Genomic DNA, 288358 nt, shown 5'->3' with positions numbered 1-288358 from the left:
ACTTAAAAAGTATTCTTGGCTATTTCGTATTGAGTCCTCATTGGATTAAAAAAAATACAAAATCAATTATTATTCCAACGTTCAAGAATCGAACCTGATACCCCACGCATAACAGGCTTTTTCACTTATCTATGAGGTCTATAATTAACAAGTTTATTAGTGAAACAAAGACTATTACGAAAAGTCACCTTATAATATTTGGTAAAAGTTATAAAGTGAAACCGCGTGCGGTTAAAATAAATGTCAAAACGCGAGTCAGTTAATTACAGCGTTAATTGCACTTCGTTAGCTGTAAATGATTCGAGACATTTTCATGAAATGTAATCGATCGTTCTCATTACCGGCCAATTCATTGTTCATATTATTAAGAGTAGGATGGCCCTATTTTCGAACATTATTTTCATTTTGTTTTTGTGTGGCAATTTATTATATATGATGATTCGTATAAGTAACACAATGTATTTAAGAAGAAAGAAAAACAGAACTCTAATGAATTTAAAGTACTTCATACTTACTCTTTTAATATAGTTTTATTATTTATTGCATTATTTTTGATATTAAATTAGAAAATGAAATGTGAAGACCTAGAACAAAAAAAAACTACTATACTAAAATAAAATAGGCTCTTGCTGTTATAATGAACAATTCAACACATAAACAAATTTTTATGTAGATAAATGTTACTCACATATTTACAGATTTCACAATATTCTTCTTTTAAAATTAAATATTCTGTATAACTTTTCTATAAAAATAATATAATAATATTGTAATTTAAATTATCCTATAAATTCATGAATTGTAGTGCCCCTATTAAAATCTCAATGTTTGGTATAATTACTTAAGAAGAAACAATATAAATTAGTCATTTATGAATTTATCTCAAGAACTTAATGTTCAATAAAAAAGAGAAACACTCAATTTTATTTTGTTTAATTAGTGTACTTGTCTTGCTAACTGCTTTATTCTGGATTGCAATTTAAGAAAAAACAAATTATTACAAATTTACAATCCAAATGGAATTTATTAAAAAACTGTTGTACTTGTATGATATAATATAATAATAGCCTTTATTCAGATACATGTTACATTATATATTTTATATACATTTAAACAAATTTCCATTTTAATCCAATTCTGGTGCATCTGTGTGCCCTTTATTGGCTAAGGCCTCCTCCAAATCCCGCCATTCCTCTCTTCACTGTGCCACTCTCTGCCATGTACCACCGGCCGTTTATTTAATGTGGTCAATGCACCTTCTCAGTTGTCTCCCTCTTTTGCGTTTGTTGTACCTTGGGCACCAGTTAAGCAGTTTACTTGTATGATATATAGTGTCAAATCATATCCTCATAAGATAAATCTTTCAACAAAATGAAGTTTTCAACTGTCACCACTGGACCATTTTACTCCGAGTGCAAGTTCTCCTTTGTTACATTTGGCCAACTGTTCTGTATGTCGGTAAATCTTGGACAATTAAAGAAGACAACCGCAGAATTTGAGATGTGGCGCTTCGTCGCATGCTTCATATTAGCCAACATCACCTTGATGGCTGGAAATCTACCACAGTCCGTTTCACAAGTCATTTTCTTTTGCGAACTAGCGAACTGTGGAATCGACTCCCGTTGGAGGTCTTCTCTGAGAGATATGACCTCCAACTATTCAAAATTCGAGCATATATCTCCCTCAAAGGCCGGCAACGCACCAACTAAAAATGGGTGTCTATAGGCTGCGATGACTGCCCTTTTTGGGCGTCCCGCAGCCGCAATTGACAGCCGAGACTTTTAACTAAACGTCGCCATTTAATTAGCGGCCTGAAAGATATTCAACCGTAGCGTTTGGTACAATATTTAATTAACTGGCTGGCTAATGCTTAGGTCAATTGTACGATAGAGATCATTATTGTACAGAAATTAAAAAGATAAAACATAAAAAATATTTCTCTTAAATTTTTTTCTTGAAACTTTGGAAAACACCATTAAAGTTGTGGTTTGCCGACGCCATATTGACAATTTGAACATTTTCGTTCCGAGATTGAAAGTGGCAGAACATCTAATCTAATTTAAATTAAGAGTCAACATGCTAGGCAAGTAATGAAACGTCATCGATCCAAGTCATTTGCCTAGCTGTTTGATCATCTGACTGAACATCTTTTAGGCCGCTAGTTAAACGGCTAGGCTGTTAATTGAACGGCTAATAATTAAGCTACTTGCCTGCGACATATACACAGCATTTATAAAGTGGCTTCTATTATTCATCTAGTAGGAGGAAGGACTGCCTTAACATAGTTTTACTGAGAATAAAGACTACAGTAACATAATATATATGAAGTAAAAAACTCAGAAAAAATATGTTCATAATTCATTCGTTTATGGAGGTTAGCAAAATATCCATACAGACCGGATGTAATTACTGGTAACCCGCGGTGTGAAGATGCGGCGGTAGATTCGGAATCATTTGTCAAACTTGCTACTGCACACGTTATCGCTAATGTGAATTTATTTCAAAATGCATTTATCATACGTACAGCGCGATTGTTAGCGGGTTTTATAACGTATTATTTAGAGCTGTGTTGGACTATTGATAGGGGTAGTAGTGGCAGTAGTGGTAACATTCGACGCAATACCTGGGTTCGACTGTGTGAGGATACAGGCGAGCTTGGATAAGTACGTACAAAAATTCTAGGTAAATTAATTATTACTTAAGTAAAAGCCCCAAAAGTTGATCATGTACCAGTAATATGATCACTCCATGTATTTGTATATTTACACTGTTTACACACTGTATGCGTGCTAATGATAAATAAATAAAAATTCTGCGTTTACTGCCCAAGACATTATGTGACAGAATTGCCATCTAAAGTTCTAATATGTACTACTAAATGAATACATCAACCAATAGCGTGAATTTTTTCTCAATCTCCCTTCCTCAATCTCTACCAATCGGCCTCAATCTCTCCTTTTTCTTCGACAAAAACGGTGCACATCTTTCAAAATTTTTCCCCTCATGCACCTAAAACATTTTCCTTTCGTGGTGTTAAGTCCTTTATTCCGACGTATTAAAAATATGCATTAGCAACTCCCATAATTCCTTTTGCGGCTATGAAATAATTGTTACCTAAGGCGAATTTTATGTAAAAAAAAATTGTATAGAAATGACCTTAGCTTCATCAAGTAACATTTTCATACTCGTTTGGCATTAGTGGTTTACGTTTGTCTTAATTTTGTCCCAAGCAAGGGTGTCTCTTCTCATATTTGTTTGTTATATTGAAATATTAGCATACTAGGGTCGCGGAATTTGAATATTGACCAAATTAAATCCGATGATTTTGAAAATAGTAAAAATAATACAATGTTTTTTTATTGATAAGAGCTTGCCAATGCTCGTCACACTAATACATTGGTAAAAGACACACAAAATAATTATGCACTTATAGGCAAATAAGACATACACGAAGAGTTCAAAAGCACTTGCCAACCCTCTGGCATTGAGTGTCCATGGGCGGCGGTATCACTTAACATCAGGTGAGCCTCCTGCCCGTTTGCCCCCTGTTCTATAAAAAAAGAGGTTTATCTTAAAAATCGCCTTCAATCAGACCACAACGGAATCTCAACACAGGACGCGGGTTCATTCATCATTATTATCGGACACTCGCGAACAATGACCTGATTTTTTTGACACGATTTCAATGCACACGATATTTATCATATAAAAATCAGCTTTATTAAATCTAGATATAATTCTTATTCCTTTGGCAATGCGATTGTAATTTTAACCATGATTATGACAATGAGGTTAAATTAAATTTGAGGAAAATTCCTGAATTTAATTTTATTATTAATGTTAATTAGAATAAAATTGCAGTATGCATTTTTTACTTTATAGATTAAAATCTTTTTAAAGTAATATTAATACTGATAATTCTCTTATCTCGGTGTTTATCATGGCAATAAGTTGTAAAATTTGGTTTTTCAAACACCATATAAGTAAACGGGCAGGTGGATCATCTGATGCTAAGTGACACCGCCGCCCCAGGATACTCACGAGTGCGTTGCAGGCCTTTTATGAATTTGTACGTTCTTTTCTTGAAAGATATTCAGTCGAATTGTTAATCATATAAGTTAACTCATTTTTAAAAAATACTTAACATAACGTTTTTCTTGAATTCAATTACCGGAAAAATAATTGTTTAAATAGTTTTTACTGCTAGATTTAGAGATACAGAGTAAGAAATAATAATAATAATGTATTTATTCTGTGGTTTAAAATAATCATGGGATACCATGTAAAAATCTATATTTTATACTATTGCTATTAGAAAATTTTCGAATTTCACGGCAGTATGATAATTTCTATATAATATACAAACAGATACTGCAATAATATGTATATTAACGTCAACGTATGGCTAATAATATTAACTGAGAAGGAACATTCTTGCTTGGTACAAATGATACTGGTCACTTGACACAGCTATGGTCATTTCCATACAAATTTGCTAACGCAAAACTTTATATCGAACCCTTCTTTCTCCCATATTTGCCCCTTATGTGGACACAACTATTTATCCGATAAACAATCACTTAAGTGCTCAATACTTGGGGATTACAGCGTCAACATCAGCTTTGTGGTCCAGAGACTTTGATAATACTTAATACCACTGATTGATATTGATTGATTGACTTAATTCGCATAAGTGATTACAAACGCAATATCGAATAGCTATAAAAGCTTTAGAAAACCTTAAAAAGCGCTCCATCAGCGATTAATTTGAAATTGGAATACTTGTTGAAACTATCGTAGTGCATGAGGTAGGATGCAGGGTCAGTGCTAAGCGCGAAGCAGGACTCTTATAAAATGTACGTATTTGACAAAAGTCAGGCTGAATCTACATCAAAGGGATGGGTCGTTGGATCCGGACGTGAAGGAAGGTTTAATTTGAAAATTACAATTGGCATGTTTTAGATTCAACATAGTTTTGTTCTTTAAGATTACTTTTTCTTAAATGTAATACTTGTATTCCTTCTGATTTAAACTAGTTGCACAAAAGTGCTATGCTGTATGTATGTCTGGCTTCCTAACAGTTTTGTCATTTTTTACATTGTCTTAAAATAAAGTTTATTATTTTTTTATAATCTATCATCAGACTCTTCGTATATAACTACTTTATTAAGTAATTACTGCTAACCAAACTGTCACGGCTCAGTGGTTATTGCATTGGACGCATCTTCTCTTCGTCATCGTAAACTTCATTACTGATGGTCGTCCTGGTGTTGAAAAGACTTAAGCGATACATCGACTCGTTACTTCCACACCTAGAGTGGTGAGGAACTATCCTCCACCCTGAGGAGAGATCATCAGCTTGTCCCGGTGGATTTAGGATGTTGAGACCCATAATTGTCTTAACCAGGCCAGACCAACGGGTAGGCGATCGACCTGGACTTCTCCTGCCATCACTCCTCCCAACCACTACACACCTCCTGACAATATGGCCAAACTAGCTAAGCACCAATTTGTAAATGATAGTCGACAGTCTTGTGGTGATTTTTAGTTTTTTTGAGAATGGAGTTATTAGTTCTTCTCGCAGTCCATGGTATTTTCAAAAGTAATTATGCCTTGAAAATCCTATTATAACCTATTAAATAAATATTTGAATATGTTATGTAGTGTAAGTGACTCATAAAGCACCTTGATACATAGTACTTTAACCACATTTTATATGTTGTTCCGATTTACATTAAATGAAGCTATAAATACGGCCGATGCTGTGTAATATCGAATTAAGGAACTAACAAGAACAGTGCATAAAGCATGGCCATAACGGACATCATATAGTACAAGGTAAAAGGGTATGTAAGATTGCGGTTAAAAAAAAGTATTTTTTTTAATTTTGTAAATAAAATTTCGTTACACGGCTGGCAAAGTATTATTAATTGACTACAAATATCCTAAATGAGGATTTTTTTAATTCGACGGCAATTTAATTTGGTTTATTGTTTTGACAGTTACATAATAATGCAGTGATCTTTTGGTTACGTTGATTTACGATTAGTCAATAAAATTTTAATTTAAAGTATTACATTTCATTTGAAGAAGTGTACTCGTATTCATTTCGTCAATATTGGGGTCTAAGATAGTTTTCTCTCCAAATTTTTATTCACAACAACAAGTATAAGTTGACGTTGAGAACGACGAGTCATTGTTCTTATATGTAGTATATATATATATCAATAATTAGTTTTACTAATGTATTTTTTTATAGAACAGGAGGCAAACGGGCAGGAGGCTCACCTGATGTTAAGTGATACCACCGCCCATGGACACTCTCGATGCCAGAGGGCTCGTGAGCACGTTGTCGGACTTTTAAGAATTAATAATACGCTCTTTTCTCGAATTGTCGAATTGGTTATTTCTTCAAAAAAACAATATTAAACAAAAATTGAAGAGACATTGCAAATATACCGAGGCAGAGCTCAGAGGCCACTGGGGCACTAACGCACTTGGCACTCAAGGTAGACTTCACGGAGCGATCTCACTCTTCCAAGAATTTCTGCACGTTGTTTAGCCACAGCCTCGCATTCCAGGACTACGTGGGTAAATGATTCCTTTGCGCTGTAACAGCCTCTGCATATATCTGTCGCGCCTAGGCCGAAAAGATGTATATTAGGAGATAGGATTGAGATGATGGAGATGGGATTGGTTCTGTGTAGGTTCAGAGGTTGCTATGTTATTAGCGGGTTTACTGCTGGCAGAGCCATTTTGGACTGTCTGTGCGCTTTGTGACACTCGCTGATGTTGGAGTTCTGCAGATCTTTGGTGAATCCAGGTATTACAATCGGGAAATCAAGCAAAATCTTTAAAAATATATAATCTTTAAAGGCAAGATTTTAAAGTCGTCTTTCCAAACAGCTATACTGTTGCATTGTCGTAATACCATATAATTCTGGAGCATGGCTACCTCATTACGCACAGAATTAATTAATACTCCTTTTTACAAAGCAGCCGTAAACGAGAAACGTCATGCATACCTTTTTGTTTTCCATATTACCTTTCGAATACAACTTTACAAATATGTACCGTAGCTCTGCCATAGGCTAAACAAACCATTTAGCAACTTTTTCATAATAAGAAGTGACAGAGTGTATAGAAAATTTCTCATCAAACCGTGCATGAAATGCCAGTTCGGAGCACGGCCAACCATTAATTACCTACGCCCATACAAGGTACCTAGTGCTTGTCTACGAGAAATGAACACAGTGAAAACTCACGCCATCCAATCTAATTTCATTCTTGTTACAATATATATAAAACAGCTAATTGGTTGTAAGTTATAACAAGAAATATACTTGGATGACCGCCGTGGGAAAAGGCTTTGTAACCCGTTGAAAATGTTGAACGGACATCAGGGAATATTCGAGTTTAATCACGGTGAATAAGGTTCGATTTTGAATGGAGATTTCGGGGCCCTTTGGACAATTAAATGGAAAGTGTTTACTAGTCGCAATTTCGAGAGCCTCGCCCTAAAATTCTTTTGACGTAAACCAATAGTAATTATTGAATCTGGCGATTGTAACGGTATTGTGCAATTGTTATAAAAGTTTGAGCCGAAAACATCGTTTCGATCAACATACCGGTTATATTGCCCAAAATCAAAGGTCCCGGTTGAATTCTGTTGTATTAGGTTCTGAATAACAACGGCATCTATCAATAGCTGCTACGACTATCGGTTATTACAACCAAATGTGAGTAGCATCTTCTAATATTATCTTTATGCCATTCTTAGACATAAGCCAACCTCTTCCAGGGTAGGATTCTCAGCAAAATAATAAATGTTTAGATTTGGCAAATATGACCAAATTAAAATTTAAAGTTAAATTGAAAAAGTTTTACGTTATCGGCTAGTAGATAATACCGGTGACCCTAGGGCTGGTGCTTTCCTGGGTCAACGAATAAGTATCGCAATGTAGCGAGGAAATGTTTTTATTGAAGTTATACTTCTTTTGGCGCTATGGATAAAATGATGAGAGTGAGTTTTTACGATGCGCGCGCACACCAACACCTAAATTCGACATCGTAAAGTTAGGTCTAGGTGGCATGGAAATCAATAACCATGTTCAAGTTGTATATTCTAGCAGTTTTATATTTAGAACACGTGTTTCGTAACAGTACAATTAAACAGTGTGAATAAATGAATATTATTTTGTTGTTTTTAAATCAAATTCATATACGATGGTGATAGTATTTACTAATAATTTATTTATTTAAATAACAACTTTTTGATTAATTTTAATATTTTTCGTTAATCACTACTGCATTTTAGTTATTTTTTTCCATATGCCAAAGAAGTACAACTTTTAACACGTGTACATAAGTACACACACAATTTTTTAATAATGATTATTACTATTTAATGTTTTAAATTAACAATTTATTGTAGAACTTTCAATACCAAAAACGTCATTATAAATCTTTAATTAATATTTAATAGATTCTTGATCCTTTTGAGTCGACCACTCATCATAATCATATGTACTTTCTCTTATATTATTAATCGATTTCTTGAACCAATAATATTACTGTCCTCAGGGTATAGATAAGAGAAAAAAATAAAACGCGTAAAATGTCGTATGTAAATAACATTTATTAATGAAGCGGTTAGATAGAAATATCATGTATACATGTATGTTCATCGCAACTGAGTTGCTGCTGTGTTCCATCATCAGACGTCAAGGCAGACTACAAAATACCATCCATATCGTCCACACCTGAGAGATTATTAAGACAGTTTATGCTGTGCACCACTATTTTGTGGAATCAGTTGGCTTCTGAAGTATTTCCGTACCAAATCAACGTAGGGCTGTCTGCTGAAGGCTGACCTGAGCGTCCTCCCCGTTTGCCTCTATTCTATAAAAAAACGAATTAAAATTAAATCTCTTCCATATACATTTTTGTTACATTATAAGAATTGACTCAAACAAATGTAAATAAAACGTTGATAGATATAATTTCAAATAAATGATTTGCTAGTTATATCCTAGTTAATTGGAATATCGATTTTCTCTAAAGCTAAGTCTTGATTTTATTGAACCGTGAACAGTGACCAGCATACGACTCTCATCCGCAAGGTCGTATGTTCGATCCTCGGCTGTGAACCAATGGACTTTCTTTCTTTGTGCGTTTTTAACATTCACTTAAATGGTGAAGGACGGTTTCCTTTTAGCGCCACTGATATATTTTATTTATTTTAAGTCTTGTTTTGAATTACAATAATGAAAACTACTTGTCATGAATTAAATGCAAATAAAACAAAAATGACTAGCGACATGACTGAAGGAGGCTCCTTATACTTGACATACAATTTTCGAATACTTGAATGAATCGTTAGATGCAAAGGTATGTTATCTCTTACTATATCTACACAGAGCATAACAAAAGGCCATTTAATGCTGCTTTTTGTAAAGACAAAGCATGACAAACAATTCTCGGTAAACATACCTCGAAAAAATTAATTCGAATCTAGGAATCTTGAGCCGGCCGCTACTTGGAAACAATCAGGCGTTATTACGATCTTACACAGGCTGCTTTTTACTATTTTCGTAATACAAATTTATTTCAAGTTTAATACAAAAGTACAGTAGTAGTACAGTTTTAGTTCTCATCAGTTTTTATGGCGATAAATTGTAGTCTCTATAAAATGTCTCACATTTTGCCTCATTGATTGATAATTTTCAGAGAAAGTCGATGCACAGTCTATCTCACATATTGTCGGAGTTATGGTGCCCAAGGTACAGCAAACGCAAAAGAGGGAGACAACTGAGAAGATGGATTGACCACATTAAAGAAACGGCAGGTGGTACATGGCAGAGAGTGGCACAGTGAAGAGAGGAATGGCGGGATTTGGAGGAGGCCTTTGCCAAAAAAGGGCACACAGATGCACCAGAATTGGATTAAAATGGAAATTTGTTTAAATGTTTATAAAATATTTAATATAAAATGTATCTGAATAAAGGCTATTATTATTTTTCTGCCTATTAGATAGGTAGACCTAGAGTCCATGGCTATATATCCAGTGTGACGCTATACTCTTAATCGCGAAGCCCGAAGATCCAGAAACCTCTCCTTCTCCATGATTAGCATTCTACTGATTAGCCAACTCAATCACTGGTCCTTTGAGCTTTTTTCAATTAGGAACCTCTTTTTCTACATTAGGACTGTATGCTGGGTTATTCGTTTATAAGTACTCTTTGCACATACATGTGTGATAACTTTTTACTTAAGATATAAATTATGAAAATAAATCCCCATGAAATATAGCTATGATTATTGAAACGGATGTTGGAGCAAATCTGTCATTTCACTGCAAAAACGCATTCTTATATTACTACGCGAGGGAACTTGGAGTGATTTTTTGTTTACACGGCGTAACATAGGAACAGAAGCGATGGTTTCGGTCGCGAATAATAGAGCATATTACGGATACTAAAAATAAAGAAGAAAAGAGGGGATTCCCAGCAGAAACTTGGTAAGATAGCATAAAAGGGAAAGCATGGAAGGATTGAAAAATAATGTAATGACATGGATTTAATGTTATCGTGACTATATAGTATTCGAATAAAGCAGTAAATTTTTATTAATTTTTATTACTATACTATATATATATGTATACTATACTAGAGATAGTTACCATGGTTACCATTTGTCACATGTCAAATGCAACGCTAGACAAGTATTACTTTTTTTATTAATATCAAAAATTTGCAGTTCCGATATAAACAAAATATTGCCAATTAATTACATATACAGTCATATTGACGATGACTCCTACAAGTTCTTCGTATTTCTCGTTCGCCTGCCCATACATTTAAGAAAGTCCAAATAAATAAATTGTAATGCTAATATCCGATTACCTATGTAATTATTAAGGCTTTAACTGTAATAGATAAAGACATTTATACAATTTCATTGATTAAATAAAGATATGTACAAAATCGTATATTTTAATATCCTATTATTAATAATTTTAGAATAGCTTAAGCATGAAGCACGCTACAACCCCGCCTATCCCTTACGCCACACAAGTGATCCAAGATTAATTATTTATATCCTTTTTGTATCACCTCTGTCACACGTTTTCATCCGTCGGTGTCGCTCAAAGCCAACGACGATATATTGTATCGGATTTACATAATGATTAGGCTTCTGACATAGCTTCCTTTAACTCGGTGTCTCGGGATGGAAAAAATTGGCTAGCGATAAAATATATCGTGTAAATTTCAAAATCATGTTCTATAAAAATTTCGTCATAAAATGTCAAAATATTTGGATTTTTTTTCTATCGTGCGAAAGTATTTAAATCTTGTATCCATCTTTCAAAATCGATACATAAACTACTAAACTCCACCATACCTATATTTTTCCATTACACTACTTTAAGAAAATACGACAAGAAATAGAATGAGATAATGTACGTTTTTGGAGTTTGGCGACTGAATAGGTACTTAAATGCGCACATAGACAAAACCCATTGGTGCACAGCCAGGTATCGAACCAACAATTCCAAGGTTTAAAGTCGTACGCAGAAGCCAACACTAATCCTAAGCTCCCGCGGATATGAAGGTTCATAGTTCTTTGTACTTTTCTTAAAGGTTCTGTATTATGTTTTATACATATATAAAGAAATAATTATATTTCTTAAATTAGATTATTAATTACCTCTTTTAGTTTTACGGATGTTAATGTAATTTTGTTTGTCTGTGGAAAAGATGCTAGTTTTGTTTGGCTATGTATATTTTAGTCATTTTAATTTAAACACGAAGTTTTTGTTGTGAGTACATTTTGGATTTAATATAAAATAAATAAGATAAAAGTGACAAAATCTAAATGTTGTTTCTTAAAATAAACATTTTTGCATTTGCACATTTGAGTTTCACTCTCTTATACATCTTATACATATGGGTACTGTCATAGATGGCACCAAGAGTGTGGGCTCATTTTCCACATTAGGACTCTCATTTGGCCCGTGCTGAAGTCCTGGGTTATTAACCCAGACTATCTCTTTAGAAGCGTAGAACTCCCCAGGTTTCAGGAGTGAGCTCCGACATTCTGTTCGTTGGAAAACCACGCATTCTAGCACTACGTGGGTGACTGGTTCCTCTGCGTTGAAACAACTGTACAAGTCTGTCGGGCCTAGGACAAAGGGATGATTATTATGGAGACCGTCGCCGTATCATTACTTTTTGCAGCTGGCGCCGGTATATTAATGAAATATATAAAAGTCATGTTTCTTGGTGTATGCTCCATGAGAGATAATTGTTGCATTATCAGAAGCGATCAAAGCGAGAGCTACAATCATCAATGAGATAAAACTAACGAAAAATAATAAATAAACAATACCCGTTTTGGAGTAGAGACTTTAACCTTTAAATTCTAATCGTCTATTGGACGCTGAAAGATCTAGTTAAAACATTTTTTTTTATAGAACAGCGGGCAAACCGGCAGAAGGCTCACCTGATGTTAAGTGATACCGCCGCCCATGGACACTCTCAATGCCGGAGGGCTCGCGAGTGCGTTGCCGGTCTTTTAAGAATTGGTACGCTCTTTTCTTGAAGGACCCTAAATGGAATTGGTTCGGAAATACTTAAGTTTTATAACGATTAAAAAACAGCAAAAATATTGCATCTATTAACAACAAACATCAAATTCTACTAACGATTTTTGTAGTATTTTTCAAATGCTTAAATTATTAGACTCTTCAAAACCCTTGCTAAAGATCTTACCACCTACTAAACGCTTTAAAACCACTGAATCCAACTCATACTTTGCCAGTACAAATAAATCACAAAAAATGAGGTACTCCAGACTCGAACAAGAAGCCTCCTTTGACAGAGGGGACGTTTTAATTTTTTTCGCCCGTACATTATTCCACCATTTCCCTAAGCAACGCTTTTGGGGGTCCGTAGGCAGTAATCTCATAATATATTGAGATATATATTTAACATTTATTTAATTATTTAAAAAATACAAAGATTTATGTTTCTTTGGAACATAAATCGGCCACAATTTAAATGCGAATGTTAAATGCGCATATGCGCATATGCGCATTTAACATTCGCTCGAATGATGAAGGAAAACATCGTGAGGATACCGGCTTAAATTAGACCCAAAGCGTCCACGGCGTGTGTCAGGAACTGGATGCTGATTACCTACTTACCAATTACAATGACAGATAATCATGAAACAGGTACAAAACCTGAGGACCAGACCTAAAAAGGAAGCGCCACTGATTTTTTTTAAGATACAGAACCACACCATTAAAGCCTGTCACACCTAACCGTTTTGAAAGGATTCAGCTTGCTTTTGGCAAATAGTCACATGCTCGGCGCGTACTTGTATGACAAAAGACTTTTTGTTTGCCATGCGTTGTCTGGAAAAAATATTTTTGCATGGACATCAAGAATTCTTTGTAAAACTTTCCAACTATGAAATTATGCTGCATAGTCCCGTATGGAGATATTATATATATATATATATATATATTAAATAGTTACATTAAAAAGAAGGCATATATCGCTTTCGAGCGACCTCTTCCATCCACTGTGAGAAAAAAAAATTAACGTGAAGAAGGTAAAATTGCATAATTAGATACTTGGACAAAACTATAGTAATGAAACAAATGAAAGTAAATAAAACATATGTTAACATTAATAAGGACGAAAAAAATAATACAAATAATATATTTAGGCAATTGACAACCTCCATAATGTCTCCTTTTACACAAACTTTTGACTTATAGAGAAAAATATAATGGTACCTCTATCGATTTGAAGAACAACTGATGAAATATATGGAGTTGGCCAGTGACTTCGGAATGACATTCCTGAGGACGTAGGTTCGATTCACCTCTGTGTACCAATGGACTTTCTGCCTATGTGGGTATTTATTAGCCGTTCAAACGATAAAGGATAACATCGTGAGGTAATCGGCCTTATACCCAAAAAGTCGACGGCGTGTGTCAGGCAGAGGAAGGCTGATGACCTAATGCGATTCACTAATCATCAAAAAGATACATAAACCTGGGGCCCAAACTTAGAAGGTTGTATAGCCACTGATTTATTTATTTTATTATTTACAAAGAGTTATACAGAGGTTACAAACGAATCAAGCAATTCGTTACCGTATTCACAAGTCATATGAATCATTTCCTTTTATACATTTTCCCGAATTTTCCAATCTTTTGTAAAACGTAAAGAAGCCTTCACAGTTTGTCTGGATCTTTGCACAAGTACCTCGCTTTTGTGCTGACGAGCTAAGAGCATTTTTGAGAGTTAGCGCTTTTAAAATAGCCGAAATATATGCAAGCTTTAAGCTCAAATCTCTGAGAGCCTTTCTCCATGTACTATAATTTGAATATTTACATTTTTTTCCACATAAAAGAAATTCTTTTACCTTGCGTTAAGCTTTTGTGACCTCTCTCTCAGACCTAAATTGAGAACATATAAAATATCTTATTATCTTATATAACCTATGTAGTACCTAAAAGTGTGTTTTGTATACTTACATTTCAATCAAGTCCAATAAATTCATTTAGTAAATTCGGTAACTTAGTGGACGTTTTTATAAACTTTTCGGTCTAATTTATACCAGATTTCGATTCCCACTAAATATTTTTCGAGTTCCACAAACTTTTGACAGTTTATACGACCATTTTATTCATAATTCAAGTAAATCTAAACACTAAAATGTAGGTAGGTTCATGTAGGTACTCATGTTCTGCTGTTGGTTATGGCGGTAGTCTCAAAACCTTTTTTTAGTATTTATTCCGTTATCTGACAGCTACCAAATATATAGGCAAATAAATACATAATATAAAGAAAAAGGTTCAAACATTTACGGATGGAAAAGAACAAAAATAATGATTAAATACGTATCACCTCGTCCATCATTCGACTGTTGTGTTATGGTGAAACATAACTCTTGATGCAGGTGATTTTCCGCTAATCCTAATACTCCTTTTATCCATATTACGCCAAAACAAGACACATCTTAAATATTATTTGGTACATATGTTTTTCTAAAAGTGAGCTGCAGTTAATTTTATTTGAGATGTTGACAGTTTGTATTAGCGTAGTCACTTGACAAAATAGATAAATAACTCTCACTCAAATTATTCGCGATTATAACGGATAAAACAGTACTTATCCGGAATTAGATATATAATAAGATATATTCGATAGTCTGCTGAGCAAATAAAACAAAAAGCATTGATAATTACCTATTTAACAGCTATTCCGCTGTTTTACTAGTATAGTTCTTTTCTGCTTAAAAAAATCTGTTTAAAAACATTTCTGTTTACCAAAGTTGTTATATATTTTAGATAACAATTATTGTAATATGTTTCGTAGATATAATATTACGTATGATATGGTAAACTTCAATAAATAAAAAAATAACTAGACAATGTAAGTTAAATATAACTATGAAACTTGCCTCTTAGGCTTAACTTATTAACTTTAGAAATATACTGAATGCTATTTTAATAATAGCTCTAACTGTAACTCTATCCAGAACATATAATTATGCTGCAAAAAGCATTGTATTGCAAATAGCTAATGCAATTCATATGTTTGCACTTTGCGTTTAGAAGCAAAACCAATTAGTGTCAACTGTTAAAACAATCGCGAATCGTTTGCACCTGCGCCCGCGCATCTGTTTAGGGTTGTCAAATGTCATTGAAAAACTTTTGACATGAACTGTTGGTTATACGCACTTTTTCTAATGTCAGATGTTTGTTATGGCAACATTTCTACGTTACTTTTTATATATTTATGTGACGATCACAGACCATCATGTCAAAGGATTTAAGAAAGATGGTATTATTAATATAATTTTAGAAAAGGAGAGTGAAGGAAGCGAAATAGGTATGTCAGTGTCGGTAAGTAGAGATCCGCGGTCTTCGTCTTCTTCTTAGGGATTTTTTTTTATAGAACAGGCGGCAAACGGGCAGGAGGCTCATCTGATGTTAAGTGATACCGCCGCCCATGGACAGTCAGTGCCAGAGGGCTCCCGAGTGCGTTGACGGCCTTTTAAGATTTCAATATTAGGGGCCGCAGTTTTATAGTTCGCGAGTTTAGAGGCAAAACGTTGTCATCTAATCAAAGTCATAAAGTTTGATAGATGCCAAGAGTCTCTGTGGATGGGTCAAGAAAAAAAAAATAAGAGTCAAATACTTGAGTTGGCACCTTTTAGATAATGTAGATATATATTTCATCGATCGATATCGATATCTGAAATAACGAAACATTTCTTACAAAAAAAACGCAACTTATTTTGTGGAATTTCAGATTTACATCTCAACTCGGGTTGTTCAAAACGCAATTGACCCTCCAGATTTTTACCACATCCAACATAAGCAAATAAATTCTAGCAAAGTCTAAAACTGGAATTTTTAAAGTCCTTTTTTTAATTTTGTAACATTGTTTACTAAAATTGTCATATATTTTAGAAAAGACTGTAAGATATACTGTAGATATAGCATATGATGTGGTGAACATTAATAAATCAATAAAAAACATAAAACTAAGGGTCATAAATGGAAACAATCGTATCGAATATACATTTATTCAATATTTTATCAACATAGAAAGACTTAAGTTACTTACAAAATTATTAATGCTAAAACTTTTGTATGTTATTACACTTAAAGCATTTTACATGAGTATATTTGTACAATTGTAATGTACAAAGTGTTTTAATTGTTGCTTTGTGGCCATTTAAATAAGTATGCTTAAATTAAGAAAGTATATTATCATTACATTTTTAAAGGCAAGGTGCCTTTATAGAATGTACAGTATTTAGACCTTACGTTTTGACAATTATTAATAACTTAATATTATGACCTTATGATAATTAATGTCCTGTACCTATTTTTGTATATTTTTCTGTGATTTATTCAGATTTTTTTTATAATATGTCAATTTGAATGTAACCCTTTCTTTGCATTGATTTATTGTTGTTAATATTTATTTATATCACTCCGTGGACAAAGACGACCACCAAATTTTTTTTAAATATTATATGTTCGATTTGCGTGTCTAGTCTTTATAGGTAATCTGAAAACATCAAATAATGTGAAAGCATTGTTAAAATCAGCCAACTATTTATTCCAAAAGCAAAAGCTTAGTAGCCCTTACGAGGAATTAATAGTAATTCAATTAATTATTATAGAATTATTGCTGGCCATTTAAACACGAAGATAGCATTCAATTATTTCCGCTTTCGTATTATTACTATTAAAAGTACAGTTTTATTAAAGAAATTTAGTAGAGCTGAAATATCACGTGAAGTGGACAGCTAAAAGAAGTCATGTTCTGAAAATTGATCATATTTCACTTAATTGTAGCTGTGAAATATAAAAAGGTACATAAATTATCATTTGAAAAGTTTTTTTATAGAACAGGGGGCAAACGGGTAGGATGTTAAGTGACGCTCTCAATGCCTGAGGACTCGCTAGTGCGGTACCAGCCCTTTAAGAATTGGTACTCTTTTTTGGAAGGACCCAATGTATATTTCAGATTGTATTTAAAATAAAAATAAAATGTACTTAAAAATAGCGGTATTTTTTTTTATTTAACTCGCCACATTTTAAAATAAATTTGTTTGATTCAAAATTTCCAAAAAAATCTTTAGGCGACTTTTCTTAACTTTCCTTCTTAAAATATCATGAACAATTTCAGAAGGTACTTTTTTCCGCTGTCCGCTTAACTTGAAATGCCCCAAATTTTTCGATTATTAATAAAACATTTTACAATAATCATAATGTAGTTAATACCTCTCATTCCAGTAAACGAGACTAGTTATACAAAAATTATGAAAAGAGTTAGTACTGCACTGCAATTACGCCTACAAAGATATAAAAACATACGCATGCTTACATTTCCTCATTAAATATTCTTATTTTCTTTTTCACTGCATTAATTTCTCTTTTTAAGTTTTTTCGCTCGCTCTTCAAAGGACCATTATACTGTGCGCCCTCTTCCGATGTTATGCTCGTAAGTCTGCCGCGTTGGTTATGAGAGCCGAGGGGTCAGGTAACGCTGGCCGTTACGGTAGTAGGTAAAAACAAAGGCTGGTGAGGTACTCCCTCATTTGCGCCTCTTTAAAAATGCAAGTAGCACCAAAGACTGCAAACATCGCGGTTTCATGTTTATCCTTTTGAATATTTGGTAAGTGAATTAAATATCTCGTTAATATTAAAATCTCATTGAATTTGCCAAATTTGTATGCCATTTTAATATCATTTCAGTGAACACTTTATTCGTAGTAATTTAGTTGCTTTTTGGCTTTTTGGTTGATTATAATAATGTTTACAATAACTATGTTTACATAGTAGTAACTAGCATACTAAATGGTAGTTTTGTTAATTTGTAAGGGTGTCTATAAAAGCCTATTTTTCTATGTATTTAAAATTACATTTATTTTCAAACGCAACCCTACTAAGGAAAACAACATTTAATATATTTGTATGTTTAACATGTTTTAGTTAAAGGCAAGTCAAAATTTCAAAATTGTTCTGTAGTATTGGCATTTCTATCAATTTTCAATTGACTATTAAATACTTTGCTGATACATTTAATTTAATACAAAAACAACAATGATATTGTTCGTTTTTTTTTTAATCCATAAAACTTAAGAATCTATTGTTCAAGAATTGAGTTCTTAGAATAAAAATAATTCAAGTACAATAACATGACAAATAGCGATCTGTAAAAAGCCCGAATTGCGTGTCAGACAGATTATGAGTTCTCGCCGGGGGAGACGCGGGATAACGGGAACAAAGGCTCACCCTAACCCATTCACACCCACCTGCTGGGATCTAAGGAGAATCTTACCCCACACTTGCTAATGGAAGGATTTTTAAATTTCGATTCCGTGATTTTGTCTACGTAATGTAAATTATATATACCTAATTTGAACTTTAAATTTACCTAGAAATGGCTTTATTTATTCGTGTCGAATTTACAATACACAATACCAGACCATTACTAGAAACATTGCTTTAAAATTGCTTTGATCGTTATGCATTGCGGAAAGGTAGTGGTGTCTAATATCTAATACGTATCACGTGAGAGAAATATTTGAAACAATTGAAATAAATGTATGGAAAATTAATACACCTACATGACATATCGACGACTGTAATTACAGTAACTAATTTAAGAAACAAAAAATGTGCACATAATGCTTCCTTAAAACGAACTACCCGTGAGTATCAGTAGGCATCTTGAAAAGTGGTGTGGGTGACCCCCTCCTCCCCTACATTTTTCACAATGAGTGCGGAGTCAGGCGCCGCCGTGATCTCGCATCAGGAAATGACCAATCCCATGTTTGCTTCTCCTACTGCATGCTGTATGGAATATTCAGATTTTTACAAGAAACTTATAATATACAGCGAAGAGATTTTTCTTCCAGATTTTATTTTCAATATGACTTGGCTATTACGGTTGTTGCATAAATTGTATCTGCAAACATTATTATACATTATAGGCTAAGTTATAACTAATTTAAGTCATTGAATAAAAATATATCCGGAAACCAACTCTTTTTATGGCAAATTTTTAATAAGTATATATGAATATTTGAAGATACATATATTTAAAAAAAAAAAAACTTTTTCGGATCCGAGTAGACGTCACTGCTACTGCAGCCCCGCTCTACTCGGATCCGAGAAACGATCATTTAATTTCATAAAAAGAATATTTATTATAAGAAAGTGTTAGGGGAAGACAGTATGTTCTTGTGTAAGTTCAAGTGGTAAGTGGATAAAACATACACTTACCACTGCATTAGCACTATGTTTAAACTCATGCTAATCCACTAAGTTTTGTCCTTTTCAATAATCTTACTAAGCCGTTGTCAGGAAATATGTTAAATTTTCGCTTAAAATAACTGTTCATACATAAAATTCAACATTAATGGGCTATTTATTATCCAAGGCTTTAAAAATAGAAACAAAAAACAAGTGCCCACTCAGACTGAGCGAAAGCTTTAGACGTAGGCTGTATCTTCACACCCTCACTGATTTGAGATAGCGCATGCCCCTAATTTCAAGACCCTCTTTACTCCATGGACGTTGATAGGTTTCGTTTGAAGTGAAAGAACTTATGACATAATATTTGCTGCCTTGTAAAAGTATAAAAAAAAATGGTATGGAGTCTAAAAAATATCTACTCTCAAATACAATATATACTCTCAAACATTAGACCTGACAACAAACTTATCAATGAATCTAATTATTTTTCCAATTAGACAATTAGAATTAGGCACTTTTTAACGTTAAATACAATATGAAGATGATTCTAATTGCCCCTTCCAAAAGGTAGTTTCGTGTTGAGAAGAATGGGCAAGAAACTCCACACTTACTCTTTTAACATAGAATTTACAATATTTATATACCTTGGTTAAATAATTTTATGTGAAGACAATATATTCCCAGAATAAAATTACTGTATTGTATTGTTGTACTGTACTGTATTGTTTTATATTATATTGTATTGTATATTTGTTTAGAGTATTTTGAATATGTAATTACTATGTAAAATTCTACCCTTTAAGACAAATTTGTACGCCATTATGTGTGGCAAAATATGCCAGATTGTACCATCATAATATTTTTGTACCAAATTCTTGCAAAAAAAAATATTTATAAAAAATTCTAAAAGACAGTTCGTTCATTTAGTGAACTAGGATATCTATCAACAATCAATGATATTGTCTCTTTGTTATTGAAAGTGGGACCACTAACACAAAGTACTAAGTTGCTTACCAAATAGTAAGTGACGTGGGCAGTAACTGTTATGATAATAACCGAATTAACATGTTTAATTTATATTAAGTACCAACTTTAACACATTCCTCGCCCACTTAGGTGTTATTTGTATGTGAGAATGTTTGTCATTGAAATGTAACCTGAAGTGCAAAGAAATATCTCAAAAATTGAAACATTTCATAGATCCTTTCAATCCGTCCTAATTTTTTTTTATAGAACAGGGGGCAAATGGGCAGGAGGCTCACCTGACACTTAATGCTAGAGGGCTCGCGAGTACGTTGCCGGCTTTTTAAGAATTGGTACGCTCTTTTTTCTCAGTTAAATGGTTTTATTTGAATAACGAAATTTAATTATTTTTTCACCTTCTGGTGAAACGTTTACACAGCCTCAGAGGGTAATTGTTTTTAAAACGTAAAAAAAGCTAAAGCTGTCTATTTAATTATGCGTACCAATTCTTAAAAGGCCGGCAACGCACTCGTGAGCTCTCTGGCATTGAGAGTGTCCATGGGCGGCGGGGCGGTATCACTTAACATCAGGTGAGCCTCCTGCCTGTTTGTTCTGTAAAAAAAGGCTTAGATAATCAATTCTTTCAAAAGATAAGAATTCAAAATCAACTTATTAAATCCCTTTAGGTGCAAGAATGTGACGTTTTCTTGTTTCGAAATTTTGACAGCTTTGATAAGCTCGTTATATTATGTTAATTGCAACGAAATAACTACTTTATGTAATTACAACTGTCAAATGTGAATTAATAAATTTCTATGTATTGTCGAAGTGAAATAACTGGTTTTATTACCCTGTCAATATATGGATTGATGGCATATTTTCTTTATAAAGTTCATTTCATGACTCTATATCGCTCATGCATGCCTTTGATAACTCCAACGCCTCTTTTTCCTTCTTTGTATGCCTTCATCATAGAATGCTATTGTAAAAAATCTCTGTTCTGGTGGCTATACGTTAAAAAATAGTTTTTTCTTACATAGGACCCCTAATAGAATATCCAACACGCAATCAGGCAGATCTGTGGCCAATCCGCCCTTTTCCAAAATGATACCGTCGCCCATGGACACACTTTTAGAATTGGTTTGGAAATACTACTGGGCAGCTAGTTTCATATTATACTGGTGCTGCGCCTCAAAAAACGCTCAGTTGTGGAACGGCGAACTTCGAGGTGATTCAGGTGGAATTTCGGATTCTGCCTCGACGTCAGAAAACAATAAAACAATTCATTATAAGGTGTAAGATTTAATTGCATGTTTTTTTTTATAATTTTGGTTTTTTCAACTGTTTCAACACGCCTCAGTGCATGAGTGTGTGTGTGGGTGCAAGTGTGTAACTGCGTAATAAGCCTCAGAAGTATATCGGCCATCTCCGACCCTGCGCAAGATATGTTCATAAGCCTTTAATCGAATTTGTAGATGGTAGACGAAGAGCGGGTAGATATTAATCAGCCTATTGAATCCATTATAGAAATAGTCTGCCCATATTTCGTCTATACATGCAGATAGAGCAACAGATAATACATATGAAATAAATTTATCGAATTAACCTTTTCAAAGACTAATTATCCTAACTAGTGTTGGCTTCTCACGGTGCGTGATTTATCGATAATGTTGTACCGTGGGCGGCAAACGGAATGTCTACGTAATTGTGTTTTGTATGTTTGTCTTACTCGATTTATTGCCGGGCCTATCATTGGCATTTATCTGTTGATTGTACTTGAGTTATGTGAACGATTGTATTAAACACTTAACAACATGCCTAAATGGATTTATTGATTTCAATTGTCTGATGGATTTTAATGTTTTCGCTTTATAAATGAGGCAGTTTCAATGAAGTTTTGATGAGCCTTTCTAGATGTGGACGCCAGACTGTATTTGTTTATGTATCTGCAAATCTAATAGGCAGTACTGTACCTGATAAATGCTGTAGACTTTTTGGGTCAAAGGCAAGCGGATTTCCTCACTGTAATTTTCCTTGAGCGTTCGAGCGAATTTTAAACGCACACATATACAAAATGCGTGCATAGCCGGGTATCGAACCTGCGATCTCAGGTATGAAAGACGAGCGCTGAAGGCTGCTCATTATTCTATCTTTACAGTTATTACTAATATAATAGAAATACACAATAATTACCCACACTTAAATTCTACAATGTATATTAAATGTTATAATCAATATTAATACAAGTACCTTTTGTGCACTCAGCCAGTGTAGAAACAAATATGTTTACGTAATAAAATGATTGTATCGAGTAATGTTATATCAACAATTTTTGTTGATCTCTTTTAAGTATGTTGTATTTCTTCGTCAAATTTCGTGATTACGCACAGATACTAAAGTCTTGATTATGTGTATGAATGAAAGGTTACTGGCATAGAATGACTGTAAATTCAAAAACGTGGCGATTTTAAACTGTAATTGGTCTTCATTGGAGAGCTCGAAATGCATTAATTTCGTGCTGTCATTTTTTTACTGACGTTTATTGTTATATTAACATGTATTGATATGAAATAGTTTTATTTCAATATTTTTCTGTAAAAGTCGTAATTTTCAGGTCACGTTTTAATAATGACATAGATTATGTCAAGTAATATACTTCAACATAGTTTGTGATTTAAATCTATTACTGTTAAATGTTGTGTTGTTTTTTGTGTACGTATATGTAGTTTTGGGTTAACTAAAAAAATGATAGATATTAAAAAAAAAAGACTTGCTGAAACACAACTGTAAATTATCGATTCTATAATTAAATATATCTCACATTTCGAGACAAGATTGCCGTTAGTATTTTTAGTAGAAGTGAAACAATCTATGGATCCGATTCAGAGACAAGTATGACTACTGTGAAAAACCAACAGAAACTCACCCTACGAGTAATATGCCCGCGAAATCGTAAATGTCGCGTGAGAGTCGGAACGTTCCCACAAAGCCGGCGTCTTCAAAGGTCGTACCTATTTTCAGTGATGTGAGAAAAATCCGCGAATAGCGTGGAGGGCTCACACGTGTCAATCTATGGGCGGAGCCTGAAGTAGGCATATCAAATGATTAGTTAGATAGGTATAAAGACTACTTATAAGTTATTTTGAGAATTAAGCTAAGATATAAAAAGTTTTATTAACTATGATAATCATCATTAAGAATCAATGTGATAAGTATTTAAAACGATTTTTCTGCGAGTGTTATGCTCGCTTAATAACTTGATGAACTGTCAACCCTGACCCTCACTCTATTGGTATATTATTTTATTTGATAGTAGGCAGCCTGCAAGTGCCAGATGCAAACATCTACATGTGGTACACAAGACTGCAGGTAAAACATAACTTTATTCACTATATTTATTATTATTTATTTATTACCACTTCGTTACATTAAAATATAAAAACTGAACATAATTATATGAAAAGGAGTGCAACTGGCGGCCTTATCGCTCTCGAGCTATCACTTCCAGGCAACCACTGTTTTATTGAGTTTTGAGTTTATATGTACTCTTTTGAAGGCCTGTTTGTGGTGCCGCATGACATCCCCTACTCACCCCTGTCATCGGCAAGCGTTTAGGCCTTTATGATGGTAAGACAGGTATATTCAGCTGTGTTTTATATCTGTTAATTTGTCCAAATGAGATGGGGTTTATACATCTTTTTGAAGCTAAAGATTCCATTGTAGATTTCTTGTTTGCTTCCTATGTCAACAATTCTTTGTTTTTAATTTATTATTATTGATTAGTTAAGATCTCATGTGGAACATGGTGTAATGGTTGCAGCTCCTTACAAATGTTGTGTAAAACAAAACTTGGCGATTAAAAAGAAAAAAGCCAGTTCTTCTCTTCCGTTCTACGCCCTTGATTTGAGAAGTGGCAGGAAATGTAAAATTAAAAGCATTTCTGTTTTTGATGTTCATAAGTGTACATTTTGTTAGGTATATGAGTAAATGATTTTGAATTTTGGTTCATCACCTCAGCGTATGAATAAACGAATCACATGCCATACCATCCATGTAACACATGATAAACTTAGAATTTTTTTTATAGAACAGGGGGCAAACGGGCAGGAGGCTCACCTGATGTTAAGTGTTACCACCGCCCATGGACACTCTCATTCGGGCCTTTTAAGAATTGGTACGCTCTTTTCTCGAAGTGAAACTTCCCTAAACTACTTCAGCACTATTTCCAATGACCTTTTTAAAAGGTGTTTCTAAGTCTTATCGTTTCCCAACACTTAACGAAATACCAATGTTGTTCTGATTGTACAATTTATCTTGCGACCTTTTAAACGTTACATGAACTCGTAAAAACCGTTTCTCGAACAAAAGGGACAGTGTTCGAAGGGAACTAGGAAATGAAACAAAACACACCGCTTTTTGTTTACGGCATACATTAAAATATAATTAGGACATTATTTATACTAGACGTCCATTTGGTCCGATGTGTAATGAAGCCAGCCTAGCTCCTTCCCGAAGCCTAGAAGATTTCTGGACACTTCGCAGGACTTTCACGGAACCCACCAAGGATTTCTGATCGTTGGGATGTCACATCCACGCATTAGCGCCCGCCTACGTGGGTGACCAGTTCCTCTGCGCTGAAACAGCCTTTGCACAAGGCATTGTCTGTCAGAGACAAAGATATATTAAGGAGACCGTGGCCCGTAATTGTCCATAACATTTTGAAATTAATAGAGAAATAATGGTTGGTAGCACAGAAGGCAAATTGCGTTGCGTTGCCGTTAACCAACCAGATGGAGTGATCAAGGGAAAGAGTCATGATCCTCATAACTCTACACTGTAAGGTGCTGGATAGAAACCGGTGGAAACTGATTATTCGCTCCAAATGTTTCCTTCCTGACCACGACGCTAATGATGTATTAGTTACGAATTAAAGAGATTTATTTCTTTATTTATTTATTACAAAAATACTTACATTATCCTTACAGACTATGCTACTACAATACTGTCGAGAATCATTTAATAAAATATGATAGATTTAATAATAGATAGAGATGTGACGCAGATGCTAAATCCGCTCTTAAGGTACCAAATAAATGAAGAGCATAAGTCTGAGTTAACTCGGAATACTTTTAACAGTAATTTGCGCTTAATGTGTTTCCACAGATAAAAATAACAATACGCCGCCCACTGGCAGGAATATTAAAAACCTCTTAGCGCTATCGACAACATTTTATTTTCACAATATTCGCGTATTTTGTGCCGATGACATATCATAGCTAGATAACTTGGGTCCGTGGAATTTTTAACCTTATACTAAGGAGATAAGATTGAATTTGGAACAATCCCTCCGTGATTCCATACGATTTCACCGAGTAATGATTTGCTTCATAATGAGAGACGCGAGAATAATATTTCGAAGAAAGACAGATATGATATAGATTACAGGATGGAGCTTTTATTTATTTAGATATGTTTTTATTATACACTTTTAGATAAATTATGTACAATTAAATTGTATAATTTTTACAAGTCAATTAGTAAGTCAAGTACAAGTCAGTCAGTAATTTTTACAAATGCAGACTGATTTGGGTCATGATCGATACGCCTTATTGCAGCTAAGTATTCCCAAATTTCAAGGCTAGTGTCGGGCAGAAGAAAGAAGTTTTAGTTGCGGAACGTACGGGAGTGGACCGGTACATATAACAGGCTAATCATTAAGCTATCCTTTTATAAGAATACTAGCTGCCCCCGCGAACTTCTTTTCTCCCTAATGCCTAGCCTACCTTTATGGTACATACCAACTTGGAACATTTTGCTATGCTACCCTAGAAACTGTTCGGTTTTCCGGAATGAAAAGTTTTTAGGTTTTTCTGTGATTTTTCTCTAAATCGGTCGAGCCGTTTCTGAGTACCTATGGGTACGAATATTGTGACACGAGAATTTTATATATTGGATTGAAAACAAATGTAACCTATTTAAATAAAGTCTACGGCATATCCAGTAAATACTAGTTCTATTAAGGAAAAATTGCGCTCTTCCGAAGTTTATTATTACTGCTATTGCCTCCACACGTCAAACAAACTCCTAAATCCTCATTATTATTATAAACATATCAGAAGTCTCTGAAATTTACTAAGTTTCCAAAACGATATATAAATTATCTACGAACTTTTACAGTGCCGCGTACTTCACAATTATTTCACTTGTAAAACTTAATTTATTAAAAACTTAACTATTTTAGTATAATTTTTTTGAAAACGCTTAATAAGCTTTTCAACTCAAACATCCATCCACAAAAGCCTATTTGATTAAACAAATTTTAAACACATTGAAAGTGACTTTCTGTAAATGATTCTAAGCTATTTAAAAACGTAAATTAACAAATTTATTGAAAAACATGTTTTCAAAACTAAAAGCCTTTAATTGCGTTTTAGAATCCAAAACATAATTGAACAACCAATTAAAACGGTTAAACTAAGTATTTAATGAAAATAGAAAATCCTGATTTCCATTTTCCAGTACGAATGAAAGAATAATTATTTCTGGTATGTATGTATGTTTTATAAACAGGGGGAAAAGAAGAAGGCTCACCTAATGTTAAGTGATACCACCGCCCATGGACACTCAATGCCAGGCTCGCGAGTGCCTTGCCGGCCTTTTAAGAATTGGTACGCTCTTTTCTTAAAGGACCCTAAGGCGAATTGGTTTGGAAATACTTCAGTGGGCAGCTGTTTCCACAAAGTGGTTCGAATTGGTTCGAAAAAACTTTCCTAACTTTTATGAATTCAATATAATTATACAAATAGAAAATTGTGAATTTTTTAAGAGGCTTTTATCCGTTAATATAAGTATAGATAGCTGTATGTATACATTTCGATGTATCTAACACTAAAACTACAAAAAAAGTGTTCTAAATATGTGCCATAGAAAAATTACCTATTTACCCACCGCATAGGTAGTCCCTAGTGTGGGAGATATGTATGAATTTTGTCACAAGATTTATTTATTTTAGGACATCATTAGAATGTATTGTCACGAATTAAGTTTTTATTATTATTCATTATTATATTAGAGCGACATTCGCATTAGCGTTGGTAAATAATTTGGCATTTGTAAGACAAGACAATACTCAAAAGGCAGGGCTTTTCTCGGAATGTTATTGCGGCATTGTTTATAGTTTATCTTAGTAAAGTTATATAAGATTTGGTTTCTGTTAGGAACTACTAATTCTATTTCAAAAACGCTGGCTGTAACTCTATAGTAAACCCAAGGTCAAACATCAGCTGCGATATTATAAAAGTATATTTCATGTAATGGTAAGTCATACCGCCCATGGGCAACGAACTTGCGAACCCTCTGGCAATGTGCCATTCGAATAATCTACAATTAGATATTTTAAATTTATGACGTTTAGTCGGGTCAACTAGTATAAGTCCAAAGTTCAATTTTTGTCTTTACTAAAAAACCTTTAAAAACTCATTAAATCTCAGATTAACAGATTGGTATCTGTTTCATGATTATTTATCAATCTAATATATAAGATAATCAGCCTGTGACTTACACACGACCTTGAGTTTTTGGGTCTAAGACAAGCCGGTTACCTCACGGTGTTTTCCTTCACGAGCTAATGTTAAATGTGCACATAGAAAGGATTTCATTGTTGCAAAGCCGGGATTGAACTTACGACCTCAGGAATGAGAGAAAAGACACTAAAGGCACTAGGCCAACACTGCTATCATAGATAACACATACGAATATTAAATAGTCTCTTAAATATTTTCTATTGATTTAAAAGCCTTATTTAACAAAAATGTAATATTGATAAACGTACTGTGTAGCTTCTAATGGCTCTTTCTTATTGCATATATTATGTATTATATATTCTTTGTTTCTAAAGAAAGATGAAAGTTTTCTCTGAAATTTAAAAATGGTATTAAATAAATTAACGAAGAATTTGTGTCGTCTTAAACATATACAAATCCGGGTAAATCGCTAGTTTATGATAAAATATGTCGAAATACCTCCCCACACAAGCCTGAGGCATGACGTAACGAGAACAGCGTATGGGAGACTCTTAACTGGAAAGGTACTCGAAGAACTCCACTTCGTCCCTTTCTATTCAACGACATTTATAGAGACAGAGACATCGCAACTTCGTCATATTTTTCCCTTTACCACCCTCAGCATCTGAAGCGTTCTTTTATATAAAAGAGGTTCTTGAGAAAATAATAACGCGACTGCTCAAAGGGCACCCAACTTTCTCTATTTCGTGCTTTGATTTTCGACTTTGCAAAGAATTTTAACCACAAAGGATATTACGCGGTTATAGCAATTTATTACAACATATCAATGATTAAACCTTTTTATAAAGGCCGATGTTATGTTGAAATATTTAACGATAATATACCAACGTTTTCTGATATGGTTTAAGATGTACCTAATATTAATAATAACTTTTTATTTCAGATATTTTTAGATATTTTTACATCAAAACAAACCTTTTTAGCTCTGGGCTTCAGATTTCTGTATGTTTCATGATCATTTATCAAAAAGCAAGTCTAAAACAAGTCGGTTTTCTCACGATGTTTTCATTCACCATTCGAGCGAATTTTAAATGCGCACAGTGTTTTGGTGCACAGCCGAGGTTCGAATCTACGACCTCAAAGATGAAAATCGCACGCTGAACTCTATGACAAAACTGCTGTATAAATTCAGTTAATACATGTATTTATAATTTTCTTTACTTTAAACACACACTGCACATACTTGTGACTACCCACATAAAGAAAAATCTAAGTGCACTCAAAACAAAATAAATATGTTTTAGAAGATCAAACAAGTGTGTTGACGTATGTAATTGTACGTAGTATTTATTCTGTTCTAATTGTTTGTAAAAGAAATTTTATGAGCGATAAAACGCCGTTCGAGGGCTGCTTCGAGCTTTTTCAAAGCACCGGTTTGCTTGCGAAGCTATTTATTAGGTTTTATTGCGAGAAATTTGTTTGGGAATTGTTTAATGTGGTAACAGAGTTCTTGCTAATATTCCATAATTGCTAAATTTTGCTTGTTAATATTACATGGCATCCGAAAATTTTTGTTCCCTTTCTTGGGCAGTGTGTTCGAATCACAGCTGTACCAATGGACTTTATGGGCACATTTCCCTCCTACGATGAAGAAAAACATGGTGAGAATACAATGCCTCAAGTTGACGGCCAAAGTTGAAGTGCCACCGTGTCTTTAGATTACTAAAGTACCAGTTTGAGTTTCCACCACCCCAATTTCTTTCTATTTAAGATTATGTATACAATAAATAAAAAATAAAAAAATGTCTATATGTTTACGTATAGGAAATATATAGTTATATTTCTATTATATTAAAATTAGTTCTCAAATAAAACCGAATAGCACATGGGAAGATTTACTGAACATACAGAATTTCGATAAAATTCTTTTATTAGGCCGTTATTAAATTATAAATTAGCATAACATTTGTTATATTGTAAATTAGATTTAAGAATTCTACTATTTTATAAGAATAGGATCTAAGTTAAACGAATTAGCAAATAAATGGTTTTTGATTCTAAGATAAGGCAAAGGAAATAAATTCAAGTTTTTATCATTTCTAAACTCGTCACTAACTGTTTGTACTTATTTAGGAAAAAATGCGTTTCATTGTAAAAGTTGAAGAGCAAAATTTATGTCCCCAATACAAATACGTACCCGTGTATAGAGCAAAGTTATTTGCCTCCGTTTCTCTTCCGTCCATTTGCCCCTTCCACCCACTTCCGGTTACTCCCGAACTATTCCCATCCAAAAACAGACTTTCTACCGCACACATAGAACGCATATTCAATTGGCCAACTACATACTATTTTTCTTTAGCCTCCCTAAGGAATGACGCCGTGGGAATCATCAAGGAAAGTGCGATTTTATATAATTGAAATAGAGTTGATTTTTAGGTGGTATATTTGAGTTAGTTATGGCTTTACGCTTCTATGCTGTGTCGAGGGGTATACGAAGCGTACGAAAAACATATTTTTCAGATAACGACAATAAGAAGAGAAAATATTCAGATAGAAATTCTTCGATATGGCGTCGGGTGCGCTCGGGCAGAAGATATTAAGGGGCGTGCTACTTAACGATATTTTTCGACATACTTTACTTTTATTGCTTACTCACGATATCGGATAACTCGTATATCATTCTCGCAAAAAATTTCATTGTTAATACTTCAAATATTCCTTGAAGGGTGAGGTATTTAAAATCGCTGGCAACACTGTTTTAGTCTTGAATGAGCGGATCTATTTATTGATAGACCTAAAATACTACCTTAATTCTGGCTTATATTTATGATAAAAGCTGCTATATATTTTGATTTGTCTATGGTTAGATTTGATTGGGGTTTTATTTACATTTATTAATTAATCCATTCAACAAATGATTAGTTTTTCGATTAATATTTTTTAGTTGTGTTAGTTTCAGTTAAAAAAAAATTAAGTTAGATTCTTTTTACGTTTTCATTAAAACGATATACCATTGTATAGTTTTTAAAATGGCCCCTTTTGAGGTAAAAGCCTCCGCCAAATTTTTCCATGTTATATCTAGTGTCCATCTTGTTTCCCGCGCTCTTGCTATGCCCATTTCCATTTAAGCCTCAAAGCGTATAGAAGTATATATGTTAGTTTGTTTTTTTACGACCTATATAAAAAAACATCAATACATATATAATACAGAAGTATAGTATATATTAACAGAAAATCTTGCTGAATTAAATGCTATGTGAGACGAAGTACATAATTATGACATCTAAAAACATTATAAATCCAATAGTAAGACGAAAAATCTTAGACGATCCCTTCTGTACCAATTTGAAAACTTAGACAATAAGTTATACGTTTATGAATAAAATCCTGACCGTTTGGTCTTAAAGCAAGCAACCAGACCCTCGACACACAATTGTTCAAAAGGGACATTCCGGGAAAACAAATTACAAAGGATCTGTTTTGGAAAATTATTTCGATGAGCCCGGGTAACACGATATTACCATCCCCTGGAAAGAGACAGAGTGATTAAATGCTTAATTAGAAAGGGACAGATAGAGAGGGGACTAACTTGTCTAAAGGACGTTGGCCTTTGGGGCACGTGACCGTTGATCGGAGTCTTTTAATTCTTTTTTATTAATTACTGCGACCGAGCCCTCGCGAGCATTTCATATTTAACATGTTTGTAATTTTTAAAGTTTCGAATTGTCAACTCGGTTTATAGATTAATGTTGTTGGATTTTTATTTAATTTTTTATTAATTGCTAATTGTACACACTTATTTGCACCGAAGGATTGCTTTAGTGTAATGCAGACTTGCCACCTGTGAAGTTAGCACAGTGAGAAGTGAGGAGACTATCTTGTAAGACATCCTTCCATATAAGATTAGAAGCCTAAAGTCTAATTATAGTCGCAGATGACACATATATCAATAAAACAATTGCCGTCTGACATTAAACACATAAAGCACTGTAGCGCTAATACGAATAAAATATTTAATATCCCAATGGTAAACGTATTCTCCAACGGATTGCCATTAGCAAATAAGGCCAAAGTCAGCGCTTAAAATGCTATGTAGTAAGAACTGATAGACCTCTACACGCATGGAATTAATGCAATGATACCGTTAATCAACCATAAGACAAGACGAATTAACTCTGAAATCTCTTATTTACATATTGGACTGTACGTGTGTATGTTACTGAACCTCTCTAACTAACCTCTTTAACCGATTTGTACCCTAGTCCTGAATGGGTCAGATTCACCAAATTAAATCAGCCCGGTAGGTGGCGCTGCATACGGAATCCAGGTAATTTATCTATATAGCAAATAAAGCTTCTGTGCATGTATTCGTTATTAAAGTCCTAAACGGCTGGACAGAATTTGATAAGAAATGTTGTGGGTTCAAGTGCAGTCAAGAATTGTTTACATTATATATTTTTCCGTCGATTCGTGCTTTCATTACTTTAATAGTCAAGATATAAAAAGTTAAAAAACGAAACACACATTCAGTCTCATTATAATATTGTATAAATAATCTCTTGTAATTGTTATTGTAATAAATGCATCCAATTATAATTATATAAAAAAAACTAGATTGTTAGGTGAGACCTATCAAGTATCAAAGAGCCTCGATCGCGGTATATTTTTAAACGCAGCTTCCTCCGACTCATTAAAGATCTTTTTCTCAGACACCGACTTAATAGGCAGCAATTCTTTAAACTTGGCAATGAACAAGGGGAAACTCGTGGAATTGGGTCGGTCTTTGACTTAATTTTTTTTTCATCAAGGTCGCTTATAATCAATAAGAGGGTCGCCATTTACGCCTCGAGTAATTAGATGAACATCGATTTTGGGGTAGGTCATGTCGGAGGTTGCTGTTTTAATGATTTGTTCAAGGCATATCTTCTGAGTCCATTTAACGCTTTCAAAGTGCCTTTATAGCGTATTTAGATCGACAATTGACAATAATCTTATTATTATGTCATTAATTTGACATTTGCACGCCTACTTTTTAATGGATGTGCCGTTTTATAATTCATAAATTAGAATCACTTTTGCAAATAAACGAATTATTATTATTTACCAATGTTGTTATTATAATATTGTTTTGATTTGTTGTTAGGTAATCAATTGGAAATAATTACGTAGCGAGCATTTTTGAGAGTGAATAATAAATAAAAAAAGCTACAATATTTTTGTTATTGGTGTTTGAAATAGGTATATAACATACCGTCGTGATTAGACACGACATAATTTAGAACGCGTCTATATGAACCTACAAATATTTGTATAATTTATGTACATATGTATTAAAATAATAAAAAAAATATAATATTTCATATATTTTTATGACTGCGTGTCAATATGAGTAAATTTAGAAAGACTGTTTAGAAAGAAAGACCAAACTCATAATTAATTAAATTTCCATTACTAATTGAACCTACCTTTGAATTCAACTTTACAATACCGATTTATGAAATAAATTTACTACACTGTATTATTTGATTTACAATTCCGCTCAGGATTAGTTAATATTTATAAAAGCCGACGAGTCTCTTCATATTTATAATCGTCTTATTTGCAGAATTAATACACGCAGCAGAGAGTTTGTGTTAGGCAAGTGGTGGAAAAGATCAAACAAAGAAAGGCTTTTATACTTCCAATTAAATGGTTACATTTTTATATGCTTTTGTGTAGGCTTTATATTTATTATATACTGGTCAATAAATTTAAGATAAATGTTGATGTATACAAACGTTTTTTCTCTTTAATGTTTACGTTTAATTTTTTCTTTCTTCTCTTTTGGTCTGAGCCTCAGATTTCTGTATCTGATCTGGATCGGATCAATCTAATATGCAGATAGGTAAAGCACTATTTTTCAAATGTTAGTGTATAGGTGTATATATACTAACTTATTATTAAGCAACGATAAATTTAAAGTAAGTAAATACATTGTTTATACTAATTTAATTTATTTAAGATCCTGTATTGTCTGATCCTGTCTTCTGTTGACCATGAAGGAATTGTTAATTCATCATCATAATTACATCAGACAAATTATCATACTGTATTGTCATTACTTACATATGAAACCAACTATAATCTAATTAAAGTAAAAAGGGAAATTGAACTATAAAATCCATTGTACCATCAAAAGATCCGAATATCTCAAAGAAAGAATTTGCAATAAATCGGGCCACGCCCCCTACATGTTACTATTGGCGCACATGTTCGGAAAAATGGGGAAAATGGGAGATTTTCTCACGTATGGGAAAGAGTTGGGGAGGCGGTAAGATGTGTGAAGTAGCGGCTTATTGGTTTACAAAGCTATCGGGATCAAAGGGGCGATTTCTTGAAGAATTCTTAACGATTTTTTGTTAGGAACATAAATTTTGAGACATTATTTACACGTATTTAAGCTATTTGGATTCAATTTTAAGGAGCTATAAATGTCTTCCGTTGTTCGATATTTTGTGTATTGAATATAAGTAAATGGTAATCCAATAATGCTTGGAAACATACTGGTCCTGCTTCATAGGACAATCATAGAGCCTTGACAAAATCTATCTATCTAGCTATCTAATTCTAAAAATCTAATTTTACATATTTTTGATATTTGTTGTTATATAATATTACAAACGCAATATTTTATGTTTATCTCTATTGTTCTTTTATCACTCTTTAATTTATAATATTCTACGGTATCAATATTTGTAAATATGTGAGGAACATTTAAATAATAGACCTGTAAATAGTAAAGTTATGCTGGGGTCGTCACATATAATTATTTAACTAATGTTTACAAATATTGTAAATTCTATTTTTAAAGCGTAAGTGTGGAGTTTCTTGCCCATTCTTCTCCACACGATACCTTTCGGAAGGGGCAACTAGTACTATCTTTATATTTTATATAACGTTCAAAATTGCCATTTTAGGTGGTATAATTGGAATAAATGATTTGATTGATTGATTGATTGAACGGGTATTAATCTGTAGCTCAGTTGCACCCCTTGATCAGTCAGATCTCATCTCAGGATTAGTGATCGCACGCCTTCAGTGTTGTTTTTATTTATTTGACAGGTTAGAATAGGTACGGAGTATTTTTTTTTTTACTTTAATGTTTATCATCAATAAATTCAGGTTTACATATTTATTTCGTAATCCTACAGATAGCAAGAAATTTGTAAAAAAACAAACATTTACATTAAAAATATAGCCAAAGATAAAATTCATAATACAAAAAGGTTCACACATTTACAAAAGGGAAAAAATAATTTAAAATATTCATAACATTTGACATAGTTATTACAGTTACCCAATTTGGCTGTGATGTTTGATAGTGTGAAAGTGGGGTATGATACAAATTATTCCTTACTTAATAGACTACTATGTTTAGGGCTACTTGTTTAATGAACATACTTACCCTTGTCATATATTTGTTTGATAGATACATTTAAAAAATACTCGTTGAATTGATATGAAAGAAATTTTAAATTAGATATGGCCAATTATACTGCTTAAATTAAACTAACCATCTTTTTATATCCAACTGTATTAAGGCTTATAATTCCCAGTTATTTTGAATAATTTAAGGTAAGATATGGCTTAAGTTGAATAGTTGATAAGTCAGGCTTTAACTTCCATTAGCAGCCATCCAATCCAGCCCTTGATTTGTGAATTGGCAGTAAATGTATATTTATTTTTTTGACCTTCATAAGTATACATAATCTAACATGAATAAATGATTTTTGAATTTGAATAGCATTATCGTGCGGAAGAAATACTCAACATTCGCAGTTTGATAGTACTAGCTCTTTAGTCTACATATTCTGTGAGAGTTCAGACAGTTATTACAAAATATATTATTTACGGAAATTTATTTAAGTTTGGAATATAGTGAAAAGTTTTTAGTAATATAGAAGTATTTTTAATTAAAAAGCGCAGAAAAGTTTTGATCCTGCAATCTGCAAACTTGAAGCGCAATTCTTTCGGAAAAAAAGTTTAAACTCCATGAATGAGAACTCATAATATCAAAGTTTTTCTCATAAGAACTTTTTATTAATGGCGGGCTTTTGTTCTTGCCGACACTTAGTCTCTACATGAAAGTTGTAAATTCGCGTTTTATTACACTTTGCATTAGCCATGAGCGACTCAACGATCACTTTGAGTCATACAAACTATTACTTTATCTCACTACACAGTTTTTATTAAGACCTGTTTTTTTATTAAATTTATACATTTTTACAGTAAGATTAGGTGTATGTTAACGTTTTATATTTAATATTTATTATATTTTACAGTAAGACGAACGATGTATTTGACTACGGAAGAATGGCCTGCAACTTGCTTGCCAAGGTGTCTATTGATGGCAGTACTACTTTATACTTTTTTCCTTCAAGAAAAGAGCGTACCGATTCTTAAAAGGCTGGCAGTACGCTTGTGAGCCTTCGGGTAGTGCGCGTGTCCATGGGCAGCAGTGTCACTTAACATCAGGTGAGCCTCCTGCTCGTCTGGTTCATATAAAAAAACGTTTTGAGTAGTATTTTTAATAGTTCGAATATTCAAGACTAACATTAGTACCGATCGCTTTAAATGTGCTTGTAACATTCACCTACTCATTGGGCAGGAATAAGAAACTTAGGTCCCATGCAATGACACCCTATGAAAAGCACAATAGTTTCATCATCGGACGTCGAGGCAGAATATTCCATCACGACAGCCGTCGTTCCAGAAATGAGCGCTTTTAAAAGTAGTTTTTGCCACTATGAGGAACCAATGAAGTATTTCAGAACCATTTCGACTTAGAGTGAAAAAGGGGTGCACAAATTCTTAAAAGGCCGGCAACGCACTTGCGAGCTCTCTGGCAATGTGAGTGTCTATGCACACTTAACAAACTTTAAACAAAAGTACTCAAACTTAACAAACAAACAAACAACAAAACGTACACTTGCTTCCCCCCAAACCGAGCCTATTGTATATTCTTTATAGAAATCATCTATTTTTCCTGGATAAACAGGAATATGTCGCTATGAAAACCGTAACTCAATAAAATCGTTATAAGATTACGCTTAATTCAGCCAGTGAAAAAATCGATGTGGACTCGACTAGTTCCAATCCACTTAAAGGCAAATCTAAATAAAGTAAATCCGAGGTTCGCAAAACACATTTATATTCATGCCTTCAATCTTCCTTTTTTTCTTTTTATACTGGCCAGTGAATTTTATAGAATTATTAAGCTTTAATGGTATATAGATTTATGTCTAAAACCTTAATTTCATAATATTATATTATGTTAGGTTTAAAGAAATTAATTCTCATTAACAACAAAAACATAATTGTCACTTTCATCAACAAAACATATTAGTATCAAGGTGCTAAGTTTCATTCCCGTCGAAACAGTATGATTTGGATAGCATAATTACCATAATTAAGAATGATAAATAAGATGACAAAGGTTTTTACATTGTCATCCTTATATATTAGACATTATTTAAACCGTACAGCGTTACACCGCTAATCTTAAACGCTTATGAAACGGGATATAAGTTTTTAATGTCCGAGAAATTCGATTTAAATTATTATACAATACTATATACTTAATCATTTACTTCTGTCTCATTTTCTCGCGCATCTCCCTCTCGCTCTAAGGATTTCCAAGCTCCGAATCCTACTTAGAATCTCTTGCCTCAGCTGAAATGGATTTTTCTAATGTGAAACGAACGAAAAGATTTGATACTAGTAATAATATTGTTTATTTTTCACGCAAACATTTAGAAATTGTTTTTTCCCACGAGAACGTAAGTGCCTACTCCTATTTTACCATACCTATTGCTGATTGAGGACAATCTCTGTTTTTTTTATTATTTATTAATTACTTAAGGCATGTGGCACAACAATTGAAAAATCATTTACATGTTTGACTACCTGCCTCGTGGACTTCGTTTCACCGATGTATTTTTTTAATTAGCCTACGTTTTTAGTAGCTAGATACCATTTTGTTAGGTTACCTCATGGAAATATAAACATACCTACTATTTTTTACTTTTTCTTTGCAATATTTTTGTGTACTGGAATTGGTCTTGTCACTTTCGAGTTTTGCGCATCATATTTTACGATTCATATTTATTTATAAAGATAGTTGTAATATATCTATCAATATATTTTCTTTATCGATAGGTAGATGATCAGTCATCTATTTTATTTAAACAAAATTATCATTTTAAGATGTAATTGAAAGTATCAAAACGTGTTAATCCATGAAAAACGTTGCGGAACGCACTCCGAGTTATTTCTTTATATTTCGCGACACAGCCACTCCAGGGAAATAAGTTTTAGTACAATGCGGTATTACCCATTTCAAGGCTTGTTCATTATCACTTATACATTTAGAATTCGGAAAATATAATCAATCAATAAAGGTCAGTTTAGCTAAAATAATATTGTATGGCCTTTAAAGATCCTAGCCCTAATAAGGAATACCCGAACATAATCAGCATCTGCCACTTATCGATTTGCCGGAAATCGAACAAAGTATATAAACATATACCTATATTAGGGTCCTTCAAGAAAAGAGCGTACCCATTCTTAAAAGGCCGGTAACGCACTCGCGAGCCCTATGGCATTGAGAGTGTCCATGGACGGCGGTATCACTTAACATCAGGTGAGTCTCCTGCCCGTTTCACCCCTGTTCTATAAAAAAAAAACAATAGGTCTTCGAAAATTAAACCTAGTCTGTGAATTTATCCTATCGTTCAAGGGTCACGGCAGTGGTCAGCATGGCCGTATCACTCGAAGTTCAGATAACTTTTGATTCCCCATAACCTTCATTGAAAAACCACCTGGATAAAACTAGAAGCCTGGTTGATATTCAGTAACCAAGCAGGCATGGATATTTATTAAAACCTAGAGGAGTTTTAATATGAATATGGTCACTATAAGATATTAGATTAATTACGTTTCGAATTAAGACAGAAGTTCTCTTAACCACTGAATAAATTAACTTATTTGGAACTCACAATTTATTACGCTAGAAGAATTGAGTTACCAGATTTTTTACAAGTTGTGTTTATGATAGCATTAAATCTGCTTTTCTTTAAAATTTAATTTGATTTTTCTAAAACCTTTACAATACATTAATAAAACAAACAAAAAGTCTCGTTTCCAGTAGAATGTAATGTAACATGTACATAATTTAATAAATAAAAACGTAATTGTATAAGTTGACATTTACACAGGCGTAAACAACTTTGTTTAAAAAAAGTACTTTGCAACAAAGAATTCATTTGTTAAAATATTGAGAATGGAACTGTTTGGGTTGTGCTATTCACATGGCATTTTCAAACGTGAATCATTTCTAAAATATATTTTCATAAGTATCTTGTCCGCCTTGTAATATGTGTGTTATTTTAAAGCACCAAGAAATTCAGGCTGAAGATATGGCCAGGCCTGTATGTAACAGTTTTTGAAAAATCGAATAAATTCGTATAACCTTTTAATCAAACCCGTATACGAAGTTTGACAATGAATGTTTTGTCCTTTTCGCTCTCGTGTTATTTGCTTAACACCATTTTATGACTTTTAAGGCATACGTTTAAAAAAAAATTGTCTACTAAATACGGAGATATTTTCGTGAATAAAAGCCGGGGATTTTGAAATCCAGCACTTCACAAGTATTGATTTGAGAACGACCTCTTATAGGAAAAAATTGCTTACATCACACAGTCTTTGTCTCCTACCATAGAGCATAAAGACGATCGCCAAATATGGAAGCGATTTTTTTGCTGAATTATAAATATAACTATTTTGGGAAACTTCACCTTTCTTTAAGCCATTTACATAATGGTTATCAAAATTAATTATGAACTGTATTTAAAAACTTATATTTATATTGACTCCAGAGGCTCCATTTGAGTCCTCCACATTTTTGAATATGTTATTACGAATCTGTCCCGGCTTAAAATATTTTGTTAAAGTAATAATAGTAATCACTTTATGTTTAGTGTATTTTAAGTCACTTTTGATATGGTTACAAAATACAAACATTGCCCTTTTAATTGTTCGTTCCGCAATCAATACAAATTAAAATAATCTAATTTCTTCCGGACCCATTTGGAAATGGTACGGAAATTAAAAAAAAATATCAGACAGCGATTTTTATAACATTTGTACAATTATACATCATAACAGGATGTAGTACCATAATAATTGTCGAATCCTTTTACAATGTATGCAAATTACGAGGTAATATTGATTTGATAGTAATGATGTATAAACTACGATAATTTCAAAGGAATGTTTGCGTCGTGTTTATGAATCATAAGCACTCGTGTTTACTACATATGTGTGTATGTTAATACATACGCTGGGCTTAATAGTTCAAAAATGGAATGAATTGAAATTATTTTTTTAAATTATTTTTCAAGAATTTACAGAACATACGTGAATATAATAAGGTTTTCTCGAAGATAATCATTTCATGGATTGTACAACTTGCATAAATTTAAAATATACACTATATGTGTTAACATGTATTAACATACACACAATTACTCCAAAGAAGAATATAAAGTACGTTTATTTTGGAACATAGGATCATCATGGTATATATATTATACTATTACTTATATATTATATGTGTCGCCCATTAGCTATATCATATTGGCGCTATAAAACCACAATCTAAAAAGTATATTAAAATTATCTAACACTTTAATATAAGATACTTTTATGGCTATAGCTATTAATATTTATTACTAACATATAAATACAGTGAAGTATTGCCAAGTTAAATGATAATTTTATGTAATTGGTATTGTAAATTATATTCATTTAATTTAAATACAATACTTGTTTTTTAATGTTTATTTATAAAACTATCGATAAATTACTTAATTTTATTTTTTATTTTTAAAAAGGAATAATCGTTAACACATAAGTTTGTTTTAAATTATGTAATACAACTTTTTTATATAGTATAAGGCATACCAACATACGGGACGCCTTAAAGGGGTCATCGCAACCCTATTATTAGTAAGTGCGGAGCCTTTGAGGGAGGACACTTTATTTAAATAATTGAAGGTTGTACCCCCAGGGAACACCATTACTAGAAGGTTTTTTGTTTTACACAACGTTTGCAAGTAGCTGCAACCCTTACGCCATGTCCCACATGACCCCTTAAATAATTAATAATAATAAAATAAATTAAAAACAAAGAGTTGTCCTCTATCAGCAGTAGGCATGGTGAAACTTTAGCACGCATTTACATCATACATAGTCTAAATGACTAAAGGTTTTGGACCAAAGAAGAAGCTGTTATTTAGGAGCACTCTGACAGATGAATGAGAAAGGCACAATGAATGGAATGGAGTTACAAACAAAAAAAATATTTCCCAAATTTTATAAGATCCGCCTCCATGTTAAGCCCGACATCTATCGGGGATCGACAAAACGAGATGGCGCTATACGATAAAGCGAGAGGGTTACATAATCCACTTATACGGCACGGTCGGGTTGCTTCATTTTTACTGGAGAAAATTCGGGAATACCCTTAATGCATATTAAGCCGGGTCCAGAGCTATTTGCAATGAGGTATCGGCATTGAAATGAAATTTTCCACAATGTGGATTTTAGGGATAATGAAGGGAAATTTTAAGAACGTGACCCTTCTGAACTTGGACCAGGAGATTATTGTCTTAAGTACTTTTATAAGTTTCATTTTCGGTGCATTTTAAGGAAGCATGGGAACAGAGTTCACGCTTGTATTACAACCCTGCTATTTTTTTTATAAACGGGCAGGAAGCTCACTTGATGTTGTACCCATGCATATACTCAGATTACCACAAGGCTCGCAAGTGTGTTGCCGGCCTATTAAGAATTGGTACGCTATTGAAGGCCGTCAAGTCGACTTGATTTGCAAACACTACACTAATAAAATACGTTTATTTTGGAACATAAGATCATCCAGTTATCACTTATTTCACGTCATTAAATTTGAACCTGTAGGCATCCCTACTTATTGGCAAAGAAGACAGAGGGTAAAAATAAGAGAGAGAAAAAGCCGGCCTAAGAAACTCTTAAACTTAAGACTGCAATGGGTTGCGTAAACTTAACACGCGCAACATAGTTTTTGTTTTTTCATAGTTTGCGCGTAGTTCATACGTACCAAAAATGTTAAAAACTTAGTTATCAAAGAATTGGTGTACTTAGGCAGTGCTATAAACGAAATAGTAAGTAGTTGGCACTTATTTTTAAAGAACACAGGGCAAAACGGCAGAAGCCTGGTGTTAAGTGAGACGCCCATGGTCACCGGAGGGTACGTGAGTGTGACCTCTAACCCTTATCTAATATAATTGAGAGCCTCACTATTCTTAAAAGGCCGGCAACGCACTCGCGAGCACTCTGGCAATGAAAGTGTCCATGGGCGGCACTTAACATCAGGTGAGCCTACTCCTACCCGTTTACCCCCTGTTCTATAAAAAAAATAAAACAATAATAACGTGACTAAATACGCTGCGTTTATTGTTACGTTAGCGAAGAATTTTCCTCCATAATTGGAGAAAAGAAAAATATTTTTTTAAATTACAAACAATAGCCCTAAGAATAGTTATAATTCCAATTCAACTTAGGGGCCTTCAAGAAAAGAGAAGCTTGAAAAGCCGGCAACGCAATTGCGAGCCAGGTGAGCCTCATGCCCGTTGGCCTCCTATTACATTAAAGGCTTTCGTGATATGTTTTGAAAACCTACTGTGTTTTCTTAACTTTCGTTAACTTAAATTTCTTCCTAAATCCCAATATCTAAGTTTTAAGTATTCACTGTTTAGTGTCAAAAATTATTGGGGCATTAGAATTTTAGACAGAAGAAGAAAAGAAGCTAAGGTGCGATACGCCACAAAAAAGCTTGGTAACACTTGTCTGACCCATATTTAGCATGCTTTTGTTTTACATATCAAAGAATAGGTACTCAAATGAAGTATGTACGATACCAAATCAATAAATAATACAAATCTTCACTTCTATCTCGAGTTATATCGGAAAATCTAATCGAAAAAGTTGTGCTCGGCTTAAAATATTTTTCTCAAGAAAAGTCTTAATTACCACATCCACGTACACAACACTTCACACACACAAATCACCTCACAACTTTTAATTACAGCTTCAAGTATTTTAATTACGCGAGCAACCGCCCGCTACAGCACCCCAGTATGAACTGGTGGACTAAATGAGAAAGATTTCTCCTATTTCTTCCCATTCGAGAGAGAATATAAAACTCTTTTTCGCCTTTTTTTACTTCCAACTTCGTCTTAATATGCCACCCGCTCGGACCTTCGCGTGAAGAGCTAACAATCTATAGAGACGGTCATTTAATTATCATTTAGTTTTTTTTTAAGATCTTGAAGAATTATCGAACCGATTCGACGTCAATAGCATATCAATTTTGAAAACGCTGTCTATGCGAGCCTTCTGGTAATGTCCATGGGAGCCGGTATCAATGAATATCAGGTAAGCCTCCTAGTACAAAAAAATATATATTAGAGATTTTTGGAAGATACAATAAACTATATTAACCTAAAGTTTTTATTATTATTACTTAAAAAATGTCTCTTTCTCCCTCACCCAGACGTTTGAAAGATTGAAACTACACTTCAACGCCTCTAAACAATTATTTATTTATCATAATATGTATTATTATTGTTATTTTTTTATTACTTATGTGCAATTTGTGCGTAAAATTGCACTTTACTACACAATGAAACTTTATTTATAGTAAGTACAACAACTGTGCGTCCGTATCTACGAGTAGTATTCCGAATTATCAAATCAAATCAAATCAAAATTCATTTATTTAGTCCAGATGCGACCTAAGGCATGCTTATCCAAACAGTGTATTTTTTTTTATTATTTTTACATACGTGTTATTAATCTTTTAATAATATTTAACTTATAAATACATTTTATAAAAGTCTTTAAAAAAATATAATAATTAATTGTATTATTGCGATCTCTAAATATTCATAAGTCTTGATAAGGGTGGCTGTGTTAATCGCGACTGCCCCCAGTCTTCGTTAGTCTAGAATTAATTCGTTGATAAGAAGCTGTGCCTCCTGGCTGTTCTGTCTCGGAGATTCAGGGTTGTCACCTTTAAAGAGATCGGTTAGCGAAAATTTCACAAAACACTTATTTAGTGCAATCAGTGCAATCAGCTTATGACTGAACGATCTGAATATTAAAAATAAATAAAGACAAAAATCAATAATTTCTAAAAGCAGACGTTATTAAACTATTGCATAGATTTTATCACAGACATTGAGTGCGGCGACCAAATCAAGAAATTCCGTAACGAAAGAACCTAACAGAAGGCATACTGCGTCTTATCTCTGAGGAGATCGCTGACGAAGCGTAAGCGCGGCCGGTGCGCGTTAGAGTGAGATAGACTTTATGGCTTGTTGGTCTGAGTCTGCTAGAATGATAGATTGAATTAATGTCAAAGAAAAAAAAACTGCATAATTAAATAATTACATTAGCTTTACCGCGGCAGACCCCGAGTGCCGAACGTTTCTTTTTTTACATACATAAACTATCACTACAGGATTACTTTTAGATATATTATCTAGCAGTTGTGGGTTTCAGCGTGCGACTCTCATCACTATGATCGTAGGTTCTATTACATGCTGTGCACAAATCGAAGATCTTTCTACGTCCGCGTTCAACGCTCGTACGGTGAATGAAAACATCATGAAGAAACCTGCTTGCCTTAGAACCAAAAGTTAGCGTGTATCAACTACAGGACGCTGATCACCTGCTCATGAATCAAATATAGAAATCTGAGGCCCAGGCTTAAAAGGCTTGTAGCACCACTGATTTATTTATTTTAAATTTGTGGTGTGTTTTTATTGTAGCCTACATTTGCACAAAGTTGGATTTAAAATTTACTTTTGCCACCCCTGAAACCCGAGTACAAATTAAAAAGACGACCACAGGATCGCTTGGGGGTGGGGGGAAATTACACCCCCATTGACCCTCTTTAATGAACATTGCACGTACGTCTGTCCTCTTCGCACTTACAATGATTTGATATATTTATCTCAATGTTGTGATGTGTTATTGCACTCTTTCAATGTAATTGGAATTACGCAAACATTGATATTCAAAGAAATGTTGCCTGTTTTTACTTAATGTAAGCCTCCATGGCTTAATTGCTAGCAGAACGTATATAAAGGTTTCTTGGTTCTCAGCGAAAGAATACATATTCAGCCAACCTTCTGTTCCTGATACAGATTTTGGTGACGTCAACGAATATTAAAGACACATATAGCAATGTGAGCTGGGTTGGTCTAAAGGCTTCAGCGTGCGACTCTCATACCTGAGGTCATAGGTTCGATCCCCGGCTGTACCCAATGGGCTTTCTATGTACGCATTTACATTCGCCCGAACGCCTTAGGGAGCGTTCAAGTATTACGTCACGCAATTTTTGACTAGATATTTAAGAACTTTTAATTTGCTACCCTATTAAAGGGGACTTTGATAAATAAAATTACAATAATATTGTCTTTTATTAACATAACTTTTACACAATTAAAGAAAACACTTTTTTAACGGATTGAAGTTATGTAAAGCACGCGAAACGTCGGATAAATTTAAAATTATATTTAAATAATTATAAGTTTACAATAATAATAAAATAAATCAGTGGCACTGCAACCTGTGGTAGCCTTAGATTTTTTATCTGGCTCATGATCATTTCTCAATCTAATAGGCAAGTGGTGATCAGCCACCTGTGCCTAACACACGCCGTAAATTTTTGGGTCTAAGGCAAGTCGGTTTCCTCACGATGTTTTCTTTCACCGTTCAAGCGAATATTAAATGCGTACATAGAAGTCCGTTGACGCACAGCCGGGGCTCGAACCTACAACCTTAGAGATGAGTTTCGCACTCTGACGCCACTTTTAAAATAACCGTATACAAATAATAATAAAATGTTCCCCGCTGAGTACTGTACTTTCTAAAATGTAGCTTGATTTACGTCGTAATAAAATGGCCCTTAACTATTGCGCAATCTTTATACGCAATATTATTAATTGCCGTGAAGGTTTTGACATTACGACCTTTGTGGGATAAGTATTTTGTAACGCGTTGATCCATCAATCATTAACATAGGACAAGCGATTATCATACCCATAATAAATACGCAATGGAACATATTATATCTGAAATTATAGGTAACAAAGTTAGATGAAGCCCTTTGATAACCACAAAACCAGCTTTTTATTAATTTATTTTGTAATCTTACAGCTAACGTTCAATATATATAACAACAAACAAATACACTGAAAATATAGCCAGAGATGAAATACACCATATATATTAAACAAACAAATAAAAAATATTCAATACATTTAACTAAGTGGCTAATTTAACCTAATTTGGCTGTGTTATGTGATGGTGTAAAATGAGGTTATGGACGTGAAGTTGTGTATGTAGGGTGTGTGATGCAGGTGATTTTGCGCTGTGGATATTCTTAACACGTTCGCTGACAGTGAGCACTTACCCTTGAAACCACATTACGGCAGTAGAATTTTCCATACTAAATGACAAACGTTCCACGACGTAGTGTGATGGTGGCCATATATGTGCCTGTCAAAACTCGATACTACGTCGATGGACGTGAACGTTTCTCGACGTTGTGTCATGTTGGACATGTGTTTTCCTGCCCAAATGTGACACTACGTCGACAGATGTGAACGTCTTGCGACGTTGTGTCATGTTGTACATGTTTTTTCCTGCCCAAATGTGACACTACGTCGACAGACGTGAACGTCTTGCGACGTTCTGTCATGTTGGACATGTGTTTTCCTGCCCCAATGTGACACTACGTCGACAGACGAGGACGTCTTGCGACGTAGTTTCATGTTGGACATATGTTCGTCTGCTTAAATCCGACACTACGTCGAAAGATTTCAAGCCTTTTAGAGAAGGTAATAAAACACATATTTGTGAAACAATCATCTATTCTCAAAAACAAATCTCCATGAAATCTACTAAAATTGAGTTATAAAAAAACTATCTTTCATAATTAATCAACGTAAAAAATAAACAAAATCTTAGCTATTATCACATAAAATGGCAATTATACTTGTTTCACTACGATAAAAAAATCGACAAATCGTCTGAAACTTATTTAAAACTAAAAGTAAATTAACAAACAGCTATATATTTCTTAAAGGAAAATAAATCACATATCCTAAGTGGAGTAAAGTCTATAAACTTTTTAATACTTATTTATGAATTGAGATCAACAGTCGTAGTTACTAACAGTCCTTGCAAAATCTCTCTCGTTAATAAAATCACAAAAAAAGGAACGTAAATCTACAAAATGTGCAATAATTCAGACAAGGGTCTCTTGTTCTTCCCGTTCAAGGAGTTGGTGATAATCTTGGAAACATTCAGGACATAGCGCAGGAAGTCCCGGGCAACCAATGCACCTGTAGCTGGTTTCAACTCTCTTCTTGTTCTTAGAACACATTTTACACATCAGAAATGAGTATTTTTATATACATATACTTTATTCTTCCTTACCCAAACATGTTCACCTTTTTTTAATTTCCTGTCCACCACATCTTTTGGATTATCTTTTCTTTTGACACGAAGAGTACCGTTTGTGTGTGTTTTCAAATCTAGCAGTTTTTGAGAAAGAGTGACTGAATTATAATAATTATCCATAAAAAGATCATGACCTTTCAATAAAAATGGTCTCATCAATCGCATTACCAACCGTTCAAGTTTTTTACCCATTGCACCCGTGAATTGGGTGTTTTCGTCTTTTCCACTGTACATTTCTTCTGATGAACTAGAGGCGCCAGCTTCGTCTATATGCTGTGGTTCATAGTTCATGTCAGAGCCATAATCCCCATCATTATCCTCGAAAGGATCCTGATCCCGTTCAGATTCTGAATTTGATGACAGATCGTCGAACAAGCGTATTTTTGGACGTTTTTTGGAATTTTTTGCCGACATCTAAAATAATAAAATGTTCATTGGGAGCTAAATCACAAATTTGTTTCTATTTCAAGTTTATATTATGATAAAATATAGTAATATTACATTGCCCGATGCTAGATTAGGATTAGGATAGGAGAGGACTAGGATTGCATTGCTTTCAATCAATAGGTACACGTGATTCACTAAAAAGACATAGCTTGTAAATGCACCATAACCATTGGCATTTTAAAAGACAAAAATGCACAAAATATCAGTTTTTCAAAATTTACTTACGGTTTGAGCGATGTAAACACGTGCTTGTTCACAAAATGGCACCGGCCGCACTGATTGTTCGAAAAACAAGGCGAGCGCTCACGCCGATCGACGTAGTACTCGTGCACCAACGGTTTACATGTGTGTGTGAGCGACTGAGAAAGCAATATGAAACTTCCCACAAATGCTCGTGTTACGACGGTAAGAAATTTGAAATTGCTCACAATATGACAGTGGATACTACTCTTCATAATAGTTATATGAAAAATTATCGTTGGACGACGTACTGCTAATACTCCTAAAATTAAGTGGCCCGTCCTTCGACGTACTGCCATAACGCACTATTTTAATTTCCCGCCTAACAACGTACTGTCAGCGAACGTGTTAATACACTTTTTAACCACATTCCGCGATAGCCTAAACAAGTCAAGACTTAAATAGTGGTCGTTGTATGTCCGGGCTGCGCGATATTTTGAAGAAGAAAACCGTTTATCCGCGCACCACCAGAATGTAGAACCAGCAAGTATTTCCGAACTAATTCGACTTACAGTCAGTAAAGCTTTCTGGTTATGTGAGCGTCATTGATGGTATCACTGAATATCAGATGACCTACTTTCCGTTGCTATATATACCTACTACTTTTGAAACCCTTGATTTCAACCGTTCATAGTATTTTACAGTTAAAAAATGCGTTGCCGGCCATTTTTTTGCAAGCATTAATTTCAGCCAAAGTCAAATCCACGATCAGTAAAGAATCAAGTAACTGAGCACACCTAAAGCGTCTAAAATAACCAAGACGGTGTAAACGATTTATTTCATAGTCAATAAAGCGCCTTAATGTCGTAATAAAATTTAAGGAAATTTAATACATACTTAAGTATCCTTTTGAACTTCACCTCTGCTCTGTAAGATACGCGACAATTTTAATTTTATTTTACGCTTTATTTTATGTAAGCCCTTGATGCGAGGATAATAATACCAAATGCCCATATGAAGAATTGTTATTGCACTTGCCTGGTTAGCAGGGGTTGCCCGATAGGCTTCTACTTTAGAATCACGACCCAAAGTTGAAAGAACTCCAAATGTTTTCTATCGTCCATTACGACTTGTATGTAGTACCCCAAGTTTATGAAGGCGCACTTCTTTGGACCCTTAAATAATTTAAAAATCTCATGCATGATGTAAATGATATTGTCTCAGTTCCCAGTTAATTATGTTATGTTAGGTTAAGTTGAAGCCTAGATTTGTGTTTTTTTATTCATTTCACAAATTGTGAGTTTAAATAAATTTATGTGGGGTTAAAGAGTATGCGCCATCAAATTATTGCATGATACACCATTTCCGAGTGATAAACATATGCACAAAACAATTTGGAGCTGTTTTGAAGTGTAGGCGTAATTGGACAAATGTACCCTTTTATTTCATAGTCTTTATGTTACTATACTCTTATATAAAGTGAAAATTCAAAGTCAGTCACTTTTAACGTTAAATAAAATATAAAGATGATTCTAGTTGCCCCTTTCAAAAGGTAGTTTCGTGTGGAAAAGAATGGGGCAACTACACACTTACTCTTTTAAATTGGGATTTACAATATTTCTGTACATTGTATTGTTAGTCCTCACAAATATACAAATATCGCAACCGTAGAATATTATACATTAAAGGGTATAAATAAGCAATAAAACAGAGTGTTACATAAAAATAAAATAAATTAACAAAAATCTGTAAAATTAGATCAGCAACCAATTTGTTTTGTCAAGGCTCTATGATTGTCCTATAGAGCACTACCAGCATGTTTCAAAATATATATATATATCTATAGGTAGATATATTGTTTGTAGTATTTTGTACAAACTGGAAGTAATATTATATGTCAACCCAAACCAGTGGATATTTTTAATAAATTATTGAAGAAACTCGCTTATACCAAAAAGTCTTAGTGACAATTGACATAGCTGGTCTCATTAACCACAGACAACATTTCCATCAGTCAATTAAGAAAATATTTAAATTATTATATTTAATTTAAAATTACAGAGAAGGTACTGGGCTTTTTATAAAAATCGACCATAAAGAATGTATATATACATAGTCTGTTATTCATTAAAAGCTGCACCTTTAATATAAAATGATTACACCAGTGATTAATATTACCTCGGGCAAATAACAATATAAAATTGGTAAGCATAAATTATAGAGCAAGTGGCTAGATAAGTGTCGATAGGTGCATGTTTCTTTAAAGGCGATTATTAAGGAGTACGAGATAGGGACCTCCGTGCTTGGACAGGGAGGTATAGACAGACATTTTAAGGCAAAGTAGTTTCATGCCAAATATCACTGTCAATATGACAGAAACTTTTTGACAGTTTAAGGACTGTCAAAAAGAATGTTGCACTGACTGCTACAGCTATATTTATATATTTTTTTAAATAAGGAATTGAATTTCGAAAATTATTACACACCAGCTTTAAGAATTAGCTTGCTTAACACCTAACTTCAACAGCTGAGCTAACTTTAACGTCAAGACTTCATACTAATCTATTTTACCATCTATTTTATAAATTTACTAGCGACCCGCCCCGGCTTCGCACGGGTGCAATGCTGATACTTAATACACTACAGAAAATCTGTGAACGTTGTATATAAAAATGTGGGTTACCCATAAGAGATAGATATATACCATCACGGACTTTTCTGTAGACCTTTTCAATGTGTTCAATACTTAGTACATTACATACTTAGTACATTGATAAAACTCGTAGGGTTCAGCCTGCGTTTGCAATGTAAGCGGGAAAAATGTAATTATTTACGACATCACATTAGAAACCTCAAAAACCTCAGACATCACATTAGAAACAGTACTTTTCCACTATTTAATGGATGTTATTATACATATAAACCTTCCTCTTGAATCACTCTATCTATTAAAAAAAACTGCATCAAAATCCGTAGTTTCAAAGATTTATGCATACAAAGGGACATAGGGACAGAGAAAGCGACTTTGTTTTATAATATGTAGTGATGTATTCAATCTGAAAAAAAGAGGTTATTATTTAATTTGTATTATTGAAGGAACTTGATAGAAATAGGATTTTATCGTTCGACAATCTTAACATTTTTGGATTTGCGACTCTTAACCCTTAGGTCCGATTCCAGTGCACCAAAGATCTTTCTATTTTTTTTTGTTATTTATAGAACAGGGCAAACTGTTATGAGGTTCACCTGATGTTAAGTGTTACCGCTGCCCATGGAACTCAATGCCAGGGTGCTCGCGAGTGCTTTGCCGACCTTTCGAGAATTGGTAAAGTGCTAGTTCCACATAGTCTATATATGCATTTAACACTGGTTCGTACGGTGAAGAAAAACTTCATGAAGAAATTGTCATGCCTTAGACCCAACAGCGTGTGTTAGGCACAGAAGGCTGATCACTTCTTATATATAAATAAAATAAAACGATCACGGATCAGATGCAGAAATCTGAGGCTCACATCTGAAACGTTGCCACAGGTTCTTTTCTATAACTAATCCAACAACCTTTTTTTCACCTTCTCATCTCTAGTGTTCCGTACTTTTTCTCTTTTTTAAATTTTAGGAAGACTTTATTATGGAGTACATACAATACATCTACAACAAATTTACAACTTTGTGGTATCCCTTATGAACCAATCAAACCAATAACTCCGGCCCTGTGTTAACAATGAAAAATCAAAAAAACGCAACCTTACCAACGCATTATAATAATTTATAGCTTCATCGATCGACTGTTGAACACATGTGCAAATATTAATACATAATCGAATCGCCCTTAACTCACGATTTTAAATTTATGGCAAAATAATTGAAGGCATGATTCGATTAACCGGCGGGTTGTTAGTGTTTTGTTTATTGTATTTTTGGTGGAGTTTGTGATCGTCATTGATTTTTGATGAAAGAATAAGAAGAGAAGATGTTTGTCGGATTACCCACCACTTTTGGTGTCAAAGTAAATAATTATTGAAATGCCTCGAGATTTACATTTAGTTTAGCAGCTTTTAATGTATATGTACCTACCAATTTGTAATTTAATTAATTTTTCTTGTTTTCATTTAATTTTTAAGTGCAAACGTCTAACAATACTAGATGATCGGAAATCCTTTTTTTAAATAACGAAGTGGATGTGTTTCAGTCTTGACTGATAATAACTAATACATATCAAAAAATTGATTTGGTATTTAAATAATGCCTCCGGGAGGCTGTAACCCTGACGAACAGGGTGACTTCTCGTCGACAATGATGCTGCCAGCTGGCTCGTATCGTACCAAGGATCTACAGAACTCCAACATCACCGATGGTGATTAACGTGGACTGCAGACAGTCCAAAATGGCTCTGTCAGTAATAAACCGCTATTAAAACGTCTTGATATTCGGGATTGTCATGCTCCAATCGCTGCTGCTATATGGGGAAACGTGGAAGATCGCTTACGAAATCTTGTACCGTCTGGCATCGCATCGCGTCTTCAACCGCTGTCTTCGCCGTATTCTGCTTATGGCCCAAGAAAATCGCCAACTCAACGCTGTTTTGCATATACAGGTAAGCTACTGTCACCATAAGGTAATATTACCAAGCATACCCAGAAGGAAAGCGGAAGCCTGGAAGTGAAATACTTACGATAGATGTGGCGAAGAGGTCTGCTAGACTTAGGGTATAGCTATATATTTTTTTGATTTTTCCCAAATTTTTATAGACCTAAGTAAGAAGGCCAATGGACACTTTTAATGACAGAGGACTTGCAAGTGCGTTGCTGGCTTTTTAGGAATTGGGCACGCACTTTTACCCTAAGTCGTATATAATCAGAAATTATTCACACAGCAAGTTAAGTTAAAAAGTATGAAAATACTAAAATTGGTTGCCAGTCCAACGGTTATTTCAACGGTATTGTAGATTAAACGATATTTCAAAAGATAACGTTAACGTTGATCGTTATCTAGTGGTAAAGTTTCTCGTCAACTGTAAATTTGTGTTGCCGGCCTTTTAAGAATTTATTTCTTGAAAAGCCTAAGTCGTTTGTAAAAAAATGATCTATTCAGGTGCGATGAAACATTATGTCAATTAAATATCAAGTATTTGGATAATTAAATCAATTGAAAGAAGAAGTATGAAGTACGCCATTAGTAATGCCGTGTACCGTTAAATGAATTATTATATTGGTCTCAGACCATAAATGGTAAGCAATTTTAGATACGAAGAAGACGTACTACTTGAGGGCTCGTCCGATTATAATTTATTTTGTGAACCGTACAATAGTACTTGAGATTCATGGAACAGAAGATTATGGTAGGAATGGTTTTTCATTCATTTTATTAAAATCATAGTTTTTAACCTATTCAATATTGCTTTTCATCCCATAATTTAAAACATTCTATATACTCTATTGTTTAGCTGTCTTAGAGAGGGAAATGCGCTCAGCTATTGCTTCATCATCAACAAATCACGATGATAAATTTTGTCGTAAAACTCATCGCACAACACGTTCTATGAGAAAGTAATTTGACACGAATCTTTTTTCTATAAGATAATTCTACCACTAAAAATTGAATTAAATATTATGTATTAAGTATCTATTGTTTGTTTAATGTTAAATTTTAGTTTTTTATATTTATTGGTTTTCTCTATTAATGTACTTACTTATGTTTTCTATTGCAATTATATTCTTTATCTATGTTATGCAGTGTTGTGTTTTTTTATTTGTTTGATAGCTGCAAGGAACCGATCAAGTATTACGAAAACAGATTTACTGCAATTTATCCCCCCCCCTCCTTACACTTGGCAGCAAAACTAAGCAAAACTACTTAAAAATAACAGTACTTAAACGTATTCATTTTTTGTAGGAATCCTCTAATGTATTTTCTACTATAGCCAGTGTGTGGGTAATGTGTGTAAAAAAGGAAAAAAAATAAAGATGATTCAGCATCACGCTCAGCAGCAACTATGTCTTCTATATCTCATCATCTAATAGAGTCTCACCTCAGCTAAAAGACATGAAAGAAAGAAAGAAAGAAAGAAATAACTTTATTAGACACAAAATACATTAATGTTTCTATAAAGTAGAGTGCACTGGCCCCCACACTAGGATTCCCTGTGTTGTGGGCAGCCAGTCTCTTCCTTTTACATCTAAACGTTACTTAATTAATTCATTTTACTTAACAAATTTATACCTATACTATTTTTGTACGATAAGAATGTTTTCTGTATCAGTATAGGACAGCTTAACAAGATATTTTTTGAGATTTTTAGTGAAAGTATGTAATGTGATTTTTGAAATGTTAGTGATAATTTTATTTTGAATGAAGTGGTTAAAGATGAATGGGCCTCGGAAGGAGAAAAAGCGTTGAGCGAAAAAAGTGTGAAAAACATGATCTCGCTTCTGAATCTTAATTTAAAAAAGTAGCATACCCACCGTCGTTCAACCATAGACTGACCCAGAAACCAAACGCTAACGATAATAGTGAGAGTATAATAAATTATTATCAAAATGAATTTATAGTAATCTATCGGTTGTAAATGTGAAAACATTTTCTAAATTTAAATAAGCCTTTATAAATTTCCTGTCACATAAAAATTAATTCGTTTTTTTATTGTAATCTATACGATAAACTCACACGCACTAAAAGATCTAGAAATAGTGGGCGATACCTCGTTTCCCTGATAAGCAGTGAAGGAGGATGAGAAAACGAAATCCGAAGAAGAAACCAGATGACCAAGGAGGCAATTACAAAATTGTGTATGAAAGGACCGGAACATCTTTAAAAATAACGAAGAAATTGGTTGAGACTGACATTTTTCGATTTTCCTTTATAGCCCTGAATCCTCGTCAATACGAAAGGAGGAAATGGAGGCGGATGCTAAGGATACTCTGAAAAACGTAGGAAGCAAACGTGTCCATGATAAGACACTTTGTTACCAATGCATCCAGAGATTTTTTGGACAAAAAAATCAAAATAGGCTTATACGTTTATACAATTTAGATACGTCTTAGGGTATGCTTAAGAATATCAAGATTGTTTACCAAATTCGCGAAAGAACAAGACCCTTACCCTCTCTCTACTCGTTGGACTAATCACTTTAGCCAAACAAAAACTTATACACAGATAATCAAATAAAATAACGGATTACATAATTCACGCCAACACGCAGCACTAAGTGTGTGTACATTCACGAATCAATTTATTTAAATTTTACAGTATGTAACACAACACTGGAATGTCCATGAGTCCACAACACCATGCAACAATAGAATAAGATTTAATTAATATAGTAATTAATTCACTTTATTAGCTGGAGGCTCAGCGGCAGCTCAGATATCGTTCCTCCTTCGATTTGGTCCCTTTTGGAGCACAGGCCCTTGGGCCATGGGATTCATGGGTACTAATTAAACATTTAATTTCGCGTCTGGTAGGTAGTAACGGTGACCACAGAGCTGGTGGTTTCCTGGCTTAACGATTAAGTATCGTAATCCAGCGAGAAAATGCTGCTAGTAACATTTTAGAACTGAAGATAGCAATTATATCGCATAACGGTTTGTGCAGTAAACGCTGATTTTTTATTTATTTATACTATCATTAGCACGCATACAGTGTGAATAAAGATATACAAATACATGGATCATATACTGGTACATGGCCATCTATTATTATAAGGCTATCTATTAATATAGTTGTAATTAATTTACAAAGAAGTTTCAATTCTGACATGTGTACTTTGTACGCAATATATAACAGGGGGCAAACGGGTGGCTCATCTGAAGAGATACGCCAAAGGCTCGCGAGTGCGTTGCAGGCATTTTAAGAATTGCTACGCTCTTTACTTAACATAAAAAAAATTACAAAAAAAGTTGAAAAATTATCCCTTACAATCACTATTCACAAATTCACGAAAGTTTGAAAATACTTTTAAATCGGTTGACAAATCCAACGGTTACTTCACCGGTATTTTAGATAAAACGTTATTTCAAAAGATAACGTTAACTTTGATCGTTATCTAATGGTAAAGTTTCTCTTCAACTGTAAATTTTCATGACTTTAGCTGGGTGTTTCGATAAAATTTAAAAAAATATTTTTGTCACATATTTTACTTGAATTGAGCAGTGTTGGCTTAGTGGCTTCAGCGTGCGACTCTCATGCCTGAGGTCGTAGGTTCGATCGCCGGCTGTACACCAACGGACTTTCTTTCTATGTGCGCATTTAACATTTGCTCGAACCGTGAAGGAAAACATCGTGAGGAAACCGACATGTCTTAGACCCAAAAAGTCGACGACCTGTCTCAGGCACTGGAGGCTGATCACCTACTTGTCTTATAGATTTAAAAATGATCATTAAACAGATTCAGAAATCTGAGGCCATGACCTAAAGAGGTTGTAGCGTCACTGATTTATTTTTCTTGAATATGTCGTTTGTGTTTTTATCAATTCAACTTTTAAACCAAATTACCTTTTAGACTCTTTTTGTCAAATTGTCCATAAGCTATATTAAAGAGAACATTTGCACAAAGGAGATTAAGTTTCTATTCATGGCTTTAAGTATAAATAATTAGGCAATTCAATTCTAAGATATTTTTCAACCCCGACTATAATACCTTATAAACTATAAGAATTTACTTTATTAATGTGACTCATAATGTATAACACATATGTGTCAGAATATGCGAATTTAGGTACCACCATAACATTTATGTATCTTGCAAATAAAGTGTTATCATTATTATAATAATAAATAGGGAAGTGTTCAAGTATTATGTAACGAATTTAGAGGGTTTCCCTCTTGTTTAGTTTGTATCTAAGTAAAACTCTTTGCATCTGTCCAAAACAAATCAAATAATTCTTCTTCTTCTTATAGTGCCATCCCCTTGCGAAGGTTGGCGTAATTTCGATCTAGTGTAATTTTGATGCCGCGCTTCTTAACAACGATTTGGTGCTTTGACAAAACCAATGTCTCAAGTTTTTCAACCAGGAAGTGCATCTGCGGCCAGATCTCCTTAGCCTTGTATGATTAGTAGAAGGAGATCGTATTTTTTGGAGTTATGTAAAACGTGTCCGAAATAGTCAAGTTTCTTTTTCTTAGCCGTCATTCATAAGCACTTCTATGTTCTTCCACATTCTGTCCAAATATTAACGAGAACAAATAATTAACGAGGGTTTGGGTCTGTTTCACAATGTCCGGATTTCAAAAAGTTTCAAATAGGCTATTTATTGGTAGGATAAACACTACTGTTGCGTTTCACGACTGTCAGATAGCGCTATTCGTCATGAAACCCAAAAAAATGAAGTTTTTTATTCGGAACTATTATCTAATGAATAATTTATGTGTTGCATAGCTATTTGGTACTTTATCCATACATTGTGAAACAGGCCCTAAATCTATTATTGATTCTTATAGTATTCTACAGATACATTTTACTTCTCGAAACTCTACTGATTCGTAAGCGCGCTATCTATTACAGTGTTTATAATTTATAGCTTTATCGAAAGGTCGATAGTAGAGGTCGGAAATGGAAGTGTCGACTCTGAATCGAGTTGTGATTTATTCGCTTTTTAGCTTATACACTTGTTTATTAAAGTTTAGTCACGAACTGTATTTATGAAGTTCTTTTAGCTTCACGATTAACAAGTTTAAATTGATAAACGATAAGTTGGTGTCGAAAAATGAAGAATTGTAAAAAAATCAGGTATAATGTCACATGCTTGATGGATCGCTGGCATATTCGCGTGTCGCGGTGTTTGTGGTTAAACTCCTCCGAAACGGCTTTTCCGATTCTCATGAAATTTTCTGTGCATATTGAGTAGGTATGAGAATCGGACAACATCTATCTTTCTTCCCCCTAAATGTTAAGGGTAATCCACCCCTAAATTATTTTTTTCAATTTTAGAAAAAAAAATGTAATTTTATATTTTCTTATGCATTAAGTTACTGTAACAAATGAAAATAAATAAATGTTTCCTTTGTAGAATAACTTCAGAGGCATATACATCATACTGATACATTGGTACAAAAAATATAATCTAGAGTGTTAATGTGTCTAGCACTTAACAAACACGGAGAGACAAAAAAATATGCTGAAAAAATAAATTATAAAAACTAAAGGAAAATCAATTTTAAAGTAGGGAGTAAACGTTCGAAATAAAGTGCGTGTACTAAAGCACTAAACCTTAAGTTTCACGCTTTGTGGTTCCACCCGTTAAAAGCTCATAAACGTAACTTTTAAGAGCTCTTTGTTTGTTCATATATAAATCTCCTGTCACGATGTTTGTCCGCGATGGACTCCTAAACTACTTAACCGATTTAAATTAAATTGTCACACCGTGAGCAGTCTGGTCCAACTTAAGAGATAGGATAGCTTAGATATTTAATTATAGTCGCAATTTTTTTTATTGAAAAATATTTGTTTATTATTCGATACAATTCTAACAGATGGCGCTGTGTAAAAAGTATCAACTATTACATAAGCTATCTACCTTTCACATAACTTCTCCTACCGTTTCCCTTGAATAGTTTACTACTATGTAATATAACAAAAACCTTAACCACAGCAACGCTTGGTCGAGTCTGCTAGTATCTTATATTTAAGAAAATATTCTAACCTAAAAACTTTATGTCCATTTTTAAAAATAGAACACAAAAAGTGCGCCAATTAAAGCGTTGCACTATACGTGTATCGATTCTCACGCGTCAAGAAACAATAATCCAACCTATGAATGGGTGATTAAATTTGATGAGGCCGGCGATATAATTACTTCATTACTTGACTCTCCATTTTAATTACAGCCATCGTTATATAGATGGCAGGATGTCATTCTAAGACTTCCTAATAAATCTTGTAATTATCGCAATGCAACGCTTCCCATTCGAATGTTCTATAAGGTTGAATTTAATCGCGTCCGTGTAATATCTTATATCAGTATCTTTGTTACCAAGTGATCCCGAGGTTTTTTTTTTATTTATTTATTTGTTAAGTCTACAACATCATACATATTACTAAATCTACTGATAATTTTATAAAATCTTATATCTAACTAGCTGACCCGGCAGACTTCGTACTGCCTCATCGATAAATAAAAGACCTAATCTTTTGTATAAAATGATTTTAAAACAAACAAAATAATTATTAATGAAAAAGCATTTATTGAATAAAGCATGAAGTTTTATTATTATTTTCGATACATCATGTTGCTTACTTAGAAATCAGAGTTTTCCTGAAATACTGGCTATTTATAAGGTTTAAATTTGATATTCACAGACACACACTGTGAAAATACAGTCTGTTAATTAATTTAAAGCTTTCTCATAAACTATATAAATAAATATATAAATGCGACAGGATGGAATGACATATCAGTTGGTTGTCAAATCTAATGTAAAATACATATTGAGATTGCGTTCAGAATTTAACTTAAGATTTATAGTTTAATTTGTCTTTATTATTATTGATTTATCTTTCGATTTCTATATAGTCTTATTAAAAAAATAATCGGACAGAGTAACAACTGAAGTTAGCTAAAATTGTGTTTATTTATGTACTATGTATTTTGAGACTATGCAATTTTGTCGCGTTCGCGATTCACTTTCACTTTTGTTGAGTTTCAGAACGCAATATTAGGTCCTCCAACGCGCACGCGAATTTGAACTTTATGCAGCGGTAATAAATTACAAATTGACTCTCCATTTTATTTAGAAAACGTTTGTATGGGAAATAGAAAAATGCTGTTTTGAGGATTTTCCCGGCAATTATTCGAATTTTTCTCACCTTTTAAACCTTCCCTAGACCTCCACGAATAATTCAAGACCAAGATAAGATAAATCCGTTCAGCCGTTCTCGAGTTTTAGCGAGACTAACGAACAGCAATTGATTTTTATATATATAGATATGTATGACAATACATGTAAACATAAGTTATGCTAAAAAAAATACAAAATTAAAAACATAAACAAAATAAGATAATTACACAATAGGTTTTTGTAACAGGTAGAGGTTGAGAAGAAAGCCATGGAGTCAGTTGGAAGAAGCTGGAGGAGGCCTTTGCCCGCAAAGGGGTTCCGATCGACGGTACTATATTTAGCTAGGATACAGGATATGTAACAAGTTATATAAAATAATGTTTACAATATAAAACATATAAGCTGTATATAATTTTGTTACCATTGGAAATTAAATGGGTTTTATTATTATTATTAGATGACGAGAAAAAAATTAAAAAGGGTTATTGATACTGACAGAGTGCAGGCGCTAATGCTTGCTGAAGACAAAGAGAGGAGGGAGAAAGATGAACTGTATTATACTGAAATTATAAAATTTACAAGGGTCTTAGGGCAGTACTTAGGCCTTCATTTAACACACTTATTCGAAACATCACTCAAAATTGTTTCATTATCTCAGTATCCAAATAACATTAGATAAACTTCAATAAGATTCCCTGTAAATGTGATTACTTATATTATAAGTATCACATTTTATTGGTTAAGTTTAGTTTTTCTTTTCTTTATTCTATGTTAAGTAAAGAACTAATTTTTGATAAAGTTCTATCGTCTGATGTTCCATGACCTAGTAGTGGCTTTAGCGATTCTTGAGGGCAGAACTTCAATCCCAGGCTGCTGACTTTCTGTCTATCCCGGCATGCCATAGTCAAAGTCTTTCTGTCTAAGCCTTCGCTGTTAGATCACCTTATAGCCTGTTACAAAAGCTTGAACTCTAAGCCAGACCAAAAAAATCTTAGTCTTAATTCCCTAACATGTGTCTTACAAGTATTCGACGGTGCCTCATCATCAACATATGACCCTAATCTTACTTTACAAGATTCTCATTGACATGTTATAAAATAATTTTAGTTTGAGTAACATTATAATAATTATATACACGTACAAATTATACACACTAACTGCCATGAGACGTATGGCGCGATGTTACTGGACTTCGTTAGTATAAATCTTGTAATTGTTATCGTAATGCAAGATTTCTTGATTTATTATATTAAATTTATTGTATAATCGAGCATTTAAAACAAAAAAAAAATAAGTACATAGTGGTGAATACAATCACTCTTATCTAAAAACTAAATCAGGTAAATACTATTTTAATTATATATATATATATGGTTATGAATCGTTATATCTCAAAAACCGTGGGTCGTAGGAATAAAAGTATTGATACAATTTTTATCTGAACTATTTCTATGATAAAACTTACCGGTTTCCTGAAAATTGCGAAAATCTAATTATTTGACATTAGACCTTGAACAAATTTTATTCCTTACTGGGGTATGATGGGGAACTTTCAAATTATTTATTTATCTTTGTATTTTAAACAATCTTACCGATTTTCAGCTTAGTGAGAATACATGTAACTTCGAATGTCTAAATTGACATGACTATTGAGAGAAAAATCTTTCAATGAAATGGCGAATGCGAAATTTAAATACTCTTACTAGAATCAATTAGCTCGTTCCACGATATATTTTAATTGTTTTCAAATAATTTTAATGTCAACAGTATTAAGCTACATATCATACTTTTTGCTCAACATAACAAAAGAGGAACACCTTATACACAATTAATGAATTCTTCGCCGTTTTTGCCTGTTTCGCCGACAGCTTTGAAACGAAATATTTCTTTTTGTCCAAATACATTTCCTTGGATTAATTAATGTTTATGCTATGGTTTTAATGACTATAATAGCCATCAGTGTTTATTCCTGTTTACTGTATAATTTTTGTGTCCTGTCTTATTTGTGTTTAGTATATTAATTTTCCTCTCAAACATTACACATGTTACAAGGAGGACAATCGGCTTCTTAAGAAAATATGTTACAGAAAGGACATATATTAAAATAACTTGAGAGTCAAGGGCGTGTTGGTCGACGGAAGAAATCATGGCTTCGCAACGTTAGGGAGTGGACCGGTATTGCAAATGCGGGATGGCCAACCTCCAGTAATGGAGAGGCACTTAAAGAAGAAGAATCCTTAAGGAGGCGCAGATCACCAGATCTATGCATCTTCCTCACAATCGAGAAGCCTGCAATATCGCATACCACTTACGTACTCTGTATTTGTATTGAAGAAAGGTTCACCTAGCATCCGCGAATATACACTGCAAATACAATTATGTAGTAATAATAATAATATAATTAACTCATGAAGGTGTTAATAATACTAGCATATGTTCATTTAAACCAGATATGGCCAACCTTTGTTTGGCATGTTGGGGGCCAAACTTTAGCGTGCAAATACGTTTCGGGCCGTGTTTAAAAGTACTTAGTGTATTTTGTAGAGATAATATTTTTGCGATAGATATTAGACATGAAATAATACGAGTGGAGCGGGGTCATAGCATCGGTGCCGCCCACTCGGATCCGTGTGAGCGTCCCGTTCATTTTTTTAAGCCATTGCCATCCCTAGCTCTCGTATTCGGTACCCAATGTATGCCAACCACTCGGATAAGAATGTTTTTTTTTAAATAAAAATAATGATAGGTATACATTCATAGACATTTTCAAAGATTCATATTTACTTTTTAAAAAATCTACATAAAGAGTTTTGGTTTTCGGCTATTACTTTGTATCCATTGTTTAAGCATTCACTGTGTTAAACCATACAATCGGAATAGAAACACTTGTTAATTTTGAATTGCACAAAAAAAATTAAATCTTTCTGATGAAGCCACTTTGATCTTGAAGTGTTAAGTGTAACAATGGAAAACTGTCCATACAGACCATTAGACTTTAATGAGACAGCATTTACACATAATAATTGCGCGTGCGTCATTAATTCCTATATAGCAAATGCAATTAAACTTCGCCACCTTTTCTGATCAATGAGAAATAGTGATGTTATAAGAATAGTCGATAGTAATAAGTGGTTATAGGATATAAGTTGGAATAAATTGCGTGGAAGGATAGAAAAATGGTGGCGAGGATGAGAGACAAGTTGAAATTTGGAGGAGGCTTTCACGCCGTCCGAAGTTATGTACATACGTTAAACATAACATGAACTTAATGCACGCTATTTATTTTATTATTAGAATTCAAGCACATCTCTGTTATTACTTGGAATGTAATACAAGAAGATACAAATTTTATAAAAAAGACGTAAATGGTAGATGGTATGTATGTACAATGATTACATGCTTAAGTTCCTATGTCCCCTTGGTGGGCCATAGGGCATCCATACATGGCAAGCCTGATCGGTCTTGGACAGCTTAACTTACTCCAGGTCATTCCAGCTTCTTTCGCCTCTGCAATGATGCTCCTAAAATTAAATCCTTGCCTACAAAATTGTTCAATCAATCAGAAAAACGTTAACATTTTGATAAGTAACTTTCCATAAAAAATCTAAGAATCGATTCTTAGATTTTTTATGGAAAGTTAAATCCCACATTTAATTATTACATTATTAATCATAGCATATTAATATTGTAATAATCAACAGTTGTTACAATACTATATAATATTATAATATACAATGTTTGCGATGATTGGTCCGAATAAGTATCAATCTGTATTATTATTGATATAGAGACTGCTTGCGCATAAAATTTATGACATACATTGCAGTATTAGAAACAAATGATATATTCAATAGTATATTTATTTTCCACGACATACATTTTAATAATAGATTGTGCGTATTCTTACCATAAGTACCAACATATCTCTTGTCACATGGTAAACAGAACAGAGACAGAAAGAGAGGAGATAGTATAGTTAGTAAGAGTATAGTTAAAAATACAAACGATTTAGAAATAATTTGTTTAATCGCACATACAACCAATCTATCTGTGCCTATAAGCGAATACTTAAGTGAGAAATCTTCACATCACTATAATATAATTAGGAGCTATAAAATCAGATGAATGCCGTGTCCTAGCGTATTTAGAATTCCTTCATACCTCATAGAAACTTCTAGAATGGCTGATTTGAGCCTTAATAGGCTACAAAGTGCCGCTCTTTTTGTGCGGCCGAAGACCGTAAATAATTTTTTCCTAAGAAGTATTTGCTTGATTGGCTTAGTACTTGCAATAAACAGTACATATAAAGTTTTATTGTATTTAATAGGCTATCATGAAATTTGAACGACTGGACTTGTATATTTAAAAAAATACTATGTAAAGAATATATACTGTAAATTTTGTGTTTTGGATATAAATACCATTTCTTACATAAAATTAAACATTTTCTTATATATAACAGAACTTTATTCTAAATATAAATATCTTAACCTACTTCAAGTGGAACCTTTTTCTTTTATGTAAATGAGACTTTATTTACGATATAATTTTGTTATACTCCCAGAGAGAAGAGCAGCGAAAGCTTCATTTCGTTATCCAAGTTGGAAATACATCTCCAGTCTGGTATCTCGGAACGCATCCTAATCCAGGCTTATCAAATACCTGGGCAATCAGTCCATTTAATTAGTTCAGTATTCCAACCATTCGGAAATTATGTCGTACCGTCGGAACCGTAAGCAAAACCTGTCTTTTGAACCGATATTTTTTTTCTATATTCTCTACAGATCGGCATGCACGATTTGGCCGCAAGACAGAAAAAGGATGAAGATATAAGTTGGTGAAAAATCGCTGAAGTTGATGATTCGCATCGCTATTAGGGCTAATTACAGCCACAGCACAGACGCATTACACATTGAAACGAACCGAATGGGACAAGAGATTTTTTATTGTTTTTGATATCTCATTTCTTGTCTTTGATTATTGTTATATTTTGTGGTTATGTGTGTGTGTTTGTTGTCTGTCTGGTTCAAATAACTAACCAGTCAATCTTGAAACAATGCAAAGCACGAACGAGTCTCTTAACAATATGCTACAGTTCTAACTTATTGGTAATATCTCCTGGACCTAATATGGACCTGGACAAGCTGGTCTTTGCCAAGGTGGACAGCAAAAGGTAACCCTGCATCGCGAGCCCGCTGATGTGACGGTCACGATTCTCACAAGACTCTTCACCTCTGCGCTAAGAGAAGCTACAAAACATATGAAGAAATATCACTAGCAGAGCAGCAGGCATGACCTTCATAATGAAGTATAGGACTGCGAAGAAGATACTTTAACGAAGGGTTATTGGGACCTAAACATATCAAATTTATGATACCGTTATTAATATTAATTATACATGTAAGGGGGCTTTACATGATGTACCCAAATTGATGATTCGGCGATGTAAGCTGTAATTTCGCCTGTTAAACGGCTTATTAACATAATCGAGTGATTTACAATATTGCGAAATTAGCTTTAAGAATACACCTTGCTCTTATTTTACATATACTGGACACACGCAATTTAAATGACCCGCACTTTCGGAAATAATGTAGATTGAAATACGTAAAATATTTTAACGTTAAAAATTGTATAGTATGTGAATTGTATGTATAGTATTGTATTGACAAGGATAACGAAGAAGTAAGACGACAGGAGAGAAGAGTAAGAGACAGGCTGGTGGAAGGAAGAAGTCGTGGTTGTGGATGACGGGATCACACACGCCAAGGTGCTTTTTAGAGTGAACAAGAAACCCAGAAATTCTTGTTTTGAAGAGTCAATCTTTAGTATTAAAGTGGCACCAGAAGAAAAATATAAAAAGTGTAAAACTATTGGTTTCTCCTTTGCTAGGTGCTGGACGTTACATGGACTTTGTACCATGATGACGAGACTCCGGACTCTTAACTGACAGTCTAAGGAGATATAAACTTTGGCAGAAGTCCAAAAGAGTTATTTGCTGATTTATATCTGTTACTGAGTTTCATCATCGGCACGTCTAGCCAGAATAGGAAATACCATGACATCTGTCATTCCACAACTAAGCGTATGTAAGGTTTTCATTATATTTATTTATTATTCAATTTTAATTCTTAAAAGGCCCGCGAACTTTTGGCAATGTGTGTCCATGGCCGGAGGTATATCAGGTCAGCCTTCTGCCCGTTTGCCCTCTGTTATATTTAGTTGGAAGTTTGAAAACAGCGAAACAGCCGTAATGTTTGCTTTAAACTACAGAACAATACCGATGCAACCAGGTTGATATTTATGCACTCATACTTCTGGTAATGTCAATTTCTGTAATGTCATCTTCAGTTTTGGTAATGGCATGATTTTACCATACACAACAAATTCTTTTCAATCATAATCAGTCTCTCACTTTATATCCGTTTATTTAAATGCCGTGTATACCAAAGATATTATAAATATTTTTTTTACCATTACTTCAACTCAAATTCAAAATAACTTTATCCATATAGGTAAAAAAGTACACTTATGAACGTCAAAAAAGACGTTAAATTAATTGTCAATTTACATTAACCAATTAATTAAGAACTGGCAAGAATCATTCCGTCTTTTTTTTTCATCGCTAAGTTTTGAGTCATACAACTTATTTGAACTGGAGAAAATCATTATTTAATTAGGATCATTTTAAATATTCGTAAAAATTATATGAATGGAAATTAAATTAAAAGAAATCCTTTATTTGCTAAGATAGTGGTACAATTAGATACAATTATTATAAAAATCCGCACAATCCGCCATATATAAATTGGCATGAAAATGTCATTAATTTTATTATTTATTTATCCCTATGTTTAAGGGAGAAAAATAAATAAATTATTAAATTATGTCACATAATAGAAGCATTTACTTAATGTCGTAATAATAGGAAAGTTAAGTTAATTAACTTAAAAATCTATTGATATATTTACGTTTAACGAGGGATTTGAATTGTAACAGTTATGCAAATACAGTGTATTAACAGTCCTGCGGTATATAAAATAAATATATTTGAATTAATACGATTTGTCCGCTGACTTCACACTGGCCATCCATCATAGCGGTACATAGATGGGCTGATACCCACCGGCACTGCCGTATCTGAAGAACAGTTTCATGATCCACAGATAGGAATGAAGGAATGAATGCTGTACATTTCATAGAACGGCCTATCATTTATCTTAATTATTATTATTACTTTTGCAGGAAACCAGGATCTCAAACGATATTTATTTTTTAAATGTCTATATGTTCTTTACTATATATTTAAAATATCTCTGGGGTAGAGACATTCGTGCGTCGTTTTTGTTAATATTATTTTCTACGTGTTAAACAGAAATCTTAAACAGAGTTGTAGAAACAAAAACTTAGTCCTAATAGGCTAACTACTAAACCACAGAGTCGATTTTGAAGTACATTAAGTAGATAATAATTGGCCTAATGATTTCTAGAAAAAACGTGTATCGATGACAAAATTTAAAAAAAAAATCATATGAAACTCGGTTTATAACACTCAGTGACATTGGCGTGTTTGTAGTTGAATTTTATATGATTCATTTAATCTAAAAATAATGCACTTCGTTCCACATTGCCTGCCTGTTTTATTGTATTTAAGAAAAAGCGAAATATTATCAGATTAACCAAATGTATACGTAAATGCAAAACCTTTCAACTTTAATCACTAAACACGAGAGCCAAACAATTTAACTAACAGTTAAACTGCAGTTAACAATAACCAATTGGCATTTGTGACCTGTTAAATTGTTATTTCAAAACGCGACGTACCGTACGATTTATTGCTTTATTTATTACGTCAAATTCTTTGGCATAGAGTTTTGACGCTTAATGATATTGTATTAAAGGTGATTATCACATGTGAAATTTCATATGTGGGATGTATGGAAAGTAAGTAGGCGTTAACAGCCGTGTAGGATTCGCTTTACCGCGCTGATTGTATCAAAATATTAGATAAACTTAATGAGGTAGTGTTGCAGTGTAATTTAGATACCAATGATATAAACTTTATGTTTTCTGCATTCTAGAACTCATACTTAATTATATTCAATCAGCATTTTTGTGCAATTATTAAAAATAATTTATCAGCATATAAATAAGAATAAAATATGTTTATTATGGAATATAAGATACAGGTATCACTTTTTTCACTTCATTAAATTTGAACTGGTAGACAGCTATTATTTAATATATTTATTAAAAGACTGAGATAAAAGAGCCTCTGGGATATTAGAAAGAAAAGTATCCCTTTTCCCAAAAAATAATTACTAACTTCATATAGTCTAGTACGGGGAAATTGCAGCCTGCGTTTATTCCGAGTATTAACAATGTTATGTTCTATTCTAGTAGTTTGCCTCCTGTTAAAGAAAAACAAATATTCTTGTTATTCCATTTAGCTCAGCTATATATATTATATATATATATATACCCCAACAGAATTGAAATATAAATGCTATCGTATGTTCTTGCCGTTGGTGCCGCCTGGAAGGTAATTCACGGTAAAGTTAAGGAAATCACCGGTAAAATATTTAAAAAAATTACGACTTAAGGCACAGTTGTGGAACGGTGGACGTTGAGGTGATACGGGTGGAATTCCGTATTCTGCCTCGACGTCCGATGATGAAACTCAGCTGCAGGTATTAATGCGCACAACTTTAACTAAAATTTACTTTATACTTACAAAATCCTTTTCAGATGAAGTCATATAAAACAAAGTAACGAAAACAAGTAATGTAACGGATCAAGACAGTTCAGAAAAGGTAAGACAAATATGTTTTTCCATCTAACCATTTAACTAGGTACTTATTACGTTGGCTACATTTTAGTTGAGTGGATCAATAGCTTTTATGTGAAATGTAGGAGACACTTACGAAGCACAGAACAACTCTCTATGCAACCTCACTGATTGCTCACGTGGGTAGTGTCAACAAACATTATAGCACATGAGCTAGGCACACATTATTCATTCTGTATTTATACCAAAGTACCTTTACTCTGACATAATATTTATTTATTTATTAATACTTTGTTGAATACAGGAATATATAAATTTAACATAAATACATGAAAAGAAGGGCGACTTATCGCTTTTAAGTGATCTCTTCCCGGCAACCACTGTAAAAAAATACATATGACAGTTATTTAGGCAAAAACAATGGAACAATACTAAGTAATCAAAATATATGTAAACAGTGATCAGGGCGATTATTAAGAAAAGGATAGGTACATGTAAAAGAAAGAGCACATGAATCACAATAATTTTAGATCAGTTTTACATCAGTGTGAATATTATGACTATACCTTAATATAAAGAAGTAAGTATTAGCGAAGTGCAGAATTCTAGTTACTATATATACGCATATATAGTAACTAGAATTCTGCACTTCGCTAGGTAGGTGACGTAGGACGGTAGGAAAATACTATGTACATAATAACAATAATTGATTACTAAAGTTTTTCAATATTAATGTTACATAATCTTTACAACATCCAACTTTTAACACTTATTTGAAAAAAAGCTTCGTCCTACAAATTTTCCAAGCAGTATTTTCTAATCATTATAAATTCCCAAAAAGCGTTTAACTATTCTGAATTATCTGTGGTAGATTTACACAGAACGATTGCAAAGCATTAAAAGTGAAGTTTGGGTTAATTGGCAGCTAAAAACGATTGTTCACCACGAGTTTACACTTACACAAATAAATTCCTTTGTATATTCTTATAAATAAAATAAACATTTAATTCTTACATGCAAACATTGATTTAATCTCTTAGACTAGAGGTATTTGTACACAACGGTTCGTCTCAAGCGCTTGCGCAACGCGGGCTCGCCTCGCGGAAATGTTTACGGTGGCAACGGTACCACTCTGACCACACACATTTCATCTCGATGCATGTAACTACTTACAGAATGAGTAATGCACATTCAAACTAAGTGCTACGGTGAATTGACTGGCGTGGGCTTGGTAGGTCGACGAGCGGTGAGCTAAGCGATAAAGCGGGGTTTGTTCCGTATATTTTCCGTGAGAGTCTATTAAATCAAATGAAATCAAAAATAATTTTCTTTCATGTAGGTAACACAATGTACACTTATATACGTCAAAAAAAATATACATTGAATGCTTCTAATTTTACATTTACTGCCAGTTCTCAAATCAAGGGCGTAGAACGAAAGAGAAGAACTGGCAATAAACTCTCCGCCAGTCTTTTTAAACGCCAAGATTTTATTACAGACTCACTGGTAGATAGATAACTATTTAAAACAGTAATTATAGTATTAAAATGTTGCCACATTAACTTGGTTGGCAAGTTTTATTTAAACTTTCCACGTACCTGAGTGCGTAAACAAAAGACAATATTATTAGTATATTATGTATAAATAACTTTATTTATCATTACAAAAAAAATATTTACATGAGAAACTTAATTATAATAATATGTATATATACTAGCGAGATACACGTCACTATTAGCAGTCTTAATTTTTCCTCTTTAGTCACTGTAATATGCTTCTTTAATGCCTTTTTGAATTTGTCAAACGCAACAATATTGGGAATTTTAGATGGTAATTGATTTAATAATTGCATTATTAACCATTGGATTTTTAAGAAAATGAACCTAGGTCGTGCTTAAACGCCGCCTGAGCTTTATTTAAGTATTCTTTCTATGCGCGCTTCTTCTCATACTTCTAATTGACAAAGGTCTTTCGAAATACCCTAAACGGGCGCGGTCTCATTAGAAGAACAATAATGATGAATGCCTAAGGTGTGCCCACTTCGTATATTTCCCAAGAGAGTCGGTTGACCGTCTATTATTTCTGGTGTATTTTCAAATATTTATCGTCACTTAACGAATTGTTTGTGATACAACTAATGTTAGTAGTGTAATGTAGTAAGGGGTTTTATATATGCCGTCGTTAAATTTGTTAGCTTGAGGTTGTTTCCGGATGGAAAGTTGATTTTAATAAAACAATCATTACTATACATTTCTATGTAGGCTGTTAAATTTTAGGTGAATCCATCCCCTTTGATTTTTTTAACCAGAAAGTAAATAGGCGTAAAAATCTAGGTGTAATTGTGGCAATCTTAATAAATCGTCGTGTGGGACAGGATTTTTTTCGGCTCATCCTTTCACCGTTCCAAAGCTAAAAAAAATATTTTCTCTCCCAGAATTTACATGACATAGTCTCCTATGGATATGACTCCAAACTGTGAAGGTAAACGTTTAATCAATAAAGTTAAATTAATATATTAACGAATTGAGAAGAGGGAAGTAGTTAAACGTTAATGGATTGAGAATTTGAGAGAGTTGACATAAATTAAATTTAAGTTGAGTTAAATTTTTTTATAAGTTTACTTTTTAAGTTTAAATATTTTTTAAGTACTACAAAAGTTAACATGAAAATAAGTGAATATATTTGTAATGATATTTAAACTAGAATAGAATCCCCCAGATATCAAGTGGAGTACATATTATCAAGATTTCTAGAAAGCATTTTACGTAACCATGACAACGCAACCCCCGCGTCCTGCGAGATCGAAGCTATGATACGTGATAAATGTACGTGTTATCGTTTCTACTTCTTGAAAATCATTGTGTAAAGTCATTGAATTAAATAGTTTTACTTCTAGGAAGGAGGCAAACATAAGCCGACTTAAAATTAGAGTCGTGATGTATCTCGTTTTGTTTAGGTAAAAAAAAGTGGTCATAGTTATGCTTATCTAGTTGTAATGATTATATGGTTAAGGGAATGAATAGAAATCGGACTAGTCCCTTCTCTGTCTGTAATATTGTGTTTACTATGTGATGGAAAGGGGCAGATAGATTTGGTTAGTAACAAATTACTTTTTAGAAGTATTAAAATTACGTTCCTCTATAGCAGTTCGCTTAAACCTGACTAAAAGAGCTGGCTGCTGGGGTCTTTCCACTGCGTTCTTTTGGTATTCTTGATTTTAAGTTAAACTAAGACTTATTCGAAAGAAAGAATACACATTATAATACACAATAACAAGATATATTTAGGTAAAATAAAGTGCACTAGCCCCGACAATAGGATTCCCTGTGTTGTCGGTAGCTAGTACTCATCATCTTCCGTGTTAACTGTACTTGACAATAATTTCTATATAGCACAATTTATAATTAAACAATTTTTGCACAATAAGAAAATTTTCTGTATCAACATAGGACAGGTTGACAAAGTCAAAATTTATTTATTCATATAGGTAACATAATGTATTAATATACATAATACATAATACATTCATATAATACTGTAAAAAACATCTTGTCAGTGTCAGTAAATGTAAAATAAGTTTCATTTAATATTTCTTTTTTTTTGACGTTCATAAGTGTACATTAGGTAGAGGTACAAAGGTAGAGTAGAAATTTCCAAAAAATATTTTAATAATGTCATGATGTAATGGTAAAATAACAAGAATTGACGATGATGATATGATTTACTATGTAAAATTTTTTTTAAGACAAACTTGCACGCCATTATTTATATGAGGCAAAATATGCGAAGTTTAGATTGTACCACGAGGATATTATTATCTTATTTTGACAAAAAATAATGATAAAATAATAAAAATAAAATAAATTTTTTAATGTTTATAAAAATAGGATAAGTCATAAAAATATAATTTTAACAAATAAAAAAACGTTTTAATGGTGAACTTAAATTATACTTTTATGATATTTTTCGAAATTAAATACTACGTTTTATTATCAGACGATGCAAAATTTATTCCACATTCCTTTTATTATATCCATCACCGCTCGATGGAACCCGTGGATATATTTCCGAACCGATTCAACCTAGTCCTTCAAGATACCAAGTGCCGGTAACGCACTCGCAAGCCTACTTGCAGTGTAAGTGTCTATCGTATGTGATGCTAGCAAAGGATTTCCCAATCGATATATAAGTATTGCAGTACAGTGAGAAAATGCTAGTACAAAGGACCACACTGCCACAGGGACAGATATTCGGACCATATATTTTTAATTATAATTATTATTACTATGTCCCTTAAGAATATTGTAAATATTCTATATTTGTATGTTATTTCCATTTATAGAAATGAATTAATCGATTTTTATTATTGTGATTTATATAAATGGATATTGTGACAAAAAAAATAAATACACATGAAGTAAACACTATATTATTATATATCTGTACAACCCTAGCCTGTTGTTGACTAGCGACAATTTTTGCGTTCAAACATCGCCACAAAGCATTTCATGCGGCGTTTTTGATCCCAGATAGCGGCTCCTGTGATCTCGGAATAGGGTTGACACTTGACACTTTCAATAAATTCACATGATTTCTACTTGTGCGTGTTTGATTGTAAATTCCTTTCATTACTGAGATTACTGATTACTAAAGATTGGACAAGTTTTAATTAAAATTATTTTTTAAGGGAATTACTGTTTTGAAAGGTAAGAAAAAAGGTTTGTTGTCTGCACTCCAAAAAAGATTTTTTTATTAACCGACATTTGAGTTACATATTTTATTTTATAAACGGTTCAAATATAAGTCTTTCTACGAACTTTGAATTATTTCCCTTTGTACACATAGTACAGTGAAGAAATTCAATTCAATACTAATTCATTTATTCATATAAGTAACACAATGTAAACTTATGAACGTCAAAAAATAAATATACATTGAATGCTTCTAATTTTACATTTACTGCCAGTTCTCAAATCAAGGGCGTAGAACGGAAGAGAAGAACTGGCAATAAACTCTGCCATCATTCAAGGTACACTGCAACAGGGACCAAACTTTTTAAAGTTATTTTAAATTTCTACTAATCAATTTTCAATTATTATTATTACTATGTAGGTTAAGAATATTGTAGTGAGTTTTTGTTTACTAAATTAATATTTATGTTAATAAATTATTTAAATATACCAAGACGGTCGTCAGTACTGTGAAACTGAATAATAATTGCGTAAAACCACTTGTATACTATTAAATATAAAGTATTTCCGAACCAATTGTGAATTGGACTTAGGGCCCTTCAAGAAAGGAGCGAACCATTTCATAAAAGGCCGGCAACTCACTTGCGAGCCTTTTGGCAATGTGTATGTAAGCATTATTTAACATTTAGCCTTCTGTCCGTTTGCCTCGTATTACATTAAAAAAAATCTTTGTTTTTTAAAATAATCAAGTGACAACCCTAGTCGACCGTAACACTATTTGTACATACATATGTTAATGGATGTATAATGTTGTATGCATAGTTCTGAGTAGTGCCAAAAACATAAAATAACGGTCGCGGTCATTGTCCTTACGAATAGCGCCTTTGTTGACAATTAAAAAGGTTAATGACCCCTGAATTAATTATCTGAAGTGTTTCTCTGTTTTTAAATGTTGTGAATATTGGACACAGAGTGCAATCGTGTTGTATGTACAACAAATTATAAATGATTTGAAAACAAATTGTGACTTTCACCACTATAATACTGGAAAGAGAACTAATTCAAGCGTTCGACCAACCAGGCTCCAGAATAAACCACTTATCTACTTATTATAAACGAAAATTATCATTAAATTCAAAAAATCAACTCCCGTCAAACGTACATTAATCAATAAAGCGTTTTACAAAGTTGACGATAATTTAACGGATCCAATTTTTTGCTCCAGCTTAAACGTAATTTATAACTCAAAACTTGGTGATTATAATTGAAAAGGAGTGGAAAAGGAGTGGCGGAGAGTTTTTTTCGCCTAGTAACTAACTGGTAGTAAATTTAAATTTAAAATCAACGGTAACTGATAATTCTAACTTTATCCACGACGAAGGGATGGTACAGCCATGCCGCTTTTTTGTTTGACTTGGAGAGATTACTACTTTAGCTAGAACAAAGTGGTAACAGGTACTTCTTGGCCTAAGATGTCTTCATCTCTTTTGAGACATTTTTTTAAATAATAGGCCTGACATACGCTGTTCAATTAGGCTGGTTTCACCACGTTGTCATCCTTCACCATACGAGTTTTACAAAAATCCATTTGGGCAGTGCAGTGATTCAATCTCGTAGCTGAGAGGGGCACGGCCAAGCCACTAGGCTGATACTGCTTATAATCAAAAGCCAATTGTTAAGTTTTATCAAAACGTCGACGATCAAATCTGATATTGAACCCTATAATTACATTCGCCCCATTTAAACCGCAAAGGAAAAAGGTAATCACCATCGATATAGTTGATAAATTTTATAATTGAGACCTCTCGCGTTCAATCAATTGAATTTATTGGGCCAATAACAATATACGTAAAAGGTTTGATCAATTGTATAATGAATTGCATGTTTGGCGCATATAATGTCATATATGTCGTCGATTCGAATTAATAAGGTCGAATTAAATTTAGTTTTCAAACTATATATAAGAGCAGTGTAGGACTAGTGGCTTCAGCGTGCGACTCTCATACCTGAGGTCGTAGGTTCGATCCCCGGCTGTGCACCTATGGACTTTCGTTCTAAGTGCGCACACATTTGCTGGAACGGTGAAGCAAAACATCGTGAGGAAACCGACATCTCTTAGACCCAAAAAGCCAACGAAGTGTGTCAGGCACTGGAGGCTGATCAGCTACTTGCCTATTAGATTTAAAAATGATCATGAAACAGATTCAGAAATCTGAGGCCAAGACCTAAAGAGGTTTTAGCGCCACTGATTTTTTTTTTCAAACTATATCGTTGTAACCTATCCTCTTTCTTAGGTAAGGATAATTATATTAATTGTTGCATACTAATAATGTAAACATATCGTACAAAAAATCTAAGAGAAACGGTGCTGTGGTTGGTGCCAAATATTTATTTGTGTCGTTTAATGTGTATGTGTAAGTAAGTTTTGCAGTCACTTTTTCCAGTAAAAGATTTGCGAATATTTTGCAAGCAATCTTTCCATAGTCAAAGTCAGAGTCGTATAAATACATATTAAATGCTTCTTATTTAATATTTACTACCAGTTCTTAAATCAAGGGCGTAGAATGGAAGAGAAGATGTCAATAAACTCTCCGCCACCCCTTTTAATCGCCAAGTTTTTTATTTTATTATGTTTGCAAGACTGCAACCATTACATCATGTTCCACATGACTACTTAAGTAATTAATAATACTAAAATAATGACATAGTGAAACTATTTCTCCTTATAAATATGAACTGAACACCGTAAATCGAGTCGGAAAAATAAAATTGAGCCTTTATCCATAAAGTTATCTTAGCAACAACTATTTAAATATATGTATTTTATTTCGCCTTAAATAATTACCAATCTTATCAAAGATACAATAAGAAAGTCATAAGTTTAAAATATGTATAAAGACGTAGCTAAACATATAAATTCCAATAAGACAAGCTGCAAGCAAGTACCCTATCCCACTATCGCATCGATTGTAACTCGGGGGTATGAAAATTCGAACGGTAACCGAGATTGCAGTAAATAACCTCAATTTGTTCGAAGTAAACTTCATAAAGACGTAATTTGTCTACGTCCGATAGGATGTATTGAGATCCATATCTCATTTCATTGTATCGATTATACGATTGTATCTTCGATTAAGACTGCAGATTAAAGCTCGCGTATCGCAGCTCTATCACAATATAAAGGGAATTAAATGTAGATACTTTTAGATACAAAAACAGCAGTGTAGACCACAGCTGGCTTCAGCGTGCGATCCTCATTCTTGAGGTCGTAGAATTTTCTTTCCATGTGCACATTTAACATTTGCTCGAACGATGAAGGAAAACTTCGTGAGGAAACCGACTTGCCTTAGACCCAAAAAGTCGACGGCGTGTGTCAGGAATAGGAGGCTGATCACCTACTTGCCTATTAGATTTAAATGATCATGAAACAGATTCAAAAATCTGAGGCCAAGACCTAAAGAGTTTGTAGCGCCACTGTTTTTAATTTATTAAAGTCTAATGCAAATTGCGCTGTCCTTAGTTCACTTGACACAGGTTAGCGTCATCGTACAAATCATTTCCAAATTCCGACTATTATGTATTATTTGTTTCATCATCGCTATTAAAGTAACAGACGGGCCCAGGTCATTGATTGTAAATAGATTAGCTGTTTATTTAAAGGCCAATCCACGTACCTACAATACAAACGTTAATAAAATACTGATATAACATTCTGAATATATTTGATAAACAATGTATTTCAATCACGAATTGACTATTCTGACGGCGCAATGCATATTTTATTAATGAGCCTTTATGGCAAATACCCTTTTGTTTTATATTTTAAATGATACAAAGGGTGAACTACTTCTTTAGACCGAGGCGATTGCTTCCATTGTGAATAATTAATAGACATTTCGCTGGTTGGCAGCCCGTCCCGTGTTAAAGCAAAGACAACAGAATGTTTTTTTAACAGTTTATTGACAATCCACAGCTTATGCTATTGAGATAATATTTACAATTTTTAAATTAAAAAATATAGCCAATATGCTTGACATATACGAAGAGACATATAATTAATTAAATTATATACATACCAAGACAATTTACTTATGTGTGTGAGTCTGCAATTTTAATCATATACTATGTGTCTGACACCAGTATCTTCAGACTAATCAATCTGCGATATATCCTTTTTTGTTTCAAAAAATAAATTCAAATAATCTTTGAATAAATCATTTTAATTCAATATAAACTTTTTACTGATAAACAAAGTTAAATGCCGTAAACCAAATTATTATACAAAGTTATACAAAGCTGTGGTAGACGATTTAAATAGAAGATCAAAGTGAGATAAATTGACTAAAAAGTGTTATATTATTCGTGTTACGAAATACATAGTTCCACTTCAAAGAACGTTAGACAGTTATTTGGATAAATTTATAGGTTGATGATAGCTGACAGTTATAACGAGGTTAAAATTAATAGTTAAATTAACGGCTTACATTTTCTAATAGTTCTCAAATCAAGGGGGTAATATAGACTAGAAGAACTGTCAAAAACTGATACTATTTTCCCAATACTAACTTAACATTATATTATCGTAATATCAGAATTCGTTTCTGTATGAAAACCGATTATTTTTCTTGAGAAATCTTTTTCGTTAAACGTCTAATCAGAATCAAAGTTAAAGGGTTTATATTTTAGTCGTTTTTATTTAGCTTTTGTGATTTTACAAGGGAACTGAGATGGGTTTGATGCGTCCATGCGATCCATACATGTAGCATCCATACCAAATTCTTTCCAATCCTCCAAGGAATCGAAGACATTCCTTTTTTAACATAGCTTTTACACATTTAAAGAGAACACTTTTTTACCGGTTTGAAGCTATGTATTATTGTAATCCATCCTAAAACTAGTAAAACCTTCATCTTTTAGTCAATACCAACTCCGGGGAAATAAATACAGATAAAACAACTTTTTCTACAGCTGTGATACTTTTTTGACATTTAACACCTTTTGTCTTCAATCACAGTGACCACGCACGCTGTAAAGCACGCGAAACGTCGCGTCGGTTAAATTTAAAATTGTTTAAATAATGATAAGTTTAAATACAATAATACATAACTTCAATTCGTTAAAAAAGTGTTTTTCTTTAAAACGAAAACAATAAGAAATAACTCATTTTATCGATATTATTGTAATCAACCAAACCCTGCAAGCTTTCTAATTAAAACATCCTCAGTATTCCACGTCAAGAACAGACCAGATAAAGATCAATTTCAAAGTAAATTGAAATATTCAGATTTCTAGAAATTACTAAGAACCGAGGAAACATATGTCGATCTGTGTTTAGATTCTAGATATTGCAGACTTTATAGCAGAAAGATGGTCTTAAATAGATGAAAGATATGATAGTTGTTTAACCAGTATTATCAGGTCGTGAGCGCCTCACCTCTGTTTAACTTGGCTTATTAAATGTATTTGTATAGGCTATGTAATTAATAGGAACAGTATAGCGATGTATGAAACCTTGGTTCTATAGATATATGTTACTGTATTGTTTCGTCTCTTTCTGTCAAATTATTATTACGATGGGATAAAAAGAGACACCAGGAGTTAAATTAGATACCGTTATGAATTCTGTATTAGTTTTCAAAAATAAATAACGTATTATTAAAGGAATACAAATATATTATTTTTCGTGAATCATTGCATACGATATATTGATATTGGAATATGTTTACTTATATACAATATTATATTTTAAATCTATCATCAGGAAACAACAATTATTCTAATTTGTATATATTGTATTTTCTTATAGAACGGAAGGCAATTGTTAAGTGATATCGTCGCCCATAGACACTCTTACTGTCTGAGGCCTAGGGAAACCGTTGTCAGCATTTTAAGAAATGGTACACTCTTTTCTTAAAGGACTGGGAAGATAGATGTTTGGAACATTTCGGTGGGATATATGTTCCTTTCCAAAAATTTGATGCAAACTGGGAAACTGAACATCGTTCGATTTGTCAACGCCAAGTAGGTACTGGAATCGCTGTGGTTTTAAGTCTCTTAGATTTTTTTAAACCATAATTTTGATCTTCAAGTCAACTATATGCGATTTTGCGTGCTAATGTAAATTAATATAAAAGTAATAACGCTAGTAGCGCTGAGACTATTAATATTAATTATATTTATTTCATCTTAGACAAAGATTTTTTTATTTATGGATGATGTGATAGTCGTATTAAGTTTAAGAACCAACCTTTAATAATAATAAAAATATATTTGCAAGAATTTAGTACAAAAATGTTATGGTAGTACATTTGAAAAATCGCATATTCCACACAATCGCAAGCAAATATATCATAAAAGGAATTCTACATACATATGATAAATTTATGTCAGTTCTTATAAAAAAATATCACACAGTTAAAATAAATCATCACGTCATCAAATGAATATTAACTGTAATGTTGCACGCAAATAATCATTAACGAAATAATAATGTTTTTCCAGAAGTAGTATTAAGTCGTAAAAATACTCTAATAGGAAGATATTTTAATGTTTCTGATAAATTTTCACTTTTGTTTGAAACATACAAAAGGTAAAAAATGGCCAAACAATTGAAACAAATAAATATGGATGAACTTTAACTGGTTTAAATAAAAAGGTGTTAATACAAACGAGGCATAACATCAATGTCTTCATAAATAGGAACTGTCGTTTGGCACGCGCCCAAATGATTCAGTATTCGTTATTAAACAATACTGACGCATTGTTTACCGAGTGTATGATTCAACAAGTTGTTTTCGATTTTACATAACACGGGTAATCCTTGAATTTATGATGCCAATGACCTGTACCGAATACTAACTATGGGTAATAATAATACTTCATTTGCAAGAACATGGTACGAAAATGTTTTGGTGGTACATTCTAAAGTTACTTTAGTACAATCTAATATTCTGCCACATATAATACTATACATAGGATGTAGAATTTAACATAGAAGTTACTCAGTCAGTTAGTTATTCAGGTAGTTAGTCTTGAATCACTCTATCTATTAAAAAAAGACCGCATCAAGTTGCCGTTGCGTAGTTTATAAGATTTAAGCATACAAAGGGACATAGGGACAGAGAAAGCGACTTTGTTTTATACTATGTAGTGATTGAAATAATTCCGTTTCTGTTTGACAGTTTTAACAATTAAGTCAACAAGTGAGTCACTGTCTTCAAATTCTCAAATCGAGGCGGTATAATGAATAAGAACTGGCAAAATCTGTCAGTCCTATTCCCAATACTGAGGTTTACTGATTTAGGGTACTTCAAGAAAAGAGCGTACCAATTTTCAAAAGGCCGGCAACGCAGTCGCACATCAGGTGAGCCTGACCGTTTGTCCATCTATAAATACAGTATTTCGGAAAGGAAATCTAGATCATAAATAATACGTCTAATTCGTTATATGTCAGATTATGCAAATAATATATCATATACTAAATTTATTTTAATTCGATTAAAAACATAAATGCAAATACAATGCGGGGATTCTTTATCGATATAAAAGCCAAACATATCGTATATAAAAATTTACGGTTTTGCATAAAATACCGTATATTTATCGTCTACCATATTCAGTATTACGATTATTGACCTATCGAAAAGCTTAATAATCGTAAAAATACACTTTCTTATGCCTTATTTATGCGTATTAAGTTTTTTTTAAATCAGGACCAATGTTAAACCACGAGTAACGATTACTACATAATAGTTTAAAATTAAATTTATATAATGTTACTGTTTTATCTTAGAAGCTACAGCAAAAATGTTGCTTGCATAAAAATTCTGGAAAATTATAAGTGCGAACAGTGTAGAATAACACTGAAATCTTTCAATTTAAGATTAAAGACGTTTACGGGTGACCAGCACATATTAGTTAATACTCGCAAATCCTAGATTTGACATCTTTTTTTTTATCAGTCAGGAGGCAAGAAACAGGGTCACTATACAGGATTAAACTTAAGTGTTTAACTTTGTTCCTCTGAAACCGTTGCCCGTGGACACTCGCATCACCAGGGGATTTGCCAGTTCTTTTCCGGCACTTTCTCTTGAAGCGTTTTGGGCGCTCTTCTCTTGAAGGCCCCTTTTTCAACAGTTCGGAATCATATAACTACTGTACTGTTTAAAAAATAGATTTTAAAATAAAATAAAATCCCTTTAATATCCTATTTCCTCCTATGCAGTATAGGAAATTCCACTCACTGAAGTATTTCCGAACCAATTCGACTAAGGGTCCTTCAAGAAAAGAGCGTACCAATATTTAGAAGGCCGGCAACGCACTTGCGATGCCTCTGGCATTGAGAGTGTCCTTGGGCGGCGGAATCACTTAACCGCCGGCAAACCTTTTAGCAATAAAACTGATGTGGGTTCACTAAAGGTTTTATTATTATTGCAGAGTCCCACGATCGGCTATATCAGTTGTGCAATAAACCCAGAGATGTCGCTAATAAACGCTAAAATGTCCAGCTGTCGTTTTAGGCCTGTGCTGTCACAATTTAAAATTACAGTAGATAAAAAAATGCAAATACCGTAAAATGCAATACTACCAACAATAACAAAGAGATCAAACTTTTAAAATTAATACAATTTCTTTTAGTTTTCTATTTATGTGTTGTTCTATTTATATGTGTGTAATGTAGATTAAGAATATTGTTTTTTTAATACTTTATACATATTAGTATTATGAAATACATATTTAGTTTTATTAAGAATTTATTGTTACTTGGAGCAGCTATTGATCAGGTCAATCTTCCATCGTATTGTCTCCTTTAGAGCCGTAGAATTTTCCGTTCGCGTCGATCATTCATTCTCTATTATAATCAACTATTTCTTTATTTTTCATTTCAAAGAGCGCGGGATTTATAACTTAAAACCTACTGTAATTTTCATACCGTTAACTGTATTATAATTGTCTGTAGTTTTGAAGCCCTGTATTAATGATATTTATATGGCACGACACTTAAATTAATAGTGAACAAATGGTTTGCTTTGATCACGATTGAAATCTTATTATATTTTATGTACACTAATAGACGTAGTAAATGATCAGCCTGAGGCGATGGTTTTAGGTAAGTCATAGGATTTGAAATGTTAAACCAATTACTGCGTTCATCGTTATAGTGACTAGCGAGAGACTGCATAGCTTATTAGGGTAAAGTGATAATACCATAATAATAATAATAATAGACGTTTAAATCAAATACTTTTACATTTAAACACGTTTCTATTTAAAGCTTTCTTTAGGCAGGTTTCGGTGTGGTCTTTTTTGGTGAAGCCAGCGCGGAGCCTGTAGCAAATTCTATATGCCCTTTCAAGTTTAGGGTATTAAATAAACAAATAAATATTTTTGGATCGGCAAATACAGAAATTGTAACACTTCCTATTAGAATTATTTAAGCAAATGATGATCTATATTCTTCTTCTAAATCGTTAAGTGTTAAGTGACTCTTGGGTTCAAGTGCACAGGTACTAATTAAAGATTTCAGTTGCGGCCTGGTAGATAGTACCGGTGACCACAGAGCTGGTGCTTTCCTCGCTCCCACAGGGATCAAACTTTGTAAATTTGCTTGATTGGAACGAAGTTTCTTATCGCGTTGCATTGGGGCTAGAAAAAATTAAGACCAAAAGTTGTAACGACACTTCCTATAGTTGTTCTATCTTATATTTTCGCTTTAGCTATCGCCAACGTCCATACCACGTTGAATACACCGGTTCTCGTCCGATCACCGAAGTTAAGCAACGTCGGGCGAGGTCAGTACTTGGATGGGTGACCGCCTGGGAACACCTCGTGATGTTGGCTTTTTTTCCTTTTAGAAATGAATTATTTTTTTAATCTCATATTAGTATTGTTTATCTTTCGAGAGATCAAACGTACACCAGAATCCCTGTACAATAAATGCGGGGTAGGGACCCCGTACTGTATTTTGCAAGAAAACAAGGAAGTTTTCTTGCAAAACACAGTTACATCGTCAACTACCTTTAAAAAAATTATCATTATAATAAAAAAAAAATATTTAACACACACATATAGACCTACAGTACCTACAATATTCTTTACCTACTTAGTAATAATAATAAAACAATAAATAAAAATATTGAGTGCAAGAAGTGCATAACCAGAAGTTATATAAAAAATCTGTAGAACCTTAATCTATAGAAAATAAAAAAACAATATTAATAACTAACTAAAACTAAAAAGCTAATCTTACAGATTCAAGAATAGCAAATAGTGAATTACATTATTTAGAACCAACTAACTAAAAATTAACACTTCGTCTGGTGCACGTCAAACCATTTCCATATTTCCACCAATGCTTTGTAAACTGACAGTCGTTTGAGGTCTTGTTTGACGGTTTCTAATTAGTATATCATTAACACATTGATCAATACGCCATTGTTATCTGCAAGTTGCGTGTTAATTATCGATACTTTGACTGAAGCCTATCTGTCTGACAAGAATTAATATAATTACAATGGAGATAGAATGTTTAGGTAATAGTTAAATTTAGGTTTATATTGTGGAGTTGATTCTTTATGATAATTATAGTTTGTTTTATTATAACATGTTTTTCTTAATCCATACTTGTTTACTCTGGTATTGATTTCATTTTAATTGTTTCGTAAGAGGACTATAGTTATAGTTTAGAGAACTTTTATTAGTTTTTTTATTTCGTCACTTACAAATACAGTTGAACATTTTTTTAATCATTTTCATAATATATGTATGTTATTATTCTGGTTTGAGCGGATCTAGTAGTTTTAATATGCGACATCCCTGGGGTATGAGGTTCGATCTCGTTTTTGCCTACCTATTGACTTTTTGTCTATGGGCGCATTTCAAGCTCCTACGATGAAAGAAAACAGCGTGAAATATAATACCCAGACCCAAAAGGTTGTAGCGCCATTAGTAAACATACCAATATAACAATATGTTCATATTTATGTTATATTCTTATCTTGTGTTACTTTTAAGATATCTTAAGTCTTCAATGGCTAATGTGAGTTATGCCTGGGCCTTTTTACACCAATCATTGGGTTGGTAGGCATACATAAAAAAATGGGGCAAATCTTTAACAAACTCGAAACAATCATTATTTTGCTAGTCTATAGAGAAAGAGAACCGATTTGAGATATGAGGTCGCTGGAATAGTAATATTTCCTGTTATATTAACAATACTATTACGTCATAATACGTATAGTTCGAGAGTAATCTTGACAAACTAAAAACAATAAAATTATAACTTTTTAAAAAGAGTACCGAGAGTTTTTTACGCCGGCTTTTTCTCTCGGCCTACACCCTCTGTCTTCTTTGCCGATGAGTAGGGATGCCTACAGGTTCAAATTTAATGACGTGGAATAAGTGATACTTTGATGATCTTATGTTTCAAAATAAACGTATTATTTGTAAATTATTACGAAATAAGAATTACATTCGCATTATGGCCACAAACTTTACAACCAAACTCATGGCCTTTATACTATGGAGACATCAGGAAAGTAATGACAAAACAAGACACAAAATGACACAGCCTGTATCTACAATAATTGAGAATCGTGTTGGATCGAATGGAAAATAATGGTTGGAACAAGAAGTAGCGGCAAATAGTAGGAACCCGGGTACTAACCGATAATTTCAATCCAATTCACGCTTAGAAATGATTTCTTCCATTGCATGTATGTAATGAGGTATTTACAACGGTAATACGCAGCCATATTCTAGTATGTATCGTACGACGACGATTTTGGTAACATTATATTTATGATTTTAATTCGGCTTTAGGAGAATTGTCTATGTCTATGTAACGCATTTAATGTTATAATAACATGTTATACAAAAAGTTTATTGTATAATTTTAAAATTTAAAGAATACAATTTTGTTGTATTTTTTTAATAGTAGTTAAAAACAACATTGGTTACTTTATAATGCTGTTATATTATTTGTTTCGGATTTTTATGCTTAAACATAATATATTATACAAAACCGTAATTGTTAAATTTTATTATATGACTTAAACATAACGTTTGTTAATTTAGCATTGCTATTGTGAAAATACTGTAACAATGTCATAAAATGTATTATTTGAGTAAATTTTTAACAGTGTAATACGTTTACTATATCGATAATTATAGAATATATAAATAATAATATAAGAAGTATGAAATTTTAAATTCTTACTCGGTTAGGAATCAAAACATTAAGTAGAAGTCAAAAATGTTTGTAACAAAGCAACATAATATTTCAATTACAGATCGTCAAATTCTATTTGCAGTTTATGGCCCGCCATTTGCAAGCTTAAAGATGTTCCGAGCTTTATTGCTTAATTAAACTTAAAACACCTAGGTGTGACTCCTATCAAGAAACAGATGGTGCATTTACATAAACAGGTTGTGCTAAGAATATCGCTTACACAATAAACATGCAATTGCCTCGTCTTGTAGTTTCTAGCATATTCCAACGTGGACACCAGAAAAGTTGGGAATCGCGAAGTTTGGAGTGAAAATGTCGCAGCCTTTTAGACATTTTAGCCATTCATAACATCCTAGAATTTTCACCTAAATATCGCCGTTTATCTAGCGGACACAATAATTATATTCAGCCGTAGCATTTGTTACAACATTGAATTAACTGGCTGACTAATGCTTAGGCATTCGTACGATTATGTGGCAGAAATAAAAAGCTGAAAAGACAGACATAAGAAATTCTTTATTAAATACTTTTATAATGTAACGTATTGTAATATATAATGTTATTACATGCTTAGTCTCAGAGTAACTACACTGTTCCATATTATAAAATCATTAATTAATTGACAGTTGGAGCCGCAGAAGATGGAAGAGTAATGTAACGTCATCTATTCCAGTAATTTGCCTAGCTGTTCAATAATAGGTTTAATCCGGTAAAAAGTGTTTTTTTTAAATGTGTGAAAGCTATGATAATAAAAGACAGTACCTACTATGTGCAGCATATCCATTTGCCGAAGAAACCAAAATACCTTCGGCTAGATAAATCTCAATATACAGGTAGAGTTGACCCGTTGGCCAATGTCTCTTGTACACGGCGTGAAAGCCAGAGGTTATTGAAGACTTTTATCTTAACCTTTACGATGGCATACTATGATTAACTTAAATTGCAGATTTAAAGATTAGGTGAGAAAGTCTCAGTGTATGAAAATCACTAGAATTTACGGTTACAAAAAGTATGATTTTCTGAAGCGCAATTTTACTTTAACAGCTTATCACATTTATGGTATGGTGTATATTTTGTGCTTAGGGCTGGAAATGGTTTATTATGAGTTGTGCTGCTTTTGTAACCACTGAATAGGCCTCAATAATAATGGTACTACAATCCTGTATGCATACAACTCAGAATACTTACTATGATATTTTTTTATATAAGTAGGTGATTGGTTGGTTCCAATTCCTCAAAAATAGGGCAGTATGATCTTTAATAGACGCCATGTGTACAGGGTGTCTTAAAACAATATTATAACTAATTAAAAGAATTTATTTGTACACACAATTAATAAATTCTCATTGTCGTTTTGAATTAATCATTTAAAACGTTTCAGGTGAACCGATATATGACTAATCAAGAAATGTTTCTCATTGATGAGATGTGATCAACTGAGGCCAATTTTAGATTTATTTTCGAATAATGATAGAATTATTAATTGCTCTTTTAAATATTTACAAGTCAATAAAACCTGCGTTCTAGTACCCTGATTAAAGTGAAGTAAATCAATCGATACAATGACAGGTACTAAACAGGTAGCCTGTTACAAAAAATAACTTAAGATATCACTTAGACAGGCGAATAAAAAATTGTCACAATTTATAACGTATCTTGCAATCAGTGGCTACATCAATCTAATGGTGACAGCCACGTCCGACCTCGAATGTAAAATAGATCAGAAAAAATGTATATATTAGACCATTTAATAGATGTATACTAAATACTTATTTATTAAGATATTAATAAGACATTTTTTTTTATTATTATTCGCTTCACTCGCACTGTGATTCAAAAACTGTCTTGGCCTCCGAAAGAGGAATCTTCCAGCACCTTCTGTCTTGCCATCTACCGACATTTGCAGGCTGTACTGTTAGCAGCAGATCCTCCTCTGTCAATACAGCGGTACCTAGGCGGCACTACATCTACTATCTATACAATGTTATCTTATATCTTTAAATGAGCAATTCTTGTAAATATATATTATATATATAATTGGAATCTCGGAATCGGCGCCAACGATTTTCATGAAATTAAGTATACGGAGGGTTTCGGGGGCGATAAATCGATTTAGCTAGGAATCATTTCTAGAAAATGTCATTTTATTTGTGTTGTATCAACTTAAACATAGAATTGCTCTTTTAAAGATGTCAGTCAAATAAAAACTTAAATATGAATATAATTATCGATAAAGATATTTCATAATTTTATTAGTATGTAATTCGTACTTAAATAAAATTTCCAAAAAACACGATTTATAAAAAAAAATACCGAGCTTAGCTCGGTCATCCAGGTACTTTAAAATTAATCGCGAAATATGTTGCCAAACTAAACTCGAAGACAGCCGAGAAGTTATATAATTTATTTTTCAGGATTTACTATCTGAACAGTATATAGTGTATCAAATAAATATGTTCCATATGTAGGTATGTACTTAAAAGTAAAAACATACAAACAAATTACTGCAGCTAGTTCTTTATAAATATCCTTTTGCACTTTTAAAATATTATCAATTATCGTGTAAAAATAATAAAATATTATCGCAGTTAATTGTAAAAGTTTGCCATATAAGCCCTTGCATTGAATTACTGTAATCTAAAATCATATGCGGAAGGCTTAACATGTCATCTTGCATTTATACCAAGATAATTCTGTTATCGAAATCCTCAACGAATACTTAAATAAACTCAGGCTTACAACATTATCATAATATTAATTTAAAAATCGTGAAGGATAAATGAAATATGTTTGTATTAATGTAAATTGTGAGTGGTGAATTTTTATTTTATTTTTAATAATATAAGTATAGATAACAATATGGCAGCTATTTTTACACATACAAAGACATACACAGAAAAAAATAAAACTGTAACAGATTATAATATTTACAAAAATAATAACTGTAACATTGTCAATTGGGATAAAGCAGAGCTTTTGTCAGTTCACTTAATGGACGATTAAAACTGGTAATCTATCTTCTTCATCAAGTGCCTCTCCATTCCTGGAGGTCTGCCGTCAGTTTCCTGAAACGCGTCTCGTCCTGCGCCAGATGTAGCAACTCTTCCGCAGTTGCAATACCTATCCACTCCCTAACGTTGCGTAGCCATGACTTCTTCCTTCGACCAACACGCCGTTTACCCTGGATTTTACCCATTATTATTAGTTGAAGGAGGTGGTTTCGTAATTTAGTCACACAATGTGTTGGGACTACGAAAACAATGTCGTTGTTAAGGACGTAAGCAAAAGATCGCAAAAGACACCGTCAACGCGATGAACCGATCAAACCGGTCAAAAACTCAGTCCTTAAAATTATACACCGCTATAGCATATAGAAAGTGAGAGAAATGATACAATAAAATAAATTAAAAAAATCCCTTAAGAAAGAAGGGGTGTTGTGTTATTTCAATTCTGTTACTTATTAAAATAATGTAATTAATAATTTTAAAATATTATTAAATGTTATTTTATCTAATTAAACAATAACAAAATTTTCACTAGTATGGCGATGTAGTTTTTAATCAACATATTTTTTTAAATTCAATTCGATGCTTCATTTTTTTAACAAGTCTTGAAAACCTGTAATTTAACAATATTTCTACACATTAAAATAACCATATGTTGCTGTAATTGATAAAACACTAGCTGTAAGAAATAATATAGATCTGTCAAAAGAAGTTTCATATTTTTGTTTGAAAAGTCGCCTCCGATATTTAGTGATGATTATACCTCGGGCATAGCCGAGGAACTATCATATTAAAGTGTGCGTGCCTATAATTACACTAATTGCGTAAATGATTTGCACCTGGGCCTATTAGACCTGTAATTCTCGATACAAATAGACTAAGCTTTTATACAACATCGATGAGAAACAATTAACTTTTCCACTATCTTTTATATTTTTTTATAATCTCGAAACAGTGTCAATAATAATAAGAATTTATTTGCATGAATATGGTACGAAAATATTGTGTTGGTACAATCTAAACTTCGCATGTTCTGCCACAGCTAATGCCGTGCAAATTTGTCTTAAAAGGTAGAATTTTACATAGTTACAGTATGAATCATATCTTTATTAAAATATACGATTACATTATATATTTTATATATAATATTTTTTTCCAAAAGTACTATAATTATATTAAGATGTATTTTAAAAACCGTTAACGATGATGTATCAAGGAATTTCCATTTTTACTTTTTTCGTAAATTGCTGTAGTCTGTGACACATTCATATTTTTGTCTCTGGCCATGACAGCAAAATATAATTCTATTTATGAATTAAAGTGAACTTATTTCGTATTATAATTCCATTCTCATTCGCATAAAATATATAGGTATAACAAGAAATAATTATACGAAACATATTCAAATGAACGGAAAAAATCAATAACAAATACTAAATACGTAATACCTGTGTGAAAGTGAGGCCGTGTTTGTGGGGTGTGCTCATGCTGCAGGTGACTTAGAGCTATGTATTGTTAATACTCCATTTAAGCATATTCCGCGATAGCTAATAAATTTTGTAATAATTTGTAGACGTAGTTATAAATATTCGTACCCGATAAGCAAACATTACATGTGGTATGGGCAAAAGATCAAAGGCAATTTAAGGTTAATTAGATAACCCAAACGGGACTTAGGCCTAACAGGAGCTCCTATATTTATATGCAAATAAGTTAAAACAATTTAGCAGAGGCTTCCTTCGGCCATCATTATCGGTATACATAAATCTCCCGAGCCAAATTGTGCTCATTTCACCCCATATACGTTACAATTGAGTGGATCCTATCAGCTCGTTAGAGTTCCTGTTTAGATTATACACTTATTGATTAATGGTTCATACTTTTTGGTTGGTTATGCGTTTGAAATTCTAATAGCCATAGCACTATATCATGGTATATCTTGTGTAATTCATCCTTTTATTTAGCTATTAATTCAGGACTACATAGTATATACACATAATTCTGTCATCTCATCTCTGAGGTCGTAGGTTCAGTCCCGGCGATCCCCTGTCCAGCGATGATCATTATTATTAGTTGTAAGTGATGATGGCTTTGTCTTCAGAAATCCTCATCTTTGAGGTCGTGAGTTCAATCTCCGGCTGTGCACCAACGGACTTTCTTTCTATATGCGCATTTAACAATCGCTCGAACGGTGACGGAAAGCTTCACCAGGAAACCGCCTTTGAGCCATAAAGTTGACGGCGTGTGTCAGGCCCAGTGCCTGGCTTCTTCTTCTTCTTCTTCAAGTGCCTCTCCATTACTGGAGGTTGGCCGTCAGTTTTCTGAACCGCGTCTCGTCCTGCGCCAGATGCAGCAACTCTTCCGCATTTGCAATACCCACTACATACACTGGAGGCTAATGACCTATATATGATTGAGAGATACAGAAATCTGAGGCGTAGACCAAAAAAGCTTGTAGCGCCACTGATTTATTTTATTTATTAAAATCTGTCAGTCGCAAGTGCGATGTACATTTTTCCTTCAATTCTATAATATAGAGAAGAATATCACAGGTAGTTAGTTTAGTTTGATAGTTTTGATAAATACTAAGTATGTTTATCAAAACTAGGACCGTATTTACTAAAAAAGAAAAAAGTCTTAAACTTAAATTCAGAGTACAGAATGTGTTTCTGTCGTATGTCAAATTTTTTATTATTATTATTGAATTTAAGTATTTGGGACATAGTTCGCGCTAATTATTGTTTCGGAATCCCTAAGACTTCTTACTTCACGTCTCTGGATCTTATCCCTAGAGCTAAGATTTACATTTAAACAAATAACATACATTTTTAATGTATAGAAAATATTTTACATTATTTAGTATAATTTCTGTCCATGCCTAAAAGTACCAAAATAAAAAAAGCGTTTCAGAATTAAGAATAGTATGAACAGTACCTATAATTAAGTAAAATATCAATAAAACATTTACACAGTATGCTAATTCTAGACTTTAATTATAAAGAAGCAACCAGGTATTTAATCGTACGCGTGGTTATTTGATAAGTATCAAAGAAACATTCGAATTTAGGGATGGGTAACGTATTAATATACCTGGTATAGATTGCATACCAGATATTAAGCAGTACTAGTATAACAGTCGTAGGCAAGTAGGAGATCAGTCACCTGTTCCTGATACACGCCATGCACTGTTTCGGCTGGTTTCCTCACGATTTTTCCTTCACTATTTGAGCGAATGTTAAGTGAGCACATAGAAAGAAAGTCAACTGTAGAACAGTCGCGGATCAAAGCTATGACTCAGGGATAAGAGTCGTACGCTGAAGGTAGTAGTGGCCAACACTTACTCTACTTACATACATTAAATGTTAAATCAATTGTATGATGTTATATAAATCGCTCAAAACCTTCATTAAAATCGCAGTTACCGAATTGTATAAAATAAAAATAAAAAAATAAAATACGTTTATTTTGGAACATAAGATCATCTAGGTATCACTTATTCCACGTCAATCAATTCGAACTTGTAGGCATCCCTACTCATCGGCAAAGAAGACAGAGGGTGTAGGCCGAGAGAAAAAGCCGGCGTAAAAAACTCTCGGTACTCTTTTAAAAAAGCAAAACTTCGCAAAAAATGAAGTATAGCATAGGAATTATGTTGAACTGTGCTTTCAACAAAATTTTTAGACGCTAAAATGATTTTCAATCTGTAGTCATTCTTAATAATCTAGGACACATAAAGCCTATGATTAGACCTAAAGCGGAAACTTCTTTAAAGAATAATACTCCTCATACATACGCCATTAAATCATTACAAGTACTAGCGTAGCTATAAGTATACGTCGTAGATACTTAATACCAGTTATGATGCAGGAAACCCATCCTTACCCCGCTTTTAAATTTAAATATTCCAACTTTTTTACATTTCACCCGGGGCCATGAGCACGTCGCGATGCGAGACGCTCCAAGATATTCAGGTGTTAGAAAAATGCGAACAAAGAGAATCTTGCACCTGGTATGATGGATAGGTTATTTTTATATTAAAGCATTCAAGTATAAGTTTTATTTGTTAGAATATGTCAGCTAATTAAACACACAGTATGATACTAAATTACATTATCAAACTATGCACAGTTGCAACAAAATTGTATCAATATTAAATCAACCTTATTTCACCATTTTAACTAATCCTTCAAGAAAAGAGCGTACCAATTCTTAAAAGTCCGGCAACACACTCGCCAGCCCTCTGGCATTGAGGGCTGGCGAGTGTGTTGTAAATTTTTTTTATGTAATAGGAAGCAAACGGGCAGGAGGCTCACCTGATGTTAAGTGATACGCCCATGGACACTTACATTGACAGAAGGCTCGCAAGTACGTTGCCGGCCCTTTAAGACTTGGTACGCCCTTTATTGGTTCGGAAATACTTCAGTAAATGAAATATTAAGTAAGTGTATAATTTATGTTTGTAATACAAATAAGGACTCTATTTATACTACTCAAGTAAAAATAATGCAATTAGAAAAAGATTATTATCTGAATAAGGGCTACGTTTAATAGTATAACGAACCCAACCCGAAATAGTTAGGTATGAATACAACAAATAATTCAATAATGTATTTCAATCCAATTTAAAAACAACTTAAAATTAATTAATTACAACGAACACTTAAAATAAAAACCCAACGCTGTAATAAAACATGAAACATTTCAATAATCGTGTTATCTGACTTATCTCCCATCGTTATAACTTTTAATCTCCCTTAATCTCCGTCCATTAATATTTTTAATAACTTCCCATACATTTGCTAATACCTTGTCTTCGGTGCTTTTGTTTTCCTATTTGTATCACACCCGTTGGAACACATTAGTCAATAAACAGTCATATTTCGTCACACCCACCACAGGGTTGCCACTTTAAATATTATTATTAATATTTTTTTTAAAGGAAGCAAAGCTCTCTCTCTTACTTTACGTTAGTCCTAAGTACTAAACAGTGGTAAGGGAAAAAATAGAACACAAAAACAGAGTAGGTAGGTATCTTCCTTTTCATAGAGACTGGAGAGGAAGACTGGAGACAAGGATACTTTCTTATATTTATTAAATATCCCTGTTAGTAAATTAGGTTAGTTTTTATGTAACTTATAAGTCTTAAGGTAGGCTAAATGACAGAGACAATAGCAAAGTAATCTCTCACTATGATTTCCAACATTTTTCATGCAATTATTATTATTATTATTGTGTATATAATCACACTAGCAGCTTATTAGCTGATGTACGGGCATTTAGAAAAACAATCCAATTTATCTTTAAAAGAGCTAAGAGGTTGCACTAATTACACTCCGGAAGCCTATTCCAGTCGGCCACTATTCGGTTTTAATGAAAGTTGTGTATAAAAATAGCTACATAGGCTAAACCATTTTCCTCTTTTATTTATTTATTAAAAATTACCACATCATACTTAATACACATCATACGGTTGTTACAACGCATTTTATCTAAAATGTATGGATTAAGGTAATAACAAATTATACAAAAAATACAATGAACATATATACTCGTTACAATAAAAATACCAGTTTTTTTTGTTAAACACAAAAGAAATAATAATTTAAAAATTACCAGCAAAACAGCGAATTAGGTTCGAGATATTCAATGCCTCTTGGTGGATTTTCATTTAGAGTTTAGACCCTTAGAAAAATTTCAAAACCAACTCGTATAACAAACGAAAGGATAGTAATAATAACCAATACTTAGATAACACAATTGCGTGAAAAAACAACAACCTAAAATGAATGTCTCAGGGCCTGTTTTACAATGTATGGATAAAGTGCCAAATAGCTATGCAATACATAAATTATTCGAAAGATAAAAGTTCCGAATAAGATACTTCGCGTTTCATGACAAATAGCGCTATCTGACAGTTGTGAAACGCAAAAATACTGTTTATCCTACAAATAAGTAATAAATAGCTTATTTGGAACTTATCCGGACATTGTGAAACAGGCCCTTAATCTATTTTAATGCAATCCACCTATATATCACAGAATTTGTTAGCATTTGTAACGTACGGAAAATAAATGAATCAATCCCACGGTTGCATATTGGATCTAACTGTAACAATAATCTACTTTAAAACACTTTCTAGACAACCCTACGACAATCGAAGAAGCACGTATGAACAGCTATCCAAGCAGGTGCGTTCGCGCACTGCACTCATTAATATTTAATTCATAGTAAATTATACACTAATACCTTGAAATACTGTCCATTTCGCGTATTTTAATCCTCTGAAATGCAACATTTCTTTAGACACCGCAACCGCTAGCTTCTGTATGCGCAAAGAATATCAACGGACGGAATTAATATAGACGTAGCCACCATAATGAAATTTCCATAGAGAATAGAATGATGTCAAGTTAATATAGAAGATTTTGTTTTAAGTACCAATGTAGAGTGTAGGTAACTGTCTCATTCAACACGTTCTTTTTTACAGAGGGAAAACAGAAAGCTTATCTAATGTTAAATAATACCGTGGACACTCTCAATACTAGAGGACTCGCGAGGGCGTTGCCGGCCTTTTAATAAATGGATTATGAGATGGGAAAGGACCTTATTTCAGGCCTGAACTTTCGGATTAAAAATATATATAATAAAAGAGGTTGTTAAACATTAAACATACCGCAAAACCGTATTTTTTTAAACCCAGCTTGAATCGTTAAAATTTGCTTAATAAATCTAAAAACCGTTATTTCATTGAATTTACATCACGTATTGCCGGAGGGGGCAATGTGAGTTTCACTTATCACTTCTGCCCGTTTGCCCCGTTACATTAAAAAAACGTTACACCAGTATATAAAAATTAATGATTAATTATGCCTTTTGCCTTATTACATCTTAATTCAATACTAATTAAAACCCTTCGTGATAATATAATAATATGTAATTGAAATATGTTCTTATATTATTAATTATAATCGCTAACACTCAAAAGGTCACGCTAATGAGGTATACTCAAATGTAGGGTTGTCTAATGCAAGATGTTTATAACTTGCAAATTTTCTGTCCTACACCTGTAGAATTTGAATTATATTTCTAACTGCTACTTTTAAATAATATTAAAAAAAAACAACATCCTTTATTAAGTAAATTGTGGATTATATAAAGCATTTGAAAATAAAAGGACTTTTAAAATTTCAATAATTTTTACGAATATACATAAATGTAAATCTTTCCGTTTTATTAGCAGATTACAGTAAGAAATAAAAAAAACGCCTGCGTACAGTTAGAAGTGAAACTTCTTTGTAAATTAATTATTACTAAGATAACATCCCCAATAGAACATCACGTACCAGTATATGATCATTCTATGTTTTCATCTATATTCACACTGTTTACACACTGTATTCGTGCTAATGCGACAGAATTGCCATCTAAAATTTTAATATTTAACTACGACACGAATACATCAACCAACAACGTGTATTTTTATCAATTACATTTACTTAACAATGAAATTTTATTCCTTATCATCAAAACAAATAAATAAAATATATGGGTTGATATATAGATTTGTATCTACCGTCTTATTTTTCATTATTATTTTTTTTCCGTATTATATTATTGTTTTTATAGGAGTAGCCCTGGTATAAATAATGATATGATAAATAATATACAATTTATCATAGCTCACGAATACCTGCAATCAATGCATTTGTATAATAATCTCTAAATATTGCAAATCTGCTATTTATTATCTGTCAATACAAGATGAACTTTACCGCCATATTTAAACACGAACAATACGTAAAATTAAATTACACAACAACGTTATTGTACGCTTAGAATTAACGAAAATATATATTTCGAATAGAATTCTTTAAACTACACAATTTGCTTTTATTTTCGTATACTTTATGTACGAGTTGGTAAAACTAACGTAACGATTCTGATAAGATCATCACTGTTAACTGGATAATAATGATCACAGTATATTCACCCAAAACTTAATTAATAAACATACTGGATGGGAGGAATACAGCGGCGAAGTATATGTTTTGTTTAAAATTGGCCCAGACAGTATATAGAAGTGTGTGTACATATCCATCACCTGTATCTGTTTATTCGGAATGTTAAAAGCATGTTTTTAAAGCACCAACGAGTTTTTGGCATTCTTGATTGAATCCAGGAAACCGACATTTGCGGCATATTGTGCTGACCCACACGTTCCACTACTGAGGGTTTCTTAAGTCAGTTTTTGCCGCTACCAGTATGTACCAGCTGCTCACTGAAGTATTTCAGAACTAATTCCGCCTTAGGCACCTGCAAAAAAAGAGTGCCTTCTTCTTCTTCTTCTCTACTGCAGGTTAGCCCTCAGTCTCGTGAACTGTGTCCTTTCCTGTGCCAGATGCAGCATCTCTATCGCAGTCACTATACCCATCCTCTAACGTAACAAAGCGATAATTTTTCCTTCTTAATTAATAATTAATTCTATTAGTATTTATTATTAATAAACTGAATTTACTAATCAAGTTAACTGAACTGAATTTAATAATAATGACTAATATTAATACATTAATATTTCAAATAGGCATATAGGTCAACATATGTTTTTCTAGTCTAAAGATAAAAAAAAGTTTTCCGGCAAATAATAATATAGGTAAATAAATGTTCGGATGAATACCTGCAGCTGAGTTTCATCATCATACGTCGAGGCAGAATACGAAATTCCACCCGTATCACCTCGTCGTCTACCGTTCCATAACTGCGCGTTTTTCCAGGCAGTTTTTGCCGCGCACCACCACTTTGTGGAACCAGCTGCCGACTGAAGTATTTCCGAACCAATTCGACTTAGGGTCTTTCAAGAAAACAGCGTACCAATTCCTTAAAGGCCGGCAACGCACTCGCGAGCCCTCTGGCATTGAGAGTGTCCATGGGCGGCGGAGTCACTTAACATCAGGTGAGCCTCCTGCCCGTTTGCCCCCTGTTCTATAAAAAAATCCCACTGTAATAAGGGCCTTACTTATCAGAGTAAGTTTGTCTCTGTCAAACGTATCAAACCCCTTAGCATTGAATCAATACTGAGCCTCGCTTCATATGTCAATTTTAATTCAAGAAGCAGTGGACGACTTCCGGACCGGAAGTCACGTGACTCGTAATAATAAACCCGACATAAGAACCTCGTACTATTAATTTTTCAATCAGATACGTTGCTCGTCTATCACTGTTATTTATCAAAGTTATTATATGGAAAATTGCTTTTTTACTTGCGTAGGTGAATGATGAAGTCATCCGTTGAAGTTGAGTTTATTACATTGGATCTGGATTTAATTAGCATTCCTTCATTCATCAATAGATACGCCACTGAGTTATTTTTTCTATGAAAGGTTTTTACAAAAAAAAAATATTAGGTCCTTATAAATTTGGTGTTTTGTCGTACTAGCCACTATGAACTCAAATATATCCTCTTTGGTTAGGAACTCCAAATACGAATTATACAGCAATTTACTCGCATTGGTTTGTCGAAAATCATGAGTAATTTTATTTTACCCTTTTAATTAACTATTTATAGAATGGAAAATATGAATATTCCTTCATTTACGAGTACGAGTTTCAATGGCACCAGTGCTGCTACAATTATTATTTACTTATAGTAACATTGTTTAATTGTTTGTAATATTTTTTTAAACTTATATTAACTAAGAAGATTCATCACGACAAATATACATACACTTTCAACACATGTGCTCAGAAGAAATTATAGTTATCATTATCAGCTCAAAATCACATACAACTATCTGCCGAGGAACACATACTGATAGCCTACAAAAGCAGAGCTATCGCGCTTACAACCGGGCATCTGGAACTTGCGTTTGTCCTTCTTGGTCTCTTTCCAGTGATACGGAGCATGCCAACAGCTCGGCAGCCGTTTGGTATACATACATATTTATAACACTCCGATCTTCGCCCATTCTCTATTGGTTATAGTGTAGCTTCAGCAATTTTTTTTAAATTTTGGTATGAAACATCACACATATAATACATGGAGGATAATCAGATACTGATGAAAATATGTCATAGACAGGATATACACGTGTGGAATTGAAATGTTAAGAGCTCACAAGATTCATGCTAATTCCTCATAATCGAGGAGCCAGCAATGTGTAGGATTTGTCTATCATGTACCTAACCGATCTCCTCGTTTTTCTTGACTCTCCCTCTTTGAAGAATGTTCCGAAGAACTTTGGAGTACAAATACAGACGTTCAATCTTTGTTTAACAGTTAAATTAATCGCTTTCTTTGAATGGTTCAACAATTTGAACCATATTGAGTCGCATACAAATTTCTCGCAACCTCCAAAGAACACGAACGGTACCGCGGTCGCCGATGTACATTGTACCTTTAATGAATATACCATTATCTCGGCTATAAACATGTAGCCACAATTCATTAGGTCTTAGTACCTATACTTAAGCGTATTTCCCATAATTTGCGCAGTACCGCACCATTGTCTCACCAAGATCTGATAGCGACCAGTAGATGATGCACGTATGGTCTGTACAATGCCCTGATGGGCTATGAAATGAGCGGTTTTTTAACCCACTGCTTTGGAACTCCTTACATCTTGATATCAGACGAGCTCAGTCTATAAATTTATGTTTTATTTTTTTATCTCTTATCTTCTGCCTCGTAATTTAGCTACGTATATTAATAGTGAAAGGCAGTGTTGGCCCAGTGGCTTCCGCGTGCGACTCTCATCCGTGAGGTGGTAGGTTCAATCCACAGCTGTGCACCAATGGACTTTTATTCTATGTGTGTATTTAACATTCGCTCGAACAGTGAAGGAAAACGTGCGGAAACCGGCTTGCCATAGACCTTAAAAGTCGACGGCATCTGTCAGACACAGCACGGTGATGACTTACTTATTAAATTAACAAATGATCATGAAACGAAACAGAAATCTGAGGCCCAGCCCTAAAACGGTTGTAGCGCCATTGATTTTTTTTATATTATTTGACTCATTAGCTTTTACATTTTAGTTTATTTTAGTCATAGTTAGTGTTACGTGTATGTTATTTTTTGTTAATTAAATACATACTAGTTTACCCTATGTAGGTGTTTAATATATTTATGTTATATAAGGCCACCCGTTGCCCAGTATAATAAACCTGCTTTTTGATATCTATGTTTTTGTATAAGGTGTAGAATAAGTGTTAATAAAAATAAAGTAAAAATTAAATAATTCATATAGCTAAAGATTAATTATTGTTGTGTCGAGAAAGCGGTACTACATTCCTTCCGTCAATCCTTCGTGATGCTCTTGTAAACTTTGCCATCGTTCTTAAACCATCAAGCAACCTTTCCACCTCTTCATGTGCCTCGTATTATTTTTGTTTGTGGATTTGCATCATCCTTTTCTGTCCCTCCGTCATTTACTCGCCCATTTTTATCTCTGGGTTTTGCGGAATCTTAAATTTTATGGTTTTATGCATAGTGTCTCGTCCATTTATTTATTTCGTAATCTAGTGAAATGGAAAAAAAAACAATCGTTATTTATCAAATTATGTGTTATTTACACTAAGCATTTCGTCTATCACCTATAAGTTATCGCAAGGAAAAAGCAGGTACAGAGTGAAGTAGTACTTTGCAAAAAAGGGCACACAGTAAAGAATGAGATGATAGAAATATAAATGTGTTTAAGTGAAAAAGGGTCTGAATTAAAAGGCTATTATTAAGTTATCGCAAAAAACCTAACGCGCAATTGACATGCATCCTCTGAAAATATACAGATGTTATGTATAAACTAAATGTATGATATAGCATTTATTTCATTGTTTTTTCGTTGGTTGCATTAAATGACACAAATAATACATACAATTATAAAGGATTTAACGGGCGACCTTATCGCTAACCAGCGATCTCTTCCAGGAAACCCTAAAAAAAATATGATGAGTAAAGTGCAAGAACCAAATGATAAATAAAAAATATATATTATTATATCTAAAGTAATATAATAAAACATTAATAAAATATACTAAATCCTTGCAATCATCTATTATTTGGCTTAGGATATCACCGCCTCACAATTATACGGGGTTCGAACGACACCCAGACTAACATAATTTGCAGTCTCACACAGGTCAAACTCAACCTCAAATCTTTCTTTATGTTCGTATTTCACGTGACACGTTATAATCTATTACAATAAGGACCTTGACACGGCAATGTTGAGAGAGAGACTCCACTAGAGTTAATTTTATACCTTTCTCTTCTTACAGGGTATATTATGTATTTGGTATATTAGGTTTGGCTTCACATTACGAAAAGGAGAATGTACTTAACATTATTAAAAAACTTAACTTTTATAAAGAAATTGAAGACTATCGGTCAGATACTCTGTAACAGTTTAATAACACTTTTAATATAATAATTTCTTTAAAGATTTGGTAAACCTCAAGTGATTTGCCTCGCTCTTCAAACTTTCCGGTAATTTGTTATATATTTAAATTGCGGTCAAGGATCCTGATTCATTCAATCCCAATCAATCAATCAATCAAAAATCATTTATTCATATAGGTAACATAATGTACACTTATGAACGTCAAAAAAAAAAGAAATATACTTATATACCTATTAAATGATTCTAATTTTACATTTACTGCCAGTTCTCAAATCAAGGGCGTAGAACGGAAGAGAAGAACTGGCAATAAACTCTCCGCCACTCTTTTTAATCGCCAATATGGACATGGTTGAACCAGTTGGTCTTTACGAAGGTCTCAGAGAGTAAAGGACTTTTGTATCTTCCCTTTTTTTTAAACATATCAGGTTATTTACGAACAACATGCTTCCAGTATATATATATGCTAGGTAGGGTAAGGACTTTGTTCAGAATGAAGTGGGGATTACATGACTAATATTTCCTATATTATTATTATTCTTCTTCAAAAATTGTTTGGCTTGTAAATACGTCAGTGGCATCTACACTATCCTAAATATATAGAACAAATATGGAACAAGAACGTAGTCATGGGCTAGTCTATGACATATTGCGATAAATACCAAGAAACTGATACCCTTTAACAAACAAAGACCCATATATTAGCGACGTAATAAAATTGCACATTTAATTTTAATGCGCTCACAAAAAGTGAGCATTCGTGGCCACATTTCAAAGTAAGTCCAAGCACAGTAATGACCAAGTTATCACTCATCTTGAATATTTTCACGTCCCCTATTTCTATTGTAAAGGTTTTGTATAACGGATGATAGGTTTTAGTTGAAATTTCCGCATTGCAAATTATTTTAATGGCCCATACGCTCTTCTTTGGCAAATTCCGTGTATTTTTGAATCGATCCGGTCTATATACATACGTATTACGTATATGTATAGTTCGGAATAGACATGTTTTTTATAAATGCATAACTATTGTGTCGCTTAGTTAGAGGTTTTTTATGCAATAGAGGCAAACAGAGCCTAAGCCAGAGGCAGGAGGCTAATGTTAAGTGATACCGCCGCTCATAGGCCATTACCAGAAGGCTCGCAAGTGTGTTGTCGGATTTTCTTAAAGGTAATAGTTTAAAAAAAAATATAGCCAAGACGAATCTATATTTATATATCTGGTCGACGTTACTTGTAGTCCAACATATATAAACACTTTTCATTCATAGTTTACATATAATTTAATTATAAAATTACGTAATTTATTATTTAATCAATTTACAACAAGCGAGTGAAGCGATTATAAAAACACCAGTTAGCCATGGTGTGTATATAAATAGATTTTTAATTCTACTATGAAAAATATATGCAACTCATATTTTTAACAAACAAGTATTTTATAATATGTAAATAGTTCGTAAAGGGCTCGTGCGCAGTTTTTGCCCACAGATAAGGTTAAATGTTAATGCGATCTACGCATTATGATTAAACAAGTTTTTATAAGCGTATAAAAAACAAAATGTAATGGATGGAAAGTGGTGAATATTTAACGATATTTTTATCGTATTTCATACCACTTATTGCTACTTAAACCTTTTTACATTGAACAATGCAAGTTGCGTGCTCCAACGTTTTATATAATTTCAATAAAATTCAACAATTTTTTATGTAATTTCGAGAAAGTTCACTTAATTTTTGATCATTGTTTTCATTATGTTATTAAAAATGAATTCAACAGAATTTTTAAAAGGTTACATATTATGCAACTTTCATTGTCCATTTCCACTTGCCGTAACGAACTTTCCCTTGAATTTCACACATTCCAAATAATATTAATTATCGTCGAACCATCAAAAAAAACATCATTATTTCCAAAAACATATTCATATTAGGCAGACATAAATGTGGGATATACATATATATAGTATTACTTTATTTAATTTTTTTTTTATTTTTAATATTTGTATATGTTAAAATATAATAGAATTGTGTACGTAATTAACAGATTTAAATAAAAATAATAATAATAATCACAGAATAAGTAGAGTATTGGAATGCACAAAAAGGTTTTATATGTCGAATGACATATAGGAGTAGAAATGCCTATTCTTAGACCAAGCATGCTAAACATTTAGGATTTGTTCTAAAGATGGATAGAAAGAAGATAAATGAATAATTAGTGCTACAACCTTTTTAGGCTTGGGCCTCAGACTTCAATATAATAGATAATTTTTAGCCTCCTGTGTCTGACACACTCTGTCGACTTTTTGAGTCTAAGGTGAGACGGTTGTGACGATAACGACGTTTTCCTTCACCGTTCAAGCGAATGTTAAATGCACACATAGAAAGAAAATCCATTATTGCATAGCCGCGATTCGAACCTACGACCTATGCCTGCGAAGTGCCTAGGAATCTTCTGAGCTTCTAAAAGCCAGGCTGGCTTAATTAAACTATGCAAATGGAAACTTATATGTATTAGTTATTTTGTATTTTTTCTAAGTAAGCAATTATTTGTAATAGTCAATCTTTTCTAAGTTTGGTTCGCATAATGCGTTCGTTTTGTAAGTTTTATTGCCATAATAAAAAAACGAGTTACGATACTAAAGCTGTTAAAAAGACAACCTTTTGATTATATAAAATTTATTGATGCCATTACAGGTAAAGATAAAATAATTTGTCCACTTATCGTGTTTATTTTAAAAGTATTCACTATTACAAATATCAGGTATTTAATATATTGAATAAGAACTTTCAATATATTTAATTAATGTGTAATGTTTATATATATATACATACCACCAGCTCAATGGTATTTACCAGTTCTACCTATGAGATCAAATTCTGGTGAAATTAAAAAAAAATCTAATTTTAGATATGAAATTGTCAAGTTACATTTATAAGCCCAAATATTTTAAAATACGAACTGTAACTATAATGATACCTTTATTATTGATCGCTGTTCTTTACTAGAAACTAGCTACTCCTGGTCATTACAACAGGAAGCATCGAGAAAGTTCTACACGCTAATAACCTCAACTATGTCCTACCAATAAATTTATACCCGAATTGATCACAAGTAATAGTAATCTCTTGCAGGCAATCCGTTCTAAACAGATAATAACAACACAGAGCAGTGATATAAAGAAGAGTTTATTTGTTGATTAAAGTTTGCCAACGCTCGGCACACTGTTACAGTGGGTAAAAGAAATACAAAATACATTTTCTTAATGTGGCAAGCTAGGCAAATAACACAAAGAGATCGTACATATATAAAAAAAATAAACATAAAACTACTAATAAAAATACGAGATACTTATATATAAGAGTTAAAATACAATAAAAGAATAGGAGCTATAAATATAAACAAAGTAGTGGCACTAGAAAACTGCGCGTTACATTTCTGTATTTGTTTCGTGATTACCACGGTCACCATCTGCCACACGCCATCTGATTTCCATGTCCAAGGAATTCTGGTACGATGGTTTCCACTACCGTACAAGCAGTAATCAAATGCGCAAATAGAATCACTTTAGGTTACGTAAACAAAGTTTTCCAACACACCTCTTTTTGAAAATATTCTGTGGTCTATGTAGTCACATAATCACATACAACTGATCACCTACAAATTGAAATTAATAATAAAAAAGATGTATTAATCTAAGACTGATAAATAATTATAATGATGAAAGTTTCTCATAAAAAAACATCTTATGTTGAACTAGGTGATTAATCAAACGTATCTCGAGTACCCATAATGCCCTTGGCGTTAATTTTATCTGTAATTTGGTTTGACAGCTGACAGCTATCATACTTTTTAGCGGGAGATTCTATTAAATGTCCAATGTCAAACAATCAATTCACCTTTAACACCCACACAATTACTGAAAGCGATCAAAGTTCAATTTAATTTCGTGTCAGATTTGATACAGACAGACAAGCATTGCAACCTTTTGCAACAATGCTTGTTCATTATATAGTGTTGTGTATCAAATTATCGTTTATTACGATAAGTCCGTAAAAGGTGCTAAGACTATTACTGGAGAAATCATCTACATCCAAAAAAACATTCACAAATATATTATTATAATGATTAATACTTAATGGCGAAAATAATAAATTAATGGGTAAAATGCGGCTCTCTCATCTCGGAGGTTGGTGGTTCGATCCCCGGCTAGGCAACAATGGGCCTAATAAAACCTAAAAGTTGACTTGTTTATTATATTGAGAAATGATCATGAAACACATGCAGAAATCTGAGGCCAAGACCTAAAAAGGTTGTACTGATTTATTTATTTTTTTAATTATTACGAGATTAGTATTCAATTTCAGCTTCACTAATCTTATAAATAAAATAATTGTTTGTATGAATAGGTTCCAAAACTGCAACAAATAAAAAAAATGTTTCACCAAAAAAATCTTAAACTATCGTTGATAAACATAAGATATAGAATATTTTCAAAAAAGTTTAGGATATGTATGAAACATTGTATGTAAGAATGAAAGAAATATAAAAACCGCCTTCCACATAGCCACCTCTTTATGGAACCAGCTGTCCACTTTAGTATTTCCGAACCAATGCTACTTAGGGTCCTTCAAGAAAAGAGTGTACCAATTCTTTTTTTTCTTCTAATTCTTTTTCGTTTTGGTAATGTGAGTGTCCAAGGGCGACGGTATCACTTAACATCAGGTGAGCAGGTAACATATTAAAAAAATGGATAGTTTGTGACTTACGGAAGGAAAACAAATTATTGGATTTGCATATCCGATGAGTCATGAGGCTTATAGCAGATGGGTAGAAACACAGATCAAGACACTTGAATAACAAACAAATATACAATTCATAATTTATAACTAACGCCTTGCATATCAATACTTATAACGGGTAATCTTGGAAATATCGACAGACACTAACGTCACATCACTAACGCTTAAGCTCCTCAAGGCTCAAGGTGTTCGGAAATACTATCTTAGTTTGTCATGCCTCCGTAATTCTATATCTAATCATAATAAACCACTACTGCCTTTAATGTAAAGCCTATTTATGAACTGGACTCTATCATTGTTTCAAACAAAGGGCTTGCGAGTTGCTCAACAGGGAAATAAACTCATTACGAAATATTTTTTATAGGGTTATTTTCGTGTTAACTTTTCCACACGTTTTTTTATAGAATGGGGCAAACGGGCAGGAGACACCAGAGCTTAAGTGATACCACAGATGGACCCTCAATGCCAGAGGGCTCGCTAGTGAGTTGCCGGCCATTTAAGAATTGGTGCGCTCTTTTCTTAAAAGTAGAATTGATTCTGAAATACTTCAATGGGCAGCTAGTTCTAGGTGGTGCATGGCAAAAACTGTAATAAAAAAAAACTGCGCAGTTGTGGAAGGACGGACGTCGAGGTGATATTCTGCCTTCGGCGTAGTTTTTCATATAACAAATAGTTTTAATTAAAATCTTCAAGGGTCCACTTCATATACTTTCTCTTCTCAAACTTTCTATTTGATATGTCAATACGGATATAACGTAAACAAACCTCATTTAATCAATACAAATTAAACTCTTAAGAGATTGTTGATATACAGATCCGGGATTAAAAAATATACCTTTTTTTAGGTCTTGGCCTCAGACTTTTGTATCTGCTTCATGATCATTGTCAATCTAATGGGCAAGTAGATGATCTGAACTTCGACACTGGGTACTAAAACAAGCCGGTTTCCTCACGATATTTTCCTTCACCGTTCGAAAGAAACTTAAATACGTATATAGACTATCAATTGGTGTACAGCCGGGGATAGAATCTACAACATCAGGGATGAGAGTCTTCTTTCTTCTTTGCTGAAGCTAGGCCATCACCCCTCTAGTCCAGAGATAAACTTTATTAATAAAATTAAAAATACATATGTATTATACGCCATATAGTCTGCGAAATAAACAAATAAAGTCTGCGAAATAAATTTTCTTTGAGCATTGAAAAAGGTTTTTTTACAAAATGCTATGTACAAAAAAATATGTTAACCACTCACCGTGTACATAAATCATTTTTTTATACCAGTCACAATGTCTACAATTCTAGCCTGCGTGTGCGCATATTATAACATAACGAGCTGTCAGAAGACACACAAGAAATATGGCCAATTTAAGACATAGCGGTAAACATTATTTGCGGCTACCTCAAATTACCAACTAGTTGAAAATGTTTTGAAACGATTCGTTGCTAAGGGAAATTACAATGCAATTTAGAACGATGCCTTTATGTGCGGGTTCATATGGTGGAAGCGTGTTTCTTTAAACAATAAATACAATAAGGCTGTATTCTTGATTTTATATCCACTCCTACTTTCTATCGTTTTCTACTACTTTTATGTAGTACTAGTATATTAGGGAGGCAAATCGCTTTTGGTCCTTAAAAGAATTAAAACACAAACATATTACATGCATAAAGACATCATATTGTCTCAGTTCCCAGTGTGGTCCCATTGAAATACATTATCAAAATACGATAGAAAATGGTTAGGTTAGGTTAGAGCCAAAACTTTGTACCTTCCAGAATGGAAATTTCAAAAATAATAATATTTTAATTGATTTTTATGGGGTTGAAGGGCATGCACCACCATATTATTCCAGCCGTGCGCCATTGACCGAATGATGAAAATATATAAAAAAAATTTGGAGCGTTTTTAAGCCTTGGTTCGACAAATTTACCAAAAATATTATTCTATTTATGATTATTTTGCCATTATAATTAAAATAAGTTTAATAATGTAATAATATATTTTAATAATGCGATAATATAGTTATAAAATAAAATAAGAATTTACACTATAAAACTCTACCTTTTAATTTTCAGGCCAAGTTTAATAATGTAATAATATATTTTAATAATGCGATAATGTAGTTATAAAATAAAATAAGAATTTACAGTGTAAAATTCTACCGTTTAATTTGCAGGCCATTGCCAACCAACCAACATCATGCCCATTTTTAAGTTATAGAATATAAATATTTAACATATTTTACAATAAATGTTTTTTTTAATGTTGTAGGAGGCAAAAAGGTGGAGGCGCACGTGATATTAAGGACTCATCCGGTCGCCAAAAAAGTTCATTGTTTCTCTCCATTTTTTGTCATTGTTCCTTAAATTAGGGCAAATAGTAATATATGGTGGGGTTGAGTACTTTATGTATCCATTTTGATATATCGATGCACGATTTAAATAACTTCGATAAAAAAAATGGGAGAAAGCTGATAGCAAATTCCCCTGTTCTATGTGTAGCTAAATGACGCGTGGAAAATGTCTGATTCACAGCATTTTGATTATTACCCCAAGTGGCAATATATTGCAAAGTAAACCAAAGCAATTATATCGAAGGAAGTGATTAGACGTATGGAATTCTCAGAATTTCCGTCAGAAAAACATAACTTTCCTGACACTTATTATCGCGGTAAAATTGACATGACCGCGGTAATAATGTTATTAGTTTTCCAAGAATATATATGTGTACTAAGAGGATTGTATTTAAAAGGTTCTGTAGTTAAATAAATTATTACGTCTTGGTATTTAAAATTAACAGAACTTGAATAGACTGTAAAATTAACAAAAACATATGTATAAGGAAACTACATATTTTATATAATTTTTATATAATAGTTTATTCCGCATAAATTTTCTCCACTTTTTAAGACCTTCTGTCGATCCGAATCGGTGAAGGCCGGATGACCAGGTACAATCCTCAATAGAAGAAAGATAACTATTAATTTCTAATAATAAATAACTGTTACTTATTTATGTATGAAGTTTTTGTAAATAAGGATTATTATTATACATATCTAAATAAATTATTTTAACCTTGCCGCGTTTTCAAAGAAAGAGTATTAAGTGAGCCTTGTTCGAAGTCTTTAGATTTGATTACATGCTCATTGTGTAGTATTGTGTCTATGTCATAAAACTTGCCTCTGCTAACCCCCTTTAAAAACAGCACTACAATATTAAGCAAATAAGAAGTAAAGTAAAAAGATATGCTTGGAAGTCTAAATAGATTACCATCAGCAAATAAAGTTCTTCATTGTAGCGGATACGCCAACAAATATTTTCTCATACTCACAAATATAAGTAACCTGTTTAAAGCCGGTCAATCATTAGCAGGCAATTTTACAATAGATTTGCTTTTGAAAAACAAGATTAGACTTTCGTGTTTATAAAAAACAACTAATTGCTTCAATGTAGTTCGAAGTTATCTGGAGAAAAGATATTTCACACGAATAGCTATAAAATACATTTTCGATTGTTTAAAGCGACATCTTTATTGTGACATCTTTGACACGGCATATCTTTATTGCAGTTAGATTTTACTTGGAACACGATATTCTGACGGTTTCAAATAAATTAACATTGATTTATGAATTTATAACTGATTGTCACGAATTAACGAGGTATTTAATTTAAATAACGATGTTTGTTTTTCTCTATTTACACATCAAAGTAGTCGAGAAGATAATTTTAGATAAGTTAAGTAGGTAAGTTATTTCATTAAAATTTCTACACGAACAGAAACAATTCAGCCAGGTCTTGTCCGCACCACTTCGATGGCAGAATGTATTCCATAGTCTGCTTTTCTATGCGATGACTTGGAAGCGACGCTTCCAAGTCAGTATCAAAAATATATAATATCACATAAATATTGCAATTTGAACTTTAATATGTTTTTATAATAAATTATACACGTTTTGTAAAATATTATTGGAAAATTAAAGATACTTAAAGTTATCTATGCACAGGAAGTTACTCTGACATCACGATTAATGCTAATCTCAGTATTAGTTATGTTTTATCTCTGTCGTCTTAATCGCTGTCATTCAACATGTATTTTCCTAACGTGTTTATTTAAAAGATTATATTTTATGTTGGCTAAAATATCAAAACATTTATTTTTTTTATGTATGTAACTGCATTATAAAGCACCAAAATAATGAGGAGGCAACACGACAGCAGCTGTTCCTCAGCATATTCCTCCCTCAAAGGTCGGCAACGCACCTACTAAAAATGGATGTCTACGGGCTGCGATGACTGCCCTTTTTGTGCGTCCCGCAGCCTAGTTTACCCCCCTATTATATAAAAAAATATTTAAAATGATGACAGATGACAGATAGTTACGGCACCCAACTTGATTGGCTCAAATTGACTATCAATTGAATGACCATGGCAGAAAAAGAAATCGACCGGAAAACTTTATCGACTCTTCTTTCTCTACGACTTTCTGACTCGGCAGTGCGCTTGCGAGCCTTCTGGGAATGTGAGTGTTCATGGGCGGCGGTGTCACTTAACATCAGTTGAGCCTCCAGCTCGTCTGCCTCCTGTAACATAAAAAACACAACCTTCTGTGCCTGACACACGCCGTCGATTTTTGCCACCTCACCATGTCACCGTACAAGCACTATGTTAAATTCGCGAAAGTATGAAATATTGGTGCCGTATCGAACGCCAGACCTCAAACTTGAAGAGCGCATGTTTAAACTACCAAGCCAACGCTGCTGAAATTAGCAAGCCTTTGAAGATTGCGTAAAATATCCATTAATTACATGGATTTACCATGGACGTTTTACGTGATAAAATATGTCCACTATAAAGCATGCAATAAGCCATATCTTAATTGACTTCACCTACTTTCCATTAATGGGACAGTTAAGTGTAAGATCTTGACAGACTAAGAGACATAACAATAAATCAATTGTAATCGTCTAAATTCTCAACAGAAGCTGCCAGTGGCATATTCTTAATTTAGATCACAACGAACAAGGTTTTATTAAATTTAGTAGAAAAATTATACAAATACGATTTTGTCTCATGATATTTATACACATATAAACAAATTTTCTGGAGCCGTTTTTAATAAATTAAAGTTAGACGTCGTCGTTTAATCTGGTTTCATACTTCTTTGTATTTGCATTTTCGATAAAATGTTAAAATTTAAACTCTTATATTGTGACTTTCCAAATCCACTGCACTACAGAGGCTATACTGAACTTTTAGTGGACCGTAACTTTCTGAACATTCTCAACAAATTTTCATAATCTAGAGGGTACTCCTGGACTCTCGACAGCATACCTACTAAAAATCGCAGCCATGGTTACACCAGCGGTCTATTTAGTTCACGTCTTATGTGAATTAATAATTAGTGGGTGCGGAAGCTCCAGGTTCGCATGTTCTACAACGAAATTCTTCTTCATCTATAGTGCCACCTTCTTTCGAACCTTGCCTATTATCACGGCTACTATAATGCTGGTAAAATGCAAAATTAAAATAGCCATGTTTTAACAAAATGCAAAATGAAACTAGCAAACCAATGACTTGGTGCCTTGACCAAACCATCTGAGCTTTTTTCATAATCTTAATATATATAAATATCGTGTCACAATGTTTGTCCTCAATGGACTCCTAAACCACTTAACCGATTATAATAAAATTCGCACTTGCACGCAACTTGAGAGATAGGATAGTTTAAATCTCAAATTATAGTCGCAATTTTATTTTTTTGCAAATTATTTGTTTATTATTTGATATAATTCTAACAGATGGCGCTGTGTTAAAAATACCAATGTTTCACATATCCTTACCTTACCTTTCACATCAGTTCTCCTACAGTTTCCCTTGAATAGCTTACTACTATATAATATAACAAAAACCTTAGTCACAGCAAAGCTTGGCCGAGTCTGTTAGTATTTTATATTCTAATCAAAGTTGGTTTTATAGTTTTCTGAAAAATACATGTTGTATTAACTCTCGTAATATATTTTAAATGGATAATCCTCACGTTTCTTATTATATGTATATATTAATGTATTCCGCTAGTAAAATACGAGGAACATAGCCATAAAACTGACTGCAACGCTTAAGATATAACTTTCACCGATATAAATTACCATAAAATAAATAAACTTAATGCGAGGTAGAATCAATTTTATGATTACACATCGTTAATTATGTTCTCAAACCATTAAGAATGTTTCTGGCCTAACACTGAATAGTCTCAAGATTTTCCTATTTCTACAATGCTTTTTTATGTACATATCGTATTTAGGCACATCAGATTCAGAAACACCTTTACAGTATTGATTAGCTGTCTTATTTTGTAAGAAATGGACTTTTGTAGGAGTGCTGACACAGTTTATATAACAATCCATCGACATCATCATTAGTGAATAGAAAAATTAAAGTATCTTTAATTTTACAGATATTCTTATATTTATATATATAGTTAATATGACTGATAAGAAAGATAACAAATAAACATAATGTGTTCTTTCTAAATATAAATAATTTTTAACACATACAGTATTTACAATATTCTTAATTGCTGAATTATCTGTTTTTTTTTGTTCTAGATACATGGGCTTCACATATAATTAACAAATGATTTGACTTCACTTATAATTATAAGTAAGACCGATTATGTGATGGGCGGACGACATTGCAAAAATGACTCGAACTAGATGCAGCTCACCCAAAACCGAGAAACTTGGAGTTCCTTGGAGGTGGTCTTCACCTGTGGAAGGGTTCTTGCAAAATAATTTGGAAATAGATACAAAAAATAGGAAAACAATTAGTAGAATTTACTTTTCTTAAAAAATATATATATATGTACGTACTCCTCCCTTAAAGGCCAGCAACGCACCCACTAAAAATGGGTATCTAGGGGCTGCGATATCTGCCTTTTTGGGCGTCCCGCAGGCTCGTTTGCCCCCCTATTATATAAAATAAATGTATAATAGTATTAAGTTTACTGTGTTCTGTGCAAGAAATGAATAGGCTTTTTATTTATTTATTTATTTAAAATAACAATTAAAAACCTAACCTAAACTTGGTATGCGAAACAAAGTGATCTATTCACCCAACTTAAAGATCCTTGGTTAGCGGGAGCGGTGAAATTGGCCGGCTTGAAGATTATTAAAATATTACTAATGATTACGCAACAACGTAAGACAATATATGGAAGGTATTTTAAATATTACCTAGCGAAGTAAATCCTTAGTTTCGTATCTCTTATCGATACGCTACTGACTCGATAATCTAAATCGTGATAGTTTATGACCTCACTCGAATACCGTTTGTTCTAATTTCCATAGAAGTGTGTTCAAGGAGCGTGTACACTTCCTATATCGATTTAGGCTAAACATAAGATAAACATTCCTATATTAATAGTCTTTAGCAAAGTTAACTTATAGTTTATATATAAAATTCTAAAATATATTTTGATGGTTTAAAATTACAACATGCATTTAAAAACATGTTCCTTAGATTTTGTCTTAAAGACGAGTTCTCTACCAGATGTTTATATTAATAGAATCAACATCGATTTATTAATTTGAATTATCACGTTAAATAACGCTTTTTGGCGGATACTCGCGAATGTACAAGTGCTTTATAGCAATACCTATCTAAAACTTATTTCCAAATTCTACTAATGGAATATATATAGTATATACATACTCAAAATAATATCAGTTTAGATTTTTTTTAATATATTGGACAAGTACTCGGGAATGGTGTAACAATGCAATGGATAAAGAATTTCTCAGTTTATTCGTACCGTACGGTTCCTGGGTCATCGGATGCTTGAAATAATAGAAGATCTTACTTTATATTCAGCAATTACGTATAACAATAGAATATGAGCGATATAATAGAATGTTAATTGCTATACAATTTAACAGTCGAGGAGAGTGCCTATGTCTGGCTATGCTCTCCGGGTGTAAGTCCCATGACTTAGCTAATTGCAGATGAAGAGAGTGCCTGCGTCCGGCTATCCCACTTTTTGATTAATTTAGGAAATCGTCATGCTTATAAGTGATCCAAGTGTACAGCCAGGGCACGTACATATAGGGTAAATCATCATGTTTGTAAATGAGCAAAATGTATGAACCTTTGCACGTACATAGGAAATCATCATGCTTATAAAACTAAGAAAACCTGAATGAACAAAATGTACAACCATGGCTCGTACACGTACCAAACATACAAATTTTGTTTTGTAAATTACTTTAGAAATAAATATAGAATATTCAAGTGATGGGTGAAATCTTGTTTTCTCATGACGCCTACGCGCCTCTCTTAACGGGTACATGATGCATTGTTACGAAATATCTTTACTGGGTCATGTTTCTCTGATGAAATTTACGATAGTATTATAAAAATAAGATTACAAAAATTATCATAAAGAAATAGTAACCCTTGGAACTTATTTATACTTATATATTTAACTTATCACTTAGCTCAAATAAATCTTATGCCAGGACTTGAATCCCTACTCATCGGCAAAGAAGACAGAGGATGTAGGCCGAGATAAAAACCCGGCGTAAAAAACTCTCGGTACTCTTTTAAAAAAGCAAATCATCAAGCAATGCAACCGCTTCAAATTAGAGCTTATGGCAAGCGAATGGGATAACACAATTTGTTTTAAGTTATTATACAGTATATATATATATATATATATATATAAGTTTTGTTTAATGTAGAGAGATATTTCCAAACCAATTCGACTTGAATCCTTTAAGAAAAGCGTGTACCAATTCTTAAAAGACACTAGCGAGAGCTCTGGCATTGAATGTACATGGTAGCCTGTGTCTTAAGGACCGATCTAGTCGCCATCTTTCGTCTCTTCCATTTCTATCATGGTTCTTTCCATTTCTCGTCATCATTTCTTGAAGTAGGGAGAATGGAAAAAATATATGGTGGAATTGAGTAGTTTATGTATCCATTTTGATCGATTCACGACTTAAATAACTTCGCTTGATAGAAAAAAATAGCAATAGAACATGAATTTAAAACTTACACGCTTTATTTATAATATGAGCCTTTTACCTACTGTTAAATAAAAAAATATTAAACATTCGTGATGCTTTGAAGTTACTTATAACTTACTAGATCATCGTCCTGTAATCTTGAATCACAACGTTTCTTAGACAAAGAACTTACATGGTCTATTTCGATGATTAAATAATTAGTATGCAATTGTTGATTTTTTTAACAGTTTAAAAGGTTGTTTTAAAATAATACACAAGAAAAGACACGATTGTTACGTGTACAATTCATAGAACGAACCTTTTATGTTCTAATGAATTTATTATCCCTAGAAGTCTAAGAACATGGCGTGATCTGTAAACTACACGCCCGACTCAGTTACATGAATTGGCGACTTCATAATGTCATACAGATTACCTATCGGAATAACCTATTGATTATACGATTCTCGACTCTGGGGTCGTGTATTCAAAGGGTTGTACCAAGATATAGATACATAAATACCATCCGTATCACCTTGACGTCCTTCGTTCCACATTTCAGAGTTTCTTAGCGCAATTTCTGCCATCACCACTATGTGGAACCAGCTGCCTACTAAAGTATTTCTAAACTAATTCGACTTACTTCAGGAAAAGAACCAATTCTAAAAAAGGCCGGCAGCGCGAGCCTGTGGCAGTGCGAGTGTCCATGGGCGGCGGCTCTCATCAGGTAAGCCTCCCGTAACATAAAAAAGATCTAGCTGAGGCATGACTAGGATTGCAGTCTAAATTATAACTCGAATTTAAGTCCTATGACCCCCAAATGGGGCTAAGGGCATCGAGCATGGCAGGGCAGAAAACCAGCCTGATCGCTCTTGGGCGGCTTTCTTAATTTCACTCCACGTCATTCCAGCTTCCTTCGCCTCTGCAATGATTTGTTGCTAAGTCTGTTTTGAGTAGCCATGTTTCATTCTATCTTGAGGATTCCAGTCGAATGCTTTCTTGGCAAAGTGGCTGGGATCCCTCCGGAGCGTATTGCCCATCCATTTCCACTTTCGGGGTTTTATAGACCTGTCAATAGGTACATCATTGCATAACTCCTATAGCTCACAGTTAGAGATTCGCACGGGCCAGAATATTCCAAGGATTTTAGGAAGGCAGCGGTTCGCGAAGACCTGGAGTTGTTGTGTGCTGCTTTTTGTGAGTTTCCACGGAATACAACCATACAGCAACACTCTTTCCGTCTTTATGGTGTATCGAAAGTCTAACTTTCTAGGTTAAACTAAACTTAACACGACGAGTCAAGGGATCATTACTCCTTCGCCCTTTGTTCTTTTAAATTACAACTTCCTAACTATGCTTGTCATGTCTACTCCAGACACTAATGGAAAGCCTTTATGTGCGTATTACGACAATGACAATTACGACATATTTTTGAACGTTCATCCTACACACGGAATGAAAAAACGCACCCACGCATGGCTACTACTGTCAGCAATAAAAACTGTTTTCGTCTAGTAGGTTATTTACATATTAATTAATTTAATTTTACGTAAAAGACGATTTCTCGCATGACATTAAATTAAAAAATTAAAGAAAAAACTAACGGCATTGCTTTTATTCGAGGCCTTAGGTTTGTGACTCTGTTGCAAGATCACTTCTCAATCTAATAGGCAAGTACATATATCAGTCTTCTGTGCCTAACACACGCCGTCGACTTTTCACCGTTCGAGCCAATGTTAAATGCGCACGTAGAAACCCCTTGGTTAACAACCGGGAATGGAACCTCATAATAATAAATATACACCCAAACCTTCCAGTGAGAACTAGTACTTGGTTCATGAAGGCCTGCAGACGGACAAACATGTTCATTCTTCATTCATTTTATAAGATTTAAGAATATTTTTCAAACTATAAATATAAGCAAAAATGTGTTTTTTAGTAGGTACATACTTGACGGTTTACTATTAATTTTGTTACTTCTACTAATATAGAGAAAAGCCTTTGTATTAAAACAGACAGATAATATTACTTTGAATTGGCTAACTCAGCACTCTATTTTTATTTATAACAGGAAAAGAAATATTAAAAATATGTAGGCAGTATATAATTTTATTGACCGGAAGGCAAAACTCATCAATAACTGTGAAATATTGCAAGCTGGCAATACCGTACGGGTACAAATGCGTCGGGTTGCCACAAGTAATATTAACTCAAATTGCCTGTTAAAATACAATCACCTGCGCATTAGTTGTAGAGATTGTGAGATATAAATATACTCGCGTCTTCATATGCACTTAATTACGATAAAGTTATATTATGTGTCGAAATTGCTTTGACAACAACGTACTAATTAACTTCATTTAGACCATATATGGGCAACCACCGGCCCGCTGTAAGATATGATTGCGAAATTTAAAAAAAAACCAAAACCCAATTTAAAAAATATGAAATAAGGTACTTATACTTATACACACTTATATTTTTCTACAAAAAATATCTAGAAAAAGAAAATTTTCCGCCGCTTAGAAAATTCGCAAGACGATTGATTTGTGCGTTCGGCAGTACCTACTTATAAATGCGAACAGTTCTTTGCATTGATGATAATCAATAAATAAACACATCGTATAAGACTGACTGACGATTATTTGGAAAATTCTTAACGTATTTGTATCAGTCGAATTTATCCAAATATTGATGGATTAGTTTCCCAAATTCAAGCTCAAGTGTCATTAATTTCGGTCTTTTTAACTTTCTGAGTTTGTATCAATTGAAAATGTAATTATAATGAACCATTTTTTTAATTTTATTTTGTTATTTTAAAAATTGTACTATAATAACATTTTCGTATTATTTCATGGCTAATGTTTATCGCTAAAAGTATTATCACTACTTTAAAATGCACTAAGTACTTTACTGTAGCTGTAGGTACAAGTTATTTCGCATCCCATTATATTTGTAGAATGGTCGAAAGACCTCGTATCCAGGCCGAAAAGAAAAAAGTAATACTCAAGTAGTGACAATTGACATTCGCATTTATACTATTAGAATGTAACTGTACCAAATGATAAGTATCAACCTTTAAAACCAATTAGAAATAATCACAAACATCATTTACATTTAAATTCAAACTCGTTAACCAACCGGATTCTTCGTTCATTTAAATGAAAACTGTCTAATATTAATATTTTATTACGCAAATGTATAAATAGATTCAAATATACATACAAATGTACACAAAACTGATTTTGGTAAAATCTAATTAATTCGTGTAAACGAATAGTTTACGAGTATTGCAAATTAAACATTTACGATGTTGTTCATATACTCGATCCTAATTTATATATTTATCGATTTCTAGTATTAAATTGTCAACCCATATTTTTCATTCACATGTTTCTGTCAATTACAACTTCTCTTCTAATATTTATTTATTTAAGAGTTGGAGGAATATGTACATTCTTAAGAAATTCTCAGTTGTGGCCAAAGCTGACGACGTTGACGTGGTAAGTGCGAAGTTTGAACTATTCCTAGTGCGTGCGTGGCTCAAGAAAGAATGCGATGGCAAAGCATCCTGGACGCCCACTGAATCCCAGGAGAAATAGAAAAAAAGTCATAATTTCTCCATTATACATTTTTTACAGTTATTATATACAACATATTCGGTGACACCAATAAAAACTGAAATTGAGATTTGAGATATGACATTTTTTTGAAAAATCCATTTATTTGTTTTGTTTATTTATCTCGAGAATCCCCATTTGCTGATTTTGCTACCACAAGACATTCCCAGACTAACCAAATGTTGTCCAACCTTTGAATTCAAATTGTAGGTGACATAGACTCTTCCGAATTCAGGTATATTTGCAAGATTTAGTGTTTATTTTTGAACTAAATTAACTCAAATTTAAGCTTTTAATATATCTGATAAAAGCCATTATACGTTATTCAAAGTTTCATCGTTTCATTATCAGAGAGAGTCAATCTCTGGGGTCGTTACCGATTCATTTGGTTTGACCGTTCAACATAAATAAATTATATATCCTTCAAATAACACTATAATTATATATGTACATATTTTATTATTTGTTTTAAATATAGTTTACAATAAATTACCGAAAGAATTAAAAGATCTTCCGACTAGAGACTACTTTAAAAAGCGACTTAGTGCATTACTTTTGGAAAAAATTTACTATTCAATAAATGATTATTTGCGAGAGACATTGTAATTTATACAAATTTAATAAAGTATATAAATACGATACAGATACTATAAGAAATAACTCTAACTAATAATGTAAAATGTAAATTAATATAAATTTGCGCGCCACTGTGTGTGGCAGAATATGCGAACGACTTACGATTGTACCTTTATATTTTGTACCATATTCTTGCAATAAATAAATTATTATTATTTACATTTCAAAATAGATTATGTTTAAACACATGACCTTCTGTTATACAAATATTATTTTAATGCCTATATAATTGAAGATAAATAAACTATGACTATAAGATAAATGTATGAAAAATTACTTTTCGTTAGCGTGTATATAGTCGGTGTCGAAACAATATTAATTTTATGTAATTGAGAGAAATATTTTCTTTAACGAACACATGAAACATGAATGTCATTTATAACTCGTAATGTATTTCATTTATCAGTTTATTTTCCAAGTTTATTATTGCATTAATAGAAAGAAATGCTACTCCCGTTATATACCACCATAGACAATTTACCACTATGGTATCACTAATTTAGCGGGAAAGAATTGCTGTCAACGATTTCACAGATACAAATTGCGGTAATTCTTAGGAATATACAACATTTTTTAGACAGTTTGCTAATAATATATAAAATATATTACAAGAATACTATCTATAAAAATATTTATTATGCAATAGAAAAACTTTAATACCCTTAACGGATACATAATTTCCGACTACTTGCTACTTAATAACATTAATTAATAATTATTTATAAAATATCCTGTTATGTTACAATGTTTATTAAGGTTTATTACAACAACAACAACAAAAATCAATTATTCATATAGGTAACATAATGTACACTTATGTGTCTATAATGTACATTATTAGGTTTATTTTCATTGTTAGGTTACGAAACACAAAGCTGGAACATAATATCGTGTATTTTTATTAATTGAACTTTTCACATTTTACAAATCAAGTATATATAAATAATAATAATACTAAAAAGCATTTATATACTTGGCAGCATTTATACATTTTTCTGCTATATCAGAACATTGTGTTTAAATAATTAACGTTTCCTTTTTCTCCATACCCAAAAACTGTATACGTAAAATACCCGTTGCATTATTTAAATCCTTAGATTTAATTAAGATTATATCAAAACTTCGGCCTAAACATCGTTTTTAATTAATTTTTAACAGTTTTATGGGAGTGACGTTATTTTTAAAACTGTTAAGAACATTAATTATTTATATGCTCTTGTCACAAAGCCAGTAGTTTTATTGAATTGATTATAAGTTTAAATACATTAACAGGATGCTACTAATAAATGTTAAACATAGATCATAACAGTTGTCTTGCGTAAATCAGCTTTAACAAATTATGTAAATTGAGATTGTCCATGGGCGGCGGTATTTTTTACACATAATAATTTTATAATTGACATAATTCTACGTTTCGAGATTCAACGACAGACTAGATATTAAGATTACTTATTACCGGCTAATTGAAATGTTGCCTTCGTCTTTGCTGCAAAGTTTAGTAGTCTGTGCTAATTGGGACTGTCGTAAATTTTATATTATACAGTTCTGCCACGCACAATCTCTTTCCAATAATCCGTATTTTTACATATCGCGTTAGGTTTTATTTAAGCGAAAACCCTAGACAATATTTCAGTGATCATTTGTAATTGTCACTTTAAAGCAGGTACAATCAAAGAACGTATAAGCGATCATATTCAGTGTACTTTTCAATATATATCCATATATTTCTACTGACCAGGGAAACTCATTGAGCAATTGGCAAATAAGGATTAAATGTGAAAACGAGTTATTTAAACTTTGGCCCTGCGCAAATGCATTGATACTATAATTTATCTTGATTAATATTAAATACCGTTATTGTATGACCTTTTAAATATTCAGATTCAATCGTACCATTAAAACATTATAGATTACAAAACACAATACAATCGACGCGTCCGTCAACATAAACTTAATCAGGTTTTCTTCCAAAAGGGGAATTCAAAATGACCTGGGTGTTTTTATTAGCAACATATATTTAAGAGGATGTTAGGTACTTTTCAATAGATTTTTTAACGCACCATTTTATATATAGAAAATATAATCTATAATGAGCCTAGAATCCAAACTACAAGGATGGCTATAACAGACCAACCAATGACGCTAATTTTTGAAACGAAAAAAATAATAGTAGTATGAAAACCATTGGAAAAGGAGGAAAATTATATAAAAATGAAAGGAAAAATAGTTTACGGGTGATCTGAGGTCGGGGAGAGGGTAAGTTTTTAGGGTAAAAACGGTTGATCTCGATTTCCGGCAAAACTAATGTCATATGGAAAAAAGTAAAAAAAAAGATGTAGACAATAAAAATATCTAAAACTTTAGTATTTATACTTTTTTACACAATCTCAAAATTTTTTAAACCACAAAACGAAGTTTTTGGTTTTTTATTTTTATCTTTACCTCCTTCCTGACTCTAGACCGTAAATTATTTTTCCTTTCATTTTTATAATAATCGCCCACTTTTCCAATAGGTTTTATCCCACTATTTTTTTTCAACCTGGTCTATAAATAAAATATCAAAATCTTATACGTTTTAAATACTGTTCTAATTTTGAAATTATATCTAAACCTTTAGTGGGTTACAATCGATATTTGAAGTTAGAGGAGCATTATGAAGGAGTTGGCATCACTGAAAGATCTTAGTCTTCAAGAATAATTTATAGGCACGGGTCAAAGTTGATATTGATTCCTATGAAACAGTTATAAACGGATTTACTACTTTGGTAACTCAAGGAGGTCCGTAAATAATACAACGTAAACAAACCGATGTGATGGACTCTACGTAAAAACAACCTCGGGCCACGATTTTCAATTTACAATCTCATAGAACCCTCGGGCGATTGTAAAGGTTAATTTGTAATAGATACACATCTTTTCTATGTCATACACATCAATCAAAGAACGTCACTTGGCTAAATTGAAAATTAATTACTTAAAAACAGTAAATAAAAAATAAATAAACAAGCAAGGCCAATTCAATAAAATCTTATTCCTGAATTTCTAGACATTATTTCTAAAATAATAAAAATAAGCGCGAAGCAGTAGTTTTAGAAAAATTACAATATGTATTATCATTTATTATTGGCGAAAACCTGCCTAACATTCACAACAATGTTGTTTTTATATATACCTGAATTATATATAAACTAAAAATAAAAACATAATTGACAGGTTTTCTTTGAATTGCTACCAATAAAGTCTTATAATTTGTGCTATAACACCATTTTGAGCAGATTGTTTCGTGTGGAACATGATGATTCCTTGTTGGAATTTTTATTCGAAATGTAAATGTTCATCTTAATTTTTTTTTATAGAACAGGGGGCAAACGGCAGGAGGCTCACCTGATGTTAAGTGATACCAACGCCCATTGACACTCTCAATGCCAGAGGGCTCGCGTGCCGGCGTGAGAGTGCGTTGCCAGCCTTTTAAGAATCGGTAAAATGGTCACAGCAGTCGTGGTTTGCTGAAATTTTACGCGCAGAACGTAATTCTCTTCTGTGAAAATTAATGAATATGAAAATAGAGATAAAATAAATATGAACAAATGCCTTTTTGAGAGAAAGATAGTTGTAGAATAGTGTAGTTATTTTAGGATTAGATAACAAGCCAAGAATTACAATACAAAATAGCAAAAGACAATTTTATAAGGAAACAAGTTTATTACTAGCATAATTAAAATTGATTTGACATACCAAACATAAAAGATTACGTAAATTAAATAAACATTTCAAACTATACATTTATCAACAGAACACATCTAATTATAGATAAAAATGTCTTACAAAGAACATAAAAAGACACGTACTATAACTATCTGACTAGACATTCGAATAATTCTCAAGAAAACAGGATAGCCGACATTAGGTGATTATCCTTGCATTTAAAACGCTTTGCAAAACGTTGCATTACGACATTTTCGGATTCCTATACGCTTTAGTTGAAATGTAACTAAATGGCTGCGCAGTTAGGATAACTGCACATAACATCAATTTGAAATTTATGTATTCATCTAAGATTCACTTAAAATAACTTGAGAAATCACTTGTTTCCGTTGCTTTGTGTTACGCGCTTTGCAACATAAGTATTTACTATTGGCAAATACATAATTGAATGGATGAGACGGTTGTATCTGTTTTCTTAATCGAAGGTAACCTTCTGTTCCATCCAGTCCGAATCAATTTTGTCTTGAAAGTACAGTACAATCTTCACCTAAAACCAATCCATATTCAAAACCTTATCGATTTCAGTATATAATTATTAAAATAAACCTTACATTTGATACATTTTGTTATGGGTAACTTATGATTAATTTATATTGGAAAACGAATAAATAAATAAATACTAACTTTTAATAAAAATGGCCTTTAGTTTTTGTATGTTGTATGGTTATACCAACCTTCTTCTACCATTGACATGGTGATACGTTATTTATTTTATTATTAAGGGCGTTTCTAAAAAATAAAACTAAAACACTTATTCGACTACCACTAAAAAGATTTAAGATAAGATTTTAGATTGTTTTTGTGAACCTAGAATCATTTCATACACGGCAATCACCGCCCGTCCCGAATATTAACTATCCTTTTAACACAATAAATTTTAACTCACAAATTATTTATTTTTTAAATACAATTTCGGTCTTCGGTCAAAATCTGTAGAATCACAGCTATTATGTCGGCAAAGCGGTTCATACTGGCTTGACTTGATTTTACATTATACAACAGTTAAAATAATTATCAACTTAATGATATTTTTAATTCAACTAACCATAAATTTATCTCTGTTGACAAGCAAATCGATTTTGATTTCATTAACCTTGGTCAATAAAAAGTAATATTATAAAATAATATTACAATTACCACACAATTTTATTGCCTGTCATAAGTATGAATTACGACTTGTTTTAATCAAGTTTCTTTTGATTTATTGCTCACTTTCAATGCCTCAATATATTTATGTAGGTATCTCACATTTTTTACTATTATGGCTCCGGTCCCATATATATCGTGATAATACAGGTTCCGAGATATGGAATGCAGTCAAAAATGCTTTAATAGGCATTAATTTACTGTAATGAAGACTTCATAAATCATAGTTGCCATTTTTAAACGCCTAAGAATTTTATATAATTTTGGAAGTTATTTTTATAAGGCATATTATTCATTAAATAACTGTCAATTAGTTATTGATTATTTTATTCATATAATTGATAACGTTAATTGGCTCTTATTATATTTATTTATTAATAATTCGCGCGTAGTTTGAACGTTGGTATTGCATATAGTTTTAATTAATACTCCTTTTAAAAACACATTCAAATTGCACTTTCTTAACTGAAGTTATCTGTCTCTTTTCATCACAGCTTTAATACTATTTTACAAAGGGTGACGACAACAGTGGAATTTGCCTAATACGTAGATATATGTTATAATTTGTAGTCTATATTCCTATATGGTGCGAAAACGTGAATTGACAACTCCTAAAAATACTATGGCGCCCGGATCCATCTACAAAAAGCTTTTAATACAGAAAATACTTTCGTCGCATTGTACAAATACGGATATTTAAGTTCCTTGGACTTTAATTTTCTTGGAATTAAAATTATTTAGAGAATGTTCAAAGGAGTTGTTCCGATGAATACCTGAAGAGCGTACCAATTCTTAAAAAGCCTTTTGCTGCCTTTTTAAGCGAGTCTGGCATTAAGAATGTCCATGGGCGGGTGTATTACTTAACACGGGGTGAGCTTCATTCCCGTTTGTGCTGGATTTAAATGCTTCCACTCTGTAGGAGTGGAGATCTATAGTGTTGTGAGCAGCGGTTCCGCGCAAGCAACGATGTGGAGTAGAAACCGACCATCTCTCTTAAAAGAGTACACGAAGAAGAGAAAATATCAAACATTAACACATAACAAGCCGTAGTGAACTGTTTATATTTTTTGTTATATTCTCTCATGTATGAAACTAGTGTAAATATGGGTTATTTTATAGATCGTCATAAATGTTGACATATTTGTAATTTTCCTTCAACTCATGAATAATGAATCTACAACGAAGAAGCGTTAAATTGAGTTTCAGTATAGTATAAACGTCACCGAAAACACGTTAGAATCACCGAACACACAATGATTTTAAAATGTGACAGCAATTTTTAGCATATTACTTTTTAGAAATATTGAATACTAATACATATAATATTGCGTTCATTGATGTACACTATGTATTTCGTACATAAGATCGCAATTTAAACCAAAATTTCAAGAAATGTGCTGTTAAACTTGACATTTCTTTAAGCCACACTGTCTAAAAACAGATATTACAAAAGGTTATGTACAAGTGGACGTTGCAAGTATTTTTATTCCAAAGCTTGTATAAAACAAATAACAAAGTAAAACCTAATTTTGTTAACGATAAAACCAAGAAACGCACTACTAAAGTATCGTGTGTCCACACCCAAAGAATACGCAGCATCCACTGATTTTCTAATAAGCTATAAATAATTAATTAATCGTGTGACTGCTGGCTGTATAATGAGGGCGGCGTGCGAACAAAAAGCTTGCTACGAGCGCTGAATCAAGTCTACTTTTTTTTAACCCTGCGGTAGGTATGTGATTCTAGTTACCATACTTCAACATCCGCACTTTTTGCCGAGTTAGTAGGAAAACTAACGGTTTTCTTTACGCTTTTGTGGATAGTGTTGCCATTTTTGGGGTAAGTTTTTGTTGTTGCCCTATGCGGCGCTTTCTGGAATCGTTGCGTGCTAGATAGTTTTATTACGTAAAGTGTATTGGTATTTAGCGTACAGGTTCTGGATTCTATTCGGAGAAGATTTATTTGGTTACGGAGTTGCTTTCTATTACATTTACATGTTCATGTGGTGTGTCTTAGAATGTCTTAAGAATACAGAATAAATTTTAATCTTTGGGATAAGAAAATTATTTAAAAAAAGTTTTAGTAAAAAAAACAATTCAGGATTTTGTATGACCTACAAAATTCACTACTATCAACTCGACGTAATTTTTTTCCACGGATCGTCTAGACTTTTGGAGAAATTAGTGTTAGTGGAAAAATATATCTACTAATACATGAGTAGCTTATATTCCTAAAGATAAACGTGAAAAATAAAACAAATATCAACAATAGTAAAAATATTTATTAATGTCATTGTCATGTCAAGTAAAGGTAATATTTTGATATTTCTAGAATCTTCTAGATTTTTTTTCGACAGTAAAGAATTTCTATTGAATTCAGAGAACAAAGCTCTACTTAAACGAATAAATCCACAGATTGTATATGCAACAAAAATTTCATTGTATTGTTTAATTATCTATACCATGTAATTATTTTTATAATAATCATAAATCGGACATCTCTTGATTAATTTTTATCAACAAGATCTATTGACAAGTTAAATTGTCCCTTCTCCAAGTCGCAGACAACTTGGTAACTCCACTTGTCTGTACTGTTTAGTACTTGTGGGTGTTTCTGGAAAAAAAAGCTCAAATAAAGTGTTTTTCTTTGTCAATACAGGCGCAATACAAAAAAAAGAGTGTGTGTACTTATTTACACGCGTTAGAAGTTATACTTCTTTTGCATATGGAAAAAATTAACTAAAATGCAGTAGTGATGAACGATAAATAGTAAAATTAATCAAAAAGATTTTATTTAAATAAATAAATTATTATTAAATATTATCACCGTCGTATATGAAATTGATTTAAAACTTTTTGAAACATTATATTGAATGTATTGTTGTGTATCGAATTATTGCATTTAAACGATTTAAAAATATTAATTACAAAAGTTTTAAATACTTAAAATAGTGTCAAATAATTCAACAATTATATAATACTTTTCAATTAAAAAGCTTTTTGTAACAATCAATACATTTTTCATTACAAACGTAAATTATCAATTACTTAGTATTAAAAAAAATATTTATATATAAACACTTGATATAATAAGACGACACTGAAAAAAATTTTAATTGCGTTATCAGTAGCAAACTTTCTCGTTAAAGAGGCATTAAAAATAATATATAAAATAATAATAAATAAATATATATATATCTACCAATATCTTGACGGCCTGCCTCGTATGCATGTCCCAGTCTACAAGTTGACCCAGCACTGGCATTTCAGTTGGGCCAGCACTCATTTGCTTGCCGCCAACTATCCACACAGCCCATATCGCAAAGCCGTTTACATTATGGCTTCCATCAGATGCATCACTAAATACAATTGTGCCTTAATTTATTTCATAATAGTAAACTATTTTGAAAGTCTTATTTCATTATTTTATTAATAATACAGTGAGACGTTTAAATTAAACCGACTTGAAAAATCTAAATTCTCGCAGATATCTCGAAAACTACTCAATTTTGATGAAATTTGAACCATTTCTAAGTTGGAACATAAAAATAAATAAATCTATGGTGCTACCAACTTATTAGGTCTGAGCCTCAGATTTCTATATCTGTTTCATGATTATATGTCAATGTAATAGGCAAGTAGGTGATCAGCCTCCTATGAGACACGTCATCGACTTTTTGGGTCTATAGTAAGTAAGGGTTCCTCACGATTGATTCCTTAACCGTTCCAGCGAATGTTAAATGCGCACATAGAAAGTCCATTGGTGCACGGCTGGGGATCGAACCTACGACATCAGGGATGAGAATCGTACGCTGGAGCGACACTGCTCTTAGTTGGAACATAGCTTAAAAGTGATTATTTATTCTTTGACTCAAAACGGGAAATGTCCCGTTTTGAGTCAATAATAAAACAACAACACAAATAAAACAAATTGGTTCTTGACCTAAATTAAATTAATGAATTTAATTTAGGTCAAGAACCAATTTGTTTTAATATCGCTCGTGACAATTTCAAATAAAAATGAAACAAAAGTTTTTTTTTTCGGTTTCACAAAGGATTTCTCAAAACTCAATTTTGCGTCCATTTCGGGGACACCGGGACTCGTAATCCTTTCGTTAAACATACCATTTAAATCAAAGGACCATTTTCTATGGATAAATTTTCCACATAATACACATACTTATGTAGCTAACACCCATGTTGTAAAATAGTAAAAAAAATTCATCAAAAAATCTGTTTACGTGACTTATGTTATAAATAGTTTTTCTAACTTAATTGGGAAGTTTTCAATTCTTTTTTAAAATCACTAAACTTCTGCATAATAACAACGAATTTTATCTGGTTTATTTTATATATTTTTACTTACACAATATCAAAGACGCCATCTCCAGCCATGGTAGGCTTTAGGTCTTTGAAGTTGATCTCTGCCAGCTTCCGTGGACTTCCTCGGCACTTGCAAGGGTACTCCCATAGTGGCTGTTCTTCGATATCGGCATCGCTTATCAATCGAGAATTCTGAGAAAAAAATGATTTGATATGAGAAGAATGTTAAAAGCGGTGCATCATTTAGCCGTCTTTAAGCGTCACGCGAAACCGAACAAATTTCTGATAAAACGCTCTTTTAATAAAAAATTGAGTCAATTGAAATCGGATTTAAAGTACTAAATATGTATTTTCATTGTGAATCACATTACTAGTATTAAAATAGATTTTATTGATATGTAGTTGGTATTCTTGACGATGATCAACTTGCTGCTAACACCGGTAACCTGAGGGTGCTATATAAAGCGACAAAAAAACTTGGAAGGGAAGAGTAGACAGCGTTAGAAGCCCCTAAAATCCCCAGTCCCCAAAAAGATGGCCAGCTTATCGTAAATTCAGAAAGGCAGCACTACACTGGCGTTAGCCCTTCTCCCATCTTATCGGAGACATCCCCACCAGTCGACATTACATAAATGTCGTACCTACGTACATGATGAAGCAAGAGCGGTAATGGTTCCTAAGACTGGTAGAGCACCAGGTCTTGACCCTAATCAAATTATCTTAAGTAAAATTTGTATTCTATTATTTAGCCTAATGTCCGAGTTACACGATGCTAGTTTTTCAAGCTAATACTGTCCCAGCTTGGAACATGCTAGTTCTGTTAACATGAGGCTAGGATTATTTTAAGGTAGTGACTGGTGACCACACGTCTAAAATGAGCTGCATGTGAACATAACACTATTTGACTGAATGAGTTACTTCGAAAAAGTTGCCAATTCGTACTAGACGAACTAGAAGAGTTACAGAAACTGTCTGTCTGTCACTGTCTTTAATATGCCAATTATTTTGCAGTGCTGAATCACGTTCAGATTTGTCTTGGAAGGGTGGCGTCAGACATTCATGGTCACGGTACAGTTGTACAAACTTTAAATTAATATCCATACTTAGTATGGGCATCTTAAAATCTCAAAAACACGTCATAGTAAAAAAATAATCAAAACGCGTGGTTCCTGCATACTAGCCAACTGAAAACTTGCTTCTCTAGTCACATGAAGCTACAACACAAGCCGGGATAGTAAAATCAGTGGCGGGGGGCGCTATTATCCTGGCTTTTAAACTAGCTTACTAGCTCAGAAATGAAGTTAATTTTGGCTACACGAAGACAGAAGTACTTGCTAGCTTACTGATACTAGCCTCGTGTAACTCGGGCATAAAGTATCTTAGTAGTAGTAGACTTGTATCCTGTCATTTCATAGATTAAGAAACAAACATCAAACAGTTGACTGCCAACGTGATGTGGCAGTCTCTATTCCGGAATAAACCTTTTTTACTGTATATAAGTAATGTATATTAAAAACTTACCTCAACAAGTCCATCAAATATTGTCATATCTATACCCTCGCACACATTTAACGGAACCCGAATTTTATGCAAATCATTAAACTCCACCGGCATCGCCCAAAATTCACAACCGTCGGGCAAACACACAGACTCCAATTTATATTTATGCAATAAATATGCAACTTTTAAATTTTCCCACGGCAATATCGCCGAACTGAAATTCGGGTCACAGATAACATTTGTCACTTCACTGAGAACATCCTTTGTAATCTCTGGTATAATTCTCACGTTGTCTATGGCGTTTTCTTGTATATAATCATTCAGTATACCAATATGAAGTTGCATAGGTTCCAAAATGTAGACGAATTTTGAAATTTTCGCAGCGGCAACACCGAGGAGGCTGCTACCATTGAGGTCTAATACTATGGAATCCTTTGACAGTTCCTTTTTTATCTGTCCAAGAAGTTTTTTACTTCGTCTTCCGTCATTTAAGTATGAAACGTGTGTTCTCGATAAAGCCATATGCACACCACATTCACATACTGGCCTTTTATAGTTTTTTGGTTGGGTTTGATTGTCTTCTGTGAAAAATGTGTTTTAATTGATATAAAAATATCGCGATGGGTAAAAATGACTCCCATTTATAAACTACATGAAAATGCTTAAAAGTGCATCTAATTGCATTCCTAAGTATTTAGCTAAAAAAGGTTTTACAAAGTTTAAACCCAGAATCAATTAAAATTCATTTTATTTAAAAAATACTTTTGCCGTAAATTGTTTTTCATTACTTATATTATCGTAAAATTTTAAAATCAAATTTATCTAGTTGATTCCAAACTATTATTTAAAAACCATATTTAATTTAGTAACATTAAAATATGTTAGTAACATTTTGTTGTGTGAACAAATATTTGATTTATTTTTAATTTTCTTCATTGTTATTCTGTTTTATGTGTAAATTTTTTTTATACAACAAATGAAAAACCATGAAATAAGATTCAGCTATTATCAAGTTCTAAGTGTTCTAACAAATAATAGCATAATTGAAATTTAATAAATACTTTCTAAAATACTTATATGGCGCCGTTCAAGCATAGAAAATGTCTGGCATCGAGTCAAGAATATGTGTAAAAAAAGTAAATAATTACTGTTGACGTAATCATCAAATATGAAAATCAAAGAAAATATCGTGATTATGTAATATTTAAACAATCCCTAAGTCAAATGTCAAAACCTTTCAGCTGCAAAATTTAAGAAACTATAATAATTGTACTATTAGACTTACGCAAATAAAACCATAGTGAGTACTCATCTTGACAGGAGACCAGGGTGACTTCCTGATCTTTTGTAACTGACATGGTTTGTGGAAGATAATACACTGCTTGCATCCAGTGGTCTCTCCAGGGTATGGAGTCCTGAGGCCTCTCTGACGATAGGTCAGCATCTGGGTGACCCCACCAAGGTGCACAACTAATTACTATTTTGCCTGAAATTAAAAGTTAACACTAATTAATATTATGGAGTATAAATCTTATATGTTAATTACTTAATTAATCCTGGAATGCCTTTAAACAATGTCTTACAAGGGAAATTATAAAATCTTTTTTTTTTCATTGGCAGAAATATTTGCTTGTAATTTTTCTATTAAATGATCTACACACTTTTTTGTGTTATATTTTTCTTGGTACTTGTGTGTTGCATACTAGGTTAGGTTAGGTAGGTGGACTCATTTTCCTCAACTAGACTCAAATTTGGTCCGTTTTGCGTAAAGCCCTAGCTAATTTAGCCAACCTAGCTCCTTGCAGAAGCACAGAAGTCACCTGGGTACTTCACAGGCTTCACTGAGCAACCTCATGCGTTGCATACTATTAAATAAAACAAAAAAATTTACCCTCCGTGTCCATATTAAGCTCCCACCACATAAACACCATTTGAGCATTCCCAGTTATCATTGAATTAAACTGTTGTTTCACAGTTCGTTTCTTATCAATTGCTGATCGACCAGACCAATCATAATAAAATACGGGAATCTGATCTGATATCTCCTTGAAAGCATGACGGGGAAGCTGCGATAGCTGAATATCATGAACTGCTGCTGAACCACCACAATCTTTCATCTGCAATTCAAAATTAAGGATTCAATTTAGTAAAGGGTTTTTTTCATGTCAAACATTTAATTTTATGACTTATTTACTAAATGTGACTGTTAATTAATAAGACATTATGTTTGTATGTGATACTGAACTATTTACTATCCTAGCTTTATTATTAACTCAAAAGGTTTAGTTCTCTTTAGGCGTCTTGTTCCTGTCAAATTAAAAAGTTGGATTACCTCAGCATTTGCATGGTTAAGTAGCCAGTTTAAGTAAGTTTAGGCAAACTGTTCACTGCATTTAAGTCTATCATATTGTTACGAAGACGGGTCAACTGAAATGTTTTTAGATTTTTCCACTACTTAGAGAACTTTTCAGCTGGCTGAAATATGATTTATGACCGTTTCAGGAGAGGGTCAATCACATATTAGAAAATCGAAATTTACATAATGTTGCCGTAGTTTTCAGGAGGCTGAAACATTTTTTCAGTCGGTTTCAGAACACGTATAGACGAATGGTACACTTTTCAGCAGACCCGTTTTCAGGCGTTTTCAGGCCTGGTTATAGCCCTTCGATGAAGGAATATTCTAGAACGAATTTTCTAGGTGTGGGACAAGCACTGTTTGATACGCGAAAGAGGGAAAAGATAAGAACCTTCTCGAAGCTAGACCGAGAACTCTAGAACGTCGTACGACAAGCACGTAGCAGTGTGCGAAAGAGATAGCAAGTACGCGCGTTCTAGAATTAGGCGATCGCTACTCAGTAGCGCTCCCGCCTAGAAAGTTCTCGTAAACATCGGAAACATCGTTCGAGATTCTTCCCAGGGATATATAAGCGAGCCAAAACGCGACCACTCAGTTCAGTTTTGAATGCGATTACAAGCGATAAACACCGAAGAGAAAAAGTGCGAATAAGTGATACCAGTGATAAAGTACTGAGTAATTTAAGTGTTTAGTGACTGTGTTTCATTGTGTGTGTTATTAGTGCTTTTCTGTGCGTAATTTCCAGATATTAGTGTAAACGAATTCCTATTTTTATTAGATTTATTGAAATAAACCCTTGAATAAATCGATGGCAGTTTCTATCCGATCCCCTAGCTCGTAACAATATATTAAGATCCTTATGGATACTTTCACTTCACACCATGTTGCTTTGACAATTTTTAATAATTTGTAATAATTGTAATACTAGTTTTCGTGGATACAAACTTTGACTTCACAGGTTTTATAGATTTTATCGAGATAAAATCTTGTCAATTTTTATTCCAACTCTCACTCTTTGTTCTGGTGTTGTGTGCAATGCAATTAAGGACTTTTATCTTGGCTATTCCAATTAAATTTTTTCACTAATTATAACTAGATAGATATTATGATAATATATGTAATAAAGGCTAAACCTTCATACTAATAACGCTTAAAATATCCTAGAATGTGGAAGAATCACAGTAAACAAAATAGTGACCAGAGAATGTCAAATATATATACATATATGTATATTCAATATTTAAAAACAAAATATGAATATTGTGAATTAAAGAGAGCCTCTACATATTATCAGTCAAAAAGTAACTGAAACTTACCTTACTTGGAGCTCTCAGCATAATCTCTAAATCATCATCGGCCAAATCATTCAGCTTATTCCACTTCTGGAGGGTAGGGCATTCAACCACTTGAGCATAAATAACAGCAGAGTCTGGTACCACAATACAATCCTCTTCTAATAGATTTTTATGTGCATGATCAAATGTAGATAGAGCTCCTGTGGAATTTAATTCAATCAACAAGTTATTTAAAATATTTGTTCATAACACATATTAATACTATTACCTATATTAAAACTTCAAATATTAGATATATAATATGGATGTATTCTAAAATAAATTTTTTTCAAAATTCATAAAAAATACATACTTACCTTCACCAATTAATTCAGTATCAAAAACTTCTGTAACCAATATATTCGCCTTTTGATTCATATCACCGTCTTCACCTACGGTTAGTTCAGTAGATCTTTTAGGTATTACTTTAATTTTATGTGAAACTCCATTCCTTTCTAATATCTTAAGACAACACTCTGCCATTGGTTTAAATGCTTCACAGGCTGTGATAGTATCCGCTCCACATTTTGCTGCCATTATAGAGAGGAGTCCAGTACCGGTTCCTGTAATTGAGATTGTTTTTTTATTATCTCGTCAAGTTTTGTTGAGGATGAAACAGACTACCTGCATAGAATAAATTATATAAATTAACCTATATCTAACACATTCGCTTTTTTTCCATCATTATGCATCTTCTCTATAGCAAGTTGTAATGCTCTGTAATACTTCTTATTTCTTTCAGTGTCGTGAAGCATATCTGCAAAAGCTGACCTAGCTATTTCTTGGTGATAATCGTAATCATCGTGTTGAACATCCCATTCTGTACCACCAGTGAGGGGATTGCGCTTCTGAGTAAACACTTGCATTTTAATGCTTTTAAATCTGTGAAACCTAGGGGTAAAACTGTATTTATTAATTTATTGAGAAATTTAATATTTTCTAACGTTATATTTCAATTCTACTAAAACGCCGGTCCTACCTTTTAAATAAGGCCAACACTGCTAAACTACTAACTTTTTTACAAATTACTGTTCGCATCTACAAGAACAAATACATCGGGTCTGTTTATACAACAAGTTATTATAATGAAAAAGGCAATAGTATAACCAAAACTCAAATGTTAAACAAAAATTATTCATATGACCATTAAAAAAACATGTTTTGGTTAGCTAACAGTTAAATGTAAGTAATAGGTAAATGTCAAAATCAACTCAAAGTCAAACTCATAATAGACTTACAAGCATAGATAATGATTTATTAGATTTTTTAGCGTACAATAATAATATAAGTTGGAGTCAAGTTATTTTGAAGGATAATTATTGTTTAAAAATAACAACTTTTTTTTATTTGATCTCTCCAATTACTGTAACTGATGACAGAGAATTTTCAATGTTACAAGTACATAGTTTATTCAGTTTTGTTATATACGTGATTTTTATTATATTATATACGAGTTTATTATTCTATGATATAATCGCATTTAATTAAATCAATTGATTACTATCGAATTTTGATAGTTTAGGATACTATCTCCCATTTTACAACCGAAACATTCAAGTATACTATTTAGGTTTTTCGCCAACAACAGAATTTAATTGAACTATATAATTATTGATTTCAGTTACAGCCATTGTGTGCAAGATACTTTAAAGTAGTCTATGAAATGTAATTGTCAAAAAAATCATCAATGCGGTAATAGTTGTCAGTTCAATCGTCTTTCATTACGACGTTTTACTATCATGGCGGCCGCCGTAGGCAGGATTTGTGGGGCACGACTTTTGAAAAATTATGGCATAGTTACACCCCAGGTACTAAAAGAATAGCTGTAGTTGTTCTGTTTGGTGATTATATTACGAGAAATACTGTTTTACGGGATCTGGATGTGTCAAAAGTGAAACCAAAAATTATGCAGAACGATCTTGGGTGCCCGTGTATTTAAAATTTTTTGGGGATTACGTCTCACTGCAGTATCTCTTGGTGTATCGTGATCGCACAGTTAGCTTTTCTGAAGATCGTTTCAAAATGCCCTTTTAATAAATGGAACAGAGGTAACCTTCATAACATTATGTAACAATTTTAAACTAATGGACATCATCCCTTTCAGGTGTATCAGCTGTCCACTAGTACCCAAGGATGGACTAAAAGTAGAAAATTGGTACGTAAACACTTTTCCTTCTCCTACATCATATTCATACATCATATCATTTCATCAGTGAATGAAAAATATCAAATGTCTGGAAAATATTGTCTCTAAAATACCAAGTTTACTCATTCTTATTACTAAAATACATATAATATATGAAAGAAATGTTATGAAATTTTTATTTTATCAAAAAACAAATATTTTTAGTACTAAGGGTGTACATCTCAAATGCATCAGATACTAGCTTAAATATTCTTTGTTAAAAAAATAGAATTGGTTAATTGTTTTTCAGAGCAATTGCTATAATGTTTTAGTGTAACATACTTCACAATGGCTAAAAGCCAATATAGTTACCCTGTACCCTTATGTTTTCAAATTCTGTATTTTCTAAAACCTAATTAATTGTTTATATTTTTTACAGTGGTTATCCACATTAGGTGTAGTTGGTGGCGGCGTAGGAGCATTACTTTTTGCTCTAGAGCAATCTGTTCAGGCGTCAGGTTCTGAGGCCCACCCATACCACCAGCCATGGGCCCATGATGGATGGTTTAAGTCTCTTGACCATGCTAGGTATAAATATTGTGTTTGGTTTTACAGTATGGAAGTTAGGGAAAATCTGCTCACTATTATAAAGATTAAATTACTGATGGGTATTAGATGTTACACACTTGTACTTCCATATAGTTGTCTTGACTGTTGTTATATATATTTATCATAAAAAAACTTCCTCCAAGTATTACCAAACATGCAAAACATCTATACGTAACTCCTTATCTTTAAACAAAATTTAATGTATCAATGACTTCTGTCAAGCTATGTCTTTGATTCAAAAGTTACTATTGGAGTATACTAACTTTCACAGTGTACGCCGAGGATATGAAGTGTACAAGCAGGTGTGCAAAGCATGCCACTCCCTACAGTACATCTCGTACCGTAATTTGGTCAATGTGACCCACACAGAAGCAGAGGCCAAAGCGGAGGCTGCCGAGGTAAGTTGTGGTTGTATTAAATTATGTGCTTACTAGGACTTTTGTATTTACTCCTATTTTATCAGTACTTTAAATATGCTAATAAAGATGTTATTTATTAAACAACAACAGTGCCAACTCTATTTGAGAAATTATGGAAATATCACTATGCACCTGATAAACATGGAATAATTGCTTTAATTTCCAGTAAAATATGTAATTTGGTATAGAAAGAACTGCCTACATAGAAAATTTTGAGTGACAACGATCGAACGATTTAAATATAAACAAAATTTCAGGTAATGATTAAAGACGGACCGGATGACGAAGGAAACTACTTTGAGAGGCCGGGCAAACTATCTGACTATTTCCCATCGCCGTATCCCAATGAAAACGCTGCTAGGGCTGCCAACAACGGTAATTGTTTAGTTATTATTGCATTATATCGGTGTTGTCTTGCATGCCAGCAGTGTCTACTAGGTCAAATTATCATACTCTTTTTTTCATCTGGCCAGGTAAATTCATTATAAGCAATTAAGTAATGTGGAAAAAATATATTTACAACATTTTTAAATATTGTTATTACTATCAACACAAATGAGAATCATACTTTACAAAAAAATTGAAAACATTCCATAGTTTCTATTTAAAAACTGTTAAAAAAATAATATTCATATTATTGTAGTTTATAGCAGGCATTTTCCTTATATCAGTTCAGTCAATATGTTTCCTCCATAATAAATATAGTGATCTTGCTACATTGAAAATAATGGTTCTGACTTATTATTATGTCACAGATTTGTTTGACACAAGACAAACAATTTTTTTTTTTACTGATTAAACATTTTACTTATTTTACAACAAGCAAAGTCATCATATCAGTGACAATCATGAAAATGTATATATGAATTTCTTTAATGCGTTTTTATTCTTGAATAGAATGATAAAAAGTGTAAAATTATCTTTTTAATTTCCAGGTGCTTACCCACCGGACCTATCATTGATAGCCTCAGCCCGTCATGGTGGAGAGGACTACATATTTGCTTTACTAACTGGTTACATGGACCCACCGGCTGGAATCCCACTACGAGAGGGTCAGAACTACAATCCATACTTCCCAGGTGGCGCTATTTCTATGGCCCAAGTTCTGTTTGATGAGGTATGTGAAATTTAATTTTAAAAATATATTAACAAGTTTAATTCTCATTAAATATAAAAGTGCCAAGAAGCCATGTAAGATGATGAGGGCTTGAGTCTTTTTATTTTAATTTTTTTTGAAAATTAACCTGGAGACAGTTGTGTATTTTGTAATGAACAATCAATGAATTGAAGTTCATATAAAGTTCATATAATATTCAAGTGAATATAATGTGTAAACAAAACTGTATATCATTATTTTTAAGAATAAATATTACATGAAAGTTTTATCATTTGAGTATCGGAAATTTAATGGAAAATACACTAAGGTGAAAATAATTCAGTGTATTTTTGTATTTATAAATAATTTTTACAATTGTCAATAGTTAATAGTATAATTTATTGTTAGGCCGCAGAGTACACAGATGGAACCCCTGCCACTGCCTCCCAGCTGGCCAAGGACATTGCCACCTTCCTCAGGTGGTGCGCAGAGCCAGAGTTAGATGACCGTCGCCTGATGACCATCAAGGCCATCGGCATGTTCTCCATGCTCACAGCCGTAGTCTACTACTACAAGAGACACAAGTGGTCCGTACTCAAGTCACGCAAACTAGCCTATAAACCAGTATCTAAGAAATAAAATGTAGTGCTACATGTATCTATCCTTTTAGACAATTTTTTTCAATAGTACATTACATTATGTTTATAATATTAAATAATTTATTTTATAATCTGGCGTTTATTTCCTTGGTTACCGAACTGTTGGTGCGTGATATGTTATTTATTGTTGAATGAAGCACAGGCATAATATTGTAGTGATATTGTAACTGTGCTAAGTGATATTCCAGTATCAGCTGTAAATCAGTGTACAGTCAATAAATGAGTTATTGAAAATATGTAGTTTTGCTTACAATATTATATATCAGTGTATATTTATATAAAATTCCACCTAAATAATTAGTTCTTGAGTTGCGTAATTCCCGAAAATTTGTTTTTAGGTAACTTGATATGTAATCAAAATAATTTTGCAATGTTATAAATATTACTTAAATGTTTCTCGATTTTCCTCAAGTTAGAGATGTTTTCAGCAAGCTGAAATATTATTTATGGCCATTTCATGAGAGCCTCTATAACATATTAATGTCTGTAATTTAGTAAGTCTAAAAGTATATTTGTGTTCTTCGGACGTTTTAGTGCAAATTCCTCGTTGATTTATTTACCCCTTAACGAAATTACGACGTTTTCTATTCGATCACCTAGCAAGTAACACATCTATAATTGCGTGAGTTAGGTCTTGGGTTGAATTTTCGGAAAAACAAATCGGTTTTATATGCACAGAAGACTGATTGCAACCTACTTAATGTTATATTAAAAAAATCGTGAAGTGCTTTTGTAAACGATAAGACAAAACGAATTAATCTCTGCTAAAAGCCTTTCACATCTAAAGTTGTAGTTACTTTCATCTATTTGATATTATAAAAACTTTTAGGTGTTACCCTGAATTTGACGACCATTGGTAAATTACGCTAAGTTTCAGCGACTACACTGCTGAATCGATATAAAATGCTTCTATTTTACGTTCATTTATTTTATTCATTCACACTTCGTTGCAAAGAAACACAAATAACACTATACATAAAAATTACAAGGGATGCTATGCTACCAGCGCTCTCTTCCAGGCAACCCTACTAAGAAATGAAAAAAAAAAATGATGAGTGCAAGAAGTACATAACCAGAAGTTTTATAAAAAAAATATTTATCTATAGAACCTTAATCTAGAGAAAAACAAAAAAATATATAATATTAATTACTAACTAAAAAGTTAATCTTATGGATTCATGAATACCTAATAGCGATGTAATACAAAAGAAGAAGAAATACAAGATATGGGCAGCTGTGTTATTTTATTCATTATTATTTTTTGTTAAAGTATACATTAGACTATTAGTATTTTACGAAGTAGTAGGTAACTAGACACATCAGCACATAGCAGTGTTCATAGTAAATAGCTGTGGGTGGGTTGGGGTTCATTTCATTAATAATAATGACAAATGTCAATTGTCAATGTCCGTAGTTACTGCACCGTATAAAATCAGCTGATATATCAAATAAAAAAATCAACAAACATTTAAGTCAATATTTATAAATCGTCGTTGATATGGTTTTAAAACAGAGTTCTGTGCATACTATCATTATCTTTTATTAATAGATAATGAATGCTGTTATTGGTTTGTGTCACTTCTGTGAAGCCCATGGACCCAGGCCGCTGTTTTGTACTTTTACAACTGACGAAGAACAACACACAACAGAATCATCCAAGGGTCCAGTAGAATGCAGTGGTTGTACTTCTCTTGGTCCCGAAACAGTATTAGTTACTAAAGATGATAATGGAATTATCTACTGCAGCAGGGAATCAGTGCCAAATGATGATGTTACTGCGTTTCTTCAACAAGCGGCTTTAAGAAGTATCACTTGCGAAGTAAGGAAATATCAATATTATTTGTAATATATATTTTACAAAGTTTTTGTGATAGAGACTAGGTAAAACTTTAAGTTCTTTCAGAGTAGAAGTTTACTAAGTCAGAGTCAAACCAGTCTCAATCAAATTAAGGAGTTATCACTACATAGTATAAAACAAAGTCGCTTTCTCTGTCCCTTTGTACGCTTAAATCTTGAAACTACGCAACGGATTTTGATGCGGTTTTTTTAATAGATAGAGTGATTCAAGAGGAAGGTTTATATGTATAATAACATCCATTAAATAGTGGAGAAGTGTTATTTTTGAGGTTTCTAATGTGATGGCGTAAATAAACCCTACGACTTTCTACAGAAAAGTCCGTGATGGTATATGTCTATCTCTTATGGATAACCCACAATAACTTTTTTTTGTCATTTACTTTTTACGACAAATAATGGCTAACGAAGCGATTTTAACCAATACAGGATTAATCCTTAACCAATTAAATACCTTGTTCATTTAATATAGATCTATACAACCCATTACACCTTATTTAGCAGCGATCGAACGCGTATATTATCCGAGCTTTCCAGCGATGGAAATAACAATACATAATAAAAACCTGCTTTTCATCAGCATTGCACCTGTGCAAAGCTGGGGCGGGTCACTAGTATACTATATATTATCATCTGTTAAAATTATTTTTAGGTAAGCTGGGATAAAAACAGTGGAATTGTTTATTTTAGTGAATCCCAAGGACATGTGTTGAGCCACATGTTTCACTTGAAAGACACTCGGGCAAGAGGCTTGAAAAGGTTATTTTCAATAGTTGTCCTTATGAAAGATAAAATGTTTTTACTGAATTTAACACCAGTCTTATCAGAGCACATGAAGGTATTTTTTTATTTAATCTCTGAAGTCTTTAATCACAGAAGTATAAGTTTAAGAGAAAGAATAATCATGTTTGTCTAAAATTTAAAAATCCCCTTTTTTTTGGCTTGTACCTTTATGTTAATAAATAAAATATTATGTATGCTTCATATGTTTATTTTAACGACTAAAATACACAAAATAATAATGTTTGATTTCAAAAACTATAATATCATAAGTGTTATTTTTATCTTCTTCCAGAAAATATCAAATGAATTGCAACAGCTAGCTGAAACTGTATATGATAATGAGCAAAGCATATGTTCACAAAGAGCTTTGAGATTAAAAACAGGAAGACATGAATTTGGGCAGTCTCGACCTTTAATGCAATTGACTAGTGAGTGGGTATTACTAAAATATTCACAATAAAAAACACAAAACTGAAGTCCTAAGTAACTTAGAAAGATTAACCTTTCCAGTTTATCATTAAGTTATTAAGAATATTTTTCAATACAAAATAATAATTAACAGCGTTGAATAGTCATTAAACAGTACTGAGAGTTATTTTACACTGGCTTTTTGTCTTGGCCTACACCCTCTGTCTACTTTGCCAATGTGTTGGGTGGTTAATGACGTGGAATAAGTGATACCTGTCTATCCTATGTAATAAACATATTTTGTTCCTATTGCTTTCAGATGAGAATGACATATTTAAAAGACTCCATACACATTTTACATGGATGTTGAAAACTGGGGCTTTAATTTATTCTGAGACTCTTTACACAAGTCAGCAATTACTAAATAAACTACAACCAGATATAACAAGGAAAAGTATTTTTGAAGATACGTGCCTTGTAGATACCAATGAGAAAATGTCTATAAGGGAACTAGCAAATGTATTGGCCAAAGATGTGTTTATAAAAGCCTTATATTGTTTATTAACTGGCATTAAAGTAAGTATTTATCAAAAATTATATACTAATTATGACCTGGTAACTTAAACTGCAATGTTAGGTTTGTTTACTTGCCCATCTTAGGATCCAATTTTAACTTTTAAGTTTCTTTGGAAAATTCAGAGTACAACCATTTTGGAAAATAAAACTGGACACAAATTAAATATTAAAGTATTTGAATCTCCTTACAGATTGTAATCTCTCTAGAAAACCAAAAGAATTCAACAGCTATATTAGAAGCTTTAAAATCTCTACTGCCAAAAGGAAACATAGCTATTGAAATAAGTGAAAGCAGCAGTCAATTGAATGTGTGTGTTTTAGAAGAATACCAAAATATCTTTCATTGCAAATGGAATAACCTTCCTTTCAAATGTAAGTGCATACTATGTTATTAAAACTTAAAGCTTTTAAATAAACATTATGTTGTAAAATAATGTAAGTATAATTTTATTTGAATAATTTTTAAGGTGTATTTATTTGCAGATCCAACACTAATGAACAACATATTGAATGCTATGAATAATGATAAATTCCATGATGCTGTTTTAGCCCAGCATTTAAAATCATTACAACTGGAATGGCTAGGGTAATTTTCATCATATTAATTTCCAATATTTCTAATAACACTTTGAATATCTTGAAATTGAAAACTAACACTCTTTTTACTACATTAAATTTTTTTCAGGATTGCAAAAACTATAAAATCATCAATTCTAGCATCGGGGCAAAAAGCAGATGCTGTTAAAAACTTGAAGAAGATATTAGGGGTATCTCAACATGATGAAGTATTGGTCAACTATTGGATGGTAGCATTTTGTGAATAGAGAAACTACACCTGTGATATAAATTTATAAGTAATATTCTTTAACCAGTGTTTTTATTCAAATAGTGATAGACAGAACAAAAAGAGGATGTTAGCTCTAAAACCTAAATTTCTATTAGATAACATTAAAAAACTAAATAAAGGAGAATAAAATAAAACCAAGTTATAGATAGTAGTCCTTATATTAAGATTACTTGTTAGAACGACGATGAGGTCTAGCGCGTTCAAGACCCTTTGACCGAACATAGGGCTTGGTGTGCGATCGTGGAGCACCAGGTGCTGGGCCAAAGTGACGGACAGCTTCACGAGCATTCCTGCGGCCTTGGACTAGCACTGTTTTGCGACCAGTAGGTGCACGGAGAGCTAGTTGGTCGAAAGTTAGAATTTCTCCTGAAAGATTGGTTTTGTTATAAAATTTGGCAGACTCCGTGATTCAATGGCATAGTTGTCTATGGTGATATTGGCAAATAGAGATGTCATAGAACATAAATTGATAAATTTACAAATACATTTTAAAATTAACTAAGGAGATGACATAAACACTATTTATTTATAATAAATTTGTCATTAAGAATTTTGAATAATATAATTGATCACCTAGAATATTTCTACTGATAAGTTTTTTTCTAAATCACACATGACTTCAAAAATTATGTTAGTCATAAAATAACATACGTTAAGTAGCTAAATAGTAAAATGAAATAAAAATATAGGGTATTAAATAAGGATTTTACAACAACAAATGATAATTAAACATATAAATAACCAAAATTAATGTATTTGTTAGTGTTGAGATAATCCGGTATGGAATTAATCCAGATTTATGGATAAATATTAATTAAATAGTAGTAAGGTAACTTCTAATTATAAAAGTACATACCTCCAGCGGCCAAAATACGGGCACGGGCCTTCTCTGTCACATGAAGAGCAGCAACAGTCAGTTTCGGAACAGTGTAAAGCCTCACATCATTAGTAATAGTTCCAACAACCACGGCGATCAGACCTTCGCGTGTAGGCTTCTTCATGTGGCGAGCAAGACGGGACAAAGAGATGGGAGCACGGTTAATACGGCTCATGAATAACCGCCGTAATATAATCTGGTTGAACTTAGCATCAGTACGTCTGGCTAAGTATCTGTACAGCTGAAAACAATGTTTAGGTTAGAAATGTGTTTACCAAATATAGAAAGAGTTAGGAAACAATCAGTTAAAGAAAATTTGGTTATTCGTGTTTGTCATACCTTAACAAGCAATCTAAGGTATACATCCTTAGATTTAACTTCCGTGCGCCGTACTTTCCTATCGTGTTTGTGGTTGATGTCGACACCCTGAAATATATAAGATAACACATCTTTATATCACTCTCTAACCATAATATCACTTAAACAATTCACTTCATTCCAGAATTACTGGGATTTTTATTGATTGAAAATATTTTTCATCAGACGAAACCCACCATGTTGACAACCGGAAAGAAAAGAGGGTCTATAGATAATAACAAAGTTTGACTTCTGTCAGTCGATATTATGACAGCTGGCGACTGACGTTTAATTATTTATTCAACTACTTGTTGTCTATTGCCTTTTGCCATAGACCCAATGACTATAGAAGAAAAATAACTGGCATTTTCTTCAAATTGGAATATCTTTTATTTAAATTAAAAACAAAAGAATTGTAGATGTCGCCAATTTGTCATCGCGACAAATAAACAGTTTCGACCGCCGTTTTTTCGAAAGGGATGGAATTTAATTCGAAACATCGAAAATTATCAAAAAATAAAAATTTCGTTCGTACTTTATCTACTAAGCCCAGACTAACAAAAAAACGAACAGTTATCCGTAAACGAAAATGTGTATGTCTGCCAGAAAATTATTCAGTTGTAGAGTTTCCTTCAATTTGGAACGAGCTAAGGTTGAACGGCCAACTTTGCGATGGCACAATAGTGTGCAGAGACATGAAATCAATTCGAGTACATCGAGCTATTCTTTCTGCCGTGAGTCCTTATTTTAAAGTCCTCTTTATAAATTCTTTGAAAAAGGGAGAACCAGAAGAAAAGGAAATATTTGTAGATGTACCGAGTTACTATATGAGTCTCATATTAGATTACGCATATACGGGTACATGTACAGTGTCGGGTGATAACGTCCAATACCTTTTACCATATGCCGATCAATTTGATGTTGTCGGTATTGTACAGTTATGCTGTCAATACCTTTTAAAAGAGTTACAGCCTCACAACTGCCTCGGAATATTTAAGTTTGCTAGATGTTATTTTTGTAACGATTTAGAAAAAAAGGGAAAGCTTTACATAAGACAGCAATTTTCTAAAGTTTTAAAAGAATGTAGTGAATTTAAATCATTGTCATACGAGGAATTAGAAGATGTTTTACGTGATGATGAACTAAACGTTAGAAACGAGGAAGTTGTATTTCAAGCAATTAAAACATGGGTTGAACACGATTTGGATAATAGAAGAAAGTATTTGCCTTCCCTGTTAACGTGTGTGCGATATGGACATATCAGTTATAAATATTTTAAAACGAAAATTTTACAGTGGCAACCCGTCGTGGATGATGAGGTATGTGTATTGTTTCTTTCCTCTGTTAGAGACTCAGAGATTACATATTTAATAATTTTATTATCTTCAGAAATGCCAAGAAGCGTTGTATCCAGCAGTTGTATTTCTAACAGTGTTAGATTCAAGACCTGAAACGGAAGCTGATCTTAATGATCCCCTAGCAAGACCGCGTATACCACACGAAATACTTTTTGCCGTTGGAGGCTGGAGCGCTGGAAGTCCAACCAGTTTTGTAGAAACTTATGATACAAGGTTTATTTTATTTCAGCAATATTTACCATAAACATAAACTTTAGTCATAAACAACATTCGTGGTAGAATTAAAATATGAATACCGTATATTTTGTCTACTTATGAAGATTTATCACGGTAGGTTCATACGAAAAAATTTTAACGTACAAGTAGTAAGGAAAACAGTAAAGTCATGAATGTTTAAGGCAAAACAATTCATTCACGTCTTGAACATTATTCGGTTACAACTTACTCGGTAAAAAAAAAAGTTATTTTACTCTTTATAGGGCAGACAGATGGTTCCTTTCGATACACATGGATTTGTCACCTCGCGCTTACCACGGTCTATGTGCCCTCAACAATTTAATATACATGATTGGTGGATTCGATGGTAGTGACCATTTCAATACTGTGCGTTGTTATGATCCAGTTACCAATACTTGGCACGAACGGGCCTGCATGTACCAAGCGAGATGTTACGTCAGCGTTGTAGTCCATGGTTAGCTTTAACTTTTATATCTGGCAACTTTACGGGTATTTAAGGGACAGAGAAGTATTTTTATTCTTCATTTTCGTTTAATTATTTTATTAACATTTCACTGGTTTTTATAATTTGCCTTCTAATATTTGCACGACTTAATAAATATTTCTACTCTAAAATACTTAATATTCGAAGTTAATTTGCTTCATAATATTATATACTCCGAATTTTAATGACGTAGAATTCTGACAGCTTTAATTTTTAGACGATGTCAGAGATAGCGAATCTTTTTTTACCGGGCACATTTTTCAAAATCAATACGAGTCTGAATATACATACATTTCATTTGTTAGTGGATACAATTACTAACAAAAAACAATTGATTAAGTGCGGTGCTCGCCGCTAAGCCACTTTTAATGAGTGAAACTTACATCACGGATGCCAGCTAAAGAAAAAAATAAAGTTAATTCGATATATTGTTCGTTATTTTGAAATATTTGTTATTTTTGCATTAGGTCACTTAGGTAATTAAAGTTAGATGTACCTTTTAGTAGCTCTTGCTATTAAGCTTGCTAAAGCAATTAAGCTTTTTAGTAGCACCACTTATAAGATGTCAAATTTCTACGGAATGAAAAATCAGTCTACTCAGCAGCTTAAAAACGTTACCTAATAACCTAACATTTAACACGCGAGTGCTACACATTGAAATAAAACTTCTTTGACGATAATAAACGCGTATATTACATAATTAGGGCTCATGCTCATGATCAGAGCTGAGCCGGGCGAAAAACCGTCTCGTGGGCAAGAACCCTTTAGTGAGCGAGATTCCAGTTTACCCGGCACGCTTGCTATAACACAGCCGTTTATACACATATAGGTAACCAAAAAAACTTTTGAACTTTAACAGAAAAGACGTTATATTGATTTTAAATTTACATTTACTATCAGTTCGCAAGCAAGAAGAACTGGCAAGAACGTCCCCGCTAATCTTTGTAATGGCCAAGTTTTAAGTCATTCAAATTGTAACGTAGCTAATTCGTCATTTTTTTAAAATCTTTGCTGAGCATAGACGCTTACATACAAAACACAAGTGGTCTTCGCAAAACCAGGTCGTGCCGTTATAAGATATCATTTTACCTTTCTAGATTCTCTTATCTACGCTCTAGGGGGCTATAATGGAAGGACTCGAATGTCGTCAGTAGAGCGTTATTATCCCGATAAAAATCAATGGGAAATGACCACGTCTATGAATAAACAGCGGTCGGATGCTAGCGCTGCATCACTTGGCGGAAAGGTATTTGTATTTGTATACCATAGATCTTACAATTTATTTTAATCTCTCAAAACACGGCGGGTAAGGAGGTTGTATATATTTTCTCTGGTTAGTCGGCGTGAAATTTGCTTTATTATAATGATATTGCTAAAGTCCTAACATGTACACAATAGTTTTGAACGTTGGCCACAATGCACAAACCATAAAAAAAAGCAAAAGTGATGTGACTTCTTTTAAGTTGTAGCAGATGGTAGGTAGGTACGTAATTTGACATTTATTTCACAGACTATTAATTTTAATAGTAATTACTCTTATTTAAATTTCATTATCTTCCGATTCAGAAATTAAATAAATACATTAAGCAGGAGCACAAATACAAACAAAAAAAGCATCTTTGTTAAAATTATATAACCTAACCATGCATACAAGAATTTTTAACTTCAATTTCACACGTAGACGACATAATAAGTATCCCAAACATCTACTTAAAATGAGAATCGACAACAGCTTGCTATCGTAGCGTACGACGTATATAATATATTTTTTCTCGTTTAATATACTTACATGTATACAGATTAGAAATCAAACTTGTTTGAATCTAATACTTCTTGCCTTAATAAAGCTTGTATTTGTTTTACAAAAGTAATTATTTTATTGAAACTTTAACGAATTATCGCTGATGTATTGCAAATCTTGCTTCCTATGTAAAAGTTTTCATATTTTTTATATTAAATTAATACCAATGCAATAGATAACTAATTTCTAATAAAATAATTAAACTAAAAAACACATGTTTGTTACAAATTGTTAACGTCTACTATCGTTTAGGTGTTAATACCTCAAACAACGATTTAAATAAAATAACATATAGACCAGTGCCGAAGCCTTCAAAAATAGTAAAAAATGAAAAAAAATTACAGTAGGATGAAACCCATTAGAAATGCAGGGTAATATGATCAAAATGAAAGGAAAAATAAATTACGGTCGATCCGAGTTCGGGAAGTGGGAGAAGGTCACTCAGGTATATAAATTATCTTAAAACAGCAATAAATAGGCATCTACAAATATTATTTACAGAAGATTCTACAACTTTTTCAAAATATTGTAGATGTCTTATTAAACTTAAAATTAACTTTATTAACTTATTTGTTTGTTAATTATAGAAGTATATTTTAATTTTCAATTTTTTCGTTTATCAATGAAGCATGAAATCTTACGTTTTTTGAGTAATTAAAGTGTAAATTTTAATAAATACCTCAAAATTGTACATAATTAAAAGAAAATTTTCGAATTTGAGGTTTTTTCAATTTTTTGCATTTTCTAATAATATTTCCTATAGTAATGTATATTTTTTTTACACCATCAGAAAGTAGATATTTCAACGAACAAAAAGCCCCCAAACTTTTTGAAAAAAGCTGAAATTTTGACGTCAGAATTTTCGATTGAAAATTAGGGTGCTTTTTTGATTTTAAGTTAAAATTAGGCGAAAAAATAAATATTTTTAATCAAATAAATTACAGTATATTTGGGACATAATAAGGTAAGTTTTCACCAAATTTCGTAGAAAAAAGAAACTTTTTAAAAAAGATATAAATAAAAAACCAAAAACTTGGTTTTTTGAATTTTTCACCTAAATTTTGAGGTTATGTGAAAAAATTGTAAATACCAAAGTTGTAGATCTTTTTATGACCTACAACTTTGCCATTTAACTTTTTTCCATAGGACTGGTAGTTTCGCCGGAAATCAAGATTAACAATTTTTCCCCCTTAAAAGTCACCCCCCTCCCACTTCCCGAACTCGGATCGACCGTAATTTATTTTTCCTTTCATTTTGATCATATTCCCCTGCATTTCTAATGGATTTCATCCTACTGTAATTTTTTTTGGTTTCAAAAATTATCGACACTGGTCTAATAGGGGATGTTTTTACAAAAACTACAATATTTGCATTCGTCTTTCAAAGGCCGGTAATGCACTTGTGAGCCTTCTGGCGATGTGTGACCATGGGCGGCGGTACCTACCACTTTACATCAGGTGAACCTTCTGCCCGTTTGTTTGATATAAAATTTATAAATAAAGATGCCATTCGGACATAAAAGACATGTTTTAGTGAGCGAGCCGGTCTGTAAAGGAAGAGGTCCGCTCTCTTTTTAAATCATACAATTTTGTTAAAGATTTATATCGTTGGGGGTTTTAATGGACAAGAAGTACTGAGTTCGGCGGAAGTCTTCGATCCCGAAACGAAACAATGGAGTTTTATCCGATCGATGCAAAGTCCTCGGTCCGGTGTCAGTCTTATTGCGTATAGGGACTCGTTGTATGCTCTTGGTGGGTTTAATGGATACAGCCGGCTCAATACTGGTAAGTTTTATTAATCAAATAAAAGTTATTCCTGTAGGAATTTAAAAAACGTTCTCAAATTTAAAGTTTGGACAGACCAGGAAGTTACGGCACTTCGTTTATTGAAGAGGAATTATAATTGTTATTGTTGTTATTTAGATAAACACTCCAATAAAATAATATTTGTCAGGTGAAAGGTTTTGCCCCCAACGTGGTGGTGAATGGCAGGAAGTAACGGAAATGTTCAGCGCCAGAAGTAATTTTGCGACAGTTCTGCTCGATGATATGATTTTTGTTATCGGAGGATTTAATGGTATGATTTCTAATTCAACAATTTTTCTAAAACTCAAATTAATGAAGCACATTTCTATTTTAACTCAAAAAATATTTAAGAACACAAAACTATAAAATACTGTACTTCCATATACACGTGCACACACAAACACAAACACAAACGTACTCATAGACACACATGACACAAATATTTATTTGTATAATATTTTACTAGAGCTCGGCCGATCAAATATACAATAATTTAATCATTTAAATGAAACTGTTAGCCATCTAAATAAAAATTCTGTGTTCAATAGTATATATTATATAGTATACTTCCGCCGTTCCCCAACTATACGTAAAAGGCCGGCAATGCACTCGCGATCCCTCTGGCATTGTGAGTGTCCATGGGCGGCAGTGTCACTTAGCATCAGTTAAGTTTCTTGCCCGTTTGCCCCCTGTTCAATAAAAAAAAGGTTTTTACGCACTTTTTCTAGCTGCGCATTATTGGCACAGGCATTTCCAAACCAATACGACAAAGGCCAGAAACGTACTGTCTGGTATTAAGATGCCCAGTGTCCATGGGCTATCTATCTATCAATAAATATCAGATGAACCTTCTGTCCTTTTGCGCCCTATTTTATACAAAAAAATCGCAGTCGTTATTGAGAGTTGCAGAGTATCAATGCAGGGTTGTCAAGTTTTTGTTTCTAAAAGGGTCCACCACAATTCCGCACGTCGAGTGCTATGACGCGGATACAATGGAGTGGTACGACGCGGCACCGATGAATCTCACCAGATCAGCCCTCAGCGCTTGCGTCTTGGCTGGATTGCCCAATGCTAGGTCTTTCTCATACCTCGCGAAGGCAGTTCCAGCTGCGGGAGCCGACCAAGCGCACCATTCCTAACTTTGGGCTTAAATCATTAAAATCTCCTGTCATTGTCCTGGATCGACAACGAAGTCATAAATATTTGTGGGCATTTTATACATATCGAAAGCGTTTATTCCCTAATTGATTTTTTTAACTGGTGTACTTAGATTTTAAAAATGTAGTTGTATATAAAATTGTTTTGAATATTATCAACTCGTCTGTGATATTTTGAATTTGTAAGTGTTTTTTATAACTGAAATCATGCGAAACATATACTTTTATTTGAAATTATATCGCTTTGTATATGCGTTTTTGTACGATACTAAATCAAAATATTTTAGATGTATTTTATGACAATTTTGAAATTATTAGGTAAGTTTTTCTTTACATTGATATGTTTTTATCGACGGTGAGAACATTTTTTCATCAATTTAGACGTTAATATATTGCTCGTAATAAATCCAGTCTGATGAGAGGAGTTGAAAAAAGCGAAAAATTTATGTGACCAAAAATTTATTGTAATCGAAATAGAGAAATTGACAAATAAAGCAAAATCAAAGGAACTTGTCTTTTCATTTATATAACCTTGAAGTACATATACTATAAGTGACACGGCTGAAACACTGAATCGACGTACGTAGAGTAGCGATCGTGCGTATATTTACTACAAGGGAAATAGGGGAGAGAAAGGGGAACCTCCCCCCTCAACCCGTGCCCCTTTTCACCCGGCGCGATCGAAACACAACGGTTCTAGTGGCCGCCGCATTTGGGCGCAGTCTTTTCATTATAATGGAGTTAAAAGGACAAGTAGCTTTAATCACCGGTGCAGCCGCCGGTATTGGACTCTCCTATTCGGAAGAACTCCTCAAGAATGGTGCTAAGGTCAGTGAACTTTCATTTAATTGCGAAAATTTATCAATGTGAATATTGGTTGCTGGTTAAGTGTGTTAATTTTTCAAAATTCTATTCAGAACTATTGTAAATCATTTTTTATTATAGACATTTTACGGCAGTATCTAAAATTGTTTTTGATTAGTATTGCCGCATTGTATAATATTTACTATACATAAATGTATATAAACTTTATTATACGTAGAAATTGTTTTTATGAAAGGCGAGATGCCTTTCATAAATATCGCGTTAAATTCTTAAAGAGTAATCTTAAACATTGCCGAGATGAAACAAAGATTTGTCCCATCCTCATTTAAACGGATTTTTTTTATATACATTCGTTTAAACTCAAATTTATATTTGTTCTTACTAAGTATATTATTATAAACAATAAATTAGTCGATGAAATGTAATTTAATAACATCTTAATGAGACAATAAATAACGAGAAAGATTGAAACAATATGAAAAATGATTATTTGTTTAAACATTTCCAATTATGTCCAAAATCAAATTGTTAGTTATTATTATTAATACAGACTGTTAGAAATTAATTTTTCAACATCACCCATCACTATTAATGAGAGATATAAACATGAAAAGATTCCACGCGTTGGTACAATGCCCTTTGGTACCAGATTGACACAAATATATTTAAATCTCGTCATCGACACATTACAGGTTTCCCTGTGCGATATTGATTCTGAAATCGGGGAGCAAATTGCTGATGAGCTCGGTGTAAAATATGGACGAAAAAATGTATTATTTTGCCAATGTGATGTTACTGATTATCCACAGTATGAAGGTAAGGTTAGAAACATCGAATACACGTTTTGAGTCAAACGTTTTCCGACGAAATTTCGATATTCATGAAATGTAAGACCGGCAACGCACTCGCGAGCCCTCTGGCATTGAGAGTGTCCACGGGCGGCGGTAACACTTAACATCAGGTGAGCCTCCTACCCGTTTGCCCCGTGTTCTATAAAAAAAAATTTTTTTCACCATTTGTAAATAAAAATAATGACGATTTTTAATTTTCTCAACCTCTTTGGATTGTTCTTACCTCACGAAGTTAGAGTTTGAATAAAAAAATGTGTGGATTCGAATGTAGTTCTATTTACAGTGTATAGTTTAACTAGACATTTTCTGTTTTAACAGAAGCCTTCGAGATGACAATAAAAGTATTCAATCGATTGGATATTGTAATAAATAATGCTGGGGTGATGAACGATAGATTTTGGGAGCTAGAAGTTGATGTCAACCTGGTACGTAATAATGGAACGGGTATTATACAAAATTGTTCGTAAAAATTACATCGTAATTTACAAAGGAAAAATAGATACTAAGAATTGAAACATCGATCTGCAAGTATAAGTGTGCTGCATAATGATCAATATATACCTAGTCTTGCCATAAATACTGAAACAAAGAAAAAAAATTTTTTTCTGTTGCAAATAACATTTATTACTTTTACAGTGTGTTAGTTTAATACATAAATAAAAAACAATTTATAATATAAAAAGCTTATTCGAAGTGGTCTCCATTGGGTGCGATACAGTCCTTAAAACGTTGAGGCCAGTTATCGATAGAAGCACGCACTCTTTCCATGGGAAAAATCTTCACTGCCAATCGTTCACAATCAATCGAAAAGGATTGTCTTAGGGCCTCCAAATTATTATGCCGTTTAGAGCAAGCCATACTCTCTAAAACTGACCATAAATCATAATCTAGCGGATTAAGATCGGGACTAGACGACGGCAAGTCTTCAGCGCTGATGAAGTCCGAAACGTTCATTTTCAACCAAGACTGCGTAGACCGAGCTTTATGACCCGTTGCAGAGTCTTGTTGGAAGGACCATTCTTTGTTATTGAAAATGGTGTTATTAAATGGCTTCACTACCTTCTCAAGGATGGTATCTTGATACACTTGTGCCGAAGTTTTGATACCTTTTTCATAAAAGTATGACTCAGTCACTCCTTCATAGCTAATACCCCACTAAACCATCACTGAAGTCGGATAGTTCCCACGTTGCACACTGCGACTTATTGGGAAGCTTCCTTAGAGCTTTGAGCACAAATACAGTCATTTTGTTTGTTAAAATGTTGCTCGATTGTAAAAAAATTCTCATCCGTAAACAAAATTTTTCTGTGACCACTCTTTGCGTACCGCTTCAGTAATTTTTTCGATTTATCACCCTATTCTTTTTTAAATTATCATTTAAGAAATGACCAGAACGTCTCTCATAGGCTACAAGTCCTAAGTCATCTTTTAAAAAACGCAACATGGTTCTAGGTGCTATCTTTGTCTCCCGAGATAAAATCTTTTGCTTTCGGACAGGATTTCTTCGAATTCTTTCCCTTACTGCTTTGACCACCTTTTCCTTAAGAAGACTACGTGGAAGGCCAGATATTTTTCTGTCACAAATAGAGGAGGTCTCATTGTACTTATTAATAGCCCAGTACTCAAATATTTTACAAATACCAAGCGTATGGAGAGGTTTAAAATGTGCATTTAGCTTTATACCTACTTTGGTAATGAAATCACAGCGATTCGGTTCTCTTCATCACCCCACTGCATTTTAATATAGCAAAATATTATACAAACTATTGGCGCCAAAATGAGAAAACTAAATGGACAATCATATAAAAATAACAGATTCCAAATTAAAATGTAATATTTTGTTTATTTTTAATTGTATCAGTATTTATGGCCAGACTAAGTATATAAGCATATAATATAAAGTCGGCACTCTATATTTAGAACAATTCTTATTGATAAGTGGAAGATAGTAACGATGAATTTTCTTTAGAAAAATATATATCTCGTAGCGGTTAGTATGAAGGTTCAGTTTGAACCGATTTTACTCCACGTTTATACGCTTCTGCTGTGGAGATCTCTCTGGTCGTCCACCAAACATTCAGTAGGCTACTCTACGCTAAAAAACTTTAAATCTTGTCCGAACCAATTCGACTTAGAGTCCTTCAAGAAAAGAGTGTACCAATTTTTTAAAAGCCGACTGTTATCACTTATCATCGGGTGAGCCTCCTTTACATTTGTGCGCTTTTCTTAACAAAAATACGGTGTAAATTTATCATATAACTCCCACCATAAAAAAGTTAGAACCTTAAAAGTAAAGTAAACTTTTCTATTTCAATATTAATTTTTTTAAATTTCTTGTGCTAAAAATACTCAATAGGTTTTAATAAACTCTTATGGCTCGAGCTGAAAGCATATAATAATAACACATAATTTTATAGTGGCTGCACACTATAAAATTATGTGTTATAAATAAAATATATAAATAATAAAACACGTCCTAATACATATACGTCCTATATAAGTATGTATATATATATCAATGGTTTTAATCGTAACACTTTTCAGAACGGCGTTATCCGAGGTACTCTCCTAGCGTACCGTTACATGGGCAAAGACCGTGGCGGGCAGGGTGGTACCATAGTGAATACAGCCTCCACTGCGTTCGCCAAACCACAAGTTTCTACCCCCATCTATACGGCTACGAATTACGCAGTTGTCGGGCTGACTAGGGCCTATGGGGTATGTATTTAGTACAGATTCATATCTGCTTCAAATATTTGAAACAAAAAAAAAATGTTGATTAAGAGAGAGAGAGAGAGATTAGAAGGAAACGCGCAAGTGTAGTCGTTTAAGTTATAGCATATCAAATTCAAAGTCATGTATTTATTTAGTTGACAGAATTTACACTTATGAACGTCAATAAAGAAATATTAAATGCTTCTAATTTTACCTTTACTGCCAGTTCTCAAGTCAAGGGCGTAGAATGGAAGAGAAGGATGGCAATAAACTCTCCGCCATTCTTTTTAATCGCCATGTTTCTTGTTTCACAAATTGTGTGTTTGGTTGCAACCATTACAATATGTTCCACATGACATCTTCAAGTAATTAATAGTAAATAAATAATAGATAATAAATAACAAAGATTTGTCCTCTTTGGCATGGTGGAAATGGGAGAACACACCTACAAATACATAGTCGAAATAAGTAACATCACCGCATACACAAATTCAAGTTCACAAGTATGACGTATGGCCAGCCATCGCCCCCCTCGCTATATTGTAGGGAGAGACAAACCGATGCATAAACGCCAATATTTTCTATTTATCTTAGAAGTTTTTATGTTAAGTATATTTTGTGTTTTAAAACTGCAAAATAAAATATACATTTAATTATATTAATATACAATTACAAACTAAAAATATATCTAATAACTAACCTTAAAATTTAATAATTAAAAAATATTATTAAAAGGAGTCCCTTTAGGCAAGGTTCCGAAGATACTAGCAGCGTTCCCTCTTTGAATAGCTAGACTAATTCTTTGTGCAAGGTAGCTGCATATATTAAGTATACATATATTCTGGATATTTTGTTTGTCTGAGTGTGATTGTTTGAATACCACATTTATCTTATTATCTGTACACGTTAGTAATAGTTTTGTCTCTTCACTTCAGGATCAATACCACGTCAACCTTACAGGAGTAAGGAGTATAGTATTGTGTCCCGGACTAACGGACACAGGACTTATTAAGGACATTCGTAAGCAGTTGATGTCTTCTGAATATGAGGCTGCGTGGCAGAGAGATAATGCCAACTCAAAAACTCAGAGGTGGGATCCCAGCATTGCAAACTTAATGTACTACAAACATTATTTAACAACGCAGAATTTATAGTTTACGAAAATAAAACTCGCTCAATTTTACATTTATTTACGTCATCTATAAATTAAGAAAAGCTGACATTTCAAAAAATCAATATCTGTTTGGATAAGCTAATATTTATTTACTGGTACCCTCACGATGTTTTTCTTCACCTTATAAGCGAGTACTAAAGAAATATAAGTCTAAAGAAAACACTTTTTTACGGATTAAAGTTATGTATTATTGTAAACTTATAATTATTTAAACATAATTTAAATTTAACCGACGTTTCGCGTGCTTCACAGCTTGCATGGTCACGGTGACTAAAGACAAAAGTGTTAAATGTCAAAAAGTATCACAGCTGTAGAAAATTTTGTATTATCTGTCTTTATTTCCCCGGAGTACAAACAATCCGCAAAAACTCTACATCTTTTAGTCGATACCAACTCCGGGGAAATAAATACAGATAAGTGTTTTCTTTAAATGTGTAAAAGTTATGTTTAAAAAAGACAATACTAAATATAAGTCTATTTTTACACAACCGGGGTTCGAACTACGTGCACAGTCAAGCCTAAAGCCAAGCACTGATCATACCTTACACTGTATTATTTATTTCAGCTCTGAACACGTCGCAAGGTCTTTGATTGAAATCCTTTTGAAAGCTCAAAGTGGATCAGTATGGGTAGTGGAGAACGGACAGCCGGTGCGCGAGTGGCGCGCTTAAACTCTTCTCTACTTCTTTTCGTATACACTTTTGATACGTTTATGAATATTTACCGATCGTCCTTAGATAAATAATTTTGAACTAAGTTTTTATGTAGTTCAAGAGAATATTTTTGTGAATCATCCGTATATTTGTCGCGAAATTACCACTAACAAATCTAATATTTGGTTGTTAAAGCATCCAAAACACATCTATTCCTCTCATACGATTCTAATTTACAGATTCATGAGATTACCTTTTTTTTTAAACATTGGGCTCAAATTATAAGTACGCTTCTACTTTTTTTCAAGTATGGTTACATGGTTGTGTAAACATTTTGTTTCCATTTAGTATATATTTTTAATTAGGTATAAACAGCTTAATTTTTAAGTATTATTAGCTTTTAACTATTTTGTATTGTTGCTAATGCGTCTTAAAATGCAATAATGGAAAGGTCTCTAAAATATTGTACCAAAGTTCACCAATTATGGTTCAGGTAATATACCAATAATAATAGAGATTCAAGAATATTTTCTTGAATCTCTATTGAATTATTGATTATGATCAATAGATCATCTATCTATTGATATCTATCTTTTGGGGATAATCCATTAGTATTATATAAAAACTATTTTGTATTTACTAAACATATGTACATCAATATACTATCAGCATTTGGACAAAAATATCTTGAAATAAGTTTATTAAGGTTTTTGAGTGGATGCAAATATGTATATTATTATTAATATGTATTATTTTTCAAACCCTTCTGGTGAATAAATGTGAAAATTAAAATCACACATGTATTTTTATGAATTATCGCGTTTGCTGATAGTATAAGCTTTAAGTTTTGGTTTGCAATAAAAGAATTGTTTAAATACGAAGATGTTTTAATAAAAATAACCAGTTAAGATTTAGAAATGTATATTTTTTAATACAATCCAGGTACACCAGCTTTTAATTTTTAAAAAAGATTAACAAGTCCCTCATAACAAATGAAAAAATAAAGAAATGAGGAAGCAGTCCTTTAAGAAACCAACTGATACACTGGACAAAAAGCTCCGACTCCTGTGACCCAATTAACTACAATATTTTATTTATTTAAAGAGAAATCCAGTGTTCGGTCACAGGGCGCAGCCCAACGTTTTACACTATCAAAAATTATCCAAATCTGCCCAGCAGAATAGGGGCTGCGGCTGCCTTCGAAAAGTAAAATGTGCAACAACAGAAAAATATCTATTAATAGGCACAATTTTATCTGACAAGCTATGAAAATATACGATTCGATTGGGCTCACGATTCCACAAAGGCGCATGAATTATTACTAATATAGAATTCGGTTCCGCATATCCAATTACAAAATCTCAATTCCAAACATATTTGCTCTAATGGAAATCATAAGGTACGGAATCTCCCTCAATCCTTAAAACCTCCCACACTCACGCGCATTTGTGAAATGGCTACATAAATAAACTATAATCTATGAGTGATTTGTCAGCCTCAACGATCACATTTATACATTTTAAGCCTATAGTGACATTTAAGGCCTACGACAAGAAATCTTGGAAAATATCACAAGCATTTGAGACTGCACTCAAAATATCAACAATCCAATCGTCGAGTCAGTCAGTCATTTCTGTTAAGTCGAGAAGATTACCGGGCACCGTTCCAAATGTTGACTTAATACGTTGAGTGCTCATCTCATTTGATCAAGTTTTCTTGCCAGGGGCATCATCTCTTGGACGAATTAATTTCGTTCACGGGAGCTTCATAACACCTTCCAAATATAGGATACAACACTGACACACCAGAGCAATGTCCGACACAAATCTCTAATCGAACCAATACATTCCCGTGAGTGAGTCCATTTAGACACATTTCTATAAACATAATACACTTTTCCACTAGTTATAAGTCCTCGCGATAATAAATTAAGATTCGGCTTCCGGTGACACTTCCACCTCTCCTACTTGGCTGAAACAAATTGGTACAAATTATTTTTCAATATAAAATAAATCTTAATATATATAAATCTCTTGTCACGTTTGATGGACTCTAAACTACTTAAAATTTTTTAAATTAAATTGGCACACCGTAAGCAGTCTGGTCCAACTTAAGAGATAGGATAGCTTAGATCTTTAATTATTGACGCAATTTTATTTTATTGCAAATTATTTGTTTATTTGATGCAATTCTAACAGATGTCGCTGTGTTAAAAGTACCAACGTTTCACATAAGTTCTCCTACCGTTTCCCTTGAATAGTTTACTACTATGTAATATAACAAAAACCTTAGCCACAGCAACCCTTGGCCGAGTCTGCTATAATTATTAAATATGTATATAAGAATCACAGTTTTTTTTACCTTAAGTTGTTTGGTTAAATTTGTAAGAATAATTTCTCATTTATTAAAAGTAGGTACATTTAAAATACTTAAGTTTAAAGCATTTAAAACATTTAAAGTAATTAAGACGCCATTTGGTTACAATACGGTAGAATAAAAATGTTCTGGAGAAACGAAAGCTGACTTCAGTATGAGTAATGAGACTATTGTGAGTATTACCTGTAGCAGCGGGTTGTGGGGCGGGTGGCGCCGGCGTGTTGTTCGGGCGTTGTTGGCGGTTGTTGTGATTGTTGTGAGCGTTGTGGTTGTTGTGAGGGTGCATGTTGTTGGGTCGGCCGCGACCGCCACGCATCGGCCGCCAGCTCGGGAAGTACATCCTGGAATAACACGCAACAATATATGAAAAATACGATTTGTAGCGTTCTTTTTTCATTTCAATTTTGTGTATGTATGTCCAGGCATCAAAAGTTAAACAAGAAATACAGTAATATCGTATCAGATATCAATAATTTAACCAATTTTTAATAATAATTAAAGCAGTTAGATCATTTTACAACTTAGGTAAGAAATATCTTCTAAAACCTTATTTCATTATTATACTACATTAATCGGTGAGAGTGAGAGAGAGACTCAGAGTGAAAGTGTGAGTGAGAGAGAGAGACTCAGCGTGAAAGTGTGAGTGAGAGAGAAAGGGAGGGAAGTGACAGTCGGTTAAGACTGTGGTTGCAGACACTTCAGGCGGGTTTTAATACACCCGAAACGTAGTGGATCAATGACGTCAGGTGCACGTGCCGCTAGAGCTCGATAACGCTGTCTTATTTGTACCAACTACCACCAACATATTTAATCACATACAAAACATGACCAAATATTTTTAATAGTTCTCACTCCATAGATGTTAAAATTTAAAATAAATTGAGGGCAAGGTACTATTGTTTGGGTACATTTAATATGAAAAGAGACTCACGGATGCTGGTTGTGCATATTGTGCATGTTGTGAGGGTTGTGTGGGTTGTGGGGGTTGTGCCTCCAGGCAGGTCGCCCGCGCCACGCCCCGCGACGAGCGGACGCTACGCCGAACGTCTCCGAGTTCAGCTTGCGCTCCGTCCTCCAGTCTGTTCGCTGGCTGCGACCCTTTTGCCTGCACGGGGTTTGTAAACATAGTAGTTATAGTATTAATCTACTATCAAACGGTCAATTAATGTTTAACGAAATGCATTGTATGAATTTAACATAGTTATAATTCAAGAACAAGACAGACACTGACCTCTCAACAGCCTCACAAGAGATGTTGTCAAAGAAGCTTTTCTTCTTATCGTAGCCGGTGAAGTCATCCTCAACATCTGGCTCTCCAGCTCCCGTCTCGTTGCCCGAGTCGTCCTTCTTGTCTGGCTCACCCTGCTCAACATCAGGCTTCCAATACATCGGTTAATTAGTTATCCAAATAATAAAAAATATATATAAATCAAAATAAGTAAGATACCTAAACCATCTCTGTATCAATTTCCAAAGTCAGTATTAGGTTTTATAAATCTATTGATCATGTCTTGAAAAAAGAAGAGGGCAGAAATTCTAATTCTAGTTTTATCGTATTTAAATACGTAAATACTGTTAACTTTGCTTATGTTTAAATGTGTATTCCATTTTGGCTTTTGTGTATAATGCAATTGTTTGGATATTATTTAGTGAGTAGCTTAAGGAATACTGATGAACAAAACACAAACAGCTGTATATATGCAACAATACATTACATTATATTTACCTCTACTTTTGTTTCACCATCGGCAATCTTGACCTTGGCCAGTTGGGTCCTCAGTTCCTCAAACTCGGTGTTGGCTTGCTCAAAGTCATAGTCGTTGTCAAACTTCAGAGTGTTCTTGTTGCGAGGCACGAAGCCACCACGACCGCGGCCGCGAGATCTGCCTCTCCAACCACCTCTGTTGTAGCCCATACCTGGACCCATTACTTTTATTTAGCATATTACAACAAAGAAATGCAGAATATATACTATTAGCAGGTACTTAAAAGTAACATACAATTTAGCTTCCATGTCTAAAAGAAAATATAATTTATATAGAATAATGTTTTAATCAATCAAAAAAAATAAAACAAGTAAATTATTAAATGAAAGATTATTCCAGCTCTTTTTAATAAAAACACAACATGTAGAATATGTATTATATAAATACTAATATATAATAATTAAATACTACATTAAATAGATTAATTTCTAAATATTTTCACTCATTTGAAGCACATACATATTTTTAAAGCAATAAAAAATTACCTTTTAGTTGACAATAGTTTAGTGGCAAAAAGTTTGTTAGCAATAATATTTAAGCTCAAATCATCAAGTCCCTCGATCAAATGTATGTGCCTTACTTTCAACAAGCTCACCAGGTTGGTGGTGATTATGGTGCGGCTGAGATTGTTGCTGATTCTGCATCTGCTGCTGGGATGGCGGCTGCGATTGAGACCCGCTGGATTGACGCTGGCGACTGCGGGAGCTCTGGCGACGCACCGTCTTGGATGCGTTGGCGCCACGACGTGAATCACGCTGCCCGGATCCACTCGCTCCAGCCTGCTGATTATCATTTGGTTAAGTTTCTAGCTGAGCCTAAACTTTTTTTAAATACAAATAAAATTAATTGCATAAAATCCTGATGTAAATTCGTAAAAAAAGCAACTTAGATTAGCAAGGTTAGTTACAAAACTGCTTTCTACTTTACCTGTGTACCCTGATCTGCGGTTGGGCTCTTCCTGTGACCGACAGCCGCAGGTGTTCCAGAACGTGAAGCAGTTTGTTGGGAACCTCCACCAATCAAATCTAGCATGGAACCTAAATGAATTAGAATAAAATTAATAATGTTCACCACAAGAGTTAAAAATTATTAAATACTAAGATATTTATGCATCTTTAAATCTTGCTGAAATATTTACAGAAATTTAAATTTCTTTGTTGAAGACAACTACAAAAAAGCAGAAGTTACATGTAGATTAATATGACAAGAGGATACACTAAGACTGAATTATAAAATTAAGCAATATTTAATGATAAGCATGAAACAAAGTAATGATAGACTCAAGTACAAAAATACAAGAGCGGATATAAGAATGTGCCTCAAGCAGTAGACCAAGGAATGTTCAGTATATTGCGATTTTAGGGTTAATAAATATAAACATTCAATTACTGTTTTTTATCACAATTACAGAGGGTTGTTACATGCTTTGGTATTAAAGAATTAACAAGGATAATGTTGGTCATACAAATATTAGTAAGGAGGGTTAAGGACACTAGTAAGCTTTTTGGGTTATGGGTTAAGGAAAGGAAGATCAAAATACATGAAGGCTTTTGTTACTTCATTCTATATAGCAATACATACAGTTACTATGTAATAAAATATGTATATGGTATTTCATAATAATGTTTAGTAAACAAGTTACTGGCAAGCATTTGATTTTTAAAAATTACCAAAAATGCACAATATTATTGTCTAAATTACAGTAATATTGTACATATACATATATACATAAAATACCCAATTCTTCATAGCACAAAACACTTGCCAATAAGAAAAAATCGCAAGATAGCAAATGAGAAAGCAGTTCTACTTATGTTTTAAAAACCTTGGTCTTTCACTTGGTGCTGGACAACTCCAGATCCTATTGGAGCTTTGACAGGCTGTTGAGGGGCTAAATCCACTGAAGTCTGAGGGGACAACTCACTCTTGTTCATTTGTGTGTGCATACTGCCTGGAAAACCTCCCATAGGGTGATATTGTGGGTATTGGCCCTGACCCACGACTGGATGGCTGTATTGTCCCACAAACTGTGCTTGATTGCCACTCCCGAGGGATGGTGGTACAGACATTTGCACAATGGCAGGGTCATTTGGCAAGGAGGACACATTGTTAAGAACACGGATATCCTTGATGTCAGAACCTCTGAATAAGATGTAGTCATAGACTTGGCTTTGAGGAGCTACCGGAAATTGAGTCTCCCTATCCTCAGTACCAAATGATCGCACTGCAAAAAATAAAAAAATTATGCTGATAACACTGTAAAGTAATTATTATTTTTCTCTAACTTTTTATTGGAATATTGTCAAATATTACAAATATTATTGTTAAGCTGAATACATTTGAGAAAAAAAAAGTATTCTACAAAGTTCAAAGAACTAGATATTCTGTGACAGTATATTCAATGAACTGGGAATTATTCAAAAGAAGGTAGACAGGTCATTGAACTATTGCTACATCTTGTTTTTACTTTACTACTTCTGCTTTATTATACAATTCCTTTAATGCAATACAATAAAAAATTAAGACTAATAATTTTACAACAAATAGAAAGTTTTCGCTTCGGTTTCTACTGAATAAAGGAAAATAAACATTTTCATATAAGACTAATATATATTGCATATCTCAAGATATAAATAATTATTGACGTATATAATCTTGTGATATCTCGTACCGTACATTCATTTAGAGCAAGCATTTAACAAGACGAGACTTGTTTACAGCTATTAATCTTTAACAACGTCATCAAAAAGCATTACGATTACACCGACTATACAAACAAAGTTTGTTAGGAAGGTAGTAGAAAAACAACGTGGTTAATGGGCAAAACTTAACGTACCACAATCAATTCTTATATAAGTACAAAGAAATCTGTTAGTTTATTGTGATTTTAAGTACATAACAACTTTGCGAACATAAAATAAAAAGAAAACGACAGAATTGTTCTCGAATGATTATGTTTTGGCCGATTAGATCAGGTTAATGCTAATATTTAAGTTTAAAAACCGTCGTAATTACCGTATATGTTACGGAAAACATTATATATCAAAGTATTAGCATCCATTTGTCAACTTACCGCTAGCCAAAGCAATGGTGCATTCTTGAGGATCAACGGTGAATAGTCGACCTTCATAGCGGATATCGGCTTTAGATATTAGGCTTATCTTGGAGCCTAATTCAGGCATTCCCGAACTCATTGTGACACTTTTTAAAAAGACTCTGGATGATTAAGATTTTTATCGATTTCGTCGACCGTAAACCCAACAGCCACCAAAGAAAATGATCACAAAATGACTGACGGGAAGTTGGCAACAAGCGACAAACAAAGAGAATAGATTGTATGCGTGACGTTTAGAAACAGCTGTGCGGACAGATTATTACAGGACAGGTACAGGTTTTACCCTGAGTTATGTTACTCAATTTTTTTATAAACTTTAACTATATTATATTTATTTATTAATATCTAAACTACCAATACGATAGTTTTGTTTTACTTAATTTGATATAATTATCTTAAATAAAAAAAGGCCTTTACACTAATAGTACTATTTATCACTTAAATTAAGTTATTATTAAGTAAGCGGCGTCGCAACGTTGCCTGGTGCCAAAAGAAAGCATGACGAGACATTCATGTTCGCTGTCTAAAAAGCCAATTGGTATGAATAAAATATGTTCTTTCAGAATTTGTAATTAATCAGTAACTAAGTACTAACTATCACCATGAAATCTGGACCTGTCGAGAACTTTGACTTGAGGCAAACTAGTGTCTCTCTCGTTGGAGCAAGTGGCAATGCTGGTGCATTCGTCAACTATTCACAGTTCCCATTGCCATTGCAGCCCCCTTATCTAAATATCTAACCGTGTTGGTTACGGTTTTTTGAAAATTGAAAGGATTTGTATGAAAATGATCACGTGACAATGCGTGAGAACTGAGATACTGTCATATTACACAAATATGACAGGAGCTCATGCCTGTCGAAAAGTGACTTTTTCTCAAGCCCCAAGGCTTGATGTTTCATGTTACAGAGAATTTATAATAGTTACACAAATAAACTTACAAATATACACAGACTTTTTTTGCTAGACGGTTTTATTGAAACATTTCGGAATAATGTAGTTTTAAAAGTATAAATCTAGACTTACCCAATATGGATTTTTGTCGTTGTTTATAATCTGTGTAGTGAGTAGTGTGAGACGTGAGTAGTTAGTTAGTTAATATATGATCTGTCATCTGTGCCAAAGTAGATTTTTGAAATGCCTAATACCGTTGAGTTTAATTTTGTAAATATTAAACCTTTACGGTAAAATTTACTTAATAGTTAAATATTATTGGAGTGTGTCGGTGTATTGCGTTTTTCATGACAAATGTAAAGTAAAATGGTGCTCCAAAACATTATAACGTCCACCCCCCTAAACACCAGAAAAAGCCTTGGCGGGAGTTTACTTAGACGACGGAGTCTTAATCCTCAAAGTAGAATAAGTGCTGTCCGTTATCAGGTTAGCCGATTATTACAAAGAACTTAGGCCTTTACGTAACGATACTCACAACGACTAATGTTTATATCGTAAGCGCAAGTTCTAAGTCAGTCTTGGTCTCCTTTGTCTCCTTTCAGGAAAGCAATGATGATGACGCGGAAAGGTCTTCTTTGGTGGCTTCAGAGAAAGCAGTGGCACCATCTACTCCTCAAGGATCACCTAGAAGGACTAGAGAAACTATGACATCATCCCCTATGAAAGAACATTTTCAAGGATGTCTGAAATTATATGCAGAGAATGTATGAACTGTTGAATAAGAATTTTTAAATCTCAACGTTTCTAGAGTCACGATTTAATATCCTAATCATAATTGTTAAATCTGCTGCTGCAGAAATTTACTTCTTTTCTTTGATTACATTTATACAGTTTTAATTTCAGAAAATCAATAAAGACAATGCATGGAATCTTCAATTGATTGATTTTATGACAACTATGATGCACCGGCATGATGCAAGGATGGATAACTTTCAAACAGCTTCCACATTAGTTGATGCTTCTTCAAGAATTTACTCATTCCGAGTGGATGCTGTCCACTATGATGCTTTGAAAGTAGCTGGAGGCTTAAGTAAAGCTGCACAGGTAGGCTTTGAACATTAATATAAGTTTGCAAGTTTAACTGTATTTATGTTTAATTTGGGGCATGACTGAAGCTTGCTATAATGATAACTTTTTAGAAGCAAGGAGATCATTTAAAATGAGCCTTTCTTAGGAACTCTGGGTTCTCTGGGGCCTCAGTACAGGCCTTTGCCATAGACGCCTTTATGTTAAATTCTAAATAAATTTATTAATAAAAATTAATAGAAAATTTTCTATACATCATAATATTATATGTATGTTGTGTGTTGAATTGTTTGTAAAACTTTTAACATGTTGCAAAGAAAAAAAAATACTTAAGAAAAGTTGCGTATTATATCAAAGATTGAGAGTGGAATTCCAAACAAAGACTTGGTGTCATCTATCTTGGTGTATCAGTATTGTGTATCGCACTGGGCAATTTCAACCTGTGCACCAGTTACGGAAGAAGATTGTATAAGAAGTTCCAGAGGAAAGTGACAAACAGGAAGAGACTGATAAACAATTTACCGTGCCAACTTTGAATGATGGTCTCAATGCTGTCAATGTATTACAAAAAATTATCTTTTTAATGAACAGATTCACAGTGCAAAGTGCGTACATACTACAGAAAAGTTTCAAACAAACTAAAAAATAAGATTTTGATTATGTAGAAAAATGTATTTTTATGTTTTTCTTTTTATTATAATTTTCATGTTAGATAAATAATTTTTTTTATTTTTTACATGAATATATTAATAACACATTGAATAGTATATATTAGGCAAATAATAAGAACATCATTGGCTTTATACTTATCTATCATTGATTTCATTATCTTTTTTAATATTATATTTTATTGGAAAGTGAATCTTTAATTAATGTTTGAACCTGTCCCTGACAGTTTGAAATATTATTAATTCAAAATTCGGATGTTACATCATGCCATTTTAAACAATATTGAATGAGTTTAGTTATTCTTTGACAAGGGAACTTTAGAAAATTGACTTATTACTTATATTTTTTATTTATTTATTCCACTACATTATTCTACCTTAATTGTTACTACTAATTTGATAGAACGTCAAAATAATACCAATTATCCTACATAAAAAACATTACAAAATTATATTTATATGCCTAAATATTATAACTAATAATATAGCAATCAACTATATCACATTAACAAATAGTACCTGATATAAATAGAATTTGTAAGTTTCCAAATAATTATTTTTTAGAGCAAACGAGGTAAGAAAGATGACATGGAGACACAAGAGGAAGGCATGGAAGAAGGGAATGCAGCTGCACCTAAGAAAAAGAAGAAAAAATCTAAAGGTGTCATTGTGGCCAACCCTGAAATGTTGAACGGAGATTTCGAGGCAAACGATTGTGTTGGTGAGTTTAAAGCTATGTGTATTACTTAATACTTTACCATGTATATGTAAATAATGCAACTTAATTATATTGTAAATAAAAGAATTAAAACACTGTATATATAGACGATGGACCCACAGTTTCTGTCCCATCTTCTTCAAATTAATTATTTAAAGTAACAGTAATAGGAACGAATAATAATACTACCCATTTCGGTATACAATCGACAGTCACCGAACACCAATTTCATAAATCATTGAACAATAATTCTCATTAGAGGCCGTTCTAGAATTACGTAAGAAGATTTACTGCAATTTAACCATGTCATAAAAAGTATGTAAAGCTTGAAAAATAAGAGTACTTAAACGTATTACTTTTTGTAGCAACCCTAGAAAATGCATTTCGTTTTCAAACATAGACAATGTGTGGGTAAGATGCGTAACAAAAGTAAATAATTATTTTTGACGTAATCACGAAATATATTATATGCTTACGTAAAACGTGAATTGCCCCTTAATACATTCTACATAAATAGATTATATAATATAATATATTGATTTATTTATAGATTTGAATCATGTCAATTTATAAACAATGAAATATTTAAACATTAATTTAAATTTAAAAGTATTTATTTTAACCATGAAAAACATTTCTAACACCATATACACTCAAGTTCCTATTTAACATTAAAAACTAAATATTTAAATGTATATGGTACTTCAGAAATAAGGAATTTCCGGATTAGTGTCGGTTCAGATTTTTTTGTCATCATAGTCCATAGACATCAAAACATAGTATAACACAAAATCACCTTCTCCGTCCCTATGTATGCTTAAATCTTTAAAACTACGCAACGGATTTTGATGCGGTTTTTTAAATATATAGAGTGATTAAAGAGGAAGGGTTATGTGTATAATAACATCTATTTAATAGTGAAAGATTTTGATTTTGAGGTTTCTAATGTGATGTCGAATGCATTTTTACCGCTTACATTGTAAACGCAGGCTGAACCCTACGATATTTATCAAAATAATATACTAAGTACAGCATGAATCCTAATCCAATGAAATACCTTAAATACATTTTTGATTAAATATATATCTATTGCCCTTTACAGCATATGATTTAAATGAAATATTTTCGAAAATACTACAGATTTAAAAATTGCGCGACCGGTCGTAGGCCGCCGTTCTCCCCTCCACAGCGAGCAAGCCAAAACAGCCCTGTTGTTTACAGCTGCCTGTAAAGGCCCTTAATTAAGGCCAACAGGGAGATTCCTTTTAAAAAAAAAGCGGTACTCCCTATAACTTAATAATACATAATAAAAACGGTGCTTTTCATCAGCATTGCACTGGTACCGGGGCGGATCGCTAGTATTATATACATTATATATATATCTGTACTTAAATAAAAAACTATATTAATTATTAATATTCAGATCCTTTCTTCGAACGATTGGCTGCAACTAGTGGTGATGTGACATCCTCGAATAGAGCATTCAATGCAACTTTACCTGTTCACGATCGGACGCTGGCGTTGATGTTGAGGTATGCTGTCCTTAAGAGCCACCACTTATTTCCAGGTTTTAATGGTATAATGACAGATATACATATGTATTATATGTATATCGCGTGTAGCTCTGGCATATATGTATTGTATATATTTATGACATAGTTTATTTTATGTTAGCTTTAAGTGTAATTTATAGTAATTACAAAAAGTATAGAATTTTCGTACTTTATCTTTGAATATATATATTTCACATATGAAAGGGCAAATTCCCACATGGATACTGTTCTCACCTCTAGCGGTATCCAGTATCAGCTTCTTCAGAATCGTCAACGACACTTTCCGTGCGGCTAATGATAAAATAAATAAATAAAAAATCCGCCAGAATTGCCATCTAAAGTTCTAATATGAAACTTACATACCAAACGAATACATTAACCAATAGCGAGTATTTGTTCTCGATCTCCCTTTCTCACTCTCTCTTAATCGGTCTGAATCGCTCTCTCCCTTTTCTTCGACAAAAACGTTGCACACCTTCGTGACGTTCTGTAAAAATCTCATCCGTCTAAAGAAGTTTTGTTTTTTTACTGCAATATATATAATTCCCTATCAACGGAGAGTATGTTATTAAGATGTTTTTACTCATTTCAGAACGGATTTACCATTTTTAAAATCTGATAAAGAGAACATTCCCAGTAATGTGAATTGGAACGAGAAATATAGAATACCCAAGAAGTTACTCCCTCCCTGGAGAAAGGAGGATCATATTTGTGAACCCTTCGCCGGGTTTTCCATGAATAACTGGGATCCAGATACGGAAGACACGTAAGTTTTATTTTCTAGCAAAGGGCTTCCATATATCTTCAAATATTGGTAGGAACTTAAACCGACTTAAAATAAAAATTATGTTAGAGTAATTTTTGTTTTTATTTATTTATATTTAAAACTATATTAATAACTATATATATATATATTAAACTATTGCTGGAATATTCCCTTTGTACAGCGGTCTGTAAAGTGTATTATTATTGTTCACTCGTGCCAATTTAGGGTCAACTGTTAAGGCAGGAGTGTTTTTATAAGTAAATAAAAATAAATTATTTTACTACTTCATAGGATTTTTAGTTTTCAGAAATTTTGTCCAATTCCTGGAAGCATAAATAGAATGAATACTATTGAATAGTATCACATTTTTAAAGTCGAGTCAAAACTGTCCCAATTAGTTATTAAAAAATGTTTTTTTTTTTATTAATTAAAATTGGTTAAATTAAGTTTGTGTGATTTGTGGTGTAGTATGAAATTAATTATTAATTTTCTATTTTATAGCGAAAGTCGGGTTAATAACTGGGTGGATGACAATAGGTTGAACCTATCCCAACAAGCGTTGGCCATTGATGTCAATGCAGAAGTGGAGCCCATACCGATGGATGAACCGAATAACGATCTGTTAGGTGAGCGGCCTATACATATGACATACAAAAAACTGACAATACAACCAAGTACCACAGATTTCTGTATGTTCCGCCTGTTTTATTTGAATAGATAATTAGATGATCAGCCTACTGTGCCTGACACACGTGTGCGTTGACTTTTTTTGAAGGAAAACATTGTGTCAGGCACAGGAGGCTGATCACCTCCTCGCATATTAGATTAAAATTCTAATCTAATTCTAATCTTATCTAAAATCTTTAAATAATCTTCATGAACCAGAAATATGAGGCCCAGACCTAAAAAAGGTTGAAGCGCCATTGAATTATTTGATTCGTGAATGAAAATTCTTTATCATATAAACAGAGGATGAGCCCCTCGGCGGCCTCGAGAGCGAAGAAGAAGCGGATGTAGCTGTCGCAGCGTGTGTCGCGCGACTTCCGCCGACGAGTGTCGCGCGACTCACGGATATGAGGCCAACATTGCCTCACCACTCCAGGTTGGAGTACTCCTACTGTGCCATACGGACGGCCTGGGCAGGGCCATCGCATTGGAGGCTGAAGACCAATAGAGGTATACTGGTTTTTAACTGACTTCAAAAGACTAGGTTATCGGATTAAGTTTTTAGTAATAGTGGCTTAAAAATGATGATTTTGTAAGATACTTAAGTTGTCGGAGAGTAAAAGTGTTTTTTAATATAGAACAGCGCAAGTTTCATAAAAATCGGTTCAGTAGTTTTAGAGATATGAGTACCCGTGTAGGAGATATTTGTTATATATGAATAATGATCTCGGGTGTTTAAGTCAAGTTATTATTTTAAATTATTATGGATATATTTTAATTATTATATGACTAGCTGACCTGGCGAACTTTGTTCCGCCTTAATGGCAATAAATAAGCAGTTTGGGTTTTTTTATTGGAAAAAATACAAAAAAATTAAATACCTACATTAATCATTCATTATTATTTCTGTATTTTAGTACATAGGTTGCTCTTCCCTTAAGTACCTTGTGATACACATTTTTTCATTTTTTGTTTTATTATCAGGCGCAAAAACAAACAACGCTGATGGTCTTCCGACCCGTGAACATGCCATGTATAATTGACCATGGGAAAAACATGAATGTTCTAGATTTAAACCACAAACTTTTAAGGATTGGCCTTGTGATTTGTTGATGGTCATGGCAAATGCAAGACGTATCGGAAATTGAAGTCTTTTAAATTCAAACGGCATATCGGTTGGGATCATCGGGATCCTCGGAATAAGAACTTCCTCACCTTTGAATTTTCCTATCATTATCGTAGCGTAAATTACATTGTTCTTCAATTTTCTAACCACCAAACGCATACCATTATGTAGTTCAGGTCATCTACATCTTTATTCTTTTTCTTCTTTTTTATCAGTAAGCAATGTAACTCTCATGTTTGTTGTCAGCTGCAGTTTCTTCACATAGCGCCATAGATTTGACGATTTGAGGCAAGCGTTTATTTCGTCGACAGCCGTAGATCTTGGAATTACTGGCAGTATTTGGCGGAAATCGCCAGACAGTAAAATCATTGCTCCTCCAAAACATCTCGATTCATTGCGTAAATCTTTTAATGTTCGGTTAAGTGCTTCCAATGCACGTTTATGCGCCATTGTGCATTCGTCCCAGATGATGATTTTCGATGCCGCTAAAACTTTGGCCATTGCTGAGTGTTTTGCAATATTACACGTTGGTTCTCCAATAGTTTGAAGATTTAACGGTAATTTTAATTCTGAATGAGCCGTACGGCATCCTTCTAACAATGTGGCTGCTATTTCAGAAGAAGCAACTGCAACCGCTATGTTGGATCTCGCCCGAACAGTTGCTAAAACTAATGACATGAGGAATGTCTTGCCAGTTCCACCAAGGGCATCTAGGAAATATAAACCACCATTTTCATCATCGTTTGCCTTCATTAAAGTATCATAAACTTCCTTTTGTTGGTATTTCAACAGGGGTACATTCGTTTGAACTACTAAATTTAATTCCTGGTGATCATATTCACGTTCCCGTTCCAATACTCGATTAAATGCGTCATTCGACAACAACAACAAATAGAAACATTCATCATTCTTTGGATGAACTGTATACATACGACAATACCGAGTTTTATAGTTCTCTTCACTGTTTATACGAATGGGCAATAGCACTATCATTATAATTAAATTGTAAATTGTAAAAATAATTAAACGTATTTATTTAATAGAAATATTTTGAATATTGATTTCTTACAAATATCAAATTGTCATATATACGTCATTACATAGCTGTCATTATACGTCAATTACATAGCTATCATTTGCGTTTTATTATTCCAAGTCTGATTCTTATTTGTTATACCACTTTTTATAGTGACTGACGTTTCATGTCAAGTCCCACGGGAACGCTGTCGAACGGGATAAAAAGTATCCTATGTCCGTCTCCTGGCTCTAAGCTACCTCCATACCAATTTTCACTCAAATCTGTTCTTTCGTTCTTGAGTTATAAGTGGTGTAACTAACACGACTTTCTTTTATATATATAGATATACCTTTCTCACTCTCTCTCAATCGGTCTCAATCGCTCTCTCCCTTTCCTTCGACAAAAACGGTGCAAACCTTCGTGACTTTCAGTAAAAATTTACCCTCATGCGCCTAAAGAAGTTTCACTTCAAAATATATCTAAAGAAAAAATTTACGATTTTTAAATAATAATTTAGTAGCATATTTAAAAAATCAAATATACAACTATACGCAATACTCGTCGAGAGAGTTTCCTTATCTATCCGAAGCCGCGTACAAATTATTTGAAAAAATCTATTAGGTATGAGGGTGTGCAATTATTTAGTCAATTACCGTTTATAATTCGCAATATTAGCTCGTTTAACAAATCAAGAAAGGCATTAAAGATGCATGTTAGAGTGAACATAGTAGACTTAAATTGGGACGGCTACTACATAAGTTTCTCATGTAAATAAAATACATTTTTATAATGAGAAATAAAGTTCCCTAAATTTTAATTACTCTACAGCATCCAAACCTGACCGCACCCACTTAACGGCGGCTCGAGTGACGGTGGAAAACAAGAAGGCAAGGACAAAACGACAGCTCGACTTCATGGGAGCGGGTCTCGCGTTCGATTACACGGAGAAACCGGCGGAGGAGTACGAACCAGCTCAACCGGCGAAGATAGCCATCAGCAGGAAGACCTTGGCCACTGGCCATACGTGGAACGAAGCCAATTTTAAGACACCTGTTGATCGGTGAGTGGATCTCTCGCCTTTGGGCTCTTTTAGATAGAAGATCTTCGAGATATATATGTCGCAGTATTTTAGTTAAATCAGAGAGTTAATTGAATCACTAGACAGTTAATTAAAGATCGATATTCAATCAAGTCGCTAGCATTTTAGAAAAAAATGAAAAGACAATAAGCTTTTCCCGCCAAACGGCTCCGACCCACTCGCCCACAGAATCAGCCAATGTTGTCGTTATAAAAAAATATTGTCTCTGGTCCACAGAGTAAAAGCATTTCACAGACTATTAATCTTACCAAAATTTCAGAGGCCTCGACGAGACGCATTTCTTGAAGCTGTGCCTCCGAAAGAACGTGATGCTGTTGAACAAGCGTCACGTGGAGCAAAGCAAAGCGCAGGAGCCCCTCACGGTGGAGCAACACGATTACAATTACGACAACGAGAACGACGCCTCGTACTGCACTCAGGCTGTGCCGGTAAGATATTGGAATCGCTGATTAGTTACTGTTTTTATACATTGTTTTATATAATAGGGGGCAAAAATCATAAGAACCAATTCGACTTAGGGTCCTTCAAGAAAAGAGCGTACCAAAGCGTGTCCATGGGCGGCGGTATCACTTAACATCAGGTGAGCCCCCTGCCCGTTTGCCCCCTGTTCTATAAAAAAAAAACGGGCAGGAGGCTCATCTGATGTTAAGTGACACCGCCGCCCATGGACACTCAATGCCAGAGGTCTCTCGAGTGCGTTGCCGGCCTTTTAAGAATTTGTACGCTCTTTTCTTGAAATCTCTCGGTTGTGGAACGACGGACGTCGAAGTGATAAGGGTACTCTGCCTCGACGTCGTCGTTTCCTTCTAATTATTTACGTGTTATCATTGTATTGGTTTGGAACGAAAGTATTATAAATACTATAAAAATCAATGAATAAATACTAAGAAAATCTTATATAAAAGAGTTAATATTAGACTTTAGTGCCTCGGTTTTAAAGTTTATGTATATGTGTTTGTTAAATTAGTGTCGTAGATGTTACCTTTTTTTTACATATTAAACAAAAACCACGATCGATCTAATTGATAGCTCATATTTAACTTAACTTGTCTGTCTGTTTTAATCAGAACGAAACACAATTCGACAGAAAGAGACGAAAGAGAAATTAAATGAATGAATATAGTCTAAGAAATCTTTAACAAATCAAAATGGTCAAAGCTATGAGGTTAATAGAAAAAAATTATATTATATTCAGGTTCATAAGAAAAAAATATTTTCAGGAAAACAATGAATGGGGAAACGAAGATGGCTTAGCGGCGGGAAGCCCCCACGCGCAGGCTGCCTTCGAGGACAATGGGGAACTTGGGGAAATGCTAGAACCACCCACGAAGGTATTGCATAATTATTTTAAAAGGGATTTATTAGTATTCTTGCTAAACGCCTTCAATAAAACATTGTCTTGTATGGCTGTCCACAAATTCAATGAAACTATGGTCATTGTCTATTTTCAGATACCAAAAATCTTCATTCCCTACGCAATGAGGGCGAAAAAAGTCGACATGAAACAATTGAAGCACTGTACGTGGAAAATGCTGACTCATCAAACGCCACCTGGCGAAAAGGAACATGTCTCCGAAACTACCTTCTTCTCTCTATATTCGAAACTACCCGCAAAATTATCAAACAATATGCGCGAATCTCTCAGTGTACCACTTGCATTATTATCAGTACTACATTTGGCGAATGAAAAGGGACTGGTGTTAGAAAAAAGTGACGACAACAAAGACTTCAACATCCTTGGCTTAATACCGGAAAAATAATTCATGGATAGCATTTTAAGTGATTTTATTGATTCTAACAAGTTAAATATTAAATAATCTGGTAATTTCCTTTCTAGCAATGTTGATACGTATTTGGTTAACGAGAATACTACCGTTTAATAAAGTTATGTTTAACGGATATAAACGCGAATTTAGTTTTACTTGAATGCTAATTTTTATAATAACTAACAAAACCTATAGTTGAACTACTTGTAAAAATATTTGAAAATTTCATTTATGCTATACGAGTTTGTCCGATCCATCACCCAACACATCATAGTCAATTGTACTCACTTAAATTTAATAAAATATATAAATTAAATATGAATATTAAATAATATTGAACGCATATATATGTAATTATTTTTTATACAAAAATATTTTTTTAAACAATTCATGATATATGTGGGTAGTCCTTCAATCCGTGTATTACAGTCATTTTTTCTCAAAATATATTAAGCTGTAAGATTTGGTCAGAATTTAGTTTTTATCAATTAAAAATAATTTTTGTAATTGCTTTATATTTTTTTTACTTTTATGATACCCGGTGTAGTACTTTTCTTACTTTTAAGTGGTTCACAAATATTGTAAATATTTTTTCGTATGTTTTTGCCATATAGTGAATAGAGGTGTATTGTTTCACACAATTTTTGTCAGATTACAATTTCTATTTAAATACATAGTTGTTTTATTTTTACCTTCTAATAATTTACATGAAATTTGTAAACTGCAAAAAATACACTCCTAAGACGAACGAAGAAATTTACGGTAAGGTCGATTTGAGATAATTAAATATATTTAATTGTGTGACTATACTTAAAAATGAATACTTGTAACGTGAATTCTAGCTATTTTTTAACACATTTTTGATGAATTCTTTAAAACCGATGTAAAAACCTAGGAGTATCGTAAACATAGTTGTACGTAAAACAAATTTAATTTCACTAAAATAGTTCTCCACCGAAAAAAAGGTCAAATTTTACCCATTTAAGTGCAAATGTAAACGTGTACGTACAAAAAGGTAAATATAAATATTAACAAGAATTTCAATAACACCAGCAATATATCTAAATAACTTCAATTAATTCATCTTATTATTTATCTGTCAATCACTGCCCACTAATTCCAGGCTTAGTAAACCTTTTAAATAATTAAAATGTTATCGTGTGGGTTTTTTTACTGTTTGTGATGAAAAGTGACGTAATTATCACTCACCGTAAAATTACTTTTAATGTGGAGCACCGCACAAAGTAAAATAGATACATTCACTTACAAATAAAACGTATGTATAGACTCTGACTCGTATTCCTATCGAAAAAAGTGCCCGGCAAAAAACGTTCGCAATCTCTGACATGTCAAAAATGATGGCTGTCAAAATTCTATAAAAATGAGTAGTTGCCTGCTTTTTTGTAAGTTGTTTTTGGCTTATTCTGACAAAGCTTACGAATTATTTGTAGACACATGCACTTGCATTTGTTTCATCACATAGTAAAAAACAAAGTCGCTTTCTCTGTCCCTTTGTATGCTTAAATCTTTGAAACTACTCAACGGATTTTAATGCGGTTTTTTTAATAGATAGAGTGATTCAAGAGGAAGGTTTATATCAGGTGTATAATAACATCCATTAAATAGTAGAGAAGTACTGTTATTTTTGAGGTTTCTAATGTGATGTCGTAAATAATTACATTTTTTCCGTTTACATTGCAAACGCAGGCTGAACCCTACGAATTTTATCAAAATAATGTACTAAGTATTGTACACATTGAAAAGGTCTACAGAAAAGTCCGTGATGGTATATGTCTATCTCTTATGGATAACCCACAATAACTTTTTTTGTCATTTACTTTTTACGACAAATAATGGCTAATTTTCGAAGCGATTTTAACCAATACAGCATTAATCCTTAACCAATTAAATACATTGTTCATTTAATATAGATCTATACAGCCCATTATAGCTTATTTAACAGCGATGGAACTCGTGTATTATCGGAGCTTTCCAGCGACGGAAATAACAATACATAATAAAAACCTGCTTTTTATCAGCATTGCACCCGTGCGAAGCTGGGGCGGGTCACTAGTTGATAATATTGCTAGGTTTCGCCGAGTTCGAATCTAGAATTCCACTGGGTTATATGCATTTACCATAACAGCACGACGACTAAATTAATGAAAGCGATTTCGATAAAAAAAAAGAAACACGTTAACCTCGAAGCCACAGGAGTACCTAGTGGTAAACGATAATCATAATTTGGATAATAATTGGCCTTTAGAAGAGAATAAATAAAACACTCAAATATAATATAATCATTTTTATAAAGCAACAAAAGGACAAACTTCAGTTAATATCGCTGTAACTTAAACATACAATGAATAAACACTACTATTATTCATAAGAAATAGCACTGTTCTGTGTCAGATTTCTGTCAAACGTGTGTAAATCTAATTTTGTTTTTATAAAGAAGGTCATACATATTTAAAAGAGGTTTTAAGGAGATAAATCTGGGAATGTACAGGAACAATATGCACACATTTTAATGTCAAAATAAAACGATGAGTATTGACACGAATACGTTACGCGTATAACATGTTCTTAATCTTAAACAAAAAAAAAACTATCCTATATTAGATAACAAAAAGATTATGCCAACAGTGCATATTTAAACACTTAAAGCATTTAAGAATATCGACGCAAATCAAGTTTAACTGCCATAGTTTATATCACAATCAGATAACGCAGTCAGTCAGACATCAAATGTTTTTTTATATACTCTAAATGTAATAGTTATTTATGTTTGAAATGAAACTTATATACAAATGCTTCGCATCTAAATGTTAATTTAAGGCTCGGCAGGAGCACCATCAGTTTGTGCCTTTTCAAGAGATTCTTGCGTTTTATTGCATTCTTCCTTTACCTCTTGCTCTGAAGTTTCTTCATTTATTTCCTTTGACTCTTCAGTGACTTTTAAATCGTTAGTATCTTTAGAAACATTACTATTGTCAGTAACAATGTCCTCATTTGAAATTGTTTCTAGTATAGTTTCCGTTTTAGGAATATCATTTTCTTTGTCGTCTATTTCAACAGTGTTTTCAATTACAGTTTTCGCACTATCCATACTTTCATCTAAATCAACTCGAGGTGACCCAAAATCATCAGAGTCGTTTGTTTCTTCGTCCGTCAGTGTAACTGGTAATTTAATTTTGTTCTCGGAAAAAAGTAAAGATATAACATCTTCGCCATTAAGTAGTAACTTCACTAAGGACGGTTCGGTAGTACTATCTAGAAACTCTATTTGGAATGTCGCTAGATCGACGACGTAGTCTTCCAGTTTTGCTTTGGCGGTTTCGTCATTCGCCGACTCTTCAGTGAGACCGGCTAAGCGACAGCTCTTAGCGAGTGGCTCAATCGCCATTAAATCTTCAGGTAGCTGCCGGAAATCGACGCACTTAGACTTATTTCCGTAATCGATGAACTGTACGTGGTAGCCGACGTCGCAGAACTCCAGGATTTTCGCCCGATACCATTTCGCATCTTCCACCCAAAAAGCGGCGCAAACTGATCCAACTTTCAACTCGGGAGCCACTTCGAAAGTCGCTCCGCCGTCTAAGCTCTCTGTTACTTTGTCTAGTTTAGTTCCAGAGTCGTCCAACTGCACATAGAATTCGTTTAACGTATTGACATAGCAAATCTTCCCATTGCTGTGTAAATCTTGCCCGACCGGAGACGGTCTCTCGGGTTGCTCCTCACAGAGGCCGACCAATTCTTCGGTCACCGATTTTCCTTCCAAAAACAATTCTATAATAGATATGTCTCCCGACGCTATGAACTGCACGTTGAAAATGGTAGCGCCCTCAGCCGCCAATTCGTTGAACTTAATCTCCGATCGCCGGGACCAGGACTTGATTTCTCTCGGCTTCTGTAAGGCGCATTTTCTCGATAGCGCTGGTCTGGTTTTCAGATCGTCGGGAAGACTGCGCAACTCGTTCGCCATGGACGCGTTCCCATAATCCATAAAGAGCACTTCGGTGCCTTCGGAGCCGTCTACTATGACTTGGGCCCTGTACCACGCTCCATCCTCCGGGTACTTAGCGGCGCACAAGAGGCCCTCCTCCTTAGATTCGAGGTGCGGGAAGTTCTCCGCGTCCACCATTGCGGCTTCCATCGCTTGCAACTCTGGGGTGGCGGTCTCCAACTGGATCCAGAACTCGGAAGGGGAGTTGACATGACTGGCGAAGCAAGACGGGAGATCGCCGCACTCCGTCTGCTCCGATCGAGTCGCGTGGCCCTCGGAGACTAGTTTATCGGTGATATTCTGGCCGTTGACGAAAATATCGACGTATGTGGTGACGTCTTTGAGTACGATCAGCGCGTCAACCGGCAGAGACAAATCGCCAACCAGCCGAGTGAAGAAGTCCGAAGACGGCTCCGACCATTGGCCGGTTCCCGTCGGGACGGCGTTGACACTCGATTTGATGGCGAATCTCTCTATCGCCTTCAGATGTTCCGGTAGAACTTTAATCAGACCGGGTTCGTTATCGAGAACGTCCGTGTTTCCATAGTCGATAAACCTCACAGTGGTGATATCGGAATCCGAGTCGAGTATTTCAGCCCGATACCATTGGTCATCAGCGGAATATTTCGCCACACACACGGTACCGATTTCTCTACTCTCGATTTCGGGGTAGCTTTCGATATTGGCCTGCAGTTCCGCCTGGATTTCCTCAATTTTGTCGACTTTGTCGGCCATCTGTAGCCAAAAGTGGCCAGGGCTGTCGATATGACTGATGTAAACTTGGGCGCATCCTTCGGGGAGGGAGATCGGTTGAACCGGTTCCGGGTCGGGTTGTACTTCTTCGACGGGGGCCGTCTCCCCCTGAGGCGCCGCCAGCTTTTCATTCATGAGCTTAAGAGATAAGTCGACCCCGTCGAGATTCAAATTGGCGAGCCAGCCGTCGGAGCCAAAGGCCAAAGTGACCTGTACTTCTTTCTCGTTTGTCCAGTCTTGGAGTTTGGCGAGGGTGTCGTCTTGCAAAGGCACGAGGCCCAGACTAGCGACCAAAGCCAGGCAACACGGCTCATAGAACTTAGGATCCAGCTTCTTAATGAATTGTTTTTGAACAGTCTCGGAGTTGCCATAGTCGGAGTACTGCACCTTGACTTCAGTTTCGGTCGCACTCAATACGCTCGCCCTGTACCAGTTGCCGTCTGCAGATTTCGCCACACATAAAGTGTCGGCTTCGAAACTTGTAAGAGATTCGGGAGTTCCTAAAACAAGATTTTTTTAAACTAAATAAATGTCGAAATCTAAAACCATTACATATACCTAATTAATTTATTAGCAAAGCCAGGAGTAACGCAAACTATGGGAATTTACATTTAGTTATTTTATTAGTAATCCACGGTTTAAAATTAAATAAAGAATTTAAAAAAAACAAAAAAGTATTACACTAGTTATGTAATATCAAGTAAAATTTAAATTCAATTTTAACACATAATCTTTTACATAGTAAGTTAATAAGCCTAATAGCGGCGGAAACTTAAAATTTACCAAAGAATAAATATAAATTAAAATGTATTTAATATTGAATTTCAGACATACAATAGTTCATAGTTATAGTTTTATGATTCTGTCTCTGTTTCCCAAATTGTATTTATACTGCGATGAAAAGAGACATAAGTTTGATCAAAACATATTGAATATTGTCACAGTTTACATACCTTCTTCATAGAACTTGTAAAGCTGATCTAATAACTGGGCGATCTTGTCGGTATCCGAAGACCGCTGCAAGTAGAACTCGTTCAGGTTCTCCAAATGAGAAACAAAGGCCATTCCAAAGTTGTAATTAAATACAGCCCGCGTACATAGAGGTACCACTTCATCATATGCACCTTCGTCAGGTTCGAAAATGGCCACCTTTTCACCTGTCTTCGGCTCATATAGAGTTGATATGAGACTGCAAAAATATTTTAAATATATAAAGTCAGCTAAAGCAGAAAAAATAATGCTAAACAGCAATCCGATAAACCGTCTTTATTAAACTAATCTCGCTCATTCAGGTGCTGAGTGACATGAGAAATATAAAAAATTAATACTTTTTTTTTTAAATTAACTTTAAAAAAATCATACCATATTCCATCAACATCATTGATATAAATGATGAACGTATTCCCAACGAGTCGAGCCTTTAATTCCTCTAACGAGATAAGTATTTTGGACTCCGCTGTGTAGTTGTTAAGAGAACATTGCAGGGACTGGTAGTAGTACACACTCAGCTCGGGTGGGAGAACCATTATCTGGGAAAATGGTGGAAAATTATTACCCAAATTAGAAGAGTTCCTGGCTGCCATTTTTATCTGAATGTTATCAAATAATGAATTCGTTAGAGTATTTGAAAAAAATCTAGTACTTTTACTCTGATTTTAATTCCGTAGAATTCTGACAGCTATTATTTTTTGACATGTCAGAGATTACTTTTTTAGTCGGGATTATTTTTCAATTTCAATACGAGTCTGAGTAAAAAACGCACAAGTAAAGATAACATTTTATTTTTCAAAAAGGTTTTCTAAACCTGGAATTCGTTGGCGGTGTTGTCAGGTAAATAATAAAATAAAGTAATAATAGTATATTTCATTACAAGTGCGGAAAGCCTGTCATTTTTAGAGTTGGGGAGGGGACTAACTGGAATAGGCCTCCGAACAGTGTTATAAGTTCACCCTAATGTCTTAATAACTTCTTCCTGATACCATCCCACACGTTTTCAGGACACAAAAATACTTACATTATCCGCGGATGTTCTAATGGTTTTACCGTAATCTGGCAACACAGCCTCCACAGACGTAATATCTGACACATTTCCCAAAATGGCCCTGTATATTTTTCCCTCGTGTCTAACAGTGCAATGAATGCCCTCCATTATTCTATCCGCTATGGGTGTAAGCTGAAAATAAATTGTTCATTAGCAACGAACCATTCAATATCGTGGTCAGCAACGAAACATCTAAAGAACCATTCAATAGCAAACACCTAAATCTGACAGTAACAGTTATTTATTTATTTATTAACACTTCGTTACATTACATAAAAGGTAAAAATATATATATATTAAACGTAATTTAATTAAAGCAACTGGCGGCCTTATCGCTTTAGAGCGATTTCTTCCAGACAACCACTGTGAATAAAGGAAAAAACCACTGTGAGTATATTACATAAGGTAGGCAAGAAGTGCAAAAATACATATTACAAATAATAAAAAAACTATACCTATTGTAATAGGAAAATACCTGTTACTGTCAGATTTTAATGAAACTTTACAATATTAAATATATGTCATTTTTACTGGTCACGTCATTCGATTCGAGCGAATGTTAAATACGCACATAGAAAGAAAGTCTATTGGTGCATAGCACTGCTGAGCTAAATATATAAAAAAGTGTATTTACCTTGTTAGCATCAAAGTTCGCGATGGCACTCTCAACTAAGTCAGCCTTGTCCAAATCAAGCTGTACGTAAAATTTGTCGTACGACTCCACATGAGTCACACGACACAGCATCTGTTGACCCACGATTATCGTGAGATCTATCGCTTCGTCTGAAATAATACCATGGCATAAATAATAAAAATATAATAATAATTTATGTTCTCCCATACAATATTTGCAACAAACAATAAGATTACAGTTGCGATGGTATTGGGAGACTGGATTCCAAACAACCTGTGGTATGGATAACCAGGCTTCCGTTCCACATCAATGTCATACTGAGTAGTAACAAAAAGTACATAAATATATGGGTCTAACAAATTTAACGTGTTAAATAAGAAAAGAAAAACAACACAAAATAATCAACTAGTTAGAAGTTAGTAAAATTGTATGGATGATGCGTGGGTGTGTGTATGTGTGTGTGTAATAGTGGGAGATTTTTTTAATACGTCTAGCAGATTTTCCGTTTGGTCATAGAATGAACTATTTGCTTTAGACATTTACTAGTTTTAGGATATATGTATATTTAGAGTTTTGTTAAGTTTGTTATGCAAGTAACAGCCAAGAAAAGAGAACGAACGATAAGAAAAATTAGGAAAAGATGGGGCTGCACAAACGCTATATACCATGGCTTTAGTTAATAACAAAAATTATAAATAAGTATTTGTTTTCATTATAATTCAAAATAATATAATAACGCAAATTTATTTCCAATTTTTACAAACACAGTTTAAATTTATTATATACATTTGTTTTGTTGTCTTAATATCCTAACTTCTTTAAGTACCAATCGGAAATCGGAGGCTTCTTTCCGTTTCCTAATTTCTATATCATCTTTTCCATCTTCTTCTTGCTAATGCTTTTATATATTCTATGCATCTTTTTCTAGGGCACCCTTTTCTACCCCGTCTATTTCATCTTTTTTTTATTTATTTATTCACACTTCGTTGCAAAGAAACACAAATAACACAATACATAAAAATTATAAGGGATGCAACGGGCGGCCTTATCGCTAACAAGCGATCTCTTCCAGGCAACCCCTTATGCCGTTTACATTAAATATGTCGCCAATCATTAATGTTTTCTTCTGATATTGTTGTATCATAGGTATATGTAATTGATGTACATGCATGCTCTCAGCTTTTAAAACTTTTAAATATAAATTTTTTGTGTAATGTAAATGTGTCTTATGAAATTAAATGAAACGGACGTCTTGTTTGTTTTTATTAGTCATAATTACGTACTCGAAGGAGATTATCAATTTAAACCATTTTTCAGACATAAGTGGAACAGATTAGCTGATAATTGGATCAGATTATGAAGACTTAAGAATAAGCTGCCGTTTTAACATTAATTTGTCGGCCAGGGTCTCGTGTGAATCGTGTCATAGAACATATACGGAAAATTATTATTTCAAATGCATTTATTTGTGCTTAATTTATTAATTAATGTAAGAAATTAACTAAATGAGGTTTTGTACTATGTATAGAAATAAAAATGAACTGCAAAATATGTTGCTAAGCTCAAAGATGGATAGATTCGAATATTTTTCATTTAATTTCATGAACTCAAAACCTCGATTTGTTTCACAAAGTTTTGTTTTATTTAGCCTAAGCAAAAAAAACAATAATGCGAAACGAAGTTCAAGTGGGGAGTTATTAATAAATATACATCTGTACTAAATCTAGCAAACAGATGTAGTACATTTACTAGAATGAAATCTACCATAATTACACTCGCACTTATCGCTATTAAGCAATCTCTACCAGGCAACCCTTCTAGTATAATAAATAAATCAGTGGTTCAACAGCCTTTTTAGGTCTAGGGCTCAGATTTTTGTATGTGTTCCATGATCATATGTCAATCTAATAGGCAAGTAGGTGATCAGCCTCTGGTTCCTAACAAGCCGTCGACATTTTAGGTCTAGGTCTTCTAGGTCTCTAGCTTTCCTTCACCGTCCGAGCGAATGCTAAATGCACACATAGACAAGTGTTTTGGAATGTACTCAGCCCAGTATAATATTTACGTCAATATGTCAATAAGGAGAATTCAAAACACGTACATACAAATTATCAAACTTCAACGTACCTTTTAATGTAACAGACGATTGATGTTCGGATAACGTCGCGAGACCCTTTTCCACCAGAGAATCAGCAATACTAACGCCATTATTCCACAGAGACACTTTGTATTGCTCATCCACGAACTCTTGGAAGATGCACTGGTATCTCGGTGCGTTGAAACACAGATCTATCTCTGGATTCGCCTTCCATTCGCCGTCATTAGGCGCCACGCCCACTAAGGAACAATGAACGGCCATCTTGGGCAGCTCCATCAACTCTCTGTCCAGCTGCCAGATGTCTTTAGCGTCGACCAGCTGCTTGTTCCCAAAATCGATGTACTGAACGATAAATTTGGAGAAGGGCTGGACGCCTACCACGGTCGCTCTATAGAGGACGCCGTCAGCGGGATAACGAGCCAAAACTGATGCTCCAACGGGAACATCTCCAGTGTGAGACTTCACACCTTTGTACAGCTGCGGTATTTTGTGCATCATCTCGAGGAATTTGGCTTGCAAGGACAGGATTTGGGTGTAGAAGTTTTCGGGCGATATAATCCACGTCACGGAGACCTCTTGCTGTGAACCGATCTCTACGGTCGGCTCAGTGAATGGCGTGTCCAGAGACACTGGGTCGGTCAATTCCTTGAAGGTAAAACTGCGCGTCTTGTAAGGAACGCGGCCAGCGCGATCGTCGTTGTACGATCTCTTTTCAAAGCTTTTCTTTTCGTCGAAGCCAAAAGACCTATCAGATCGTTCCGCTCTGTCTCTAGGATTGAAATTACTTCTACCCCCGTATCGATCTCTGTTTTCTCTATCACCCCTTTCACCTCTGCCCCCTCTTTCACCTCTGTCTCCTCTATCTCCCCTTTCACCTCTGTCTCCTCTATCCGCCCTTTCACCTCTATCACCTCTGTCTCCTCTATCCGCCCTTTCACCTCTATCTCCTCTATCACCTCTGTCTCCTCTATCTCCCCTTTCCCCTCTTTCACCCCTATAATCCCGATCTCCCCTGTCTTTAAACTCCCTCTTTTGATGCCAATTCTCCTTCTTGTCCCCCCAATTGTCACGTCTGTCTCCTCGGTTCTCTCGTCTGTCAAACTTTTGAAATCTATTGCGTTCTTCAGGCTTATTCTCGTCATCTTGTTGATTGAATCTTTCACTGAAAAATATAACATTCGATAACTTAGTAACAGACAGCGTGGTATAAGATTAAATATTATATTATTGTTGATTATATGGTTGAGTTAAATGCATTATTTTATTAGAAGGGTTTATTAAGCAAGTCGAATTGGTCTAAGGAAAGGAAACTTCTGAGAATTAAATCTGCTTTTTACCTGGTACACTTAGAGTTATTGATAAGGAACTAACTGTCCACAAAGTTGTGCGATAGCTAGATTGTTATGTTGGAAATCTATATGATCTTTCTTTAACCAAAACCCCTTTTTATAATCAATTGTGTTTAGGCGTTATGTGTGTGATAGAGACAGGTTTTAGTTAAAACAGTGCAATAAAAATAAATTATTTTATTTTAATTCTGACGAAACTGAAAGCAATAGTTTTAGTGAAATTAGCTAAAGGAATAAATGAAAACGTTGATAATTATACAAAAATGCGTACGTTGTTCGTCAGCCAAGCGTGACGGCAAACAAATGGGAGCGAGCGATTTCGGCCAACACGTTTAACAATACTTCTTATTTACATTATTTTAACTTACGTAAGGGCGCGTCCATAAACGTGAGGTGTTTTTAAATTTCCTGTACCTCCCTCGCCCCCTAGTGAGATTTTATTCAACCCCATACCCCAATCTCACGTTAGTTTTTCAAAAAGTGGGTTTCTTACGTAAACGCATTGGATTGTTATTGTAAAAAGAAAAAAAAATGCTTCGTGCTTTAATAATTAATCAATATTGCTGAGAGTTTCATTATAAGTGTAGTTATAAACATTTTTTGCCTTTAGAGTCAATCGTTTTCCTATTTTTTCAATAACAAAAAAAAGCGTGATATTTGCCGAGACCCCCCCCCCCAAACGTAAGGTAAAATAAGATTTGACTCGACCCCCTCCCCACTTTAAACACCTCACGTAATTTATGGACGCCCCCAAATCTATATAAAAGATTAGCCAAAAACTTATATATTCTTAACATATAAGTACATCAAAATTGTACAAATAATTTGTAACACTTAAAATATATTTAAACCAGACGAAAATGAACGCGATGTGATGATTGACCAAAGCCACAATAAACTTCGTGAATGAAGTAATAAAGTAATGAAATCGTGAAAATTTTCCGCTGTATCTTCGTTACGTTACATAAATCATTGGAAATCGTAGAATCAACAGATTAATTATTGAGACACTTTTTCAGGCAAATATTTGTATTTCTGTGTTATTTATTGTGTTGTGACACAAGTCTGGTATATATCTTTTTCACTAACATTGTTAACTACATCGTCATAACATAACGTAGTCAATACGTTTTTCCAAAATATTCCAAAGGAATCATGGCCACTACATAAAATTTTCTTATTTTCCAAAATTGTTCAAATCTACAATGTCATCAAATTCTTTATAAGAATCGTAAAATTTTCTGAAAGTTAACTGCATTCATAATTATGTTCAATTGAAGCGTAACATCACACATCATTAGATATCAAAGTATTCCAATTCAACGACCTCGGATATTGTAATTGAAATGTAATTATTATCTAGACATTAAAGTTAATAATTACATACATACAAATTCAACTGTTAATGAAATTAAGGAGATAGCGGGTAGATTTGGAAAATTGTCGCGAGAATAGAGACAAGTGAATGAATTTGGACGAGGCTTTTTCTATACTAATGTAACACATAACGAAATGAACATATGTAATCCTGATTATATAGTAGGCGAATAAAGGCTTTTGAGGTGACGTTATAATTCGATGGAGCCGGCTGCACGCACAAAAACATGATGCACGCGGTGTTACCTCGCTCTTGACGCATGCGGTGTTACCTCGCTTTGAGGCGTTCCATTTAAGGTTTGAAGTGCAAGCGAGAGCGCGGAACCAGCGACAAAGAGGCACAATCTGAGTCAGCGTTCGTTCGTTAAAAAATTGACATAATTTATTATGCGTATAAATAAATGTAACTTGATTTCGATTTACCTCCTTCTCCCATACAAACAATCTATTTGATTTGTTCCCTAAAACTACAAATTAAACGCGGAGAGAATAGAGATGTGTCCCGATAAGTATGCTGGTATTGAAGTGGAATATTGCGTGATAAAATTTTACTTTTTCTTAATAAACTGTAATAGAATCTATACACGCGACATTCATCCCTATTTGGGCCATAGGCATGAAAATATTATATACTCTGATATAAATTAAGGCTTGTAAAAGTAAATAAATTAGTGGCGCTACAAGCTTTGTAGGTCCGGGCTTCAGATCTGTTTCATGAACATTGTTAATCTAATAAGCAAGTAGGTGATCAGACTGACACGTCTCAACTTTTTGGGTTAAGCCAAGCCTGTTCCCTAGCGATATTCCTTCACCGTTCAAGTGAATGCAAAATGCGCACATAGAAAGGGGATGGGGACCCACTGGGGATCGAACCTACGTCGTCATGGATGAGAGTCGCATGTCGAAGCCTAGGCCAACATATAAAAACTATTCCGATATTTAACTTGGGTTTATTAATGTTATTTACAAGAAAAGTTGTAAAAGAAACAAACACAACATAACCTATTTAGATGAAACACAAAAAATGTTTGTAAAGAAAAACTATCAAAATCGGAAAGAACATAACAGTGCAACATAAAATTAATTTGCGAATGAAAATACTGTGTAAATAAAGCGAAGCAGTCTTTAACAACAAGATCCTTCTAGCGTATAAAAGAAAACTGCCCATACTTGTATTTAACGAATTAAAAAAATTTTTTTCGTAATAAAAAAGTGGGAATGCAGTATAGTATAGTATTAAACAAGTTGAAACAATTCTAACAACTGAGCATAGGGCAATCTTCTTTCCAAAGTGAAAGGTGTTGGATACAGAAATTTGGTGATAAACACAAAAGGACAAGGCTTTTGTTAGGCTTCTGTACCGTTTTAGTCTGTCCTGAACATTTTTATGCGCTTGCGCCACTTCTGTCGCTTGCCGCAACCGTCGACCGACACTCGACTCCTTTTTGTGGCCTTTTTGTCTCTCGTCTGGCCGAGATTTTCTTCTGTTAATACCGCACGTGATGCAAATATTTAAAAAAATAAAAATATATACATAAATAAATTTGTAACATTCCATTAAATTTTACATAGAATACTTGAACATTAAATATATATATATATCTATACATACGAAGTTTTCGCTTGCCAGAGTAACAAAGTCGTAAAAGCAAAATCTATTTTCTTCAGGAAAAATAAAAAAAAGTAATGCTATTATAACAAGGATACTAAAAATATTTTTTAAAATGTACCGGGCAGGAGGCTCATCTGATGTTAAGTAATATCGCCGCCCATGGACACTCACATTGCCAGAATGCTCGAAAGTGCGTTGCCGGCCTTTTAAAAATGGTAAGCTATTTTATTGAAGGACCCTAATCTCGAATTGGTGTGGACATTATGTATTTTGTAGTTTTGTATTTATTGTAAATACAGTAAAACAACAACTAATGTATAATACAGTAATTCGTCTTATGACAAAGAGCAAAAGCCGAGTGTTTCACTGTACATATAAACATATTTTGAAGAATGTCTAGAACGTAATAATCTATTACTACTTTTAAATTGGAAATATTATAACCTTGGTAATATATTATTAACCCTCTCCATTCCCTTTTAAACTGTCACATTAAAAAAGTGTGGTAGAAATACAACCTAAACTAATACTATATATGTTGCTATTTCGGGAAAGTAAAATTAGGTAAACGAATTCTAAAATTGTGTACAAAATAATTTCATTACAATATTTGCAAAAATTCTGAATAAAATTCCAGTTATAGTGCTTTACAACTGTGTTCCACGAGGCAAGCGTTTTGTCCTAGATATTGTAAAAATGACGTACTTATCTCTATGGTTCTCCCTGTTCTGTCTCAGCGGCGGCGACTGAACTGATGGAGTGGATGAATCTTCCCAACTATCCTCTGTTGATACTGGTTGCGGTGAGAATTGGTTTTCACGTCTACCACCGCGTCTAAGATATACAGACTGAATTAAGATAAAATTATTACATTACATTTTGAAAACTTATTACACCAAAATCCGTTGAGCATCTGAAGATTCCGCCACTTCACAACAATCTTGTACAAATTAGGATTAACTTATGTATACCATTCTTGTCATACATTTTAGATGTAAGATTTTGTAAAATAATCAGTAGATTTAGAATTAATGAATAGATAAAAAAATCTCTTACCTATCACCTCTATCGGGCTTAAAATGTTTGTCGCCGAAGCGTGCAGAACCGGTCCTGTCAAAACCATCCTTCTGGTCCCTAAAAATGATTTTAACACTCAATTCTCAATCACACAGGATATTATATTTTATTATAATTATTACCTGTAACGTCTAAACATGTTACGAACTACGAATCTCAATTCGACTGAGTTAAAGACAGTTCAATGACCCGTAGAGATATTACAAAATAGAGCTGGCAACTCTCAAAATTCCCTTCAAAACGTAGACAATATGTGTACAGAGATTTAATTTGTATGATTTTCAACTGTTTTGATTGGAAATTGTATTCGTTTTTACAACAAACTCCCAAGCGAAATTACAGAACTATCACTAAATAAATTCAAAGCCCTTGTTAAAAGTAAATTAATTAATAAAGCTTTTACGAATACTTAAATGATCCTAATTTTGTATTAAAAACTTTTTTTTTAAAAAAGAGTGGCGGAAAGTTTCTTGCCAGTTCTTCTTACCCGCTCTACGCCCTTGACTTGCGAACTGGTTGTAAATGTAAATTTACAATTAATTTTTTTTTTTGACGTTCATAAGTGTACATACTATATGAATAAAGTAATTTTTGAGTTTGAGTTTGTTTCGCATCTAAAATTGTTATCTTAAAACGAATATGTAATAAGACCGGCTGTATTATAAGTGTCATGTGCAATCATTTTGGTCTGTTACAAATTCCAAAATACATGTACAATAGTAAAAACCAATACAGAATTTATTAAATTGATTATTAATTATCTATTTCTACAATACAAGTGGTTAATATAAGTTACTACTCGTTACATAAAAGTATCCATTCCTGACATTTTAAATTATTAATTCTACTTTCACCTCGCAAAACATTGCAATTATATAATTAAATTCATCACTAGTACGTATTGTTAACATTGTAAAATGGCGTAAACAAAAATTCGTAAACGAGGCGAATTTTAAATTCTTCCAGTTGTTTCTATGCATTAACAGAAACCGTTTTAATATTTTATTATTAATTAGTTCGAACTGATTCTTAATAAACGTAAAATCTGTCTGGGAGTCTATGTCATAATAGCTCTATAGAGGCTGTGGACATGACTCAAAGCAATAATTTTTTGCTGTTCGTGAAAAAGTTAACTCAATTCGCTTACGCGCGTAAAGTATGACTCTGTGTGCGCTAGTTTTAATTGCAAATCGAGCTGATATCGTGCAATATATCGTCTATAACATTATTGTCTTCGTCACTTTCAAATAAACATTTTCGTTTCGGTAATGGCTTAGAAATCATACTCACGAACTTGATGATACATAATCTATGTAGGTGTGTCGGGAGACCTTTATTGAAAATTATGAAATACTCGACAAATATAAGAAAGATCGATTATTATATTTATCGATTTTTCATGTTATAAAAAACGATCGATTAATTAAAAATCCATTTTTTATGCAAAATGTCACATTTCGACGGTTTGTTTACGAATTACACAAGAACAAATTAAAAATACGCAACTCCTGCAGCGAGACATTTACATAATATCATCAAATTCGTGTTTATGATTTCTAAGTCCAACCCTTACTTTCTTCTAAACTATTTTTTTTCCCCTTTTCAATTAAAAATTTAAACTGCATAGGACATACACATTTCTGAGTATTTTATATATTATTTAAATATTGCAATATCTAGAAAAACAAACGTTGAGTCTGTATTTTCCAACCGATTTAGGTGTTTCAGGGCGAACGCGAACAAAATCATAAATAATTATAATATTAATAATTTTTTTAAATAAATCGTAAATAAGTTACATACCGCCCTCTAAAGCTGCCACCTCTATGTCCAAACTCTTCATCGCCATCTCGTTTCCTTTCTTCTTTGAAACTCTTTTCTCTTCGGAAACTCTTCTTACGTCCATCATCGGGCACGCTGCCTTCAGGCGAACTGAACTCTGGAGCTTCTTTGCGTATCGGAGGTGACGCCTTCTGTTTTAATAAATCTACACATATTATAACAGTCTGATAGTAAACAAAAAGTAAAATTTGTAATTTGTAAAGGCCTAATTTTCTATTGTGTCGTAGATAGTCTTCTATTTACTGGAGGAAGGCTATAGTAACTGTGCAGTTGGCTAATATTTTGATAACATATAATAATGACATTTATAAGTAAGATCACCGACAATAGTTTTAGCTTCAAAAATGAATGATTATATAGATAATATCATTTTTATATTTAATTTACCTCAACATTTCCAGTGCTTCGAGGTTGTGATAGCTGGTACATACGTCTGGCAATATCCAAAGGTGGCGATACTGTATCATCAACCAATGTTACTAGCATTGTATCATGAGAATACATGCCAACCACATGAACCATCAAAGTTTTTTCTAATGCCAACATCTCCAGTTGGTTTGATGTCTTGCTTTCTACAGCTTTGTCTTCATAGCCCTGTGTTTACAATCAATATAAAAAAAAAACAAAAAGAAGCAAGGTATTTTCAGCTCAATAAATATCAATCCACTTTTTCACTGAACATTTTAATATTTCTCAAGACAATTTACTTTCACTAGAATAGAACAGTTAGAGGACTTAACTTTCTCCAGTGTTACATATTGTTACTTTTATAACAAAGAAGTAAAATAAAATAGAATAATATATATATAATAAAAATTATATAAAATACAAGAGGGACAGACGACAAATAAATTAAGATTTTAAGTTAAAAAAAAATGTTTAACTTTACTTACTTTTAAGGCACATTTCATAGCTTGGGCAGGTAACTGAATAAGGTCTGGTGTAATTGTCCTAATATCTGCAACAGCTACTTCCTGTTCATTCCCGTAATCAACATACGCAACAATTATTCTGTCTCCTTTGGTGTCCCTAACCATTGCCCTGTACCAATTGGCATCCTCAGGAAATCTTGCACAGCAAACAGACCCAATTGGCAAAGGCCCAGGTGAAGATGTATTTTCACAGTGATTTTTGACTGCTTCCATTACAGCATTTAAAGTGTCTATGTTGTCTGATAATTGAATGTAAAATTTAATACAGCTATCAACATAAGACACTAATACTGATTGTTTACTGTTTTGTGGTAACGCATCCAGCCACTTAAATTGTAAGTTATCTTTCATGTTTGCCATCAACAAATCTAATACATTCCTGTTATCCAAGTACAGTTCTCCATACTGAATTAAAGGTGGTCCTTCAGGTGCAACCACTCTCAATGTCAAAAGCTTTCCATTCACAAGCTGCTTAAATGCCTCATTTAAGTGCAGTCCTTTCTCCAACTTCTTTACACCAGACAAACAAAACCTCATAGCAAATACATTTGGTTTAACAAACTCTTCTGGTATATCAAATATATCATAGTATGACACCATCTCTGTATCACCAAAGTCCACAAAGAATAATTTACATTGTGAGCCTGAAAGGTTCATAACTATAGCTCTACAAATTATTCTATCTCCAGACATTCTTCCCAGACAAACAGTACCAATCATAGGAGGCTCTGTTAGACTGCTGTGTGGTCTTCTATTTATGTCATCCATCATTTCTTGTAGTTTATTGGCATCCACTGCAAGTTGCACAGCAAATAACTCAGGCCCTTCTTCAGCATATGATACAAAAACCTTATGTGTTGAGTTAATTTCAAGAAGTCGACTCTTGTATGTATTTGATTTTTTTGGAGATTGGGGAGTTTTGGGTAGAGCTGCTGCTGGAGCTGGAGAATAAGGTTGATGTGGTTGTCTAATAGGGGCTTTTAAATTTACAGTATTCCTGGAAGCTCGATGTACTAGGAGCCTTTGAGTTACCACAGATGAAGGTGGAACTGTGGAATAGGAGACAGAAGTATTTTGTCGCATAGCTGTTGCAGGATTAGGAAAATTCTGATTAAGTAAAAATGGTACATGTTCAGGATAAGCTGGCGAGTCTTTAATTAATGTTGGAGACCAATTAGGAATAAGTTGATTCTCAGTTACTTGCAATAACAGAATTTCTTGTTTCTCTACAGGTAAAGCCATACCAAATTTGTTTGATACAAGATGACTTGATAAATCATTTCCTTTGAATTGAATTGATATTAGAGGAATTGTTCGTGTAGTAGCATCAATAGTAGCTGGATATTCAGCATAACAAAGTAAACTTTGTAGTTTTAATAACAGAGACTCATCCCAACGTCCAGACTCATGGATAAGGCGTGAAAGATAATAATCAGAGGCTTGCCCTGGTATTTGTAATAACATTGGATCATACTTATTTAGAAATCTAATAGTGCTGAGCGAAATGGTATCTTTATTACCATAGTCAATAAAATGCACTCCTACTAAACCGTTGGCAATGTTTTTAATGCTTATAATTTTAGCTCTATAATATATTCCATCCTTGTATTTAGCGGCACACACGACGCCCTCGGGTACCGGCGTTCCCGGTGGGACCGCTCCAATTCCATTTTCGAGGTTTTCAACAGCCAACTTAAGTAAACTTTCAATCATCATTGACGATTGTTGATCAAGTTGTCCGCTTATTTTGAGAAAAAAACCCTCTCCATCCACATGGGTAACAAAAAGTCGAAAGGACCGCTGCATGTCTGGTGGCAAAGCCATTTTCTGTTGTTTATCTCGGGATTTTTAAAGGAGAAATACTAATTAAAACACATTACGCGTAAATAAACTAAAGTTCGTTTTAAACTAGGTTTCAAAACGAAGAAATATTAACACTAGTTACTAAATTACTATGAATAAGCCTGATCAATGATCACGATTCAAATTTGCTTTGAAGATTTTTAATATTTTCTACAATCTACAGTTTTAAAGAACTATAGAGACATATAGATAACAGAAGGCTGAAGCAAAAACTAAACTAGATAGTGTAGATAATGCGCACAGACTTTTTACCCAGAGCAATAATAATTAACGGTATTAAAATAAAGTATTTTACCATATTAACAAGCAGATTATGGTAAAGTTCAGAACTAAAAGCTTGATATCATTTGCACGTGAAAAGCTAATTAATTACATTTTTCTATCTTGCTGTGAAATTAGCTAGTACATTATGATGAGTTGCCAGCTCTACGTTTTTACGTAGATCTACGTATTTTAGGACTTTCCTGCAAACCTACGAACTTCAATAACAAAATCTACGTATTTTTAATCAAATCGTAAAATTTTGCATAATATCCATATTCATTACTAGATAAATGAATAAGACTAGATGGAGGAAGAGAAGATGGCGGCTTTTAACCGAAAACCTAATCAGAACAAGGTACTTTTTTTTGAAGTTCTACTTCTTTTGGCGCAGTGGATAAAAATGATGAGAGTGAATTTTTAAGATGCGCCCGCACACCAACACCTAAATTCGATGAAATGGAATTCGATAACTGTGTTCAAGTTGAATATTCTAGTAATTTTATTTTTAGAACATGTGTTTCGTAACACTACAATTAAACAGTATGATTAAATAAAAATTATTTTGGTGTTTTTAAATCATCCAAAGTCGAGTAAGACGCGAAAAGACAGCCCAAAAGGTTGGCTTCCCCTTCGCATTGTGGGCCAGCGAGTCATCCTCGCTGTGCAGTGGTGGAATGGCGGGCTGACAAAAATTCCCTTGGACATCTTTGGCGAGAGACCAGAAGGCTCGAGTCCCTAAAAGGAGTCGGGTCAACCTCTCGCCAAACGTGATTTCCCGTTTGAGGGACCTGGAGGCTGAGTTACATACTTTTTAAGTTCGCTGGTAATGGCATCACGAGATATCTATTCTAAGATCTCCTTTTCTAATTGTTGGGTGTCAAATTCATATTTATTCCTAGGTACTATTTTCAAGTTCAATTAAGTGCATGCCAACATTATTTTTGAGTTTTAAGTTTTTTTTATTCAGTTTCAACCTTCATCATTTCATTAGTTAAATAAGTTCGTAGATCTACGAACTTTTCCTATACAATTATTACTAAATCTACGTAATTTTATAATCTGGCCTACGTAATTTTTAAAATCTGAGTTGGCAGCACGCTGATGACAGTTAACTTTTTGATAATGACAATTCTAAACTATTGGCATTTGAAAATTTACAAAAATAGATTTTTCTTTTATTTCTGGTTCTGAGGATTAAAAATAACTAATAATAACAACGTTGGATACGCCTTATTTTATACAGATTTCGACTTAGAATAGTCTCTAAATAACAGATATGATTGAAACATGTTCCAAGAGATGTATGTTGTTAGGCACAGTTTCTTTGGGGATGTAAGAACTAGATTTATTATTTTAAAACAAAAAAAATTTAGATCACAATTTTTCAATTATAACATTTTATATAATCAACTATGTAATGTATGAATTTCTTCCAGCCTGACAATTGTTGTTCTTATATTAGAATCACATCTTGCCGACACATTGACTGGTAGTCAACGAAGAAATAAAACGTTTCCAACAGAAAATAATTCAACATGTTGGTTAACACAACCTTATACAGTAATAAGTGAATGTCATCCCTGTTCCGGTAATTTTTATTAGTTACTTATTAAGATTTTAATAATTTATTTTTCAATTTATAATAATATGGTAAGTATGATGGGTTAAGGTTTCCAATTCAATATCTAACCTAACCTAACCAAACTAGATAATAATTCATTTTTAGGACAGTTATTTAAAATAAAATATTAATATACTAACGGAACTAGATAATATGTAATTGTTTTTTTGGATGCTTAGATTCTTACATACTCCGCATAATCAAATTCAAGGTATTGAATTGTAAACCCAACCCGTATGATGTTATATACATTAATTTCAGATTTTGAAATACGAAGCAAGAGCATAGGGGTTTGTATACACACAAACTTTAAAGAAATATTAAGGTGTGAAAATGGTGAAACAGTTACCAAAAGGTAAAGAATATTTTGAAGTATTTTCACTCTATATCCATTCAGTTGAATTTTTAAAATAGTCAAATTATTTTTGTTTTAGCTGTGACCGTGTTGCATATTTGGAAGAGAGAAAGTACTGGAAGTTTACTATCTGGTCATTTTTTTTGGGAGCTGTGTCCTCTTTGGCTGTGATGCTAAGAATGCGTGTTCTCAACCACAGGGCAAAAAGACGGGCAAGACAAGTTCTTGCCAATGGAACAATTTAATTACATTTATTTGTAATGATGTATGAGTAAAAATTGAGCCGCAAAATGTGACCTCAGAGAACAGGTTATGTATAGGAAGATGTAATTTTTGTTTTTCTGTTGAAATGTAAATGTTTATTTAGCACCACTTGTCTCAACTTATTTAAATGTTAATACATATCAAATAAGAAGAATTACTCAATAATCAGCTTTGTAATCATATAGCTACATAAATAAAACTTTTAATAGTTCAGTTATTACTTTAACATTAACACTATTTCCTATTAACCTGTAACTTTGTTTCATAGTTGTGACATCAGGTATGATGTAGTCTTTAGGAAACATCATGATTGCCAAAACCTCTTTAGGGGTGAAGTATCTTAATTTTAGCTCCTTGAGTTTTGCTATATATTCATCACTTCCTATGTCAAACTTATTTGCTTCAGAATAACATTGTTTAACAAATTCTGGGCTCTTTTCAGTAAAAACTGAACCAGTTCCATCCACATAATGGGAATATGCCTTGGTAAAACAACAAGACCTTCTTGAATCTTTATAACATATATCCAAAACTTTTCCCCATTTTAATACTTTGTCATTCAAGTAATATGCCTCAAGCACAGTTTCTTCTATGATATCCCGTAGAGGAAATAGTGGTGTAGATTCAAATGGAGGCTCAGATATCTGCAACAGACATATATACTATATAATGGTACAAAACTAATTATGAAAAAAAATATATTTCTTAAACATACAATTTCTTCTTTCCTTTTGTACTGCCACTTGGATGATGTTTTTCTTGCTAAACAGTAGTATCGTAGTCTTGAATTTGGCACTCCAATTTGACTGGGACATAAAAGGAACTCTTGATAGTCAAAGTTGCATTCTTTTAATTTATCTATAAATAAATTTCTAACTTTCGAACATTCAAAGCCTTTAACATTTTCCATTAAAATATTTTCAATGTTTACTAAATTTTTTAAAATGCTAATTATATAAAGGAAAGAATTTGTTCTTGGATCACTATCATCCAAATATTTGCCATTTCTTGTAAATGGTTGACATGGTGGAGACATGAGAATTGTGTCAACTTCAAGCTTGTTGATCTCAGATGCTGTTAATGACTGAATATTTTTAGTTATTTGAAATGTATCAGGAAAGTTTTTACGATACACCTCATTTGCAACTGTGTTAATATCTATTGCAGCTATTATATCTCCATGTAAACCTGAATCTGAAATTATTGTAGTGTTAGGAGGATAATAAAGTGAGATGTAATAATATCATAGCACGGATCTAAAAAAATTATTAAATATATAATTTTAAAAAAAAATTACCCTTCCAAGCACAGTGCATTCCTCCAATACCACTATAAAGTTCTAATATTTTGTGCTTCATTTTTATAGATATCTAAAGAAATTTGATTTAATGTTAGGTTATCTAAATTGTAACCAAGGGCAAGAAGTATTTACTTAATAATACTTCAAAATAATTCAGTCAGTAGTCAGACTCAGACAAAAGTATTATTAGTGTGTATCTGTAGGATGTAGGCACACCTCATGGTCAAAGTTGTCATACAAATTGCCAGAGGACAAGAAAATTACAGTAAGTGTCAACAAATTTTGTTTTCGACTTACACTACGGTTATGGCATATTGATATATATTATCAACCATAGACATATATAAACACTATTTCGAGTAAATATTTTTTCCTCATACGGTAAAACAGTACTTGATAGTTGTTCTAATATTATTTCAATTTCATTTAAGGCATAAGCTAGTCATTAGTCAGTAGTCAGTACTCAGTTTTCATTTTATAAAACTTGACATTTAGCTTGAGCCTGAGTTTTGACTCTATTATTGACAGTTTTTCAACAGCTCGTTTTGTAAAAATGTAAATACATTTAACATTATACAATTATTGCAATTTCAGTTATGGCGGATTCTGAGTTGCGTTTAGACGTACTTTATGCAATGGGTGATGAAAAATCCGATCTTAAAGAGCAAGTTTATCTTGAAGAAACATTTTATATTCTCTCCAAGAAGAAATCTATGTTTCGGGTACGCCTAACGTCGAAAGGTTTATCTTTAATAAAAGAAACGGATGATAGTTCTAAGGAACAAACAATTTTACTACGCGACATAATAGGTAGTAAATGTATGAGAAGTAAAAGACGTCGTGTCGGTGGTGGTTCTTGTGTATGTAGCTCTCTTGTTGGTAATCAGCAACTAAAAGTTGTTGATGAAAACAGCGGCGATCTTGATGAAAATGATATAAGTGCGTATCTATATATTTATGCTTACGTTTTAAAGCAAAGTCGCCGTTCCTTAAAGCGAGAACGCACAATAATTACATTGAGGTTCCGGTCGTACGACAAGTACGAAGATAATAACAAAGAAGCGCAGAAATGGAGAAATACTATCAAATGTTTGTTGATTAATGAACCAATTTCAAATATCCCTCCAAATTTTGAAAAGAAATTACTAGTGCTATTAAATCCAAAGTCAGGGCCAGGTAAAGCAAAAGAATTATTTCAAACCCAGGTAGCTCCAATTTTGCAAGAGGCTGATGTTTTACATGATCTCTATGTAACAAAAAATGCAAATTTTGCTAAGGAATTTGTTCGTACCCAAAATGTTTATAATTGGAGGGGGATAGTTGCTGTAGGGGGTGATGGGGTTCTTTTCGAAGTTCTTAATGGAATGTTCCAGAGATTAGATTGGCAGCAAGTATTTGCTGAAGTACCATTAGCTGTGTTACCCTGTGGGTCTGGTAATGGCTTAGCTAGGACTATCTGTCATCATTTTAAGTAAGTAGAATTTGTTTGTTGCAATTAAAAGGTTTTTAAGACTAACTTGCCTACTACAGAAACAAAATTAGTTTAGTAGATTATAATTTACAAAACATAATTTTATCAATAAACTTTTTTATGGATTAATATTTTTGTTATCATGCTTGTAGCAAAAGTTTTAATAACAAGTTCAGTAACTGCTTTTCAAGCACTAGCTTGTTTGCTGCACATGTTTTAAATTGATAATAAATATAATTGTCATCATTAAATAAATTATTTCTGTGATATTTAATTAATTACTTATAAATGTTTTTATTACCTCTATGTTATGAAAATGGTTCTATGTTAATTAATACATATTTTAATTCATATCAAGCAATAAATCATATTTTGATTGACATTTAAACTGTGATAGAAATTCAATGAATGAAAAATCAATTATTGCATGGTTTTAGTTCCAGTTTAAGTTTGTATGTATGAATATCCAGGAATAATTCTGAATTTTCGGGAATTATAAAAATATAAGCTGTTATGTTTGAATATTAGTTTTATAGTACATAATCATATTCTTACAAAAACTAATGTTTAATAATCCTATTTAAAGCAGATCCTAATTAAATTTCTAAATTTGTTAATTGTTGAATTTAAATGATTGCTTCTTGGGACATTTACTTAAATTTAGACATGTTAATTAATTATTAATTGCTTTTGACATTTCAAATCTATTATTATTATTTTAAATTCACAAGTAATTTTCATTATCTCATGCTATTGAACTAGCTAAGTATTATTCATCTTCTGTATATAAAACTGTCTTCCTATACCAACACAGCTTAAACCACAAGGGTTAGGTTATCAACAATGCAGGCAAAAGTAATTCTTCTAAATAAAACATTTCAATTAATATTCCATGTCAGTAAGTGAAATTAGCTTGGTATCAATATGACCTTTGGACTAAAAAAAAAAATGATATTTGAACGAGGAAAACATTTCAAATTAGGACATGTGTTTAATATTTGCGCATATCATTTTCATGAACCTTAAACTAATTATAATGGAGTTGTTAAAAGTATTTGGGTTAAACATTGTTGTTGTAATTCATTGAAAAAAATTATATATAAAATATAAATTACACAGTAAATTATTACTTAAATACATTGTTTATTTGTCTATATCCTTAAAGAAATTTTAAATTTTTTTAAGCATAAACTTTTTAAGTTCATTCAAGGTCTGGTTTTCGAAATCCGACGGAGGTAATATTTCGTTACGAATCAAACTTTCTCTTGTTCCAATCTTAAAGTTTAACACAGATAAACTAGCATATCATTGGATTGTATCCTTAAAAATATTCTTTAATTCGTGTTCTAAAATTGAATTATAAAAGTAAATAAGGAAATACTAAATGTACTTCGTAGTCGAAAGAAATGGGCGTACAAGTTTTTAAAATGCCAGCAACGCACTCGACAGAGTAATTGTCCAAAGGACAATCATAATATAATGTTTTTTCTAAAGGTCCTCGATACGTTGATACAAATTTTTCGGCCTGAGACAGCAGGATAATAAAAGTAGATTTATTAAAAATTTAATTTAACTAAAATTCTTTGACCATCTCAAAATATCGTCAATGCTAATTTAAATTTTGTACAGTGTTATTGACCGTAAAATAAATCACAATAGGACTTTAAAAGTAATGACGCAATTCCGAAATCAGTAAGAAAAATTTGAAACATTAAAGTTATCTGCAATAATAATTTTAATTGTGTTGGCTCGGTAACTGAATGATGATTACATCAAGGTTTACACAATGATTTTGTTTCGAAAACTAAAGGTGTTTTAAACACACTAACTATTAAATTGCACAAACACAAAATTCCTAAAATGATATAATTTTAAAATGGTAGCGAATCCAAGTAAACAATAGTATTTTTTTATTTAATTGGTTCTTAATGATAATTGTTGTTTTAATACCACTATTATAGGAACAATAGTTGTTTATGGTAATATTATTATTCCACATATTTACGACGTATATCGTTAACAACTAGAATTAAGGCCGTATTGTTTTTTTCCATGTTGTTCATCTAATAGCTCACAATTAGTAAAAATTAAATTAATTAAAAACAATAATAGCGCACATTAAGCTAGGTGATTTACTGAAATATTTGACATTATTACCAATTAAAGACTACCAATTAAAAAATCAGTGGCCCTACAATCATTTGTATCAATTGTCAATTCAAAATAAATGGGCTTGTAAATAGCTAAAAAAATAATTTTCAATTCTTAACCAAAGGTATTTCAGGTCAAAGTGGCCAGTACGGTAAAATTCATATGTAAAGATGTCATATAAGAAAATGTTAAAAAGTATGCCTTGTATGTTTTGTCTTGCGGTCAAAGTTTTATGTGCACACATTTTATCACCTTTACATAATTCGCGTGGGACGAAAATTTATGCAACCTACTGGTGGTTTCTACTCTGTATATGCCTAGATTATTACCTTAAAAGAAATAAGTGTATACAAAATAATATATATAAAATCGATTTCAATGAAGACGAGATTTTTCTTAACAAAACTAGCGATGTTAGGGTTCAGTGACACATGCGAACTCTAAAACTAATGATTAAAAGCAATGTTTACTGTTTTAGTGAGCCATTCATTCATCAAAACATGACGGGGCTCTCTATGGCGTTAGCAAGAGGAAAATCATCAAAAATTGATGTGGTCAGAGTTGAAACAAAAACTAATGTAAGTATCTTCAATATCATTTTAATATTTAATATGCAAATCATCCTCATTTATGAAGTTATTTAAATATTTAATACTCGCGTAAACACAAAATATTTGTATAGAATTTATTTCAACTGACCACATAAACACATTTTTGGCACTACCTCGTTTCTACAAGCTCCCTATACCACTAGTTTCTCCGACTTAGAGAAAAGACGATATCGTCTAAAATAAAAATACGTTTATTTTGGAACATAAGATCTTCTAGGTATCACTTATTCCACGTCAATCAATTCGAACTTGTAGGCATCCCTACTCATCGGCAAAGACAGAGGGTGTAGGCCGAGAGAAAAAGCCGGCGTAAAAAACTCTCGGTACTCTTTTAAAAAAGCAAATCATCAAACAATATTTAAAACAAATATATCAAATTAATTAGAGGCAGCCTGCCCAGCACTAGTCCCAGGCCCTTTTAGTAGATAATCAATAACTTTATAGTAAGCCTTTTTACACAGCTTTTCTTTAATAGATTTCTTAAATTTATTAAAAGGCAGAGATAAAAGAGCCTCTGGGATTTTATTAAAGAAGAGTATCCCTTTCCCCAAAAAAGAATTACTAACTTTACATAGTCTAGTACGGGGAAATTGCAGCCTGCGTTTGTTCCGAGTATTGACATTGTGCGTATGTTCTAATCTAGTATATTTATCACTATTTTTGTATACAAACATAATATTTTCATAAATATATTGCGAGGGAAAGGTAAGTATATTAATTTCCTTGAATTTATCTCTGAGAGATTCCCTACATTTTAAATTATAGATAGATAGTCTTCCGTAAAGGACGGCAACGCACTCGCGAGAAAGTTTCGGAGGTTCTTCAATGTGCTTTGTGTCCGTTCTATATTAAAAGCGAAACTAAACAATTATTGATGTGCCTGAAATTTTTTGAGTATGTTCAAAGAAACTTGAAAGATGTCGTTGATTCAAAATAATAATAACATTGCGTTTGTATTATTGTTTCGGTAAAATACTTTTGACTACTAATCCCTGATATTATACAATAAAACTGAAAAAAAATAATTTTAGTTGTTAATGCGGTTGTGGTTCTTCGTTTCCTTATTTGACCACAATAGATATTAAATAATCCTTAACTTGTCTAATCCTAACCAGGGCCTGATTAACCATTAGGGCTTAGGCTAATTAGGCTGCAGCCTAGCGCGCGACTATCTAGGCGAACACGCTGAAATCGCGTCTTCGCTAGATCCTATACATCATCCCCTGTATATTTAACAAAACACTAAATAAACTGTAAACCAGATCTAAAAGCAAATGGGAGATTTTAGTATCCAAATCAGATGAAGAATCACTGGTACAATAACTAAAAAAACTCGAAAAAAATCTAGGTACAGATACTAAAATTTATGAGTGTTACCAACTGCAGCTGCAAAAGGTGCCCTTAAAAGAGTAAAAAGTTACTTGCGCTCCATACTCTGCCAGCAAAAGCTCACTATTCTTAAGGAACTATTAAATTAAAAATAAGGCGCATCCAATTAAATAGCCTAGAGCTCCAAAACTCTCAATTAGTCTCTGATCCTAACCACTTGCAATTTCCTGTATTTTGGCAAGATTTTTGCGAATTCTTCAACGGAAATCGTTACGTTTTAGTCAATTCAGGTAAGAATCATCTATTCTGCTTTTGACGGGCGCTTCTTCATCTTCCCCTGACTCTATACAGTTGTATTTAAAGTCCACCTTTGATCTTGCTATATCCCATCGCCTCTTCTGTTTTAGGGCATAATGTAAGGCATCTGTCGCATTCTTATTATTTAGATTTTTACTTTATGTATATTTCATATTTTTAGTTCGGAAAAAAATGTATTAAATTACATAGGGTAGGCAAGAAGTTCAAAAATACATATAACACATAGTTATTAAGAAGAAATTAAACATATACCTGATCCGTGCAAAACAAAAAGTGCAAATGAATCACGAAAATCTAAATCAGGATCAGTCTCACTTCAGTTAATAGTTAGTACGATATATGTTTATTTATCGTATCCAATTTTTTATTATTATTAAGTAATGCATTTTTAAGTTGATAATCCATTATTATGCCTTGTCTAGGTACCAGTTCTAAAATTGTGGTAATTATTGTTTTGATGCAAATCTTTGTATTTTGAATTCATAGTTTTAATTATTTCTAATTCGTTATCACTAACCGTTAATCTGCTCAATAAAGTTTTATCAAATGGCCTTTCTGATAATTACGATATTACGCAAAGGATTTTAAATTAATACTTATTTCTACTATTGTAAGGAGGGAAAGAAAACTATAGATACTTTTTTGTCTTTATTTATGCCTCTAGGGTTGAAAGTAGATCCCCTACCAATTAAAAAGGTTCAGTGAACAGAAATCTTCGCTCTGCGTACTATTTAGTACGGGAAAATATTCAAATCTCTGTTCCGAGTAAAATATTGATGCAACGCTATTACAATTTTGCTTTGTCATACAGAGCGATAAAACCTAGTTTTATACTGGGAGGTCAAGGTTTTATGCCATGCTTTTGTTTTTCAAACAGATGTCTCAGCTTTCAACAAGTACCTACAATTGTAATATTTTTATTATCTTTTTTTTGAGAATTGCTTGCATTCAAATTGAAAATCATTTGTTCATTTAGGTAACACAATGTAAATTTATGAATGTCAAAACAAATATATTTGAAATAATTCAAATTTTACATTTTATGCCAGTTCCCAAATCAAGGGCGTAGAACGGACGAGAACATTCACAATAAACTTTCCGCCACTCTTTTTAATCGCAAGTTTCTTGTTTTACACAATATTAGTAAAGAGCTGCAATGGCACGTGACGTCTTAAGTAAATAAAACTTCATAATAAAAAATAAATAAAAAAAAAGCAAAGATTTGTCCCCTATCAGCAGGAGGCATGGTGAAATAGGAGCACGCACTTACATACTCGTGAGAACGACACGAAATTCATAGTCGTAAGAGCTAACTTCACCGCATACACGAATCCAAATTTGTCCAGTCACCACAAGTAGCAACCGTTTACGTGTATGACGCCTGGCCAGCCATCGGCTCCCTCGCCATATTTTATACTAATTATTAAATACTTAATTACCATAATTAATATATAAAAGTTTGACGCATTATATTGTTTACAGATACAAATAAGGTAATCAATGAAATGTGTTGTGCAAATCAATTTGTTTTTGTACGTTGATACACAACACCAAATTAGTTTAAACCGCTAAGTTAGAAAAAATGTATTTGCTTGTAATATATTACATTGGCATCCTTTTGTACCGTTATTAAATGATTTTTTTTGTGTATAATATTAACGATTATGCCGTCGAGGGGACAAAGTTTGGGGGAGAGGTTATTTGTTCTGCTGTTTCACCTTCAAATATAATGTCACTATTCAATTGCGTTCATCCGTACTAAGTGTTATTAAGTCATAACGTTCCTTCTATGAGCAAGCGACATGTGTTGTGCGGAAACCAATTATTCTCCATTGATCATATTACATCCTCCTCTCGTGGTAATCTAGACGACGCATATTTATTACGATGCTCTTTATTTACATCGAGGCAGAAAACGAAATTCCACCCGTATCACGAACTCCGTCGTGCCACAACTGAGCGATTTTTAAGTTTTTGCCGTACACGGTGGTACACCACCACTATGTGGAACCAGCTGCCCACTAAAGTTTTTCCGAACCAATTTGACTTAGAGTCCTTCAAGAAAAGAGCGTATCAATTCTTTCAAAGGCTGGCAGCACAACATGAGCCCTCTGTTGTTGTGTCCATGGGCAGCGGATAACTGACCGTTTACCCGCTTTTATTATTTAATTAATTAAAAAATAACTTCATGAAAAATGTACAGGCTGTTGATTCTGTTGATCGACTAAGGATTATTACCATATTAAAAAATGTTTCGTTTCAATTAAACGTTGCTGTTGCGTATCTCGGTAGTTTCCCTGTATTTAGGTACTTCCCCTTCAATTTAAAAAATTGCGCTCCTTAGATTAATTCTTCTGATAATAAAAAACTGTTTTTTGTCGTTGTTTCCATTGAGGAACATTGCTTATTTATCTGAAGTTTCTGTCTGATATTTAAAACCGTAAACGTAGATATTTGTTGTAATCTACCGCTATCTTTTTTTTCAGATAATGTTCTCCTTGTTATCCGTCGGTTGGGGATTAATGTCGGACATCGATATAGAAAGTGAAAAACTTCGTTCAATAGGAGGCCAAAGATTTACACTGTGGGCTCTCGCGAGAACCGTCGCACTTAGGAAATACAGAGGTGTGCTGAGCTACGCCTTGATTAAAGATATCGGTAATCTACCTAAGCCCAAAGCAACTGTCTTCGGGCGAAGTATAAGTCAAGATGGCGCCCTGGATTCCCCTGAAACTGAAGCGTTCTTCGACTGTGATGAACAAACTGAAACGTTCATGAGCACAGCGAATGGAAAGAAACACCATAGAGTAGACTCTTGGTACTCTGTACATTCGAGGAATACGTTTTACAGCGTTCGCGGTTCGGATTACCACAGTACGGCAAGCGCTGGTTCGGAATTACGGTCGCCTGTCCAAGAACGAATGTACGGGCCGGCTTCACACCTACCCTCACTAATGTCAGAACTACCCACCCACTGGGTGCAAGAACATGGCGAATTCGTCATGGTTCACGTTTCATATCAATCTCATATAGGCGAAGACTTCCTATTCGCACCTCACTCCCAACTGGCTGATGGAGTTATGTGGATGCTTATAATCAAGGCTGGCATAACGAGATCCCAAATATTTTCGTTTCTTTTAAAAGTGTCTCAGGGTAACATAGCCGATATAAACAATCAGTACATAAAGATGGTTCCAGTGAGTGCATTCAGGATAGTTCCCGAGGGTGAAACGGGTTACATTACAGTAGACGGGGAACTGGTGGACTATGGTCCTATCCAAGCAGAAATCTTTCCTAATATTGTAAATATCCTTGTACCCAATACCAAATAACCTCTAGTAGTAATAGTAGAAAGTAAACTCGACTGAAACAGTCGCTGAGAAAACCGAGCCGACGCGAAACTGTTGTGCAATAAATGAGGCATTTGTTTCATATATACCTAAAAGGTTGTGTCAGATGCTATATCAAAATTATGTCGATGTTTTTCTATGTTATTTAATTTTACGTTAAATAACTTGTGATATTGAGAGTACATTTCATTTTTGTCTATTTAATGACTAGTCAGGAAGCAGTGAATAGTGCCAAATTGTGCAGCACTCTAAATTCTATTAATTATCATACATTTAAATGAGCAGCCGAGGTACAATTATTGTTAATTATTGTATACACGTTTCGTAAGTAGAGCAAGTTGTGCTAGATTGATAATCAATAATTATGTACAAATCCTAGTTTCTCTATTGAAGGCATAAGTTCTTGAGAATACTTAGTGTAAGAATTCTGCTAATAAATTATCACAAATAATCTTTATTGAAATAGTAGATTATGAAATTTATTTTAGGTGTAACAATAACACAGGTGGTTCATGATATAAAATTGTATTTAAACTTTATATCATCTAATAAGGTGAAAGATAAGCTTTATTATATTTATTCCAATTACTATGATAATAAGAGTATGTACCTAATTAGATTTGTATTGTAAATGGGTAGATTGGTTCTTCGATTATTAGATAATTTGGGGTTAAAAATATACTTAATTTTTTAATTATTTATTTTCTATAATAGGCAGTATTAGAATAATTTAAAGTTTTCTGTGATAATGAAGATTTATTTATGCCATAATACAATGTGTGTCAAAATCCCCAACTTATGCCTAATAATATATAGTTTTGAAGAATTCTTTTTGATAATTTTTACAACAAAATTAAGATTAATGATAATTCAAGGTATCTAAACAAGGCTGTAATATGCATAAATATTGCTTTGAGGCTTAAATAAGTTAATATTACGATTTGTGGTTTAAAAATGTTCAAATTATTCCAAGTCAAGTTTTATTTACATTTACACTTACAGGCAAAAAATATATCTTTTTACATTTGAGTATAACAATTGTCTTGTTTGGTTTTTTAATTGTGATAAAAACATCACAATGCTATTTAATAAATATATTTTAGGCTGTAAGTTAAAGATATGGTCTTAAATTAATAAAACCATTTTTGACAATAAGTACATCTTTGTCCATTTTAGATAAGAGATCATGTCATGTTTTATTTTAGTAAAAAGCACAAAATTGTCCAAATATACATATTTCATGTTGCATTTAATTTTATGTAAATCTTTTTAACATTCCTAATTACTGTTTAAATCTTGAAATAAGTTTGAGCTCTACTATAGTATTTTGTTACAAATTTGTTCTAAAGTTTACTACAATCTATGAAATGTAACTGAATAAACTTTATGGTTTTAATGTTTTTTTTTGTTACTGGTATATTTATGAAGAATAGTTATGGTTTAAATGAAATAAAGTCTTGATTAAATCATATAATCAAAAAATGATATTAACTTATAACAAAGTTTTTGTAAACATGCTATATTCATTTGATCAAATGCAAAGAAATTAAATGATATGTACTTTTTTATAAAAGGAAATTTAGATATATATTTAATAGTCAGTGTAAACTTCTTACACAATAATTACATTATTCATGAAAATAAAGTGTGTATAGAACCTCTATTAAAATATTGGTTCACATTGTTGCTTGACATTCTGCAAGTTCTAAACATGGCTTTTATAATTAACAAAGAGTTAAAGAAGGCAATCCTTTCAACTGCAACTTTTCTGCTTTACAATCTTTAGTATTGAATCACTATGCATGTATATATAAAAATTATAAGACCATTATAGCAATAATTGGTTCCAGTTTGTCAAGGCAAGAAGTACAAACAAAGTAATTACTTATTGAAACAACAAGTACACTGTTTTTTTGTGTAGACATTAAATAACAATACCAAACAACTCTTATTATTAATATGTATTATAAATGTATAAAATTAATATCTAAGACTTCTTTACAAAATAAATAACCTATTTTTACCTTAATTTTAATGAATCCAAACTATCAAGTAAATTTTGAACTTCAGAGTCAACTTGCTCCCTTGTACTTATATTTTCTAATCTTTTACAAACAGATTCTAATTCTCCTGAATCTGCTTTTTGAATTTCCATGTACTTCAACATCATCTCGACTATAAGACGGATTTCACCGAGCAGTGCCTGAGTTGCATGAATCCCTGGTCTCATCTTTATTAGCTTCAGTTTGCTCTGTGCAAGTTGTAAAGGAGTCCGGCCATTTTTATCATTAGAGCTAACATCTGTACCTGCACCCAGTAACGCGGTAACAACAGAAATGTGGCTTGTGCAAGCAGCTAAATGCAAAGGAGTATTTCCAAGAGTATCTTTTATATTTGGGTTAGCACCATATTTAATAAGAATTTTAACAACATCAGTGTATCCCCGGCAAGCCGCAATATGAAGTGGACTCCTCAAATGTTTATCTGTGTAATTAGGATCTGCACCTGCTTGCAAAAGTTTTTCTACTAATTCTGTATTATTTGTGCCAGCAGCAAACCTAAGCTTTTTGTTTTTAGGAAAGTATGATAATAAATTGCAGTTTCTATATTTGCGACGACAATGCCTCGCATTGGTACAAAACTTTATTTTCCCAATATGGTCATGCGCTTCACCAAAAAAGTCGATAGGCATGGGAAGCCCAGCAATGTTAATTGGTATCGGTGGAGGGCTGAATTCGAAAACTTGATGAGGATGATCAAATACTGTATTATCGCTACTTTCGTTGCCAGTATCTACTCCTGAATCAGCCATTATAATATCGCGTTATTCCTTTAAGATTACACAATTTGAATACACGTTTAAAGAAATATGACAACAAGATGAATAAACATAAAGAAAATTCGAAAACAACATGAATTAAACCTGAAATGAAACCATAAACTTTCACTTTTATTAAAATCAATAAAAGATTTGTCAATTGTCATTTATAAACAATTATATTTGATAGTTTTCTTTACGTACCACAGACAAAGATATACTTTGATATTTTTTACAGAATATCACAGACTGTTAATATGGGTCTTATATGTTTACCACAGAACGCTAAGTCATAATTATAAATGTATACTGTTTTATTATTTAATTAGGCTATTCTATTATAATATGGTTTTACCCTAGACGTGGTATAGCTAAGTGATTTTTTTAATATAACATAATTTTTGTAGAAAGTGAACTTTTAATATTCACATCAGATGGAGCACAGCAGCGTCTTGAAAAATGAATTAAAAATTAAAACAGAAATTTTTAAATTCTATGTCGTTTATTTTGACAGTTTCTGAATTTGAGATACTTATTTAATTTTTTTCATGAAACACTTTAAAAACTTTGTCCATAACTGATATTGCAAAATCCACATCTTCCTTGTTGATACACATAGGTGGCTTAATTCGTAGCACCTGCAAACAAAGTATTAGGTTTAATGTAGTAAGTATTAATATTAGCTTATATTATATTATTATAATACTAACATTATTCCATCGACCACCGCGACCGATCATGACTCCTAAATCCTTTGCCATCTCCAAAACATCTGCTACTCCTTTAACATCAAGAGGATCTTTAGTACCGGGTCTTACTAATTCTACACCCAACATTAATCCCTTTCCTCTAACATCTCCAATCACGGGATACGATTTTTGTAATTCCATTAATTGCTCAATAAAATATTTTCCAACAATTTTGCTATTCTGTTGTATATTTTCTTCTTCAATCACCTGTGTAAATACGATTAAATTAAAAGTCTGTATGTCTTTTCCTTTCATTCCGGAGTAAAAAACTACAAAACAACACTGAAAAGAAAAACAATTGCAAAAGAAATGCTTTCAAAATTTCAAATATAGGGAAACATACGTCTAATACTGCCTTTCCAACGGAAGCAGCAAGAGGATTCCCTCCAAACGTATTAAAATACGAAGCTTTCTGATGTGCGTCAGCTATTTCTTTAGTCGTTACAACGGCGGCTAGTGGAAAACCATTTCCAATGCCTTTAGCCAACGTAACAATATCCGGCTGAATACCATGATCTTGGAAACCCCAGAAGTTATCACCTGTTCGACCAAAACCAGTTTGTACCTGTGGAATGTGTGTATAGTGTTGACGTTGAACAATTAAACATATTTTTTTTAATCTAACCTAATTAACAAGAAGGGCTTGTTCACATCCGCCAAATTGATAAATAATTTAAATGCGACTAAATGACACAATTTAGCTACAACAACTAAATGTTTGTTTTACCTCATCAGCTACGTATAAACCACCATAATTTTTAACTAATTCCCTAGCTTTTCTAAGGTAGCCCTTCGGGAATTGTACAGCCCCATTAACTCCTTGGATTGTTTCTGCAAAAAATGCCGCTATGCGGCCTTTTGGCACCGAATTTTCTAAAAGCTGAAAACAAATGGTAATTATAAATAATAAGTAGCATGGTAAGATACCAGGCCTACAAATCAATTAATTACAAATGTATGATAAAAAAAACAATCTTTATATATTTTTTAATAGTCTGTATTTCTAGCAAGTAATACTTACTTCGTTGAGTTGATGTATATATTTATCAGAGGTCACACAATCTCCAGGGCATGAGCATGCACCAGGAACTTGAGAAAGTGAATCTCGACAGCCTCCCCAAAGTCCGCGTAAAGGATCCGGTAACATAGCCTTAAAAACAAAACCTGAATTTATTTTCACGTGATTTTATACATTAAGAAATGTGATTACGAATGTTTTACTGAAGTATTCAAAATGCATCATATTCAAGTATTGGCGACACTTACATGGTAAAATCCTGATGGCCCTGCCATCGGTAATCGGTATGCCTGAGTAGCGGTCAGTCCTAGAAGGGAACTAGCGTAACCATGGTAACAGCTTTGTAACGAGATAACATCGTGATTCCCAGTATATGCCCTAGCCAAAAGAATTGCCAAGTCATTCGCCTCACTACCGCTGTTCACCAAGTAGACGACCTTTCGGAAAAATAATAGGATATGTATGTTACGTTATAAAAAATAGCAAATGTAATTAAGAAAAATTGAGCACCTTTAGATCTCCAGGAAATTTGGCTGATAGCTTTTCAACGTATTCGTAGATCTTTGGTTGTTTATAAATACTTGTCGTATGCCATAATGTGTCAATTTGTTGGTGCAAAGCCGCTGTTACTGTCCTAAAATATACAAATATTATGTAGATTGAGGATAACAGAATCTAGTGAATGTTCCAGGTATATTTATTTATTTAATTATTTATTTAGTTATTTAGTTATTTATTTATTTATTTATTTATTTATTTATTTATTTATTTATTTATTTATTTAATTATTAATATATATTTTGTAATAGTTCGTATTAATCGTAATATTTGTGCTCTTTATAAGCTTTAAGTCTTTGTTTCTAATGTTGCGTTTTGCGCTATTTTATCGATATTTACTCTATGTTCTGATATTATCGATGCGTACCATTTGTAATGTCATATTTTTCTCTCATTTTTAACATTAATAAGTTATAAACAAATTACTTACGGATGACAATGCCCAACAGATACAGTTACAATGCCAGCAAAGAGGTCCAGGTACCTTTTACCCTCGTGGTCAAACAACCATTGCATATGCCCTTGGTGGATCACTAGGGGCTTTCTATAGAAATCTTTTACCACTACTGAAATATTTTCAGATTTTAGCTTGTTAAGTTTTTCAATACCAGGACCCTGAGAAATGAATAAATTGTAATCGAGCCATGGTAAATTACACTTATTTAAATTTTATCAACGTATTAAAAATTGTTTCTTATTTGTTTTAAGAATGCATAAGTCGTCATTACATCAGCACTAGTAATTTTTAGATAAGTTTTAACAAACTTTGTCAAATGCCACTGTAACGCTGATACTATTATAGTGCTTATAAAAAATAATTTGAGTTTATTTTGTTAAGTAATAATACATCCAGACTTTTTTTAAAAATTACAAGAATATCTAAGACATTTTCTCGTAAGAATATTTGGCAAATTACTTACACAGTATTCTTTAGGTGAAACGTTACATTTAGGAAGCACGGCGGTACTTAGACCCCTTGGTAAACGCTGGTATAAATGAAGTAGTTCTGTAATGAATTAAATAATTTTAGTAAATTTATTAAAAATATGATTTATCTCTTGAATCTATTACTAATAACATACAAAAACTATTAATAAGAAATCAGTCTCAACAATTTATTTTTAATCGAGTTCAGTCGTTATCAGCAATTTATATTTTTAAAAAAGATAAGGTTTAATATACCACATAGCGCACGTACCTCTCTTAGCCATTGTTATTCAAAAATGTTAAACAATACCGGGCCCTGAAAATGACCTTTGACGTTCGAATACATAACAATATTAAAGACGGCTTAAAATATATTACATTGTACATTTAACATATAATCGTTTGGATGATATTAATTCTTAATTTATTTATAACTACTATACTAACGAGGCTCGTTAAAGATAAATATTCAATTTTAAGCTAAATTTTACAATTAATTTGGGTCAATTGGATTGGAGTTTTACTAAAAATAGTATCATAACATTTTCAAATATTGAAAATGTATTCAAAATCTGATTTTTTTTCATAAGTACCTAATCATAAATATGTATATGGTATATACAATAATTGGCGTCTCTAGTCTCGCTCGTCGTATATGATTTTTTTAAAGAAATTATACAATTTGATAATTATTGTTTGAAATTTAAGATTTTTCATAGTTCTAACGAAAAAGATACGCACTTTAGAACACATTATTTTAATAGAAGGCTGATGCCTTTTTCTTGTAAACTATTTTTGTTAATCAATAATCCATATACTTTTGATCTAATTAGTATAAATTCTCAAAAAGCTCATTAAATGTATTTAACTCATTTCGACTTAATAATAATTAAATTAAAGATTGATACCCATAACCGGTTTTCGAGTCAGTATAAACGCTACAGCGGCACATCACTATTGACAGTTTTACCTTCCACGTCAATCGAGTTGTAAGAAAAGTGGCATTCGTGAACACCGAGATTTTGTGGTGGCGGCTGCAGATTTATTACGTGAAGTGAATGCATCTAAGCTGGCATTGAATTAGTATATTTCTTTAATCTTAGTTATATTTAGAAAGAAATCAAAATGAAACTCATTTATTTAACACTTCTAGTATTACCTGCCTTGCTTTTGTGCTTCCAAAATGGTAAGTTTATATCAATTTATACATTAATTTTAGAAAGTAAGCTTTATTACGTGGCATGGCGCTCACTTTTATTGAAAATTGTTACATAAAATATGTGTAATATAAACAATATTGGTGATTAATACCCTATAATGTTCTTTTATTATTTAAGCAACCATTCACAATTAAAATTACTCAAGATGTTCTCTTCTAATATTTGTTAAATAATTGCATTAATGTTTATTGAAAGAACCATTAATTTATACTAAGCATTAAGTTCTTTAACTAAAGGGAGATGGTGTATGTGATATCTTGCATATTTAAGTAAGATTTTACCGGCAACCACTTTCTTCATTGTCCAGTGTTATTTCAATTCTCCTAGATTTGATTAAAGTCAAATTGTACACATTATGTCTACAATCATTTTAATCTATGTTACTATATATATGATATATATTGAATTGATGGTAGTTTCACGCAACCACTGAGTGTACATTTTTTAATATTTTTTTTCAGCAAACTCAATATTTGCAAGAGCAGAAGAAGATGAATTAGATGATGTAGTAGACATTGAAGGTGAAGATAGCCAAGTAGTTGGAGATGATGTTATTGAAGATGACGACTCTGTAGTAAAATCATCACAAGATATTGATACTACCATATTGTTTACTAAACCCATCACTACCTATGGTGATGTTGCTTTTGGTAAGATGTGAATATAAACTGTTGATTCTAAAGCATTTACTACACCTTACATTACTTTTCTTTTATGTACTATAGCTATTTTAATTATAAACTGTTTAATGTAGATCTCCAAGCTGGCAATCCTGTTGAGTTCCTTGTTGGTTTTACTAATAAGGGATCTGACGATTACCTGGTTGAGACAATGGAAGCCTCATTCAGATATCCAATGGACTACACTTACTATATTCAAAACTTCACTGCATTACCATACAATCGTGAAGTAAAACCTAAACAAGAGGCTACCTTTGCTTATTCATTTATTCCCAATGAAGCATTTGCTGGACGACCCTTTGGTCTCAACATTCAGATTAACTACAAAGATGCTAGTGGAAACTCATACCAGGTACATAATATACACTTACCTAATTGGTATACAAGTTAGATTTACTCTATGACCTATCTTACAAGGTTATCACCATATTTTAGCATTATTTCAAATGGTTGTTATTGAATTCATAGTATATTCTGAATATATCTCCATCTCACCCTATTTAATTTTTTAGGAAGCTGTCTACAACCAAACAGTAAACATTGTTGAAATCTCAGAGGGGCTTGATGGAGAAACATTCTTCCTCTATGTCTTTCTTGGTGCAGCATGTGTTCTTATCCTTGTCGTGGGTCAGCAAGCTTTATCATCTCTTGCCCGTCGCAGATCACCCAGATCAGCTCCTAAACCCCTCGAGACTGGAACTGCTAATGATGTTGATTATGACTGGCTCCCTAAAGAAGTTGTTAATCAGCTCAGTAAGTAATCATTTTGTATTTTAGTATAAATGTTAAAAATAATGAATTATTTAAAATCAAATTTAATTTTTATAAAAAAGTTTACTGAACCTACTTTATTGAAGATTTACATTCTTTTGTATGAGGAACAAGTATGTAGTTTACACAATTTTTGTGTTACTTTCACTGTTTTAAGGTTATGTAACTGAAGCTCTCAAAAGTTTTTGGAATAATTTCCATTCAATTGAAGTTGATGTAATACAAACATATTTTATTAAAAGTTCAATTGTATTTAACCGGTGTTGAAGAATAGTGCATTCAACGCAACAAAAAATCTCTCCAGCTAGTATTATATTAGTACAGATAACACTTAAATATCATCTTAGATTTAAAAAATTATAATATTTGCTTAATATGAAATTATTTTGTACTGAAAACATTATTATTTACAGAAAAATCACCTAAGACACCAAAACAATCTCCACGTATGAGGAAGGCGAAGAGATCAGCAGGCGATGACTAATTTTATCAGTGAATTTATTTTAAGTTCTGAGCTCAGCCAACAGGCAATACTTTAGTTTGTCAATTAAAATAAGAATAAGATCCTAAAAAAACATGAAATGAAGTAAAAAATTAATGAAAGATAATGGCAACACAACATAAGATATTAAATATTAGCCTTTTTCATAAGTAAATGTAATTGTGTTTAATTTTTTTGTCAATATGCATACATAAAGGCCTAAACTGAAATAACTGTTATCTACTAAGTTCTAGTTATTAATGTGACTTCATTCTTATTTTATTTGATGTAAACAGAACAGACTGTGTGTTTAGTTTAAGTGTGAGAGTAAATTATGGAACAAACTGTGAGGGGTCCTCGCAATGAGCTGCGGATATGAGAGACATTAAATAATTAATATTAAAAATGTTACATTTTTATACAAAATTGTTTGAATTACTATTTACTAACTGGTAGAGACCCACCTAGCAACTGCACTCTTAATCAACTTGTGGCTAACAAGATACCTCAGAGCTCAAACGAAGATACGAATCGTAAGGTTAACTACACGGTTTCTATTCTTACGATGTGTTCGTAGTTCGTACTTCAATTTTGTTCCAAAAACAGGAACCGGATATAACATAGCAAAAAAACTATTTGGCGTGTTTTTTTAATTTCACTTAAAAAACTTGCAAATATACTTTCCCCCTATTCTCCTCCTAACTCTGTTTAGAAACCCTAAATCTAGGGAGAAATCCTCTAATCTGTTAACACTGAGAGCTAGCTGTTAATAATGGTTTCGATTGTTTTAGAGATCGGTTATAACGGACTGATCAGAGCGATCGCCTTTTTCAGTGACGAAATTGAAAATATAGGAAACACTCTCCAAATTACAAAAACTGTATATTTGCTGTTTAATGCCGTTCAATGGGTGCGAAATTCGATATTTATTACATTTCGTTTGCAAAATGGTTAAATAAAGGTGTGGATTAGTGAATTTATAAAGCATAGAATTCTAACAATAATGAACAATTAAATTCTAAATTTTTCAGAAATAATTATTCGTTATTTTAGTTGTTGAGACTGCCATATTAGTTAAATACATACAATAGGTTTTTTTCTTTTGGCTCTAATACGGTTTGTGCATTAGCCAAATATATTGGTTATTATAATATATATTTACCTAATATTTTAAAAGTTAATAAGAGTCCCCGCAGACTACAAACTTTTTATCGGCCTATAGTTTGGTCGGCTTCTTAATCAGTATGAATATGTATGCAGATGCGCACATTAAAGTGATTCAGTATCGGCCGATAAAAAAGTTTGATGGGCTTCACGACTGCCTTCATACTAAACCATCGGCGAACTATCGGCCGACTGCCGAGTGCCGACCGCTTGATCAGTATGGCGCTCTTCCCCGCCCGCATACTTGCCGATTGTTTCATCGGCCGACTCGACTGCTTTGATATTGAAGGTCCAATTAATTTAACGAGTACATTGAAACTGGTTATGCTTATTCGATAAAAGAAGAAAAACTTTTCCGGGAAGTCTAGTAATTTAGAATGAATTGTGTAAAAATTCCCTTGCAATAATCTGTATTTGTAGATGGGATGTATCCAATACTCTCGATTCCGCTTCCTCATTTTGATGTGAAACATCTATAGCCGCACGTAAAACCGATTACTGGCGTGGCGACGCATGCCGTGGCGACGCATCGCCACGCTATATGATATACAGTCTAAATGCAGTAGTAAATTTCACATTAAAAATATTTAATGAAGATAAAGTTTATTCAACAAATAGTCATCGTTATCTGGAAAAAAAATCGTAATATTTTATTTTATCATTATGACATAATATTTAGTTCCTATCACAATCTGTTCTTTTCTGCATATTACTTTTACAAAATAATGTCGATGTTTCACATCTGCCAGGCGTACCGTGACAGCTCTAATTTTTTTTCTCCTTTGTATCAAGTATAAAGCAATTATAATTTTTTTTCGACTGATCCCTTCACCAACTCTAGTAAATTAATCAATCGGCCAAACCATTTGTTGGCTACTCTGCGCACTCGCGACCAACCCAACTATTTTGTTAGTACAGTGTGCGCACGAACAGGCCAACTCGACTAAACTATCGGCCGATAGTAAGTCTGTATGTAGTCTGCGAGGTCTCTAACCGTATAAAAAAAACCGTATAATTACGATGTTTTACCAGCACAGATTATGCATATTTTTTCTGAAATGTGGCAACACTTTTTACGGAGAACTTGTCAAGTTATATCTGTGACCAATTTCTTTTTCGTACACGCTAAATTGCGTTGCACGTGTATTTAGCGATTCCGCTTGATATCTGTTAAACATGGATAAACCTAACGTTCTTGCCCGCGTGGTTAAAGTTCTAGGTCGTACTGGTTCCCAGGGACAATGTACCCAAGTTAAGGTCGAGTTCATCGGAGAGACCAGTCGTCAAATCATCAGGAATGTTAAGGGTCCAGTGCGTGATGGAGACATTCTGACGCTACTGGAATCTGAGCGTGAAGCTAGAAGACTAAGATAATCAGGTATTTAAATGATAAAAATTCATGCTTAGACATAAAAAGCTAAAATAATGTTTCTTTATTTATAACCTATCGAATTCATTATGGTGTTAAAACCTAACTAATTTGCCCGTTTTAAATACAGTTTTGGAGCCATTTAATAAAATGATCAATATTTGTAAACTCAAGCATTGATTTACATCAATAAAGTCATTTAATCACATTATTGTTTTACTTGTTTCAGATTGCTAGGACCCTCTAGGTTAAGACTTTCTATGTATCAACTATGTAATCCAAATTTTAAGTGAACTACAAAACCGTCAAAGATACCATAATTACTATTCAGCTTGATAAATAAACCTTTAAATACATTTATTTCTTTTAATAATCCTCAATCTAAATACACATCTTTAATTATATTTGCTCTCACAGCTGAACAAGTGGTAAGTATTGTAATATTATGTGACACAACAGACCTAAATAATTCTATTCTATTATTCTTAATAGCCAAAAAACATATTTTGCTCTATCTAATTTGGGTTAAATTTGCATAAAAACTTGAGAAATGTTTTGATATGATCAAATGATGATCACTATTGCTAGAAATTTCACGCAAACAAATGTAAAGGATGGCTCTGAAAAATGTTGAAATAGTCAATATAGAGTAATTCTTACCTAAATTAATACTTAAACACTTAGATCTGAAAGAATGTATGTGCCCATGTGTAAGTCCTCCCTACTAATCTATTTCACAAATACTAACTACTAACATAGCAGCAACAATTACAACTCAATTTAAAAGCTTGTATTTTAATTTGTACAGTATTATTTTGTCTACAAAACAAAATAATCCAAATTAGTTTAGTATCAAGTTCATTAACTTAATTGAATGGCCTTATGGCTTAATCATGACATTCGTAAAGTCTTTTAAGGGATATGCATTAAGATTGTAAATGAAAACGAAAAGGGCAATAATGTGTATATACAAACATTTTAATTGTTCAGTTAAATAAAAAAGAAATTATACATTTTGATAAGAATTTATTTAATACTTTATAAATCTACTAAGATTGTATTACATACATAATGAGGTTAATACCAAACAGAATAAATTTTTCATTTACAAGGAATCATTGTAGATAATGATTTATATAAAGTATTTAAGGAGGAGTTGATATTTAAAAACATTTCTATGTGAAATTGATATCTATAAATAGTGATCACAATCCATATACACCTATTAAATATAACTAACAATAACTGTACAATAATCACATACTATTTAATAATCAACACAACAATGTTAAATAAGTACAAATCGGCACATATCAACAAGGGACTCAAATAACAATTTTTAAAAAATATGAACGAAAAATACCTTTATATACAAAAATATTTGTTGTAACCCTGTTGGTTAATGTGATATCACCAGAAGTATTTGGCTGAATGTTTACTTCGCTCACCATATGGACTTTTTGATTTTGAGCACATTGGGATATCGTAGTTGTAGATTATACTAGGTTCCGTACTTCTTCGATTCAGACTGGGTACTAAGTTTCGTACTTCTCCGATTCACACTGACTGCCCCAAAATAAACAATTACCAATGCCACTGTAGCAAATGAGAATAACAGCAGCCATAAACACTACACTACATACTGTGCAAGGTTTCCTCTCAAGAAAAAATCCTATCAAATATAACACCATAAACATAACGTGTGTATTAATTAATGCAGGGTTAACAGGTTTTGGAATTAAGAGCACAGGAATTAGCCATTGTAAGCAATACATTTTGCCGGTGTCGTATACACGATTTCAATTGATTACCTCACACGTTTAGAATCACAAATAGGTGATATTGATATCGCAATCAACATATTCTGTAAATAGGATACAGTTGTTTAATGCATGCAAATAATGCTTAGGCTCAAGGTAATTATTTCATCTGCGTAGGAACTAAAAAATTACTCGACAATAATAAATAATGTTTTTACGGTGACAATTTTGACATTACAATTGTTAAGTGTTAACTCGTGTCAGACATCAAATGTCATCGAACTAGGGATGCTCGATGATCATCGATGTTCGATGTATAAAGTAAAATCATCGATGTTTTGACATCGATCATGTATACGAAAAATATCGTAACATCGATGTCCGATTCAGTTAACTCACGGGCTCCCGAACGGCCAATGCAACTTACAGAACAAATGATGTCTTCTATGAACGCATCCACAAGTCAGGTTTATTAAAATTATGAACGCGTAATCATTATTTACGCCCACGTCGTTCAATTCGTTCGTTCTTGGTAGTCTAGGTAGCTCTTCCTCTCTCTCACTTCCTCATTACTCTTTATCAACAAAGAAATATATTTAAAAGTTCTTTTTTATCAAAATTACTTTTCATTCAGTAGTCAATACACGAGATACTAACAGCAAGATTGAAAACCAGGACTAAAACCAAAGGTCACATACATTAAAGTTGGTAAATATTTACTTATGCTTTTAAAAAAAATATCCAGTCTGGCCATAAATACCTTTTTTCAACTTTTTAATTATTTTAAATTTGGAACACACAATATATTAAAAAAAAATCTTCTTTCGATTTTGCACCATTTCACATATTTTTTCGTGTTCAATATCAAATTACGGTATGGAATGGGATGTCCATGGCCTATTGTGAAGAGGAGCCATTATGAAAATAGGATTGCTATGATCGCCTTGCACAAGGTGGGTATGGAGGCATGGAGCTGTCGACCATATTCCAGACACTTGAAAGGCTTGGTATCTATATATATGGCTATATATGGCTTCGTCTGCCAGATTATAATATAATCTTTAGAGCAAGCAGTTGCGAATTTTCCCTTGAAAACAGTGTGTAACACCATAGATTAAAAGCCTATATAAAAGCCAAAGGTGGCCATTTCGAATGGAATTTTTTTTTTGCTGAGACTTTAGTAAGTATATTTTTTTATATTTACATTACTTCAATAAAAAAAAAATCATTTGTAACAGAACTTATGCTGGACTAGGTATAACATCAAGCCTATAATATTATATATAATAGCACGGATAAATAGTAAAATGGCTACAAAACTGTCGTAAAATGACATTAGTTAGCGCCCTGCATCATGTCTTTTATTTCTAGATAAAGCCATGTGCTATTTAGCTACGACAGCTAAAACTAATGGTTTCAATTCCGATTGAATAACCTTTTATACTCCATAAAAGCCTTCACATTTGCGCATGCGTCATCGACTCCTATTGCCATTTTAGAGATTTTCCCGCCAGTGATAAACGGCACATCCTATCGTCACCAGTCGGGAAAAATAAATCAATACTTAGCTAAAATAGTTATTATATGCCATGAAACGTAATGAAAAAGCATAGTGGTAGAAGATCACATAATTATCCCAAAATGATTCGATCGATAGAGTTACGAAAATTCATTCGCTTCGTAGTTATCGCCGTCGTGTTCGTGTCTCTTGTAATGTGCCATGACGAAGATGTGATTGAGGTAGCCTGAATAAAAACACTATCCAAATAAAATAGTTAAAATGGCGAACACAGCACAATTAATCCGTCGTCAAAGCTCAAGGGATTTGTACGCTCAACGATCCTTGGAACGGATGGAAATGAAAGAATTGCGTGGTCGACTTGTTACTTTAGAAAATGGACACACGCATAGAGCTAAGGTCATGTATGGTGCCACTAACCAGGCGTTTGAAGATACCAGCCCCAGACAGTCTTCCGAAACTCCGAGTAAGGAAAGCTCTGTAGAAGAACGGGGTGGTTTTAAACCGGAAAACGGAGAAGGCGAAAGAGAGTCGTGGGACAGCAAGTTGACCTTTTTGCTGGCTACGGTTGGGTATGCAGTGGGTTTGGGCAATGTGTGGAGGTTTCCATATCTCGCGCAGAAGAATGGGGGTGGTGCATTTCTGATACCATACTTTGTGATGCTGGCGATTGAGGGCATACCAATATTTTATTTAGAATTGGCTATTGGGCAACGTTTGCGAAAAGGAGCCATTGGAGTCTGGCACCAGGTATCTCCGTATTTAGGTGGAATTGGGATAAGTTCCGCAGTGGTTTCCTTCAATGTAGCGTTATATTACAACTCGATTATAGCATGGTGCTTGTTCTACTTCGCTCAGAGTTTCCAAGCTGAGTTACCTTGGTCGGAGTGTCCGAAAAAATATTTTAGCAATGGATCATATACCTTAGAACCTGAATGTGCAGTAAGTACAGTAATATATATTATTTAATATTGTTTATACTATTATTTATTACTAATATACCATTATTTATTTATATATGAGGCCATACATAAGTATATATAATTGGTAGATAGCTAATTAGTAAAATATTCGTAACTCACGGAATATTTAAGATTACCTACATTAATAGTTATTTTCGTAAATAACTATAATAACAATAATAATACTCGTGTATTAACTGCATTGTTCTACATACCGTAATGTTTATCCAATTATTAATTAAAATTATTAATGTTTTCGTCCAATTATGTAATATTACAAATTTAATCCTTAATGTAGCTAATACTTTATCAGTTCCATTAATATGTGTATATTCAGTCTAATTTCTGTTTAAAACAAAAATGTTTCACCATTTATATAGACTTGGTCGTTTTAATGGTCGATAAGGATTGCGGTACTAGCTGATCGGAAATTAATGACCCGCAGTGACCTAATTAAGACATTAAATAAAAGTTTATTTTTTAACTACAATAAAACTGTCTTGTCATGATTATAAAATAAGTTAATCTTGCCTCTTTAATTCACTTAAAAGGTAAACGTTGTTACATTATTTTTATAATTAAATATGTAAAATTAAATCGCATTTCGTTTTATAATAACACCAACACACAAAATATACATGCTCGAAATATTATTAAACTTTTTGATTGAAGCACAGACTAAAACAAGGAAAGTATATGTAATTGTCATTGTCTTTAATTTAACTGTCACCGAAAATGAACATTAAGAGAAATATTTTTTAAACCAATCTTTTTGAAATCTTATCAACCCGGGGCAGAAACTTATGAATGGTTCTAATGAATCTCGCAACTTTACGCCTGATAAAAGCTGTAAATTGGAAATTCTCGCTCGTATTGGCTCTATAAATTTAATCCTTGGAACCATTTCGTTAAATTTAAATTTGTAGTAAAATCTTCTTCATTCCAGTTCTCTTTTTAATTTGTTTTTTAATTAGTTTGAATAAAAGTACGATTGAATGACAGGAATTTCTTGCATCGTTCTCTTGCCAACATTTCACAAATAAACGTGCTCGTCAAAAACATTAACCTAACCTACTAGAACTAGAAATTTAACGGGGCTAATAGGCACAGAAGTAACACACCAAAACTAATATTCAAGGGACCTAAGATTATATATTTATAATAGGATAAATTATATTTAAACGATATTATTAGCTAGATAGATAGGAAAAGCATTTTGATTAACTTATCTTAACGCTCCGTAAATGTTGTCATTATAAGCGAGTGTTGGAATTAATAGAAACGTCGATTATATGTAAATAAATAAGTGTTCAGAGGATTTGTTCGGATTAATACCTGCAGCTGAGTTTCATCATCGGATGTCGAGGCAGAGTACTAAACTCCACCCGTATCACCTCGACGTCCGCCGTTCCAAAACAGCGCGTTTTTCAAGGCAGTTTTTGCCGCGCACCACCACTTTGTGGAACCAGCTGCCCACTGAAGTATTTCCGAACCAATCGGACTTAGGGTCCTTGAAGAAAAGAGCGTAACAATTCTTAAAAGGCCGGCAAGGCAGTCACGAGCCCTCAGTTCATGGTATCACTTAAAATCAGGTGAGCCTCCTGCCCGGTTGCCCCTTTTCTATAAAAAAATCTCATTAACGTCCGCTGTTCCACAAATGAGGGTTTTAAGGTAGGTTTACGAACCATCGTAAACCTGCCTTAAGAACCTCTAAACTCATTGGTGGTCCACTATTTGAAATCAGCTGCCCACTGTGAAGCATATCCGCACCAATTCTTAAAAGGCCGCATGTGAACTCCCAAGACCTGTGGCATTGAGTGTCCATGGGTCACATCAGATGAGCTTCCTGGCCAATTGTCCTCTGTTTTATAAATAATAATAATGAATAAACATCAAATTAAATTTATTCTGTAAATCGATTTAGGTATTCTGCCTTTAATATAAATAAAAAAATTCATTCGCCAAAGAAAAAAGAAAGTCTTAGCGATTTGAATATTAATTCGACACGTATCTGTACTTACTTCAGAATTTCTCAAAATGAATTAATAAGGATTCGATTATGAAACTCAGAATTAATTTCCATTTCATTGCCTTTTAATACGATACACATATTTTTCAAATTGATTTCGCTTTATTGAAAACCACTTGTGGTGAAACGGGTACTTGTGTGTTTTTATTTTATATTTATTTTAAGGAATAATTAATTTTTTGTGTTTAATATAGCCGTAGGAAGTTCTTAGAGTAGTTAGTCTAGCGATGAGCAAACGCCATCACCACTATTATACTAAATCAAATTTTCTCCTATTATTAATTAAGGTCCTAAATTCAAATCCCGGTGATGCACTAATATGTACGGTCAATAACGTGACAAGATGGGTATCATGTGGTATATGCCCATAAAGGGCTATATCACCACTGGTTTTTTAAGTGAAACTTCTTTATCAGCGATAGGAAAAAAATACCGTCACATTTTTCGGTTACTCGTCACATGTTTCCGTTACGCGCCATCTTAAACAATTTATATTTCATTCATTTTATTTTTTATATTTCATATTTCAGTTACCTTAAGCCATTAATAACAAACAATTATAATAACGATAACAATGATAGTAATAATTCTATTACAATTCATGGAATTATGTAATTATCTAAGTAGTAATAAGGTAAAATGAAATAATTTTATTATTTGTATTGTATTACACATTTTGACAAAATTTCCAACCAATGTCTGTAAAGTTACATATGGTAGATCATTTTTCGAAGCACACGCACACACTTTTTTATTAAGCACTAACTTTTTAAACTTTTATGGACAGTAAAGTTGATGAAAAAATGAAAAAACTTGGCGCTTTATCGTCCTAAGATTAAATACAGTAGTATTCTCTAAGAAACTAGTTAAATATATATCTCACATACAAACCTACGCGAACCAAGGAAATGTCAATTACTATTTGGAGGATGCCAAGGGTCGGTGCAATCTTGTACAGTACGATTAGTAGCGTAGGCGGTGCTACGTGAGCTACATACATTGTAGTGTACTTGCTATCCAAGCTAGCTACGTACTCGTAGCTTATTAGCTACGAATTCGTCATAGGTGAACGCTACGAAAGTTATATCTTATAAAGCTAATAGTAACTATTGGTGATATGTAGTACAGTAAACCCCCTATAACGCGGTAGACTAGGACCCCGTTATAGGAAATCTCGTTATAGGAGAATTATGGTAAAACCGTTTTTTAATAATTTAAGAACTACGAACACGAATTTGATAAAGTAATTTAGTTTAATGTTATAGAACACAATTGAAACAGGGACATAATTGGGGCACTAAGATGTCTCAATGACCGTAAAACCAGATAAGCTGAAACGTATGCATTGATACGGTGTCTTAAGATTCCATCATACAAGGAGTATATAAATCTATACAGGGTAGCCAAAAAGATGTGCATCAAACGCAACTAGGGGTTTGATGGGGTCATCAGCCGCCAAAAATTGATCTACGGAAGGTTCTTTAGCTCAACCCCCGCAGAGTTATAGTTTTTTTTTTGCGTTTTTTAAGGAAAATTGACTTTCTTTACTAATTCTCATTAAAAAATGAAAAATCTACACCTATACCTTTTTCACAATATCCACCAGATTGGTACTAACGAGTCCAATAAAAAGGATTAGTTATCTCGATATTAAATTAAATAATCTTTTGTCAACCCTACAGGAGCGAAGGCGTGTTGACTTATTGATCGTTATTAAACGCCTTTAATCAAATGGGCAACCTTTGACATATTGGGGGCCAAACTTTAGCGTGCAAATACGGGTCGTGCATTTAAATGTTAGTGCATTTTAAAGTAGTGATAATATTTTTTGCGATAGATATAAGACATAAAATAATACGACAATGTTATTATAACAAAATGACAAAAAAAATATGACAAAAAATAATTGTTTTTTGTTTTATTTAAATAAACATTATTTAACTAGATCATGCGTCATAATAAAACTTCCAAAATTTAAAATACTCCTTTTCAAATGTTATTTAATTTTTATCTAATTATTATCTTATTACGTGTGTAGGTACATAAGTTTTTTTGTCTATGTTTAAATGGATTAGTTAGTTAGTGATTAAACATAATTAAAGGCACGTGGAAGTAAGACAAACTTATAGCTCATAAAGTAAAATGCACATTGGATTTTCATTTCCCTCAGCGTGGGTGTAGTTTTCATTGTTTGCACGTGTTCTGGTGTATTGATTTTCCGTGCATATGGCTGGGGAAACTTGCTTTCCAGTAGTTTATAGAATCGTTTATCGCATAGAACTACTGAGAATTGATTAATACGATATATTCCCACAGTTAACATTTTATCTTCTTTATATATAGGAAATATTGTCCCATGTTGCAGTGATTTTACCTAGGGATATTACTTTACAATACACAAAACTGACGAAATTACAATTTCGGAGGACTTTTTGAATTTTTAAATTAATCGTTTCTAATAACATAAGTGTTTCTGGGTTTAACTGTGAATTAGCAATTGAGATTTAAAAAAATTGATAATAAAACAACTGAACAATTTTTGATACGGCAGATAAATTAAAGAGCGGAAACAAACACATTATTTTTGAGGGAACGGGTTACAATTCCTCAATATATGGATAGGCGACCCTCCATATATTTATTGCCCTTGTCTATTATCTAATAAGGTCCCTTGACGACCATAAGATTTACCGTGTGTATCTTTTGTTTCAGGTAAGCAGTCCTACTCAATATTTTTGGTATCGAACAACTTTACAGATATCAGAGGATATTAACTACCCAGAAACATTCAATTACAAGATAGCTTTGGCTCTTATAATAGCCTGGATCCTGGTCTATATGTGTATGATTAAAGGGATTGCATCTTCCGGAAAAGTTGTATACGTCACTGCAACTTTTCCGTACATTGTGTTAGTAATATTCTTCTTCAGAGGAATAACTTTAAAAGGAATGAGCGATGGTCTGATCCACTTGTTTACTCCGAAATGGCAGAGGATTTTGGACCCTGTTGTATGGCTCGAAGCAGGGACACAAATCTTCTTTTCCCTTGGCCTAGCGTTTGGCGGCCTGATTGCTTTTAGCTCGTACAATCCAGTTGACAATAATTGTTATAGAGATGCAATAATGGTCTCTATGACAAACTGTTTAACGTCCATGTTCGCCGGAATCGTCGTTTTTTCAATTATTGGCTTCAAAGCAACTATGGTATATGAGAAATGCTTGAGCGAGAGAAATCAGACGCTTTTAGATATGTTTGGATCTGGATATAGGAATATGGTGTTTCCGGAGGCGGGGCAAAATATTACCGTCGGATTTAATGGCAGTTTCACTCGTTTAATAATGCCGCATTTACCTGAATGTGATTTACAAAAGGAATTGGATAATGTAAGTATTCATTTGATTAGACTGGATGTTATTAGTCAGGATTATTTTGCAGATGCTTCCTTGGATATTTAGATAGAAACGCAATCATGGTAAAACTCAAATGTCCTGGATTTGATTCTCAGACAAACGTCATTTATTTATTTACATGAGAGACTTAATATGTATATACGAGCGATACACACATCGCCATTAGCTGTCCCAATTTTAGTCTACTATAACGTGCATCTTAAATGCCTTTATGAATTTGTAAAACGCCCTAATATTACGAATTTTAGACGGTAATTGATTAAATAATGTAGGTCTGCCAAATTTGAAGATGACGGGTAATTGAAGTTAAAAATACGTGTCAAAAAGGCCAATAAATAAACAATAAAGATTATTACGTAATAAGTTACGTATAAACATATTTTTAAAGAAATTGTAAAAATCTCAGTTCGATGCGAAGAACAGTTGTTGCGGTTGGCTGGCTCCCAAAGCTAAACTTAAATTAAAAACTTTCATAAAACAAGACCACAATATGTCCCCGCGGGAGGTTCTGGAAATTACAGCTTTAGTATATTAGCTGAGTTTAAATAAAGGGAAATAGTTTTGACATATTCTTTGCAAATAAATCCTAAAGTAATTTATGTTTGTTTAATTAGCATGATTATGCAGCGTATGCGATTTTCTTAACATACAAAGTAACAATAAAATTAATTAAAAAGGAAATCAAAACATATTTAAAACCTTTGGTCCCTGTGGTAACTTTAACGCTAGCAGCATTTCCTCGCTCTACTAATACTTATTATTCGTTAATTATTCGTTGAGCATGGGAGCACCAGATCTGGGGTCACTAGTATTATCTACCAGGCGCCAACTTAAATCTTATGTCTGATTTAGATAAATACTAACTCGCGTTCTAAATTTTTACACAAAAGTAAACAATATATATATCATAAAGAGGAAAGATATGAATTTCTGAATGATTACATTAATAGACTTAATAATTACCGACCGATTTTAATCTGAGTTAAAAAAAAATCAGCTCCAAACATCTGTCATGTTTCCTTAGTTGACGAAACTAATTAAGTATTAAATTTGCAGTAATGAATAAAGTTTTACTATTATTATTTTTAATAGGGTAACTATGTTGCTTGCCTACATTTGTTTTCTTTATACAATAAAGATATATCTAATTCTTAATAAAACGCAACTCATCCTTCTCCATTTACAGACAGCATCTGGGACGGGACTAGCATTTATAATATTTACAGAAGCAATCAATCAATTTCCGGGCGCGCAATTTTGGTCCGTATTATTTTTCTTAATGCTGTTCACATTGGGAATCGACTCACAATTCGGGACCTTAGAAGGTGTGGTCACATCGATTGTTGATATGAAACTATTTCCCAATCTAAGAAAGGAATATTTGACGGGTGGAATATGTTTGTTATGTTGTTTATTATCTATGGGATTCGCGCATGGAGCCGGAAGTTACATATTTCTGCTTTTCGACATGTATAGCGGAAACTTTCCATTGCTGATCATTGCGCTGTTTGAATGTATTGGAATCTCTTATGTCTATGGAGTGAATAGGTGAGTTACCTATACTGTCTATTTCTAAATTTAAATTTGAAGTTTCTATGTGTTTTTCCTTGTTAAAAGTCGGACAGAATATATACTCAAAAGTTATTGAAATGATAAGCGTACCCAGAAGAATAAAATATTTTATTTAACTACATCTATTGTTAATGCAGCTCTATAGATCAAAGTTGGTCTGGTCGCTTTAGTGTACACTCCATACCTGAGATCGTAGGTTCGATCCCCGGCTGTGCACCAATGGACTTTTCTATGTGCGCATTTAACATTTGCTCGAACGGTGAAGGAAACCCGACACGACGGTGTCTGTCAAGCACAGGATGCTCATCACCTACTTGCCTTTAAAATCACGAAAGAGATTTAGAAATCTGAGGCACAGACCTAAATAGGTTGAGGAGACTGATTTATTTATTTAATACCTACTAAGTAGATAAAGTAAAAATAACGACAGCGGGTAGTTACGGTTAAAATACATATCTATTGTCTAGAATTTGCAGCGAATATTAATTAATTCACTTAGTGCAAGTTACATTTAGTTTTACATCAAATTACTTCAACGATTAAACTTTAATTAAAATCGTTGAAATTCTGAGATACATATATAAATAATTCTGTATAAAACGTAAGCGTTTTATCCCTTTGAAGATAAATTAATGTTGTATTCAAATTGTTGTCAAAGGTTCTAAGTAAATAAGGGTTTGTTTTGGCTCGTTCTTTTAGTATTGACCGACTATTTAATACACATGTTGCTGATTTTAAAGTACGTTATTTCAATTATGTTTTTTTTTGAAAGGTTGTTGGAAGAAGGAATTCATGTTTTGTCTTATTCAAATCTAGCATTAGTTTTCAATTCCTTTTAGTAGCAGGGTATACTTTCTGTTTTGGAACATTTTCACACATTAAATCTAACACATAATGCAATTCAAAAATTACTTTATTACCAAAAAAAAGCAGGTTTGTACTTTTTATTAAAAAACCACTGTTTTACGCCAAAATATATTATTAAATATATACCTTTCCAATGCTTCTTCTGTCGTGTTATTTTATTTAGATCAAACAAGAATAATATTACATAGTAACTAAGCATTTTCATTACTTTATCTCAGTATATTCGCTATTATCCTCATGCATTGATCAAATTGTATCATTTAGATTTGCTGACGACATAGAAGCAATGACAGGCCAACGGCCCGGCATTTATTGGCTAATATGTTGGAAGTATCTTTCTCCGCTCGCCATGATATCCATTCTGATATCCTCGTTTGCGGAGCTGGCCGTCGAAGGCTCTGGTTACGACGCCTGGATAAGTTCTGAAGGAGACACAGTAAGAAAGCCCTGGCCGGTGTGGGCCATACTTCTGGTTTTGGTGCTCGTCTTGGCTTCTGTCTTGTGGATACCCGGATTAGCTATTTGCAGGTGAGACTCAAATCGGCTCGAACATTGTTTAATTAGATTTCGAATTTAATTACAGTTGATTGTGTGACCCGCGTCGCCATTTGGACAACTAAAAGACAATTAAACACTTTTAAGTATAATTCAGCCGTGTTGGCCTATTGGCTTCAACGTGCGACTCTCATCTCTGTGGCCGTTGGTTCGATTGCCGGCTGTGTAATAATTGGCTGTCTTTCAAGTGTGCAAATATTATTTTCTCGAACGGTGCAGGAAAACAGCGTGAGGAAACCGACCCAAAAAGTCGAGGACTTGTGTCAGGCACAGGGGTGTGACCTACTTGCCTATTAAATTAACAAATCATGAAACATTCAGAAATATTAGGCCCAGACGTAAAGAGGTTTTTCTATTGTATTATACACTAAACAACACTTGAAAACTCAGGTTTTCAGACTCTAATTACATCTGTACACAGCATTTTGTATCCACAATTTTTTTTTAAGTATGATCATTTACCTATGTATTCTGTGGTGCGAAAACAGAACAGAACTTTATTGACTTCTATATATTTAATATATACGTTTCTTCTTGAAGGCACAGATCACTACTGATGTATTTCCAAATATCTCAAACCTTCTATGTTGGTACTTATGATTATGTTTCATTTTAAATAGAATAAGTGCAGCAAAAGTTTTCTATAGCATTTGGCTACAAATCTCTTTTTGTAACCAATTTTTTGTTGGGCCCTTTTAGTAGTCCTATTTTTTTATCCTTTTCTTATTCCTGAATAAAAAGCTGCGTTTAATAAGCATCCATTTTTAAATCGTATTCTCGAAAACTTTTTCAGGTACTTCGGCATCCAAGTGATTGATGACGAGGAACGCGCCTGGTTTCCCGCAGAGGACCTTCGTGTTTTCCACGGCATAGAACCGCACCCCGTAACTTCGCTGCAGACAATACTCTTTTGTACCCGGCCGGATGGCACTGAACGTTGCTGCTGGCCTGGATGCTGCGAAACTGATGATGAGGAATAGCATATCAGTAAGAAAAGTTAGGCCTGTATCTTGTTTCTTTCGTACAAAAATATTACAATACAATTTGACAATAATCAAGTATAGATAATACAAAATTTTAGATTTTGCCTTTATTTTATTTAAGTAGTAATTATAATAACTAACTATAACGCATATGCCGCAGCTAAATAGTTTAATTAGCTATTCAATCAAGATCCCAGCCGCTTTACTAAACTACGCCGTTAAACAAGCAGGCTGAATGATTTTCAACATTACATTTAACAAACATGTGACAGACACAAAAAAATATTTGACATACAAAAATCTTTATTGAAAATCATAAGCGACGCCAAAGTGGAACTAAATAGAAATGAAAAGGCTAAGCAATTAATGAACGTCATGTTTTTTCATATTTGCTAAGCTTTATCAAAATGCCTGATTGATATTTAGTAAGAATACTTAATCAAATTACTGTATTTCATTTAGGCCGCTTGTTAACAACGTTGTTTAGGAAAGCGGCTAGGCTGTTCATTGAACGGCTAATTAAGCTAGTTGCCTGCGACACATACACTTCGCTTGAATGAAATATAACGTAAAAGAAGACGCACAAGTTTCAGTAGTAATTTTTGAGAGGATGTCATGTGTTTTTTTTCGAATAAAATATCATAATATCTAAGCGCAAATAATTTGTTCTGTATGTTTTTTATAATATTTACATGCACGGAAATAATTTCGACACGGATCTTAGTAAAAAAAATTACGATTTATTAACTTTTGTATTGATATTTTCTTGTAAATTTAACTTTTTGAAGATTTTTTCGATATTTCCCTATTTACAATTGTTTAAATCATCGTTGAATAACTTGATATGACAATCATGACAATATTTTTATCGTTAAGACAATAATTCGAAATATATGACAATAGTAGTTACATATAAAATATTCTATTTATTTCCTTTTAAGCATAGATTTTAAGATTAATGCTAAATTTAAGTCAAGTTTCGACAACCAAATATTAAATAACGCGCATCACGGCTCGTTGGGTAAGATCCAGCTGTCATGATCTCATGTGTCAAATCCATTACGTTTTTGACGTACAGGAGGCATACTTAAGTCTCGACTTTGAATCTTACCCAATGAATTTAGAATTGTTATATTTGTAGAATCTTAGCATAGTCGCCGTTCGGGCTTAGTCCTATATATCCATCCGTAGATGGAATATTGTACATGTTTATGTGGTGCACTCACACTGAAATCACTTCAGGTGGACGATGGCATCTAATAAGATATTTTATTTTGTTTGTCTATAGAGTATTGTATCTGCGATTCAAGTATTTGGAGTACATGTCCTTATTACCTAAAAGTCATATATATATGTCGCAGTAAAGTAGTTAAATTAGAGAGTTTACTGATTCTCTAGAGTCTAGGTAGTTAATTAAAGATCGATATTCAATAAAGTCGATAGCATTTTGATTTAAATAAAGCAGCGTCGAAAACGTTTAACTATCTGACTGACTGAAAGGCAGCGTATTCATTAAAAATATAAACAAGATGGCGGTCATGACAACAGCTGAGCTGATCTGAGCAGTAAAGACTTAAGACCAACAGCGAAATTCCATCAAACATAATTCTCAAGCAAAAATACTCTATTAAAGCAAAATAGTAACTAAGATCACATAGGAATAATGCAGCATTGTGTGATTATCCCACGCTATTGCGACATGGATTTCTAACTACATCGAAATTGATTTAAAAATGTTAGGTTCACTATTCCTCAGATGAGGCTCAGATTTGATCAGATTTCGCACTAAAAGCTTTCACTGTGGGTGTACCTAAAACTAAAATGCAATTGACTGCATCTTAATCTAAAGCCTATATGTAGATTTTTAGATACTATTTGATGTGATAAATTTATTGTTGTTACATTTTTGACTAATATTGCTGCTCTAACGTATATTACATGTTGATATCTAGTTTAGTATTTACTGTATAATATAAAGTGCCGGACAATAACGAGTATGTTTATGTGACCGACGTTCAGCGTTTATAGCTTTTTGCTATTGTATTTCTAAGCAGAGTTAGCCATAAAAATTATTTCTGTTAGCAACGGTATTTCACAATATAGCCGTCGGCTATATTGCCTCGAAACGAAGCCTAAAATTCTTCTACATTTCGCATTTTCTAGAATTTTTGATATTGGTAAAAATCGATAATACACGAGCGATGCCTATTTATGAAATTGTAGCTATAAACCATATCAAATGATTAATATTTATATACAAACTCCTAAACATATCTCTTTGAATTGCATAAATCAGTGCGTACTTAGTTTACTTTTTTTGTAAACAATGTTTACGATATAATATTAAAAAAACTGATTGTTACATATCAAACCGAATCATCAAAGAAACAATGCTTACATATCTTCAACATAAACTATTTTTTAAATAATTTAACTTTATTATATAATTAATTTAATTTTACATGTTTTTTTAAATATATTAAATGTCAATTAAAGTAACCTGTCGTTTGGATGTAAATTAAGACGCACATACTTTAAAATAGAAATCTTTTTAAGTGAGGGAGTTAATATTTATTCTTATAGAAAAGTTTTTATTTACCTTGAAATTTTTCAACATTAGAAACGAAAATAATTCGCATTTGTATTTAACAACATATCGGTTTTAACAAGTTTTGTAATCGTATTGCGGCTACCGCTACAATTACTTTGATACCCTAATCGCGCTCACAAATTATTCCCACCGTTAATGCTACATACAACTCGATCTAAGCCGGTGTATTAGACTGGTCAATGATATTTTCCTATAGGTCGAGGAAACAGCAGCACCTTTCTTCCAAAATATGTAATAATCTTCTTAATTTAAAGAACATAAAAAATTTCCGCTAGTGCCCACTGCGAGAAACGGTTAAAAAAATGTGCGATTACAATTTAAAGATCTTGTTTTCATAAGGTCTGTTTCGTACGCTTACGATTGAGTCCTTTTAAACCAAATTTAATGTTTAACATATCCCAGATTGTCCTTTTCTAATAATATAATGTTAATCCTTATAAAACGGTTAACCAATTTGATATGATTAACAGAGTGTAAAGCCTGGATATCATGAGAAAAAAATCGTCTCAAATTGGTTGATATATTTTATGGGTATATAAATCTTATTGTCTGTCTATAATATATTGAGTGTTGATGGTAAATAAACGTTTAAAATGCAATTTGTTTTATTTGATCATAAAAGCAAACAATTTAAATCTGTCTGGTCTGTTACGTGCGTAACGAAGATTTAAATGCAACCTATTGTATTTCCACAATACAAAATCGATCGCCTTCGTGGCTTTATTCATTTATGATATTATACAATACGATTGAAAGAGGTTTTTATACAATATCAGACAGCGTTTTACACGCTATTCACTCTTTTATTTTTAAATTACAGTATATAACCCTATACGCAAATACGTTCTGCGACGTCGAGAAAACTATTAAGACTTAAACATTAACTGAGAGCAAGCCGGGAATTGGAGCTTGTTGACGCTTGACTATACGGGTCTATACACAGCAAAAAAAGCTTATTTATATTAACTCATTACCTCTCCCAGCAAGGTTGCCATTTCCGTCTTATTATTTGGTACCTTCAAACCAAAATTGAATTAAGTTAAATCCCTAGTGAGTCATACACCAAAACATCTATTAGAAAACTTTAAGGGTAATGGTAAGAAAAGGTGTACTTTCATTCATTATAAGGTTTCCAGGAACTGTTTTTGTACAGGTTCGATCATTATCCTTTAGTAGTGTTGCAAGGACTGGTTACAGTTTCCGGCGAAACAATATTCTTTTGGGTAAAAGGTTGACAGGATCGTCTATATATTTTTATATGTAACATACGAAAAATTATATCCAGAACACTACTAAGGAGGCATTAATACCATACGATAAAAATCTTTTGAAAAAATAATACTGTTTTAATTAATAAAAACACAAAATTAAAATTAGGAGTTTATTTATTCGTTGACTAATAAGGTAGGAGGTTAAATAAAACATTAATAATATTTTATTTTTTAATCCAGCCATAACTATTACAAGTACTGTCAGGTACAAAAATAACTTTTACAAATACCTATCTAAAATTACAGTGCAATAAAACATTTTAATTTTCTAGCTATTTCATACATTATAAGACATTAACCACGCGAAAAATTACGGATTATTTGAATAAACCGCAATATTTGCGACTAAACAAAATTAATCATGTTTTCTATAGAATGTTTAGAATATCATAAATAGATTTTTTATGATAACTGTCCCTAATCCCACATAATTATGTAATATCTCACCACTGCAACTGTCTCTTTTCATCACAGTAAGAATAATTTGACAGAAAGAGACAAAGCAGTTTAGTAATTCGGCGGGTTTTTCGTTAACAAAACATAATTTACATATACGCTTACGTATTCTTGAATCATATACCTGGTTATCATAAACACAAAGTAGTAAAAATTCTGAATTGCTCATACAACTGTTTTATGGATATTTTCTTAATCTTACTAAAATTACAATCTCTTGAAGGTTTTCAACGTATTTGTATATTTTAAGAAACAAATAGTACCCATTATATAACAATAAACATGAAGTTATTTGCATAAATTAACCTACCATACTAAATTGCTTTAAAGAACACAAAGTTGTAGTGTTTACCTCAGTCAACAGTTTATGATTGGTGTTTTAAACCTATACTCTAAGAATTTGCTAAATATTTTCAGTGACATCTAACATTTTGTCTGTTTCTATTTTTTTCATTTTCTTTGCTTTGATATCTGCCATAGTCTGTTCAATGGATCTTTGATCCTTCTTATTTTCACTTGGGACTTCCCCGTAACTCTTATTTACATTGGTCTTCTGAGCCGCGTCAAGAGCTGCCTCCTGGCCAATAAGATGAGCATATTTCTGTTTATAGAATGTTCCACTCAATTCTTCATTGTTTTTACGCTTCTTTCCTCTTTCTACTACGTCTTCTTGCTGAGCAAGTTTATCAAATTCTCGTTTTTTTGCCATTTCCAAAGCTTTTTCCTCATCCCAAATACCTCCATTTCTCCTCACCATTAGTTCATCCTCAGATGGGCCCTTGTCTTTAAGATAAATAACTGAGTATCGGTCGATTCCCTCTTGACCAAAAGAAATAACTTGAACACCTGCCGTTTCAGCAACATCTCGTATTATAGATCTGTACCTTTGATCCATTGATTCAAATTGCAAGTGTGGTTTTGTACCATCTTTAATGAAATTACTGATCTTGTCTTCTACCCGCTGTCTAAACTTATTTATCATTATTTTTTCTTCTTTCTGTTTTCTTTCACATGCTTCTTTGTGGTTTCGCATAGCAGTTTTTTGCGCCTCGCTCGCTGTTGGCGGCTTTTGCATAGAATTTAAGATTGATCCTAATAAATCCATTTTTAAATTACGTTATCTTGACAGAAGGAAGTGTAAGCAAGTATTTCGGGAATTCTTTTATTCCAGGGAGTTGGGAGTTTGAAGTGATCCACAAAATGTGCTGTTTCTAATTGTTTAAATGATAGAACTGATAAAGATGTTTCTACTTGAGCAGTGACTTGACTGCCAAATGTAACTGATTCTGTTGCGAAAAGCAATATTTGTTTTAAACAAGGCTGAAGTGGTGTTCCTCGTACTAAAGGTGATGTTTGGTTGAAGTCAATAGTCCTGCAACTTTCTTGTAGGATTTTGTTTTTATGGCAGAGTTTATCAAAATTTTCTTCTAATATTGAACTGTAAAAAAATTTATAACTTAACTATTTTACTCTATCAAATTAAAAATATATTTATTTTGATATGTGAAGTCTAAATCCTCATAAATTCGAAGAAGAAATATAAACATGAATAAAATTCCCTGTACAAAACAAATGCTCATACAAATCTATTGTAGATTTTATAATAAAAAGCATTATGATATCAGCAAATTAGTTACTAGAAAAATATAATAGTTGATTATACTGTGTCTGAAGAGATATGTTAAAATATAGCTGTAGTATGTATAGCCTTATCATTCTTTGAATAAGAATTGAGAAGAGAATTCATAACACTGAATATATTCAAGAAGTATTTAATTAAACGTAAGTTATTTATTATAACTTTTAAACATCCTTTTCAATAAGAAAACAAGTTAACATTATCTATCTGTTGATGTATTATGTTTACACTCAGGCTTAAGTGTGTGCTTTAATTGAATATGCAATTATTATTTCATCACATTTATGAGGCACTTTATGCTTTTTTTAAATTCAATTTAGCAGTTTACTGCTGCTAATTAAAATTTATATATATAAATTTATATCAGGTCTAAAATAAAAGAATTTATTCTAGACCAGATATAAAACCCATTATTGTGTAAGTTTAAACAGCCACAATTGTGTTATAAATGTAATAAAGTCATAGCTAAGTCCAAGTTCAAACATAAATAAATAACATTATAGTTTGTTGATACTTACAGTTGGCTTTGAATTTCTAGAATTTCAATATTAATAAAATTATTAAGTGTGGATAGCAGTTTCTTTTGAAGTCCCAAAAATTCTTCCAAAGGTGTGTCTTTTAGTTGTGCTCTGGAATAGAATTATAATATGAGATTAAATAAAACCTTAGTCTTTTTTAATTACTAAGTGAAGAGTTTTAGAGCGAATTATGACAATTTGACCATAACCAGCGTTAAGAATAAAATTGAAAACATGTACTTAATCTCAATGAAAGGGTAAAAATAAAGGTGTATGTAAATTGTAAAGATATCATGGCAATGTTAGGAATTAGAAACTTTGTTTTTTTATAAATTAACTTACTCTCTTATATTGATGCAGCGACGAATTATTTTATTTATGGAAACAGCGTTGCTTTGGCAACTTTTCAAACACGTTTTGGATGTGTCGTAGAAATCTTCTAAAAACGAGAAGAAGTCAATAACTTGGTTTTGTATCTTCGTTTCCATTACTATTGCCGAATAACATTCTGCAAAAGAATATGCAGTTATTCTTTCAGTAAACTATGTATATAGTTATAATTATAAATTATAGGTGAAAGAAACTGAAATAATGATAAGATTTTTTTTGGGAAAATGCTAACGAAAACTATAAACAACTAGCGGCGACCATTGGCCACATGATATGTGACAAATAATTAATATTAACTTCTAGTTTTCATTTTGACAGATGTCCTACTGCCAACTTCAGTTGTCACTATCTCAATATTTAATGCCAAAGTCACACATTTCTATGCAGCGATTTATAAAAACTGAATTTAAAATCCAGTCTGTGTTGTCTATCTCCGTAGGAGTGCATGTCGAATATTGCGTTGGGTTTCTCTATTCAAAATAGTACGTCGTTTTTAATTATTCGTACAGTGTATTTTTGTTTTTACCGTGAAGAAATCGAATAAAATGTGTTTTTACAGTGCATTTTAATTGATAAGGATTTAAAACTATCGCGTATTAGTGATTTAGTGAAAATGAATGGTAAAAAGCGCTGTGAAAAGGGAACTTTCTCGCCAGACGGAATGCGAGCCGAAATCTTAAATCCATTTGTACACAAGTTGGAGTTAGACAACGCTTATGATAAAATACGCGTAAGTTTATAATATAATAAATGAGAAAATCCTGTGTAAATATCAATACAATAATATTATTGTTACGATGTTCTGCACGCGCAATGCGCAAACTCGTGTGAGAGAAAATAATACGTAGGAAATGAATCGTGGTATAATATAATACCTATATAAAGATTATGTTATGATATTGATGATCAGACTACTTTTCATAGATAAACATATAACTACAACCTAGTTGTCAATAGAATATTTCTAGTAGGTGATAATAATTATGTATTATACCTACAAGGTAATATTTATCTTCAATCGATCTTAAAGGTTAAGCTTTCCTTTTTGTTCTTTTATAACTTAAATCTTAAAAGTTACTTTGCAATTACATTTTGTAGTCTTCCTAACGTTCAAATATGCACAAATATTAAAAGGTGTTTTGGTTATGAAGTAGACATTTTGTATGTATTATTAAAAAAATAATCAGTCTAATTTTGCTGTTGAGACTGCTGAACTCTTCATAGAGTTCTCATATGTTTTCCATCAGAAATGTTTAGCTGTGACAGATACATAGAGAACCGAGTATGATTTAAGACGATGTAATTATTAGATTTTTGCTTTTAATTCACAAGGGAATGAAATATAAATAGTTAAAATAACATCGAATTGTATATTTACTTCTAAGTATTTTTTGCGGCAGTGGTAATCTTGCCAAACAGGAAATTAATGCAAACGTAGTCAAGATCGATATTAACAATAAAGAAAACTATAAATAACTCTAGTTTATGTTACACAAGAAAATCATGTACAAACTACGAATTTAGAATTTCGCAAAACCTGAATTGGTATTTTCTATTAATAAACCAATAGTTAAATAAATTATCTGATACAAGTAATAAACATCTTTCTTAATACTTTCATACTTCTGGCTTCTAGTCAATTTCGTTTTCAAAGCCGAGGTCATAGCCCCCTTGCTGCGATCTTGTTATAGCCAGTGAGCGCTATCACCAAAAATGTCAAGTAAAGAACAAAATACGAGTTCTTTGTTCTTTACTGTTAGCAGAAAATGCATAATACTCAACAAAACATTTAAGGATATAGGTTTGGCTTTTACGTTCTTGACATGGTAAGGCGTTGATAGTGGTACACACTCATAATGCATTTCACTTCAAACTCACATATCCCCCATAAGTACTAGTAATAGTGAGTTGCTTTAGGTATTTATGAACGATGCGGTTGTATCTTCTGAATTATCCCATCTTATATGTAATAATAAAATAAAAATAAATTAGTGTACAACCCTTTTTCGGCCTAGGCCTCAGATTTGTGTCTGTTTTGTGATCATTTGTCAATCTAATAGGCAAGTGTTCAAACTTCTGTGCCTGATGTGTGTGAGTGTTATATGCGCACATAGAAAGTCAATTGGTACAAAACCGGGGATTGAACCTACGACCTCAGGGATGAGAGCCGCGCGCTGATGCTACTTGGCAAACACTATTTTTTCCCATTCTTACTCTATTATCCAAATCAAACATGATTACAGCACGTAGTAAATTGGCAGTAATTTATTTTATATAGATAAAGTTCTGTCGGTTCTAACTCGGGTTTGCGCTTACAATACAGGCACTTTAAAAAAGTATACCTATAAATGGTTTTAATGATTATATTATAAAGAATTAAAAAATACGAAAACAAAGTATTGAACCTCATACATGTATATTTATTCTGGTTCTTTCTTAACATAAAATATTCCCTGATGTGTATTAGATGTGATCATTTCTAAAGTAATGGTCAAAACAACTTTCCCCGTTCGTGTCGTAAGTGAACAGTTTCCCTCGAGAACATGCAGGTCATGAGTACATAGTAGCTTCGTGACATTGCTTTTTATAAGATTTCATGTTTTTTAGTTTGATTAGGATATATTTTGTTGAATATGAGTGTCGAGTAATTTTACGGTCCCTGCATATATACAGACATGTCGCAATTCTCATTTTTTTACTTTTATTTATTTAATTTTTGGCTTTATCTTCTGTGCATGTAAGATTATTAATAAACCGCAAAAATTAAAAAAATTCTTTGCGGTTTATTAGATAAACTTATCGTATAAAAAAACAATTAGATGCGTTTCAAAGAAACGATGTCGTAGGTATATACGAACAACTATATACCTTTGTACTACGATTTTGAAAGCGGGTCGATCGACGCGAGCAGAAGTCATGACGAACCTAACGTCATTTACGGTGGGTTTCCCTAGTAAAATGCACTATGTAATTGAAGGCATACAATTTATTGCATTTATTATATACTATTAATTTCACTTTTTAAGAGGAATCTTAATTTAAACGTTGTTTCTTATAAGAATATTAGCTGGGGATAATAACTACGGCTTGAGCAAATGAACCATACATTTTTATTACAAATTTCGGTTGAAGTTTAATAATATAGAGTGTTCTAGAATCAACCATAAATCATAATAACCATAGTCATAACTTGTATCTACTATAAAGGCTGCTGACACGGCTGTGGTTGCCTGCATATTGCACTACGTTATATTTAAAAAATATATTTACATGGCTATCGTACTATAATACCTTGTAATGCTTTCAAGAAGATGGTAAAATTAAAGTCAAAGTGCTTTTGTAAAGAGTATTTAGACAATAAGTTTAAACAACAATTATAAATAACTTACTTAGCTGTTCTTACTATTATGACATTATGATTTTTTTATTATTAATCTATATCAATGTATCACTCTCTTTGCAAATAAACGATTTATTATTGTTATTAGATCTGTTAAAAAAGATTTTTTGCCATACCAGTGTTTTCCAAAATTACTAGGATGAGAAAAATAGTAAGTACATTTTCAATACATAGAAAGAATTCAAAGTACAGATAATTTAAATAAACTTTCGAATAGCCGTCCAAGCAATCAAATTGCCTTCCAGTGGGGCGTGGTGCCAGGTTGGAAAACTGAATTAGACAAACCTGAGAGTCGAGTTCACTTATGTTTGAATAATATTCAAACATAAGTGAACTCGAACATTACGATAACTTAGTCTAGTTATTTCCGTCAGTAGGCTAGTAGGAACTTATTTACTCATAGTCAGAAGACTGATTGCACGATGCGCTCTTGAAAAAAAAAAACTAAGTAGTAGACAACAGTTCAAGTTCTAGAACCTTCGAGGAAGCCACGTCGCATTATAACATAACTCCGATTGAAAATCGACGCGGACTTTCTTTTGTTACGTAACGTTAACGTGATGAGCATAACTCAATTCATACTTTAATACAAATAGAATATTTTTTATAACTTATATAAGTAAAAAACATCAGTTGCCCTACAACCTTTTTAGGTCTAGGCTTTAGATTTCTGTGTCAGATTTATGATAATTTGTTAATCTAATAGGCAAGTAGGTGATCAACTTGCCTGACACGCTGCCGACATTTTCGGTTTGAGGCAAGCCGGCTTCCTCTGTTAAATGCACTCATAGAGGGCAAGATCTCTGGGATGGGATTTGGCTTAGTGGTTTCAGCGTGCTCTTTGTTATATATAATGTAAATATTATATCCTTTTCTATAATACGACTTACTACTGACGTTGTAGGTTCGATCCCCGGCTGCACCAAATAAACTTTCTTTCTATGAGTGCATTTAACATTTGCCCGAACCCTAAAGAAAAACATCGTGTGGTTTCCACACTTGCTTGCCTTGCCTTAGACCTGGAAGAAGGCTCCCCTACTTGCCAAATGATCATGAAACAGATACAGAAATCTGAGGCCCCGGCTGTGCACCAATGGACTTTTTCTCTATGATCGCTTTTAACAGAGATACGTCAGCACAGTGTCAGGCACAGGAGGCTGATCACCTACTTCTCTAACAGGTTAACAAAGAGTTTGAAAGAAGCGATGATATCGGTAAATCGCTGTAATTTTAAATGTGAAATACCGGAACGTTGGCTGAGAGTTCAGTGTTTTTTAGTTTTACTTTTTCTTGATGTGAAATGGTTCTGAAGGTCATTACGGTAATATTTTACACGATCGATGTTTGGATGACGAATGTTTTAAAAATAAAATGTGTTTTGTATGGAACTCAAAATAAGTCGACAGTGTAAAGAAGTAATATGAAAGTAAATAAGAAAAGTAAAGTAATACTAAAATATTTATTTAATTTAGTAATCTTACAGCCTATGTACATAAATAAAACAAAACACTAATACAATACAGAAACCTGAAACAGATTACATAGATACAACAAGTGAGTACATTAATAGAAACAAATACATAAAAAAACTAAAGAAAACTGAAATTCACCATTTGAAACAACAAATAATACTTAAAACAGATAAAACTTGCAAAACCATAAAACATAAAAGATATCTTTATTAATAAGCATAACATTCAAATATACAGTAGGTATTTACAATTTTCATAACCATACATAGTAATAATATATTTAAAAAATAATCGGTACCTGTGGCAGTGTACCCTTAATTCTGGCAGAATATCCTCGCTGTATTGCAATACTTATTCGTTGAGCAGCTCTGGGGTCACCAGTACTATCTACCAGACACCAACTTAAATCTTTAATTAGCGCCTCTGTTGAACCCACGGCCCAAGAATCCGAAGGAAACAAAATGGACGTGAGAGGAAAGTTTTATATTTGAGTGGTTTATTAAAATGATATGGTCACATTAGATACCTGTCAACATCATTTATCTAAGTAACAATGTTATAAATGTCGGGGGTTGCCATCTTTTTTGCAATTGAAGTGCATTGGTTATACACAAAGAAAACTTAAAACCTAGTATCAAAGTACAGTATAATTTAATTCTTCTTTATAAAGTATTTTATTTAAAGAAAAATAAATGCTTTTTTGCAGTTTTTATTTAATTAGTATCTCGAATAAATTCCATAGCATCTTTACAATCTATATTTAAACTGATATTGAATACTGAAATTGATTCAGCGCCAATTGATAAATTACGTTTATTGAAAAAATATTTACGACTAAAGAAATCACGTCATGCGAAATAAAGTATTTTTGTACTTTATTGCTATCTTAAAGTGTAGATTTACAATATTTTATTAAAAAGTTCGGGTGGCAACCCTATATATGTCTCCCCCGCCTAAATAGCGGGGATGAACATATTACAAAAACTACTGTTCAGATTTTGATAAAAATTGTTACCTAAGTTGGATAGTATAGTTAAAAATGCCTTTAATTTATTTCTTTCAGACGGCAATTTTCACGGTCATCCTGCTACCGTTCCGTGTGATCGTCATTTGTTACCTGATCGTGACCGCCTGGTTCCTGGCTTGTGTCGGCCTTTACGGTCTCAGCGAAGATGACCTTAGAAAGAAACCTATGACAGGATGGAGAAGGTAAAATTTTTATTTAAATTATCATAAAAGGTATTACTTACACTATCGTTTCTCAACCATGTTTACATCGAGACTCCCGTAAACGTCAAAATTTAAGTAAAACAGTCCTGCGACACTGTAAAATTATAATTTAGTTATATAAAACTACACTATAGTTATTAATTCCTTTAATAATCGAATCTTTTGTACCTATATGTAGTCTGTATTTATTATTTTTCAACAGACTGCGACTCGACTTGAGAAACGATGACTTAGAGTCTACAGACTAATAAAACTCTCAGAATATTATTTCTTTAGGTGAGATCTCTGCAGAATAAGCATGACCATCGAGATCGATATGCGGTATACTACCAATGTTTCTTCTTTCTTCACCATCTCTTAGTTCATCTAACATCTCGGCTGATACCATTTAGAAGGAATAAATAACGTTAAATATAGAAATATGTTATGTTCACTACTTGATTGTTGTGAAAGTTTGATGCGGTCTTCCGGATAAAATATTCCACGGATGCTGGAACACGTAACACCTATTATATGTCCTCTATTCTGTAAAAAATTATCGGCTTATCACTGACGTCATTATCTTAGGCCCCATATGTTTTATGGGGCTTCAGTATATATCACCTAAGTACCAAATACTACTATAGTGTAACAGCAAAACTTTATTTAGCAGACAAGTTAAGTGAAAAAATTTCTAAGAAAATCTCACTCATATCTTGACGTTATTGTTATTACATAATTACAACTTTCTTTCCGGTAAGTTATGCTCGCGTCTAAGTTTTATTGTAATAAAATATATATAACAATTTAATACTATTTTGTTTGGTATTAATTCATTCTTTCTGAAATACTTAAAAGTAGGCATTACAATTACGTATAACGCACCCAACTGTCAAATGTCTATAACTATTTGATACCTGTATTTGTTCATTCTTATTGTCTCTGGAAATCCGCATATATCTTTAGTGAAGACATATTGATTCTGCATTATATTTTATCGTGTATCATTATTACAGCTTTAACGTTAAATTCCTGTTCTTTATCTCAAATAATATACTTACGTCATAAAATATATTAAATACATTTATAGCACAGACTAACTAACGTACAATAAAATTGAAATTGGAACTTTTGAATATGCTTTATTGTCTATTGTAAACAGATTATATTCCTATTGCCAATAAAATTATGCGGTTAAGCGCTATTGATGTTTTGAGATTGTGTGACTCAGGATTAAAGCCTGCAACGCTATTACGAAAACTTAATCTAAGGCAGTTGTAACGAGACAATGTATAGTTATAATCACTGGGGTAATGAGGTACACCGAAAGGGTACCAATCTGCAGCTTAGCTAGTCTACAGGCCAGTCAAGGGTTAGACCGGTCAAGGAAGGATTCCCCTTTAGGTCGGAGAAAGAGCAGCCTTTTTCCTCCTCACTTCTATTAAAATACTATTTGAAGTTTTCGAAGAAGCTATGAGATTGATATGATGAGATTTATTATCAGATAAATATAAATGAAAATAAAAAAATAAAAATCTTAAACAATTGAATAAGGATTCAAGGTAAGCAACTGCATAAAGCATTTTTATAAAGGTAAGGCATATTTTGTAACTATCTGAAGTTACCTACATACTCATAAAATATAAGTAAGTCTTAACGTCTCAATGTCATATATATATGTCAATGAATACTTTCACTAAAAGAGTGCAAACTCATTTTGTTTTTACGAATAAGGGGATTTTCTTTAGGAAGGTAATTAATTTTCTCTTACTACATTATGGGTAAGATTCAGAGTCGGGAATTTGAGTTTTGGATTTTTATTAATTATGTCTGACCACTGCCGTATAATGGTAATGCTAGGAGACATCGAATAAATTTATTTAGGGACAATCGTTTCTCGAAATAGTATTTTTTATAGAACAGGAGGTAAACGGGCGTTTTCCCCTTAGATCAGCTGAGCCCAGAGACTGTATACTTATCAGTCCCACACCCATGAACACCGACAATCCCAGCGGACTCCCGAGTGCGTTGCAACTTTAAACGCCTTTTAAAGTTGGTACTCTTTTTTCTTGAAGCCGAATTGTCGGTGCCATATAGTGGTAGAGTGGTAAACTGTCTTAAAGAACCACAAAAATGGAAACTTCACCCGTATCCTTTCAACGTCCGTTGATGAACTGAACTTCTGAACACTCCATAGGACATGCTGTAGAAGATGCAAAGAGAAGCATCTCTGCAAATTACAAGCAATTATTCATCTTTTATAAATTTGTATTTCCAGCAATTTCATCATATTTCCAGTACAATAATAATAATAATGTCTTTTTCATTCATTTGGTCATTATCTAACGTGATACATTTGCAGAAATGTCTATGTTTTTAGAGTACAGTCTGTCTACGCCTTTTATTATTAATTTTAGAGCTTTCTTAACATGAAGTGATAAATCTGGTAAAATCTTTAAGTACACTGATATTTGTAATTACTATTTATAATAATATTCTTTATTTCTTTTTAATAAAGTGTATTTTACAATGCGGAGCAATAATGTTGTTTTATTATGAAGTGAATTTTGGTTATCAAATGGTAGTTCTAAACTATCATATTGTAAGTAATATAAGTAATCAAAATCCTGTATAGTTTCATGGTATTAGTTTTCCGTCTGACCTTTAAATGTCTAATCTAATATCTATTAATAATTTAAATTATATTCTCTTGTTAGTTGTATTTTTTTAGTTGTTAACTTCAGTTAAATTTTTACTCTATGACTTTGGGCGAAAAGACTTGTTTCCGTAGTAATGTAGGTATTGTCATAGCTTTTGGTGTAAGCAATGAATGATTAATCAACATAAATAACATTTACTCCACAAGTTGTGTATGTGAATAGTTGTTGGCAATGACTGCATACACGTGAATGTAGGGGCAATTAATTATAGGAATCGTTGACCGTTCATAATTTTCTATCATTCATAGACAGTAACATAGCAACTTTCTAAAAAGTTAGGAAGCAGGTTCGTTTAATTTCACATCACGAATTCTAAGTTGTAGTTTTATTTATTAAGATATAGCTATTTAACACAAAAAATCTTAAGATTTATTTATTAACACTTCGTTGCATACAGAAATATAATACCGTTGACATAATTAAATGAAAGAGAGAATTAGAAAGATTATCGCGTTTAGGCCAGTAGTTTAGACATATAAATAGTGGATTCCTAAAGAGCTATTAATTAGTAGAGAACTGGGGTTTACCATCAAAATCCATATCGATCCTATGTGTGCTACAATTGTTATAAGTGGTTAAAGGTCAACATCATGTTATTTTAAATGTCCTTATTGACCGGACTATTCGAGCGATCTAGGCAACCAATGTGAAAAACAAGAAGCAATAAGACATATAGACAAAACAAACAATTTAAACACGTTAACGCTTCGCTCTTTTCTTTCCTTAAGATCAGATGAAATATTTTAAAAGAAGCCGACTCGAATTAAACTTAAACCTAAAATGTATTATTTGTCCAGGTACCTATATTGTTACCTGCTATATACTGATAAATACTGATATAATTTGACTCCTATATATACTGATAAAATTTGAATACTCAAGTTGGTATATAAATATAACTGTCAAAATAATAAACGACGTTTAGTTTAATTTCATTCATTTAAATTTGTGGACAAATCCGCACACGATGAATGCCCAAAGAACCATAGATTATTAAATTCAACACATAGGTACATATAGTTCAAACAGATAATCTTTTTTTAATATCAAAAGTCACCAAAAAAGGCAATACAAGGTACATAGAAAAGTCAGTTTAACTGCTAATATATTATTCTTAAAATATCGATTCTTAAATAACTTTCGAGTACCTAATTGCGAAACAAATGTTTCTTCACTATCATTAAAAACAGTTGTATTTTAAGAAATATCTGTCCGCTGCACGTGACCTTGATAGTTTAAGGTCAGATTTGTAGAGCGTGCCGTGTCCGATCCACAATGCCAACATTTTGTTATGAAATTGTCTGTTGGGAGAAATCTGTTTACGATTTGTCTTTACTGAAATTCACGTTCGTTACCCTGAGTAATAATTTTCTAGGAGTCGAGTATTCAACCCTTGTATTTATTATATGAGCTTGTTATACTTGCCCAAACAACGCATAGGTTAATCGAGAATTGCGCTGTGACAGGTTAAAAATATATTTGTTAGGTAGATCAAAACTAATAGAATAATTATTTGTACGAGCTGCCTTGAGCTTTACAGTTATTTTCATATCACAAGTGCAATGCAAGGTAGCATTTGATCTAGACATATAACTGCATACGCCAGACGCCAAGTATTTTTATCCAGGAATTAAAACCGGTAACATAACTTAACAAGGTAATGATTAAGTTTTATGTTGAAATTAAGACGTCTGCAAGGTCATATTGATAAGTAATTTTAGAACAAGGTTGAGCATTATAATCAAAACTGCATTTCTAAGCAAGCATAATTAATATTCAATATAGTCGTTTGCCTTATCAATTATATTTATAACAGATATCTATCTGACATATTAATCCTGTCAGGCAGGAAACTAAATTAAAAATATATATATTTACTATTCTCTGTGTGATTTTAGTACGGATACTGTTTTCAAAAAAGGAATCTCGGTCTCGTTTCAAAGTAACCACAGACTACATAATTACGCTAGTTGTCATAAAGTCAATTGAGTCTTCCATTTGACATTTCCGTCATTTTTAGAAATGTTTCAGTCACTCTGTCTTCCGTACCGAACTGTAGCAGAAATTGATGTTTCCCACGGATTTATCAATGGATTTTTTTGTTCTACAATAAATTAATCCACACATACAGGTGCGATTATAATATACTTTGATATAGGAGATATTTATTTCCAAAGTAATAATAATAATTAAAGTGTCTTCAAAAACTTCGATTTTGTTCTCTTTCGTGTAGAGGCTCTTAGGAGAGTAGAGGTTCAAGTACGTAAGTGCTCATTAAAGATTTAATTGGGCGTCTGGTAGATAGTACAGGTGACCCCAGAACTGGTGCTTACCTGCCTCAACGATTAGGTATCGCAATACAGCGAGGAAATGTTGCCAGCGTTTAAGGTACCGCAGAGATTACTTTGTGTTTTAATTTTCTTATTATTAATGTTAAAATTTTATTATTATTATTATGTAGGTCAAGAAAATTGTGAATATTATATATTTGATTGTTATGATAACTGATAAAATGTTTTAATGAGTATTGCGATACTTGAGTTGAGTACAGAAATAATTATTTTTTTCTATGTATGAGTAGCTATCGTAATATAGTAAATGATCAAAAGTAAAATGTAAATGTAAAAAGAAATAAAAATAAAGCTGAAACGACTGGAGGTAAGGTCGCCATAGAATTGCTGATATTGTTTCCTCAATATTTTTTCGTCACCGCAATGACACGACCTAAATTACCAATGCAATATTTAGATAAATTTTCATAAATTGTTTTTTTAACCGAGCAGTTAAATAAAAATGTTTCGCAACGCTTTAATTAACAGCCGTCTAATTGGAGTACACTGAGTAACTCATACTTGTAACTGCGTTTTTATCGAAATATTTTTTTTTCTAACAAAACAAAAGCGAGCAGTGTAGTATGTAGTGCGGAATACATAAGCATTGGTACCCTGTAACTACAAACAGCGAAAGCGACTGCAATACATTGCTGGCTTTTACTGTGCGATTAGCGATATCAGCGTTTCTGATATTTATAGAACAACATCAATTTGCATAGCAGCGCTTCGTTTTCGCTATTAGAAGTTCCAGACTCCAGTGCCGGCTTTAAGGGGGCTCCTAACCGCTTGCCCCTCTTTTAATTAAAAAGTGTGGATATATAATAAAAGAAAATAAAAATAGCCTTTATTCTAGCACTAAACATTACTCGACCTTCGACGGAGTGAGTAGCGGTATCCAAATTCTTCTACTTGACTCAAACCTCGTGACAATTTTGCTATTTCTTTTATTCCATCGTCCCAAGTTCTTGGTGGGCGTCCTTTCTTTATTCTTTCCACTGGGCCATTTCAAGTTATTCCTTTTGACCTATCTGCCATTACAAATGCGGGGCGTTTGACCGAACCATTTCCACTCCAATACTTTTATATTTCTTACGATGTATTCCATGTTTGTACCTCTTATGTGGAGAAATACATAATTATGTATAATCGGTTTAATGAAAATGAGTTAAATAATAATATAATATATGTACTTTAAACGTTTACATTCGCATATCCCTATTTTAAATATTCCGCTAACTAAATCACATAGACCTTTATATCTCATTGATAATGTGTGGCCAAATTTTTACTTTAAATAAATATAAAAAGTTTAATTTATGTTCTATATATATGTATTAATGATATACAAGATGGCGCGGTACATCTAAGCCTCTAACTAAAATCTTTCCCGCCATTAATTGGATGACAACAAACTATAGTTCCGGTTCCGAAACATGATCGTAGATAAGTGATATCACGTAATCGATCGGCAATTACAATCGAAATAACTGTTAAGATTAAATCTTTTTATCTTTTATATTATTTATATTTCAATTAAAATTGGAATCGAATGTTTTTTATTTAAAAAGTCAATTTAACCACAGATATACGTTTGAAAACATAAACAAAATTACATAGGGTAAACTAAGAATTATCTCATTATTTAGGAAAATATAAAGCTTAATTCTTGTGTTTCTTGCCTACATTTGTGTAAAATGGAAAAAGGTATTAGAGGAATAACGTAGCTTTATAAAATCGATTTAGTAGTTTTAATTAATAAATTTGCAAACTCATACATATTTATAATGTTCGTATACTCAAAAGAAGTAGTCATTATACAAATACTCCAAATGAGTTAAATTTAATCTCAGTATGTACATTAATTAAGCCGTTGATGGGAAACATAATTACAATTGAACGTGCGAATTTAAGTTATGACATATTTTGTCATATTTTGTATGGAACCTCAATAACATTCTTCAAGAAAACATTTTTAAAAGCTTCATAATGTAATTAATGAAATGTCTAGAGCTGACTTTATTTAATATTTTAAATCAAGTTAAATAATAATTTAATTGCGATGGTCTGATATATGAATATGTAATGGTAATTAGTAATATAAAATCTCGCTATTTATTACTTTAAAACTTGTGTTATAATTCCTAAAATTATTTTCATTTCTTATCCCTTCAAAAAGAAAAAAAAAGCCAACATCACGAGGTGTTCCCAGGCGGTCACCCATCCAAGTACTGACCTCGCCCGACGTTGCTTAACTTCGGTGATCGGACGAGAACCGGTGTATTCAACGTGGTATGGACGTTGGCGATTGCATTTTCGAAAATATAAAATAGTACAACTATAGCAAAAAATGTGGTTACAATTTTTGGTCTCAATTTTTTCCGTCCAGCCCCCAACGGAACGCCGATAAGAAACTTCGTTGCAAGAATTAAATATAATAGTTTATGACTCTATTGCATTGATAGTAACAGTATTCCTGAATAATTTCGTTCGATACGTATTATCTTAATAAAAATTAATTTCTGTTCATTTGTCAGAACTAATTATGTATTATGATCTGGAAATATTTGTAGAAGTTTAGGGAAGACTGAAACGGTGGAAAACGCTGAATTTTCCTATAAAATCTGATGCTAGCTGGTAGTTATTTGATGTCTTTTGCCTTTTAGAAATTATGTCACTTGCGTGTTATATATCTATTTCTTTCATTTGTTTCGTAGTTGGTCCGATCTCATTGGTCTGTTTAAAAAAAAGTTTTAATATATTTGTTTCAAAACGTATTAAATTTTCTTTATACAGAGTTCAAAGTTCATTATATTATTAAATATCGGCCCAGCCGGTGGAGTTTGAAACACCGTGACACGAGATTTTGAAATATACTATTTTTTTATAAATGTAACTGGGGCCAAACGGAAGCTTACCTAATCTTAAAATCACATTGCTAGAGATTCGCAAATGCATTGCCGGCCTTTTGAGAGTTGGTACGTTCTTTTCTTAAAGGTCCTTAAATAAGAATACATACACGCTATCTTTATGTACTAATCCAATTCGATAGCATCAATCAAATAAAATAGATATAAATAGTAAAGTATTTTTCATCTCGTACCTAGATGGCAGTCTTATTAAGCACTGAATGGCAACAATTAGAGAGTTATTTTTGTATTAATATTTGATTAGTGTATAAAAAAATGATAAGCATCTTACACACATATTGATAATTGTAAATAACGTTTCTAGGTTACCTCAACACGTTGTAACGGTAACAAAATAAACAGTGGAATAACATGATAACACCATTCTAAATTTAACATACTTCTAATTACTGACGATGGCACACGATAATTGTGATTGTATTGGAAATAATTCTGGTAATTATTTATCTAAAACACGCGTTTTACTTGATAAAGAAGCCATCTTCCCTGTGAGCTGGGGTTTTAACAAATGCTCCTGATTTTAATAATCGGCGTATACATAAATGAACGAAAATAAAAAGCATTTAAGTTTACTGAACCCAAGTCCGAAGCTTCAAATTCTATGGAGAGGCTATAAAAATTTACGTCATCCAAACGAAATATAAATCATAACGATGAATCACTTCGCATTGTCATCAGCCTCCGTTTAGGAGTGTCCATAAGTGGCCCTGTGGCTTTTGTAGATTTGGACACCATTGCCAGAGTGCAACTCTGCACTTGCACTCGCTTGAGTGCAGGGCGTATTTCTCCCTTCGACATCATACGCAGCTCTCTTGCCTCTGTCAATGTTCCAGCCATTTTCCAACCAACAGAAATCGCTAGAAAGAGAAAGTAATGATTGACCATGCGTACAATAACTCCAACAATATATGATTAATTAAATTAGAAAAAATCGACATAAGTGTAATATATCTAAAGTAGCGTTATATGAAAATCACATCGAATTTCAGAGTAATGTAAGCAAATATGGCGATCGGCCATTTTTGGCCAACGCAACAAAAAGTTAAAAAAAAATCTAACATGTATGTTTTTCATACATACTGTTCGATTTTTTTAAACAAATTTCATTACGAAAAAATTTTCCAAACATAAAAATTATACACACCTTAAAATTATATAAAACTCAATAGTTAGTGGAATAGCTATTGAAGTGATTGAGTGAGCCTGCTGTACCAAACTTGGTCTGAGGTGGTAAAAAGCTATATAATAATAAGATACTTTCAGGTTATCAGACTCAGGCTTTCTTAGTTTTATAACCGAGGCGATTTACTAAATCGTCGGTGTTACGTGTCGAGTATAGGCAGATCAGTAGGCACTCTTTTCAACTGTTGCATTGCATTCATTCGTTACATAGCAATAACCATAACATTATTTTGCGTATATTCTATTGTTGTACGCGAGTGGTGAAAATATAATAAAAATAAAATGTCCCAGGAACCGTACATTTTGGTCCTTCGGAATAGCGGCTCTTTCGCGTTCAGTTTATCGCGTTTTCCTAATGATCTGCACGATGGGAAGTTAAGTCCCTCTGTAAGTTTGTTGGGTCGTCAAGTAAGCAAAAAACTATTATCCGTATCAAAAGAATAAGAGCACAACATTTTCAAGGAGCCAGAAGGGTCAAAATTATACTGGCATCCTTTGACCTAGAACGGACGCCATCTTCAACTTCAGACTTTAATATCCTCTCGTTGTTGAATCTCGTTGTCGTTGAATAAATATTTGCTAAAACATTCGTAGATTTACATTCATTTTATATAACGGTGAAGGCAAACTGAGAAGTTTTTCGAGACGAGGTCGTTCACCTTAATATAATGGGAATTAGGACCTTGACGTGTTCAATTCTAAGAGGCCACGGCCCTGAAAAAGTACTTATTTCGATAACTACATCTCATTTGTATAACAGTTATGAAAATTACGTATTCCCAACAGAACGTAACATGCTACTATTTTGATGAAGACGCAAATGAAGAACTATACCATAAGACTTACAGAAAGCGAACGGAAGTGTCATAATGTTCTAAGAATATCTGTTTTCTTTGGCCCGACCTGATAACAAATGGCCAGTAATCAAGTTGCTAAACAATAAAAGAAAATAAAAGAAAAGAAGCAATTGATGCAGTAAGCCACGCAAAAATATTAAGTGAAAGTGGGCGGGACATGTAGCGCGCCTCACAGAATAATAGATGAAAACAGTAACTACATGGAGAGGCCCCACCAGGCAAACGCTACGAAGCAGACCATCCCCTGATTGGATGCTGACATCAAAAAAATCGCGGATCCCTGATAAATCCAAGTTCGGTATAGAGAGAAAGGCTAAGATTTGGGGGTCTTTACCGGATTTAGGGTCCCTGATACATACTAAATGAAAAAAGATATTTACTAACAAATAGGATACTTAGAATTAGGATTAGGTACAGTTTATATGGAAAAGTTTACCGAGTAATGTACCTTATGTATAGTGTCTCAGGAAATCAATTTAAGGCACAAAAAATTACTATGAATTTAGAATAAAGGTTAAAATTTCACTGCAGATACGTATGTGTTGGAATTCTATAATCTCTGGTTCTATAGGATTCCATCGTTGAGTATTTGTCCACAATTTAATGAAATTAAACGAAACGTCGTTTATTTGATTGACAGTTATACTTATGTACAAACTAAATATCTAAATTTTATCAATATCTATTAAGTTTAGTCACAGATTTCTGGAGGAAACAGTATAAGTATAAATAATTTTTAGTTGGATTCGAGTCGACTTCTTTCAAATGTTCTTTTAAAATTTGACTATCGAAAGAAAAGAGCGTTGTAAATCGGCCAGCAACGCACGTGCGGTACCACTTAACCCAGGTTAGCCTCCTGCCCGTTTCCCTTCTATCACACTTCTAACACAAACATTTTCTGTTCGTAGTACTGTTTTCTCTTCACTATCATTTTTGGATTAATTTATCAAATGGTCTAGGCCAAGGCAAGACTAGGCCTAATATGAATCATAAACTGAATAATAACAATCCTTGTTGCGTCCAAATCTGTTGCCGCTGTATAAGACATACGCCATGGTCAAGTGTAATAGTTATTTGAAAAAAAAACCGCTAGTGTAAAATTAAATCTAAAGGTTATGAAGTTCATCTCCAATATTAGACTGACAAGTGGTCAGTTAGTCACCTACTTTCGCTGTCAAGGTGACATACAAACGTCAGTTGATGGCAAATTACATTCAAAGACAGCAATTTTAGACATTTTCAATTTACATAGAGTGTGGCTTAGATGAAGGCACTGTATCTCACATACTATTCAACTGTCCTAAACTAACCTATCCTCTCTATGACGTTCTTCCCCCTAAAGTCCCCCGTCCTTTAAGTGTTAAATGTTTGTTAATGTTTGTGTTTAGTCCATATTGCAGATTTTTATGTAAATATATAGCAAGTAATAAAATAAAATTGTAATATATATATATATATAAATTATTCATAAGTAGCAAATAGTATTTACTCATGTTTGTGTTGTCTGTGCTGTCTTTAAACTAGCAATCGAATTCCAACTATTTTTTTTAGGTTCATAATTACCTATCAATCTCCTCCTAAAATTTTACCGATCAATCTCCTTCGCGCCTTCTCCATCTACACGACACTGGCGAAGTACCTTGTGCCCAGTTGGCACAAATTAAAGCCAAAAAAAAAATTACGTAGAAATTAGTTTCGCTAATTTGGCCTGTTTTGACTGGCATAATATTTTTCTTACCTTAGATTATTACGAATTAAAACAGATTTAGGGACCTTCAAGAAAAGAGTGTATTAATTCTTAATAGGCCGGAAACGCACTCGCAAGACCTTTGCCATTGTTAACCCCCTGTTCTGTAATAAAAAAGCTCAGAAGTAATCATATTGTTTCATGACTAAATTTTGTCTATATCATATGTACTTTATTTTAGAATGAACAATTGAACATGTTCTAGCTCAGTGCAGTAATTTCTGGGTTAACTCGTTGCAAACGTGCAAAAATACTTTCAAAGGAAAGTGTTAATTCAAAGTTCTTTTTTGTTTTGCTTTAACTTCTTTATTATTGTATACCAATATAGTATGATGATTGATTGTTGTTCAGCCTATTGAAATGAAATTTTTTTCACTGTATATTAAATAGTATTTACATACAATTTAAGCTCATGTATACAACAGCTTTCTCTGTGTTTCTAAAATTAATATTAATAAGTTTTAAGTAATTGATAATTATTCTTGTTATAGCAAGCTACGTTTCTACATTCTATCTCTCATGAGATTGGTGGTGGTAGCTGCTGGTTTCCATCGGGTGAAGGTATTGGGGCTGGAGCACATGGCCAGGGGCCGTGAAGCACCAGTAGTGGTAATGGCACCGCACTCCAGTTTCTTTGACGCCATTGCAATCGTGGTTCTTGGCGCGCCTAGTGTGGTTGCGAAAGCGGATACAGCCAAACTACCCTTCATTGGACGTATGTTCAAAGTGGCGTTCGATTTTTAAAATAACTTGGTTCATTATTGGTTTAAATATATAATACGTACTTTCCAAACTTTTTCTGTTTCCTAACCATTGCGCCACTATTAATCTTATGTATAGCGCGATTGAGCCGAGACCTGAACTTGAATTCACTGGACGGTTAGTTTACTGTAACTGGCAGAGGCCCTTATTTCACTGATAATAATAATAATTTATTTCAAATTTGTTTCACATAAAAAACCTATATCTAATTGCGCTAGTTATATAAACAAAATTAGTCAGGTTGATATAACTCAATATAAATTAAAGAAAGTTTTACCGTATCCCAGCAAGGTTTTATATTTGTGCTAGAGGTCATCTCCGAAAGATCTCCATGAAGACCATCACTCTTTGCGATAAGCGGATTTCACGAAACAGGGGAATTAATTAAAAAAGCGCTTCATTTATTTTAACATAACTGGTGCACTTAAAAAATCCTAATTAATTATGTTATAGTTGTGTTTATTACGCTCTAAAAAATATATTATAATTTATTTATGAAAGTAGCGTTGTTAAATAGGTAAAAAATGTAAATTTATTATTTATTTTAGATAGATCATTATATGATTAAAAAAGGGAGCTAGTCGAATGTAGTAATGAAACGTATTCCACAACAAAGAAAGTTTCTAAGTTACTGTGTTCATAAGTAACATAGTTGTAATTAATCAGTGACGCAATAAGCTTCTTAGGTCTGGGCTTCAGATTTCTGTACGTATTTCATGATCATTTGTCTTATAGGCAAGTAAGTAATCAGCCGTCGACTTTTTGTTTCTAAGGCCACCTGGTTTCGTCACGATGTTTTTCTTCACCGTTTGAGCGAATGTTAAATGCGCACATAGAAAGAAAGTCTATTGGTGTACAAATGGGATCGAGCCTACGACCTCTGGGATGAGAGTCGCACGCTGAAGTTACTAGGCCATCATTGCTCTTAGTTGTTAATAAAAACAGTTAAAAACCGGTATAGCATATGTACTTAATCATAATTCATCAAACCATAAAATCTCGCATTTCACATACTCATGAGGAATTTACAAGATTTACTAACGGTGAATTTTCTTTTTCTCCATAAAAATGTAAATATAAAAGGTCTATTTCGTATACGTATAGTTATTACGGTCTTTGAAATTTGACAAACTTTCGGTCATTGCTGTCCTTCGAATAAAATCTAGGTATCAGCTAGATACTTTTGGAAATTATTTAGGAAAACATTTATTTTTTTATTTTTTAACACTTCGTTGCAAGTGTACACAGAATAAAATTAAAATAATTAAATAAAAAGAAGAACAACTGGCGACCTTATCACTTTAGCTACCTCTCCTAGGAAAGAACAGGCAATTCACAGGATAAAAATGCGATAAACGACTATTTTTAAACAATACACTAAACACGTATATTAATTCGATATTAACAGCTTTTTGATTCATCTAAATTCATGAATGTTATAGAGTTCTTAAAAGTACGTCAATTATAAGATAATATTTGATTCTTGTCTATAATGAACCAAGTTATGTCAATGTCATATTGACGTTTGTTTTCGCTCGTTTTCGTTTTTTTTGTGGCTATGACTTTCGCCTAACCTGTGAGCCGATGTAAATTTGAAGATTATTTCAGTTAATACTTATGTGGTTAGGCGATAGTGCCTAATCTTTTAACACTAGATTGTAGCGTTATTTTCTGACGCGTTCATTTGCTTGCTTGATTAGTGTCTTGTTAGTGGCTTGTCTAGTTTTTTTGTTGGATTCCATGCATTATTATTTTAACCTAGAAATGATTGTTTGTCAATCGCTTTCTCTATGAGGTCTGTACATTCTACACTTTTCATCCGATAACCATGTCGTTTAATAGTTTAAAGCGTTTAAGGAGATATTGTCTGCATCGAGTTCGGACAGACTTTCTTACTCGTTAGTTTAAGACGAAAAGTTCAGCCACAGATACAAAGAGGTTGCACAGACTATTAATTTACATTTTTTAATTGACGTATTTTATTGTCTTTGGGATTCTTAAGGTAAGACGTCCTGCTGTTGTCAAGGTGTTAGTCATTCACGTGTTAATTGTAGAACAGTTGCTGCTTAGATGTGCCTTGAATACGTGACCAAGTAGGTCAGAATAGCAAGATTGACTATGGAACCATAGTACAATAACCCCTATAATTCATGAAAATTTATGCTATTGTCAAATATACTATTTTTATTTCATGTCCAAAATAATATTTTTTTTTCGCTGTTGATATATATTTCGCACATAGCGCTGGTACTTTTAACTTCTGATAGTGATAGCAATGTTGTTGTAACTGTCGTTAAAGTTTTCTATATTTTGTATGGTACAGAAAGCAACCTTGATGTGAGAAACTTACAAAATTTAAAAAAGTACGATCAAAAAACCTCTATCAACTTTTTAATACTATTGTATATATGTCACGTTCAACGCTTTCGATTCAAAATCGAAATATTATTTATACAAGAAACACAGTGTACACTAATGTACATCAGTAAGAATTAATGCTTCTAAACATTTACTGCTAGTATTCTCGGCATTATTGAGGTGCCAACAATTAACAGACACAGCGCACGCTTATAACAACTCTAAGCTACTCTCTCAAATACATGCGAACACACACATTCACACATACTTAATTTTTTATTAGTTTTTTTTAAAACATGTACCTAGCTGATTGTTAAAAAATTTCGTCACAACCTTTTTGACATGAATAAAGTTTTTATTATTATACAAGGGCGTAGAACAGAAAAGAAGAACTGGCTCTCCGTAATTCTTCTCAAGTTCTGATTTCAAAAATGCTGTAGAACGACAACCTATTTGTAAAGCTAAATAAAAGTTTAACCTCTAAAAGCAATAGGCTGAATTTATAGATGTCAGCTATATCTCAAGTCGGTGTTAAATCATGTTATTCGTGCCCCATACCTCACTGGGAAAACACGCAACACTGCAGCCGTGTTTCGCTTTGTATAATGTGTAATTAAGCTTATTTATACGTACTTTCTTGTTAACCTCATAAAAGTCTCTCATTGAATCTAGTTTAAGTTGATGCTTAAAAGAACTTTAAACCCGTCTCCGAGAAATCCTTCAAAATAATTCTGGAACCTTTCCAACAGTTATCTTTACCTGAATCTTAAATTAATTACAATTCTGGTAAAATTTCCGCAATCTGCAGGAAATATAGTAAAATTAAAATAATATGTAATCTCCAGCAACCCACTCGCCATCGTTAATACGTTATCTTTTATAACTGAAATTACAAATCAACTCGTGACGCTGGGATAAATCGTCAATTTTTGAAATTGTATGGTCTTTTAAGTTTTCGAGGTTTATCGAAAATAACGCATTAAATTGTAAGCAAATCATCATTTGTTTATAATTTTTAACACAAAAAGCTACCATTACAGCTTACTCCAATTGACAACAAACTCAAATATTGACATAAATATCACAATAAAAACCACGACTTTAGACAGCATATTAAAATATTTACAAAACGACTATTTATTACAGTATACATTTTTGAAGCTATTATTATTGCTGTATTTGTTGCGAGGTGGATAGGTATTCCTAATTTTAATTAATTAAAACCCTGTAAATGTATGTACAACGAAAACATTGTGCACTTATCATAGTACTAGCAATTCACCAAACAATGAATTAAATAAATGTTAGCTATTATTAAGTCTCTCAAAATGGATGGAATTATTACGTCCAACTTGCCAATTAAATTGTCATTTCATTCGTATTTTATCAGTACACTTATTATTTAAAACATCTTCTAGATCACTGAAACCCCTAATATGCTTCATCGGCAAGATGTCGTACCTGGCTGGCGGCATGGCAATCTCCATTCGCGGTCGCCAGGCGAGTCGCAGGGAGGCTCCAATTCTCGTGGTAGCTCCACACTCGTCGTTCCTCGATAGCTGTATCGTGTATGCTACCAAAATGTCCTCGGTTATCGTGAGGAAAGAGAGCATGGACAATTATGTTGGAAGTAGGTAATTTCTGGTGGTGGATTTTGGGTTGGAGTTGGTTTGGTCGTTGTGTGGTGGCGGTAGGTGGTTTTGGTATTTATATGGGTTAGAATTAAGTTCAAATTGAACATTAATGTATATTTAATTGGAAGTTATAGTAAGTATATGCAACAGTGAAAGCATGCAACTAATAATCCTTATAAACCTTACAAACTGTGGTAATTTTTAGGTTTTTCAGATATAAATGTGGCTGGTGCATTGTATAGGAAGGATAATATAGTAAATTAAATTAAATTAAATTTTGGGTCTAAGGCAAGCCTCACAATGTTTTTCTTCACTGTTCGAGCGAATGTTTAATGCGCACATAGGAGAAAATACATTCGTCCACGACCGGGGTACGAACCTACATCGTCAGGGATGAGAGTCGCACGCTAAACCAACTGAGCCAACACTGCTCTTAATATATAGCATATGTATATATTCAAGTCAAAGTCAAACAATTGATTCCAATTAGACCACCTAAAATGGCACTTTTAAACGTTAATAAAATATAAAGATGATTCTAGTTGCCCCTTCCGAAATGTAGTTTCGTGTGGAGAAGAATGGGAAAAGAAACTCCACACTTATTATTTTAAAATAAAATTCACAATGTATTTAAAATACATTAGTTCAATAATTATATGTGACGACAACATATTCTTAGAAAAAAATTACTATTATTGTATCGTTGGTATACATGATCCTCACATATTTACAAATATCGAAACCGTAGTATATTATACATTAAAGAGTAATAAAAAAAGCAATGAAACAGTGTGTGAGATAAAAATAAAATAATAACAGTTTGTATTATAGAACAAACATGTAAAATTAGATCAGCAACCAATTGATTTTGACAAGGCTGTATGATTGTCCTATGAAGCAGGACTAGCATGTTTCCAAGCATTCCTATCTTAAATATAACCCTCTTTAAAAAACTGATTGCGTAAGATTTTCATGGACGGAAATGCCTTGTCGATATGCTTTGACATTATTGTTAATTTGTAAAGCTTCATTGTAGGCATTGTACTCTTTCAATGTAACGAGTAATCCGTGAAGGCGTTTGAAAAGAAGTTTTGTTATGCAAATGACTCTTTAGACCGCTCAACATCTGGCAACTTTTCATGGAAATAAATTGTACTTACGTGAATGTTATACCAAAATTTTTGAAATACAAGAAACGCTGTGTACTGTGTATAATAACAAAATTGCTAAATTTATTAAAGCAAGATGTTGTTATACTTAAATATGTACTTGACAGTGTGAAATAGCGACATCTAAGCCTTAACCGAATTAATCTCTAAAGTCTCCTTATTAAACAGCTCTTTCTCCTTGGGCCGATAAAGAGTCCCGTGTGAAGAGGCTTGAGTTTCGGCGCAATGAAATCAGTCAACCACGTAGTCATAAAATGAGCATGTGTTTTCCGAACGATCAGCAATCCGCGAAGCATTGACGTCTGAAGTCTGCGCAGGCAACTCCTGAGCTTCTGAAAGAAGATAGGCTGGTTTAATACCTATTAGCTAATGCCGTCTTGGGCGTCTAAGTGCGGAAACTAAACACAAGGACACATAATTACTAAAAACATATAACAGAATTACCTGGGATGGAGCACTTGACTTTATATGAAATCGGGGACCAAACATCCTGCAAGTCAGCTATGAAAGACAACTACCGCAACCTATGGACACTTATAGTCAAAGGATGCTTTGCTCATCATATCTCCTTGATAACATATCTACTAAGACCCGACCCAGACTTCGCTAGTTAACTAAATTTATATATATATTAATGACATTGTATAGTTTCTGCCCGCTGTAGCACCTAACCTAGTATTCGAGATTATATTAACATGAGAGATGATGCTGTAGCCAACGACTCTGAAGAATGCTTTTAACACAAAAATGAGAGACACTTGGACCAAATAAATCTAAGTAGCGAAGTATAATGTTGATATTAAGGTTGTTATATAACCTCTTTTCTCATGGAAACAGCGTATATCGAAGGCAAAAGGAAAAATTTAAACGACCTTTTTGCCTTTTTTGACCTTCAGACAGGAAGCAATAAACATCTTAGTCGTATTTTTTAAGACATTATAGGCAAAAAGATATATTTCTTGATCGAGATAGATTTCTTGAATAAAGTGATACCCATCTCCAAAACAGGAGACAAAAAGACAGGTCATCTTAAAGACACGTGACAAAAAGGATGGGACATCTTAAAGAGACTTAAAATCTATATGTATACAAAGTGGATATATAGTCGACACCGCCGACATCTCATTGCAGATGCGACGACTATACATAAAGTTTACAAGCTATATTTCTGATATCCATAAGCACGCTGCCATGGCAACTGCGTTATTGATTTCTACTGTTTGCTATACACGAGATTTCAGTGGCATGTTGCATTTAACACTTGCTCGTTCGACGAAGGAAAAACTTGCTGAGTTTATTGCCCGTTCTTCTCAGAACAAGGCCTCCTGGTAGTTTTGCGAACGGATGGTGTAGTTTTGCTTTTTCGCGAATTTTGTAAAAGTTTTTGACATTCGTAGGCATGCCCTAAGACGCATCTAAACTGAATAAACGAATTTTGATTTTGATTTTGTTCTTTTCATAATACCTAGTCACTTTATGATAGATTTCAGTAAATAATAAATGATGTCTAACAAAATAATAATAAATTATTAGACAAAAAAGAAAAATAACAAAACAAAATGCGTGTGGTGTGGTAATAATTGGCTCTGGCTTCGCATTATGCTGTGGAGTAGACGTATTTCACAGTGCTGGTCATTCTGCCAGAGACCACATTTAGTTTGCACCTCAGACGCAAAAAAGAAAAGGAATGTAAGAAAAAAAATTGTAAATATTTCCAAAAATTAACAGAGTTGCGTCACAAGAGGTCGCGTTTTGTATAGTGTTGAAAAAGCTTTTGTCTCGAAGGACAAAGCCTTCAATCATATTTAATGTAACTAATATTTCAAATATGATTATGTATAGTAGCTTCATCATATTTTATGGCATTCTCGAAACGCTATTATGTAAAGTGGTTAGACAAAATATATAACTCGAATTGTATAACGAAAACGCATTTGACTGTATTTTTGTCTATGATGAAAATCAAAGTTAATAGAAACTTCGATGTACAATTTTAAAAATAATTTGGTGTTTTGATTCAAATTGTTGCTTTACAGCGTGCGATTTTTATCCCTGAGGTCGTTGGTTCGACCTCCAGCTGTGTACCGATGGCCTTTCTGTTTATGTGCAAATTTAAAATGCGCTCGACCTAAAAAGTCGACAGCATGAGTCACAGGCTGATCATCTGCTTGCCTATTATAATGGCAAATGATCATGAAACAGATTCAGAGATCTCAGGCCCAGAACATTTTGATTTAAATTAATATTCGTTGATGTGCGCTTTAAAATCGTCTTAGTATTTTAAGAGTTAAGGATGTTTGTATTAGTGAGCTACCCACGACCGTGCTAGATATGATTTTTACTTCCTTTATTAGCTACATAGCAACATGTGGAACATTTTGAGACTCTTGGTCTCTATATGGTAGCATAGCGTTCAGAATATAAAAAGAAAACTGGTTTTTAGTATCGTGCAATAAAAATCTTTCTCGGAGTTCGATGAATCAATTTGCTGATTACTCAAATTAGTCCAGCCGTCTGCGAGTTTTTATTTATATACATACATAGTTTAGACTTTTTCAAATCAAATCAAAGCCACACAACACAATTTACACTTATGAACGTCAAAAAAGAAATATACATTAAATGCTTCTAATTTTACATTTACTGCCAGTTCTCAAGTCAAGGGCATAGAACGGATGAGAAGAGCTGGCAATAAACTCTCCGCCACTCTTTTTAATCGCCAATTTTTCTTTTTTAAATAACAAAATAATTTTAGAAATCTAATATCTAAGAAATAATAATCAGTCCATACATTTCGTATTAAAACATCAAAACAAATATTTTAAATTCTATTTTATTTATAACAGAACGAACTAAATAATATGGTTCAGTTAAATACTTTTCATTTGACCTTTAACGGGTACCGAGGAGTACAGCATAAATCTGCACTCTTCTTGCTCTATCGATCGCCTGTTGAATGCAGTCTGCAATTGACTGATTTCTAGGCAATATTTTAACGGGATTTCCGAAAGCTTTCACATCGTTGTATAGCTTATGTACTGCTTATGCTGCAAATTGGTTTCGATAATTGCGGTGTAAGTTTTGACAGTTAAACCGGTGATGATCAAATGATCAAATATCCCTAATCAGTGTTGGAAATTGCCAGCAAACTGGCCTGTCGCCCAATTCAGCCGTTCATGATATAATAACTAATTAAATAATTTAATTTAAAACTCTCTTACAGACATGAGTAGGGTCAAGAAAGTTACAAATTCAACTACTGGCCCAATACAAGTCCCAATACTTGATCATTGAAAATGTTTAATATTAAAACCTAATCCCATAAAGAGTTTAATGGCTTCTCGCGTGACAATAGGGCTTCGATACAAGGTTACAAGTAAGCTAGAATTACGTAACATCAGAATGAATGGATTTTCTACATACGAAGTAATTTTAGGTCGCTTTCTATTGTTATTTTCTAATAGGTATTGTAACATGACGAGTATTTAATGTATAGGTAATATTATAATCCGAATTTTCTTTTACGTAAGTGAAAAAAATTGGGGGTCAAAGTCAAACCAATTTACATTTAAAATGAAAATAGTGAAATACTACTATAGTCTCTATTAAGACTGACTCTTTGCATTTGTCTGTTTATTTCCTTTATCAATACGTTTAGCTAGAAGTAATAAAGTGAGAATTTTTTTTCATTTACACTAATACTTAAATATCTTTCGTAAACTAAGTAATTTACTCCACAAAATGTGTATAGCTCTGAAACGAAAATCGGATTAAAAGGATTTTATATTTCCCAAAAATATTTCCAAGAAACAAGAAATACAACTGTTAAATTACATAAATGCAAATATAAAGTGGGTAAAAAATAGCAAAAACATCTCTACGTTAGCGGAATTGAAATATGTACAAAATTACTGTTATTTAAATCAGTGTAAAAAATCATAACGTGATTAATAAAAACTACTTCATACAAATGGGTAATTCAGAAAATTGTTTATAGTATAGACAAGTAGATGTAAACGAACGGTATAACTATTAACAACAGTTTTTTACAAACAACCCAGACGGTGATAGGCTAAAGGATTTAAAATAATAGATATAGGAAAGTAGATATTATAAAAACAGGGGCATAGACAAGCAGGTGATTAACATCCAGCCTGTTTGTTATGACGCTTGCCTTCATCGTCTAAACGAGTGTTAAATGTGCATATACAAAGAACAGTCCATTGGTACACAACCGGGGTTCGAACTTGAAAGCACAGGATTGAGTATCGCAAGCCAACCACTGCTCATACACAACATTATATTTAAACTAAAACATGTTTTACAAGTTAAAACGAACACAACTTGTAGTCCATAGTCAATCAACAATGTACGATGCTCTCAAAGAAAACAAAATGTCGGGTTTGTTTTAAAAGTTTAGAAAGAAAAATCGACCTTACCGAACCAATCGATCTGACCGAACAGATTATATTATTTTATACGAAATAAAAGATTCTATTATACAATTTTATTTTTTTACCGGTTTAATAGCGAAATGTATATGTTTTTCTGTATCTAATATATAAATTAAAATACAGCTAGAAATGTACTGTTAATTCCGATAATCGGTCCTATTGTCAATCATATGTCACGAGGTGGGTTACATTTCCGGTTGATGAACGATACGTCAAATGAGATTAATGCCTAATATGACAGACAGACAGATATCACATTTATTACTAATGAAACACACACAGAAACACACAAAATAATAGCAATAATAATAAAAAATATATATGTAAAGAAAAAAAAGCAATAATTAACAGTTTATATGTGTAATGTGTGTACAGTTTAAGCGTGTAATGGCACATCCATTACATCTGCTCTGTGGAGTAGACTAATTCCACAGCGCTGGTCATTTTGTCAGAGAACACAAGAGTGTGTCTCAGACGAAGTCATGGAAGATGTGTGTGTAAAAGTATACAGTAAATAAAAAATAAGTCAATAAGAATATTTATATAATATAACGTATAGCTATTTGTCTAAGTATATTTTATAGTAATTTAATGGAGATTCTATTAGTTCCGAAGTTTTATATATAAAGCCTTCATGTTAAAAACATGATTAGTTTGGCTTAAAACGACACGCTATTTACCACTTTGTATTACGTACATAACACCAGTAACAATTGGTTACCGACTGGTTCACAGGAAATTAATTAAAATAGAATTAGAATTTGGGTTTCAGAAAAAAATTCTCACGATATTTATTGGGTAATCAGTGTTGTGATCTTGGCCTATGAATAATTCTTTTGTAACATACCCATAAATTTTTTTACATGTCATTAAAGCATTTCACGCTTAACACAGACGAATGGTCAAATTAAGGTTTAAAATGCGCAGTAACAGCTTTCACCTATAAAAAACTGTTGAGTGTAGATTAAATGCAACTAGTGATTATCTGTGTAATTGCTTTAGCCTATTGAACTTGTAATTAAAAAGTTCGCTAGTTCAGCGTATGTCAAAGTCAAAAATCATTTATTCATATAGGTAATGCAGCGGTCAATTATTACGTCACGCAGTTTTTGGTGATTTTTGCCTCCCCCCCCCTCCCCATGTAACATGACGTAACGTTTTTCTGCTCTTTTTTTCATTTATCTGGTGTAAGGTACGGTAAAGTCAAAAATAATATTAACAATAACGCATGATTCAATCTGCGCCCCCCCATCGTAACGTTCCCCCCCAATTCGTTACTTTACGTTACGTTTCAATACTTGAACGCTCCCGAACACAATGTACACTTGTGACCGTCATAAATAATAGATTAAATAAAAATATAGATTAAATGCTTCTAATTTTACATTTACGGCCAGTTCTGAAATCAAAGGTGTAGAACGGAAGAGAAGAAAAAATTTATTTAAGTACATTTTTTTCATAAAAATTAATGTGCCTTAATACACTATTAATTATTAGTAGCCATATTGTTACGTTTTGGTAACGTAACACTAGATGGGTTGCGTTCGATTGTAATTGGTTAAACGACGTATTAGTATCGTGCAGTTGACCAATCACAGTTGAACGGTTTGCTCAATAGTTTCGTCTTTCGATTCGAATCTCATCTCCGTAATAATACACTTATTTTACGAGGTTTATTTTTAGTAGTTTTATATTAATATAATATTATGTAGTAGCTTGGTATTTGCTTTTTGTAATAAATAAATAGTTATGCATGGTAATATTTTAATGCTTATGCTAAATATCAATTACGATAAAATTATTGACATAAAATAAATTGTGTTTCAGAATTAATAAACTACACGCAGCCGGTTTATGTGTGGCGTGATGATCCCAACTCTCGACAGAACACGATTAAGGAAATCATTGAAAGAGCGACTTCTAAGGAGGATTGGCCCCAGGTAATTTTACGAGAAGATATTCATATCTCTCATAACTGACTAGGGTATAGTTATGTAAATTTATTTTCGCTACCTAAATAAACAAGGGTAGTACATAATTAGGTACTGCGTTTATTGTTATCTGATCTTTTTGATTGTCAGTCATGTTACGGCTTGAATATTAATCAATTTAGCTGCAGTTCGCTTTTAAGGATAACAATAATTTTAATTGGAAAAATCTAAGCTATGATTACAAATTGGATTGGAATTTGGCGATACATATATCGTTATCATGTCTTTGAATTTATACTTGTTTTGGCGCGTTAGTGAAACATAATCAGAGTAAATTGTTACGATGCGCGCGCACAGGGTCACAAAAAACCGACACCCGGAAGTTAGACAACATTTTAGTTTTTTCTGTTATTAATGTTGTTTTTTTCTACAAACGTAGAATAATTTTTTTTAAAAGATTTTCATCTTTAAACACCAAAGTATAACTTCTAAGGCGTATACATAAGTACACATACGTGATTTAAAACTCTAAATAAAGAAAATAACGATAGAATTCTTTATTTTATATGTATACTTATTTTACATACAAAAATTAAGAAACATTTACATGTGTGTAACGAGCCACTTATACCTAAGCGATGTTCAAGATAAAACGAAATATGTTTTCACACGATTTTATTCTAAATAGCAAAAGAGTAATTTAATATCTGTGTGTTTTTTGATTGATAATGTTTGTTTTTAAGTATGTATTGACCTTTTGTGCCTGATAAACAAAAGCGATACTTTTAAAACACCGGCGTAGCTTGCCACATACATATATATATGTATGTATACATGAGTTTTGAAAATCACGATTAAGTAGAATAATGTTTATATATGTGTAAATATACGAAATATAATTCCAGGTGCTAATCTTTCCCGAAGGAACATGCACGAACCGGTCATGTCTGATAACCTTCAAGCCAGGAGGTTTCTACCCAGGCGTTCCCGTTCAACCCGTCACCATTCGATATCCCAACGCGAAAGATACAGTTACTTGGACCTGGGAGGGACCTGGCGCGTAAGTATTTTTCATAATAATTGATTTTACTAAGACATTTTTTCTATTGGATTCCATACTTATTTCGGCAGGAAGATAACAATGGCGGCCAATGTCTTTGCGTTAATAACCTAATTATACGATATCTGATCTCTTATGAACACAGGTATAAAGTGAGATGGATAATACTTTGGATATAAGGGACCAAGCAACAACTTTCATCAACAGACATTGGAGGCAATTTTTTTAAAATAATTATTTAAACATTTTCAGATTGAAACTCCTGTGGCTGACATTGACACAAGTACACAGCTCGTGTGAGATAGAGTTTCTGCCAGTGTATTATCCAAACGAAGAAGAGAAGAGAAACCCTAAACTCTTCGCGAGGAACGTTAGAGATGTCATGGCTAAGTAAGTGACAGCCAAGTTCGATAAGAATTCTTAATTAAATTACATTTAAACCGTTTCTAACTACTAATACACCAATGCTGAGTAGATAAAACTTGAAAATCATTTCTTTTTTTCATTTCACTGAATTATTCCAAAGATACAGAAATTAATTTATTCTCATTTAAATTGTTTTTACAATTTGAAATGAGTTAAAAGAAAGTGTAAAATTTTAAAGCACGTACGTACGTACGCCAGTATGTACGTTTAACTATACGTACGAAACGTACATTAAAACGGATTTACTAGTAACATTTATAACATTTGAATGAATGGTTGCAGAGCTCTCGGAGTACCAGTACTGGACTATACATATGACGACTGCCGGCTCATAGCAAAGGCCAAACAATTGGGTATTCCCGGGGGCGCAGCCATTCGGGAAGTCGCCGAATTGAGAAGCCAGCTTAAGTAAGTGAAATGTCACATAACAGTTAATAAAAAATAAGTTTATTAGTTATTGTTTTTTGTATATTATTGAGAATAGATAGAAACACATGTAACGTTAATTTATGATTTATTTATTGAACTAGCTAACTGTGGAATCTTCTCTAGGACTTAATTATTTTGTTCGGAACATTTCTAATTAAAATCTACTTAACAGATATGTCATAGGTATTGTTTTAACATATATGCTGGGATTGAAGCTTGATACGGTTAAGTAGAAAAGTTTGCCTCTTTTCTTTTTTAGTAGATAAAATCTTACAACTGTGTCTTCCCTGAGAGATACGGTCTCCAACTATTCAAATTTCGAGTGTACTCACTCAAAAGCCGGCAACGGTACACTAAATAGGGTGTCAATGATTACTTTCACTATATTCACTAGGCTATTAAAAGTAGCAGATTGGCAATTTCATTCCCAGCTACAGTATCTTTGAGTACCTGAAGCTATATTTATTTACGAAATATAAAATACATAGGTGAAGTTGGGTCGGGCTACTACTTTGTAAGGAGACCTTTGAGTTTAAGTAAATTGTATTATTGCAGGCTGGACGTCGCGAACTACGAAGTGGACCTGATAGAAACAGGTCTGCAGGGCACTCCTCGCTGGCTGACCCTGGAGCAGTTCGCATTGAGGATGGATGTGCTCATCACGGTGCCTTGCTCTCGGCTTTACAAGATATTTGTGCAGGTAATGGAACCCGCGACTTGCATTTCGATTTTATTTCATTTATACGATATTTATATATTTACGATGCGCGCACACACCGACACCTAAATTCGACATCGTAAAGTTAGGTCTAGGTAGCATGGAAATCAATAACTATGTTCTAGTTGTATATTCCAGTATTTTTATATTTAGAACACGTGTTTCGTAACAGTACAATTAAACTGTGAATAAATAAATATTATTTTGGTTTTTATATTTAGGATTAATAATTATCGTAAATTTACTGCATTTTAGTTACTTTTTTCCATATGCCAAAGAAGTATAACTTCTAAATCATGAAAATAAGTACACACACTCTTTTTAACCTAAAATATATATATCTAAAATAAATTACCTTAACATGAGTAAAAATAAATAATTTTATTTAACTTTGCAGCCATCTATAAATTTGATGTACTTCCCTGACTACCTCCTTGCGACACTTTTCATCTTGTACCAGCACGAACCACTTTCTCTGCTAATTGCCTATGGATTTAAGGTACGTGTAATCCAGATGCTGGGGAATGGGACGCATAAAATTATTAATATTTATTATATGCGTAGGTTTTTAAATACTTGTTATCACAATCAGTCTAATAATTCAATGTAACCTTTTTAAGAAAGTTACTTGTATGGAAAAACTTTAAACTAGATACTTTGTTTCATTACATGTAACAATATATAACAAATTGTATGCGCAGTTGGCACATTTATCTAAATATAAATATAAAAAATAAAAAAAAAATATCCCCCGATAAAGAAAGAGACTTAGCGTTAAGCCTGAAGAACAAATGGTTCTTTTAAATTGAGAAACAATTATTACGGATGGACCTTTACAACAATATTACAATCCGTTTTTATAAAAGAAATGCTGAATTTTTTAAAGATTTTCGATGGCTCTGGGACGGGGAGATTAGACATAACAAGCTTCGAAGAGTTAGCGGCTCGAACTCTCAATCTTGGACCGGAAGACGCTCACAATCTCTTCAGAGGAGCTGACGTCGAGAAGAAAGAATATATCACATATGGTAATAATAATATTCTTAACTTTCTGGAAGTCTCTTTTCTCTCGTGCGCTCTTAAGGGATCTCTTTCTCCTTGAATATTCTTGTCGGGATTTTGAGAGAAGTTTTAATCTTCCTTAAACAAGTAAATCACGGAAACTAAATAAAGAATTTGGTTCTGGGTTTATTTATTTCGTATTTCTATAGCTAACTTGTAATATATATATATCAAAACACGATACTAAAGACATAGCCAAAGATTGAATAAATATATACAAAAAGGTTCAAACATTTACGAAACTTCGACGAGCACATTTTAATAATACCTAATAATAATAATTTCGCCGTGTTGTATGATGACATCATCAATGATGCAGGTGATTATTATGATTATTTAGGATTTTCTTAATACCGCTTAAGAATTTTCCGCGATAGCTCAAGTCGAGGCAATTCAACAGCGGTCGTTGTTTCGGATGCGCGATACAAAACTTTTGACGTGACAACGTCTAATAATTCGATGGAGCCGGCTGCACGCACGAAAAAACGTGACGCATGCGGCGTTACCTCGATCTGAGGCGTTACATTTAAGGCTTGAATTTCAAGCGAGAGCGCGAATCAAGCGACAAAGAGGCACAATCGGCTTCTGCGTTTTTATGTGTACAAATAATTGTGACTTGATCAATTCAATTGTGATTTCCATTTATTCCATCTCTATATATATACATACAAAATATATATCAAACAAATAAAATTAAAATTTTCTTTTGTAAAATGCAACCATTCCATCAGTATTTTCTTATGACGTTGTCACGTTCAACTATCGTCAGTAAACCGACTTTACATACAACCGATTTTTTTTTTGCTTAGTTGGTGTTGATGTGATTTCAGATGAATTCGTGGCCTACGCAACGAAGAAGCCGGAGCTCAGTTTCGTCTTCACCAGAGACGGGTCTCAAAAGGTGAAAATCCAGTGAGGGTTGCAGGTTCACATCCCCGCCGTGTGCGATCTTCAAATGCCGGACTAAAAGCACGAGGACGAAGCGAGCGAGAAAGGGTAGACTTTTAACTTTGTATCAAAACTTTTCGTTCCTTTGATACTTTTATGTAACGTTTTTTTTAGGTTATCGCAATATTATATGAGATATACAATGATGTGTTAATAACGAAGTTTTATCAGTATTGCGAGTATTATTGTATTTTATCATCCATATTTTTTACAAAACCATTTAATAACAAAAATTAATGGAAACACGTATATTTTGTATACTATAAGGTAGATGTTTAATTGTATTATATATATAAGCTCTATCCCTTTCATACATCGCTTGCTTTTGGGGATTGTGAACATATTATGTAAATACTCATTATTGAATACTCTTTCAAACACACAGCAATCATGTTGTCTTTTTAAATATTTCTTAAAGAAGATATATCGAGTCTTTTTAGTCGGGTATAATATAAGTTAAAAGTTGTGGAGGCTATGTGGTGTGCGTAGGTTCGATACCCAGCTATGCACCAATAGATTTCCTTCTATATGCGCATTTAACATTCGCACGAACGGTTAAAGAAAACATCGTGAGGAAACCGGGCTTGCCTTAGACCAAACAGTCGACGGCGTTTGTCAGGCACCGGTGGTTGACCTACTTGCCTATTAGATTGATTATGAAACAGATACAGAAATTTGAGGCACAGATCTAAAAAGGTTGTAAGGCCACTGATGTTGGTATAAGTTAGTAGCTTCTAAGTAGAACTTATATAAGCTTAGCTTAAATTGGCTTGGTTATAGTAGTTTATTGAATTACGACTTTCTCGCATTGTATTAAGGTGTCCTTTACAATAGACAATGATTTGAGGCTCATAATATTTTCTAAGGTTTCTCAAATAGCTGTGTTCCGAAATATTCATGTTGTAAAAACGTTATACGTTATGAAAAGTCTAATATCAAACCCAGTGTTATCCAAGGATTTCATATGCAAAATGGTTGAAGTAAGATCTCTATATTATACCTGTATTTATACGTACGTCTGCAAGAGTATAGGGTTTTTTTTACTTTGACAATGACCTGACCCTGGGAACTCTAGATCCGCCCTTGGTTATGTATAAACTACCAGAACAATGTAACTGTGGTTTTTAGAATATATAATTCTTGATTTTGTACGTAGGCCATACAAAAAAGGCAAATAAACAAATTAATTTTACATATATAACAAATAATTTTCAAATTCTAAGTCATATAATTTGAAAAAGTTTTTAGAGTTTGAATCATTTTCACAAACAAAAATTGTCACCTTAGAGAGCCATTAATTATGTGATAATCGTAAAATTAAATTGATATGCTCTTGTATATATTCTTGTAATAGGCTTATTAGGTAGTAATCTACAAATTAATGATATGTACCTTATTAAAATATCTATCCCTCTCGTTCCATCACAGCATAAATATAGTTAGACAGAAAGAATCAAAAGTTTAACCGTAAAAATAAGCGGGTAGATATCATTAATATTTTCTATAGAAATGTCACATCACATCGTGAGAAATGTCTAGACGGCATCGGCTTCTTGTCTCAAACAAGAATGTTGATTTTATTCTTAAAATCCTGCTAATAGTTAAGACGAAAATTTAGAGAAAATAGAACAAAGCAATGTATAAAAAATTAATTAATAATAATCAACGCAAGTAACATAGTCTTAAGATGCCTACATTAATTTTAACTGCGTTTTAAACAGGAACGAAATAACGATCCTGGCGTTTTAAATGCATACTTAGTCTTGGAGCAAAATAATATTGAGATTTGTATGCTGTCGTTCCTTTTCATCAAAAACTGTTAGAGTTACAACAATGTAAAAATAATACGGAGAAATTTAATGTCAAAAGTAGCCTTAATGTGAATTTGCTGTATTTTGTTCATGTATATAGTAATAATGTAGAAATAGATTGGCGCCTTTTGCTCAGTTAATTCTCAGTAGCTAATATGATTGTACTCGTAGGTATTTTTGACAGTGACAGCTTGTCAAATGTCACTTAGTAAACCAAGTATTCATTACGTATTTTAAAAAAGCATACATCATCTTGCTAAGTGTTGAAGTTAACAAAAAAGAACAGTATTATTTTTGTATTTCGACCTAAGTACGGCTTAGCAATTTTGAGAAAAATATGTATGTTATAACCATTTTATATATAAGTGCTACGTGTACTTATTTATTATTATACTTATTTATTATACTTGGCTAGAGTTGTATTCGCAGAGATGTTTAATATCCACCTTCCGTACTCAGAGTCATCATCTATTGGATTTACAGAAAATTTTAATTTTTACTGAATTTTAAAGTGACGGCGACTCTTAATGAACAACTCTGAGTACGGCTTTGTGTACGACTGTTAACTTTTTTCTTAAGTATATTTTTATTAATTTATGATACTCAAACTCGTGTCATTTTGCGTGTTTTGTAACCTTTAACTAATTGAGGTTTATAGGTTATTAATAAATGAGACCTTTAGTATTTAAAACAACTTTTTTGTAGCATATGCAATAGGATGGCTAATTCTTATAATATGTAGTTGATTATTTTTATAAACTCTGTTTCTTTAAGTAAATAGTAGATTTGTTTGTAAATAGTAGTTTTTAAGTTATTTAATGAGTTTTTAGAGTATTATTTTGTTATGTTTTATGCTCAGCATTCCGTTGTTTGTAATATTATTTTATTTATTGTGAAATAAATGTCTAGTAAATTGTGTTTTGTTTTATTTAACAACGTCTGTGCAAGAGTATACCCTCCAAGAGTATGGACCACAATTCAATATATTTCATTGATAAATTTGGTCTCCAATGAGGTGTCACGGGACATTCAACAACAAACTATAAGGTAAGTTATATTTTTGTGTATGTATAAAACCAGCAAGATCTCTCTTTTGGAAGATTATCTTTCAAGTCGAGCAATGTTTGCGCTAAATCGTTGGCAGTGGCAGAAGGATGACAACTGTCGGAGCATCACATAGTATTTGACCGAGGGAATGGAGCGTCTGGGATATAGGATCCAGATACCCAGGCCCACACAATTACATATAAATAAATACTACAAATAAATAAATACTAAATACATTTCGCAAAACTGCGGTTAGAACTAGGTATTTCAAACTAAAAATACGAAACAACCAATAAGATTACCAGAATAATTGTTTATATCAACAAACAACTTATTTCAATCGGGAAGATCCTCAACAATTCTAACACCTGGTTCACCGACCGGCTCAATTTCTTTATTTTCATCATCATCCACTTCTTCATGCCTACCTTTGAATTTTTTCCTTAAATTAAATATCCGTTCTGCCATATCATCTACATCCACATGGGCCTGCACAATACGTTCATAAATAACCAAATACCATATAAATTTTGTTTTATCTTTGAAATTCTCCATTGTATTGTATAGTCTATCGAGTTTATATCTTATTTCTAGGACAGCTCCGTAGTATATCGCCGTCTGGTACGCCGCATCATTTCGATATTTTCGCCTGTATTTTCTAGTTTCTTCTAATCGGTAACGCGTTGCATATATATGTTGTTGCATCAATTCCAAGACTTTCGGTGTATATTTCTCGTCTGGTGCTGCATTGTAGACCTCCCATTTGGTCTTGGAACGACGTTGTGCAATCGCAGTTCTGGTTATGTCTTTCAATCTGTCCGATTCGAGGAGCGCAAACTCTATATCGTTGGTGTTATTTCCGAATGTATAGTCCAGTATGGTTTCTTGGCTTATATCGGATTGCGCATTATTTTTTATCTCGTTTTGAGGCTTTGTTGTGTTGAAGTTTTTAGTAGTAATGGCGATTACTAAAAAGGCATGAAATTTATTGACATATTTATTATACACAAAATACTTGTCAAAATACTTTTGGGATACTTTGCTGAGATCTTTAACCATGATTGATAGTTTCCCATCTAGAAAGATACTTTGTTTCTTAAACTAATTACAAAATACTTACATAAACATTCTATATAAGATGGAAACAGTATGATTTTAAGCGACATGCTTACTGAATTTGCGAATTACTATAACTCAAAGGTTAAACTGTTATACTGTGTAAATAAAATTATATTTACATGTGTTTTATTGACAGTTTTGTAGAAGTAGTATACTGTTTAATTATTTGATAATAAAATTTCAATTATGTACGTAGAGTAATTAATGAATCAAAAAAGGCCATACCATACCTCATTTTAGTAGCTAAACTATTCTAGATATCTAATAGTAATAAATACATAACAATATTCCTAAATGATGTTGAGTTGTGACAAAAACTCACAAACATTAGAAGTTTAGTCAGAATGGATAGTTGGCAAATTTAGATTGTTAATAGAATTCAAGTCGTGATTTGTGAATGTTCTCTTCACTTCTAGACTTTGTTATTGGCATCTTTTTTCAACCAATTTATTAAACATAACATATTTTTATTTTGTGTTAAATAAAACGTTGTAAAAAAACATAGGAGAGTTTACGGCATATATTTGTCAGGTACAACATTAGGTATCCCATGAGCTAGAGAATATTTCTCGTGTAACTTCACAAGTACCCACCAAAGGTAGAGGAAATCTACATGGAGTTTCGCAGACTTGTGATGCAGGAAGAGTTGATGTTCCATGTCAAGTGATCCTCTGGGAAAACAAGAGTTGAAGTAAGAAAAAGTAAAATCATATATGAACGAATATGTTTTTTTTAAGCCACAACAGTATTATTTACATGAGATAAAGTTTCATCTCCAATATCTTAAAATAATTGATAAACAATCGTCTTGAAAATTTACACATACTAGTTCAATATTTCAGTTGTTCCCGATTATCAAACCTACATGCCTGTTACAAACATCCAAGCAAGAATTTTAGGAAGCCTATGAAAATATTTGAACAACTAAATATAATTTTAATAAATATCTTTTAAAATTATACCTCTCTTTGATCTTCCACATGGTGCTATAAATATCGTTCATCCTTTTAAATATACGAATCAGACGTCTGTAAAGAAAGGCAATACGATATGACGTATCTTTAGGATTAAAATACCGCTCAGCTTCTAGGCGTTTCACTTTATGTCTAGCCATGTAGATGAATTGCAGCATAAGGTCTAAAACCTTCAGCTTAACCTCATACTGAGAGGCCTCCTGCCATTCGTAATAACCACCGTGCCAGCCTAGTCTCCTGGTATCATTCATTCTTTGAAAATCCATTTTCTCACTCATGTTTAATTTCCTTTTTAGCTTTTCAATGTCGATATTTTCCACGTCGATCGTTATATTTCTTATTATAATGTCTCCTTGAGGTGCAATATCGGTAGATTGGTTAAATGTTTCGAAGAGATCAGATATGTCTGGGAATATTTGGAGGTTTTGGCTGCTCACTGTTGATAATACTAAAACTAAGGTCAGATTAAACAAAGTACTCTTGACTGTTAATTTCATTTCTCGTTCGAACTATATTTAACCCTGGATTATCTTTGATATCTATACATATTACATATATTCTTTTGAATAGCGGCTGAACCAATAAATATTTTTTAATTAATTTGGTAAAATCTGATAATTGCTAAATAATTATTTAAAGGTATAATAAATACTCACTGTTCAATACTACGAGTATATGCATAGCTATAAAATTATTAATGAGCGTTACATGCATCACATTCTAGGAATAAATATGTTTTTATATGAGTTTTTTATTTTTTATTTATCCACTAAGCACAAGCAGTAAACTTAAATGGCTAAACGTGTATCACAAAGGTTACTTGTGCAAGTTGCAATAATCGAAAGCTTACTATGACAGACACAAAATACTTATTACTTAACAGACGCAGTATTTTCCCCATACCCCAGTGTCTGCAAAATATAATCATATTAGATATGTATGATCCGAGTCATGAAGAATAACCTGCCACAAGAATATTTCGCTCTTGAGACAAGTTTTTGTTGAATAATTTACAAAAGAATAGTTTGCCAAAAAATACTTTTAAATACATCGTTATAATTTATAAATGTGTGTGTACTTCGGGTTCTCTCTTTCATAAAAAATGTGGAGGAAGCCGATGGCTGTTACTTGCGATGACTGGTCAGATGTGAATTCGAGTATGCGGTGGTGTTATTTTGTCTGTTTATCTGCGTGTTCTTCCTGCTCAAAGAGGAGAAACCTTTGTTTACAATTTAATTAAGATGTCATGTGGAACATGGTAATGGTTGCAGCTCCTTACTAACATTGTGTAAAACAAAAAACTTGGCGATTAAAAACAGTGGTGGAGAGAATATTGCCAGTTCTACTCTTCCGTTCAGCGCCCTTGATTTGAGAACTGGCAGTAAATCTAAAATTAAAAGCATTTAATATGAGTATATTTAATAAATCAGTTTTAATTTGAACTGTTGTTGTGAAAATTTTAAATATGTATAAATAATCTTAATCCTTCACAATGGCGCCCTTCTTCTCTAAATGTCTTTCTTTCTTTCTTTTTTTCATCTCCTGATCTTTTATCATTTCTGAACGATTATGGAAATCCTTGATCCACAAAATGGTGTCTTTCAAGTCGACGTCCATCCTTACAACCTTCTCGTAGAACCTCAATAACGCCGTCAAATTTTGCCAATTATCTGTATGAAGCTGATTTTCTGCCACCGTCACGATTTTCAATTGTTCGTACCTGCAAATGAATTTACAACAATATTTAGAAGTATTTGGCTATCCGGCGTTTGCGCGCAGCGAGTCAAACCTTTGCCTCCTCGCGCGCTGCAGCCCCCATCAAGGGCTATATTGCCCGCCCCCGTACCGCCCGGTTTCAGCAGGGCACGAACCAGAACACCAGCCGAAGGGGGCATATGCCCCGAACGGGCTTAAAATCCCCCTCGCGAGGGAGGATGCAACATGAACCACGACGCTGTCCGGCGTTTTGTTTCAGTAATTTTCGATTCGCAATAAATTCATATGGAAATCTCTACTTCTTAGTCAGACAACTTAAGTAATAAATCTTGCAAGATTTTGACCACCAACTTATAGTTTTAATTAAATATAAAACCGGCACAAGTTTAAAATTTGTATTTAAGTTTTCGTTAGTATCTGTTTAATCAATCCGTTTCAGAATCAGGAAGAGTTAAATATACTTAAGCCATTTACGAAAGTTAAATTAAATTCATCTGAGATCCAATGCGAAGAACATCTTTAATTTTATTTAGTATAGTCATGTGGCGGGTTTCCACCGTTGTCCGTTACTTAAATATAATTTAATTGACGTCTCTGAAAACAGACATTTGAGACTGAACAATATTAAATACCAACGACCTGTGACTTGATATTAATTTTTGACTGTTTGCTTGTTTATAATCTATGTAGCAAATTATATATTAATATATTTTAAGAATAAATTTTAAATCAAATCAAATCAAAAATCATTCATTCATATAGGTAACATGATGTACACTTATGAACGTCAAAAAAATACATTAAATGCTTCTAATTTTACAATTACTCGCCAGTTCTCAAATCAAGGGCGTAGAACGGAGGAGAAGAACTGGCAATAAACTCTCCGCCACTCTTTTTAATCGCCCAGTTTTTTCGTTTTTATTAAAATACTCGTGCATGAATACAACGGCCATTGTTGCAATGTTAATTTTTTCTATTGTTTTTATAAATTACAAGCTTTTTAAATAACTTTGAAAGCAATGTAAGGTCGTGTCATTAAAATTATATTTTTAGTAAGAGTCGCGGAGAGTTTCTTGCCAGTTCTTCTTGCCCAGTATACGGTCTTGATTAGCGAATGAAAATTTAAAATCAATTATACGTCTTTTCTGTTGACGTTGTGTACTTCATGGTTATCACCTACATAAATAAATTTATTTTCGGTTTGAGTTTGTGGTTATCACTTTCTTTTTAGGGTTTTAATATTTTAAAATAAAAGCTCTTAAAATATAATTCACTATACTTTACCTGATACGTCTCAGTCTGTTGAACAGGTAACCGATTTTATAACGCGAACTTCCTCGATATCTCACCTTTTGGCTCATCACTTTTCTGATAAGGTAACGGGAGTGCAACAAAAATTGTATAGCTACATTGTGTAATCTGCTTTTTTTCTGTTTTTCAGTCTCAAAATTTACGGCTTTGTCATCTGGATCTGTGTAGCCGTACCAGGGACCGCCAAATCTGATAGACGAATCAAATTTTGAATAAATAGACGCAATTACTTGTAATAGATCTTCTTCTGTTGCATTTATCGTTTTTTTAACACATATATATTGCTAGAGATTTTTTAACGAATAGTTTTTTTCCAAAGAGCAGTCATCGCAGCCCATAGACACCCATTTTAGTGTATGCGTTGCCGGCCCTTGAGCGAGAAGTACACTCGAAATTTGAATAGCTGGATGCCGTATCTCTCAGGGAAGACACAGTTGTAAGATTGTATCTACTAAAAAAGAAAAGAGGTAAACTTTTCTACTTAATCGTATAAAGCTTAATTACGAACAAACCCAGCTATATGTTAAAACAATACCTATGACATATCTCACTGTTAAGTAGATTTTAATTAGAAATGTTACGAACAAAACAATTAAGAATTGGAAAACACATAAGACAATTTTTCCTCTTTAGGTTTTATTTCATAAATCATGATTTAAATCAAGTTTAGCTATATAATTTTTAAGGGAAGACAACAGTTTTTGTAACGTTATTAGTGTTTTTCTTCCAACACTCGAAACGTGTAATAATGAATTTATTTTTGTCTATTAAAGGTGTTAAACCTCTTTAATAGACAAAAATAAATTTAAGTTTATGTGCATAAAAAATGTAATATACAGTACCTTCTACTGATGTTATTTACTATAGGATTCAACTTGTTAAACTCTAATATATCGAATGATGAATTTTGACAGGGAATTTGATCGTAATCAGCAGCCAGCAAAATCGGTAGTGTGCTCCTTGAAATGAAAAAATCGTCACTACGCCTTCGTTTTGTATTATTATCTCTATCTTTTATTGATGGCAAGTAGAAGTCGGTGAATAGAGGAATATCTCCATTAATCAATTCATCTATATCTACAAAGTTAGATGTGATAACCGGTTCTGGTCCACCTGATTCTAAAAATAGCAAATAATTAAAATAAATAATTTAAATACAACTAGAATATTCAAAGTATGTTTTATTAAGGACATTAGATTGATAACTTCATTAATCATACATATATACTAATGTAGTTATCTAGTAATCTAGTAATTACTAGTATTGTCTTTTATTAATATAAATTTTACACATTTAAAGACAAACAATTATATAGTTTAAATAATTATAAGTTTAAATACAATGATACATTACTTTAATCCGTAAAAAACTAGTAATTACTACCTAACATATATTAGGTATATTTCTGTATCTATTTTATTAAAAATAATTTATCCATGGCGATAATACTTTAACAGCAAAGAACCCAAGACATCTAGGTTACCTGCGTTACTAAGGTAAATGCATTCATTTAATAGAAATATTTTTGTTTTCATTAGAATTACCTGACATAATCTGATCACTAAGATATGTGCTGAACAAATAAAACATCGATAAAATAATTATTTCATACATTTTCTACGTGAACACTATAAAAGAATCATTAAACAAGCGTAAAATGGAAAATTTTATACGAATTAAAAAATGGTTATTTGCCCGTATAATGTTTTTATTATTGCGAATCGTATTAACACTCGAAAATTTAGAGATTTAAATGCATTTTATATTTCATTTTCTAATTATGATAAAATTTATTTTATTTTTGAAACAATTACCATATAATTTGAAAAATAATATACTAAAAACTACACTATGTAGTAGTTAGGTTTAATTTAATTATTTTTTTAGTTTTTAACACTTACGCGCTAAACATATCTTTAAATTTTAAGGTTCTAATAAAATCTATGCTATATGCAATTTATGTTAAATTTCGAAAATTGTTTTTAAGTAGAAAGGCAGTGTTTTAAATCAATTTTATTGATTTATTATGATGTATACAAAGAAACCTCTACTCAACAAACTTCCACGCATCTTTCCGATTCGTCATCACTTGGTTCAACATTCGCTTACAATTCGAGTCATTTAACATTACTAAATCAATTAAAAGCTCAATATCAAACCATAAATCCAGCTCCCTCTCAAAAGCCTCCAACAATTCCTTTACTAACAACCTCTCATACCTCAACCTTACGAAATAGCATCCCATAAAAGCCTTATAAGTGTAACGAGCGAATGTTTTGACTGCTTGGTCAGTTTTACTCATCAAGAAGCCCATTTTATACACAGAACTTTGTCTGTATGTTATCCTATACGTCTGCATGATTATCATTCTGTTTCGCGCTTGATATATAGCCTGTTTCATAAGTTCAAGAAACCTTCGTTTCAGACTATATCTATCGGACTTGTTATCTGATAAGCCTCCGGGAGGCTCCCATCGGCGTCCATCTTTCCTCAACACCACTTTTGGTTCTCCATTAGTCACTTTTAATGATAAAAGTTCGTCTGTCCCATCGATACCGTTGTACATTCTATCGAATTCCTCGTTGTAAATGTGTCTTCTCGTTTTATTATTCATTGTTATCTGACTCCAGACATGTGTTGGTTTAAATTTTAATAAGTAGTCCTTAAATGTCCAATTGATGCTTGAAGTGTTGGTAAATATGGGCTTAGTTTTATTAGAATAAACTAAACGGATTAATGATAGTATAATTGGTATGTAACCTGAAAAAAATAACATCATTAATATTTATTTTTTTGGTGGTGAACGGTGAAGGTGAACGCCCCATATCGCTTAGGGGTATGTAAAATAGATAGATAGTAGCTGATTCTCTGATCAACTGAATATGCATATAAATATAAAAAAAATCGGTCAAGCCGTTTCGGAGCAGTATGGTAACTAACATTGTGACACGAGAATTTTATATATAAGATTAGTTTCGTTTAAGCCAACCGTGTTACTTATAAAATAATTAGAAATACAATATAAGTAACTAGGAACAACAACTAAATGCACTGTACACACTCTATAAGTATATTTTGTAGAGTGCGATATAAAAACGTAAATGGTATTTGTGAAACATGTTCTCGTAGCAATTGCAGCGTTGTGCTACGAACGTGCTACGGCGTAGAATGTATTTTAAAAGTATTAGACTCACGTAATAGCAGCATTTGTAAGGAACTTAGTTATCTTTATAGCATTGCGAATTGTACATATTATTGCTTGTAATTGCACATAACATCGTAAATTTTCAATCAGATTTTATGTTTATTCTTTCAGGTAATACAGAATCTAATATCTAAAACAGGATAGGATATAACCGAGTAATATATTGTATTTTTTCTATATATTACACAAATGGTGTCAGTGTAAAAAAAGTAACCTAGAATATACCTATATGTATCACTTTAGTCTATAAGAGAAATGTACTATTCTTATTAATAATCGAAGTATAGTATAGAAATCTTAAAATATACGTGCAACAAATTCATACAAATATTCTAAATTTTAAACAATAAATTAAAATTATTAAACACGAACGCGTTTTAATAACCAATAATCGTATTAAAATGCAATATTTCAATTGTCTTTTAAAACTTTTGATTTTTTAAAATTTGCATAATAATCTGAATGAATTACGTTTAATATTCGGACGCATTTTCGATATTGAGGTGATCTCGGTAAATTATTCGTCACTAGCGACGAAGACTTTAGGGATCTCATATTTTATTAGAACTGAAAGAAAAGTTGGTCAAACATGACCCCACATCCATGCCCCATGTCTCTTTTTGTTACACGACTTTTAACGCTCTCCATCCTTGTCGCACCTACCCTACAGTGGACTAAGATTATAAAAATGGTAGATGTGAACTATTATAAATCTGCTTATTTAAAAAAAAGATTCCTTATTAATACATAAAAAATATACAGTAAAAGAGTATACAATATTATCGTTCTTTAGTTTTCTATACTATGGTCTTTCACTTTCATCATTTGCAAATAGACATCAAAAATAAAAATCGATGGCGTTACAGCCTTTTTAGTTCTGAGCGTGAGATTCCTGAATATTTTTTGTTGTGAATGTTGTTTCATGATCAGTTTTCGAGCGAACGTTAAATGCGTACATAAAGAGAAAATCCATTGGTGCACACAGCCGGAGATCGACCCTACGACCTCAGAGTTGAGAGTCGCACACTGTAGTCACTTGGCCTACCCTGCTCCCTAACCAATACAAATAAATATATTATTATTATTATTATTAACCAAAACCCATCTATTTACTGGTCTATTGGTGATGTAAGGATTCAAACAATTCACACGATTCACTAATCACTTTTTTTGTTTCAACATATATATACAAAATATTATTGTATGATTTCTATTTTATCTTGAAATCATTTCATGACATATAGGTACTTCTATAAAGAAAATACATAACCAC

The 288358-nt window shown here is 32.9% G+C and overlaps 21 protein-coding genes and 2 non-coding genes across 35 annotated transcripts; 12 read left to right on the top strand and 11 right to left on the bottom strand.

The window, feature by feature from the left end:
- Positions 1–83506: 83506 nt before the first annotated feature.
- LOC123689678 lies at positions 83507–83625 on the top strand. The gene has a single exon (XR_006750590.1). It is a non-coding gene; the product is annotated as a 5S ribosomal RNA (ribosomal RNA).
- A 43025-nt stretch (positions 83626–126650) lies between these two features.
- Positions 126651–135080, bottom strand: LOC110992555 (protein arginine N-methyltransferase 7). Of its 2 annotated transcripts, none has more exons than XM_022258430.2 (10): positions 134881–135080; positions 134554–134804; positions 134219–134464; positions 133884–134062; positions 132103–132328; positions 131497–131697; positions 130233–130792; positions 128755–128903; positions 127591–127747; positions 126651–127002 (listed from the first exon to the last, which is right to left on the bottom strand). In XM_022258430.2, the coding sequence occupies exons 1-10, from the start codon at positions 134937–134939 to the stop codon at positions 126895–126897; spliced, it is 2136 nt and encodes a 711-aa protein (XP_022114122.2). In that variant the 5' UTR covers positions 134940–135080; the 3' UTR covers positions 126651–126894. The 2 variants fall into 2 exon arrangements, with proteins under 2 accessions (XP_022114122.2, XP_022114131.2); XM_022258439.2 differs by having other exon boundaries at positions 134554–134792.
- Positions 135081–135568: 488 nt separating this feature from the next.
- Positions 135569–139043, top strand: LOC110992440 (cytochrome c1-2, heme protein, mitochondrial). Its single transcript, XM_022258268.2, has 7 exons — positions 135569–135709; positions 136006–136056; positions 136466–136614; positions 136907–137033; positions 137312–137429; positions 137990–138171; positions 138559–139043. The coding sequence occupies exons 1-7, from the start codon at positions 135641–135643 to the stop codon at positions 138787–138789; spliced, it is 927 nt and encodes a 308-aa protein (XP_022113960.1). The 5' UTR covers positions 135569–135640; the 3' UTR covers positions 138790–139043.
- A 1171-nt stretch (positions 139044–140214) lies between these two features.
- LOC110992530 (folliculin) lies at positions 140215–143298 on the top strand. 2 transcript variants are annotated; one of them, XM_022258400.2, is made up of 7 exons: positions 140216–140628; positions 141316–141501; positions 141739–141874; positions 142174–142430; positions 142622–142802; positions 142914–143016; positions 143116–143298. In XM_022258400.2, exons 1-7 carry the CDS (start codon positions 140362–140364, stop codon positions 143252–143254), a joined length of 1269 nt encoding a protein of 422 aa, XP_022114092.2. In that variant the 5' UTR covers positions 140216–140361; the 3' UTR covers positions 143255–143298. The 2 variants fall into 2 exon arrangements, with proteins under 2 accessions (XP_045486882.1, XP_022114092.2); XM_045630926.1 differs by lacking the exon at positions 141316–141501 and having other exon boundaries at positions 140215–140628.
- A 121-nt stretch (positions 143299–143419) lies between these two features.
- LOC123689667 (60S ribosomal protein L18) lies at positions 143420–144803 on the bottom strand. Its single transcript, XM_045630927.1, has 4 exons — positions 144709–144803; positions 144494–144580; positions 144134–144395; positions 143420–143643 (listed from the first exon to the last, which is right to left on the bottom strand). The coding sequence occupies exons 1-4, from the start codon at positions 144709–144711 to the stop codon at positions 143444–143446; spliced, it is 552 nt and encodes a 183-aa protein (XP_045486883.1). The 5' UTR covers positions 144712–144803; the 3' UTR covers positions 143420–143443.
- A 153-nt stretch (positions 144804–144956) lies between these two features.
- Positions 144957–151844, top strand: LOC110992523 (kelch-like protein 10). Its single transcript, XM_022258388.2, has 7 exons — positions 144957–145830; positions 145901–146082; positions 146349–146560; positions 147688–147836; positions 149989–150175; positions 150345–150467; positions 151145–151844. The coding sequence occupies exons 1-7, from the start codon at positions 144991–144993 to the stop codon at positions 151333–151335; spliced, it is 1884 nt and encodes a 627-aa protein (XP_022114080.1). The 5' UTR covers positions 144957–144990; the 3' UTR covers positions 151336–151844.
- A 201-nt stretch (positions 151845–152045) lies between these two features.
- LOC110992539 (15-hydroxyprostaglandin dehydrogenase [NAD(+)]) lies at positions 152046–158717 on the top strand. The gene is made up of 6 exons (XM_022258412.2): positions 152046–152181; positions 152871–152994; positions 153348–153454; positions 155574–155747; positions 156680–156834; positions 157484–158717. Exons 1-6 carry the CDS (start codon positions 152089–152091, stop codon positions 157587–157589), a joined length of 759 nt encoding a protein of 252 aa, XP_022114104.1. The 5' UTR covers positions 152046–152088; the 3' UTR covers positions 157590–158717.
- On the bottom strand, positions 158476–165035 carry LOC110992388 (protein LSM14 homolog B). Of its 6 annotated transcripts, none has more exons than XM_045630923.1 (9): positions 164787–165035; positions 163539–163937; positions 162641–162750; positions 162294–162495; positions 161674–161864; positions 161179–161309; positions 160879–161052; positions 160131–160288; positions 158476–159542 (listed from the first exon to the last, which is right to left on the bottom strand). In XM_045630923.1, the coding sequence occupies exons 1-9, from the start codon at positions 164905–164907 to the stop codon at positions 159535–159537; spliced, it is 1494 nt and encodes a 497-aa protein (XP_045486879.1). In that variant the 5' UTR covers positions 164908–165035; the 3' UTR covers positions 158476–159534. The 6 variants fall into 6 exon arrangements, with proteins under 6 accessions (XP_045486879.1, XP_045486876.1, XP_045486878.1 ...); XM_045630920.1 differs by having other exon boundaries at positions 161179–161324; positions 164787–165033; XM_045630922.1 differs by having other exon boundaries at positions 161179–161324; positions 162309–162495; positions 164787–165033.
- Positions 165036–165946: 911 nt separating this feature from the next.
- Positions 165947–176859, top strand: LOC110992633 (condensin complex subunit 2). The gene is made up of 12 exons (XM_022258528.2): positions 165947–166207; positions 166324–166485; positions 166625–166825; positions 168040–168196; positions 169617–169725; positions 170339–170512; positions 171014–171138; positions 171482–171688; positions 174151–174382; positions 174681–174849; positions 175642–175752; positions 175873–176859. Exons 1-12 carry the CDS (start codon positions 166088–166090, stop codon positions 176179–176181), a joined length of 2076 nt encoding a protein of 691 aa, XP_022114220.1. The 5' UTR covers positions 165947–166087; the 3' UTR covers positions 176182–176859.
- A 1618-nt stretch (positions 176860–178477) lies between these two features.
- Positions 178478–195946, bottom strand: LOC111003451 (maternal protein tudor). Of its 4 annotated transcripts, none has more exons than XM_045630933.1 (13): positions 193870–195946; positions 193364–193570; positions 192938–193107; positions 191114–191191; positions 190763–190891; positions 189807–189929; positions 186631–186881; positions 185749–186594; positions 183622–183770; positions 182961–183119; positions 182309–182475; positions 181900–182135; positions 178478–181446 (listed from the first exon to the last, which is right to left on the bottom strand). In XM_045630933.1, exons 1-13 carry the CDS (start codon positions 195730–195732, stop codon positions 179021–179023), a joined length of 6804 nt encoding a protein of 2267 aa, XP_045486889.1. In that variant the 5' UTR covers positions 195733–195946; the 3' UTR covers positions 178478–179020. The 4 variants fall into 4 exon arrangements, with proteins under 4 accessions (XP_045486889.1, XP_045486888.1, XP_045486887.1 ...); XM_045630932.1 differs by having other exon boundaries at positions 185749–186621; positions 186658–186881; XM_045630931.1 differs by having other exon boundaries at positions 185749–186881.
- Positions 195947–197205: 1259 nt separating this feature from the next.
- LOC111003453 (protein JTB) lies at positions 197206–198488 on the top strand. The gene is made up of 4 exons (XM_022273966.2): positions 197206–197367; positions 197472–197623; positions 197918–198011; positions 198091–198488. The coding sequence occupies exons 1-4, from the start codon at positions 197312–197314 to the stop codon at positions 198254–198256; spliced, it is 468 nt and encodes a 155-aa protein (XP_022129658.2). The 5' UTR covers positions 197206–197311; the 3' UTR covers positions 198257–198488.
- LOC111003452 (tRNA (cytosine(38)-C(5))-methyltransferase) lies at positions 198434–199757 on the bottom strand. The gene is made up of 3 exons (XM_022273965.2): positions 199573–199757; positions 198991–199469; positions 198434–198919 (listed from the first exon to the last, which is right to left on the bottom strand). Exons 1-3 carry the CDS (start codon positions 199631–199633, stop codon positions 198461–198463), a joined length of 999 nt encoding a protein of 332 aa, XP_022129657.2. The 5' UTR covers positions 199634–199757; the 3' UTR covers positions 198434–198460.
- Positions 199758–201605: 1848 nt separating this feature from the next.
- LOC111003444 (sphingosine kinase 2) lies at positions 201606–208987 on the top strand. Its single transcript, XM_045630935.1, has 2 exons — positions 201606–201611; positions 207942–208987. Exon 2 carries the CDS (start codon positions 207945–207947, stop codon positions 208785–208787), a length of 843 nt encoding a protein of 280 aa, XP_045486891.1. The 5' UTR covers positions 201606–201611; positions 207942–207944; the 3' UTR covers positions 208788–208987.
- A 968-nt stretch (positions 208988–209955) lies between these two features.
- On the bottom strand, positions 209956–211766 carry LOC111003446 (ankyrin repeat domain-containing protein 54). Its single transcript, XM_022273957.2, has one exon. It carries the CDS (start codon positions 211615–211617, stop codon positions 210826–210828), a length of 792 nt encoding a protein of 263 aa, XP_022129649.1. The 5' UTR covers positions 211618–211766; the 3' UTR covers positions 209956–210825.
- Positions 211767–212106: 340 nt separating this feature from the next.
- On the bottom strand, positions 212107–215256 carry LOC111003467 (alanine--glyoxylate aminotransferase 2, mitochondrial). Its single transcript, XM_022273981.2, has 10 exons — positions 215147–215256; positions 214869–214954; positions 214379–214563; positions 213901–214024; positions 213639–213827; positions 213394–213522; positions 213100–213252; positions 212716–212937; positions 212334–212579; positions 212107–212261 (listed from the first exon to the last, which is right to left on the bottom strand). The coding sequence occupies exons 1-10, from the start codon at positions 215157–215159 to the stop codon at positions 212160–212162; spliced, it is 1449 nt and encodes a 482-aa protein (XP_022129673.1). The 5' UTR covers positions 215160–215256; the 3' UTR covers positions 212107–212159.
- A 616-nt stretch (positions 215257–215872) lies between these two features.
- On the top strand, positions 215873–218448 carry LOC111003469 (translocon-associated protein subunit alpha). 2 transcript variants are annotated; one of them, XM_022273984.2, is made up of 5 exons: positions 215873–216061; positions 216557–216745; positions 216850–217127; positions 217288–217532; positions 217960–218448. In XM_022273984.2, the coding sequence occupies exons 1-5, from the start codon at positions 216001–216003 to the stop codon at positions 217970–217972; spliced, it is 786 nt and encodes a 261-aa protein (XP_022129676.1). In that variant the 5' UTR covers positions 215873–216000; the 3' UTR covers positions 217973–218448. The 2 variants fall into 2 exon arrangements, with proteins under 2 accessions (XP_022129676.1, XP_022129675.1); XM_022273983.2 differs by having other exon boundaries at positions 215875–216061; positions 217288–217528.
- A 1830-nt stretch (positions 218449–220278) lies between these two features.
- On the top strand, positions 220279–220916 carry LOC111003459 (40S ribosomal protein S28). Its single transcript, XM_022273972.2, has 2 exons — positions 220279–220569; positions 220790–220916. The coding sequence occupies exon 1, from the start codon at positions 220368–220370 to the stop codon at positions 220563–220565; it is 198 nt and encodes a 65-aa protein (XP_022129664.1). The 5' UTR covers positions 220279–220367; the 3' UTR covers positions 220566–220569; positions 220790–220916.
- Positions 220917–221615: 699 nt separating this feature from the next.
- On the bottom strand, positions 221616–222557 carry LOC111003460 (bladder cancer-associated protein). Its single transcript, XM_022273973.2, has one exon. The coding sequence runs from the start codon at positions 222333–222335 to the stop codon at positions 222096–222098; it is 240 nt and encodes a 79-aa protein (XP_022129665.1). The 5' UTR covers positions 222336–222557; the 3' UTR covers positions 221616–222095.
- A 1298-nt stretch (positions 222558–223855) lies between these two features.
- LOC111003486 (sodium-dependent neutral amino acid transporter B(0)AT3) lies at positions 223856–235018 on the top strand. The gene is made up of 5 exons (XM_022274008.2): positions 223856–224781; positions 229543–230214; positions 231428–231789; positions 232945–233208; positions 234029–235018. Exons 1-5 carry the CDS (start codon positions 224101–224103, stop codon positions 234213–234215), a joined length of 2166 nt encoding a protein of 721 aa, XP_022129700.1. The 5' UTR covers positions 223856–224100; the 3' UTR covers positions 234216–235018.
- Positions 235019–238257: 3239 nt separating this feature from the next.
- Positions 238258–241366, bottom strand: LOC111003481 (sperm-associated antigen 7 homolog). The gene is made up of 3 exons (XM_022274001.2): positions 241056–241366; positions 240714–240824; positions 238258–239994 (listed from the first exon to the last, which is right to left on the bottom strand). The coding sequence occupies exon 3, from the start codon at positions 239659–239661 to the stop codon at positions 238960–238962; it is 702 nt and encodes a 233-aa protein (XP_022129693.1). The 5' UTR covers positions 239662–239994; positions 240714–240824; positions 241056–241366; the 3' UTR covers positions 238258–238959.
- A 161-nt stretch (positions 241367–241527) lies between these two features.
- Positions 241528–278524, top strand: LOC111003489 (lysophosphatidylcholine acyltransferase). Of its 2 annotated transcripts, none has more exons than XM_045630839.1 (11): positions 241528–241833; positions 247039–247184; positions 263489–263700; positions 271155–271267; positions 272164–272318; positions 272571–272708; positions 273027–273152; positions 273729–273873; positions 274289–274390; positions 274778–274919; positions 275784–278524. In XM_045630839.1, exons 1-11 carry the CDS (start codon positions 241717–241719, stop codon positions 275867–275869), a joined length of 1482 nt encoding a protein of 493 aa, XP_045486795.1. In that variant the 5' UTR covers positions 241528–241716; the 3' UTR covers positions 275870–278524. The 2 variants fall into 2 exon arrangements, with proteins under 2 accessions (XP_045486795.1, XP_045486794.1); XM_045630838.1 differs by lacking the exon at positions 263489–263700 and adding an exon at positions 259442–259665.
- On the bottom strand, positions 254422–254540 carry LOC123689673. The gene has a single exon (XR_006750585.1). It is a non-coding gene; the product is annotated as a 5S ribosomal RNA (ribosomal RNA).
- A 7403-nt stretch (positions 278525–285927) lies between the features above and the next one.
- Positions 285928–286446, bottom strand: LOC123689650. Its single transcript, XM_045630843.1, has one exon. The coding sequence runs from the start codon at positions 286444–286446 to the stop codon at positions 285928–285930; it is 519 nt and encodes a 172-aa protein (XP_045486799.1).
- Positions 286447–288358: the final 1912 nt, after the last annotated feature.

This window comes from Pieris rapae, chromosome 13, assembly GCF_905147795.1.
Source record: "Pieris rapae chromosome 13, ilPieRapa1.1, whole genome shotgun sequence".
NCBI classification, from domain to species: Eukaryota; Metazoa; Arthropoda; class Insecta; order Lepidoptera; family Pieridae; genus Pieris; species Pieris rapae.
Note: the sequence above shows the minus strand (reverse complement) of the source record. Positions and strands in the feature narration are given on the sequence as shown.

Excerpts from the sequence above, each read along its gene's own strand:
- LOC111003459 (XM_022273972.2), top strand. The coding sequence starts at position 220,368 with ATGGATAAACCTAACGTTCTTGCCCGCGTGGTTAAAGTTCTAGGTCGT.
- LOC111003453 (XM_022273966.2), top strand. The coding sequence starts at position 197,312 with ATGATTGAAACATGTTCCAAGAGATGTATGTTGTTAGGCACAGTTTCT. Across the intron at positions 197,368-197,471 it reads GGCACAGTTTCTTTGGGGAT|CCTGACAATTGTTGTTCTTA; the intron begins GTAAGAACTAGA and ends AATTTCTTCCAG. Across the intron at positions 198,012-198,090 it reads GGTGAAACAGTTACCAAAAG|CTGTGACCGTGTTGCATATT; the intron begins GTAAAGAATATT and ends TTTTTGTTTTAG.
- LOC111003452 (XM_022273965.2), bottom strand. The coding sequence starts at position 199,633 with ATGAAGCACAAAATATTAGAACTTTATAGTGGTATTGGAGGAATGCAC. Across the intron at positions 199,470-199,572 it reads AATGCACTGTGCTTGGAAGG|ATTCAGGTTTACATGGAGAT; the intron begins GTAATTTTTTTT and ends CAATAATTTCAG. Across the intron at positions 198,920-198,990 it reads ACAAAAGGAAAGAAGAAATT|ATATCTGAGCCTCCATTTGA; the intron begins GTATGTTTAAGA and ends TGTCTGTTGCAG.
- LOC111003451 (XM_045630931.1), bottom strand. The coding sequence starts at position 195,732 with ATGGCTTTGCCACCAGACATGCAGCGGTCCTTTCGACTTTTTGTTACC. Across the intron at positions 190,892-191,113 it reads AAGCCCGATAGAGGTGATAG|ACGCGGTGGTAGACGTGAAA; the intron begins GTAAGAGATTTT and ends TGTATATCTTAG. Across the intron at positions 189,930-190,762 it reads AGGGAGAACCATAGAGATAA|AAGAAAATCTCGGCCAGACG; the intron begins GTACGTCATTTT and ends CGGTATTAACAG.
- LOC123689650 (XM_045630843.1), bottom strand. The coding sequence starts at position 286,446 with ATGTACAACGGTATCGATGGGACAGACGAACTTTTATCATTAAAAGTG.
- LOC111003444 (XM_045630935.1), top strand. The coding sequence starts at position 207,945 with ATGTTCTCCTTGTTATCCGTCGGTTGGGGATTAATGTCGGACATCGAT.
- LOC110992633 (XM_022258528.2), top strand. The coding sequence starts at position 166,088 with ATGGTGCTCCAAAACATTATAACGTCCACCCCCCTAAACACCAGAAAA. Across the intron at positions 166,486-166,624 it reads TGAAATTATATGCAGAGAAT|AAAATCAATAAAGACAATGC; the intron begins GTATGAACTGTT and ends TTTTAATTTCAG. Across the intron at positions 169,726-170,338 it reads ACGCTGGCGTTGATGTTGAG|AACGGATTTACCATTTTTAA; the intron begins GTATGCTGTCCT and ends TACTCATTTCAG.
- LOC111003467 (XM_022273981.2), bottom strand. Across the intron at positions 213,253-213,393 it reads ATATACATCAACTCAACGAA|CTTTTAGAAAATTCGGTGCC; the intron begins GTAAGTATTACT and ends ATTTGTTTTCAG. Across the intron at positions 212,938-213,099 it reads GTTTATACGTAGCTGATGAG|GTACAAACTGGTTTTGGTCG; the intron begins GTAAAACAAACA and ends CACATTCCACAG.
- LOC111003469 (XM_022273983.2), top strand. The coding sequence starts at position 216,001 with ATGAAACTCATTTATTTAACACTTCTAGTATTACCTGCCTTGCTTTTG. Across the intron at positions 216,062-216,556 it reads GCTTTTGTGCTTCCAAAATG|CAAACTCAATATTTGCAAGA; the intron begins GTAAGTTTATAT and ends ATTTTTTTTCAG. Across the intron at positions 217,128-217,287 it reads CTAGTGGAAACTCATACCAG|GAAGCTGTCTACAACCAAAC; the intron begins GTACATAATATA and ends TTAATTTTTTAG.
- LOC110992539 (XM_022258412.2), top strand. The coding sequence starts at position 152,089 with ATGGAGTTAAAAGGACAAGTAGCTTTAATCACCGGTGCAGCCGCCGGT. Across the intron at positions 152,995-153,347 it reads TGATTATCCACAGTATGAAG|AAGCCTTCGAGATGACAATA; the intron begins GTAAGGTTAGAA and ends CTGTTTTAACAG. Across the intron at positions 153,455-155,573 it reads TAGAAGTTGATGTCAACCTG|AACGGCGTTATCCGAGGTAC; the intron begins GTACGTAATAAT and ends AACACTTTTCAG.
- LOC111003481 (XM_022274001.2), bottom strand. The coding sequence starts at position 239,661 with ATGGATTTATTAGGATCAATCTTAAATTCTATGCAAAAGCCGCCAACA.
- LOC110992388 (XM_045630920.1), bottom strand. The coding sequence starts at position 164,907 with ATGAGTTCGGGAATGCCTGAATTAGGCTCCAAGATAAGCCTAATATCT. Across the intron at positions 163,938-164,786 it reads CACCATTGCTTTGGCTAGCG|TGCGATCATTTGGTACTGAG; the intron begins GTAAGTTGACAA and ends TATTTTTTGCAG. Across the intron at positions 162,496-162,640 it reads CCGCAGATCAGGGTACACAG|CAGGCTGGAGCGAGTGGATC; the intron begins GTAAAGTAGAAA and ends AATGATAATCAG.
- LOC111003446 (XM_022273957.2), bottom strand. The coding sequence starts at position 211,617 with ATGGCTGATTCAGGAGTAGATACTGGCAACGAAAGTAGCGATAATACA.
- LOC110992530 (XM_022258400.2), top strand. The coding sequence starts at position 140,362 with ATGAATGCTGTTATTGGTTTGTGTCACTTCTGTGAAGCCCATGGACCC. Across the intron at positions 141,502-141,738 it reads TCTTATCAGAGCACATGAAG|AAAATATCAAATGAATTGCA; the intron begins GTATTTTTTTAT and ends ATCTTCTTCCAG. Across the intron at positions 142,803-142,913 it reads GAATAACCTTCCTTTCAAAT|ATCCAACACTAATGAACAAC; the intron begins GTAAGTGCATAC and ends ATTTATTTGCAG.
- LOC110992555 (XM_022258430.2), bottom strand. The coding sequence starts at position 134,939 with ATGCGAACAGTAATTTGTAAAAAAGTTAGTAGTTTAGCAGTGTTGGCC. Across the intron at positions 128,904-130,232 it reads TATTTGATGGACTTGTTGAG|AATTCTCGATTGATAAGCGA; the intron begins GTAAGTTTTTAA and ends TTTTTTTCTCAG. Across the intron at positions 127,003-127,590 it reads GGCAGGCCGTCAAGATATTG|AAACACCCACAAGTACTAAA; the intron begins GTAGATATATAT and ends TTTTTTTTCCAG.
- LOC110992440 (XM_022258268.2), top strand. The coding sequence starts at position 135,641 with ATGGCGGCCGCCGTAGGCAGGATTTGTGGGGCACGACTTTTGAAAAAT. Across the intron at positions 136,615-136,906 it reads AAGTCTCTTGACCATGCTAG|TGTACGCCGAGGATATGAAG; the intron begins GTATAAATATTG and ends TAACTTTCACAG. Across the intron at positions 137,430-137,989 it reads TGCTAGGGCTGCCAACAACG|GTGCTTACCCACCGGACCTA; the intron begins GTAATTGTTTAG and ends TTTAATTTCCAG.
- LOC111003460 (XM_022273973.2), bottom strand. The coding sequence starts at position 222,335 with ATGTATTGCTTACAATGGCTAATTCCTGTGCTCTTAATTCCAAAACCT.
- LOC110992523 (XM_022258388.2), top strand. The coding sequence starts at position 144,991 with ATGGAATTTAATTCGAAACATCGAAAATTATCAAAAAATAAAAATTTC. Across the intron at positions 145,831-145,900 it reads AACCCGTCGTGGATGATGAG|AAATGCCAAGAAGCGTTGTA; the intron begins GTATGTGTATTG and ends TATTATCTTCAG. Across the intron at positions 146,083-146,348 it reads GTAGAAACTTATGATACAAG|GGCAGACAGATGGTTCCTTT; the intron begins GTTTATTTTATT and ends TACTCTTTATAG.
- LOC111003489 (XM_045630838.1), top strand. The coding sequence starts at position 241,717 with ATGAATGGTAAAAAGCGCTGTGAAAAGGGAACTTTCTCGCCAGACGGA. Across the intron at positions 241,834-247,038 it reads ACGCTTATGATAAAATACGC|ACGGCAATTTTCACGGTCAT; the intron begins GTAAGTTTATAA and ends TATTTCTTTCAG. Across the intron at positions 247,185-259,441 it reads CCTATGACAGGATGGAGAAG|CAAGCTACGTTTCTACATTC; the intron begins GTAAAATTTTTA and ends TTCTTGTTATAG.
- LOC111003486 (XM_022274008.2), top strand. The coding sequence starts at position 224,101 with ATGGCGAACACAGCACAATTAATCCGTCGTCAAAGCTCAAGGGATTTG. Across the intron at positions 224,782-229,542 it reads CCTTAGAACCTGAATGTGCA|GTAAGCAGTCCTACTCAATA; the intron begins GTAAGTACAGTA and ends CTTTTGTTTCAG. Across the intron at positions 233,209-234,028 it reads CCCGGATTAGCTATTTGCAG|GTACTTCGGCATCCAAGTGA; the intron begins GTGAGACTCAAA and ends AAACTTTTTCAG.
- LOC123689667 (XM_045630927.1), bottom strand. Across the intron at positions 144,396-144,493 it reads ACCTTAGATTGCTTGTTAAG|CTGTACAGATACTTAGCCAG; the intron begins GTATGACAAACA and ends CATTGTTTTCAG. Across the intron at positions 143,644-144,133 it reads CCGTATTTTGGCCGCTGGAG|GAGAAATTCTAACTTTCGAC; the intron begins GTATGTACTTTT and ends CCAATCTTTCAG.